The 210,677-nt window shown below is 50.8% G+C and overlaps 13 protein-coding genes across 26 annotated transcripts; 5 read left to right on the top strand and 8 right to left on the bottom strand.

Moving 5' to 3' along the window:
* Window positions 1-6,989: 6,989 nt before the first annotated feature.
* On the bottom strand, window positions 6,990-13,642 carry NSFL1C (NSFL1 cofactor). Its single transcript, XM_014890162.2, has 9 exons — window positions 13,445-13,642; window positions 12,628-12,725; window positions 11,975-12,049; window positions 10,727-10,892; window positions 10,308-10,400; window positions 9,540-9,649; window positions 8,990-9,127; window positions 8,343-8,507; window positions 6,990-7,376 (listed from the first exon to the last, which is right to left on the bottom strand). Exons 1-9 carry the CDS (start codon window positions 13,544-13,546, stop codon window positions 7,214-7,216), a joined length of 1,110 nt encoding a protein of 369 aa, XP_014745648.1. The 5' UTR covers window positions 13,547-13,642; the 3' UTR covers window positions 6,990-7,213.
* Window positions 13,643-15,455: 1,813 nt separating this feature from the next.
* Window positions 15,456-16,823, bottom strand: LOC148221807 (signal-regulatory protein beta-1-like). Its single transcript, XM_088174867.1, has 3 exons — window positions 16,659-16,823; window positions 15,993-16,337; window positions 15,456-15,784 (listed from the first exon to the last, which is right to left on the bottom strand). Exons 1-3 carry the CDS (start codon window positions 16,723-16,725, stop codon window positions 15,471-15,473), a joined length of 726 nt encoding a protein of 241 aa, XP_088030993.1. The 5' UTR covers window positions 16,726-16,823; the 3' UTR covers window positions 15,456-15,470.
* Window positions 16,824-18,906: 2,083 nt separating this feature from the next.
* Window positions 18,907-21,120, bottom strand: LOC148221806 (tyrosine-protein phosphatase non-receptor type substrate 1-like). The gene is made up of 5 exons (XM_088174865.1): window positions 20,946-21,120; window positions 20,280-20,624; window positions 19,760-20,071; window positions 19,286-19,633; window positions 18,907-19,133 (listed from the first exon to the last, which is right to left on the bottom strand). The coding sequence occupies exons 1-5, from the start codon at window positions 21,010-21,012 to the stop codon at window positions 18,934-18,936; spliced, it is 1,272 nt and encodes a 423-aa protein (XP_088030991.1). The 5' UTR covers window positions 21,013-21,120; the 3' UTR covers window positions 18,907-18,933.
* A 2,073-nt stretch (window positions 21,121-23,193) lies between these two features.
* On the bottom strand, window positions 23,194-25,405 carry LOC106861598 (tyrosine-protein phosphatase non-receptor type substrate 1-like). The gene is made up of 5 exons (XM_088174866.1): window positions 25,233-25,405; window positions 24,567-24,911; window positions 24,047-24,358; window positions 23,573-23,920; window positions 23,194-23,420 (listed from the first exon to the last, which is right to left on the bottom strand). The coding sequence occupies exons 1-5, from the start codon at window positions 25,297-25,299 to the stop codon at window positions 23,221-23,223; spliced, it is 1,272 nt and encodes a 423-aa protein (XP_088030992.1). The 5' UTR covers window positions 25,300-25,405; the 3' UTR covers window positions 23,194-23,220.
* LOC106851665 (uncharacterized) lies at window positions 23,640-29,071 on the top strand. Its single transcript, XM_014873790.2, has 5 exons — window positions 23,640-24,117; window positions 27,166-27,507; window positions 27,628-27,829; window positions 28,212-28,251; window positions 28,579-29,071. The coding sequence occupies exons 2-5, from the start codon at window positions 27,168-27,170 to the stop codon at window positions 28,705-28,707; spliced, it is 711 nt and encodes a 236-aa protein (XP_014729276.2). The 5' UTR covers window positions 23,640-24,117; window positions 27,166-27,167; the 3' UTR covers window positions 28,708-29,071.
* Window positions 29,072-42,944: 13,873 nt separating this feature from the next.
* Window positions 42,945-54,191, top strand: LOC106851737 (tyrosine-protein phosphatase non-receptor type substrate 1-like). The gene is made up of 8 exons (XM_088174862.1): window positions 42,945-43,227; window positions 49,573-49,917; window positions 50,126-50,437; window positions 50,564-50,911; window positions 51,175-51,273; window positions 51,674-51,695; window positions 52,063-52,102; window positions 52,744-54,191. The coding sequence occupies exons 1-8, from the start codon at window positions 43,155-43,157 to the stop codon at window positions 52,996-52,998; spliced, it is 1,494 nt and encodes a 497-aa protein (XP_088030988.1). The 5' UTR covers window positions 42,945-43,154; the 3' UTR covers window positions 52,999-54,191.
* Window positions 54,192-55,063: 872 nt separating this feature from the next.
* PDYN (prodynorphin) lies at window positions 55,064-59,582 on the bottom strand. Of its 3 annotated transcripts, XM_088174863.1 has the most exons (4): window positions 59,414-59,557; window positions 57,284-57,342; window positions 56,488-56,635; window positions 55,064-56,249 (listed from the first exon to the last, which is right to left on the bottom strand). In XM_088174863.1, exons 2-4 carry the CDS (start codon window positions 57,301-57,303, stop codon window positions 55,692-55,694), a joined length of 726 nt encoding a protein of 241 aa, XP_088030989.1. In that variant the 5' UTR covers window positions 57,304-57,342; window positions 59,414-59,557; the 3' UTR covers window positions 55,064-55,691. The 3 variants fall into 3 exon arrangements, with proteins under 3 accessions (XP_088030989.1, XP_088030990.1, XP_014729395.1); XM_088174864.1 differs by lacking the exon at window positions 57,284-57,342 and having other exon boundaries at window positions 59,414-59,582; XM_014873909.2 differs by lacking the exon at window positions 59,414-59,557 and having other exon boundaries at window positions 57,284-58,021.
* A 4,781-nt stretch (window positions 59,583-64,363) lies between these two features.
* STK35 (serine/threonine kinase 35) lies at window positions 64,364-81,133 on the top strand. The gene is made up of 3 exons (XM_014873789.2): window positions 64,364-64,790; window positions 70,168-70,915; window positions 77,064-81,133. Exons 1-2 carry the CDS (start codon window positions 64,379-64,381, stop codon window positions 70,878-70,880), a joined length of 1,125 nt encoding a protein of 374 aa, XP_014729275.1. The 5' UTR covers window positions 64,364-64,378; the 3' UTR covers window positions 70,881-70,915; window positions 77,064-81,133.
* Window positions 81,134-88,606: 7,473 nt separating this feature from the next.
* On the top strand, window positions 88,607-92,863 carry FNDC11 (fibronectin type III domain containing 11). The gene is made up of 2 exons (XM_014873812.2): window positions 88,607-88,729; window positions 91,222-92,863. The coding sequence occupies exon 2, from the start codon at window positions 91,240-91,242 to the stop codon at window positions 92,170-92,172; it is 933 nt and encodes a 310-aa protein (XP_014729298.1). The 5' UTR covers window positions 88,607-88,729; window positions 91,222-91,239; the 3' UTR covers window positions 92,173-92,863.
* Window positions 92,864-92,882: 19 nt separating this feature from the next.
* On the bottom strand, window positions 92,883-123,071 carry HELZ2 (helicase with zinc finger 2). 3 transcript variants are annotated; one of them, XM_088174839.1, is made up of 20 exons: window positions 122,780-123,051; window positions 112,355-113,503; window positions 112,061-112,244; window positions 111,563-111,670; window positions 110,539-111,062; window positions 109,584-110,216; window positions 107,694-108,477; window positions 107,194-107,269; window positions 102,395-105,905; window positions 101,490-101,575; window positions 100,981-101,112; window positions 100,574-100,741; window positions 100,214-100,355; window positions 99,562-99,678; window positions 98,947-99,139; window positions 98,038-98,172; window positions 97,585-97,803; window positions 97,168-97,324; window positions 96,492-96,659; window positions 92,883-96,020 (listed from the first exon to the last, which is right to left on the bottom strand). In XM_088174839.1, exons 2-20 carry the CDS (start codon window positions 113,359-113,361, stop codon window positions 95,896-95,898), a joined length of 8,469 nt encoding a protein of 2,822 aa, XP_088030965.1. In that variant the 5' UTR covers window positions 113,362-113,503; window positions 122,780-123,051; the 3' UTR covers window positions 92,883-95,895. The 3 variants fall into 3 exon arrangements, 2 of the variants coding, with proteins under 2 accessions (XP_088030965.1, XP_014729330.2); XM_014873844.2 differs by lacking the exon at window positions 122,780-123,051 and adding an exon at window positions 118,835-119,490; XR_015807318.1 differs by lacking the exons at window positions 92,883-96,020; window positions 96,492-96,659; window positions 97,168-97,324; ... (1 more) ...; window positions 98,038-98,172; window positions 98,947-99,139 and having other exon boundaries at window positions 100,214-100,374; window positions 122,780-123,071.
* Window positions 123,072-123,350: 279 nt separating this feature from the next.
* GMEB2 (glucocorticoid modulatory element binding protein 2) lies at window positions 123,351-138,341 on the bottom strand. 2 transcript variants are annotated; one of them, XM_014873846.2, is made up of 9 exons: window positions 136,354-138,341; window positions 131,648-131,745; window positions 130,799-130,929; window positions 129,312-129,415; window positions 127,882-128,039; window positions 126,625-126,696; window positions 125,962-126,099; window positions 125,305-125,427; window positions 123,351-125,125 (listed from the first exon to the last, which is right to left on the bottom strand). In XM_014873846.2, the coding sequence occupies exons 1-9, from the start codon at window positions 136,482-136,484 to the stop codon at window positions 124,479-124,481; spliced, it is 1,602 nt and encodes a 533-aa protein (XP_014729332.1). In that variant the 5' UTR covers window positions 136,485-138,341; the 3' UTR covers window positions 123,351-124,478. The 2 variants fall into 2 exon arrangements, with proteins under 2 accessions (XP_014729332.1, XP_014729333.1); XM_014873847.2 differs by having other exon boundaries at window positions 130,799-130,926; window positions 136,354-138,339.
* Window positions 138,342-143,249: 4,908 nt separating this feature from the next.
* Window positions 143,250-159,458, bottom strand: STMN3 (stathmin 3). 2 transcript variants are annotated; one of them, XM_014873938.2, is made up of 5 exons: window positions 159,123-159,458; window positions 149,246-149,341; window positions 148,720-148,895; window positions 148,060-148,251; window positions 143,250-147,575 (listed from the first exon to the last, which is right to left on the bottom strand). In XM_014873938.2, exons 1-5 carry the CDS (start codon window positions 159,139-159,141, stop codon window positions 147,516-147,518), a joined length of 543 nt encoding a protein of 180 aa, XP_014729424.1. In that variant the 5' UTR covers window positions 159,142-159,458; the 3' UTR covers window positions 143,250-147,515. The 2 variants fall into 2 exon arrangements, with proteins under 2 accessions (XP_014729424.1, XP_014729423.2); XM_014873937.2 differs by lacking the exon at window positions 143,250-147,575 and having other exon boundaries at window positions 147,604-148,251.
* A 3,813-nt stretch (window positions 159,459-163,271) lies between these two features.
* Window positions 163,272-210,083, top strand: RTEL1 (regulator of telomere elongation helicase 1). Of its 8 annotated transcripts, none has more exons than XM_088174844.1 (37): window positions 163,272-163,331; window positions 164,250-164,370; window positions 165,848-166,046; window positions 166,421-166,514; window positions 167,416-167,497; window positions 168,084-168,144; window positions 168,369-168,444; window positions 168,614-168,698; window positions 169,788-169,853; window positions 171,318-171,471; window positions 171,806-171,844; window positions 172,485-172,563; window positions 173,220-173,317; window positions 174,367-174,422; window positions 177,027-177,104; window positions 177,928-178,009; window positions 181,979-182,111; window positions 182,443-182,556; window positions 183,946-183,986; window positions 184,748-184,833; window positions 185,656-185,733; window positions 186,428-186,505; window positions 187,683-187,826; window positions 188,563-188,678; window positions 189,525-189,648; window positions 190,818-190,971; window positions 192,593-192,747; window positions 194,741-194,836; window positions 195,921-196,128; window positions 197,367-197,504; window positions 198,191-198,307; window positions 200,042-200,284; window positions 201,686-201,856; window positions 202,707-202,892; window positions 203,394-203,497; window positions 206,992-207,096; window positions 208,945-210,083. In XM_088174844.1, the coding sequence occupies exons 2-36, from the start codon at window positions 164,269-164,271 to the stop codon at window positions 207,082-207,084; spliced, it is 3,930 nt and encodes a 1,309-aa protein (XP_088030970.1). In that variant the 5' UTR covers window positions 163,272-163,331; window positions 164,250-164,268; the 3' UTR covers window positions 207,085-207,096; window positions 208,945-210,083. The 8 variants fall into 8 exon arrangements, with proteins under 8 accessions (XP_088030970.1, XP_088030971.1, XP_088030968.1 ...); XM_088174845.1 differs by lacking the exon at window positions 163,272-163,331 and adding an exon at window positions 163,340-163,984; XM_088174842.1 differs by lacking the exon at window positions 163,272-163,331 and adding an exon at window positions 163,340-164,165 and having other exon boundaries at window positions 195,924-196,128.
* The last annotated feature ends 594 nt before the right edge of the window (window positions 210,084-210,677 follow it).

Genomic DNA, 210,677 nt, shown 5'->3' with positions numbered 1-210,677 from the left:
GTTCTCAGTGGAAGCATTACATTTGTGTTAGTGTCTCTGTACCACATCCTGTATCCACGGGTAACTGAGCACCCTTTCTGCAAGGTTCATTACAATGTGTCATCTTCAGCTCAGCCTTGCCTTGTCCAGTGGGGGTTAATCTAAACCACCTGAGTTTCACAGGCTGACTCAGAACTTGGTTAATAAGGCACAGTACAAGTGAGTCAGTGGCATGTCTCCTCACTGCTGTTTTACTGACATACTAGATAACAAATATCACTCACACTGGACCACAGCCAGTGCAGTGGGATCCAAATCTCCATCTCCCACCAGCATATCTTGGCATACATCTCTGTAAGAAAGCAAAATGCATCTCTCCCCATTCAAGGAGAAAGGGGAAACTCAAAAGGAAATATCAAATCCTGATTTTTATTTTTTTCCCTAGTCCATTTTCTGCCCACTCACCACACAATTACATTTGGACAGACACAAGGTACTTTGGAAATTGTACTCAGCACTTAATCCTCTGGCTCTTTGGCATTCATTTACTCCCCAGGTGCACAGAGTTGCATTTGCTGCTCACAGGCTGCAAAGCAAAGAGCTGACCAGCAGTTACCTCTCCAAGCAGCTGAGTAGCTCTTGCATCCTGGCTAAGTCAGTGCACGATTATCCCCAAACACAGAGAAGCTTTATTCCTGCCCCGCTCAGCTCCTCCCAAAGGCTCTGTCGTGCCCTCGGTGCCTCACAGGAGGCAGCGTCACCCACTGGAGCTCGACAGGATGTCACGATTGCTAGAGCAGCATGGGGAGTTCACAGCCCGCCTCTGCGTGATAGCAGGGCTCAGCTTGGTGCTGGAAAGGCACATTTTGGTGAAAAGCACCAATCCCAGTGTTAATCACTGCTGTACACTGGGTGACTTGCTGCAAGTAGTGAGCTCTCCAGTAACACTGTGCCAAAGCCTGAAACCTCACCAAGAGGCTGGAGTGAAAGGATGATGCCTCTTCCATCACTAACTGATCTTTTTCTATCAGTTGCTTAAAAATATGTTTGGAAAGAAATAGGAAATACTCATCTACACAGCAGCTACACCCCACGTTCTGTTTTGCAACTCAGCAAAAGGCTCAGAGAAACCAAAGCTCTGCAGCTTGAGAAACAAGGTCCTGTTGGAATTACTCACTGCAAAGGAACTTCCCCAGAACCCTCTTCTCTACTGCAGAACAGTAAGATCCCTGTCCAATCAGCCCAGGGCCCAGGAATGTGTGATACCAACAGCTTCCACCCAAGCCTCTGGCTGAACAGAGCTTTCTCAAGGCTCTGTGATCTAGAGATGGGCTGCTCAGGCAGGGAAGCCCCACTGAAAACAAATAAAGTAAAACACAGTGTAAAGCCAGCAAATGGGGATTTTTTTTTTTGGCACAGCAGCAAGTGGCAACATTTGGATGTGTTCCACCAACAAGTCCTCCAAATGTTTACCTCTCCTTCACTAGGCATGGCCAAAGGCTCTTGGGTTCCCCTTAGCACAGCTGCCTTCTCTTGGTGAAGGAGCCAGGACTTAAGAGCCACCAAGATGGATGAGGCAGGAGAGAACCTGTTGCCACCGTAGGCCCCACAAGCCATTAAAGAGTTAATTTAAGGAGGAGTCATGAAATGTACCTGAGTAAATAAGAACATCTGGAATCTATTCAGGAACTCCCAGGGCTGGAACTGACAGGCTCAGTACAGACAAGACAGAACTCTAAATAAGATAAGCATTTAGGAATGTTGTAAATAAATCACAAAATGATAAATAAGTAAATCGAGAGGTGCTTGACACTGGAGCTGTTCAACTGCCAAAGATGGGGGCCTGTGGCATCATTAGTATTGTACTACTCTCTGTAGACCTGTGTAATTGGGAAACACGGGACTCATTTGGAAAAACTGCTCACAAGTAACTAGAAAGGATTTCGCCCCCCCATTTCTGTGGAATCCTGCAGGATTCTGGCAGCCCCATCACCTGGCCTGCACCTGCAGTGAGCTGCTCTCTTGGTTGGACTGTGTGTGTTTGATTAACTGCCCATCAGTGCTGCCCTAGGAGCCCTCTCAGCACTCTGGAACCCATGGAAGTCCCCAAGTGATCTGCAGTGACACATTCCACCAGTTCCCAGGGCCATTATGCCAGCCATGTGTGGTCATGCCATGTGGTGCAGCACATGCACCACTTACCTGAGCGAGGAGGAGACTTGCAGCTGAACTCTCAGCAGACATCAAATAACTTTAGTCTTTTTTCCTTCCTGAGGCAAAATGAATTGCCCAAAGCACACCATAACGCTGGCAGGGCAGTGGTACCTTGTTCACAAGGATGTGGGTGAGGAGACACAGCTCTGCAGGATTCAGTGACTGTGGGCCATGGCTGGTTGTCCTCACACCAGGCAGAGCAGTGATGTGAGTGTTTGTGTACCTGTGTCTGCAGGACAGCTACAGAACACAGAGCTTGGAGAAGTCTGGTCTGAGTCTCCCAGCATGAGAGGAGCTGTCAGGCTTTTCTTTCATGGGGATGCAGCTGGGATGCCAGGAAAGCACTACTGGCAGCAGGCACAGCCGAGAAATGTGGGCTCCAGCTCCCAGTCCTGCCTGGAGTGGCTGTCAGACAGACACCCTGCCTTGGAGGATGCCACGTTTACCACACAAGCACCAATGGAAACTCACAACTTGGTAAGAAAAGCAACTTCACTGCTTAATTAAATCTCTCATTTATGAGCACCAGTCTCCATCTGGTTCACCAGCAAGGCTATTCAGAAGCAGTAGGGGCTGGCCCTCTCTTGCTTTCACAACCCAGCAATACTTCACACAGGTACCTTGAAGAGCAAACTCCTGCACAGACTGCAGCTCCTGCCCAAGGATTAACACAGCTCCTCCCCTCACAGTGCTAGGCTTTGAAAAACCCCACAGCATCTTGTTTTATGTGACTGTGACATCAATCCCCTGAGCACATTTTCCAGTCTAACTACAGAATCAGAAGAAACATCAATTCAGGGTCTTTTTTCTTGGTAACAAAGGATCTGTAAAGCAGTGCTGCTTTCAAAAGAAAACCTCCTGACTGAACTTCCAGATAACGTCCCAGGAGCAAACTGATATCCTTTTAATCACTCCCCCAAGTCAAGACACAGGGAGCTGAAGACCTACCCAAGAAGTAGGAGGTCACTTTTTTCCTTCTGGAAGGATGTAGGGTTGTCCAACAATGAGAAGCGAAGCCTAAATTGAATATAACCGATTATAACAAAAAGCAACAAGGAAAAAAAAAAAAAGAGCCTAAATTTCCAGTCATCCTCTAATAGTGCTGCTGTGCCCACTGAGATTTCTTTCTCCATATCTTTTATGCTGCTTTCATTTATCTGCCAGCTGAGCTAGTCGAGTTTGGGGCCAAAACAAGCCAATCAAAACTTGCTACTTTGCGCTGTTAATTTGTTTTACCTGAACAGGAAGCTGAAGGTACAGCTACACCTAGAAATGGGTGTTCCTACACCAGGATCACTGAAAAACTGCATGGCCTTGGGACAGCAGAACCTCCTGAGGTAAGCAGAGCACTGAGCATGTAAGAAAATGCAGATCAGGAAACATCCCATAGCAAAAGAAGCATTACAGAGGGGGAGGCAAAGTTCCCAGGAAATTGTGTGAAATGCTATCAGAAAACACAGGAACTAAACCTTAGCAACGAGGATATGTGAAAGGAAAGAAGAGGAAACAAAGAACTGCATACAAAAGAAAAAATCCCAGGAAGTCCTACAGTTACCCAACCGAGGAAAACTGTTAAAATGAAGCATTTGGAGAAAACAGTTGGATACGGTGATAAACATCGGCTCCAGATAAAACAGCACAGTCCTGAAACTGAGCTGTATCCAACCCAGAAATTGAAAAGAAGTTGAGTTTTCGTGTGAGATATGGAGCACTGCCTTAAGATGGAGTGTGAAAAGCCAAGAGTACAGGCATGACCTCCCTGTGGGAGAATGATCAATGAAAAAAAAAGAAAAATTTTGCAGGGAAACACTTCTCAGGCAAAGGAGGAAAAAAGACTTTCTTTGTGACCATAAATACCAGTTTTAGAAAAACCCAATCTTGGCCTATGACTTTGTTAGAACACAGAAATGGAATGCTACAGGTAAGAGATTTCACAGAGAGGAAGTCAAACTCACTAATAATCAAAAGCTACGTGTCAGAAATAAGGATTTGTCTACTGCAGTGGCACACAATCAAATGGAATCACGGAATCAAGGAGTGGTTTGGGTTGGAAGGGATGTTAAAGCTCATATTTTTCCAACCCCTGCCACAGGCAGGGACACTTTCCACTAGTTCAGGTTGCTCCAAGCCCTGTCCAACCTGACCTTGAACTCTTCCAGGAATGCGACTGTGCAAGTGACACGGTGATTTTCTTTACAAAATCACGGTGTCTCTTTCCTTCTCTCTTTTTTTACTGTTCTGGTGTATTACCCCTTCTCGTTAATTAGCTGATCATTTTTGCTTTATAGCTTATTTTATTTTATTTTATTTTATTTTATTTTATTTTATTTTATTTTATTTTATTTTATTTTATTTTATTTTATTTTATAGCAAAACACTTCACCAGCTCACAGGAGACAGTTTAATATAGGAGATTGCATGTACGTCACTTCCAGTTGGTGCCACGGGCTCTTTTGTCAGGTTTGGAAGCAGACAGGTCTACCTTGGTCACAGATCCCACCTCAGTGCCCCTCGGGCAGTGGGGCAGAGCTGACGTGCTCACCAGGAGATAAGTACTGCTCATTACTTACAGAAAACAAGGAGAGAATCAGAGGCAGGAGGAACTGGCAGCGGTGTCCCAGAGGTGCTCACGAACACACCGGAGCACAAGGTGCAGCTCCCAGCAGGAGTCAGCAGAGCTTCTCAAAGAAGCCTTCGAGGGACAGCGGCTTTTCTGCAGCACTGCCACCCTCCGGCTCCAGGGAAAATTCCCTCTTCCTAGTAGAGAAACCCGAGCCCCTGAGTTTCTCCCTTTTCCCGCCCACCAGCAAGGAGAGAACTGGCAGCAAAGCTGGATGTGAACGTTCCCATCGGTGAGCAGAATCTGCACAGCAAAACCTTGGGATCGGCAGCTTGGAGGAGTTGCTGACTGGTTGTCAGCACTGAATTTGGGGGCACCAACGTGGCCAATTCATGCAAAGACCATGGCCACCAGCTGGGCACCACCTCAGTGCTCTGATGCCCCTTGCTAACAAATGCAGAAACAGGAGACAAGTAACTTGCACCCTTTCTGTTAGATAAACTTTCTTTCTGAGTCTAGGGGCACATCCTGTCCAGCACTCTGGAAGATGCTGTTCCAAATCCCCAAAATGGCACATGTGAAGATCAGGATTCAAGAACTCCACAAGGCCGTTGTGACTCTATTTAGCTCCGAGGGAAATTCCCTTTCTCAACTCTTCCTGCACTGGTTCACACAGGTTATTCAGTGGTTATAATATACACCAAGTGATGCACAGGCAGGTGAACCCCAAGCTCTCCTGTCACAAAAAATAATCTTTAGAAATGCTGCTGAGAGGCTGAATCTCATTGAGTAGAAGACAGCTCAGCACAGGAAATCTGCTCACAGAGCAGCCCAAAGAGGAGACACCCTCAGTGAACATGATCCAAAATCTGAGACCAGATGGCAGCTGTTATTAGAAAGGGTCGAACACTGTTTTCCTGTTTGTGGGCTTTTAATGGCAATTCTCACAATTTACAAATTGGTTGTTATGCACACTTTATGTCCATTTAGTAATGAAAAATGTGAGTTAATTCAGCTCTCAGCTGAGAAACTGCTGTAAAAATGTCCTTGCTGAGGGCTGACTCTGCTTTGTGTTCTATAGGCAGCCAAGCGAGTTCCTCACGCTGAACCTGCCCAACCTGCTGGCCCTCCCCAGGCTGTTCCCGAGCTCCCTCTGCTTGCACCAAAGGGAGGACCTGGAAGTTTCCAAGCGCTGAGGGGGCTCAGGTGTGCCTAAGGCAGGATAGGGAGGGAGCGTTCCAGCCCTCGGCAGGGCAGCAGTACAGCCTTTCCAAAGGACGCCGTTCCACAGAGCCGGTGGCTGCAGCCCACGACTCAGCACAGCTCTGGGCTCTGCTCAGAAACCCTGAACAAAAACAGAAGCAGCAGAGGGGCAGTGCAAAGTGCTGTTGCACAATACTCCATGGCAGCTATGCCAGCACTACCAGTGCCTCGTGTCTGGCCATTAGGAGTTCACCCACAGGATTCTGTTCAAAGGAGGGAAAGAGATGGAGACCTGAGCCCAAAACACAAACAGAACAGATCAACACTGGAGAATTCCAGGTGTTCAGCTATGTTAGTCCTCAGCAGAGGAGAGGAAATACATCAAAGGGTACTACAGCCTTGAGTTTTTCTACCCAAGCTGTTGCAATCATCTCAATAATTCACCACTCAGGACAGAACTTGCTTTCCAGTAGGACAGATTCTGTTTGCCTTTTACTTCCAGTCACTTCAAGCTGATTCAGCTTTGTGCCTTATTGGAAAGAAGTCGGAAGCAGCGTTTCTCAGAGAAATGCAGTACAGCAATTTAAACCTGTAGCCAGTCTGGCCTGTCATAAAAAGCAAAGGCAGAACAGGTGGGGACTGCAATGAGTACCCAGAGTTCTGCTGAGAGAAGGAAAGTCAGGGATTTCTCTCCAGAAAAGCACAGGAGTGTTAAACCTTGCACCTCTCCCCACATGGAGCTCTTTCACAAAGACTTCCCCCACAATGCTTTTACAGGAGTCTAACCATTATCCTGACAATCAGATCACCCATTCTCAGACAGTTTATATTTAATGTGGGGGGAAAAAAGGGAGTACTTTATAGTAGTCATTGCAGGGAAGAGAAAAGACTGTGGTGAGCAGTCCACTGACAGAAACTGCTCCCTGGAGCTCCCTTCCCCCTTGCCCTCCTCCCCTCTCTGAGTGCAGTAACTCAATCCACAAGGTAACTGGACTCTTCTGGGGGAATCTGGGGCACAAGAGGCTGCAGCTCCTTTCCAAACGAATTCGTTTCGTTTATTTATTTTAAAGTCCACTGATCATCATCATCATCATCATCATCACAAAAAAAACCCATGGGAAATGCAACTAAAGAGAAAAAGTCCAACCAAGACCTAAGAACCCAGAGCTAGGAGCAGATGTGGGCCTGCGTGGCGCGGCACCGGCACACGCGCGGGAGGAGACGGCCCCGCGGTTGTGTGGCCAGAGCTGGGGTCCTTTATGTCAACCGCTGAACGATGACAGCGTTGAGCAGGTTGGCTTCCTTCAGGGTCTGGTTCTCATCAGTCAGCTCTTTATTGGGGAAGGTGGTCATGAGGACGAAGCTGGTGGCAGCCATCGCTGGCCGAGCATCTACTATGAAGAGCCGGATGTCACGGATCCTGTCCAAAGGGATCAAAACACACAGGGTGATGATGTTACTGCACAGCCTGGACAAATGACTGCTCTGCCCAGAGCATGCAGCCCTCCATTTGTACTCCAGCTCTCACCACAGGCCACACCAGACTATTCTGATTCAACCTGCTCCCATTTAGTGAAATAGCAGCAGCTGCTTTCTGGGCTACAGACTCAGCTCAGTGTTCTCTATCTGTGTTGTCAGGGGGTTATCTGAAACTGAAAGCCTCCAAACCCTTCGCGATGAACAATTAACAAACTGACACTTTCTGAGTTCGTCACACACAGCAGAACTCAGAGGATTTCAGCTCCTGTGAGCAGCCACACAGTGACACAGGATCCATTTCCTGAACTCAGTCACAGGCAGAGATTTTTGTAACTTTTTGCCCTGAGCCTGACCTTTATAGAAACTGGAGGAATGAGTATAAATTATGAGATCAGGAAGGTGAGAAGGATTTCAAGAGATTTCGAATGAAGCAGCTGGCATATCTAAGCTTGCCGAAAGGAACAGAATTGTGGTGAGAGCCGAAAGGAACAGAATTGTGGTGAGAGCATCCCTTGGTGCTCCATTCAGCACAGGGAACAGCCTCATAGAAATGTCTAAATTGAGTCAGAGTAACTGATCCAGGTTCCTAATTATCTGCCAGTTTCCAAAGCCTTTAGAAGAGATTCAGTTTTTTAAAGGTCACATCAAGGAAAGTTCTGCTGATAACACTTACACCCCCAGGTGTCAGGTCACTGGCTATAAATTATCCCAATTTGGAAAGCAAATCCTATCCAACAGTTAGCAACTGTGTTAAAAACACCACAACAATTTAATTCTCTTTCACTTGTATAGAAGGATGCTCAGAGCTTCTTTTGGCAGGCTATCCAGGATTTTAACACTTGCTCCACCAGTGCCCTGTCTTGCAGGGCCATTTATGCCTTGCCTGTGTTCCTTGTTGCACTCGTACCTGTGACTGTGGTTGAACTTCTGGACCAGGCGCCCGCCGTCAGCAAGCCGGATCTGGATGTTGGTGATGGGCTCAGACTCATTGATCACGATGGCAGAACTGGCTTTGGCTTCGTTCTCTGCCTGCTGGGCTGGTGAGCTGGTGCCCATCACCTGGGGTGCGGTGCTGCCAACAGGGAGACGCAAGTGAGTTGTTAGAAACCAAACTCACCTGGCTGCAGGGTACCAGATCAGGCAGCGAGCTCACTGCCTGCCAACTACCAGTGCTCCTCCATAAGCAAGCTGGAAGTCAGAATTTTTGAGTCAGCCAGTCAGCAGGAAATTTGTCTAGAAGTTAAACTCTACCATCCCCTTCATTGCCATGGGTCCTCATATGCACAAGTTAACAGGGGAAAGTGTGACTTGGAAACACTGCTTCAATGCAACACAACATGGAGGTTCCAAACCAGGGATCTGGCTCCTGGCAGGGGAGGCTGGGCCACCTCACAGTATACATCAGTGAGCCTTGTTTCCTTAGAGGAACACCTCCCATCCCACAGGCACCCAGTGCCTTTCTTTCAGAAGGATGAATCAGAAAGCTCCACCTTGCAAGGATCGAGTGACTCCCTCATATTACATGTAGTAAAACCAGTGTCATCATCTTCTCACCTGCCCAGCTTCTGTCCTTCTCCAGTAAAAGCTCTGAAGACACTTTTAGGTTTCACATACTCCTCATCACGGTGATCTTCCATGTCCAGGTTCACCTGTCCACCCCGTGCTAACCTGCGCAGTTCAGCTGGGACTTCTCTGCAAAGAAAGTGTTCTAAGACAGCTGTCTGAGGCAGCAAGGCAGGAATTCGAGGACAAAAAGATCAAGATCTCTGGAATTTCAGGAATTTCAGAAAGCCTTTGCTTAACTGACAGGGCAGATGCAGTGACAGACACAAATTAAAGGTTATTTCTCCCTGGCCCTCACCTGCAGTGACACAATGCATCAGAAATTCTCAACACAAATATGAACATGTTTGTTTACTTCAAACTCTCAAGGCCCCACATAAACCAAACCCACTCCCTGTTTACCTGAACCAAATATTCCACATTAAGAGTAATTAATTTCTTTCAAGAAAGCTCAGGTGAAATATGCCATGGATCCAGAAGCCTGATTCCACAAACACACGTTTCAGAAAACAGCTGTCCCTTTTCTCCCCTCACTACGTACCCTCTGCGGATATCATCGAGGAACTGGGCATTGGACGGATCCTGGTAGCTCCTCAGCTCTCCACTATCCAGACTAAATCCACTCTTCCAGAGCTTCAGTACAACGTGCACCTGCAGCAGTCCCAAAAGAACAATCAGCCTCACTGAGCATCTTGGTGACAACAGAAACTGAGGCAAAGTGAAAAGTTCCAGATGGGCAGAGGATCTTCAAGGTGCAGAAACATTCCAGCAGGTTTCTCTGAGCTAAGGGAAAAACCCAAAGCACTGGCTTTTATGCAATGGTCAGGTGTCAATTCCTAGAAGGTGGCACCGTGGTCCCCTTTTGGATAAATATGGCTGAAGAGCCAGGAATCTTCTGGGCAAGGAGCCTAAACCAGGCTCCCACCATAGTCATGACCTGGTTTGGTCACAAACCAAGCACAAGGGAATCTTGAACTGATGCTGTCAGCTCCCATCTATGGATATATATCGGATATATATAATAGATAAAGAAGAGTTATTTCCTAATGCTCTTTCCACACTATTTTTTCCAATCTGCACTTCTAAGAAAGGCTCAGATTCTTAATTTAAAAATCACCAGAAAACTGCTTACCCAAGACCTAATCATCTATTATTTTCTACTTGGAAATCCCACAGGAAGGAGGATTTACTATATTTCTGTCCTTGTGAATTTCTATCAAGCTTTGTAACTCTCGGGGCTGGCAAGCTCAGTAGCTGGAGCAGAGATAGCCCTGGAGTGACAGCTACAAACCTGAGCAGAGATACTCACATCCTGAGAAGAGTTCTGTCTCCTCTCTCCTGCCACATAAGCCGACTCCTCCTCTGGAGTAGCCCCAAGGCGATATCCTCCCCCTGCAAAAGGCTGTGAGAGAAAGGCAGGCACAGGGTTACAGAACCACGCAGACCCAAAGAGCTGCTTCCTTGTCCCCAATCCTGTGGGTGAACAGGGGCTTCATGGCATCAGCAACATCTCCTGCCCTGCAAGCAGTGCCAGCTTCAGCAAATTAGTAAGTGTGGCACAAAATAGAGGCTTTTCTTGCCACTGTGACACACAAAATGGAGCTGCACTAAGAGAGGAGTCCAGACTTAGCTGCCGAGATAATTCCAGGACTCCTCAGTACTGAACAGCTGGCACAGTGGAACCTTTACTGAAACGAGGAACAGAAGGAAGAACTACTCCCTCTTCACCTTTGGCTTGCTCGTCTCGCCACTGCTCTTGGCCGTCCGATCGACCGCCACTGCGCCGTGTTCCTTGGCTCCCTTGAACAGATCCTCCACCAGCTCGTTGGGACTCTTCTTCCTCGGAGGACCCACGATCTGCTGGCCACTTCTCTCTGAGCCACCAGCATAAAACCTAAGAGAAAGCACTTGGATCAGGACTCAGTTCTTCATGCTTGTGCAGCTCAGTGAAACCCCTTGGATCTACAAACACTGGTTATCACCAGTGTATCTCCCACTGCAGCCACGTGCAAGCTCCTGTGCTGCAAAGACTTTCTTTTTATGTCCATTACTGTAAATTACCTGTGGATCGATAGCAATGAAGTGGTAACAATGCTCCAGCCTGGGAAGAGAACAGCCCAGAGGGACAAGCCCAGTTTTAAACACCGATACCAGCTCGATTACCCAGCTGAACAAGACTTCCAGCAAATCTCTGACCTGGCAGAGCAACATCCAGCTGGAATTCTGAGGGAAGGCACACGTTCATACTACACAAAGGACTGATCTCAACTGGAAGCAATGGATGCACAGCCAGTGAAGTGCAATTAAGCACTTCTGGAAGATTGGGTTTATTAGCTTCCAGATGGCTTGTAACACACAGAGCGGGCTCCCAGCTGCCTGCAGACCACGGCCCATCCAGGCTGAGCCACCCCTTCAGATACATCAGTTCCATTCCATTTACCTTGCCTGTCAACCTTAAGGGTATTTAACTACTTAGAGCTGATATTGTAGGAGATTGTCCTACTAATACTCCATGTTCCTCCTGGAAAGGGGCCCTAGGGTTTTATTTCTGACCCCACACTCCATTACTTTACCTTAAGCAACACTTAAAAAAAAGAGAAGAACCCAAAAACCCAACCAAAATAAACTCCCAAAACCCCAAGCAGTAAGAAAACCAATTCCTGCATAATTCCCACATTTCCGTTCCCTATGGACACAAATGAGGATCCGGGCTGTTTTCTATTCGTAACCCACGACTTCCACATTCCACTTTAGGCTTTCTCTCAGTGCTGAGAGCTGGTGCTTACACAGCTGAGCACGTGCTTGTGCACAGGCTTTGCACTGACAAACCTGCCCTGTCAAACCTCAAATGCTTCATTACAGGAACTTCATATCCATATAAACCCTTTTTGTCAAAGAAGCTGTACACAAGCACCAGGCCCTTCCAAAAGGAAAGGGATAAACACCCAGCATTTGAGCCTTCAGCTGCAAACTTACCGCTGTCCCTCCTCCTCTTCATCATCCTCCTCCTGTGCATGCACAAGGTCTCTGAACGAGGTTACTCGATGGTCACTGCAAAAATCCAGCAAGAAGGGTGTCAGCCTCGAGACACATTCCCAGCTGGAACATTTCACACTTCAACAGGCTCCTTCTGCAAGGTGGGCTCTGCTCATCAACACCTGACCCAAGAGTACTTTTCCTTCATGACAAAGGCAGCAACTCCTCTTTCAAACTGGACAGCATTCCCCTACTTCAAAGGGATTTAGTAAGGTAAAATTTGCTTTTTTGTTTTGTAAGATGCTTGGCTACATCAGCTCAGCTGTCCCACAAAATGAGAAAATACTCTTCCTGCAGAGATATGATCTGCTTAAACGAAAGGTCACCACCAGACTGTTTTTAATGTCAAAAGACAAATCAAGTTTTTCCTGAGCAATGAGGCAAGTTTTCCTAACTGATCTCTAGCTTAGTTGTGCAATAACACCCATGCTTGTGATGTACAAACGCTCAAGTTTTCACAATTTCTAGAGAGCCAAACAAGGTGAAGCAAACTTAAACACAGAACTAGTTCCCCTGAAAATGAACACAATCAGTGCTTTAGAGGGTGGGAGTTTTTTCAGCTTTCCAGCATGGAGCTGAAGCTCCTTCCTCACCTGGCTCCAGTGCCTCTGGATATGGAGCTGGGTGTGGGCTGGGGAAGGGTCAGGATGTCTTCATCACCCCCGTCCTCATAGAAACTGGCGAGTGCAATCTGGAAAGGAAAACCAACCACCAAAGCTCCTCAGGAAAAACACGTACAAACAGCTCAGCTGAAGCATCTGTCATGTTGGACCTCCTAAGGCAGCTCACACTAAAGACACTTCATGTCATTTCCCCTGTTGCAGGTCCTGGCAAAGACGAGGCCTCAGCAGGCTGTGCCATTTGGCTGTGTCATGGCAGAACACTCACTGCTGCAGGGATGTCACCCTCCCTGTGAGGGAAGGTCAGGGCCCTTCTTCTGCAGCACTTATACAGGAGTTATGCCAAAATTACTGCTCTGAAACAGCAGCTTTTGTGCCATCCATGAGCAGACTTGGAATTTAACACAGTGAGTTTGAGAAGCAGGGACAGGAGCAGGTCAGAGTGGTGGCTGACTCCCACTCAGTTTGTTTGCTGACAGTGGCAACAGCACAGCACTGACAACATCACCAGCATTCCAGGAAAAGCTACATAACCCCGGCAAACCCCGCGCCACTGTCCCTGACCTCGCGCTACGAAGGGAACGACAGAACCAGGAGGGGCCTCAGTCTCAGCCAGCCCACGGCCCCGCCGCAGAGGCTGAGCCCGGGGACGGACGGGGCGAGGCCTGAGCCTGCGGGACACCGACCTCCGGCCCAGCGCTGTCCCCCGGCAGCGCCACGGCCTCCTGAGCCGCGGCCCCACCGAACCCCGCATCCGGCCGGGGAGGGCGGAGGGCAGCGGAAAAGGTACCTGTAGGTCCCAGCCGGCGGACTCGAGGAAGAACCGCGCTCGCTCCTCCTCGGCGCCGGTCACGGCCACGAACTCCCTCAGCGCCTCCTCCCTGTCCGCCATCTTGCCGCGGTGCAGCGCCCAAACCCCGCCGGGCTGCCCCGCACCGCCCCGCGTGCGCCGCCAAACCAGCCCGGCCGGAAACACCTGGGGCGACGCGCGACGCTCGGCCCGCGCACAGCGGCCCCTGCCGGCCAGGGGGTGGCACTGCACCGCCCCCGGCGCCACAGTGAGCCCCGGGCACCGGATATCGGGCACTGGATGTGGAGCACGGGGCACCGGGCACCACATATCGGGCGCCAAGCACCGGGCACGGGGTACCGAGCACCGGATATCGACCGCCAAGCAGCGAGCACGGGGTCCAAGTACAAGGTATCGGGTACCGGGCACCGGGCACTGGGCAACAAGCACCAGGCACAGAGCACCGAGCATTAGGCACCGGGCACCGAGTATCAGACACAGACCACGGGATACCAAGCACCGGGAACCGGGCATCGAGCACTGGGGTACAGAGTACCGGGTACCGGGTACCAGGTACCGGGTACGGGTACCAGGCACGGGGCACCGAGGACACGGACGGGCAGCAGCGAGCCTCGGTGTGCAGCACCGAGCCCCGGGGATGGGCAGCGCCAAGCCTCAGAACACGACGGGTAAAGGCCACCGGCAGGGCTGGGACTGGCAGCGCGGAGCAGCCCACAGCAGCCTCTGATAAGGACAAGGAGGGATCGGGGTCTGTGCTGGGCTACAGGGCTGTGCATCCCCGTCTAGAACATTGGCTCCTGGCTGTCTCCTGGCTGTGAACCCCAATTCCTCGCAGAGCCCCAGTGATCCTGGCTGGTGTGGAACAGAGCCAGGGTGTTAATGTTTAACAGCACTCAGGAGTTTTTCCTGCCTGGGGTTCCCCTTGGCTCCTTCTACACCCCTCTGGCCTCCAGGCAGCTGCAGCACCTCCTGCAAATGACAGAACAGGGTGCTGATTTATCAAACCATAGAAACGCAGAACTGTTTGGGTTGCAAAAGCCCTCTGAGATCCTCGTGTCCAACCGTTTATCCAGCACTGCCAAGGCCACCACTAAACCATGTCCCCAAGTGCCACATCTACATGTCATTTAAATGCCTCCAGGGGTGGTGACTCCACCACTGGCCTGGGCATCCTGCTCATATTTCAGATTTGCCACTTGTTCATCTTGCACTGTTTTTTTTAAGATTTTCCTCCCTCCCATGCATGTTGTCCCTGCCACATGCCAGGATATCTCTCAGCTGCAAAGTGGGGGATACTGGGGCTTTTCTGCCTGTGAGGCAGCCCTTGCCTTGCCCCATCGCTCATCCCTGAACCCTCCTCTCTCTGTGCTCAGTTGTGGGTGCCCTGGCAGGTCAGGGTTCAGTCTGCAGCAGCCCCACGACAAGGTATCAATGACGGTGGGGGAGACGCTCCCCTTGAACTGCACCATGTGTGGAATGGCTCATCCGGGTGAGCATTGGGCACTGGGTAGCGAGCATGGTGACCGAGCACTGGGCACCGAGCACTGTATGTTTAACACTGGGCACTGAGCACTGGGACGGGCAGCAGCGAGCCCCGGGTCTGGGCAGCACCAAGGCCCAGAACTCGACGGGTAAAGGCCACCGACAGGGACGGGACTGGCAGCGCGGAGCAGTGCTCAGCAGCCTCTGCATCCTTGTTCGTTTATTTCCAGGTTCACACATCACTACTGGCAGTGGCCAAGCCCTGAGACCGAGCTCGAGCAGCCAGGGACTGAGGTGGAGCGGGATAAGGCAACATGTCCAGTGCTTTGCTTTTCATGTGCTTGAAGAGGAAGAAGAGGAGCCCACCGAGGAGCGCCTTCTCCAGCAGCATCCCAAGCCACAGGAGGAGAAGGCTGGACAGAAAATTCTCACCTGCAATGGGGACAGAGGATGTGAGTGACCAGGGCTCGGAGAGAGGCATCCGAACCCCTGCAGGGAGCCTTTCCTGGGACTTCAAGCTGCCTCAGGGGGTGACACCACACAGCTGGAAGCTCCCACGCAGCGGGGCCGCCAGCGTGGAGTGCTGCACCTCACAGGTGAGCTGCGAGTGGACGTTGTCCTTCTGCAGGGTCACCATCACTGTGCTGGACATGTTGTAGGTTTTCACCCTCCATTCAGTGATCTGGGGCTGCTGAGCCATCACGGGGCCCGTGTTGTTGAACCATTTCACCACAATCTCTTTGGGAAAGAACCCTCCAGTTGTGCAGGTGAAAGACACCGACTGCCCCGGGCTCACTCTCTGCTCAGGCCCAGACACGAGCGGGGGACTGGGTTTGGCTGTGGGGAGAAGCACGGGGCATCAGACCAGGCTCTGGCCCCTGCCCAGCCCTGGGCCTGCCTGGAGCAGAGTCTCCTAAAGGGCACAGGGATGGCTCATGGGATCCTCCCCCGGACCACCCCCGAGCCCCTTCCCCATCCCTGTGCTACCTGAGCAGAGCCCGCTGGGCTGGTTCCCATCAGGAGCTGCTCCAGGAGCCCCACTCACCTTGCACAGACACCTCTGTGCCACTGCCACGCTGAAACACCTCATCCTGACCAGTGTCCCCCTTGGCAAACTTCACACAGTAGTAGGTGCCCATGTCCTCAGGCTGAACGTTGCTGATGTGGATGGTGAAGTCTGTGTTGGACTGATCCACTGCTCTCGTCACATGGGGTAAGGGCCCCTTCTGGTCATAGATGGTTTTGTTTTCACTGCCCCAGCCCTTCAGCCATCTCATAGCACCTGCTACAGCCGTTCCAGATATGGTGCAGTTCAGGGTGAGAGTCTCCCCTGCTGCCACCGACACCTTGTCCTGGGGCTGGTGCAGCCTGAATTCCTGGGCACCCACACCTAGGCACAGTGACAAGAAAGTTTGGAATTGACAAGGGGCCCTAGGGCTGGAGCACAGCACGAGGCATCATCAGACCCCAGCCCTGAACCTGGAGCAGGCGACAGAGAGATATTCCTGTCCCTTGTCCCCCAGCTGCTGGGGACTGAGGGATGAGGAGAGTCCAGACTCTTGCTGGAGTAACTGAAGTTCATCTAGAGACAAAAGCAAGCTGGAAGGGAGGCATCAAGAGGAGATCCCTGGATAGCCATGGGCAGAGGGAAGGACTGCCAGGCCAGCAGAATGCATAGGAATCATGATGGGGCTGTGCAGGCCCCACTTACCTGGATCTCTGCAGAGCAGGAGCAGCATCAGGCACACGAGAGGCAGTTCCTGCATCACCAGAACCATGGGTATTCCACGTCTTGCTCCCTGATGGCTGGGCTTGGCTCAGCTGGATCAGGCTCCGTTGCACTCTGCTGGACTGGGCTCAGCTGACTCAGCTGGACTGGGCTTAGCTTAACGGGGTGCTGGGATCTCACCCAGCAAAGGGGAAGGAAATGGGCCACGACCAGTCCAGTTCCTCCATGCAATCATGTCCCATTTGCTTCTCGAAGCCCACATGATCTCCTGTCACAACGCTGGTCCATAATGGCAATGTCCTCCCCACTTTCCCCTCAGATGTGCCAGAGCCACGGCCTTGGGCACAGGCACTGAGCAGCCAGCCAGAGCGACCCTGCATGCAGCACGCTGCCCCACACATGGCCAGCCTGTGGCTCAGCACGCTGTGGTGCCAAGGGGGCTCCCAGCCCTTGCCAGCAGGATCGGGGTGTCCCCACAGGATGCTGTGTCCCATGGGTCGGTGGGGCAGAGCAGTGCCCGGGATACACCGAGTGTCCCACATGCTGAAGTGCCGGTGCTCCTCTCCCTCACCGAACCGGGCGGGATGCAAAGCTTCTCCTTACCCCGATCCCAGAGCAGCCCCTCGGTGCCGGCTGGCCCGGGAGCGGTACCGGGCTGTCCCGCGGGGTGATACCCACCGGGGGTAATAGCCGGCGGGTCCCGTGGGGTGATACCCACCGGGGGTGATAGCCGGCGGGTCCCGTGGGGTGATACCCACCGGGGGTGATAGCCGGCGGGTCCCGTGGGGTGATAGCCCCTTCAGGCGATGCCCGGCGGCTCTGCCGGACCTCGTCCGCCCCGGGCAGACACCAAAGCGTTAATCACCCGCTCGCCTCCACTTCCTGTCCTGCTTCCCCTTTCCCTTCCTAAAGTTTGGGCAGAATCCATCGACGGGGCAGCAGCTCCGCTCCTGTCCGAGCAGCGAAGCCAGTCCTGCCCAGTCGGCACCGGGTGAGTCAGAAGTGGGGCGCCCAGAGCCTCTCGGAGCTCCCCTGCCGCATCTACCACATAAACGCGGGCGGGTGGCAAAGATAAACACCGGGAGGGGCGGATCGTGGTCCTTCCCCGACCACCTTTTGGTGTCAGTCCGTCCCCGGGGGTGCAGAGCATCCCTAGCCCCGGCGAGGGGCAGAGCCGGGTCGAACCCTGCCGAGCCACTGCCGAACGTGTCGGAGACATTGGGCAGGAGAGGTTTGGGGACTGGAGGGGTTTTGGGCAGGGGGAGGGATTCTGGGACAAGGAGGGATCGGGGTCTGTGCTGGGCTACAGGGCTGCACATCCCCGTCTAGAACATTGGCTCCTGGCTGTCTCCTGGCTGTGAACCCCAATTCCTCGCAGAGCCCCAGTGATCCTGGCTGGTGTGGAACAGAGCCAGGGTGTTAATGTTTAACAGCACTCAGGAGTTTTTCCTGCCAGGGGTTCCCCTTGGCTCCTTCTACACCCCTCTGGCCTCCAGGCAGCTGCAGCACCTCCTGCAAATGACAGAACAGGGTGCTGATTTATCAAACCATAGAAACGCAGAACTGTTTGGGTTGCAAAAGCCCTCTGAGATCCTCGTGTCCAACCGTTTATCCAGCACTGCCAAGGCCACCACTAAACCATGTCCCCAAGTGCCACATCTACATGTCATTTAAATGCCTCCAGGGGTGGTGACTCCACCACTGGCCTGGGCATCCTGCTCATATTTCAGATTTGCCACTTGTTCATCTTGCACTGGTTTTTTTAAGATTTTCCTCCCTCCCATGCATGTTGTCCCTGCCACATGGCAGGATATCTCTCAGCTGCAAAGTGGGGGATACTGGGGCTTTTCTGCCTGTGAGTCAGCCCTTGCCTTGCCCCATCGCTCATCCCTGAACCCTCCTCTCTCTGTGCTCAGTTGTGGGTGCCCTGGCAGGTCAGGGTTCAGTCTGCAGCAGCCCCACGACAAGGTATCAATGACGGTGGGGGAGACGCTCCCCTTGAACTGCACCATGTGTGGAATGGCTCATCCGGGTGAGCATTGGGCACTGGGTAGCGAGCATGGTGACCGAGCACTGGGCACCGAGCACTGTATGTTTAACACTGGGCACTGAGCACTGGGACGGGCAGCAGCGAGCCCCGGGTCTGGGCAGCACCAAGGCCCAGAACTCGACGGGTAAAGGCCACCGACAGGGACGGGACTGGCAGCGCGGAGCAGTGCTCAGCAGCCTCTGCATCCTTGTTCGTTTATTTCCAGGTTCACACATCACTACTGGCAGTGGCCAAGCCCTGAGACCGAGCTCGAGCAGCCAGGGACTGAGGTGGAGCGGGATAAGGCAACATGTCCAGTGCTTTGCTTTTCATGTGCTTGAAGAGGAAGAAGAGGAGCCCACCGAGGAGCGCCTTCTCCAGCAGCATCCCAAGCCACAGGAGGAGAAGGCTGGACAGAAAATTCTCACCTGCAATGGGGACAGAGGATGTGAGTGACCAGGGCTCGGAGAGAGGCATCCGAACCCCTGCAGGGAGCCTTTCCTGGGACTTCAAGCTGCCTCAGGGGGTGACACCACATAGCCGCCCTGGCAGGCACCCCATGCCAGCAGCTCTGACGCACCCTTAAGCATCTGGGACTCCTTGCTCGATTCCCCCTGGGCCGGGTTGGAGATCCACAGTGAGGCTGAGGAGTTGGCAGGAGCCTGGGCATCGTGCACCACCCTGCAGATGATCGTGGACCCGTTTTTCTCCTCTGTCGCTTGCACCTCCACCTGGCTTCTCAACTCGAACAAGCCACTGCGGAGTTCCCGTGGCTGGGAGACGTTCTGCGTGTTTATCTCAATCCCATTCTCCAGCCAGGAAACGGATACGTGTGCTGGGTAAAAGTCCTTCACGAGGCAGGTGAAGGTCACGGTCTTGTTCAGCTCAGCGGGGCTCGGCTCAGCGTGCACTTCAACACTGGGGGGAACTGGGAAGAGAGGCAGAGCTTGGTGTTTGGTGTCCCCAACTCTGCTGCCCACAGGGAAACCTGTCCCTGCCCCAGGGACCCAACCCCACAGGAGCAGGACACCCCAGTGAGTCCCCCAGCCCTCACCTCGCAGGACTTTGCTGAGCTGGAAGCTCCCACGCAGCGGGGCCGCCAGCGTGGAGTGCTGCACCTCACAGGTGAGCTGCCAGTGGACGTTGTCCTTCTGCAGGGTCACCATCACTGTGCTGGACATGTTGTAGGTTTTCACCCTCCATTCAGTGATCTGGGGCTGCTGAGCCGTCACGGGGCCCGTGTTGTTGGACCAATTCACCACAATCTCTTTGGGAAAGAACCCTCCAGTTGTGCAGGTGAAAGACACCGACTGCCCCGGGCTCACTCTCTGCTCAGGCCCAGACACGAGCGGGGGACTGGGTTTGGCTGTGGGGAGAAGCACGGGGCATCAGACCAGGCTCTGGCCCCTGCCCAGCCCTGGGCCTGCCTGGAGCAGAGTCTCCTAAAGGGCACAGGGATGGCTCATGGGATCCTCCCCCGGACCACCCCCGAGCCCCTTCCCCATCCCTGTGCTACCTGAGCAGAGCCCGCTGGGCTGGTTCCCATCAGGAGCTGCTCCAGGAGCCCCACTCACCTTGCACAGACACCTCTGTGCCACTGCCACGCTGAAACACCTCATCCTGACCAGTGTCCCCCTTGGCAAACTTCACACAGTAGTAGGTGCCCATGTCCTCAGGCTGAACGTTGCTGATGTGGATGGTGAAGTCTGTGTTGGACCCATTCACTGCTCTCGTCACACGGGGTAAGGGCACCCTCTGGTCATAGATGGTTTTGTTTTCACTGCCCCAGCCCTTCAGCCATCTCATAGCACCTGCTACAGCCGTTCCAGACGTGGTGCAGTTCAGGGTGAGCGTCTCCCCTGCTGCCACCGACACCTTGTCCTGGGGCTGGTGCAGCCTGAATTCCTGGGCACCCACACCTAGGCACAGTGACAAGAAAGTTTGGAATTGACAAGGGGCCCTAGGGCTGGAGCACAGCACGAGGCATCATCAGACCCCAGCCCTGAACCTGGAGCAGGCGACAGAGAGATATTCCTGTCCCTTGTCCCCCAGCTGCTGGGGACTGAGGGATGAGGAGAGTCCAGACTCTTGCTGGAGTAACTGAAGTTCATCTAGAGACAAAAGCAAGCTGGAAGGGAGGCATCAAGAGGAGATCCCTGGATAGCCATGGGCAGAGGGAAGGACTGCCAGGCCAGCAGAATGCATAGGAATCATGATGGGGCTGTGCAGGCCCCACTTACCTGGATCTCTGCAGAGCAGGAGCAGCATCAGGCACACGAGAGGCAGTTCCTGCATCACCAGAACCATGGGTATTCCACGTCTTGCTCCCTGATGGCTGGGCTTGGCTCAGCTGGATCAGGCTCCGTTGCACTCTGCTGGACTGGGCTCAGCTGACTCAGCTGGACTGGGCTTAGCTTAACGGGGTGCTGGGATCTCACCCAGCAAAGGGGAAGGAAATGGGCCACGACCAGTCCAGTTCCTCCATGCAATCATGTCCCATTTGCTTCTCGAAGCCCACATGATCTCCTGTCACAACGCTGGTCCATAATGGCAATGTCCTCCCCACTTTCCCCTCAGATGTGCCAGAGCCACGGCCTTGGGCACAGGCACTGAGCAGCCAGCCAGAGCGACCCTGCATGCAGCACGCTGCCCCACACATGGCCAGCCTGTGGCTCAGCACGCTGTGGTGCCAAGGTGGCTCCCAGCCCTTGCCAGCAGGATCGGGGTGTCCCCACAGGATGCTGTGTCCCATGGGTCGGTGGGGCAGAGCAGTGCCCGGGATACACCGAGTGTCCCACATGCTGAAGTGCCGGTGCTCCTCTCCCTCACCGAACCGGGCGGGATGCAAAGCTTCTCCTTACCCCGATCCCAGAGCAGCCCCTCGGTGCCGGCTGGCCCGGGAGCGGTACCGGGCTGTCCCGCGGGGTGATACCCACCGGGGGTAATAGCCGGCGGGTCCCGTGGGGTGATACCCACCGGGGGTGATAGCCGGCGGGTCCCGTGGGGTGATACCCACCGGGGGTGATAGCCGGCGGGTCCCGTGGGGTGATAGCCCCTTCAGGCGATGCCCGGCGGCTCTGCCGGACCTCGTCCGCCCCGGGCAGACACCAAAGCGTTAATCACCCGCTCGCCTCCACTTCCTGTCCTGCTTCCCCTTTCCCTTCCTAAAGTTTGGGCAGAATCCATCGACGGGGCAGCAGCTCCGCTCCTGTCCGAGCAGCGAAGCCAGTCCTGCCCAGTCGGCACCGGGTGAGTCAGAAGTGGGGCGCCCAGAGCCTCTCGGAGCTCCCCTGCCGCATCTACCACATAAACGCGGGCGGGTGGCAAAGATAAACACCGGGAGGGGCGGATCGTGGTCCTTCCCCGACCACCTTTTGGTGTCAGTCCGTCCCCGGGGGTGCAGAGCATCCCTAGCCCCGGCGAGGGGCAGAGCCGGGTCGAACCCTGCCGAGCCACTGCCGAACGTGTCGGAGACATTGGGCAGGAGAGGTTTGGGGACTGGAGGGGTTTTGGGCAGGGGGAGGGATTCTGGGACAAGGAGGGATCGGGGTCTGTGCTGGGCTACAGGGCTGCACATCCCCGTCTAGAACATTGGCTCCTGGCTGTCTCCTGGCTGTGAACCCCAATTCCTCGCAGAGCCCCAGTGATCCTGGCTGGTGTGGAACAGAGCCAGGGTGTTAATGTTTAACAGCACTCAGGAGTTTTTCCTGCCAGGGGTTCCCCTTGGCTCCTTCTACACCCCTCTGGCCTCCAGGCAGCTGCAGCACCTCCTGCAAATGACAGAACAGGGTGCTGATTTATCAAACCATAGAAACGCAGAACTGTTTGGGTTGCAAAAGCCCTCTGAGATCCTCGTGTCCAACCGTTTATCCAGCACTGCCAAGGCCACCACTAAACCATGTCCCCAAGTGCCACATCTACATGTCATTTAAATGCCTCCAGGGGTGGTGACTCCACCACTGGCCTGGGCATCCTGCTCATATTTCAGATTTGCCACTTGTTCATCTTGCACTGGTTTTTTTAAGATTTTCCTCCCTCCCATGCATGTTGTCCCTGCCACATGGCAGGATATCTCTCAGCTGCAAAGTGGGGGATACTGGGGCTTTTCTGCCTGTGAGTCAGCCCTTGCCTTGCCCCATCGCTCATCCCTGAACCCTCCTCTCTCTGTGCTCAGTTGTGGGTGCCCTGGCAGGTCAGGGTTCAGTCTGCAGCAGCCCCACGACAAGGTATCAATGACGGTGGGGGAGACGCTCCCCTTGAACTGCACCATGTGTGGAATGGCTCATCCGGGTGAGCATTGGGCACTGGGTAGCGAGCATGGTGACCGAGCACTGGGCACCGAGCACTGTATGTTTAACACTGGGCACTGAGCACTGGGACGGGCAGCAGCGAGCCCCGGGTCTGGGCAGCACCAAGGCCCAGAACTCGACGGGTAAAGGCCACCGACAGGGACGGGACTGGCAGCGCGGAGCAGTGCTCAGCAGCCTCTGCATCCTTGTTCGTTTATTTCCAGGTTCACACATCACTACTGGCAGTGGCCAAGCCCTGAGACCGAGCTCGAGCAGCCAGGGACTGAGGTGGAGCGGGATAAGGCAACATGTCCAGTGCTTTGCTTTTCATGTGCTTGAAGAGGAAGAAGAGGAGCCCACCGAGGAGCGCCTTCTCCAGCAGCATCCCAAGCCACAGGAGGAGAAGGCTGGACAGAAAATTCTCACCTGCAATGGGGACAGAGGATGTGAGTGACCAGGGCTCGGAGAGAGGCATCCGAACCCCTGCAGGGAGCCTTTCCTGGGACTTCAAGCTGCCTCAGGGGGTGACACCACACAGCTGCCCTGGCAGGCACCCCATACCAGCAGCTCTGACGCACCCTTAAGCATCTGGGACTCCTTGCTCGATTCCCCCTGGGCCGGGTTGGAGATCCACAGTGAGGCTGAGGAGTTGGCAGGAGCCTGGGCATCGTGCACCACCCTGCAGATGATCATGGACCCGTTTTTCTCCTCTGTCGCTTGCACCTCCACCTGGCTTCTCAACTCGAACAAGCCACTGCGGAGTTCCCGTGGCTGGGAGACGTTCTGCGTGTTTATCTCAATCCCATTCTCCAGCCAGGAAACGGATACGTGTGCTGGGTAAAAGTCCTTCACGAGGCAGGTGAAGGTCACGGTCTTGTTCAGCTCAGCGGGGCTCGGCTCAGCGTGCACTTCAACACTGGGGGGAACTGGGAAGAGAGGCAGAGCTTGGTGTTTGGTGTCCCCAACTCTGCTGCCCACAGGGAAACCTGTCCCTGCCCCAGGGACCCAACCCCACAGGAGCAGGACACCCCAGTGAGTCCCCCAGCCCTCACCTCGCAGGACTTTGCTGAGCTGGAAGCTCCCACGCAGCGGGGCCGCCAGCGTGGAGTGCTGCACCTCACAGGTGAGCTGCGAGTGGACGTTGTCCTTCTGCAGGGTCACCATCACTGTGCTGGACATGTTGTAGGTTTTCACCCTCCATTCAGTGATCTGGGGCTGCTGAGCCGTCACGGGGCCCGTGTTGTTGAACCAATTCACCACAATCTCTTTGGGAAAGAACCCTCCAGTTGTGCAGGTGAAAGACACCGACTGCCCCGGGCTCACTCTCTGCTCAGGCCCAGACACGAGCGGGGGACTGGGTTTGGCTGTGGGGAGAAGCACGGGGCATCAGACCAGGCTCTGGCCCCTGCCCAGCCCTGGGCCTGCCTGGAGCAGAGTCTCCTAAAGGGCACAGGGATGGCTCATGGGATCCTCCCCCGGACCACCCCCGAGCCCCTTCCCCATCCCTGTGCTACCTGAGCAGAGCCCGCTGGGCTGGTTCCCATCAGGAGCTGCTCCAGGAGCCCCACTCACCTTGCACAGACACCTCTGTGCCACTGCCACGCTGAAACAGCTCATCCTGACCAGTGTCCCCCTTGAGAAACTTCACACAGTAGTAGGTGCCCATGTCCTCAGGCTGAACGTTGCTGATGTGGATGGTGAAGTCTGTGTTGGACCCATTCACTGCTCTCGTCACACGGGGTAAGGGCACCCTCTGGTCATAGATGGTTTTGTTTTCACTGCCCCAGCCCTTCAGCCATCTCGTAGCACCTGCTACAGCCGTTCCAGACGTGGTGCAGTTCAGGGTGAGCGTCTCCCCTGCTGCCACCGACACCTTGTCCTGGGGCTGGTGCAGCCTGAATTCCTGGGCACCCACACCTAGGCACAGTGACAAGAAAGTTTGGAATTGACAAGGGGCCCTAGGGCTGGAGCACAGCACGAGGCATCATCAGACCCCAGCCCTGAACCTGGAGCAGGCGACAGAGAGATATTCCTGTCCCTTGTCCCCCAGCTGCTGGGGACTGAGGGATGAGGAGAGTCCAGACTCTTGCTGGAGTAACTGAAGTTCATCTAGAGACAAAAGCAAGCTGGAAGGGAGGCATCAAGAGGAGATCCCTGGATAGCCATGGGCAGAGGGAAGGACTGCCAGGCCAGCAGAATGCATAGGAATCATGATGGGGCTGTGCAGGCCCCACTTACCTGGATCTCTGCAGAGCAGGAGCAGCATCAGGCACACGAGAGGCAGTTCCTGCATCACCAGAACCATGGGTATTCCACGTCTTGCTCCCTGATGGCTGGGCTTGGCTCAGCTGGATCAGGCTCCGTTGCACTCTGCTGGACTGGGCTCAGCTGACTCAGCTGGACTGGGCTTAGCTTAACGGGGTGCTGGGATCTCACCCAGCAAAGGGGAAGGAAATGGGCCACGACCAGTCCAGTTCCTCCATGCAATCATGTCCCATTTGCTTCTCGAAGCCCACATGATCTCCTGTCACAACGCTGGTCCATAATGGCAATGTCCTCCCCACTTTCCCCTCAGATGTGCCAGAGCCACGGCCTTGGGCACAGGCACTGAGCAGCCAGCCAGAGCGACCCTGCATGCAGCACGCTGCCCCACACATGGCCAGCCTGTGGCTCAGCACGCTGTGGTGCCAAGGGGGCTCCCAGCCCTTGCCAGCAGGATCGGGGTGTCCCCACAGGATGCTGTGTCCCATGGGTCGGTGGGGCAGAGCAGTGCCCGGGATACACCGAGTGTCCCACATGCCGAAGTGCCGGTGCTCCTCTCCCTCACCGAACCGGGCGGGATGCAAAGCTTCTCCTTACCCCGATCCCAGAGCAGCCCCTCGGTGCCGGCTGGCCCGGGAGCGGTACCGGGCTGTCCGGCGGGGTGATACCCACCGGGGGTGATAGCCGGCGGGTCCCGTGGGGTGATACCCACCGGGGGTGATAGCCGGCGGGTCCCGTGGGGTGATACCCACCGGGGGTGATAGCCGGCGGGTCCCGTGGGGTGATAGCCCCTTCAGGCGATGCCCGGCGGCTCTGCCGGACCTCGTCCGCCCCGGGCAGACACCAAAGCGTTAATCACCCGCTCGCCTCCACTTCCTGTCCTGCTTCCCCTTTCCCTTCCTAAAGTTTGGGCAGAACCCATCGACGGGGCAGCAGCTCCGCTTCTGTCCGAGCAGCGAAGCCAGTCCTGCCCAGTCGGCACCGGGTGAGTCAGAAGTGGGGCGCCCAGAGCCTCTCGGAGCTCCCCTGCCGCATCTACCACATAAACGCGGGCGGGTGGCAAAGATAAACACCGGGAGGGGCGGATCGTGGTCCTTCCCCGACCACCTTTTGGTGTCAGTCCGTCCCCGGGGGTGCAGAGCATCCCCAGCCCCGGCGAGGGGCAGAGCCGGGTCGAACCCTGCCGAGCCACTGCCGAACGTGTCGGAGACATTGGGCAGGAGAGGTTTGGGGACTGGAGGGGTTTTGGGCAGGGGGAGGGATTTTGGGACAAGGAGGGATCGGAGTCTGTGCTGGGCTACAGGGCTGTGCATCCCCGTCTAGAACATTGGCTCCTGGCTGTCTCCTGGCTGTGAACCCCAATTCCTCGCAGAGCCCCAGTGATCCTGGCTGGTGTGGAACAGAGCCAGGGTGTTAATGTTTAACAGCACTCAGGAGTTTTTCCTGCCTGGGGTTCCCCTTGGCTCCTTCTACACCCCTCTGGCCTCCAGGCAGCTGCAGCACCTCCTGCAAATGACAGAACAGGGTGCTGATTTATCAAACCATAGAAACGCAGAACTGTTTGGGTTGCAAAAGCCCTCTGAGATCCTCGTGTCCAACCGTTTATCCAGCACTGCCAAGGCCACCACTAAACCATGTCCCCAAGTGCCACATCTACATGTCATTTAAATGCCTCCAGGGGTGGTGACTCCACCACTGGCCTGGGCATCCTGCTCATATTTCAGATTTGCCACTTGTTCATCTTGCACTGTTTTTTTAAGATTTTCCTCCCTCCCATGCATGTTGTCCCTGCCACATGCCAGGATATCTCTCAGCTGCAAAGTGGGGGATACTGGGGCTTTTCTGCCTGTGAGTCAGCCCTTGCCTTGCCCCATCGCTCATCCCTGAACCCTCCTCTGTTTGTGCTCAGGCATGATTTTAAACTTCAGTCTGTATCAGCCCCAGGACAAGGTGTCAGTGGCAGCAGGGGATGTGCTCACCCTGATCTGCACCACATCTGCACATGCTACAGCAGGTGCTGTGAGATGGCTGAAGGGCTGGGGCAGTGAGAACAAAACCATCTATGACCAGAAGGGGCCCTTACCCCGTGTGATGAGAGCAGTGAATGGGTCCAACACAGACTTCACCATCCACATCAGCAACGTTCAGCCTGAGGACATGGGCACCTACTACTGTGTGAAGTTTCTCAAGGGGGACACTGGTCAGGATGAGCTGTTTCAGCATGGCAGTGGCACAGAGGTGTCCGTGTATGGTGAGTTCAGCCCAGACACTGCTTCCAGGAGCCCCATCCCTCAGCCCCACCCTCCCCACGGCAAGGTCCTGCTCTGCCCCACACCCACCACCCTCTCCTGCTCTGGCTCTGTCTCCACAGAGACAACTCTAGTTCCTGGAATGGTGACTGCAGCTGTAGTGCTCTGCTTCCTCCTCCTTCTTGGCCTCTTCGTCGCCCTTTGCATGTACAGGAGGAAGCACCAAGGCCGGGTGGGCAGCCCCTGCCCAACCAGGACAGTGGCCATGGGCAGCTTCTCATCTGTCCCCCTGCAGTGCTGTGCAGGGACTCCCGGCACCCCCAGGTTTGTACTCAGCACGTCTTCCTTCTGCATCCTTAATGAGCAAACTGTCTTATCCACCTGCTTTATTTTGGCTTCCTTTCTTGTCCGGAGCTGTAACTTTCCCCAGAAAAGGTCTTTTACTCCCAAGTGCACTGCTCTGTTGATTTTCTCTGCGTTTCACAGAAGCTTCGTGGTAGGGAGCCCCCAGAGCCAGGGAGCTCCCTGCAGCCCCTCATCATGTGTCTGAGCCCAGCCCACTTGTGCAGACAGCACTTTGTCCCTATTCTCTGCCTTTGGTGAGGGCATCCTGATGAAATTTGGGAGGGGAATTGAGGGTGTGCTGGGTGGGGAAAGGACCCAGCTTCTTTAGTTCTGATGGCCATCCTTATCCTTCCCCCTACAGCGAAGTCCTGGATGCAGAGAGCTCCCACCTGCCCAGCCAGGTAAGAGTGAGCTGTGAGTATGGGGAAGGACATCCCATGCTGATGCCCTGGCTTGCAGGAGCCCTGCAAGACTCTTTGGCCAGGGGACATATTGAGTGGGCAGCAGCTGCCTGCATGTGGTCCCTGCATACTCTGCACCATGGCACAGGGCCACCTCTGCAGCTGTGGCCTGGCTTAAACCTGTTTTTTGGGGTTGTCCTGTGCAGGGCCATGAGACGGTCTTGGTGATCCTTGTGGGTCACTTCCAACTTTGGACATTCTGATTTAGGGTTGTTTTGGTGAGATTTTCCTTGCAGCAGCATTCCCCATTTGTGTGCACTTTTGCAGCAGAGCAGCAAGGAGGAGAACAGCATCCACTACGCCGACCTGCAGCCCCTGCCCCCGGCCCCACGGCGCAGCAGGAGCCCGGGCACAGCCCCCACTGAGTATGCCAGCCTCAGGGTGGCTGCCAAGTGACACGTGGCACCACTGCTTGCACGGCAGGCCTTGTCAGGGTGGAAGAAGGGACGTTTCTGTAGGGCACAACAAAGAAAGAAGTGGAGCTGTTTGCATGGTTTACCCTGATCTCAGCTCAGCACACTATGCTCATCATGCTTGCATCTCAGGGGAGCTCTCCCAGGACCTGAAGCCATCTCGACCACAGGATGAGACCACGAGGCCAAGCACCTCTGCCTTGTGCAAGCTGTTTGATGCTAATGACACCAGGAGGACCTCACACAAACCTGTATCCACCAGCATGGGCCTCCACTGCCCTTTCTCGGCCCACAGGTCCATAATTTGTGTTATCTTTTCACTGCCCTCAATAAAGCCAGCAAATAGCCTTCTGTCCAGTCCTGCTGTGCTCAGAGCAAGAGCGATAGTGTCAGTCCTGCAAGGTCCTGGGGGGATGTGTGCCCCACACAGAACCCCCCATGCTACTGCTGAGCCCCCTGGTCTGCTCCCAACTCCCCTCTGCCCCAGGCAGGGAACTTGCCCAGTCCCATGAAACCTGCATTTCCAGGCAAGGCAGCAGGAAGATCTCAGGAACAGCCCCTGGTGCTGCTGCTCCAGGCTGAGGCTCAGCCCTTGCCCACCTTTCTCTGCCCTTCTCAAGGGGCTCATGATGTTAAAGCCAGGGCAGCTGGTACCAGCTGGCCCTTCTGCCCCTTCCCATGGTCCATGCACATCTTCAGCTTCCCTCCCAGCCAGTCTGTGCACATCTGCTTCATGCACATCTTCTGCTCCTGCACATCTGCTCCGTGCACAACCATTGCTCAATGCACATCTGCCTCCTGCACATTCCCTGCTTCGTGCACACCTTCAAGGGAAGCAGGCCAGTGCAGGAGGCTGCAGATCACGCTCCACACTGGCCACTGCTGCAGCCCCCAGCAACACCCAGTGACCACACACAGCCCTGATCTCCCCAGCTGTGGCAGCTGAGCTCCTGCCACGTGTGGCCCCAGCAGTCTCCTTGGCAGGGGGAACTGAGGCCAAAACAGGCTTTCCAGGCAGAGGAACCTGCTGCCAGCACCGCTGCCTGTGACCTTGAAAGCTGATACAGTCACCAGATTTCAGCTTTATCTACTTTTTTCTGTGAAATGAGAAAAGAGAAGTGAAACAAGACAGCGTGACCCAGGGGAGTGGGGCTGGCAGGGAGATCCTTGAGGGGACAGAATTGTCACAGTGGGGAGAAAAGCCGCTACGGAAATTCATTTGTATGACTGAGTAAGAGTCCCCTGCTCTGAGGATGTGAAGTGGGGATGGTTTGGGGTCGGTCCTTTCTCAGGGACAGCTTGGGGACACTCAGCACCCCATAGGCACAGTGGTGATGAGTTTGCCAGGTCAGGGATCCAGCACCTGGTCTCAGCCTGGCTCCCTCAGTGGGGGGTTGTGGGGTTGGGGTGTTGGGATGAAGCCTCTCCCAGAATCATTTCCCGAGTGGAGCCAAGACTATGCTATGGATCTTTTCCCAGCTGAGGCAGTGGCTGCTCTCAGCAGGACTTGGGTTGCCCGGGCTCTGAGCAGGGACAACACCAAAACTGGCAGAAATCTCACATCAAGGCTGTGAACACGAGTATGTAAAATACGTGGGTGAGACCGAAACTGGGGACAGACCTCGAGTACCAGAGGAAATGAAATTCAAGGGGATTTAGGGCTTTATAAGCACTGGGCTGAATCAGGAGGGGGGAAATCCAGTTTGATAGGAGCATATGCAAAGCAGGGAATGAGCAGAGCACCAGCAGAATGCTCTGCACCTAGGAAAGGGCCCAGGTCTGCGGCTTACTGCCCAGGGGAGGGATTTGGTGGTTATTAAAGGAAAATCCTTTAAGCCACCAGCCTGGGGTGTGCCGGCAGTGAAAGCACAAACAAGCGCCTGGGCACGGACACAAGGTAGGAGCGTGCTGGGGAGCAGAACCTCAATCAGGGGGCAGAGCCTCGCTCAGGGGGCAGCACCAGGCAATGCTGGGCTCGTGGATTCACTGCTCATCCGTGCTGTTTTCCTGGTGTTGCTGGTTGTCACATCCCACTAAGTGACCTGCTTGGTCGGTGGGTGTGTGTGGGAGGTCAGGAGCTGCCATTGCTAGGGTGGGGACAGGCACAGGGCAGTGCTGGGGTTGAGGCTGGCACCCACCAGGCTCCTCCTGCCACAGCTGGCGACTTCAGTGAGGAGCAGAGGTGGTGTCTGGATGGGTACTGGAAAAGTGGTGTTGTCCTGGGAGGAGAGGGCATGCTGGCTCCAAGCAGGTTTTGGGCTGTGTCCCTGTGCATGGACACTCTGGGACAGTGCCATGTCAGGCTTACCTTGGCTGTTCCTCAGTATGGTGTGTAAGCCAGGTGCCAGGACCTCTTGTAATGGCAAGACTGAAGGAGAGGGCTGGGAAGGCTGATCTGGGCTGCACTGTGATGGGTTTCTGAGCAGCCAGGGGATGCTCAGGGGCTGCTCTGGCATCTGATGCACTCCTGGTGCTGGGAGGTGGGAAACATGTCCTGGAGGTGCCAAGGTGAGAGGGCTGGCAGGGCTGGCTGGGGAGTGGTTTGTGCTGTGGTGTTTGCCATGGGTGTGCCATGGAGCATGATCCACGGTGTGTGCTATGCTGTGTGCTATGGTGTGTGCTGTGCTGTGTGCTATGGTGTGTGCCATGGTGTATGCCATGGTGTGTGTGCCATGCTGTGTGCCATGCTGTGTGTGCCATGTGTGTGCCATGGTGTGTGCCATGGTGTGTGCCATGCTGTGTGTGCCATGCTGTGTGTGCCATGCTGTGTGTGCCATGATGTGTGTGCCATGGTGTGTGCCATGGTGTGTGTGCCATGGTGTGTGCCATGGTGTGTGCCATGGTGTGTGTGCCATGGGGTGTGTGCCATGGTGTGTGCCATGGTGTGTGTGCCATGGTGTGTGCCATGGTGTGTGTGCCATGGGGTGTGTGCCATGGTGTGTGCCACGGTGTGTGCCATGGGGTGTGTGCCATGGGGTGTGTGCCATGCTGTGTGTGCCATGCTGTGTGCCATGGGGTGTGTGCCATGGTGTGTGCCATGGTGTGTGCCATGCTGTGTGTGCCATGGTGTGTGTGCCATGGTGTGTGCCATGGTGTGTGTGCCATGGGGTGTGTGCCATGGTGTGTGCCATGGTGTGTGTGCCATGGGGTGTGTGCCATGGTGTGTGCCATGGGGTGTGTGCCATGGTGTGTGCCATGGTGTGTGCCATGGGGTGTGTGCCATGGGGTGTGTGCCATGCTGTGTGCCATGGGGTGTGTGCCATGCTGTGTGCCATGCTGTGTGTGCCATGTGGTGTGTGCCATGATGTGTGTGCCATGGGGTGTGTGCCATGGGGTGTGTGCCATGCTGTGTGCCATGCCGTGTGCTGCCGTGTGCTGTTCCATGCTGTGCCGGGGAGCCAGAGTGGGAAGCGTGGGCTGTGCCAGGAGCCAAGGGGGAGCATCAGCCTCCAACAGAAAACACAGAGTATCAGAGTGCCATTAGCCTGGAGAGCGGCTGATGGAAAAGGCTGGTCCCGGCAGCGAGGGGAGCGGTGATTTAATTAACACCGAGGAAGAGCATGGTGTCAGTGCGTGGGCTGGCTGAAATGGGGGATGCAGGTGTCTCCTTTGTGTCCTGGGAGATTGGAGAGGGCTGACTGTACTTGTGGGGAATGGGATAATGCTGAGTTGTGCTGGAGCCAGGGCCGGGCAAGGAGAAAAGGGGAGAGCCAGGGATAAATGCCTTGAAGCCCTGTCCTGGGGTGCTCCAGCTCGGTGATGAGAAGCAAAGGCACTCCACAGTGGCAGTGTCTGCCACAGGGGTGGGTGCACAGGGGATATTGTGTCTCCAGGAGCAGTCATCACCCCAGCTGGTCTCCTCCAGTGTCTGACAGGGCAGCAGCTCCAGCCAAGGGCCTGGTTTGTGGCTGTCTCTGTCCAAGACACCCTTATGCCCCTGCTCTGTCCTTGTCCCTGCCGCCATCCGTGTCCTAGCTACTGTGAGACTGTGGTGGCCACAAGTCCATCCCCAGGGAGAGACAAGCCAGTCCCTTTGCACATCAGCATCACCCAAATAGCCACAGGTGTAAGAGCATCCCACCCCACAGGGACCCCTCAGGGCCCCCACGATGTCCCAGGCATCCAGTGATGGTTTGGGGACTCTGTGATGCCATGGAGACCCCATGATACCAACCAGGCGATGCCATGGGGACATTCATTGTGCCAGCATGCCAGCAGGAAGTAGCTGGATGCTTTGAGGGGGTTGGAGGGAGTGAGAGGGTCTTGGAGATACTTTGATTGCCCCCCAAAAATGCCTCACGGGTCTTGTGTGTGCCTGCTGGCTGGCCTGGCCTCGGTTCCTGCCAGAAAAGACAACAGGATGGAGAAGTCCTGGGATGCTGCATGGTTGGAACCTGCTCCCTCCAATTCCAAATCTGTTAGCTCATCCCTTTACAGCTCCCTGTTTTTCAGGCTTTTCTTTGGAAAGGAACGAAGCCAGAGTAAAACGGTGACATGCTTTACACTGGTTCTGATTTATTTCACGTCTTACTATTGAATCTTATTCCCTGTTTTCACAGTTGTTGTGGATTTTCACCAAAGGGGATAAACAGGTCTGGGATTTGGGGTTGTCATAGGAACTGCTTTTGTGCCACAGCCTCACTGCCAGCCTTGTCCCTTCCTGACAGAGTGAGGGCTCTGGCCAGCACAGCGGGGGCATCTCCACCCCCAGGCACAGCCCCAGTGACAGCTGGGGTACGAAGCAGCTCCCCCATGGGACTGGGATACTCGGGATGTTCAGGGAGGAAATGGACTCCCAGGCAGTACCCAGTCATGTCCACGAAGCAAACTGAGACCCCCAGGCTGCAGAACAGGGCTTTAAGTTGAGAAGAGCTGAAGGTATTTGGAGGATGCTGCTTTTCCTTGTGGATTCTCTGGTATCTAGTAGGAGGTTGTGCTCTTGCAGGTATTGCTACTGGGAACCTCTCTGGCCAACTTGGGATAATTTTCATTAAATCCCTGGAGCTGAAGGGGTATGGAGTGGATGGGGACCTGCCCTATGACTATTCCTCATCTCTTCAATTGCAAGGAGACGGGGTAGGCACTGAAACTGAAAAGTGTCACGCACATCCTTTGTGCCTAACACTCCTTTGGCCCGTGTGGTCCTTCACTGCGGGACACCATGAGGCCAAGACTCTGGCAGTGATTAAAGAGGGGTTTCCAGGGCCGTGGGACAGGCAGGAACATCTAGTGCTTAAGAAAGACTCAAATTGCGGTTTCAGTGTTGGAGGGGACATTGCTCAAGGACAATTCCCCCCGGAGCCGGCACAGGAAGGGCAGATCGAGCTGCAGTGCTGGGTCCTGCCAGTACCCGAGTGAGGGTTCCAGAGTGGGTAGGTGAGGGGTCTTGCCTGCACTGGAGTTCCCAGGACTCTTCATGCTGGATCAGCTGTTAGTGTCGCTCTGGAGCGGTCCTGGTCCTCCCAAAATCCTCATGTACATTGTACCCAAAGTGAGCGTGCATGCTCCTGGGGATGCTCCAGGTGGTTTTGTCCAGAGAGAAGAGCTCAGGGGAGGGAAACCCTTTGGGGAGCTCCCTGTCCTGAGGGCAGGAGGTTGTGGGGTCCCTGGCGCTCTTCCCGGCACTGAGCGACCTTAAAGTGTGGCTGTGCTGCAGCGCTGGCTGCCCCGAGCCCAGCACAAGTGTCCCTCTGCAGAGAAGTGCAGGGAAAGGGAAAAATATTGAGAGAGGCAGGCGAAGGGGGAAAGCAGGCGCTGCGGGAGGGAGCACAGCACGGCCTGAAAGCTCCCTCTCAGCGGGCTTTTGTTCGCCCTGGACGTGCCCAGGGGTGCTGCCAGCCCGGAGGGGCTGTGCTGGCGCCGGTGGCTCTAGGCGATCCCGGAGCTCCGCAGCCTGCCCGGCGCCTCGTTCCAGCGACGTGCCCGTGGCCAGGATGCAGCAGCCTCCAGCGGGGACCCCCATCACCCCGCTGGGCTCGGCCCCTCGCCGCCAGCCCTGGGGTGGCCACTGCTCGGACCCACAATGCGCTCCCGAAAATAATTCCTTCTGACAGATCCATTTCTTCCACATGGTTCAGGCTTAATTTTATAATGGTATCAGTAGCTATGGCAACGTGTAAAAATAACGGATCCCCGAGCCCGGCAAATTCTCCGTAAACAGCTCCCGTCTCCCGGAGCCCGTCTGGGTGGGCATCACCCCTTGCCCACGGCTACCGCGGCCACTGCGGTTTGTGGTTGGGCTGGGATTCACGCGATGACTAATTAGCAGCGTTAACTGCTTACGCCTTGGGATGATGATTCCATCCGCTAATCCTTGGGGCTAGGCTGGGCTAATTGGGTGGATATCATTAACGCTGGCTGTTAGGAGCTGCTCTTACAGGATTGCAGCATAGAGAAGGCTGGAGCACCCTTCTGGCACCCCAGACCCAGCACGGGGCTGGTAGCCACGGGGGGCCGGACACGGCTCAGCCCCTGCGGTGTCAAGGGGCCACCAGCCCCATTCACACCCCCAGCCCGCCCCTGCTGCACACCCACGCGTGTGCACACGAGGGAACATGCCCAGGAACGCAAACAGGCACACGCAGATGAGATTCCCCGCACGCAGGACCCCCCTCGGCAAACATCAGCCGGTGCCGGCGCCTGCCGCGGCTCAGAGGTCTCCAGTCACCGCCGCGAGTGGATAATCCCAGGCAATATTTTCTAAACCTGTTAGACATCACACAGACCCTCTAAATCCCTGATCCCCCTCCAAGGCTTCAGCAGGATGGCAGCACTTGGCAGCTCGGATTTGCAGCTCCTTATCAGGGCCGGCCCCTTGGAGCGATGCAGTCACCGGGAGCATGGTGGATTCTGCCGACCCAGAATTAATCCCCCAGATTTTTGTTGCCTTTCAACTTAAAAAAAAAAAAAAGGACAGACCAACACAAACCCCTCGGAGAAGCGTTTTTCTCCATCCAGCCTCCAGCAGCAGGGCCAGAATAACCCCAGCCCCACAGAGCTGAGAGTGCTGATTCAGGCAGTTTGAATGTGTTTGGTCTCAACAGGGCCAAAATAAAGAGCCAACAGGTCTGGAATGTGGCTTCTGGGCCTTGAGGCTGCTATGGGGACAACATGGGGACAGTGACCACAGGGACAGCCTGGCAGGAGGGCTGGGATGGCCTGGCGTGCTGGTCAGCATCCTTTTCCAAGGGCTTGGTCTGGCTGTTTCAGGGTGTGCAGCCCCCCTGCATCCCAGCAGTTGTGCCATTCCCACCATGACGTATTGGATCCAGCACTTTCACAAATGACCCCATGAAGCCCCCACTTCCTTTGCAGTAAAGAGTGACACGGGGTTGTACCAACTCTCCTACACCCCGTGTGCCGTGTCTCAGCCCTCCATGGGGCATCACCCTGGCGATGCCCACACGCCAGGTTCCACAGCACAAATCCCACCTCTGAGCCTGGATTTTAGCACTTCACAGCAAGGGCTCTGCCAAGCAGGAAGCAATGGGCTGAGCTGGCTGAACATGATCAATCCCCCACGTTAGCAGTTTTATTTCCATCCGCAGCTGCCGCAGGACTCTCAGGCAGTGCAGCCTCGGTGAGCTCCAGCCGCTGGCCCGGCAGCACAGCGTTATCTGCTGCTGCAGCCTCGGATGCGCTTTCATGATAACGATTTGCAATCAACAAAGAACTTGGAGAGGATGCAGAGAAAAAAAAATAAAAAAAAAACAACTGGCATTAGAAACTGAGATGGTATCACTCTTCCCTCGGCTGAGCTCCACCACAATCCTGGTGGTACCACCAAGGGGAGATCAAGGTCTTCTCCAGCATTGCTCCATGGGGCTGGCTGTGTGCTGGGGGATCTGGGTACTGGCACTGCCACCACAGCCTCACGAGCCAGTACAGTGCAGAACTTCCCCCTCCAGAGGGGGGAAGGGAGGCATTAGTTTAAACAGCTCCCATCAATGATTAACATCCAGCTCTGAAATGTGCCTGCATAGCTGCAGCTCTCTGCCCCCTGCCCTCCCCCCTGTCCCTGCCACTTTCTCCTCCACAGCACTTCTGCTCCTGGGGTTGGGGCAGGGTGCCAGGGTGGGCACCAGAGCTCCCTGTGGTTCTGGAGCCCATCAGAGCTGGGGTGAGCCCAGTCGTGTCTCATACAGACAGCACAGATGTCTCCCAGTTTTGCAAACACTGGCACAAAGGGTGCAGGATTGGGGCCACCCCGTGTCCCTGCTGAGCTGCCCTGAGTGGGGCCTCTCTTGTGCCCCCATCCCTGTCATCAGTTAAGGTTGGAACAGCCCCATAAGATCTTTGAGTCCAATCATTCCCCCAGCACTGCCAAGCCCACCACTAACCCATGTCCCCAAGTTCCCAGGATTTTCAAACACTTCCAGGGATGGTCACTGTACCACTTCCTGTGCAGCTTAGTCCTGGGGCTGTGCATGAGTTGCAGACCCACAGCAGAGAGCAAACCCTTCTCTGGGCCAAGGGGCAGGATCCTGTCTGCCAGCAAAGGTCAGCACAGTCCTGCCAGCTCAGGCACCTCAGCAGGCACAGGCGCCAGCACTGCCAGCCCTGTCCTTCCCCGCCAACACCAGGCTGGCTTTTCCCAGCTTGTCAGCACTTTTACCCTAAAACCCCTCACCTCAGGTCAGCCAGGGCCGTTTCCAGGCCAGGCACAGGATATAAACCACCTTTCCTGCTGTGACACAGCCGTGAGGAATTCCCCCAGAGTGTGAGCGTGCTTGGCTGCATTAAGGAAGCCCGGTCAATTCACCCTGTTTGCAGCATCCCACGGGGCAGCACTGCTAGGTGGGAGCAGCCTGGGAGCACTTCCCAGCCCTGGGATGACTGAGCTGCCCTGGGGATACAGTCCCTGCTGGAGCCTGTGGGTTTTCCTTCTTGCTTAGTATAGAGTGATGGACATTCTGATGGTGGTGGGTGGTCTGACACTGGGCTCTGCTGCCATTGCTGAAGCCCAGGGTGACAGTGTGTGAGTGCCATGAGGGCACTTGGAGCATCACTCCAACTCAGCAAAGCCCAGCGTGGGCAGGCAGAGCTGTATCCCTCCCTCATCCTCCCTGAAAGTCATTTCAGGGGCTTGGAGGGAACCAGCTGATCCTGGCAGTGCTGGGGATTAATTCAGTGGCAGAGGGACACTAAAATTAAGTGGGCTGGGATTTGAAGCCCTGCTCCCTAGGGAGGGGGCAGAAATAAGCAGTGGGTCTAGCCAGCGTGCACAAAGGAGGCTCCTCACAAAATGCCCCATACCAGGGAGCATCTCACTTCTACCCCATTCCTTCCCCACACACCGTCTGTACCAACTGGGCCCCAGAGCCCTAATAAAGATCTGAGAGAGCTGAAATAACTCAGCTGTAACTCCTAAATCACCCAATAAAAGCTTGGCTAAAACAATTGCAGGTTGTTCCTATGAGCCCCCTCAAAAGGTGAGGGACAAAGCCTATGCACAGGCTGCTCCCACCCTTTTCCTGGCAATCACAGCTTTGATGAGACCCCTGCAGCTCATCACCCTCTCCAGGGTCTCTCCCATATAAGAGAGTGACGTGGTGGATGTTATCACAGGAGCATGAGGAAACAGGTAGGATACTTCCCTGCTTCTTAAAGCCATGTTTAGAGGGCTGTGGGTACCCCTTCCCCGGGTCACAGTCCATGAAAACCATGCCCATATTAACATATTGCTTGTTATAAGTTAACATGAGATAAACTAATTTAAGCTTCCCCTGTACTGCATGTCTTGGATTAAATTGGCAAGGTACCTAATGAAGCTGCAGCTCCATTTGTTGTGCTGGAAGCCCTAAATATCAGCAGTGTAATTGGTGCTCCCTGCTTCAAGAGACATTTGTGTTTCTCTCCCAGCTGAAAGCCCTCTTTGGGTGCCGACTGAAGCCTGAGGGGTGGGGGTGGGGTGGGGGGCTGTAGGATGTGTCTACCTTGGTCTTAAGCTGGAGGGGTCTTGAAACTGTTTTTAAGGCTGGAGAATGGATGGGGGAACATGCTGCTCTCTGGCTGTATGGAGGCTGCACTGACTTGTGGGTGCCAGAAAAGACCTTGTGTGTGCCTGGTGCTCTGATGTGGTCCCACAGGGTGTTTTGTTGTGGTGAGCTGCGAAAGTAGCACCTCTTGGGGTGCTGGGCTGGGAGGTGTTTGTGCCTGGGACTGGGCCAGGACGGCTCTGAGTTTCCCCAGAGTGGTGAGTCCCTGCAACTCCTCGTGCTCAGTGCTGCGTGTTTTGGCTTATCAAGGAATCTTTGAGGTTGGAAAAGACCTCTAAGATCGTTGACTCTTTATTGTGGAGGGCTCCCACAAATACTGGCTGCTTGCTGATGCTTGGGCATGGTTATGTGCCCACAGCCCCAGAACAGCACCTCTGATTGCTGGATTTGGGGTCTTTTCCTGGCCGATGTCCAAAGTATTGGTGTTTTTTTTTTCTGTATCCCTAAGCTGGTTTGGGTTTTGAAGGTGGACTGAGCATTTTGGGACAACTGCTGTGTCCTGGTGTGATGTGGCCACTTAGGCTATTGGTACTTCTCCCACTGTGCCATCCCATTGCTGGAGTGGGGATCAAGAGGGACAAAGTCCCAGGCAGGGAAAGACTGCAGTCACCTCCATTGGTGAAATGATTCAACAGCAGGCCCAGGTTTGCCCCTGCAGGGCAGAGACTGGAACCTCTCCCATTTCAATCCCCTGTGAATCCCCTCCAGCTGAGTGAGCCACCGCTGCTCCCAGGGGCCATGGTGCTGGGAGAGGATGAGACAGGCAGCTGATTAAGGCATGAAAGAACAGTCTGGGCAAAACCAGTGCTGCAAGACTTTCCACTAGGATTGTTCTGGCAAGGCTGTAACTGTTCCCATTGGATGCTGCCAGGCTCTGTCAAGAGATGGGGTGCTGATGCCCTGGCTGGGGGTCCCTGTGTGTGGATGGGTTTGCAGCTCCTCCTGAGGGAGCAGATCCTGAAGAGCTGCCCAGCTGGGAACAAAGGAATGCAAAAAGCACATTGAGCCCGTGGTCCTGGCTGGGAATAGGGAAGAGAAACAGACCCCTGCCTGCCCAGCACCCAAACCTATGGGGGTGGCTGAGCCTGGCCCAGCCCTGCCACATGGAGCACGTGCCTTCCCCAAACGGGTGCTAGCAGCGTGATGCGAGTTCCTCACTCTGCCTCAAAGCCGTGAAAATCAACTTATTCTTGAAAAGCTCTCCTGAAACACTGCCTTGTCCCCATGCTGGCTGCTGCCCAGCTCCTGGGGCCAGGGAGAGCCAAGCTCTGGAATCTTCCAGGGTCCCCGGAATCCTCCCTGCTGGAGCAGGAGTTTTGAGCCGAAGCACGGAGATGCTGCAGAGCGAGCACAGCCTGGGTGCCCGCTGGCAGCACAGAGAGCCTGGCAGCACTGCCCGCCCTGCCAAGCAGTGCTGCAGCCTCCTGCTCACCGTGGGTGTTCTGTGCAGAAGGAGGATGATGATGGTGGAGTTGCACTCCCAAAATTTTGTGTTGTTCCTCTGTCACTGGCACACAAGGAGCTGAACGCTCCTCTCCCCTGGTTCCCTGCCAAGCGCAGAGCAGGGGCTGCCCTGCCAGGGTGAATCCTCCAAACCTCTCGTGTTGGAGCAGGGCCCCAGTGATGCAAAGTGGAAGGGCCATGGGTAGGAGGAGAGGCAGCTGAGCCTGCCCATATGCTTCCTAATGGGGAGCAATAGCAGCTCTTCCCGGGAAGCTCGCGCCGTGCCATCTGCTCTGTGCAGTACCTTCTCTTGCAGAGCTTTTTTAAGCTCTAACTTCCCGAGCGCTCTGCGGTGGCTGCTGTTTGTGTGCGGGCTGGCTCTGCTCTGCAATTGCCTCAGAACAGGTTGATTGCACCTTCAACACCGAGCAGAATATCCCAGACAGGCTGAAATCAACCAGATCTGTGCTTACATGTAAAAATAACAGGAAAGGTGGCCGTGAATAGCTGCAGGGCATTTGCCCTCTTGCTGGGCACCCACTCGTCCTGAAGATTCCTGCTTCTGGACTTGGGCTGGGTAGAATGCACTGCCCACGGTGGTGTAGCTGCAGGATTTCCACAAACCACTGCTAATCCCATGGAATATCCAGAGCTGAAAGTGACCCACAAGGATCATCAAGTCCAACTCCTGTCCTGGCACAGGACACTTCAAGAATACCACTGTGTTTTTTCCAAGCACTTTTTGAGCTCTGACAGGTTTGGGGCTGTGACCAGTGCCCTGGGGAGCCTGTTCCAGTAGCCAAACACCCTCTGGTAGAAGAACCTTTTCCTAATATCCAATCTCAAACTTCCCTGACAGAGTTTCATGCAGTTCCCTCGTGTCTTATCACTGGTCACCAGAGAGCAGAGCTCAGCACCTGCCCCTTTGCTTCCTCTTGTGAGATGTCTGTGGACTGTAGTGATGTGTCACTGTGTTCCACCCCTGTGTGAAAAAATTGTTATTATGTGCAAAGGGCCAAATCCTAGGGCTCCTCTGGATGCCTACTCCTTGTTGGCTACTCTGGCCAGTGCTGTGAAGGGAAGTAATGGCTGTACTGGGCTTTCCAGGACCAGTGCTGCTGGCCACAAAAGTTTTTCCAGTGGGAGCACTACTGGCCACAGCCCTTGAGTGCAGCCTCCAGCTGCCAGGGGATCGCAGAGAGAGGTGAGTGCAGAAGCCTGGGGAGCTGATCCTGGCTCCCAGCAGTGCTAAATTAAGGCTGGATGTGCCCCATGGGCGTAGCTGGGGCTGAGGGGGAGGCTGGCGGGGCCGGGGATGCGCAGGCGGGTGCCGTGCACAGATTGATGGTGCCAAGTCACTTCAGATATCTAGGCTGTGTTTGTGCGAGGCTCTAAATAAAACCGACAGCCCTGGCGGCTGCTTGGGGAGGAGGGGGAAGCCGGCAGCAGGTCCTCCAGTGTGGCACCCTGTGCTGTCCTCGGGGACCCAGCCCAGTGTGGGAGAGCAATCGTGTGATCTGTGCTGCTGGGGATGCTGCAGGTGATGCTGGGAGTCCCGCTCTGCAGTGTCTACCCCATCCCTGGGAGGGCAGAGAGGACAGTGGGGTGGTGCTGGGAGCTGCCAGCATTGCACCTGGCATCCCAGGTACCTGGTGTGGCCTAGCTGAAGTGCCCCTGGGCAGTGTGAGGAGCTGTGACAGGTGCAGGCAGTGGAGAATGTGTCCTTGCGACTCCCCTGGGAAGGACTTTGTGTCAGGGAGAAGCAGGGCACTGCAGGGACATGAATCCCATGGATGCTGACACCCCAACACTTTCCTCCTCTTCCTCAGCCCTGCCTACCATTACAGCTGCCGTGTCCTCAGGCTCTTGCTTCTTCCTGCTGCAGGCTCCCGCTGAGGGGACATCACGGGGATGTCCCCATTCTCCCAGCGTGCTGTGCAGGATTTTCCTCTCCCTCCCCATTCACCCTCTGCCTGTCTGTGCTGCACCAGTGTCCCCTCCTGGCCCTGACCCCCGCGGACCAAGCTGACCTGTCTTTGTGGAACCGGTAAAACACCGCCCGTGCCTCTGCCACGCGTTCACAGCTCAGCCCTGCGTGGTCCCTTGGGAGGTCCCGGGGCATTTGGGAACCCTAAGGCTGCGTGCTCTTTGTACCTCTACCACGGGCTGTGCTGGCTCAGCTCCAGGTGGTCCCTGAGTGTTCAGGACGCCGAACGCCCCCTGCGTGCTCCTGCACCCCAATCCCAGCTCAGGGGTGCTGGGCTGTGTTGTGGCCGTGACGAAGCGATGGCTACACCGGCAGCCTGTGGCGAGTGAAAGGACCCTCAATCCCCATCCCCGCAGCCCTGGAGCCTCCTCCCTCTGCTCCGGCCGACAGGGACCGGGCACCCCGAGGCTCCCGGCGGCCGGTCCCGGGGGTCCCCTCCCAGCCCACCTTAAGGCAGCCGCCCACCCGGCTGACCGAGGACTCTGCCCCGGGGCGGGCGGGGCTGGTTTCGCACCCGCCACGGGGTGGAAGCGGCGCTAAACCGGGGCTGCTGGGAGCCGGAGGGGGTCTCGAAGCTGGGGCCAGCTCCGTCCCTCCCCGGTACCACGGCAACGGAGGCGGCGCGGCGGAGGGGGGAGGCGGCTCCGCGCGGCACCGGGGCACGCGCCCGCCCGGGGCCCCGCCGCGGCGGCCCCGTCAGCGGCCCCGAGCCCGCTCCGGTGCCCACGGGCGGCGGCGGGGCCGCGGGTCCGTGTCGGTGCGTGCGTGTGCGCTGCCCGCCCGCCGCGGGGGGAGAAAGGGGGGAGCCCGGCCTCCTTCCTCATTTTGGGGCTGAGAAGAGCGATTTCCTTCGCCAGCTGCAGTTCTGCGCTTTTTTTTTTTTCTTCTTTTATTTTTTCTCTTTTTTTTTTTTTTTTTTTAATTTGTCTTATTTATCAAACCCAGCCGCCGAGCCGGGCGCGGGGCCGCGCTGTGAAGCTGCGGGCTCCGCTCCCCGCACCGATGGAGCCGCATCCCCGGGATCCCGGCCGCACCGCCTGGGCACTGCCCTGCCTGCTGCTGCTCGCCCTGCCCGGTAAGCCATGGCTTCTGCCTGCCTCCCTGCTCCTTTCCTTGCCCTATTCCCCCCCCCCTTTCCCTCCCACTCTGCTGCCCCGCTCTGCCCTGTTCTCCCTTTTCTCACGTTGCTCCTCTCCTCTGCTTTGCCCTGTTGTCACTCTTTTTTTCCATCCTTCTCCTGCCTCCTCTGTCCTGTTTTCCACCTTTCCCTCCCACCCAGCTCCTCTCCCTGCTCTGCCGTGTTTCCCCCCCCTTTATCCCGCCCTGCCTCTCTCCTCTGCCCTGTTCCCCCCTTGTTTCCCTGCCCATTTCTCCTCGATCCTCCTCTCTCCCCGCTCCCGCACACCTCCGGTACCGACATGACGCCGCCTCTCCGCGCACGGTTGCTTTGACCTTTCCTGCGGTGACCTAGAGAGCGGCGGTGGCCGAGGGGCTCCCGCGGCGCCCTTGCCCGGCGGTTCTTCTCAAACCAAACTTCAAGGAAGGCAGATATTCATTCCCCTTCCCAGCCAGGCCGGGAATTCGGCAGGGGCATGAAGAGGCATGTTGTTCCCACCCATTTGTGAGCACCCCCTTGCCAGCTATGGGTGAGGCAAATCTCAGCAAGCAGCCCGAATTCCCACTTGGAAATGGTAGTGGGGAAGGCATGGGGAGGTTTTGGTAAGGGCTTCCTGTCTTCTCTGCCAAGAACTTGTTTTTCTTGCTACCCTCTTGCTTCAGCCCACGGCGGACTCTTTCTCTACTCAACTAACTGTTGGGCACTGAAGCGGTGGAATTGCAACACCTCAGGGCACCCTGTGCCGTGTTGCCTCAAGCTCAGTGTGTCCCAGGCCTCCCAGGGGCTCGTGGCTCCACCAGTCCCTTTTAAAAGCTGGGGCACACAGCAAAGGACCAGTCAAAACCCGCCGCTCTTGTCTGTTTCCCTTACTGGCAGCGGGAAGAGAAGTCTCTCATCCCACCAGGAACTGTGGTGACTGCTGCTTTCAAGGATGTTTCCTTTCTAGAGTGTTTCGTTTTGGGTGGTTTCGAAGGAATCGCTCCCCCTGCCAAGGGAGGGACGAGGTTTTTGAGGCAAACCTGCTGCAGTAATGATGCATCTTCAGGAGCATCTCGCTGCTGAGCTTTTTGCTCTATTCCAACCCCACCCCTTCCATCCAGATCCCACTACAGAGCCCAGCCCAGGTTCTGTGGGGGAAACCCACATTCTCCCAAGCTCGTTGAAATATTTACCATCAAAGCTTTACTTGGGCAAAGAGCTGGATGCAAACTTGGGTAGAAAGCAAATGCTTTCAGCACAACACTCCTTGCTTTGAGTTGCCTGATCACAACTGAGAAGTGTTGGCCCCAAACTGAAAACTCCGGCTGCTGAGAGCCAAGAAGGCTTTGGCGGTGAGCACGGCTTCCCAGTGAGCCACTGCGATTTCCTGCGTGAGAGAATAGCTCCAGCAAAGCTCTTGAACTTAATTAAATGTGGTCTTGGAGTAAGAACCCCATTTCTTTGAGCCAGCCCTGGGAAAAAAACCACCCCGGGGTTGTGAAGTGGTTTGCATCTCTGATTGTAGGTGCAAACGTGCACATCCTTTTTTTCCATATGGCGAATCCCTCCTGGGCCATGGCTCAAACTAAGCTGAACTCCAGCAGAGTTGGCCCAGGCTCCCACTGCCGGCTGTTCTGACAGCTTCTGCAGAAGTGAAGGGGAAAAGGAAAGGTCCTGGAGGAGACCTTCCAGTGGGGCAAAGGCAGTGAGATGTGGGAAACTAAACAGCAAAGCCCCATTGAGAAACTGTGCCCTGCAGAGCCCTTCCATGCCAGTCTGTCTCCACAGAGGGTTTCAGCTGTGCTTTGCAGAGCCTCTTCCAAAGGCGAATTCAGTTTCCTGCTGGGGTCTGGCTCTTGGGATGAATTTCTGCTGATGCTGGAGGAGGGGAGCTTGGAAATGGTGGCTGCGTGTGAGCCTAGGCTTCCTCTGATGTCACGGATGTGAAACACAGCCTTTACTACAACCCTCCCTGAGCGCCCTGGGGTCTGCTCAGGGCTCAGCAGATATCCCCAGGGCTCTCCTTGCCTTCCTTAAACAGCAGATTCCAGGCCTTTTATAGGCAGCACCTGTTAGTTTCCACCCCTGGCAGCCCTGCTGCAGGTGAAATTCCAGCAGGATTATTTTGGGGTTCCCTTGCCCATTGGTCTGTTCCTTTAGTGAGTGACTGTGGGGCTTTGGATGCCGGTGACCAGCTGCACATCGTTTCTGGAGCACACAGCCATCCCAGAGCTCCTTATCCAGCTCCTTCAGAGGAAAAAAATCTATTTTTACCAGGAAGCATCCAAGCAGCCTCTCCTGAATTAAACCCCAGCCTCTTGCAATCTGTTCAATATCAAATACTTCAAAAGGTGGAATATAGAAAAAAAATGTGTCACCAACATGGAAAACTTGCATTGCAGCAAGAGCTGGAATTATTTTGCTCCCAAATTAAACTGAATAACGGGAAGGAGGCAGGCTCAGCCAAATCATGCTCCTGCCTCTGCTCCGGGCTGGAAGTGCTCCGGGTCTGCGCTGTGAGGGTGCTCCCACCTACGTGGGAACTGTCAGGTGATGCTTTCAGGTCTCTAAAGCCCTTGGCTAATTCTGGAGTGTGGGATAGAGCAGATTACAGGGTCAAAGCACCTAAATTCCCCATGATCTTGGGGGCAAGAGGATCGTGTTCTAGTTCCAGGTGGTTTGAAATTCAAGTTTAAGAAAAAAATTGTCACGAGGCAGCAGAGGAGAAGCAGGGAAACAGTGAGGAATTGTGGTGTCCTGTGTGTCTGTGGCCTGAAGCCCCCCACTATCCCATTCCTGGTGCACAGGCGTGTCATGAGCTGCTGGGAGGGAGCTTGGCTGGGCTCTTGTTCCCACTGGGTGAGCATCTCAAAAGGGGAAGGAGAAGGGGAGGCATCGTCTGCGTGTGAGAAGCTGTGTTCAGGGAGAAAGAGGAAAGAAGCTTTGATGGAAACTTTGCATTTTCTAACTTGTGTGTTCTGGGGTTTTCTGCCGACTTCCCCTTTGTGTTTTCTCTTTGAGGTGTGGGGGGGGGACATTGCTGTGAGCTGCTACGGGGGGTTGGGGTCATTCTGAGCCGGAAGGGGTCAGGTTCGTCCTGGTGTGGGGTGTTGGATGCAGGCAGGAAGTGGAGAAGCCAGGTCTGACTGGGACTCCTGCTTCTTGGCCAGGAGGTAGAGCTGGTCTTTGTTGGGATGTTCCTGTGATGGATCGTGGCTAAAGGCTGTGTGTCATAGATCAGAAATCCCTGAACAGGGTGGTCTGAGCAGAGCTGGGTGAGGGTCTCTGAGGTAGCAGGGCAGAACACATGGAAAAATACCCCAAAATCCCGTTTTAAGCCTATCCAAGGGGCTGCCTGGAGCTTCATGGTGTTTTCTGTGGTGACCAAGAGCTGCCAGTGAAGCTGCCAGCAGCGTGAATCCCTCTTTTCCCTCGATCCTCTGGGAGCAGTAGCAGTCAGGAAAACAGGAAAGCACCTTGCATCCTTTCCCTGGACAACAGCATGCTCTGTGCTTGCTAGTCCCTGGGCAGGGAGGCGGGCACGCTGCTGCCCCAGTGCGGAGGGAATGCGGGCTCGGTGCTGTGGAACGCACACAGACCATCCACATTTGGCTGCAAATCTGGACCCTGGGAGAGATTCCTGCTGTTTGCAGGCATAAATCCCTGCGGTTTCGGGAAGGCAGGACGCTTGTGGTAAGGTAGTGGAGAGCCCTTGCTGCACACCTGGCATGGCAGCCAGGCACAGGCAGGGCACCCAGCCACGCTCAGCTCTGTCCTAGTGCTTCTGAGGACGTTTCTCTGAGACCCATCACTGCAACCAAGAAATGAACTTTGGGGCTGAGCAGTGCCCGCCCTGACACTCTTTGGCGTTGGGGTCAGCTCTGGGGCCCCAAAGCAGGCATTTCCCAGCTCTCCCCCTCAGCACACCACGTGCCTCATGGGGAGATGGGCAGATGGAGAGAGGGAGGATGAAGAGGAGGTGCTCGGCTCGCTCAGGTTGGGCTGTGGGGGGTGATGCAGGCAGTTCTACCCAGTGCAGGGGACCCTCAAGGGGACATGGGGGAACCACTCCATGGCAGTTGCTTTTACAGAGGACTGCAGAGGGGAGCAGAGAGTAACACACTGATCACAGGGAACAGAGTGGCAGTGGGGAGTGGCCCTGCCCTCCTGCTCCTGTTGTCACACATGGGACGTGTCCCTTGCTGTACTAGTGCTATCCACTAATGAGCTTTGTTTGCCCAATTTGGTGGAACCAGTACTTGGTGTTGTAATCCCCCCCTGGGTACAAGGAGCGGCTTGGGGTCTTTGTGGCTGCTGGCTGGGGGTTCCAGTCTCTCTGCCTGTGGCAGCCTGGTCCCTGTCTGTGTCACATCCACGTGCAGTGGTTTTGTGAGAGATGGATGATGTGATGATGCTTCTGTGCTTGAGAACTTCCTCTGTGAGTTTCTCAACCATTTCTTGCGAAAGGTCTCTCGGCAGCAGGAGATGGAGAAGTTCAGGAGATGCCACAGAAGCAGATCCAGCAGTGTTTACCCTGTGTCAGTGCTGTGTTCAGCACATGGAGTGCAGGAGGCCTCTGCTCCAGGGCTGCTCCCCACAATTGTGGTGTCACCTGAGAAGCATGGGGTTCCTTTGCAGGGGCCCAGGGCACCACTGCTCAGGTGCAGGACCAAGACTCAGAGTGAATCACTCATCTGGACATGACACAAACCACTCAGTCCCTCTGTGCTTGTTTTGTGGGAAAAACTTGTTCTGGTGTCAGATGCTGCTGCCATGTTAACTCTGACATGCCTTCAAAGGGAAACACCAAGGCCTGAAGGTTTTGGCTGAGGATGCTGTGGACTGATGCCCAGGGCAAAAAGCCTTTAACTGGGGCAGTCTGGAGAAACTGCTCCTGGTAACTCTGGCCATAGAGATTGAGTAATTCCACACACAGTGGAACAGTGAGAACATCTGTGGGTACAGCACATACCACTGTGAGTCAGGAGGGATTAACAGCTGCCAAAAATCAGCTCTGGTCTCTGTGAGAGCCAGCTGTGGCCGGAGGGGTCAGAGCAGCTTGTCCCACAGCAGGTCCTCCTGGGAGCATCCAGACAGAGATTATCCTGCTGTGTCCCAAGGGAAGCTTTGGCATGAGTTGCTGTCCTGGATTTCCCTGAAAGGAAGCTATAGCCAGGTGGAGGTCATTCTCTTCTCTCAAATGACAAGCAACAGAACAGGAGGAAAACAGCTTCAAGTTATACAGGGGAGGTTTAGGTTGGATACTGGGGAAAAGTACTTCACTGAAAGGGTAAGAGAGCTGTCCAGGGCAGCAGTGGGTTCACCATCCCTGGAGGGATTTAAAAGATGTGTGGATTTGGTACTTGGGGTCATGGTTTGGTCGGGGGCTTGGCAGTGCTGGTTTAATGGTTGTACTCAGCGATCTTAGGGCTTTTCCAGCCTAAAAGATTATGTGATGTGATCTCACATCGTGATTCTGGTGTGAGAGATGTGTGGTGCCAGTCCATGTGCTCCCCATGCTGCTCAGCATTACCTGCTCAAACACAATGATCTGTGTGACCATGACACCCAAATCTCTATATCTAGGTGCCACAGCTACCTGTTACCAACAGGTGGATCTAAGTGGTTCCCCCACTTCTCTCCTCATGTGGCTTAAAAAAATGTTCCTTTAAGCAGTAACCAGGATTGAAATCTTTTGTGAATTTGGTTGCAATAACTATATTGGCATGGGAAGCACTGACAAAATTAACTCCTGGGTAAACCCGTGGATGTGTAGTGGGGGCTGTCTGGAGTGTCACTGTCTCTGTGCATGGAGATGCAGCACAGGTGGCTGGATTAGGGACCAGTGGTGTGGATGTGCTCCAAAGACGTTGTCTCCCTATGGTTGCTGCTGAGCAGCCTGCTTGGCTGGCATTTGTGAGGGCACTGGCTGTGCTCTGCTGGGATCACCAGGGCTGGGATTTTATGCAGAAAAAGGACAGATTTGGAACAGTAAATGAAGTGTCACATTGGTGATGGGAGCTGGCTCTTTGGACCACCTCGTTTTGAGCACTTCTTTCTCCTGGCTGACAAAGCCAGGTGGCTGTGGGAGGCAGCCCAGTGTATTAGAGACATGGGCAGCTGGGATGTGTTCCATGATTTATCGGTATGGAGCACAGCACAGTCACCAAGCAAAGCTCTGTCCAGCTCTGCGCTGAGGACAGAGCACTGTGCCCGTGGCCACAGCCCATCACCTGGGGTGCTCAGCCTGTCCCAGGGCTGGGAAAACAGTTGGAAGTCTGGATGTGTGGTGCCAGGAGAGACATGGTCTCTTTTTTTCTCTAGGTGTGGGTGCCCAGGAATTCAGGCTGCACCAGCTCCAGGACAAGGTGTCGGTGGCAGCAGGGGAGACTCTCACCCTGAACTGCACCATATCTGGAACGGCTGGAGCAGGTGCTGTGAGATGGCTGAAGGGCTGGGGCAGTGAGAACAAAACCATCTATGACCAGAAGGGGCCCTTACCCCGTGTGACGAGAGCAGTGAATGGGTCCAACACAGACTTCACCATCCACATCAGCAACGTTCAGCCTGAGGACATGGGCACCTACTACTGTGTGAAGTTTGCCAAGGGGGACACTGGTCAGGATGAGGTGTTTCAGCGTGGCAGTGGCACAGAGGTGTCTGTGCAAGGTGAGTGGGGCTCCTGGAGCAGCTCCTGATGGGAACCAGCCCAGCGGGCTCTGCTCAGGTAGCACAGGGATGGGGAAGGGGCTCAGGGGTGGTCCGGGGGAGGATCCCATGAGCCATCCCTGTGCCCTTTAGGAGACTCTGCTCCAGGCAGGCCCAGGGCTGGGCAGGGGCCAGAGCCTGGTCTGATGCCCCGTGCTTCTCCCCACAGCCAAACCCAGTCCCCCGCTCGTGTCTGGGCCTGAGCAGAGAGTGAACCGGGGGCAGTCGGTGTCTTTCACCTGCACAACTGGAGGGTTCTTTCCCAAAGAGATTGTGGTGAATTGGTTCAACAACACGGGCCCCGTGATGGCTCAGCAGCCCCAGATCACTGAATGGAGGGTGAAAACCTACAACATGTCCAGCACAGTGATGGTGACCCTGCAGAAGGACAACGTCCACTGGCAGCTCACCTGTGAGGTGCAGCACTCCACGCTGGCGGCCCCGCTGCGTGGGAGCTTCCAGCTCAGCAAAGTCCTGCGAGGTGAGGGCTGGGGGACTCACTGGGGTGTCCTGCTCCTGTGGGGTTGGGTCCCTGGGGCAGGGACAGGTTTCCCTGTGGGCAGCAGAGCTGGGGACACCAAACACCAAGCTCTGCCTCTCTTCCCAGTTCCCCCCAGTGTTGAAGTGCACGCTGAGCCGAGCCCCGCTGAGCTGAACAAGACCGTGACCTTCACCTGCCTCGTGAAGGACTTTTACCCAGCACACGTATCCGTTTCCTGGCTGGAGAATGGGATTGAGATAAACACGCAGAACGTCTCCCAGCCACGGGAACTCCGCAGTGGCTTGTTCGAGTTGAGAAGCCAGGTGGAGGTGCAAGCGACAGAGGAGAAAAACGGGTCCATGATCATCTGCAGGGTGGTGCACGATGCCCAGGCTCCTGCCAACTCCTCAGCCTCACTGTGGATCTCCAACCCGGCCCAGGGGGAATCGAGCAAGGAGTCCCAGATGCTTAAGGGTGCGTCAGAGCTGCTGGCATGGGGTGCCTGCCAGGGCGGCTATGTGGTTTCACCCTTTGAGGAAGCTCAAAGCCCCATCAAAATTTGGTTGAAGGATGAAATCTCCATATCGGGGGGCTGTGGCATGTGTTGGTATCAGGCACTGAGCTACGTATCCTGCTTGGTGCTTCATGCATCACTGGGCCAATCTCAGTAGTGAGGCTGCAGGGACTGGGAAGTACAACGTTCTTGGGCCCTGGTGACCTTTTCATTGATGTTTCAGACGATATGCTCATCTACATCGTGGTGGGTGTGGTCTGCACCGTGCTGGCCCTGCTCGTGGCTGCCATTCTGTACCTCATCCGGACGAAGCAGATCAAGGGTAAGAGAGCTGAGTATGTGGCAAGGAGGCAGCTGCTCCCAACCCCATTTTTCCTCTCTTTCCCATGGGTTTCATCTTGCCTCATTGGACAATAACCCCTAGCAGTGCAGCTGTGGGTCGTGCCTAGTGGGATGATGGATAGAGCTGCCCAGGCTGTTTGCAGGCTGCAGTGAAAGCTCTGGCTGGTCTAAACCCTGCCTTGTACCTCCTGTGCTCCCCCAGGAACAGTCCTGAATGAAATAGATTGAAACTCCAGGGGAATTGCAGGCATTTGCCTCTGGGAAAAGATGTGTCCTTGTTCTTGAAGCAGTCTCTGCATGCGTTCTCTGTGCCCAGGGAAATGGGGCGTTTATCTTGTTTCCTGAATTAATTTCTTCCTAAATTTCTTCTCTTCTGGCAGGTAAAAGCTCGCCATCTGCCAGGTGAGTGCAGATCTCTTCTAGTCACTGGGAACATCTCCAGCCCAGAGTCCCTCAGGACTGAGACAGAGCTGTATCCCCAAAACTTGTGAAAGGGAGAAGGCAGGAGCACTGTCTTTGCCCATCTCCCCAGCTGGGGTTCTGTGCCCTTGGGGATATTTTGCTTGTGGTGGGGCTGAGCAGGCTGGTGGGAGCTGGTCTCCAGCAAGCAGAGGCAGCTGGACCAGCACAAGCCAATGCTCAGGACCTGTCTAGCTGGGTGCAGCTTGCAAGGACCTTAGCTTGCATCTGACCTCCCCAGCTGCTCTGTCACCAGGGAAATGGCAACAAGACATACGATGCCTCTGACTGTTTTTGTCCTTCCTTCCAGGTTACATGAGCCAGAGAAGAGCAGCGAGGCCACGACCCAGGTGGGTCATCGTGGGGCTGGGGAGGGAGAGTAGCTGGGAGTCTCTGGAAATGAGAGTGGAGGGTGGTGGTTCTCCAGTGAAACATCTCAGTGTCTCCACTCTGTGGCTGGAGGTGGAAGAGAGCCTGCTCCAGGAAGAGGGTAGCCACTTCCTAGAATCTTTTCTGCCTTCACCCTTCTTCCTCCTCCTCCTTCTCTTCCCAGTAAAGTCTGGATTGGTGCTGCCTGGAGAACCAGCTGTGCGATAGCCAGCCAGGCTATTTGTGGAGTTATTTTACATTTGGTGACGCAGCTACAAGCAGAGTCGTGATCAGCAGCAATCTGTCCATCCCACCCAGGCTCTGCCAGCTCCAGCGTGGGCATCACTGGGCAGTCTGGCCCTGCTGGGATGGAGTGGCTTCAGTGGTAGCTCTGGAATTGTGGCAGTGGTTTTGAAGCCAGAGCAGGGTGACAGAGTGGTTCATGATTTGCAGCTGTAGCATGGGGTCGAGCATGGCTGCAGGGTGGTGGCTGCTGGCATTGTTCCCCCATACAAGCAGGGTTGAGGTGGCCTGGGCTGAGCTGCAGTGGGATTGACTCCAGAACAGGGCTGTGGGTACAGGGGCATCTTGCCAGAGGAGCAACTCTTGGTACCTCACACAGGAATCTGACCCCAACAACCTGACCTATGCGGACCTGAACTTCGACAAGGAGAGGAAGACCATCCGCCGGATGGTGGAGATGAGCCAGCAGTCAGAGTACGCCTGCATCCAGACTAACCGGGCGCCCAACGGCGACGACAACCTCACCTACGCCGACCTGGACATGGTGCACCTCAGCAAGGCGCCCAAGCGGCCGGCCCCGCGCCCCGAGGAGGCCAGCTCTGAGTATGCCAGCGTCCAGATCACCAGGAAGTGAGTGAGCAGTGGCTGCTGGGACCCCCAGTCCCAAGACTGTTCTCCTGGAAGCACTGGGAGTGATGTGAAGATGCACTGCGGTACCTGTGTTTTAGGATGGAAATGGAGCCCGCAATACTTGTGCAGGTCTTCTCCCATCCAGAGAGACGTGATTTTTGGGGACAATTTGGTCCTGGGGCTGCCAGCTCCATCCCTTCAGGACCCCCGTCAGGGGTTGCTCAACCTCAGTGTGCCGGGTTTACCCGCAAGCAGATTCAGCCAGCGGAGCAGCAGCTCCTTGGGAAGCTCCAGCTGGGCTGAGGGGACAGGTACAGTGCCTCCACACCAGCTCTCATGGGGATGCCACTGCCTGGCCCACGGCTCCCCAGGACCAGCAGGGCCCCCATACTGCCTTCTGGGGCTCTGCCACCACGCCTGGACACCAAACTCTGGCTTTAAAGGAAGGACCGAAGTGTCCGCCTCTCTTCCCAAGTGTCCCTTGTGCGGGACCTCTGTCTCGCCCCAAGGCCAAGAGGCTGGAAGCCCATTGAGCTGAGGCTCCCACCCTGCCGTCCAGGGGAGCTCCAGCTCTGGCTCCCCAGCACCGAGCATCCTCCTCAGCATCATCTTCCTGTGCACAGCCTTGCCCTGCACTGGGACCCACCAGCGCTGCCCCAGGCTTGTACAAAGCGTGCGAGGGCCCCCCCAGCCTGGCTCCCCCCCGGGAGCTCCCCGCAGGTACCGTGTAACATGTTTTGACTGTTTGACATGTAACTGTTAATTTTTAGAGCTGAAACCCCCAATGTTTTGTGTTGTACGTGGGTGTTACTGCTGTGTACTTAACACTAGAATAAGAAGTGCAAAATTAAGACCGAGGCCTCAGTAAAGAATCTCCCAAACCCTACAGAGTTTTATAAGAGACTTATATAGAGAATCCTCTGCCCCAGCTCTGTCTTGGGGGCCAGGCAGACTCCCCCTAGCCCTCTCATGGGGACAAATGTCTTCCATGTGCCCCCTACCTGGGCCACCATATGGAGTCTCACCCTCTGTTGGCTCCTGCACCAGTGGAAATGTGGGAGGCTTGGGGGTCCTTGGGGGTGCTTTGGGAGCAATGTTACTGCTTGTACAGACTTTTTTTTTTTGCGTTTTTTTTTTTTCTTTTTGCTTGCAAGATATTTTTATAATAAAAGTGAAAAGTCCTGTGCTGCTCGTGCACATCAGTGTGTCCCTGTGCTCAAGGGGGGTCACCTTGTCACGGGCACTGGGGCTGCAGGGTGGGGTTGGGGGTCTGTGTGTCCTGCAGGGAGGAGGAGAGTTCATCCTGCACAGCCCTGAAGTGTGCGCTGGAGGGAGGGAAGAGGAAGGCAGAAGGTCCAGGCTGGGCTGAGAGCTGTGGTGCTGGTTCCCCTGGGCATCATGAGGGAGGGGAGCAGTGCACCCCATGGACAAGGACTGACCAGGGGTGGCCCTGCTTAGGTGCAGGGAGCTGAGCTGGAGCTGTGTAGGCAGGCTGGGTGCTGGCTCCAGCCTGTGCTATGAATGAGCTGAGTCTTCCAGTGCTCTGCAGTGACCTCCCTCCTTTCCCAACCTGGAGCTGGTGCCTGGGCTGTGTCTGGGACATGAACTGTATCTCACCAGAGCCAGGAACTGCTGTGTGGGGCTACATAGACATTCAAAAGGGAAGTTGCTGCCCAGGCTAGGCTTCCTCAGCACTGAGCTGCTGCTGATGGGGTCACACATGAGCAGAAGAGGAACAGTTTGCCCCCTGCCCTCAGTATAACTGCCCCTTCCCAAGGGGCAGCAGCTGTGATTCCCAAGGAAGTTTCCCCTGCCTGCTGCTGGAGGAGGTACCTTGCCAGCACCCTCCACACCCCTGCAGCAGGCTGAGCATCCCTGCCCTGCACTTGATCAGCTGTGATGGCCCAGTCACCCTCAGAATATGGCTCCAGAGGTACATGGTTCCTTTTGGCACCCATGGCACAGGAAGAATGCCTGCAGGTCTCAGAGGAGGTCCCCTGGCCCATTTGGGCACCCCAATTTGGGGTGCTTGCTCTGCCCTGTAGAGGAGGCTCAGCACCCAGCATGGCTTCAGCTTTGTTGGCATCTGCCTTTTATTGACTGCAGTGGGGAGTTGGGTGTTGGGGCATGGGGCTGACCCTGCCTCTAGAGTCGTTTTTGGAGGGGGAGCCCAGGGGCACCAGGAGGGTGCTGGAATTAGTGGGACACTGTGAGAGGGTCGGGGAGGGGAGTGGGGGCTGGGCTCAGCACCGCTTGAGCACCTGGTGATCGTGCTGTGGTTCCACCAGCCACCTCGTCCCCTGGCCACGGCAGCCACCTCCCTGATCCTGCCCTGACTCATCCTTCCCAGTGCTCGGAGCCCACTGCCCTGTACCTCAGCTGTGATGGTTTCCAGGCCCTGCTGTGCTCTGGAAGCTATGGGAGGATGGATGTGTCCCCAGCAACACGTCCCAGGGAACTCTGGGCTGGGCCACAGCTACACCGCCAGCAGCCGGAGGAGTGGCACTGTCCCCTCCGTGCACAGGATGGGCAGGTGAACCAGAGAGGGATAACTGGGGATGGAACTCATGGTCCCCTGGGGGAATGAGGCAAGGGTGACACCAGCCACATCGGGCTGGCCAGGGGACAGGGCTGGGGGCGATGGCACAGTCGGGGTGGCAATGTGGGGAGTGTGGTGCTGCCGTCCCACGCCTGGCTCTATAGGTCTGACACCTCCCCTGAGTAGGCGCTGGGGTCCTCGTCCGAGCGTGTGATCACCTTGAACTGCCTCCGCAGGAAGCCCCCGTAGCGCTTCTGATTGTCCCACTTGAGCTTGGGGCGGATGCGCCGCATGAAGCCCCCGTAGCGCTTGTGCAGCTCCTGCCCCTCGGCCCCGGCCTCCGTGGGCTCCTCGTCCCCGTCCCCTGCCGGCCCCGGGTAGTCCTCGGGGGCCGCTCGCTCCCCCGGCTTGCGGCTGAAGCCCCCGAACTTCTTGCTGAGGCCACCCTTGCTGTGAGCGTTCTCGCGGAGCAGCGACAGCAGCTTCGCCTTGGACATCATCTTCATGAAGCCCCCGTAGCGCTTGGCCGGTGCCAGCGGCAGCTCTGCGGGGCCCAGACCCTGCTCCGGCTCCGCTTCATCTTCTTCCGCCTCCTGCGGGGACGGGTCTGTCCCTTCGGCCAGGGCCACCAGCGGGGCCAGGAGCGCCAGCGCCTTCCTGCACATCTCCCACTCGGGCCCGGGTGACAAGGAGCCCTGGCATTCCCACAGGCACATCTGCAAGACAGCGGCCCCAGGTGCTTGGGGTGAGCCCCTGCATTCCTCCCACCCCAAGCCCAGGGGTCCGTGCCCACCGTGCTGCTCGGCTCAGTGAGAAGCCAAAGTTTGCACAGCCCCAGCACACTGGAGTGCCCATGACCACCCCACCAGGTGCCACCCAGTTCTGCCACCATGCATCCGTGACACTCCACCGCTGTGGCTCCCTGGCTCACGTCCGTGTGGGGCCAGCACTCACCAGGGGCTGGACACTGCTCTCGGCACCGCGGGTCTGGGCTGCACAGAGGGAGCACTGGGTGACACAGTCGGCAGATGCCACCGCAGACAGGGACAGGCAGAGTGCCAGTGCCAGTGCCCGCCGAGCCATCTCGCTCTGCAGACGCTGCCTGGAAAAGAGAAGACAGCATAGAGCCTGTCACCATCCCTTATGCCAGCTCTGGGGGACCTATCACCACTCCACAGCCAATGGGCACCTACCACCTCAATCTGTGAGCTGCTCCTGGCGACACACACAGGGACCTGTGCCTGTGTCCATTTCCATACGACTTACCTCCAGATGCTGCTCCCAGCAAGGACATGACAAGACGTGACCCCTTACCCTGGCTGCAGCCTGGTCCTTGGCACAAGTCCAGAGCCATAGTGAGTCCCTGGTGGACACCAAGTCACCGTGGGCAGGACCACTGTTGCATCTCATATCTCATCTCAGTTCCATCCCATCCATCCTCTCCATCTCTCTTTACCATACCATTAGAAAGAAAAGTCTCTTTTTTCCCCAGCACTGGGTTTCTCTGTGATTGCCATGTCTGCATGGTGCAGGCGGATGAATCACCAGCTCTTGGCCTTGGGGAAAAGAACCACAGCAAACAGAGCTGTGGTGGCAAGTGGATGGGGTGATGCTATGGCCCCGTGTGGACTCACCCCAGGCTGCTGTACCCCACACCAGTGCAGCCTCATCTTCCCTCCCACCCACAAAGTCTGCTGGGCTGGTGCATCAGGAGAAAGTGGAAAAAGAAGGACTTAGGGTTCAAGCCTACCTGCAGTCCGCGATTGCCATCCTCCAGATGTTTGAGAGCCGTGATGGAGCCTCTGGCCTCTGCAGATGAGGACACTGTGCTCAGCTGGGAGAGGGGCTCTGCAGGTTGCAGTGCTAAACCTGACCCCAGGCGAGGCTAGAGGGGCCACTGCCGACTCCGGCTGCAGTGTCACAGAATCACAGTGCCACTGAGACCATGATAGCCCCAGAGTAAGAGCCAGTCTCAAAGGGGTGCGCTGGCTGCAAGCCCCTGCCTGCCTCCATTGCTGCTTTTATCTAGGGTGGGTAAGGCATGACCCAGAGGGATCTGTTACACATTAATGACGCATATTAGAGACTATTGTGTTCTCCAGCAGTAGCTGCTAATGTACTGTAATTGGTGCTGATGAAGAAATGTTAATGCCACAGTATTAATTCATGCTAGATTAAAATTTAATTTGAATTATCTGCACCGTCGTGTGTCGAGCTGTCTGCATTCCTTGGCTGCACGGCCACCAGCTCTGTCAGTCCTCCCATTGCCCTGGCAGCATGGCAGGGAACAGGGTGGCAGCTGCTCGGGACGGCAGGGGCACGGTGGGACCTCAGCCAGCCCTCGCCACTGAGACACGGGGACAGTCCCTTATTGCATCAGGGCCACCGAGACAGCACCGAGGAGCGAGGACATGCCAGCTGCACAGGCATGTGCCAGCTACACAGGTAGGTGCCAGCTGCAGCACTAGAGGGAATGAAGCTCCCAAAAAGAGCTGCTGACTGCTTCCCCTCCCTCCCCTTCCCCACCCGCTTCCCCTCCCTTGCTCCTCTGCTGCCGGTATCCCCGTGGGTGCCGCCAGAGCAGCGCGCAGGGACGGCACCTGGAATGCTCCCATGCTGGGAACAAGCTGCTAGTTCGTCTGACACTGCACAGTTCAGACCTCTGGCAATCTGGACACAGTGTGTCCCATCCCTGTCACCCTGCTGCAGGCGGAGGATTTCACGGCACTCAGGGGAGAGGCAGTTCTCCGAGCACAGCGTGGCCAGAGACGCCCCACTGCAAACATCCAGGCGGTGCCACAAATGTCCCAGCAGTGCTCTGCCTGTTCCTGGAGCTGGGATAAGGAGGGCTGGCAAAACAGGAGCAGGAAAAGGGGGAGAAAAAAACAAAGGGCTTTTGACAAAAGAGGAAAAAAGCAGCGGGGAGGAAAAAAAGAAAATAACACAAAGGGAGGAAGAAGAAAAGCGGAGTTTGAGCTCGATCCTGCGTTACCTGGAGGAGTCCAGGGCTCCAGGAACACCTTGGAAGGATCGTGGCAGGGTCTGGCAATGCCAGCATTGAGTCCCAGCCTCTGTGGCCACTCTCAGCACATTCTACCCGTGCCAGGTGCCTGCCGGTGACCCTTCCTCCCCTGTCCCATTTCCACTTGAGTCTTCAAAAACCAGGTTTTACTTTGGAAAACCTCCAAGCTGCATCCATGCACCCCAGAGTCCAATTACAGACCTGGTGACCCAAGGAGGGATGAGGAATCAGGACTGTGTGTGCTGGATAGCAGAGACTGACCCCATCTTGACTAACCTGTGATTATACCTAATGAAGGATATGAACAGCTCTCCCAGACTGAGCGCATCCCTCCTCCCACACAGGTCCAACTCCACAGGTTTGGATCCTGCACGTATTTCTGATGGAAAAGAACAATCAACCTTCCAGCAGCTCCTTTCCTCACCTCTAAAAATTTCTTGGAAATACGATCAGGACAAGGCTTCTCAAAAAAGCTGGTAACTTTTGGAATAGAATCACTCAAAACTCAGCACTGCAGCCACACTGCTGCTTGAGCCAAAAAGGGGGAGACAGAACCCCCCCATCCTCTCTACCTTTGCCCCTCTAAGCCCTGGTTGATTCTGCAGCCAGGATGCATCAGCACGGAAATGAACCCCAGCAGAACTCTGGACAGCTATTCATGGGCTCTGAAACACTAAAGAGACAAGAGGGACCTGCAGCCATGTGGAAGCTCCCCAAAATAACACAAGTCCAACCACAAGCCGCTCGCAGCAGTGTGGCTCAGGGGCTGTTCGTAAACTTCTGCTTTTTGGGGAGCAAGAGCGATTCCCTGATTGTGCCCACGCAATGGAAGGGAGATGACAACCCCGGCAGCCCTACCTGCCGCTGCTCCCCGTCCCGCCGAGCACCTGCTTCGCCAAGTCAGGACGGGTCGTGGCTGGTGGCTGTCCCTCCACGGGCGTCAGGCTGCGCCAGTCATCGGTGGCGAGGCCACACTGGCAGGTGGCCCCACGGTGCTGCCCGGGTTGCCCACCGGACTCGCCGCCGGCTGCCTCTCACCCCGCTTTTATGGCCACGGAGTCTCCTCCTGCGGCGGGGCCCGGCTGTGCGCGGCGGCAGAGCCAATCGGGGCGAGGGAAGCTGTGAATAATCAGCCCCGCAGCATCCCCGCCACCTCCCGAGCAGGCTCGCCCGCACCGCCGAGGCCTCCCCGCAGCCCCGTGCCGCCCCGGGAACCGGGGTGCACATCCCACCGTTGCGGCTGCATCACTCGGAGACTTCCGTCGTGCCCAGCCTCGGTCCTCGGGGCCGAAACGCGTGCCCCAAACAAGGAAGGTGGCAGACGACTGGGATGAGATCTATCTGCCTTCCCATACAGCGTCCCAGAGGGGTTTGGCTGCTGGGAGTGTGAATCCTCTGGACACCAAATTCAAGTCCTGTCCAAGAAGGGAAAAGGTGAAGCCCTGACCTCCTCTCACTCTCCTCCCCAGGCTGGAGAGAGGCACCGTCCTCGTGGAGATGCTGGGGAAAGAAGTGAGCCCATCCAAAGCTGCTGGGAAGGGAAAGAGCGTCTTCATGCCCCGGGAAAGAGATGTCCCAACCCTCCCAGCCCAGCTGCTGCCAGGTGAAAAAGCCTTTGCATAGAAACCCCCCAACCTCTGCAATGCCAGGGCTCGGAGCCAGGGCTTCCCTGCAGCTCCACATCTCCCTGAACCCCCTCCTCATGAGGGCAAACACAGAGATGAGCCAAAGAGGCAGGGGGAGCTGGGTGGGGGGAAAAAAGACACCCCTGCTTTCCCCATTCAGCCCTAATTCCTGTTCTCACACATTTCCCAGTCTGATTTGGGAATAAAGGAGAACAGCACTGGGCAATGATAGGCAATCCCTGAGCTCCCACACCAGTGTCCCACTGCACCATGTCACAACAGACGTGTGGGATGGGGGTCCGAGGTGCAGACCCCATAGGACATCCTGCCCCGGCCCCCACACCCCGGTGGGTGCAGACACATCCCCTGCGTCGCTGGCAGTGCAGCCAGTCCTCTTGCCTTGAAGATGGAGCTATTTTTATCGGAGCTCAAGAGGGATGTTTCCCAGCAACCTGCTGTTCTCCCAGCTCGAACACCAGCTGCTGGACCTGGTGCCCCCTTGCTCAGCCCTCCCAGCACTGGTGAGGGAAGTGGGGGCCATCGACAGGGCTGGGACCCTCTGCTGGGCACCCAGCAGCCACGGCAGCCTGTGCCTGCGGTCCTCCATCAGGGCTGGTGATCAGATCTGTCGGCATCCCCGTGTTCCTTAAAAAGCAGGCGGGACCCCACGGCTTTTGTTTGGAGGTGGATTTTAACTCATCCAGGCTGGGACTGTGCCAACACGGAGGGACCAAGGGAGAAAGGCAGAGGGTGGGGGCGAGGGCAGAGCCCTGCATCCTCCGCAGGGCCAACGGAGGAACCCATCCCTCCATCCCTGGGGCTGCAGCGAGGGGGGATGGAGCTCAGGCCCCGCAGGGGCAGAGAGCGGCCACGGCCCCGCCTCGCTGTGTCGGGGTGTGCTTGGCCGTGCAGGCACAGAACAAAAAAGAACAAAATGCATCTGCAAACCACCACACCACCCTGGGCGAGGGGCTGTGGGCAGCCCTCGGGCAGTTTAACCCTCGCTGCTGGGATTGATGGCCGTGCGGGCACCACAGACACGGTGGGGTGGAGCATTTCTACACCAAAGCCGTTATTTTTATATGAATATGTATATATGTATATATGCACCCAGCGGCCTGGGGTGCAGTCACCTCCCCGCACAGGATAATTGCACATGAGGGAGATGTGTTAGAGATTAAGCAAATCCCAAGGACGCAGAGGGAAATGCCGTTCGGAATAAGGTTCCTTCCCTTTGTTCCGGGTGGGAGGTCGAGTTACTCCTGTCCCCAGAGCAAAGTGCCACAGATCTACTGAGCTGGGTAAGAGGGTCCTCCATGGGTCCAGGGCGCAGAGGGTGACAGGTCCCCCGGGAGAGGAGCTGGGAGCCAGCCCACCCACCAGCAACTCAATTTAATATTCATCTGTCTCTTCCTAATGGGAAAGTGTCTCTGAGTCACACTGACATTTCCCTGGGACAATGGTAATTAAGTACCTGGGTAAGTGAAATGTGCGGTAATAGAAAAGTTAACTTTTCCTAACTACATGAGTGAAAGGCGCGTTCGGCGAGGAGGGGGCCGAGGATGCCAGGCACCGGCGGAAGCAGGTGGGTGTTAATATCAGCTCACGTCACACGGCGCTGCCACTCTGCCCCTGAGCCCCCAGCCCCCCGAAGGACTCTTCTCCAGAGCAGATAGGGCTCCCTATCCCGGGATGGGGTAAATCTCTGGGTACAAGCTCTGCCAGCCGCCGGGGCTGTCCCGAAGCAGAGGGACTGCGACCCAGAGCTGCCGGCGGGAGCTTCCCCATGAAAGCAATCGCTATGCTTTATCCCATTAAGGGACAGGGCTTTTCCAGAAACTCCCAAAACGTTTGCACTCCTGCTTGGCCTTGCCGTAGGCAGGAGAGGGAGGTGTTCAGACGCATTCTGTGGGACCTGGGGAGAAACACCGGGTGGGTGACGCCCGGGATTCTGCTCCAAACCACCCGCGGGAGGGTTCTTCTGGCAAAGGGAGCACCGGAGCAGGAGGCAGTCAGCGCTGCCCAGGCGGGAACACGGTGACCTCCCTGCGTGGGCAGGAGGCACAAGTGCCACTCGACAGCGGTACGAGAAGCGGCGCTCTCGTAAGCACGGCGAATTACGCCGCTGCCACCGTCCCCGTCGCTCCGGGCTGCCGAGCGGCACCGGGGGCACGGGGCTGCAGGCGCGACCCCTGCAGCCTCCCTGGGAGGCGAAGTGGCTCAATTTAAAAATAAATTGAGGTCAAAGCACTTGCAGGAGCTGCTGCCGGCGCCATGACACCGCAGGGCAACCCCACATTAGAGCTGTCGGTGGCTCTGGGGGTCGCCGTCCCTTCCCCGGGGGACAGCATGACGCAGCCGGGAGCTGCTGGGCTGAGTGATGGCAGCTGCACACGCCTCAGCAGTGGGTCAAGAAATTAGGGAATTTTGAGAGCTCCTCCGTAACCGGCTCTGCAGACGATGTCTTTGACCGGCCGCAGCGCCCGCTGCCAACGGCACCGCGCGGGGGGGCAGGAAAACGCGGGAGAGCCGGCTGGGAAAGTACATCTTGCGGGGTTGGATCGCCGTTCCCTCCTCAAATGCACGGGGAGCGAGACGGTGGCGTACAAAGCCCCGAGCCAGGGGGGCTGCCAGCCACCAACAGCGCCAGGAACAGCATGAGACCCCCCGGGGAGCCCGGAGTGGACAGATACTCGTGATGCCCACGGCCCGGGGGGTGAAAAGCAATTTGGGGACTGTGCGTGGGACAGGGACAGGGTCCACCCCACCTGCTCGCAGGAGCAATGCCACCAAACCAGCCCCACGCGGAGCCAAGACTCAACCCCGCGGGGAGACACGGCCATCCGGGGTGACACATTGCAGCCTCGCGGTCTCCCCTCGGTGTCCCGGCATAGGGCGGTCGCCGCGTCCCGCTCTCGGTGACCAGTGCCGGTCCCACCACCCGGTGGGTGCCGCGCCGCTCCACGCCACCCTGGTGTCCCCCCATAACCCTTGGTCCCGGCCCGCGGGGCAGCAGGACTCTTTAGGGATCGCAGCCACTTTCCAGGGGGGAACTTCCAGTTGGAAACTCCTCGGTGATCCCCGGCTGTGGGGTCGAACTGTCGGGGTGAGCGCAGCGCCCGGGAGGAACCCCCGAATGCTGCCGGAGCTGTTAAACCGGCCCCGAGCCGCGCGGCTGCCCTTCTCGGTGCGGCTGCACAGCGCCGGTTCACCGAACATCCGTCGCCGCGCGGCTACTACCGCTAGCGCAACGGGTCCTGGGGATTTATTGGGTCCTGGGGATTTATCGGGTGCCGAGGCACCACCTCCTTCCCGGGGAATCACCTCCCTGACGGCATCACCTCCCCGCCGGGACATCACCTACAACAAGTGCACCGCCCCCCTCGCCGGTGCACCGAGCTGCTGCTGGCGCACTGTGTCCCGGAGCATCACTCCCTTGGCGACATCACACACAGCCCTCCCCGGTGCACCGGACGCCTTGTACAGCACGGTTACCGCTGGTACACTGCTCCCCTCAACCCACGCCGGGGCATCCCGGCCCCCCAGTACACCGCCCGTCCCGGGGCGGTGGGAGGGGGCTGGTGGGGGCGGGTCACCCCCCTGCCGTTACATAAGGGGTTACGTCAGGGCGCGCTCTTATCCCACCGCCGCTGCCGCTCCCCCACCCCGCCCATTCACTCGCCGCCGCCGCGCAGCGCCCAGCCCAGAACCCCCACCGCGGCTCCTCAGGTGAGCCCCGCGGGCCAGACCCGAGCCCGCACCGCCTCCCCCGGGCTGCACCGGGAGGGACGGGGAGGGGGGGGACCGGCGGCTGACGCCGGGGCCCCTATGACCGGCCTGTTTACACCGGCGCGGCGCGTACCACCGTGGCGGGGGAGTGGGAGGGATCTGCCGCCGCGCTGAGCCCCGGCCGTGCCGAGCCACGCTGGCGGCACCGCGACCCGGTTACCGCGCCCGGGGCGGGAAACCCGTTGCTCCCTTTCCGAGTACGGGGCCGGTACCGGGGAGAGGCCGAGCCCCGTCGCGGCGGCAGCCGCCCCCCCCCGGCGCCGCGGTGGTTCGCCCCGCGCGGCCGCGATTGGCCGAACGCTTAAAGGGGACGGCAGCGCGCGCTTTTCCGCCCCGCGGCGCGGCGGCGGCATCAGCGCGTGCCCCCTCGCCCGCGCGGCGCTGCCCGGCACGCGGGGCGGGGGGGGCCATGGACGGCGGCCGCCGCGGGACACAAAGGACGGCTCGGCGGCGGCGGGCGACGCGGCGCGGGGCCATGGCGGCGGCGGCGGTGGCGGGGCCGGGCATCGGCGGCGGTGGCGGTGGCCCGCGGTACAGCCTGCTGGCCGAGATCGGCCGCGGCGCCTACGGCGTGGTGTACGAGGCGGTGTCAGGCCGCAGCGGCGCCCGGCTGGCGGTGAAGCGGATCCGCTGCGACGCTCCCGAGAACGTGGAGCTGGCGCTGGCCGAGTTCTGGGCCCTGACGAGCCTCCGGCGGCAGCACCCCAACGTGGTGCGGTTCGAGGAGTGCGTCCTGCAGCGGCACGGCCTGGGGCAGCGCATGAGCCACGGCAACAAGCGCAGCCAGCTCTACCTGCGCCTCGTCGAGACTTCCCTCAAAGGTACCGGCACCCCCGGGGCATCCCCGGCACGGCCCCAGCGCCCTCCTGGGGCACCTCCCGCGCCCGGGGCCTCTAGGGTCCCTGTCTCTGACACCTGTGTCACCTATCCCTAGCCCTGAGCACCTGGATCTGCCACCTCCCTGCTGTCACCCCACACCCAGACCCTTCTGCCCCACTGCAAGGTTACACCCCTAGAGCAGGTGACTGCTGGGATGCCCTATGTAGGGCATCCTGGTTTTGTTTCCTTCTCCATGGGCACCCTTCCACAATAACCGCACCTCAGGCACAGCTGCTTCCCTCGCTTGCTCCCCATCATCCTTTTGCTCAAATCCTACCTCTGCTTAAGAGCATCCAAAGCTCCCCCCAGCTCTCACAATGCCCTTTTTCCCATGTCGATTCACTCCTTTTTCAGCATAACCACCCCTGGGCTCTCCCCGCTGTGCCCCTGAGCATCTATGACAACTTGCACTCTTGGAGTCCCCTCTGGGTATTTGTTCTAGGCTTGGTCCCATCTCTGTCCTGTCTCTGCAAGGCTCCCCCACAGGGTCTCTTTGCTGTCACTCACCCTGAACACAACTGAGGGAGCCTTATTCTGGACACTGTCCCCCCATGCTGTGCCATCTCCTCCACTCTCCCTTTCCATATGATGCTCCTAGGAAACCATTTCCTAAATCCCGTCCATGTCTTGCAGCAATGCCAGTGGGGTCCCTCCATGTGCCCTGCAGTCCTGACCCCAGTCCTAAGGGTCCCTGTTGTCACCTGCAGGCTCACACCTAACTCTTGGGGGTCATCCCTGTGTGCTGGACCCCTGGGCAGCACTGACTCGTCCTCCCTTACACCCCAAATCCAGAGCTCCATCTACTGCCCTGACCTATGCCACAGCCCACACACATCCCCTGGGGACCTTCATGGCCTGTGCCCCAGTCACACCAAGGGGACATCTGCCCCCCTCTGCCCAGTGTGCTGTCCCATCTCCGAGTACCCCAAGGCTGCAGCCTGCTATGGCTCAAGGTCCTACAGCTTTAGGACTGTCCCCGTGTCCTGTTGCTGGCTGTGTGGCAACAGCCCTGGAAGCACTAATGCCTGTAGCTTGGACTGATACCTCCATTTTCCCCTGAGGTCCCTCATCAGCATCACGGGGCCATCAGGGGTCACCTTTCCCTGACACAGCTGGTGGTTGTGATGGAGACATCTCCAAAATGCTCCCTCCCTCCCTTTGCTCCCTTGGTTGCTTGTCAGACCCAGCTTTGCCAGTGTGTTGTGAAGAAGTGGAAAAATACTGGAGCCCTGTGCCCTCAAAGCCCCTGTGCCCCCCCAGCTTGCTGTGAGCAGAGCCAGCTCACCCCAATCGTTCCTTCCCCAAATTTGTGTGCCAGGACTCTTGTCAGCTATTTGGGGTGCTCAGTCTCCCTGAGCCCCCAGTATAGGCAACGCCCAGACGCTGTGCCAGGCACAGAGTTCATGCAAAACCTCCGAGAGCCATCCTCTGATCAAACCTGTGGCTCTGACTGTCCCTGCCTTGCCTGTCCCCTCTGTATCCCAGGTGGGTGGACATGTCCAGACCTGCCTGGCTCTCCCCATGCACCCCAGCTCCTGCTCTTCCTTCACACAACCACCCAAGGGAGGCTCCCTGAGAAGGGCAGTGTCCAAATTCCTGTACACACAGGGCACACAGCTCCCTGGGAGAGGAGCCAACCTCTTCCCTTTGGGTGTGTGTCCAGCTGTAGCAGGAATGCGGGGGGTCCTGCCCTCCTCTGTCATATTGCATGCCCTGAGGAGAGCTGGCTTGGCTTGGGGAAAGCTCCTGGGTGGCTGGAGGTGCCCCACATCCAGGTGGGGAAGGGGACCCATAGGTACCCCATTGCTAGCTGGGGGTTGAGCCTCCTGAATTCCCAGCAGTGGGGAGAGCTTTGCCTGCCCTGACCCTCCTGCAGCCCCTCAGAGGGGAGCAGAGCTGGGCTGTGCATCACCAGCCTGGACAGGAGTAGTTTGACTCCCAAAACCAAGCTGGAGCACATTCTCCTTTCGTGTGCCTGGCTGCCCTCAGGGCTGTGTTGTACCAAGCAACCTTTGCTTGCTGCCTTCCCAAGCCGTGGGTCTGATAGATGTGGATAAATATTTTCAAAACAAAAGCTGGAGCTGGATGAGCCCTGCAGGTCTCCTGCTCCCCTTTCCTGCTGGCAGCAGAGCTGGAGCTGTGGCAGTGGCCGTGGAGCTGTGCTGCCATTCTGCCGTGCCATTCTGCACGACTGCAGCTGGGCTATTTACGGGCCAGCGCAGATGCTGTGCCAACGTGCCAGGGCTCAGGGCATGGCCAGGATTAATCTGAGATCTTGTGAATCGGGAGCACAACTGTCGGGAAACTGGCAGGGTTTGGTCTCAGCTACTGCGCAGAGCCTGAACCTTTATCATTTTAACGAGATGGGGGGTAATTAAATTTAAGTGCAAGGTGTGAAAAGGAAGGTGAAAGCTCGGCACTGAGCTGGAGGAGAGGCACGTACCTGTGCAATGTGCTCAGAGCCCTGACACAGGAGCACCTCCAGTGCTTGTGCACGTCACATGCCCCTCTTGTTCCTAACCTAGAGCAGTGACAGAACTGCCTTAAGTGAACAGGTATAAGGTGTTGCTTCCTGTTCCTTCCGTGTCATCTGTGGGACCATCAACCTGCCACCAGCACTCAGCCTCACTCATGGGCCGCACTGTTGTCACATACATGTGTTGCCATCATTCCAGCTGCCTGGAATTCTGTGCTGCCAGCTCCTATCTTTCTGGTGCAGCCTCCTTGCACAGAGGGAGTCAGAGGTTACATGTGGCAGTGGGCACTGGGATGCTGCTTCTGCTCTCAGTGGGTTTTTATTTCCCCTGTGAAGCTAAGCAAATTAGCACGCTGCTAATGAGTTCCCAGGATGGGATGGGGGAGGCGTGTGTGTGTGTGCTGCTGGGAAAGATGGAGTGTGAGTGTGTGCCATCCTGTGTTTGGGCAGGGAGCACATGGGGATGCTGGCTGGTGATAGAGAACAGGTCCAGCCTGTCATTGGCATCTCCTCAGCTCTTGTCTACTTGTCTTCAGTTTGCTAACATCTCATCTTTAGGGAGTGTCTTGCCAGTTCTTTATGTTTAAAGCTGTTTGTTTTGAAGGCAGGAAGATGATTTAACAACTAAAACACTTTCAGATTATAGAAAGAAAATGAGGAAATATTACTTTTGGCTTAAGCCTCCACTCACAATGCTCCACCCAAGTCAAGTGCCTGGTGCTCACAGCTACTGCTGGATCCCTGTCACCTTTCTTGCACTTGCTGAGATTCAGGGGCCAAGTTTTAAATCAGAGCCTTCCTTATGCTAAAAACAAACCTTGGCTTGTCAGAGCTAAGGTCCTGCTGCTGAGCCAGTGTTTGAGCCACTTCCTGTGGCTCCAGCCAGCAGTGCTGTGTGGATGCTCCCACCTGGCTGTGTGTGAGGGATGTGCCATGCTCTCTGGCATGGTTTGATTCCTGGCAGAGAAGAGACAGACACTCTGCTCCCTGTGTTGGGGCTATATGGCTGCAGAGGGAAGCAGGAAAGCCAAACCCTGTGTCCTGCTGTGATGTCCCTGGGCTTTAACAAGTCAGAGTGGTGGCTGCTGTGTGAGCTAGGGCCCCCTGGGGTCTCTGCTCCGAGAACAAGCATCCTCTCCTTCAGTTTCCATACTGTCATGCCAAACGTGGCTTGCACCAGAGAAGTTGCTTTTTTTCCTGGTCAGCATTTTGGTCTCCAGATCCAAGCTGTTCTGTGCTGCTCCCAGTTGGCCCTTGGGCTTTTGTGGTGAGCCTCTTTCCAGCCAGATGAGACCCCCAAAGTGCACCCTGTACCCTGTGTAACTCCACCCTGTTCTTTCATCCTCCAGATCTAACCTTCAGACCTAATCTCAGCAAAAGATTGCTGAAGATGGGGAGGTGCAGCCAAATCCTTCTGTTGTGCAGATTTCCATTTCCATAGCAGTAGCCCTGGATACAGACTGTTTGTGTAAATAACCAATATCCCCACCCACACCGACTGCTGACCAGTGCAGTCCAGGGCTGGGTGTCCCTGGTAGTCCTTGGCTTTACCTGATGCTGGAAGTTTTTTGCTTTCCCAGATGCTCTCTAGGGCTTTGCTCAAACAAAACCCAACTTTGTCAAATGGGTGGAGTTTTTTAACTGCTCTCAAAAACACTTGAATTTAACTGTGGGACTTTCTGACTGTAGCAGAGGTGAGTGGTGTCCTCCAGCTTCTCTCTTATGGTGGTTGAGGATAAAAAAAAAATCAATTTCTAGAGCAAAATGATACTCTGGTGGTGTGTTCAGACTCTGCCAATCACCTGGATGCTCTCTGGAGGAGGCTTGGGGTCTGACTGGGGGGTTTGCATTCCTGGCATCAGCTAACAGGGATGGGTGTGTTGCCAATGCTCCCTGGGGCATCCTAGCATCCCTGGGGAGCACCAGTGGCAGACCTGGCCCCATTAGCTGATATGATGCTGTTGTGTTCTTCAGGAGTCTAATTGATGTGCAAGAGTCCTTCCTTAGGCAGGAGTTTTATGGAGTAAAGCCTGAGATGCTCTGAGATTGAAGAGCTCAGTTTGATGTCTGGTGAAGGAAAAAGCTGTTTGGGGTGTAATACTGACTAGTAGGAGTACTTATAGTCACAAGTGTGGCTGAGATTACACTCAGCAAACATTGTTTGCAGCTTGGACCTCCAGTTTCCTCTTATTAAAGACTTGTTGGCACTTAATGAAAGCTGGATGAAGTGGCAGTTTCCCCAGCACAAAAGCAATCCTTAAATGCACAAATTTGATCTGGGAAGACCCAGTGGGCCGTAGAGCTGGGACACTAGTGTGACCACTCTTGCCAAGACTGTGCTGGCACAGTGTTAAGGGCTGTGATTTACTCCCTGTATGCAGTTCCAGTAAAGTGTATGGAATGAGCCAGCCTTTGCCTTCTGCAGCAGAGCTCAGGTGGGAGAGGAGTCATTCACAGAAGTGATTCTTTTTTTTCCTGTAGACACACTGCTAATTTTGCTTTTAGCCTCTGCTGCTTTGGCCGTCAGAGCATGGGGAGAATGGCCTGATGGTAGGACTGAAGATGTGTTCTCTGCACTTTGCTGGGAGGAGGCCCCTGAGCCGGTTCCCAGCAGTGAGTTTGGATAAACCTGGTGCTGGTGTGTCATGCTCAACAGGATACCAAAGCACTTGAAGCCACAGCAGTGCCAGCATCACTGCTGGTGCCCTGCAGTGCAATAGGTCCTAGTGACATTCCCAACATTTTTGCTCTCCGCATAAACCAGACCTGTTTGTCAGCCATCCTGGCTTAGTACGGACTTCGAAATGTGTCTGAAAAACCCACTCTTTTATCCTTTTTGTCAGGTGAGAGGATCCTGGGCTATGCAGAGGAGCCTTGCTACCTGTGGTTCGTCATGGAATTCTGCGAAGGGGGAGACCTCAACCAGTATGTGCTGTCCCGAAGGCCAGACCCAGCTACCAACAAGAGCTTCATGCTGCAGCTCACCAGTGCCATTGCCTTCCTGCACAAGAACCACATTGTCCACCGGGACCTGAAGCCAGACAACATCCTGATAACTGAGAAATCTGGCACCCCTGTGCTCAAGGTGGCTGACTTTGGGCTGAGCAAGGTCTGTGCTGGCCTGACTGCTCGGGGCAAGGAGGGTGGGCATGAGAACAAAAATGTGAATGTGAACAAGTACTGGCTGTCCTCAGCCTGTGGCTCCGATTTCTACATGGCACCCGAGGTATGGGAGGGACACTACACTGCCAAGGCTGACATCTTTGCCCTCGGTATCATCATCTGGGCCATGATTGAGAGGATCACTTTCATTGATGCCGAGACCAAGAAGGAGCTGCTGGGCACTTACATCAAGCAGGGGACTGAGATTGTGCCCGTTGGGGAAGCGCTGCTAGAAAACCCAAAGATGGAGCTGCACATCCCTCAGAAACGCAGGACTTCCATGTCTGAGGGGATCAAGCAGCTCTTGAAAGACATGTTGGCTGCTAACCCGCAGGATCGACCTGATGCCTTTGAGCTTGAAACCAGAATGGACCAGGTTACATGTGCTGCTTAAATTCAGGGCAGGGCACCGCTGTGCTTTGCAGCTGGGTAAGTGATTCGCACTTTGTCTTTTTTCTGTTGGCTGTACTGGTCCAGTAGTGCACTTTGTAGTGACACAAAGGAGTCTTTTATGTTCCTAGAGCTATTTCTATAGTGACTCATCAGAACACTGCTTCTGAGGCTGTTTTCACCTATTCTACTGCAAAAATAAAGTAGAGGTGAGAAATAGAATTAGCAGCTGCACATCCTGTCACTGCCTAAGGGCCCATTGCAGCTGGAAGGGCTGGGCAGGAGCCTTGCCCCTCAGAAGTCCTGGCCAGTGGCTGAGACAGGCTGGGGCACAGCAGAGACACCTGCAAGCACTTGGTATAAGCTTTGGGGACATCTGTCTCTCTCAGGGTCAGGGAGGGATTTGCCAGTTCTGCCTCCTCTGCTGTGTGATGTAATTTCCACAGTCTGTGCTGGAGCTCCCTGTCTGGCACCATCCCCCTCTCCTGTGACACTTGGACAGGACACCTCAGGGCCCAGCTGGCTCAGTGAGTAGGCACCAAGTGGCACATCTGTCTTGGCACAAAACTCTGCTTTCACCTACAAGGCACGTGGGTCCATCCTGTGGCTCTGTTTCGTTTCCCTATTAAAGGCAGGACTTCCCTTTGGTGTGAACGCCAGTGGCTCAGACCCAGGAGATGCTTTGGTCTCCAGCATCTGTGTTTGTAGACCTGGGTCTACTCAGGAAGGAAGCTTAAAAACAGCTCTGCTCAGACTGAGCTCAGCTCTGTCCAAACAGAGTCTCCTCCCTTCTCCCCCGCTGCTAAACAGTCTCAAGCTCAGAAGTCCTGGTCCTGAGGCCTGGGTGGTCACACATGGTCTGGAAGGATCCCCAGGGATGTGATGTAGCTGGCAGTATCACTCACCAGTGACACAGAAGGACTGGGAGGTGTTGCCTACATGGCAAAGCTGTCTGTAAACAGGAGCTGTTACTAGGGATTCTCCTAGCCAAACATTTCAATGAAACTGAAGAATAACAGATTACCAGGGGTGAGGCATCTTTCCAGCCTGCATCCTTTCTCAGGCTCCTGCAGAGCTGCCTGCCTATCACTGGTCCCAGGAGATCTTTAACAGCCTGCCTGTGTCAGGTGCTGGCATCACATCACACCACACTCAGCCAGCTAGACTGGAGCTGACCATGGATGCAAGAGGGCAAAGAGGGAGGAAATTGTGTTCCTAGCCAGCACTCACCAGTCCTCAGCTGATGGCTGTGCTTGTCCAGCTCTGAGAGCAAGCCCCCAGCAGCAGGCACTTGGGGGGAGGTGGAGGTATTTTGGCAGGTTTTGCTAAAACCCCTCATTGCTGCCACCTGAGGGTTCCTGAGCTTATGGAAAACGCTGTAGTACCTGACTCCCCTCTTTCTGTGTGCCCAGGTACACTCTGTGCTGTATGTAGAGAAATAGGAATGGAAATGAAAAGACATATTGGGTGGGTTTTTCTCTGTTGGTTTGTCAAACCGGTCCACGGACCATCCCCTCTGCACTCTTCTACACACAAAATATTTCACACCCATCTCAAGTGCAAGCAACTGATTCAAGCACTGCTGCCTGGGGCTGGATGCTGGTCCCAGTGCAAGTGTGGGCTGGGGATTAGGGTGGGGGAGTGAATCTGTGGAAATGTGAGCCCTTGAGATGGGTGTGCTCCAGCCCCGGGGCAAGAGTAGACACCCTGCCTTGTGCCCCGGGGCGAGGCGTGGGGCTGAGGGAGCAGCTCTGCCGCATGTGGAGGGTCAGGCCGGGCTCTGCCATCTGCGCTGGCTCTGTGCTGACATGATGCTGCTGCGTTATGCAACCAGCCCCTGCCCTCGGGGGAAAATTCATCCTGCGCAGATCTGCGGAATAGTACATGAAGGGATAACAAACACCGAGGGGACAGTCCTACCCCGCGGCTGTTTGCTCAAACCCAGCTGCCTTCTGCAGCCCCCCCTCACTCCATCCGTGAGTCTGCACCGATAGCTCCGTCGTGACACAGCTGCAGCAGCCAGGGATGCTCTTACATAACCCAACCTGGCACACGGAGCAGGGTCGCTTGGCCCAGATAGAGCCCAGCACCAGCCATATGTTCCCTGCAAACACAGAGTATTCCTCTGCCTCGCTCGTGGGGTGGCCAGAATATTTGGTGTGCTTTGCTGTATGGTTTTCCTGGTGTAGTTGTGCATTCAAGTCAGCCTTCTTCTGGCTGCTATTAAATGCAAATCTTAAACTGGAAACCTGCTTGAGAAGCTTAAAATGGGATTTAGAGCAGAGCCTGAATTCTGTTCTCAGGTAATTTTAGTTGACCGAGAAACTCATGTAACCTCTTTCAACTTACTTGTGGCACTGGCATGTAGCTTTGCTATGCTGGGTCATGCAGTGGCTTCTTCCCCAGGGTAGTTCAGACCTGATCAGCCTTGGTTCATGTCATAACCTGGAAACCTGACCCCGGGAATTGGATTTTTGCTTATTCTTTGTTGTGCCACTGACCTCTTCAGATTTCTCTTCATGTCTCCGCAGCTTCACCTTTAGTTCTGCCACGGATGCTGCATGCACCTGAGATCTTAATGCTCAGTTGCCATTCCAAAATGCAGATGTGAAATGTCAGTTCTCAGGCAAGAAAGTCTTTTTGACTTGGTTTTATGCCAGACACTGGGCTGTCTGAGGTGGAGATGACTCATTATCTCCTTGCTTTTCCCACTGCTGGTGGCCCTGGGGCAGTAGTTCCAGCAGAGGTGGGCAGCATTTCTAAAACGAAGGTATACTCTTTTTAATTTGAACATTTAATTCTTCCCTACCTTCTGCAATTGTTTAGATATAGTCAATCTACTATAATAACTAATAGTTATCTACAGCTCTCTAGAGTTGTTGGGAAAAGCTGCCTTTTGGGCAGAGGACAAAAGCCTTTCTAGCACAATTAGGGAGTAGCTGGGTTGTGCTGGCTATCTGCTGAGTCTCTTTGACTCTGATAGCCCAGCACTGACTGCACTGCCCACTGGACTTTCCCTCCTTCACTGAAAAGCTGGAATGACTCTCCTTTCCTGCCGTGTGAACATCTCTTTCTATGTCGCCTTTGTAGTTGCCTCCGGAGTCCCTGGGGATGGTGAGGGGCCTCCCAGAGATGCTGCTCCAGTGGAATCCTCTAATGGGATGGGTTTGTGCAACCCTTAGACAGGTTGCAGAGGAGCAAGGTGTAGTGACAGTGTGGCCTTTTGCAGGTCACTGCAGTGATACAGCGGCCTTGGCCACAGAAACACAAAGGGCAAGTATAGCATCACCCTCTACTGACAGTTACATGTTTAAGAAACTTTGTAGTTTTGATTCACATAGAACATCAAACTACAATGGTTATGATCAGTGTAGAGGCAGCTTGTTCTGGTAGATTGTATTCTATTATATTTTCACTATGGATGAAACAGTTGGTCTGATTTTGTGTGGATACTCAAGATGTGTGGCAAGAATCTGTGCAGGCTGCAGCATTTCGGGGGCTGTCAAATCAGGAAGGTGTTCAATAGCTGTGGCCAGTCTGGTTCTCTCCAGCACTCTTCTGTCACTGGGTTTGATTATTCCAGTTTCAGCTGAAAGTGGCTGTTTGTATTTGCATTGTTCTGCTCTTTGCATTTTCAACGTGCACCAGGAGCTGATGCTGAACAAGCTCATCTGCTCACCCTGCATGATGGTGTCTACCCCGGCCAGAGCTCTCTGGTGCTGTGTCCAACCACTCCCAGCACCGCTGCTAAACTGCTGCCCTGCGGAATTTCAGAATTGGAGGATAGACAGGGATCAGGGACACAGCAGCAGCTCTGAGAGCTGTCAGTGAACAGGGGCTGCTACATCAAGTTAGATCGTGTCTGTTAGTATCACTCAGCTCAAGTTTTACTCACTGGCCAGTTAAAGGACAATACTTTCATTCCTAAAACAGTGTTGGTTTTGGGTTTGGACTGTTTTCAGTGTGTTTTGTGGATCTTGGCTTGGACAAAAGCCACAGGACAGTAAAAGCAGAGTCAGTTCCTCTTCTCAGCCTTTTCATAACAGTGAATGCAGCATCACAGAGGCCACCCCACAGAGTGGTGACACCCTTCTGGGCAGTGTTGATTCTACCTGGGGTGAAATGAAGCCCCAAGGGTTACCTGGATCATGTCACCTCTGGCCAATTGTATTGGTGTTTGTGTTTGCTTGCTGTCACCCCTGCTTTGCCTTCTGGGGGAGGTCGCTGCAGTTGGACTTAAGGATGCATCCAAGGAATGCATCACAGGTATAGGTACAGAGCATGAGGGAAGGCTCAGGCGATAAATCAGGCACTCAGCCCTCTTCCCTCGCACTTTGTGTCCCCACACAGGGGAAGATGACATGGTTAACAGGAGGAGGTGATGGGTTTATCTCTTCCTCCTCTGCACTGAGTCCTCTCTGGCGTGCAGACCCCACTGCCACCATTCCTCTGTGTGTGACCCACGCATTGGTGTCATCTCGTGTGCTGGGTGGGGGCTCCATGGGCTGCTGGTTCACATCCTGCTGATGCCAAATGAACATTCGAGCTGATTAAAACTATAAGTGGCATCAGTGGAGGGATTAAAAGCTCTTGAACAAGCCCCTGCAAACACGTGCGTCAGTGGGGTGAGCTCTCCTGTCTCAGAGCAGTGAGCTCAGGGCTGCTCAAGCGAGCGCCTTCCCTGAAAATGTTCCTACTCCAGGGAAGCACAAACAGAAACCCTGCCCTACTTGCTAACGAAGCTGCCTAATAGGAGAAACCTTCCAGAAGAATTCTTGTGTGTTTGCCCTGACCTGATGTCTGTGTGCCTCTCACCTCCTCAAACAGAAACGCTTTATTCCAATGTCAGCCTCCAAAAGTGTCATCCCTTGGTTAACCTCTCCTGGAAAGAGAGTTGTGCCCACGACCCTGCCTTCTGCTCTGAGCAGCCTTGTCCTTTAGAAATGTGTTCCTCAGGCAAGGATTTCTTTAATGAGATTTCCTAGGGCTAAGGAATTGGAATTTGCTGGGCAGTGGTGTTTTTTCTACAGCGAGTCTTTCCCACTGCTCCCCTGGTGTCTCTGCAGTGCCCCTTGCCCATCCCTGGTGGGGAAGGACCTGCCCCTGCTGAATGAGGGAGTGAAATCTCGCCCCCACATTTTTTTCCCATGTAATTGTCTGAGTTTATAGCTCATGGACCGCCCCCACTGCTTCCCAGCACAACCACTGCCCTCGGCCCTGCTGGTGTCTCCTTGAGTTTAGAACATCCTAAAGGATGTATTTTTAGTACAGAAGTGACATCATGTGTACGTGTGCTCTTCTTCTGCTGTCCAAAGCGAATTTTCTGGGTCACAAACAAATTGTGTGGAAAATGCTGGTGATTTATGTGCAGAGTTGAGCATTCCCATGTCCCTGAGCTCAGAGGACAGGAGGGTGCCAGGGCTGTGGATGAATGGGTGCAGCACCTCTGCTGCTATAGGGACTATGGGGGTTGTTGTGTCTTGAGGCTTTGGCTAAAGCAAGGATTAGTGCAGCAAATTCTACTCTAAACTCCCTGGCGCTGAGCATCCTTGTGGGCTGAGCTGCAAACTTTTCCTGCTCTGCTTCCAGCTGCACCTGGATTTTACTCACTTTTTTCAGAGCCACTTGTGATGCCTGAGCTGCTGCTGCTGACGCAGTGGACGAGTGGTGCAGGGCATCTCTGGGGTTGCAGCTTGTTCTGCCTTTGCTGGTGGAGTACAGGGAGCCAGCACTCACAGACACATCACGTGGACTCTCAAGGCCAGGCTCTGCTGTGGGAACACTTGTCCTTGTTCCAGCAGGACTGTCACTGCGGAGAGCTGTGTGGGATGGGGCTGTGTTGTGGGGAGATGCTCAGCCCCAGCCAGTCCGTCCCAGCTCAGCCCCCGCCCTGGGGCAGCTGGATGTGCTGTTCTTGGCAGTGTGCTCCATGCACTGCTGTCTGAGTCCCTCTGGGAAAAAGCTGACTGTAAACTGAGCCCAGTTCCTATCTGGATCAATAGCAAAAGCACTGGGCAGTAGAGAGATGTGGCATCTCTCTGCTAACTGGGATAAGCGGGCAGGTGGCAGGAGTGGTGTCCTATACCTCTTCCATCCAGCAGCCAATGCCTGGAGTCACAGTGTAGTAACTGAGACAAGCCACTGATAAACCTGACCTCTCTTTCTCCTCTCTTGTTTTTTCTTGCAGATTTATTTACCAGGGACCCATAATCTCCATTATTTACGTGCAACAAGGAAGTCAAAGATAAGGGAAGATAATGATACGGAAGATCCCTGGTCTACAGGATTTCTGGCAATGTGAAATATCTGGGTGTTACTTTTTTGAGTTGGGAAGGGGTGTTGTGGGAATGTGGGAGGGGGCTGCAGGGGCCTATGGAAGATCACAAGCTGGCAGCTGTCACACTCACAAGACTTTGAAACAAGATCCGGAGAGCAGAGCTGCCCTTGCCGAGCCCTCCCCATGTCTCCTGTGCTGCTGTTTGACTCAGTAGATGTTTCTAGGGATGCGGTTTCATAGGGAAGTGGGAATCAGCGGCCTGATGGTGAGGTGTGCTGCCAGGCACCAGCTCTGAGTCCAGCTGGGCACAGTTTTGGGTTCAAAGCTATTGATTTTGCCTAGGGAAAATGGGAGCAAAGTGATGGCTAGGTTTGCATTGGGAGTGCAGTGCTTTAGGTAAAACAAGTCTCTTGGACCACACGTTGCAAGCAGCTAAATAACTTGTGAGCAGCTGACATTAGAATAGAGTAGGATAAATAAGCTGGAAAAGCCATTTGGCAGAGCAGGTCTTCCCGATCTGTATTTCATGACCATCTTGGTTATTGTCTTTCTATTCAGAGGCAACTGGGGAGCTGCTGAGTTCATTTTCAGGTTGACATTATCTGAGTACAGGAGAAACAGAAAGCAGTCCACTGCTCTGATCCATTTAATGCCAAACTTCAGTCGATAGGAACAATGCTGTGGCGAGAAGGATGTTTGGCCTTAATGGGTCATGGGCTGGCTTCTAGCCTCCCACAGGACACCTTTCCCTGCTAGATAATGATCTCCAGGAAGCAAAAGGCAATGCTGCTGTTCAAGGTGGGTTATAGTACAGTACAGCTCAGGTCAGGAGATTGGAACCTCAGGCTGAGCAGTTAATACTCGATTTCCTTGCCTATATTTAAAGCAGAACTCCTATTCTGGGGCTGCCCTGTGTTGATGATCTTTAGACTTTGCTCACTGTAAATGCAATGTAAAGCATCACCTCTTCTGAACCACCTAAAATGCTTCTCAGAAGGTGAAATCACCCAGCAGTGGTTTGGGAAGTGGGCTGGTCTAACCCAGCATCACTCCTGAGCTGCCAGGGTGCTCTGTCTGGAGCTGGCCGTGGCCACAGGCAGGAGAGGGTCCCCCTGGCTCCCTCATCCCTGGCTGTGTGAACTGCTCCTCGCCTGCAGCTTTCCTCTGTCATCACTGGAAAGTTCCTAACTGGCAGCATGTAGCTCCTCAATGTACTATGCTGACCTCACAGGAATGAATGGAAATAGAGGAAATTCAGGTGGGCTCAGGCAGAGCAGGAAGAGGATGGAGGGATTTCTTTCTTCTCTTCCATCTTTTCCATGACACAAAGCTAAAGCTGTGGCTGCAGGAAGGCCTGGTCCTTCTTAGGAGGGCCAGGAGGCTCCAGACTGGCTGTCTATGACTTGTGAAGGTTTGGACAACACGAATGCACTGCCAAGCCCTTCTTCTCACACTGTGTTTGTCCATAGGGATGCTTCTATGGGCTGCAGCTGGGTGGGATTCCTGCAGCTTACTGTGCTGCATCCTACAGGAAGGGGAGAGTGAACCATTTATCTCACAAGTGCAGTGTTAGTGTCCTGATCACTGGACCATCCTTCCTCCACCTGGCAGAGCCTTTGTTCCTTACAGCTGTTCCAACTGAGCCCTGGCCTGAACGGGTGCAGTAAGGGGGCAGAAGGTGAAGCTGGAAGGCTGTGAGTGGATTGCCCTGTTCTCAGGACAGGACTGACTCCAGCAGGCCCTGGCAGGGTCAGCCCTCTTGGTCCACTGCTGTTTCAGGCCATCTTCAAACCACACGTGTCCATCTCAGCTTTTGCATTGCAGATGTGTTTTTCAAGCAGCTTAATGTTAGTGAGCTAGACCGTAGTGCCTTACTTAGGATTTAGCAAACACTTCCAAGGAGGAGTCCTAGGGCTGCTAGCCTTTGGCCAACATGGATGTTTCCCTGATTAGTTTGTCTTTTTAAGAGCATTTCTCTCTGATTTTGCTGCTGTTTGTGCTCAGCTCCCCAGACTATACAGGAACTTGCCTTGTGTTTACAGCTCCCCACATCTCTCCTTCAGTTACTTTGGCCCTGACCAGCACTTCCTCTAGAGCAAGGTGGGAACAGGGAACAGCTCAAACCTGCATATTCTGTGGGATGGAGAATGTTTAGGCTTCTCTTCCCAGGTGGGTCTGTTGGGCCTCACCTGCCCAGCTCCTGCAGGCCAAACTTCTGGATGCAGTGCTGAGAAAATCCAAGTTTAAGAAAGCAGCACCAAGCCTGTGGCCTGTTTCCCAGCCCAGGGCCATGCTGTCTGTCTCTTCCTGGCTGCAGTGAAGCTGAGCATCCAGGTGCTGGAGGTAGCTGGTTAGTGTGGGGGGAGCCAAGCCTCCCTTGCAAAACTCTCTGGGCTCGTGCGGCCCCAGACGGTGCCCACACCAGGGGAGTGATTGTATGAAACTGTTTACTTCTGATTTTGCTGTTTACAAGAGGGATGTGGGGTGGGTGGGGGGAACAAGCCAAGCCTCAGGAGGATTGGGAAACGTGTTATCTGCACCAGCCTGTAGCAAGGCCGACACCAACTGGCATCATGCAGGTGTCACGGGGATCTCCCAGCTAGCTTTGGTCCGTGGGGAGGAAAGCAGAGGTGGCTCTAGCTTAGAGGGGTTAGATTAGCTCCCCTATATCCCCTTGCTGCTGTGTTTGAGGTTCAGCAGTGCTAGTGACAGATAAGAGTTACCCCTGTGGTCTTCCTTTACTCCTCAGGACCCAGCTCCTTCACATATCACAGGCTCCCAGAGCCTTTCTGGAGCAATAAGATGTAAAACAAGCATTCCCATCGTTGTGGAAATCCTCCATTGTGTGCAGTGTCTGTCTCCTCCGTATGCAGTATGAGTCTGGGTTTAAGCCTGCCAAGTGTCACAGGGCAGCTGCTGCAGGGCACAAATTGGGATTTGTTTCCTTGGCCTTTCTGCAGGTCAGGAGAACAGGGAAACACGCTGCTGCTTTCCTTCCTTACCCCAGGTCTGTGCTGCCCAAAGCCTCACACTACAGCTGCCCTGGGCGAGGGTGCTCCTGGTCCCCTTTCCGGCAATGCTGGCATGGGATGGGTGAGAGGAGCTCAGTGCTGTGCTCTACTCCTCACAGCCCCCATCCCATCAGCAATGGGAAAGCAGAGCCTCCATTTCCTTTGCACTGGGATGCAGCCAATGCTTGTGCCACTGGGAAGAGTTGTGCCAGTGGCTCCAGGGCTCCTCAGCTGGTTACAGGCACTTCCAGCATGTGGACCCTTCAAGTCCAGAAACATTTCACACTTCAGGGTGTTTGGGGTGGTGGGGGTAGCTGGAAGGGAAGTGCAGGGAGCTGCTCTCTTCCAGCTGTGATCCGCCAGATCATTTCTCTGCAGCGTGCCCAAATGCTTTTAGCCCTGGGGGTATGTCTAGGCTGTTGGAAGAGCTCACAGGGGCCACACAGGAGTGCCTGGTGTCCCCAGCCTAGTGCCTGTTCCCTCCACAGCAGCTGCCCAGGCCAGCGTGGGCCTTCAGCTCACTCACCCAGCAGAAAACAGCAGCTTTGCAGGGTGAGCTTCTTCACTACCCCACCAACAGAGTTCTGTGTGAGCCCCAGGATGGGGGCACCCTGCCCCAGCCCTGCTGAGGGCTCTCCCCACTCCCCACAGCTCCTGTGCTGAGCTAGCAAGAGCAAAAGGTTTAAACCCAGACTCCAAATAAAGATAATATTAGTAAATGAATCTGTATTTTTCTTTTTTTTTTTTTTTTTTGCACAGAAGCTGGTAATCTAGGACCTATGTGTGAACAACTTTATATAAATATTTTTTGTACTTGGTTTACTTGGGTTGTTATGAAACGTTCTATTTAAGTTCTTTGAACACTGTGGATCTCCTGATGTGTATGAATGACAGAGGCTTTGTAAATTAAGGGACGTTTGTGTGAATAAAGGTATTTGATGGGGTTGAAAAGCCACACACAACTTGAAACGTGAACTCTGTGTTTGTCCTTTGCTGTGCTGGCAGCAGTGGGGTCAAAAGGGTGTCTCTGGCAGCAGTGGGCAGACCAAGGCCCTAAGCAGCTCTGGCTCCATCCTGGAGGACAGGTCCAGCTAAGCCCCAGCTGGAACTGGGCTAGCTGGCCTGACCTCGGGGCTTGGGTCACTAAACCAAGGCACCCTGGCCAGTGCCAACCAGAACATGGCTCCCTGGCATGAGGCACTTGTGGCCCTTTATCCTTGCCCTGGATTAGGATTAACCCCGTTCTTGATGCAGACACCAAGTAGGACATTGTGATTAGTGGGACAGGTAAGCTTGGCCTCTGCCTGCACAGAGACACCTCCCCATCCTGCCCCTTCCTCCCATCTGGCCACGAACTGGCACCTCCATGGTTCAGGAGCCAGAAAGGATGAGCAGCCCCTCACTCAGCTGGCTGCCCACTCTGGAGGTGCCTGTAAACCCCAGAAGGAAAATGCTCAGCAGAACTGCCACTTGAGTAGCCACAATCAGTTTCTCCCTTTCCACACATCCTCTGCTCCAAATCCCAGATAACCAAGCTGGGAACCTCCAGTGCCACAATTGCCATCCACGGTATAAAAAGCATCACGAGGCTGAGCCGCATCCTGCAACCACGAGAAGTTTTCCTGTGGGTGATGTCCACAGGTGTCCAGCAGCCCGGGGCCACCCCGAGCCGGCGTGGGACACAGGATGTGCCAGCACCCGTGCCCGTGCTCTGCTGCTCGCCAGCCCTTGCGTAACAGCCCCGTAGCCTCGCACGACCCGCGGCAGCCGCAGCGCCCGCGCTGGGACGTGCAGGGCAGCCAGTGCTGTCCTCCCCTCCCGCTCCCCCTGCGGCAGCCCCAGCACCGCCGGCCGTGTGGCCGTGGGCTCCCCCCGCATGGCCGTCAGCATTGTGCTCCTTAATCGCTGCCGACAGGCACCTTAAATGGATGTTTTCAGCCCAGTGGGGCCGCAGGGAGGCTGGTCGACCACAGCCGCAGCGATGCCGAGGGGCCAGAGCAGCCCCGCTCACTTGGCTGGCAAGGGGGGCCCAAGCTGTTCTTCCCCCTGCTTTCTTCTGGGTTATCTCAGGCACTGAATGCACAGCACCCACTGTGAGGGGTGGCCCAGGGTCCTCAAACATCCTCCTCAGTCCTGCCCAGAGCCTGCAGGCAGGGAAGGGGCTGCATTGGCTCCAGTCACACTGGCCCCCAGTGTGGGACAAGCCCTGAGACTGTCCCTGTCTTGGTGAGAAGTGCAGCTGCAGAGACCTCCTGTGCCACACTGGCTGTTCCCCACCAAATGCAGTCACCCCCAAAATCTCTGTCACAAATGCTGCAGCACCTCCAACAACACTTCTGCTCTTGTGGCCCTGCTGGTTTAAGCTCCACTGTTGACAAGGATCATGTTGTCTCCAGGCTCATGGCATCTTGCTCTTTGTGACCAGATACAAAATGTGCTCCGTGAGCCCCATGGCTCCTGATTCCCAGCTCAGCCCTTGAAAATGGGGTGAAACTGAACCCCAGCAGGAGCTTGGGGCTGGAGCCTGGTTCACCTCTCAAGTGTCCTGCAGGTGAGGAGCCAGAAAAAGGGCAGGTGACGGCACAGCAGAGTCAAAAACACCATTAATGAGGAAGTTGATGTCAGTCACCAGGAGAGATGTTTCGCTCTGGATTTGCTCTCTGGAGACCTGCTATTTCGCATGCAAAGAGGTTTGCTGAACTTCACGAAGGTGCTTCAAGCATTTGACAGCTGACAGTCCCCCAGGAGCCACCAGCCCTGTGCTCCTTGGGACTGGGAGGGGGGCACATGCTGGGGCAGAACTGCACGTGGCAAAGGCCACAGCCAGGCAGCAGGGCCTGGGTAGGAAAGACAGGGACAGCCCTGGCAGCCACCACGGCCGTGAGGTGAGTCACAGTCCTGAGTGCCAGCACCAGCCTCACCTGGAGGGATTAAATCTCAGAGTAGAGGTGAGGTGCTGCAGCCACGGTTTTGCTCTCCCTCTCTCTGCTTGCAGACAGAAACATTTTCAAGTGCCCCCTCTCCTCAGAGGCTGTGCTTTATAGCTGCAGCAGTAAGTCATTCATCACAAAACATAAGTCCGTATTTCTTTTAAGATCTCTTGAGCTCCTCATGCAGCAGCCACTTCAGCAGCCCTCGTTGGGCCAGAGCGACACCAGCTGCTGCTGGAGCTGGTGGGAGGAGAGCAAGGTCCATTGTATCGGCAAAGGACATTCATTTGCCTCATCCCCGCTCTGATGAATTGCTCCACTTGCCCGTGTCAGGCTCTAGCACAGCAGAGGATGAACAGCTAAAGCTGCACTAAGCCCACACACTCCATTGAGCTAGGAGATGACTCAGAGGAGGCTCTCGGTGCGGGCGGAGGTGACAATGAACACAAGGGACAAAAGCCGAGCGAGCAGGGCTGCTCTCCTCACTGACCCACTGTGAGACAGAAGCCTGGACCCTCCTCACCCTCTGTCCCTCTGTTCGATGGCAGGACAGTCACGAGGGTCCTCGGACAGCCCAGCCCCAGTGCTTTGCCACGGCAGACAAGGCTGTGGATGGCACCAAGCTTAAATATATTTCATCCCATTGCACACAATATCCCAGCAGCTCACCAGCTCAGATAGGAGCAGTGCAGCCCCCAGTGTGTGTGTGTGGAATGGCTTTGGCCCCCCTCCCTCCTTCTGCAGAACCCCAGCAGCCCTGCCCAGGGGATGGAGCAGGAGGAACAGCATCATCCAAACCACCTCCTGATTCCACTCAAGGCTTCAAAAAATGTAATTTCTGCCTGCAATCTGTCTCAAATGCATTGTGCAGTCTGCTCACCCCACGCACACCCCACCTGCCTCTCCCCACAGTAGGGACTGCACGTGGCAGCAGCAGCAGCTTCACCCAGAGCTACTTCGGGTCAGTCTCAGTTCCGTGAACAAAAGCTGCTTCCCCAGCTCGTTTCCTGACAAAGCTGATGGCCTGTGCCCCTCTGGGGACCCAGAACGTGCTGGGAGGTAGCAAGGGAGGGAATTAACAACTGTTTCCCCTGCCAGAGATAAGATCTCTAAACAAGCTTCTCAGCCAAGAACTTTAATTTTTTTTATTTTACAGGTTTTGCAAGGGAATCTTATTCTCCAGAATTGCATCCGCCTCCAACCCCACTTAGAGCTGCCAAAGGCTCCACTTCCCCCGGGACCAGCCTGCAAGCAGCAGAGATGGATGGGATGACATGGGCATGACTTCACCCTTCTGTCCTGCTGCTGGAGCCAGGGGCTGTCAGGATTCCCAGAGGACCACCCCGCTGCTCTGGTCCTGTGCTGCAGCCTCTCCAGCCCCTCTAGATCAACCCCCCAGACCAGAGCCATGGGGTGCCACAGCCCCTGCCCCAGCGTCGGGGCTGGATGAGGCCTCAGGGAGAGCATTCCTATGAGCAGCAGAGCCCAACATCACTGCAAGCTCTGACTCTGCTCCCTCTGCACAGATCCAGCCCCATAGTCACTCCTGTTGTTTAACCCAGGAAGGACCTGTGTCTGTGGTTGTGTCCCCCCCAAAAAGCTATCTGGGAATCAGTGAGGGCACTAAACTGGTTGTGCAGAGTTCACCTCCCCTTCTCCATAAACCTAAGCAGGTCATTATCTCTCTGTGTATCTCAATCCCTCCTTGTGGCCAGTCCTGGCCCTTCACACAGACAAATGCTCCTCAAACCACTGTAACATTCAGGAAATAAAAGCCCCTGCCTTGTTCCTGCCCTGGCAGTTTGCACTCCCCCTTGCTTGTAGGCTGTTGTGGGATCAAACGCTTCAGGCTGATTTATCCCTGGGAAATGGAAGCCCAGACAGACGGGAGGGAGCGCAAGCCCAGCCGGGCGATAAATCACAGCAGGGCAGCTCTGCCTGCCCTGCGCTGCAGCTGTGCCGGTCACCGCGCTCCCAGCGGGATCGATGCTCGAGCCCTGAGCTGTGTCCATGCCCCATTCCCTGGGGAGAGCAGACATCCAGCTCCCCAGGCGTGCTGCATCCCAGCATTATCCCAACTATGCTCCCCGAGCAGTGACCAGGGGACAAAGCTGCAGGCTCAGCAAGCTTCCCACTTCCCGTCTTTGCTCTCCCACATCCAAGGAAATGTGACCCCCCCCTTCGGAAGTTTCCTGGAAAAAGGGGAAGCACAATCACTACTGGAATGTTGCCAGCAAGGGATGTCTCATGGGATCCGGAACAGGACAACCTGCTTTGAACTTACACTCAAGGACGTCTGTCTTGCAAAGCTCAGCACAGCACGAGGAGATCCAAACGGGATTTTGATGAGCCTCCAGCAATTTAAAGGAGCTCCCCTGACCCTGCTCCATCTCCCTAAGCGAGTTCATCAACAAACCAGCGCCGCTGCAGCCTGCGGCTCAGATGGGCTCTCGACTCTCATGTCCACACGTGTCGGCTGCTTAAATTAATGTCCTCGCTGGATAAAGGAGGGGGTGTCGACCCCAGGGGTCCCCTTTGGTGCCAAGATTTGTCCGGGCTGCCCATCCATCAACAGGGGAGAAAAGAAGTACCTAGGAGGCAACTGCTGCTGAGGAAATACGGGGCTCTCAGCCCTATATGATCGTGAGGCTCAGACCAGAGAAGATTTTTGTCCCAAACCAGCCTCCAAACCCCCAAATTTATTGACCTGCTGTATGCAAACAGCCACTACAAACTCTGGCATGTCCAGACTTTGGGGCTCCCTCCTCGGGTGCCATTAGCGGGTGTAATGAGCTGGAGATAATTGCTGCCTCAGGGACACAATTAACTCTTTCCTGCCCTGGTCCAGCTGGGGCTTTTGCATCCCACAAGAGCAATTCCCTCCCTCCCTCCCCCGGGTTCCTTAGAAAACTTCAATTCCTCTTCCTTCTCAAAGTGAGCCTCTGAATCAGAGTCTGACGAACGCCACGAGTTCACTGATGTGTGGCTGTGATTTAGAGCTGGAATATATTTGGAATGTATAATTTATTTCAAGTATCCGAGGCACCAGTGAAACTGGGAGCAAGCAGTGAGTAAATCAGTCATACCCTTGTGATGATGGGGGCTGTAGCCTTTGTGTTGCTCTGAAAATCATGCTTCTACGCAGCCAGGTGAATATCATGAAGGATGGGTACTATTTGGGGCTGCAGGGATAATTCAGGCACCCTGGATGTTGGGAGACTTTAATGTCAGTGCTGCCATTGGGACACAGCCTCTGGCAGAAAGGTCAGTGTTGCACAGCCCTCTGTTCTGGGACAGGGATCACCTTGAACCAGATGCTGCCCAAAGAGCTGGTCCAAATCTGGCACTCACCTCCACCTGCCAGGTACCACCTGGAAACAGCAGAAGAGGAACCAGGAACAAAGTCCAACCTCCTTCCTGCCTCTGTGGTTGTTGCCTTTACAGCAAATCTCTTTTTCAGAAATGCAGAAGATGTGAAATATGAAGACAGAAATTGCCAGCGACTTTTAATTTGGGTTCTGCCAATTTTTTTGTTCCAGCTATTGATTTTCCATAAAGATTAATCCCTGCTCCCAGCCTTCTCTGACAGGCACTTTCTGGATGTTTTGCTTACCCTGAATGTGGAAATATATGTTTTATTAAGTGTCAGAGCTCACTAATGAGAAGAGGGAGAAAAATCAATTGTCTTCTTATATCTTGATCTCAGACAGGACTAACAAGTTCTTTATTTTGATGAGGACAGGCAGAGTGACAAACAGACTGATAGGGGCTGTCAGCTTTGTCACAGAGACAGCTCAGCTGATGAGAGGGGCAAAGGGTTACATGGTGTTGGAGGCTTCAAACACATTTGTGTTTGTATTAATTCAAACAGATTCATAGAATGCTATAAAGCCCTATAGTTCAATTGATGCCTGATGAAAAGTGATGGAAAGGACTAAAATTTCAGCTGCAGACTCTAAGCAGGTTTATTCTCCTGTTCCTTAAATCAAGGAAACAGCTTGGCCAGCAGCTCAGGGTAGGGGCAGCCAAAGGGATTCCGTTTTTCCATGCTAAATTTGGGATTCAGGTTAGTATTTATGGCAATAGAAGTGCAAGCAAGCTCAGTGCAAGTCTCTGCACAACTCCAGCCATAAAACCCATTTTAAACAAGCACTGTGCCATGCTCATAGAAAGTGCTCAGGTGGAACAAGATGAGCATTAAGGTCCCTTCCAGACCCATCCATCCTGTGATTCTATGATTCCATTATTCCTCCTTGGGCATCTGGCACAGGGCCCAGCTGGAACAGGAGGCAAGGTAAACTGAACCTCCACAGGACTCTTCTCATACCCTCAGGCCACCAAGGCTGATTGGAAAGGACAGCTCCATTTCCCAGCACACACTATCCAAATAACAGGATCAAGACTCATGACATGAGCACGAACATTTGCTTCCCACAGAAACTTTGTGCAATTATCAAATACTAATTTTTGCTGGCTGTCCTCCCCAAACAAGGCTACCAACCTTCTTTCACTCATATATGTTATCTCCCTTGTCTGTTAGAGGATCACAAGTGACAGTTGTATAGTTAATCTCTTGGCAGCTGTGAAATGAAAGGATAAGCTCTGGCTGCCTTGAGAAGATGCATTGATTTCTTAAAATGACACATCGCCTCCTCCCTTGATGTTCAAGCAGGAGCTCAGGGCTGGTGTTATGGATCCTGCCTGTCATTCAATTAAAAAAGCTTAGTGGAGATGCTCCAGCTGAGCACACCAGACAGCATTAAGGCTAAGCCCTGACCCAAAGATTTAATAGCAGGGAGTACGAAGGCACCTTCAGCCCAGAGGCTTGACCAGTTTGCTGATGAGTTCACCAGTCATGGTATGGAGCTTGCCACCAGGAACCAGACAAGCCACTCTCTTCTCCACAGTAACACAGCTGACTGGGCAGCCAGGTCCCATAGGAAAGCAGAGCAGGAAAACGCCTTTCTTCCCACAAGGAAGTTCACTGCACTTATTGGAGCATTTTATATCCTATTTCAACATAGCTCTTTCATAAGGATTATGTATTTAACAAAACTCTTGGCGCTGTGAAACAGTCTCAGTCTCACTGTGGAGAATGAACTGCTGGTATCTGGCCTCAGATGGACTTTGCAAGATTCTCCCCCAAAAAGCAAATAAGCCCCCATTTACAACCATGCCATAAAGCCCAGAGGCCTTTATCTGAGACTGAGGTATTAGGAAGAAAGCCTTCACTGTGAGAGTGGTGAGGCCCTGGCAAAGGGTGCCCAGAGAAGCTGTGGCTGTCCCATCCCTGGAAGCATCCAAGGCCAGGTTGGACAGGGCTTGGAGCAATCTGGGATAGTGGAAGGTGTCCTTGCCCAGGGACACCTGGTCACAAGGTGACCTTCCAGCCCAAGCCATTCCATGAACCTGTCATTTCACGGCTCCATCATGCTACGCTCCACCTTCCCTGATTCCACCATGCCATTGTGACGAAGCGGTGGGCGCCGAGTGCCGTGGTGCTGCCCCGTGTCACCGCCGTGTCCCCACCGTGTCACCGTTCCGCAGACTCTGCAGACACGTCTCATATCACAGAGAGCAGAGCCGCTCTCCCCACAGCGCCTGCCCGGTGTCACTGAGCCTACAACCTCCGAAGGTACTAGGGACCCGGGCGGGGGGAAAGCGGCCGGGAAGGAGGTGACAGGGATTTACTGCCATTGCTACCCACGGCTGGGGCGTGGAACGGGATGAGCTTTAAGGTCTCTCCAACCTAAACGATTCTGTGAATTACGGAGGGGAGGATATGAACGATTCCAGGCGTTGTCCTGGTTCGGCCGCAGCTCCCCATGCTGAGGGGTCGCCGTGGCAACGGCCGCGTCCTGCGGGGCCGGGCCGGGCCGGGCCGGGCCGCGGGTGGATCCGGCCGGGCCGTTCCGGGACCGGAGCACTTGGGCACAGCTGCCGGGGTTTGAGGAGAACCTGGGCACAGCTGCCGGGGTCTGAGGAGAACCTGGACAAAGTTCCCAGGGTCTGAGGAGAACCTGGGCACAGCTCCCGGAGTCTGAGGAAAACCTGGACACAGCTTCCAGCACCTGAGGAGAGAACCTGGACACAGCTCTCGGGGTCTGCCAAGGTGGGCCAGAGCCCGAGGGGGCAGCCCCTGGTGTCCCTGCAGGCTCTCCAAAGCACGGCCTGGGTGAACACAGAGCCTCCTCCTTGGGTGATGCAGCCCCCCCTGCTCCAAACAGAGCACCAGAGCAGGGAACACAGCCAGCCCTCCCTGGCAGGAGGGAAAAAAAAGGGATGTAAAAACATGGGAAAAAGCAAGGGAAAACAAGCACAATGACAGCTCGGTCTGTGGGCAAACACATTGCTCGGCAGAGCCAAATCCCTCCAAGAATGGGGACTGTCACCTGGCACATGTGCTGGTCCTGCTGCTTCGTGCACGATGCTGGGAGCTGGCACTGCTTTGGTTTAGGTCGGGTTTTTTTGTGGAAAGAAAAATGTGAAAAGGAAATACAGCTTGTTTTTCTTTTGGTTGACAGCTCTCTTGGAAGATAAAGTTGCAAATGAGTGACTTACTATAAACTGTGGTGCTGCTCAGGGCCAGACAACTGAAAGGTTTACAAATGCTTGGAATTCCTATGAGGAAATGTTATTAGCTCTGTTATGAATTTAGGGAAAATGAGGCCAAGAAAAATGGCTTTGTTAAGTAGATCTCACCATCTAGCTTCTACAGGGCATGTAAGAATTAAGATATCTCAATTAGTTCTTAGTTTCAGAATACTGTATTTATTTTGTTTTCAAATCAAGTGTATTCGGCTTGTGAAAACCACTTCAATATCCATCTGGGTTCTCATTACAGTATCACTGACAACAGGGACACACGCATTTATTTAGCTAATTGCTGTTTGTGGTATGTAAGCTGTGTGAGCCATGGGCACTTCAGCTAAAGCACAGCAGAGAAACACCTTCCACCTTGGCACAGATGGCACTGTCAGCCAGGGTACATCTTTGCCAGTAAATGAAGTATAAAATCATCCCAGAATGGTTGGAGTTGGAAAGGACCTTGAAGCTCATTTCATTCCAATGCCCTGCCCTGGGCAGGGACACCTTCCACTATCCCAGGTTGCTCCAAGCCCCATCCAACCTGGCCTTGAACACCTCCAGGGACGGGGCAGCCACAGCTTCTCTGGGCAATCTGTGCCAGAGCTTCACCACCCTCACAAGTAAGAATTTCATCCTAACATACAATCTAACCCTGCCCTCTGTCAGTTTGAGGCCATTCCCCCTTGCCCTGTCACTCCAGGTCCCCATAAACAGCTAAGATGAAACCAGCAGAAGTGGTGCTGCAAGAACCACTGCCTAAACCCTCCCACAGCAAACTGCCACCTGTTTACAGGTGCTTTACACGTGTGTCATTCTCTTGCTGTCTATTGCAGAAAGCAAGTAGACATCATGATCTGAGATGATGCAAACTAAGCCCAAAGATAGGGAAAGGAGCACATCACAGAAAACACTGTCAGGTTATGATTGTCAATCCACTGGTGAAGGTAGAAGTGCAAGGAAAATGCTGTAATTCCTCTTGGAAGCTGTCAAGTGGCACTCAGTGGATTGTGTTGTTCTGCCTGCTGCATTCCAGCTCACGTGGGGGCAGAGGGTTAATTTGAATCACCAACGTGATTATGTAGCTGTAGGAACTGGCTGAGAAGATGGGCCTCAAACCTCAACAGCCTGGCAGATTACAAAGAGAGAAAAATAGGCATCTCCAGAGAGGCAGAAGAATGGAAAGAAATTGCTTACAGGAGTACAAAGACAGCTAATTAGAATGAAACAAGATAATAAGATAGGGAGAAATTTTGGCAGAGTGTATCAGAGAATAATTCCTGTCAGTGAAGCTATTAAGTAGAGGTAGAACCTCTCAAGGGTGGGTAGAGGGAGACCAGTTGGAACACATATAAGTAGAGGATACAAAACATTAGAAACCAGACAAGTATAAAGGAAAATTCCTCTGGAACTACATCTAGGCTGTCAGTTCTTTATAAGCTAAGCTTTAATTAAGAAAGAAGAGTCACAGCCACGATTGTACTCCCTCACAGCTGCTTTTCCTTTGGTTCTTAATGTCATTATTGTTGCTTTCCTACACAGCACCCAAGCTTTGGAAACATGGCTGAGGTTTTGCACGAGACTGAAACTACTTCGGACAGTACCGCACCCAGAGAAGAACAGGACAACAATGCCAGCATGGAGCAGTACCTGAGAAACAAAAGCCTTGTTCTGGACTTCCTACTCTCTGACCTGAACCCCCACCGCCTCCAGTACCACTGGAACAAAGTTCATCTTCTGAAGAAGAGTTACTTTTACTTGAAGCTTGAGCCCAGACACGTGTGCGTGAGAGACCAGAACAATACGATGATTTTTGCTGACATCTTGCAAATAGCAAACCCCTGCCAACTCCAGAAGATCAAGAAGGAGGGAAAAAACCAGACTGAAATCCAGCTTGCACTTTTAACTGAGCTGTTGGAACAACTGGAACGAGGTCGAGAGGAGTTAAGCCGTTACATACAGATCTGCGACGTGGGAACTTTCCTCTCCCAGTGGGACTTGAATATAAAGAGAGTGCTCAAGCTCTCCATGCTTTTCAATAAGCTCATTTCCTTGGAAGAGCCAAGGAAGCTCCACGTCAAGCACAGTTTGGTGTCACAGATACATCTTGGAGGTGCTGTACACCCTCCCATTACTTTTTCTCTCTATACGAAGAAGCCGCCGATTTTTGATCGGATAGAGTCGTTTGCATGCCAGACCTGGGCCCAGCTCAAGTGGTTCACTGAAAGTCAAGAGTCCCACCTTGAACGGTGGCAGCTGGAGATCAAGCTGGTGACAGATGACAGTCAGACAGAACCAGGATACGGCCGGACCCAGGAAGTCATCTCCAACCCGTGTGTAATCAACCACCTGCTCCCTGGCAGGTTGTATGAGTTCAAAGTGAGGAGATCCGACACTCACACACTCGTCTACTCAGAGTGGCACGACTGTATTGTATTGAAGACAAAAATTCACCCTGCTGAGGACACCAGGGAGGCCCCCACCACAACCTGATGAGACGGCTCACGAGACCGACTCCCTCAGTTTAATGGCTTAATGAAAAAGATGAGTAAGAGTAATTAAAAATATTGTTTAAACAGCTTAAAATAAATTTCGTTTTGTGTTCAATAGCAATTGTACAGTTGCCTTCCCAAAATCTTTCCACGTTAGCAGTAACCCACTTGAAATTTTTCACAAAAAATAACATCTTTAGGCAGCATTTGGGACTCAACACTTTCGTCCTACTGCCAGAGGCAATAGGTGGGAGCAGCCAGTACCAGGAAATCTTGCAGGACTCCTCTGAAGCAGAACAGAGAAGACAGAAGCATCTCTACCGTCCAGTGCTTTCCATCCACTGAAGGTTGCTCAGTGTCAACTTCTCCAAATGATGTTTTGGGTATTTATTGTCCTTCCTCTAAAATACCTGAACTGAACTCTTAAGATTTTCAAATCACCCACCCAGACTTAGTGCATCACTGATTTCTCTCACCCTCTACTTCTGTGCCATATAGGTACCTAAGCATGGCTTCACCCCTCTATAGTGCATGAAAAGATCACTTTAATAAAAAAAAAACAACCAAGACCCAACAATAAATAACCCCCAAGCCTTCCAACAAAGAGGGAAGGGTATCAATATATAAAAAATTAATTTTCTTTTTTACCATTTGGTTCAGTCCAAACAGAACTGTCCCCACACAGATTCTAGTCAAACCATCACATAAAAAGACCTTTTAGTAATAAAATTTATTATTTAAATAAATTCAAATCATTTGTACAATTATGGCTTAAATATCAAAAAAGGAATGTTGAGATTCATTCTTATGAACAGTCAAAGCAGATAAAAATATTTGTATCCAAAAGGTCATTTGAGGTTTGCTGCGAGTCACAGACATACAAAAGATAAAAACCTGCCCCATTTCAAGTTCCTTAATTCAGACTTCATGACACTTGACATTTCATTTCTAAAAACCCCAACAATTTATTGCAGTAAACTGATTGTCCTACACAGATCTGTCCAAATCCTCAAAGAACGGTCCAGCTGGCCTGATGCTGGGCTCACTACTGGCTGCCTGCACAGGTTCCCCTTGTTCAATTTGTGCTCAAGCTCTAGCTAGTGCTGAGGAAATTAAGCTAATGCTGTTGGATGAACTGACATTTGTATCCTCCAGCCATGTGCTTTTGTCTTTGACTGTGGAGAACACAGAGCCTGTGGCTGGACAGATGCCCTGGGCACCACACTGCCAGGGTGTTCCTACTGGGATTACCAAAAGTTTGGTATTTTAAGAATATTGCTTGAACATAAATTCTTCCAAAAGCAAATTTAAAACACTGCGTGCAAATGAAACCAGGCTAATTTGAACTGTTTTTCTTCTATTGATTTCTATGATTCTCTCCAGGAGCATAAGGACAAGAACATGATACACAGCTGTCACTACAGTCTATAAAAAGTTTAATTGCACTTTCTGCTATCCCTGACTATTGCATAACCAGCTCTCCAGGAACCTGCTGACAGCACCAGCAGCCCAAGGGCCCAGCCTGGCTGTAACTGCTGCTTTTCCTAATCACCAGTTATAAAATACATCCTCAGAAGAAAAAAAATAACATGTATATTGTCTTGCAACACAGAGATGACCAAGCAAAACATTTCACTCTACCTCCATGGAGTAGAAATAAACACTTTTTTCCCAAAAAGGACAAAGGGAGTTGCTTTATGAGGACTCTCTCTTGGCCAAATGCCCTCCAAGAGCACTGACTGAGCCACTACATCTGGGGTGAGTCTCCTTGTTTGTGTTACATGTATGAAATAACCAGCACAAAACCCAGCGGAGAAACTCTTCACTTACAGGAGATCATGAAAATGAGACCCACTGGCTCTAAAGGAAACAAAGTGGCTTTTTTGAATGAAGCTGGCACCATGCTAAAGTAGTTATCCCAACAATTCCAGCATTTTTTGCAATTCTCCATAGTATCTTGGAGCTAGATGATTGCATTTCAGTAGTCCACAGAATGATCTACAGACAATCTTATTTTGGAATTACAATAATATTTGCTAATCAGGCTGGTGCAGAATCTTTTAAGATCCCATGCTGGATGACTTCAGAGAGGAACAATGAATTTTACACCTTACCAGCTTTTACCAAGCATGCTTAGAACCAGCAGGAGAGCCTTCCTATGGGTTTTTATCCCTCATGGAACTGCCATCCATATATCCACTATTATGCTTCAGCAGGACAAGAGCAAGCCTGGGTGGTCTTTGGCATACAGCTCAAATCCCCCAAAGGCAGACTGCAGGAAGGTAATTTAAACTAGGAAGAGAATAAGAAAACCTCCCCATAGATTATGGAGTCAAGTCTAACACAGAGTCATGAGAAGAAACACAGCATTGAATAGAGACTTTTCCAGACAATGCTTTCCTATGGCCATTCCTCCACATGGGAAAGAGCCATGCTGGATTTCAGTTGCAAACAGGAAAAAATTCCTCTTACCATAGCGCTATTGCATCACAGGGATCCACACCACATGGAAAACTTGTGTGATTGCATCTCAGCTCCATCCCACATGAACACCTAAGGACAGCCAAGCATGTGGTTTGGGGAGAGCCGAAGCAGGCACTTCATACATTCAGAATTGAAATGAGATAAAAGACACTCTCCCTCAAAACTGTCATGCTTCCAAAAGCAGCTCCATGATTCTCAGAGGGCACCATTCACCACAGCACATCTCTACCAGCCACATGTCACTGGGTGAAAGCAGCCTCTCTGGTGAACCACAGCTTCCAGCTCACAGCAGTTTGGCTACAGAAAATATAAAAATACATTATACACATACACTCCTTCACTGCTCTTAAAAACTCAGGCCATAAGGCTGTGAAACAAATTCACAGAGTTAAAAGTTAATAAATTAAAAGCAGCTTTAAAAAAAGTGGGGTAGGAAAGGGAGGGGGGATCAACAGGATATATCAAATAAAATTCTGAACAGTTTAAAATGGGCTGACAAATCCCAACGTTTCCTGGTAGGAGAAGTCCCCGCTTTTCATTGCCTTTATGCTGGTGAGGACAACCTCCTTTGCACAGAGAGCACATAAATCTATTTACAAAATCACCTTGGCCTTGCCGCTGCAATATTTACACGCTCAGAGAACATTTTGGCTAGACAAAGAGTGGTGCATGCATCTCTTGTTGCTTTCCTCCTTCACTTAAAAAAAAAAAAAAAAAGTAAAAAATGAGAAGTCCTAAAAATCTCCTGTCCTTGGATTTAAAATGAGAGGCAGTACTCAGAAGCTTTGGTCCTCCATGGCGAACAGCAGCTTTCTGCACCGCTCCGCTGCATGCAGTCATTCCACCCTGATGAACAGACTGAGCATTTGATCCCCAAAGTGCAACCCTGACAGCTGGAGAAAATATTTGGTCCTCCCAAACTGCAGCTGCAGTGGCAGGTAGGATGAGGGTTCTGCTGAACAACTTACAGTTACAAAAATAGTATCATCATCAGTAAAGTCACATGCCCATCATCCATCTCCAATGCCTTTTTGGTTTGCTAGAATTGAAAGTTCCTGCCCAAGATTGCACTGATTAAAAACACCTCAAGATGCTGAAGCAGATGCTGAAGCTGAGTTGTCACGGTGTGGGAAGCTCCCAGATCCCCCGCTGCATTTGGCTCCGTAGGTCATTGAATCATGGAAAGATTTTGTCCTTCCCAAGGCACGCATAATGCAGTTCAGGCAGAGAGGGCCCATCCTCACCGGCACCGGGCTGGGGTCCTCCTGACACGGATCTCCTGGGCTGCAATGCAGCTGTTGTGGTGGTAGTAATGCTGGACCAGCCTCCTCCACAAAGGGTTGCACTCCAGGAGGTACCGGTTCCCTGTGGGCACCGGGATAGGGACAGCAGGTTAGTGGCTAGAAGAGGCTTGGCTGATTCCATTTTTGTCTAGAACTTCTAGCTAAGGGGGCAGAGTCACTTGCAGGGACATATCTGAAATCCCAGCTCTCTTTTCCATGCTATCATATCTGTGAGCAGCTTCCCTACACATCACAGCCTACACCTGCGTGATTAGGAGCGAAATGAGCAGCCAGATTTTTGTTAGGACAGAGCTCTAGCATGAAAGCAACAGAAACAACATGATCCAAAACAAAAGGTGAAAAAAACTAACTATACTTGCTGTATTCAAGCTGTGAATGAGCCCTGCTTTGCTCAGATTGCCCAATTTCAAAACCCCAGACAAAAGGGCAGAAGAATAAAGCAAGACCACTGGTTGTACTAGTTTGGATCACCACCCCTTTATCTAAGAATCCTATTCCCCTGAAGACTTGTGCATGGTCCAAGGATACCAACCTATGATGCAAAGTCCTTCCTGAGCTCGTGTGATGCCAACATTGATCTGGTTTGGGTCGGTAATAAATCCCAGGTATTTCTTCTGCCAGCTCTTTGTGGGCTTCCTGTCAATTTCAGACCGGGGACAGGAGCGTACAGTTGACAGGATCACATATTTCCATTCACTTCCTAAAAAATGGAAGCAAAACAGATTTTCTTAGAAGGAAGCATCTGGCCATTTCTCTACCCCACAGGACACTTATTTCTCTACTGCCACTCTCTGGGTTTCTCCAGCTTTAGAGGCCTTTGGACTACTGGTCATTGCTTTCCAACGAGAACAAATGTCTTCTGGCAGTTCCCTAACACCCTTCTCAGATATAGAAGCACAGAATAATCACAGAATGGTTTTGTTTGGAAGGAACATTCTGTGTTCCAACTTCCCTGACACGGGCAGGGAACCTTTCACTAGAAATCTTCCACTAGAGATCCTCCACTTTCCTGCCTTCAGCAGCCTCACCCTGCCCAAGCACTTCAGAGACTTCCAAAGCATTTATTATAATCACAAATCACCCAGAAGTCTGGTCTTCCATGGCTGAAATTTCCCTGGGGCAGGGTTTGCTCGAAGACTGTATGTGTGAGCAGCTCCTCAGGAAGGCAGGAGGGGATAAACCCAACCTTCCCCCTCCTGTCCCCTCACCTTGACTCTTCATGATGGTGCAGACGGTCACCCCGCGGATGCCTTCCCTCTGTAGGCTCTTGCTGATCTCGGACACCTGGGCGCTGTAGGGGCTCAGGATGGCGATGCTCTCCGGCCGGATGGTGCCATCTAGTGTCAGCTGCTTGGCTATCCTCACCTGGAGAGACCAGCGTCCTGCTCACCTGGGAGCTCACCGAGGGAAGAGCCCCCCAGCACCTCTCCCCAGGCCAGCCACGCCGCCTGCCTTGAGATCACGTTGTCCTACACCTGCCTCTGCCCAGGGGCGTCCTGGTGTGCTCCAGACCCGGGAAGCACCAGGCAGACACTGCTGATCTTTTTATCTTTATCATCTCCCCACAATTCCAGCACAACACCATCCCTTCTGCATCCCCAGCAATTCCCAAGGACCCTGCTTACCGCCTGTGCCACTTCCTCCATGTTAGCTTTGGAGTTCTCGTTTCCTTCCTCAGTAGAAATCATGAGGGAGTGCTCCTTCCCTTCCACGTGCCCGAAGATGATGGGGCAGCAGTTGTTGTCTCTGTGATGGAGCACACTGGGTTTCCGAACAAGCTGAGGACACGTTCTCAGCCGCCTGTCATAGAACTCCTGGGATGGGAACTCACAAATGTTCTTGTGCTGCCAGAGAAAAGGGGGAAAAATGAGGTGAACAAAACCCAAGGAACTTCTCAGCCTGCAGCATCTTTCTGGTCAGGCTTCACCCAAAATGCCATTCTGCTGGAGCTGCCACTGGCATATTCCTAGATATAATCCTGTGTCTAGGAAGGGGAAGCTCTAATGGAGACTATTTGATGCTTAAGGCAAGCCTGGATTTTCTGTGGTGGAAAGAAGACAATCCATGGGGGGCCTCACCATGCGGTACTGCGTGTCCAGCATCCATGCCTGTCCTTGGTAGCGCTCAAAGAGAGACGTTTCCATGCCAAGAGTCCTGCAGACATCATTGTTAACCACTGGCCGCAGCTGTTTGTGATCCCCCAGCAAAACAACCTGGAAGGAAGAGCAGACACCTCAGCTGCCAGGTGGTGGCACTGCAAAGGCCATCAGCTCTTTGAAAAGCTGATTTTACACAGACATTCGGTGCTACTTATTTATGTTACGCTTACAGCAACCTCAGCCAAAGATCACATTGGACATGACATGAAGATCCTGCCCTAGATAATGTTTCCATCTGATGGGAGGAAAACAAAGACCATAAAATTCTAGAATCACAGAGTGGTTTGGGTTGGAAGGGACCTTGAAGCTCACCTTGTTCCAACCCCCTGCCATTGGCAGCGACATCTTCCACTATCCCAGGTTGCCCTAAGTCCCATCCAACCTGGCCTAGAACATTTCCAAGGATGGTGCAGCCACAGCTTCTCTGGGCAACCTGTGCCAGGGCCTCACTACCATCACAAGGAAGAATTTTTTCCTAATATCCAATCTAACTCTGCCCTCTGTCAGTGTGAAGACATTCCTTGTCCTGTCACTCCATACCCTTGCCCAAAATCCCTCTCCAGCTCTCTTGGAACCCTTTTAGGCACTCTAAGGTCTCCCTGGACCCTTCTCCAGGCTGAACAGCCCCAGCTGTGTCTATGCTTCTTGTCATGTTAATACTTTGTACCTGGGCCAGAATATTTTTTCGGTGGCATCAATACCCACCCCATAAAGAAGCACAAACCTTAAAATCCTAACAGGTCTTGTAAGAGCAGCATGGTAAAGGATGGAAAATGTTCAAGAGCCCTGAGCAGTTGTCCCAGAGACACATCTTTGGCAGGGACATACCTTCTCAGCACGGTGGTGGCAGACCAAGGGGATGAGGGTCTCGGGCTCTGTGGACATGGCACACTCGTCAATGATTATCTGCCTGAAATTGAGTTGCTCCAGGGCGCTGGCAGATGAGGCAGAGCAGGTGCACAGGATGACATCGTGACACGCCAGCTGATACGAGCGACCTTCTGCCAACCAACTTTTGTACCTAGTGTTGGTGCAGAAAACACCAGGTTATGCATAAGGGAAACACCTCCAGATTCTTCACGTGGGAACCAGGCAGAGGCTGTGCTTTCCCAAATTATTTTGGCTTCACCTCCCTCCCCAGGATGAGCTGGTGTTCCCAGAAAAGGGCTTTGGATGGACGCTCTAGGAAATATACTTTTCCCTGAACTCAGCAGGGCAGGGGGTCCGGGTGAAGGATTCAAGGGTCACATAGGTAGAACAGGAATTTTGGTCCAGATGGACAACAGCACCAGTGCAGAAGTGATTCTGAGGCTCTGTGCTGTACCTGTAACCTCAAGCTCATCACTTTTTACCATTATTCTGAACACAGAGTTTGTTAATCTGTGCTTCTGAGGCGGCACACAGCCATAGTCAGCCATCTCACCAGGGTCTCTTCCTACTCACTTCTTTGTTTCCTCTTCTGTGATGTCCTCTCCGTTCCTCACCCGAGTGTCAAAGTGACAGATACTCTGCCAGTGGGGGCTGGGCGCCCGCCGGATGCGATGATGCAGGATTATTTCACTGAATAAAGAGTCAATATATAAATATTTTCCCTCAACACGGAGACCTGAGTGATTTCTTCTACAGTGAAGCAGACCACACCACCTGCCTATGTGGCAAAACCCCATTAGCTAAAAAATTCACAGCCAAACTTTCCCATCTTTGTAGACCAAATAATTCAACCTTGAGTACATAAAATGCAACTGCTTCCCTTTAGCAGCTGCAAGCAGGAATGAAGTCTGAGATGTTCAGGGCTGTTGCAAAATGAGATGAAAACATCTAGGGACTTTTCAACAACCTGGATTTCCTGACTAGGTGCTACATTAGAGTATATACATTCACTAGAAAAAATTAATTACAAATTGTGAGAAATCTCTGAAGAAATCAGAGAGACTCCTAACTTACTGACTCCAACACTAATTAATTAGAAAGCAGCTTAATAGTGCTGCTTTGCAGTGGTGGAATGAAACTATTCATTCTGGTTTGTTCAGCATTACTAATGCAAAAGTCACCTCTCCCCAGCACCCATGGAGCCTGCAGGGCCATGCTGTCCTACCTGAGCTCACGTTTTGGCTTTGCATCCCGTAGGGATTTACGGGAGATGCTCCGGTTGCTCCCCGGGTATGGGAATTCCATTGTCTCAATGGCCTCCCCATAAACCCTCAGTGGTTTCAGGTTCTTCATCTTCAGCAGCATCTCTGGAGAAGGAGGGCAGGTCTGCTCAGACAGCACCAAGCACTGGTGATGCTCAGGCCTGTCTCTCCCTGCCCCTCACCCATCATCCCACCTCCACTGGTCCTCGCCCTGCAATGCAGGGTCTTCTGTAAGGACCAGCTCCACTTTCTGCCCCTCCACACCACGAGTCCTCCCTCCCACCAGTACAAGCCACTTCAGGGGCTTAAAAGATGATAGTTACCAGCAACAACATCAACAGACTTGTTGGATGGGCCACAGTACAAGATGCACTTTCTCCTCTTGTCCTTTTCTTCTTCCAAGCATGGTGTTTTGTCCTTCTCAACACTCTCCTCATTCAGTTTATGGAACCAGTAGACAATGTGAGTTCCAACAACGGTCTTGCCTGTGCCTAGAAAAAAAGGAGTAATGCTGAGAATATTTTGACTAGAACAGTCATGCTCTGGATCAGCATCTAGCTGATCAGCCATGAAATAAAATCAAGAACAGAGGAGACTGCCTTGCACAGTTGTGGGTGATGCCAACCCACACTCCCTTCTCCTGGCTCACCGAGGGTCCTATGGAAAGCAGCAGGTCAGCCCTCACCTCCCATTCATACCACAGCAGGTGTATTCTGCTGTCCCCCCTTACCTGGTGGGCCTTGGATGAGCATGAAGGATTTTTTTAGAGCATCCAGAACAGCCTGGTTCTGACTCTTATTAAGTTTCCAGTTGCTGCCAGGGATATCAAAGGATTTTTGCTGCAGGAATCTGGATTTTGTCACTGTTACAGCAAAGAGCCAAGAAAACAAATTTAAAGAAGGTTACTGAGGGCAGCACAGAAGTGATTCAGCAAGAGGGTGCAGCAGGTACCTAGTGATGATGGTCTATTACAAGATCACCTAGAAATAATCTTTGTCCCGTGCCAAGATACTCTGCCCATCAACCATCTCTGTGAGTCCTGAAGATGACAATCTCAGCCACGCCAGCCACCAGCAAGGCATCTCAAATTACACAGCAGCTCCTCTCATCTCCTTGTCAGGGGAACCTCCCGGTGTGGGAGCATCACACCTATGGCAAGGGCCCACAGAAACTGCCAGGGAGCCTGCCTGGCCAGAAGCAAGTAGCCACAAGGTAAGAAAGGTTCAAATTTGCACTTACATTTTTGAGGAGGTTCGTGGCCAAGGGCGATGCTTTTAGCAAGGTTAGAGGCATACTTGAGTTTCCAAAGCGCTTTTTCTTTCCGTCTGACAGACAACGAAAAATAGGAATGAATGGAATGTAGCATAAAACAGCAAAAGTTGTAATACAGCTTTGCACAACTGCCTTACTTATTCTTTCTCTCTGCTTTGTTGTTGCTCCTTCCATAAAGAACTTAAACCACAAATAACGTAAACTTATTCTGCTCCTCTCTATCTGGGACCATTTCTCAACTGACTGAAGAGCTGAGCCTGCAAAGATGTTGAGAGCAAGGAATACAATTCCTGTCCCAACTCTGTTTTGTTATAGCCCACCCCCTTTTACTTGATTAGCTTCCAATATTTCCTAAAATTCATGATGTAAAAGAAAGCATGTTCTGCCCTGAGAATGCTACAGCATTGGTGTGCATAGCAGCCTGTGCTGTGTACGAGGAAGAACAAACTAGACATCAGCTCTGATTTAAAAAGAGCAGAACTTGCTTTGCAGCAACAAAAAAAGGGGAACGATTTGGAAATCAAGGAGCTCTTCCACTAAGCAAACCCCACTACAGGGCTTCACTTGGCCTTTTATAATACAAGTTGCAGCAACCCAGTAACATAAGAAGCAGGTGATCAAGGAAATTTCAGCACCTTCCCCTATCTCCCTATTCTCAGGGACAACCAAAAGAGCACAAGACCCTCCGGAGAAGAGACCTGAGGAGTCTTGCCACACACCCCAAAGACCCACAGCCCAATGCAGCCAGTCAGAGTAAGGGTAAGGGAAGGTTTTTCAGGGGATCAGCCACAGCAGTGAGGAAAGCCCTTGGGGGTGCAGAGGGGTCCCATGGGAAGCCAGGTAAACCAGAGCACACTGCTGAGCCCACTTACATGTCTGGCAGCATCTTTGGAATGAGCTCCACCGTGAACCTGGCAGAAGCCTGTGAGATCTCCACAGGGATGGTCTCCATAGACATATAGTGGATGTAAAAATTCATAGTCTGCTGACCAGACCTGTCTGACTTCTCGTCATCGTTGAACTCCTCCGTGACCCCGTGAGCCACCCAGGTGTAGGTATCAGGATCAACCACAAGTTTGTTCTCTGATTTGCCATTGTCAAGCAAAGACAAGTTCTGGACGCCATGGCTAAGGCATTCCTCATCACTCTGGGGGCTCTTGGGAAGCTTCAGCCCACCTAAACGAATGCACAGGTAACAGTGCAAGAAATCCACTTCAATGGAGCAGTCCTCCAACCACTTCTTGTTCAGCACAAAGCTCCCTTGCAGCTGTCCTTTGCTTGTCCTTTGCTTTGCCCACTTTATTTTAATATCATGGAGGACAATCGAGTCATTCTCAGCCACAGCACACGACGCAGACTCCATGGCGCTCATGGGCATCCACACCTTGTTGTACTCCGTGGTGTTCTTGTACCCGTCCTTGGACTGCAGCGTGGCATAGGCCGAGAAGCAGTCGATTGGCTTCTCCATGTGCTGCAGGCAGACCTCAAACCCTGGTGTCACACACCACAGCTGCACAAAGGGCACCAGGAAGCCGCGGCTGACGTCAGTGGTGAGCTGGAACCAGAGCGCGTCACCAGCGCTCAGCTCCAGGGACAGCTCCATGTAGTGGGAGCAGGAGCTCTTGCGCACCCAGCCTATGTGCCGGCGGTACAGCTCCTTGCTCTGCTGCAGGAGGGACGCAGCCCTGTCAAACTCCTCGTTCCTGATGGCCGTGAGCACGTCTTGCCACGTCTGGGTGCGAAAGAGGGTGACACTCTTGTCGCAGAGGGGTCCTTCCCTCAGGCTCTGCTCCTTTGTCTCTGCAGAGTACATCCTCCTCTTCCAGGTCAGCTTGATGCTGCTCCGCTGCTGGATGAACACGGGCTGCTCTATCAGCTGAAGTGACCTGTAGCTAATTCTCTGCGGATCTGGAAGGCTCTCCTTGTTCAGGGGAAACAGGACTTTAAAAAACCTGCTCATCTCTTCAATATCTACCACAAAGACAATCTTCTGCAGGACTTGGTCCTTCAGCTGGCTGGCCATCTGCAGGGAGTGGGCCCTCTTTTCATACGCCACAGCCTGGCTATTCTTCCTGTTAAAGTCATGACAGAGGAACTCAATGTCGTCCACAGAATAGATGAGGGGCTTCTTGCGGAGCACAGAGTGAAGGTGCCGCTGGACCACAACATCCACGTACCGGCGGATGGGAGAGGAGGCCCAGGTGTAGGAGTCAACATGCAGGGAGTAATGGCCTGCCTTTGACTGGACAGTGGAGTTGGAGCGACAGAAGTAGGAGCGGCTGAGCAGTCTCCTGAACTCCAGCACCACTGGGGCCAGCTTTGGGTGGATGTCATCAGTGACGACAAGGTCGAGCATCTTCTGGAAGTCATGGGTACTAGCTGCTGACTGCAGGTGCTCCCAGATGGGGCCCAGAAGACTGAACTCCACATTTTTAGGGGAGTCTTGACCAGGAGGCATTTCTCCCAGGTGATGCAAGAGATGAATGGACAAAGGAATGATGTGGCTGTACTTGTTTTTCATTTGTGACAGCTGTGCAAGACTTGGCTCACACTGACACCGGAGAGGAGTGACATTTCTGGTCGCTTCCTGGTTGGTGAGGAACTCAGCCACGAAACTATTGAACATGATCATTAACTCCTCTATCATCTGATGGGACCCCCTGTTACCTGGTGAACTTTCCTCATCCAGCCGGTCATAGAAACAATCTTCCTGTAGCCGAAACTTCCGATGGATCCTGGAGAAGTGATAAGCCACAGCTATGCAGTCCTCCAGGGTATCAAAACGAAGGGCCTCTGCTGCTCCCCTGTAGCAGTTCTTAATGCAGAGCTCTGCCTCTTCGTAGGACAGCTGCCTGTCTGAGCGGATGACAGAGATGGTGAAGATTCCCTTTAGCATCTGATCAGTCTCCTTCTCTACGGTGACAAACAAGGAGATCACCCGTCGATCTTTCTGTGGCAGGAGGCTGCAGACATCTTGGCTGATTTTGGGTGGGAACATGCACAGAGGCTCCTGCTTGGGAGCATAGTAGGTGACACCCCGCTTCTTTGCCTCCAGGTCCAAGGCACTGCCTTTGGGAATTATGCCAGCCACATCTGCAATGTGGATCCCAATCTCATAGCGACGCCCAAGATCTCTAACGCTGATAGCATCGTCCAAATCCCTGGCACCTTGAGGGTCAATAGTGAAGGTCATGTAATTCCGACAGTCCTTCAGAGCTTCCTTGGTGAGGTTTATGTTGCTGTTGGAGGTGTATTTGGCTGACTCTCTGGTGACAGCAGCTGGGTATTTGTTCTCCAAACCATACTCCAAGGCAAGGATCTTTAACCCTTCTTCCAAAGTCAATGCTGCCTGCAGGATCTCTGTTACTATCCCCAAAGGGTAGTAAAACCCTTCCCTCCAGGAGATGACCTGGACACAGAAGAATTGGCACCTCCTTGTCTCCTGGTTGATCTTCTCACACCTGACCACTCTGTACTTCCCATTGACAAGCCTGCGGATGGGAATGACATTGGGTTTCTCCTTCAGCCCCGGGACGAATATTTTGGTGACAGTGGGATCAATGGGTATCATCACACGGGGATCAAACTCATCCATCATGCAGATGAAGATCCGTTCTCTCTCGGCTCGCTTCAGGATGCCCACCACCCTCCCCTGTGGGCGGTGGCTGCTGCTGTCACCTGTGCTGTTCTGCAGGATTTCCACCAGCACCTCGTCCCCCGTGAAGGCTGTTCCACAGTTTACTCTTCCTTTGATCTGGATGTTCATGGCAGGGGAGTCATTGAGGGTGAAGGCAGAAGCTCTGTCGAATGCCTCTTTGATCAGCTCACACCTCTTGTACATTTGGGGGTGCATGTGCAGGTACTGCTGCATCGTTTGAGAAGAGAAGCTGAAATACTCCCGCTTGTCTTCCCACTGGTTTGAAGCCTCAGACTTCACATTCAGCAGCCCTTCATCAGACACTGTCACCAGCATGTTCTTGCTCTCATCTAAGAGTTCCTGGAGGATGGGATCATCAGGATTCATGCTCTCACTCTCAGAGCTCGAGGAGTCTGTGTCGCTGTCCTCCTCATCCTCCTCCAGGCTCCTGCTCCAGCTCTCCTTGTCACATGCAGCCTGTTTGATCTGAGCCATTGTCAGGTTCTCTGGGAAGATGCTCCCCTTATCGATGCACTGCTGGATGAACCGTTTCCACACCTTGCTGCACTGGCCATGGGAGCACAAAGCCACAGCATCCCCCACCACAACCACCAGTGACTGAGCCCGGGTCATGATGGTGTTGAGCACTCTGGCTTCGTTGAAGAACTCGAGGTGGTGGGAGGCTGAGACACGCAGGCTCTCGCTGGTGTGCACCGTGCTGATGATTATGACCCGAAACTCACGCCCTGCACCAGAGGGGACAAGGGAAAAGTCACTCACAAGAACCCAACAGGGAAGACCCTGCCTGGCTGACACCTCTGTCTACATTGTGTCACAGGGCCATGGACTGATGTAACCCCACTTGGCTGAAACATGGATGTGAGTAAAGCAGCTCTTGGAGATGGTGAGATCCTCTGTGCATGAACCAGGATGGGCGTCACAAGGCACCACCACCCCACACCAGAGAGGGAAGGGCAGCTTGGAGATGGGATAAAGGCAGAGCACTGAAGCAGCACAGCCATAGAGTAGCCCAGTGTGCCCAGTGCCACCAGCAGCCCCTCCTTGCAAACATGAGTAGAGTTTGCTGTGACTCTCAAATTCCCTGAGGAACTGAGGGTCTTGCAGGAGCAAGAGCAGTGATCATTTGCAAGGATCTCTCTCCCCTCAGGAAGAGCTCTGCTGATCACACAACAAATAACAACCAACAAGAGGCATCCTAGTGATGTCAGAGCTGGGAAGAGGCTGCAAAGAAAGGGTGTGGAGATCACAAACACCCCCTGGGGTCAGTTATTCTCACCATGAGGAGCCCCAGCTGCACAATAAAAAAAAAGATAATGAAAACACGGATGAGTCATAAATTAAGTCCTTGAGGACAAAACCAGCCTTATCCTTCTCTTGTCATCCAGAGCAGGAGACTCCTCCTCTAGTGAGCTGTTCTGTGACTGGAACCCATCCTGGTTTCAATTCCCTTCTGCCACTCGACTCCCTAACTGGATACTTAGGGCTTCACATGATTCACACATACTCAAGTCTCTGGGATGGCACTTACAGGGTTTTTACCCTCCCACAAAGCCACGTCCATATATTTGAAATGAGTTGACAGTTGGGTGCAGATTTAATTCAGTGTGAAATCTTATTCACTCAGGAAAAGACAAAATTAAAGATCTACCAACCAGAAGGGGATGGAAATCAGCCAAAGGAGTTCCAGGCACTCCCTCCTAATGGGTGTTACTTGGACTGCAGTGGTGGCAGAGACACTGAGAGAGCAGGGGACCTCTGCCTGGCAGCACCTCCCAGAGAGGTATTTTTCAACAAGAGACAATATTTTGTGTTTTAACAAGGAGGAAAATGCAAAGATGTTGGAAACTCCTCTGCTAACACCCCAGTGTCTCTTCCCCCTGCCTATTATACAGTGGCTGTAGCTGCTATGGACCCTCTTGTCCACCAGCATGACTGCAAAAGCTATGTATGACTCACACAGAGAAGACCCCAAAATGCAGCCAGACATGAGGGACTGTTGCACAAGACACAAACCTGGCAAATTTTCGTAGTTTTCCACCACCACCTCTTGCAGCTGCTTTTTCCTAAGCTCTTGTCTTATTGTAGAAACCTGGTAAGAAAGAGGCACAACTGAACTCAGCTCATAAATGCCACCCACCAAACTTCAGAGGCCCTTATCCTGCCCAGCTATAGGTTCCCCAAATTACTTGAAAGCAGCCACATATTTGGGCTGACTTCAGCCAGAGCTCCCACTGCCCTGTCATTAACCTGCCTAGAAGATGCTGATAGAAGTGTTTAACTAAGCCATCCCACCACCTCTGCTCCAACCATCCAGGACACGCTACCTAAATGGAGAGTGCCTCAAAAAAACACTGAAGGCACATAAGACCCCAGATTTCCTATTTTTACTTGCACAAATAATAATAAATAGATTTAAATAGATTTAAATAGATTAAAAGGTTTTTCTTAGGGAGTGTTTAGTCAGCAGTGCAGGCATAGCCCCCTCAGGTGGAATGCAGGATTCCCCTACACACCTGTGTCCCATGGGAGACCACACAGATCTTCTTCAGATCCCGGACACCCCACTCATCTGGCCACCTCTGATAGATCTCATTCACTTTCTCAATCACTTGTAATATCTCAGAGACGTTTTGCCAAGAAATCATGGAGATATCCCTTTCAGCCACACCAGCCACATGGCAGAACACGAGGGGATAAATTTCAGGATGGGGTGGGATGTTGCCACTGGCGTGGATGGCATTGCCATTGCCGATGTAGAAGTGCTTGGAGATGAACTCAATAATGCCAGCAGTGGAACGATAATTCTCATTGAAGATGATCCTGCTCTTCTTGGCCACCTCATGCCCCTCCTTCTGGTAGAACTGAAAGAGCCGGTTCAAGAGGGTGTGATCAGCAGATTGCCCACTCCCAACAGAGAACAGCTTTGGGGTTATCTGCATGTGGTCCCCAGCCAGGACAATGCGGGTCTCAAAAGTGGCGTAGGAGAGCGGAACCAAAGCTTCGCACTCCAGCATCTGCGCAGCCTCGTCGATCATGATGTGGGTGAAGTAACCTCGGGGGACCTTCAGGTGCTTGGATAGCATGGAGGTGGTGATAACAATGTGGTGCTTGTCGATCTCAGCCTGTGTGGGGTGGCGGAAGGAGCGCTGGTCTGGCGAGAGGCAGCAGTACATCTGGGTGATGGGGTCCGTCTGGTTGATGGGCCGGTCGGTGTTGATGATCCGCAGGGGAACAGCCCAAGGATGCCCCATGGTCACATAGTTGTGAAAATACTCCCGGATGTAAATGTCAGCAGCGCTGGAGGGGGACAAAAGGGAAAAGAATTGTTGGTGCTGTTCCTAAATTCTGTAACACGAAGTTCTCTCTCATCATTCTGCAGCACACACCCAGTTTCTCTCCTGGCTCTGGTGACACCACGCTTGTCACAGCAGACATTCACAACTGCACAAAGGAGCCAGCGCCTACGCAGCCACCAATTCCTAGCCTCTTTCAGTAGTATGATTTAAAATAGGAATTGGTATTTGAGACTACGACATCTCTTGACACTCTTATGGAAAAATGTGATGTGCCCAACAGAACCTGTGGCCTTGATGCTGTCCAGGGCCAAGTGACAAGGAGCTCTTCTCTGAAAGCAAAGCATCCCCATCCCCGGGTGAGACAAGACCCACAGGTGAAGCTTCCGTGCAAGCAAACAGCCTGGAACAGGCTAAGATTAGCAGTCACCATCTATTATGCATTAAAAAACTGAGGCAGTAACAGCCTGCAGGGTCGGATGTGGACACTCTTTTCAGTGTAACTGCTCTAATTTTAACAGTCTTGGCCTGATTTCTCTGAAGGCAGATCCAATGGCATTCAGACCAGATCTGCGTTTTCTCTTCCCCAAACTCTCCCTGGAAAAGTCAATAGATTGGCATGTACACAGAGCCAAACAGTCTTCAAAGGCAATTAGAGCACAATATTATCCCAGCATGGTCAGGCAGCAGCTTTCTACTTCTTGCAGTACATGGTAGAGGCTGGAGAAAACTGTCTCTCCAGCCACATTCTCACTTTATCATGAGCCAGGAATACATTAAGTGTTCAAAGCCAGGATGGACAGGGCTTGGAGCAACCTGGTCTAGGTGAAGGGTTTGGAACAAGACAAGCTGTAATGTCCTTTCCAGCCTAAACCATTCAAGGATTCTATGAGTCTGTGTTGCCTCTTCCACAAAAACTTTCACCCATGCCAGGCTTCCTCCTAGGAGGAACTAGAGCAGTTTAAGACAAATTCAGTAAAAACTAATTTATTTGAACAAGTAATTGAAGTGAACACTGAGAAAAGAGCAGCTCAGCTCTGGCTCATACACCCTGGCTCCCCTTCACCCCACCAGCTTGCCCACAGTTCTTGTTGCCCCTTCCCTGCTAACCTGTTGGTGTGAGTGCAGATCAACACTCGTGCGTTGGGCTGCTTGAGGATCTCCAAGGTGGCCATGGCCAAGGTGAATGTCTTCCCTGTGCCAAAAGGCCCATAGATGAGCAGAGGTGGGACCTGCCTGCTGGTGGTCGGCTGGCCTGTGATGAAGGAGATGGCTTGTTTCTGCTTATTATTGCCTCTCTGTGGGGACCCAAGAGAGTAGGGGATGGAGCAACTGGCAACATCTGGCAGCACCAGCTTCTCATCCAACAGGCTGTCCACAGCCCGGTGCCACTGCCGGAACAGCAGCTGGTCTATTTGGAACTGGATCTCCACCTTGTGGGAGGTGTTTGCCTTGAAGTTCAGCTCTGAACAGCACCTGCTTGGTACCTGTAACCAGATGGTCTTCTCTGTGGTGGCTTTATGCTCCACAAAAACTTCATAAACTCGATTGTCCACAGGTGGGTCAAGTGCCAGGAAGGCAGTGGGCACCGACCTGCTCAGCAGGTACCCCTCATCCGTGTCTGGTGAGAGGTTGTAAGGGGTAGGCACTTCAGCAAACAGCTCCCCAGAAACAGCAAACTTGGCCCCCATGGAGAGGCTCTGCAGCATGGGCGTCAGCGAGATGAGCACACGCAGGTTGAGTCTGAAAGGAGGAAACACCCAAATGAAGAGCACAGAAAGGATCTGTCAGTTCCTGAGCCCTATCCCTGGAGAGGGGATTGCCACTTACACCCACAGAGGATCTGCCAGCCCCCCAAGCACATACAGACAGAAACCATGCTCTGGCTAACCCACGGCCACAGGATGAGACCCAGCAAGCCATCCTCGTTGGCAGGTTTCCAGTTTTCTGGGAAGGCACCATAAGACCCAACCCAGAAGGGACATAAGACCCCAGGAGCAACATGGCCCCAAGGGTTAGCAACAGGACTGTGGTCCCCAGGGGAACCCCAAAAGGGTTCACTTACTTGGCAATCAGAGCCTGCTCAGCTTCTTCCTCACGGAAGAGGAAGTTGTGCATTCTCTCCCGATAGTTGAGCCGGGTGATGGGAACAACTGCGCTACTCTCACTTTGGAAATCCAGTGCCAGAGCAGGAGGTTTGTACTTTGCCAGCAGAACCACATCGTCATCGGTCCTTGGCATGCTGGGGATGATGATGCGGTTACCCCGATCCCAGCGCACGAAGTTGACGGGGCGGCTGCTCTCCCTGGTGCTGGGGACGTGCTGGGGAGCCTCCCGCCTCCCAACCTTCACCTTGATCTTTTGCATGAGCACGGGGCGCTTGCCGAAGTCGAAAACCACCCACTGCTCGAAGATGCCCAGGATGCAGCACTCCATGCCGACCTCCACCAGCGCGGTGCGGGGCGAGGAGGACACGGTGGCCACGTGCTCCCCACAAAGGTACTGCAGGCCCCGGGAAAGCCCGTTCCCCGAGAAGTAGAAGCTGACTCCAGGCTCCCGCTTCAGCAGGGCCACGTGCTGCAGGTGCATCTGCCATTGAGGACAAGACAGGGACAAAGTGAGGGCAGCCCACAGCTGGGAGCTGCTCCAGCAGCATTTTCTAGAAAAAGTTGCTAGAGGAACCAAACTCTCTGTCAGTCTCACAACTTATTCCTTATGCAATCCCGCAGCCATTACTCTAAGATCTCAGGCTTCAGTTTAATATCAACCAGATGCAGTAAATGGGAAATCTACTTTGGAGAAGACAGGCTTTTGCCCCCAGCATCTACAAAATCCTGGCCAGGTAAGCAACTGACTTGTTATTCGTGATGATACAAGGGAGGTGTTGAGAGCAGCCAGGTCTGCCCCAGGACCACTGCACAAGACAGGAGACACAGTGGCTGCATCCCCTGCACGTGGCCCCAATGCAGGCACCACCTGAGCAGCTCCCGAATACCCAACACTTGTTCTCATTTAAAAATGCCCAAATCCCCACCCTTCTGCCCCTTGCAGAAATAATAACTAAAAACCCTCCAAAGAACTGAGCTTACCTGAGAGTGGACCTTGAACCGCCATTGGTATTTCTTCTTCCTGTCCTCCAGCTGCACATGCAAAGGCTGCTCACACACAACTTGGACACCCTCGATGTGCTCAGCCATCTGTGGGGAGTCATGAGAGGAGAGGGACTGAAGGGAGCATCCCAGGGACACACCTCAGAGCCCTCCACAGTGCCATCTTCATCTTTGCCTTTACGCTACATCCTCCCAAGAGGGATCAAGAGTACATCCTCATATTCCATCCTCACCCACCGCTGCTCTGGGTCCCCACACAGCAGCCTTGGGAAGCATGAGGACACACAGCATAGCCCGGGTACCCCCAGCAGGTGCTCAGGTTGCCGTCTCCAAAGAGATGAAGGAAGGAGGATGCCACATCCCTTTTTGCATCCCCATTAGGAAGGTGAGCAGTGGGCTCCATTCCCAAGCTCTCACACCAGAGGATTCTTGTGATGTGCTGGACCAAAGCGCTCCCACCCTGTGCCCTCCACTCACAATTAACACCTCGTTGGAACACATCCGATACTCAGCAAGGAGCCGGTCCTGGTAGGACAAGAGCCCGTCCTTCATGGCTTGCTTCTTTTTCTTCACAGAAACCTTCACCCTCTGGATCCACTCCTGCAGCTCCTCTTTGGAATGAGCCTTGGTGCAGCTGTTCCCCATTTCACACACCTCCGCTCTGTCGGGAGAGAAGTGTTCCAGGTGCCACCCATGCCTGGTGGCATGGGGATCCTCAGGGAGCCAGGAGCTCCCTGCTGCTCCTGCCCTCTTCCCTGCTGGATGTCTTACCTGCTACACAGTGAGAACCTGGTCAGCCCGAGCGGTGGAGCACGGTGAACCCACTGCATGGAGCTGTCAGCCGAGAGCATCTGCACGTGCTCGATGGAGGAGCAGTGGTTCTCAAAGCTCTCCTGCGAGCTGCAGGTCACCAGGCAGATGTTGCAGTAGAACTGCACGGGCGCAGGCGCTGCTGGCTTGCTGTTGGCTCTGCCATTGCCCACGGATGGCAGCAGGTCGGAGCGCAGCAATCCTTGCTCCCTCTCGGCCTCCCAGACAGCCATCTCCACGTCACTGTGGGCAAACTGGCAGCGCTGCGGGCCGTGCCTGCAGGGCTGGCCCCGCGACACGAAGCGGCAGTAGGTGAGGGTGTCGATGAACTCGGGGCAAGGCCGGATGGCCGTGTACTGCTGCTTCTTCTGGCTGTCCAGCACCGCGTGCACCAGGAGTGGGTCCCAGCTGTGGTGGGTCTCGCAGGGCCACCCGCAGCCACCCACTGTGATGCGCTGGGGGCAGCCGAAAAAGCAACGCTTGCAGATCTCCTGGAAGTGCCCTCCGAATTCGCTGGTGATCTCACTGGCAGCAGTGGCAGTGAGGTGGGGGGTGGCAGCAGAGTGGGCCCCCAGCTGCGCCTGCAGCACCGCCGCCTTCAGCCAGCGCCGCTCCAGCTGGTGCTCCCTCTCAAAGTTCCAGACCATGGCCTCCTCCACGCTCCAGGCAAAGGTGCACTGGTTCTTGTGCCTGTTGCAGCCCATCCCCATCACGTAGTACCTGCAGACAGCGTAGCGTGCTGGGTTGGGGAAGCCGGGCCGCCGGGACACCTTCCTCCATGCTGTGCCCCTGTTCCTGCGGCTGCGGCAGCGTGCCAGCAGGATCTCGTACATGCACTTGTGCTCCACCTCCTGCGGGTGGTAGGTGATCTCGTTCTCCTTCACACTGCACTTGGAGCAGACCAGGAGCAGCTCCAGCTGCTGCTGGAGGCTGTCCAGTGGCACCTTCGGGCCGTTGGCCGTCGGCATCTTTGGCAGTAGCTTGAGCGTAGCAAAATTAATGGTGGGAAGATCTTAGAAGGTGATGCCGTGGGGAGGAGGTGCCATGGGGCGAGTGGCCTTGTCCTAGCTCACTGCATACCTGCTGGCCATCGGTGCGAGATCATGAAGCCTGACAAAGGAACAAGGAACAAGTGACTTATCAGGAAACATCAGACAATCCCTGGCTGGGCACACACAGAGGCAGTGGCACAGCCAGGAACCTCACCCAGGCAACCTCGGCCTCAGCACCTTCTCCTCCAGCTCTGTTCCCCCACCAGCTGGGTCCCAGGGGAGTGTTTTGTACAGGAATCAGACTGCTGAGTGGTGCTGGTTCCCAGCAGGGCTCACCCTGGTCCCCCATGTCCCCATAGACCATCAGCATTTACCATCCAAAGTGGCAAAGCAGTGACTGCTCCAGAGGGCCCAGCACAGTCCCCACAGCAGCCACTGATCTCCCCCAGACCATGGACACATGATCCAACTTCCTCTTCCTGCTTCCAGCACCTGCCCCACCTTGGGTCCCTCCTGCCAACTTTTTCTTTATCCTATTTACTTCCCTGAGTTGGCCACACAGCCCCACGCCAAGGGGGAGGAACCCAGCTCGAGCCCCTCAGCCCACCTGCCCCGTAGCACAAAAGATTAATTGGAATTAATTAATGAAGCAACCACCCTCTTTGCTCCTGGGATGCAGCATCCAAGGCCGGGAGATGGGCATGCTGGAACAGGGGCCTGCTGGCATCTCTTGTGCTCACAGCTGAGTAAACATCCATCTGAGACAGCTCAGCCCTGGTGGCGAGCAAGGCAACTCACAGCTCACTGCCCTCTCCAGCCACCAGCTCCGGCATTTGCCATCAGTTTCCTGGGTAACCAGAGGCCAGAAGCATCCCTGGGAATGATGCTGCAGGGTTTGGTGGCTGGGCCACGTGGTGAGGGTGAAAGGAACATGCCGGGACACATCTGTGGGCAGGGTGTGCTGCCAAGAAAAGCCATCAGCCTCGTGCTGAAAACCCAACTCGGGCTCCTGGCCAGCAGCCACCACTGCCTGGGTCTCTGGCAATGCCAGGGAAGAGCAGGATTTATGGCTATGGTCCAGCGGACAGTGGAGTAGGAAGGCAAACCTTGCATTGCTTCTGCACTTTTAATTAAGAATCTTTTCCTCTCTTCTGGGATAAACAGGATGCTGGGGAAAGCGGGCAGGGAGTGCTGAGGCTGCTGCTCCAGCTGGAGTTCTAGACAAGAAACACTGAGTTGGAAGTGGCTGGAGCATCACCCACATTCTCAGCATACCCTTAGAGAGCTCTTCACCTCCCATCCCAGTGTCACAGCAGTGTCACTGCTGCTGAGCCATGAAGGAGTCATCTAATCCTGCTTCTCTGTGTGCATCAGGTCAGACACGTGCTCGAAACATAAACACCCGCCCGGTTTATCTCTCAAGGCCTGGCAGCAAGCCTGGCACTGGGCAGAGCTGCAGGTTTCAGTTTTGGGAAGCTGTGGGATTCCGTGGCAGACTCCCACGCCAGCACTGGCTTGATTTGGGTCACTGTGCCACAGCACTGTGCCATGCCATGAGCTCTGCATCCAGAGCTAAATCACCCAGACTCAGCTCTGTGACTTCACTTCCAAAACTTTACTTGAAGTACTCAGTGCAGGCTGGCAGTGAAAGAAGAGCAGTGATCCCAAGCTGGCTGGGGCCAGCAGAGAGCAGGGTATTCCTATCTTCTGGCTGTAACAAGGTCATGGTTATTGGAATAAAATTTTCTGTAGTCCAAGGGTCAGGAGCTCTTTGTATGTTCGGATTCTACCACAAAAAAAGAAAAATTGGAGCCCCAGCTGAGGTTCTGGTGCTGCCTGATTGCTGACTGATGCAGATAAAATGCTTTGTACCGAAATGAAATAATTTGGGAAAATTTGAAAATAAGCACCTATAAAGAGAGGAGGGAGTGCAGAACAATCTGTCTCATGCCCAAGGGCATCAAGAGACGCTCCTTTGATTGCCAGCAAGACAGCAAAAGCAGCACGGTGCTGGTGGGGGCTGCAGACCCCTGGAGCTGCTCCAGGCTGTGAGTACCAGAGAAAGCCCTGGACACTGGGAACCAGGCAGAAGTCTGGGGAGACACAGCCTGCTCCAAGGGCTGGACCGCGAGAGGGAAAAACCCTGCACCTTGTGGAGATCAAAATCCCTCCTTTTTGAGCCTGGAGAGACTATTTGCTCGAAGGGAGCAATCCCATTCGACTTTCCCCGGGAGATCAGGGATGGACTGGAGCTAAGCGGGATCTCAGGGCAGAGGGAGTGTCCCTCCCAGCCGCAGGTTCAGCTCGCCCCGGGACCTTGGCACGGGGCAGGGGGGACACGGAGGGCGGCGGTGGCAGCGTGGGGCCAGGCTGTTCCCGAATGTGGCCAGCGGGAACACAGGTCACGCTCAGCCGCCGAGAGCCTTTCAGCTCCTTTGAAGCTGGCGAGGGCAGCACGTTCCCAGTGGAACTGACATCTGCAGTTTCGGGAAGACTTTGGTATCCCTCCGATAGCAGTTCCACCTTCCTTCCTCTGGAAGTCCCCGCCTCTGGCCGAGCCCTCCTGGGAAAAGCACTCGAGCTCAGGGTTTGTGCGACATCTATGCAACACTGTAAACTGGTGAAAACTTCGGTGTGCCTCAGTTACTCACACGGGAGAGGAAGAAACCTGATCGCTGGCACTCGGCTCCGTGCAGGGGGAGCTGAACTTGCCGGTCCCGGCACATCCACAGAACCCACGGCATGGGAGACGCGGTCCTGCAGCACCGCCGGCACCGACCCGCCCGGTTAAACGCTTAAGAACTGCCCATAAAGACCGAGCAGGACAGCCAGGGTGCCACTGGAATTCATGCCTAGGCAGGGCATCCCAGCTGGAAAAAGCTAAGAGGGAATATTCCACCTTTAAAGGGGTCAATTCCCCTGCTGTTTATTTTTTTAAGAAGGCGTTTGATTTTTGAGCAAACTGCCAGAACATGCTCTGGGTCTGGAGGTGGGAGGGAAGAGGAAGTGCAAACCCAGCTCAAAGTCTCTGTACAGCACTAGTGCTGACACCAAATTAAAGCTTTTTTCTCTCTACAGCACTCTTGCACTAGACAAAAAAAAAAAAAAAAAGAAAAGAAAAAAAAAGAAAAAAAAAAGAAAAAGAAAAAAGCTAAGGGAACTTTTGCAATCCAAGCTCGGGTGGAGGGAAGACGCAAGCACGAGGAAGCTCCGGGAGGTGTGCCCCAAGACAGCTGTCCCACTGGGAATAAAACTGATGTCAACAGGGCAAAATCCAAATGCTTCAGGGAAGGTAAGAGTGGATGGGGAGCAGTATTTTCCAGCAAGCCACAGACCATGGTTTACAAGCCGAATTTTGTATATTTCAAAAAAGAAAAAAAAAACACACCTTTTTTTCAAGAAAAAAAACACTGATCCTGAAAAGCTCAGCCTGGCATTTAAAGCCATCACATCATGCTGATGGGTGCTAAGTCACCATGACAGACAGAGGCTGATTTATTGTACCCCCAGCCCCATCTGGGCGAGTTCTGTCTCTCTCCCTGGCACCAACACAGACCCATGCACCCTCTGCCCAGCTGTAGTCCAGCCTTGCCACAAACCAAACCCAAACAGAGCACAGCATGGCCTCGCTGATGGCATTTCCTCTGCGCTCAGGAAGACGCTTTGGGTCAGGGCCGGGCCACGCTGTGTCCAAGCATCGTCCCTGGCAGGCGCCTTGCAGGGCAGCGCTGCGGCCACAGATAATCACATTTCCCTGGAAATGGCGAGGGGAAGCACGGCTGTGGTAGAGAAATGCTCATGGTGCCCTGAGTCCTGATGCTCCGCACCCATCTTATACCACCAGGAGGAATGCAGCCCTTCTCTCAGCTCTTGACTTCGTTAATTATTGACAGAACATTAGGCAACGCGCTACGCTGGAGTAAGCCAAGTGTCCCTCGATCAGAGCAAGTGACGTGAATCAGAGTGTTGGGAGAGGGATGGGGACAGGGGACCATGTGCCTCGAGGGGCTGCAGCCCCACACCCCGGTTACAGGACCTAGACAAGCACTCGCCCTTGCAAGTTTTTCTAGAGCTACAGGCAGCACTCAGAGCAACAGTGCAAGACCTTCCCAGCATCTCCAGCACCGCACCAGTGATCAATGCAGCCGGGCTGCCTGGGAGGGTTTGGAAACGGAGAGAAACTGTCAGGCAGATGCTGGCCAGTGCCACCCCACCACCGCAGTCGTTCTGGCTGTACCGAAACCGCAGCCCTCTGGAATCTCCCTCCAATGCAAAAAACAATCCCCAAAGTTCTTGGCGCCCCTCTTTTCCAGCCTTTTTCAACCACACAGCTCTCGTCACATCGCACCCAAGAGCCGGCACTACCATCCTGGCTGCTGCAGTGACAGCCGCGACACCACTGCCCGAGTGTGTGTGCAGGCACAGACCCTCCAGTTTGTGCAGATCCCCGAGACACGTGGACTCCCAGATGCTGCATTTGCTTTTATCCAACTGTAAGAAGTTCACCGGGAGCTCCCAGATGCCATCCCCGAAGTTCAGAGGCGGCAGCAAGGTTAGAATATCGCTGTCGGGGATCGTTTACCAAAGGCAGCACCGTGCACCCCCGGGGTTCTCCCCACCCTCCAAACAGGACTTTGCACTTCAAAACCTGCACCCTGGCTATGACCCTCCTCTCCCGAACGCATCCCAGCCCAGGCAGGGACGCTGTGAGCCGCGGCGGGGGCTGAGCGGGATGCGCACTCCGCACGCCCTGCAGCATCCCGCACGCCCTGCAGCACCCCACGGCTCGCTGCGGGGCTACCGGGGGCACCCTCGGTCCTGCAGCCCCGCAGGGCGCTCCACTGACCGCCCATCCCCGGAGCTCCCCCACACCCGAACGCCCCCGCCGCTCTCACCGCCGCCGCCGCCGGGGTGGGGGGACCAGCGGGGACCCGGGGACTCGCCGCCGGCGGCAGTTTCGCTTCTCGGGCCTCCCTGCATTCAAACCGGGGCCGGACTTCGCGGAAATTGCATCACGGCGGCCCCGCCCCGCCCCGCCCGCCGGCACCGGAGGGGAGCAGGAGCCGGCACGGGCATCAAGCGGGGGCGATCGGTACCGGCACCAATGGGAGCCTCAGCCGGCACCAGGACCGCCACCAGGAGCGGGGAGCCGGCACCGGACAAGATGGACAGGCAGCGAACAGGGCGGGACAGGCACCAAGGGGAAGGGGCACCAAGGGGAGCGAGCACCGGCATCCAGGGCAGCAGGAGCCGGTACCGGTACCGGTAGCGGCACCGGCGGGACAGCACCGCCCACACCGTGCAGCGAACAGGACGGGCGCTCCTAGGGGTACCAGCCTCACACTCCGGTCCCGTCCCACCCCCGCATCCCCACGCATCGGGAGTCGAGTCTGCCCCCGGTCCTGTCCCCCCCAAGTGCAGAGGGGCCGCTTCCCGGGGCGCCGCTCACCCGCAGCAGGTCGAGATTCCCCGCGCTCAAATTCAGTCCAGAGCTCGGAACGGCGCCACCGGAGTTTTAAGCGAATATTGAGTGGCAGTCCCGGTACTCAGCTCGGCCCCCCCGGCAGCTTCCTTTTTAACGGGGCTCGGAGGGGCGGGGGTGGGGAGCAGAGCACTGTCCTCCTTTCTGTTCATCACCACTTTCGTTTTCTGTTCGGTTTTCCGCCTGGCGCGATGCACCCGCTGCAGAACTCAGCCTCGAGCCAAAAACAAACTCATACCCCAAATCCACCCCCGGAAGCAGCCGAGGCTCATTTGCATGTGTTTTGTGGGGCACCATCGATAGCCGAGGGCAAGAGCCCGCACTCCCGTTTGTGGGCACGTGTTACCGCACCAGCACCATCAGCTGATGCTCAGCCCCCGAACAGTGGGGCATCCTCAGCACCTGGGCTGTGGAGCCCCTTCTCAGCCGCTTTGCACCTCACCAAACCCATCCCACAATAGCTTAGCACCTCATCCCAGCAAGAGGCAGTGCCCTCCCTCTGTGCGGTTTGGTGATGGGGCAAATTTGCGGATAATGCACACAGAACCAACAAACCTTTCAACCCGGTATGACCCCAAAACACATGCACCCAAGCAAAGTCTCAGGAAGCTCCTCTAACAGCCCCAGCCCCAGGAACCCACAACAGCAGCCGCATCTCACCTCTTACAAGTACACAAGACTTCAGAAAGCCCTGACCTGTAAAGCAGGGGCTGTACCCAACACTGCGGTCAAGCCCCAGCATTCCGACTTAATGGAATTATCTTCATGCCAGAAGCCAGCTGCAAGCCCTAGAAACAACTAGGGAAAACTAACACACCTCCAGCTACAAGTGGCTGTAAAAAATCGCAGGCACCAGAGGCAAAATGTCCCTGCTTACAGGGACGCTGTTCAATCCTTCCATCGATGGATGGGCACGTTGTGCTTGGTGGTGTACCTCAACACAAAGCCAGCCTTAGCAACAAAAGAAAAGTTTTTCCTCAAAGCAAATGGGAGGAGGAAACACAGAGCCACCCTGTGGGGCGCGCCGACACTGGAGTAGGGAGGAAGGAGGGGCAGAGACCAGTTTCTGCCATGTTTGTCAACACAGTGAAAGGAGGAAAAGAAACTATGTTTTTGACCTTCCTGCTTTGTGCAGTCAGAGCTGCTGAGTTCCTCAGAGGGAACTCTCACCTGGCTCCCATCCAGCAGCACCCTGGGGAGCCAAGAAAAGGATTTTCCCACCAAGAAGAGGAGTGGGGCAGCCCAGGCCTGTGTATACTGGATAGACCCCACTGGAGCAGCAGGTACTGGATTGTTTCCAGCAGAGCACTGGGTGGCTGTGGAAACCAGGCATTCCTGGGCAGCAAAGCCACCAGGTCTGTGCAACAACACCCTGGTCACTGCTGGACCTGTGGCACAATGGCCACCTGCACCTGGCCATGGCTACCAGGCTCTGCTGTACTCCGTGCTCTGTCAGCAAGGAGCAGTGGGTGGCTCAGCCTCACAGCAGGATCTGACCCCGTGAAGCCCCCGTTCTCAGTGTTCCCATCCAGGAAAGGGCTTCCCAGCTTTGTCCTTGCAGCTGCCATGGGAACTGTTATGGTTTGTGCAGCACTAGGGCCCCATCTCTGCCTGGGAAGGAGAGACCAAGCAAAGCCCAGCCCTGGTATCAGAGTGGTCCACAGAGTCCCTCCCAATTTGCTACTGCCTGGGGCAGGAATCATCCTCTCTGCAGCCCTGACTCTAAACCACATCAAAGGTTTCTGTGACACCATCAGACAGCAGTGAAAAACAAACAAAATACCTGGCACCACTCCCCTGAGGTGCTCGAGCCAGGACGGGCAGTGCCCAGTTACCCAAGTGAAGCAGTCTTGGCACTGAGGCTTCACTCTGATTTTACAGGTGGGATATCTGGAGGTTTCATTGATTTTACAGGTGGGATATTTTCCCTCCAGCTCTAGAAGCAAACAGCTTTCACTGTATTTTATAAAGCTTCCGGCCCTTCTCAACACACGAGGAGCAGCGGGGCAGCCCCGGGAGCAGCCGGCTCTGCTGTCCCTCCATCGCTGGCGCCAGAGCGCAGGAAGCCACTGCTGGAGCAGGGAGGAGGCAAAGCTGCGTCACCACATCCACAGCACTAGGGCGGGGGAGAGTCGAAAACCAGGATCTGCCGATTTTAGACAAACAAACGTCGAACCGAAAAGCCCCGAGTTTCGGTTTCCATTCCTGCAGCGACACGGCCGACAGTCACGGAGCGGTTTCCCCAGGAAACCATCGCTGCTGGTCCCCACCCCAGCGCCAGACACGCTGCCCTTTGTGCGCGGCACACCTCCCCGCTTGTTCGAGGAAGTTGCTGGGAGCTAGGAGAGCCTTCCCGTGAGGATGCTGGAGCATCTCTGTCCCGGTAACAGCCCTAACCTGCCCAGAGAGACGAAGAGAGTGAGGAATTGGTGATTTCTCACAGCCCCCGCTCCCTAGCACCCCACAGGCAGCTGCCAGGCAGGACCGTAGCAAGGCTCTGCCTCTGTTCTCCCCCAAATACTGCAGTCTGCTCCTGCGGAATACCTGGAGGAGAAAATGCAAGTGGCTGAGTCTCCATCACCACAAAATCCAGGCAAAAACATGAGTCATCTGCAACCCTTACGTAATTTTGTCTCTGGGTGCAAGTCCTCTACACCTGGCTGTGAGCGGAGCAGCCCTGGGCTCCCCACGGGAGAAAAGGGGAGCAGATCTCAGCCTGAGCACCCAAGGGACCCCAGAAATGCATTGCCGGCAGCACCAGGCTGGTAGAACGGGTTCTGAGAGCCCCAGCCCTGCCCAGGGACCCCAGACTCACAGAGCAGATTGACCCACTGGGATCCAGAGCCATGTCCCAGTTGTGGGGTGCACGACACCCACTGCAGCCTTGGGAGCCCACAGTGGTGGGTGCAGCCCCCTGGGGCGGGCTTGGGGGCTCCCTCTGCAGAGCCCCAGGTCTCTGTGCTGCGGGAAGGGAGAGCTGATCCACAGGTGGGACGTGCTCTCCACGAGCAGCGCTTCACCTGCTGAAACCAGGGCTGCAAGACCAGGATCTGCTGCCACACTCGCACGGGACTTCCCCCCGGCCAGGGAATGCTACTCAATCGCCCACAGTCGCATCCAGCCCAAGGCCACTCATCCAGACACTGATAATCTCTGCATACATCTCGCTGCAGACAACTTCCCTTTTTTGCTTTTCCTTCTCAGCCCTCATCCTACCGCGAGCTGCTGACTCTGCAAGCCCCCAGCTGCCCTCGGCCGGGCTGGAGCAGCACAGACACCCCAGGAGTGGAGCACATCACCGGGGCATCCCTGAACGTCCCAGGTGGTCTCTCAAGGGAGGCAGGGCTGCCCCACCGGCACCTCCCTGGCTGGCTGCCAGCAAAGCTGCTGCAAAGGGAGGGAAGAATTGCACCAGCCCAAATCTGCCGGCCGAGCTTTTATTGCTTGGGGAGCTGTTTACATCCCAAGGAAGACCTGCTTTGCAGGGTAAAGTACACCCACGCTGAAAATGCTTTGCCGGTGAGGTGATCAGTATTCTCCAGGGCAGGTAAAGGTGCACGGAACCAGAGAAGAGCTGCTGGCTCCCGATTGCTCTGCCCCAGCCCTTGCTGCCCACTGCTGCACTACACCAACACAGAACTGACACAAATCCTGACCCATCCTACGCTCTGATATCACCTCTCAGACACCTTTAAAGAGGAGCCAGGAGGTCTCTCAGGCTGTCCTTTTCCACCCGAACATTCCCTCTCTCACAATTCCTGGATAACCCAGACAAGTCTGGCCACAGCAGAGATGGCTGGAATAGTATGCTCAGCCCACAGCTCTCCAGGGCTGGGCAAAGACACCATAGCTTTCCAGCCCTGGCACTGCTGGAGAAAGGTGTCCCTGTGTGGCAGAGGGACATTCACTCACCCTTGCAGCACAGGGGGGAATTCAGGCTGGAAAAACACTTCAGGTGTGGCTCAGCACTGCTGCTCACGCTGGGAAGGCAAAAGGCAACTCAGGGTGATCCCTTTATATGTCCTCGGTTTGACACGCTACTGCTGTCCCAAGTACAGAGATATGACAGCGATATCTTAGCAGCAGCCAGCTGGGAGGGAAAAACCTCTGATAAGGCAGGACTCCTCCTCACGAACCGTGGCCTCAGCTGAGTCTCGGCCAAAGCGAAACAAAATCTAATGCTTCAGAAGAATAGATCACTTTTCTTCCTGATTACGTGTTAGAACTCTTCTAAACACAGGTTGGGCACCAGTGATTATCAGCACTGGGTGCAGCTGGGCTATGCCAGCCGTGCCATGGACAACCAGACTTTGGAGCTCCATTTCAGGCTCCTTGCATACCCACAGCCAGAGGGAACACAGAGGACATGGACATTTATACTTAATACATTTATACTTAATAGTGTGTTCTTGTCCTGCCTTAGCCTCATTTCACAATCCCAGCTGTCATACCTGGGCATACAAAACACAATAAACCAGCAACATTCTTTCAAAAAAATATTTATTACTCAATAAAGTGACCTGTCGTTGCTGCTGTTGCCAGATCAAGTTTGGAGAAACCCCAACACTCCAAGCACCAGACTCCTTCCAGCCGGAGACAGTGTGAGACACACAGGCCCTGGGATGGGACCTGGTGAGAGTCGCAGCGAGTGGGGCGGCTGAAGGAGAACTGGGGGGGTTGAGCACCCCATTGCAGAACAGCTTCTTGAACCCAGCAGGGTTCAAGGCTCCCACAGAATGCTGGGGGCCAGGGACAGCAGGGTCCCCCCCTTGTGAAGATGTGTGAGCTCCTTGGAGCACGGCCGTGGGGCTCAGCTCTGCACGCTCCGCAGCACGGCTCTGCCATGCAGAACGAGCTTCCCAACCAGGGCTTCGCTTAAAAATCGCCGTTGGCTTAAAAAAAAAATCCCAAGAATGGATTTTTTTCCCTTGTTTTGAGAAAATTAGAAAAAGACCCTAAATCCTCTGAAGTCACAGCTCTTCTCAGCCCTCTGGGTTCGCCTCTTTCTGCTCCTTCCCCAGCAGACCTGGGTAAACCACCATGCCCACTGTCACAACAGCTCCCACTTGTTTCCAAAGCCAGTGTCACACACAAAACTCAACCTCCCAGGGCCTGTGCCCATGCTGCCAGAGCACTTCCTGCTGTCAATGATTGTACAGATCCATGGAATTCCTGCTCTTGGCATCCCTCTCCACTCCTGCAGCCCCCTAGGGATGGGGAGCAGGCAGCTCCCTGCACACCCTCAGCAGCTTCCTTTTGCTGCCTTCTCCCTGCTCCTGTCCATTCCCTCCTGATGGACACTGCTCCAGCTGTGCCTGCTAACGAGGCTGGGCTGATGACCCAGGGGAAGAAAGCTTTATAAAAAAATAAGCTCTTTTTTTCTTCCCTCCTCCAAACAAGGCAGAGCATTTCTGCCTTTCCCTTCTCCGGGCATCCTTCCTCCCCCCTCCTTCCCTCTGACCTGAACCTCCTTGCTTCCAACACGAGCTGCTCTGAGTCTTGTTAGCCCGTGCCCCTCATGACACTGCTTCTCGTCCCACAGCGCAGCCAGAGAAGAGGCAGTTCCCCCCAGAGTGGCACGGCCAGCGTCCCTCCAGGCAAGTCCCCCCTCTCACTTCTGCTCTGCCTCATCAGCCACTGCGGTCACCTCGATGGCGGCGGCAGCGTGCTCATCCCCGGCAGCCTCGGTGGCACCGGACGGGACAGTCACAACCGTGCTCCCACTGGGAGCTATTTGTGTCACATTCTGGATGGTCGTGCCAAGTCCTGGAAGCGTCAGGAGCTGGAAGGGGCTCACCACCTTCACCACAGTGCTGCCGTCCTGGACCGCAGCCGTGCTCAGCACTGTCAGGTTGGAAGCGTCCGGGTGGATTTCCACCGTGCTGGGGAAGGTGGAGCCGGCAGAGGCCAGCACCGTGTACCCCCCCAGCAGAGGGGAGGCTGGGGAGCTCGCAGCAGGGGGCTGGGCTGGGCTCTTCCCCAGCACCGAAGGAGGGAGAGCCGAGACCACTTTGCCGACAGGGAGATTGGCAATCTGGGACACTGGCACGCCAGGGGTGACAGCAAGCTGCGCTGGCTGGGACAGGACTTGGGAGGTGATGGCTGCTGGTCCGGAGGTGGCCCTGGTCAGCCTGGGGCGTTTCAGAGGCGTGGGAACAGAGACGGGTGTGAGGGTCATCAGGACGTTGTTGAGATGCTGCGATTTGTGCTTCAGTTCCTTCGCTCGCTTGCGGTGCTCGTCACACTGCTGCTCCAGAGCTGGAGAGAGAAGAAGTTTGGCTTAGCCTGGATCCTGGACAAGCTTCCCAGAGACCTGTGGCAATGCCCGGTGTGGCTGGTTTAACAAACACCAGCTTTAACACAACCCCCACTTTCTCAGCCCAAAAGAACGACACTGGCTGGATGCCTGGTGTCACACTGGTGTGTCCAGGGCATACCTGCCAAATCCCGTGTGTACTGCTCCCTCGAGCGATCCATCTGGCACTTGTGGCTGGCCAGGACCTTCTTGACCAGATCCAGCATCCCAAAGTTCTGGACTATGTTGTTGAGTAAAACAGCATCTTAAAAACAAGACACAGAATCTTTGAGGAAGCAAAATTCCCTGCACAAGCTATTTGTGGTTTGGCAAAAGCCACACGACAACAAACACGTCCAGCTGAAACAGCCAAAATCTGAGGGAGGGTAATGCAAGAGGCTGGGGAAGACGAGAAGGCAGAAGCCATGAGAAAGGGCAAGAGGTCACTGGCATGTAAACAGTCCTCTCCTGCCTAGCAGGGGTGATAAGAAATCTGCTGGCACAGTAGCTGCTTGCTGCATTGCTATTCCAATGGCCTCAATTCCACCTCAGTTCCCAAGCCAAGCATTTGTCAAGACCCAGAGCCAGCAAAGAGGAAGCTCCAGGCACAAGGAATTGGAGAACTGAGGTCACCTGAATCATCCTCAAGTGGCAGCCTCATCAATCAGCCAGAAATTATATATTTTTATGATGAGCTCTATCCCTATCATGCCATCCAGATATCCCTAAGGATAAAAAAAAAAAACCACAAGCCCCTCTCTCTCTCAAGATGAATGACCACCCATGTCCAGGTCCTTACCCCCAAGCTGCAGTGGGGGATCCTGTGCTCGCTGCTGCAAGCCCTTCATGGTCTCCACCAGCTCCTGGTGGAACTCATGGATCACTTCTTCCAGGAGACCACTGTCCTTAAGACCTTGCCAAAAAGCAAAGGTGTCATCTGGAGAAAGAGGAAGCAAAGGAGAACCTCAAAATCCACAGCAGGGTTTAATGGTAATCTGCTATGGGTTCCCTGTGGACACCCCTGCAGGGGTGCAGTCCTGCCAGGCTGGGAGAGATCCCTCAGCTCACGGGGCTGGAGCAAAGCCCACCCAGAGCACGAACCCAAAGGAGGATACACTCTCCCCACCCCTGTCCCACACCAACAGGACACCTTGCTACAGCCAGCAGCACCAAGGAGAATGATTTCACGACCCCTCCGATAAGAATTTTTTCCCCCTAGAGCCACATTTGTCCCTGGCTTTGATATGTCGGTGCTTGGAAACAACCTCATCCCAAGGCTATGCAGCCAGCCTGCACACCAGTGGGATGTAACACAGTGCTGTGAGCAGCAAAGGAATAATCCCAGTGGAGGCTCGTGCAAGGTTCTTCTGCTAAGAGGGTCCTTCCTGCTCCTTATCCTGCTGCTTCCCTCTTTCCCCGCATCCCCTCCACCCAGCCAGCCCTGCGGGATCCCAAGCCATACCTCCAATGCTGGTGCTCCAATCGCTGGCATCCTCGCATGTTTCTATGGTTATTGTAGCCGGGGATCCGTTCACTGCAACCAATAGCGAAAAAGAAGAGAAAAAAATTCCCAGGTCCTGATCTTTCCCTGTATTTTCACAGGCTGTTTCCAAGGGAAGCACTCCCTTGCTGCATTTCTGTGACTCCTTCATACTGCACAGGATCACATCTGTTTGAATGCAGATCTCAATGATAAACAGAGACCTTAAGTGGTTGCTGTGCCAGCTGTACTTATTTTCCTACATTAGAGTGCAATCTCCAGGGATTGCTCCTGCAACCTTTGCAGCACAAGAACACATGCTTGTGAGCAGCATTTCCCTCCCATTCCCCCCTGCAAACACACCAGCACTGCTCAGGGCAAAAGTCAAACAAATTTAGAGTCTGATTTTTTTGGCAGCCCTTTTTACCCAGCCACCGTTTGTCTGGAGGGTTTCTAAAATCTCCAAGGGAAGAGCAACCCCCCCACTGCACAGGGATGCAGGGGGGATCCCTCCTTCCCTCCAGCTCTGCCAAATCTCAGCAGTTTTGTTACCATAGAGCCAGGGAACAGGCGTCATCCATGCTGTCTGTAGGAGCAGGATGGATGGGAATCTGGCCAGAGCACCACAGAGCTGTGCAGAGCCTTTGGAATGCTCAGTTGCAGCCATTAAATCCAGTCCCTCTGCTCCTTTACTCTGCAGCTTTCAGGGCTCTGGTTATTTCAGCACAGCCCAGCAGCTGGCAAACATCTCCCATTGGTGAGCTCATGTTTAACAGGGGAGCTTGGAGTGGGCTGTGCATCAGCATCAGCTTCCCCACCACAATACCAGGATGTGGTGAATGGGTGCTCTGCAGAGCCAGGAAGGGGCTTATCCTGTCCCAGAGGCACCACCAGGAGCTTGGGGTGTGGGGGACATTGAGAGCTGTTCTTAATACTCAGGGGCAAATTAAGTATAGAAGTATTTCAAAATTAGAATGCTTTCCAAAGAAACAGTTGCATGCAATTATAGGTCAAATTCACAAAATCAGAGAATGGTTTGGGTTGGAAGGGATGTCAAAGCTCATTCCAACCCCTACCATGGGCAGGGACACCTTCCACTAGACCAGATTACTCCAAGTGCTGTCCAATCTGGCCTTGGACCCTTCCAGAGACGGGGCAGCCACAGGGACCTTGGTTATATGGCATTCGTGTGCTTTGATGTGTCAAAGTCCCTGCTGAGGGAGGAATGGCTGCACGTACCATCAGCAGAGGCAGGAGTCAGGGGGATGTACTCTGTCGATGTCTGGCTGGTCAGGGACACCCTGGCTCCAGTCAGGTCAATTTTGGTGCTCCGGCAGGTGTTGGAACAGACCTTTGTGTGCTGGTAGAAATCCAGCTCTCCTGAGTCCATAATCTTCCTGAAAGACAGGGAGCAAGGACAAGGACAGGCACATCAGCAACAGCTAAGAGCTCCGAGATGCAGCTCCTGGCAGCCTTCACTCCTAACTTCTCAGTCCCAAAATGCCAGGAGAGCAGACAGAGCCAGCAGAAGCCCTTACTGAGCCTGATTAACTCATTTATTGAGCAAGAAAGGGGAAGAGAGAGCCCCTCTCTAGTCCCACCAGCACATCCCCTCTGAAGCTGCAGCTTCCAGTCAAAGGGCCAGCTGGAGTCTCAGTTCAGGGTGAGACCACAGGGAGCTTCTTTCTTGCCTTTTTGACTCTACAGCTCAAAAGGAGACAGGATATAACCCTACTTATAAACTAAAATCAGGTCTCATATCTCATTCAAAAAGAGTGGCAAGACTAGACACAGGATCTCCAATCCAAGAACATTACCTTCAAAATATTCCCAGGCCTTGTTGGCCAACAACCACCTAAGCTTCCCGAGATCTGCTCCCATGGGCTGCTGGGTTTGCATTCAGACATTCCCCTGAAGTTTATTTTCCCCTCTCAAAGCCCTGCCTTGACAAAGCCTAAACCTATTATGCAAAATTTATGTGGAGCAAAAGCTGCTTAAAAAGAATACGAGAGATGCCTGCATTAAAGCAGAAGAATACAGGGAAAGGCAATGTCACCCTGTGAAAAGAGTACAAAAACACTGACAATTCCTGGGGAAAGAGGTGATTCTTTTCTATCCTGCCCAAGGCAGAGAAAGACTTTAATTAAATCACAGTTTCAGGCTGGTGTTCAGGAGGACCATAGAGGAATTGAATTACTGTAGTTAATACTAGAGAAGAGAAATGCTTGTAATAAACAAGATTTTTTTTTTCTTTGCCAGGACTTATTTAGAAGTGACGTCAAGCAGGAGTGCTGCAACCAGAGCCTCAGAGCATTGGTGATGACCAGACATGATTTCATTTGGTGGGTCACACTGAGAATCCACAGACAGCATGGCCCAACCACCAATAGCCCTTAAAATTTCCAGTGTCCCCACACCAGTTGGAAACTCAGTGTGGTCCAAACCCTGAAAAGACTAGAGAAATATTTCTTGCCCCAAATTATTCCCTAGGCACAAGGACAGAACAAAGCCATTGGATCGACCACATTTGGGACCAGGCTGTCATTAAGACAAACGTTTAGTGGTTCATTTTCTCCCTCAGCAGCAAAACTGCCATTCCAAAGGTTCTGTTCCACCCCACCACAATCCCCCAGGAAGAAGTGTCCAGAGATACCAGGGAAGGGACTAACCGGAGCATGATCCCGTTCATCCGGATCGCCCGCTTCCAATCCTTCAAGGTCGACTTCCCTGCCAGGTGGACAAACTCCTTGGGGCTGATTAGGTGATCATGAAACTGCAAAAGCCAGGGGTGCAACATCAGTGCCACAAGCCATAAACAAGCCAAGGGTGCCCTGTGAGCAGGGTTCAGCTGGAGCCTGGCAGTGTCTCACAGTGCCCAGCAGCCCCCACGTGCCACTGAACACCACCAAAACAGCTGGGTGCCAGGCACTCCCCACCACAGAGAACACTGCCCAAGTCAGGAAGATTAAAGCCAAACATTGCTGTCATGGATGGGTAGTTAACAGCTGTTCCAAGCCAAGGGTTCAGGGGTATGTGAGTTTGCCCAGCTCAGGCAGGACAGCTGGGAAAATATCCATAGCTTGTGCAAAGTACCATTAACATCAGGGAGCCACTCACACTCCCACTAACAATGGAGCCAGTGAAAGCTGGGCTGCACTACTAACATTTGGGTCCAGGGGCATGTTATGGCCCATAGGAAAGAGAAGAAGCCCATTTGGTCTTTGACCTCCTGCCCCTGAGCCCAACCATTGGTATCAGGGAACCTCTGGCCTCTCTGGCAGCGCACACCCACTGCTGCTGCAAACCAGCTTCAGGGAGCTGGCACACACCGTGCCAACCTGTCCCTTTCTTTTATTGCCCTACACACCCAGCCGTGCCTGAACTCACATGATGATCTAACAGCAACCTGCATGATCATAGAATTATAGAATCACTAGGGGTGATCAAAATCCTCGAGTCCAACCATGACCCAGGCAGTCCTCTGAAGAGCTGCCTTACAGCCCATCTCAAAGAACTTCCCAAATTCAGGCCTTTTCTTTTCCATGGCCATGTTGAGCGACATAGAGCAATTCACTGTTACTGCATGAGAAACTGCATCTCTGAACAAGAACAAGGGCTTCAGTGCAGAGAGGACAGATTTTAGGGGGCAGCAGCATCTATCCTCTGCCTCGTGGACCATCTGTGCTGGGAAGGGCAAAGATTATCCTTTGGGAGCCCAAGGAGACTCTCCCTCAGCAGGGTATTGTTTAGGCTGTGTACAAATGCCAGCAATGACTCACTCGTGGCATGTTCCTGCATTCATGTAAATTTTAACCATGAGTTACCCAGGACACAGCAGCAACTCTTCAGTAGGTTCCCCATCAATACATTCCTCAAACTATCAACTTTCCAACTGAGCTGAGACTCCAAGTGCCCACACTTCTCAAATTTTCAGCAACATATTAAAGCGAGGCACCATCTCTCCAGTCAGAACTACACAATTTAGTTAGGACAAATATGAGGTACCTAGCACCAGGAAAATGTCACCCTTTCCTACCATGACATGGTTCTGATGCAAAGCAGCTGATCAAAGCTCATCACAACTAGGACAAGCCAGGTGACTCACAATGTGGGAAAGGGGAAAGCACAAGCCCAGTGCTGGGCTCTCTGCTCTCACCTGCACACACTTCACATTGATCCCAGGGCACACAAACTTCCTCCAGATGAGGTTGGCTTTGCTGTCCCCGCAGGTGATGGGGTAGACAATCTCTGCCTCCAAACTGTCCTCATCTTCAGCCATCTTCACTTCTCACAGGGATCAGAGGAAGGGACAGATCAAAGAGAAACATGAGCCACAGCTCCTGATTCACGTGCCTGAGCCACGCATGCAATGACAGTTTTGAAACTCAGATGTTTTAAAAAAAAAAAAAACTATATGATGCACAGTGAGGTGGGCTGGGATTTGTGGCCGCCACTCACTTGCACTTTGCTAGAAAAGCATCCAAAAATCCAAATTACTCAGGCAAAACAGCCCAGGCAGATTCATGCCAATCCAGCTGCAGTTGAGCACAGGGAATATGAGGAGTCATCCATTCTTGATAAAAAAGAATTATCTGGGTGGAGTCACCCTTGGTTTTAAAGTAATACTGGTTTTAAGTCAACTCTAGCCCAGCTGATCAGCCTTTGTTCCCTAAACTCACTTTTACTTGCAACGAAAGCCAGCAAGTTGCTGCAAAACACCCATCCTCGTGGCAAGCTGGAATGGCAGGAGCCAGGGATGGCCGGACACAGGGACTCATCTCGGACCAGGAGAGGGCAGCAGCAGCCCGGCCAGCCACTGCCAGCTCCCTGCTGGTCACCGAGCCCCCTGGCTGCTGGGACAGCGTCCCCAAGGCTCACAAGAAAACACCCCCGGGAACCCCAGCAACTCTGCACAACAGTGCTTGGGCTGTCTGGCAGTGCAGGGCTGCGACACACTGGGGTGGTAGAGCTGGCACCAAGGGGCTATGGAAAGAGCTTGACCTACCTAGAACTGCTTCCTTCAGGTCTGTGGAGGCTGTGAAGGCAGCAGCAGCTGCAGCAGCTGCATTTTCAGTCTCCAGAGTGTCTTCGTTGATGTCACCGCTGGGAAGAGAGGCAGAGACATTCTTAAGTCATGTGGCTGTGCCACCCCCACACCCGATGCCCTGTGGAGACATTGCCTCAGAAGTCCCTCGGACCACATTCTCCCACAAGAGCTAAGAGTCAGCTCTGGGTTTGGGAAGCTCAGCTCCATTTTTTCACGTGGAGATGAAGAACCCCACAGCAGGCAAGACCCTGTCAGCAGCCTGGCCAGCTCTCTCTTGCCTCCCTTTTAATCCCAGCCCTGTGGATCTGCCTCCAGCCCAGCCCATGCTGGAGAGCTGGCATGGAGAGATGCTGACAGCACAGCCCCTTGCTCAGAAGTCACTGCCAGCCTTTGGAAGCTTTGCCTGAGATTTCCTCAGGAAAAACATGTGTGAAACATGCTGCTGCTGTCTGGGCAATGGACTGGCTGAATCTCCTGGTATGCAGGATGCTCCAGGGAGCAGGACCTCAAGGAGCCACAGAAACACTATAAAGGAGCTGGGCAAACCCCAAGAGCAGATTTGTGAGCAGAGATAACATAACATGAGCTATAGACACTTGCAATACAATCTCTGAGCCTCTTACAACTCGATATATCTATGATACTCATTAATAGCTGGTTATCCAACTGATTCCATTGTCCCCACACTGAGATCTCCATCTTCTCTGGGTGCTTTGTCCAAGGAATCACACACAGTGGGTCTTGCACAGTACCCACTCCCTTGCTGTTCTCCCATCCCAGCTCTGCCATGGCAGAGTCCCTTCCAAGGAGCTGCCCACACTCAGAGGGAAGAGGCATTTCTGGCTGGGATGTGGGACATGCCCCTCACCCCCTTGGCTTTGGAGGTGAGGTCCCAAAGGGAGAGAGCCCACATTGGTGCCCTTATGGATCCCACCTGTACATCACAGCCAGCACTCAGCAGGGACCACGCCTAATGGCTTTTCATAGAAACACTGAATGGTTTGGGCTGAAAGGGCCCTTAAAACTCATCTTGTTCCAAGCCCCTCCCATGGGCAGGGACACCTTCCACTATCCCAGGCTGCTCCAAGCCCCGTCCAACCTGGCCTTGAACGATTCCAGGGATCAGGCACACACAGTTTCTCTGGGCACCCTGTGCCAGGGCCTCAGCACCCTCACAGGGAACAGTTTCTTCCTAATATCTAATCTAAGTCTACCCTCCTTTTGAGATGTATGTTTGGTGGTGCTACTGAAGCTGACTAATTGCTGCAGAAAACTTGACCTGCAGGGGCAGGGGGAGGAATACAATTAGCTTTTCACATACTTTGGCATATAAACTCCCTAGGAAGACTCCATAAAGAAAATAAATCTGAAACCTCCCTCAGTTTGGTACCATTGATTAAATTAAAAGATAGTCCTAGTGACTCACTGGCAACCACATTTCTCACCAGCAATGCCACTGGGACAAGGAAATTCAAGAGCAACTGGTTTTTCTGTTCTGGGCTCCTAACACACAGCTCCAGGGTGGAACTGCAGCTTCAAAGCATCCCTCCCCTCGGCAGCTGCAGGGCAGGTACCTGTGGGGAGCAGCACAGAGATAAGGAATGGTGTGGGTGGCAGCTCAGCCTCACCAGGCTCAGAGATGCTGCTCCAGAGAGAGAGGAGACATCTCCTGCTGTGATATAAAGAAGATGGACACAACTCTGCCTCTGTAGCTCACAGCCCTTGGCAGAGCATGGGGAGGATAACGTGAAAGGACTCAAAAAGGTAAACTCTGAGCTAAGGCATTTGCACACAGGTGATTATTACACAAGTGGTAGTCTGACAGAACAGAAGAATTCTACCCTGGGGTTTTTCATCAGTTTGCTGCTGGGTTCTTGCATTTCTCAAAGTGAAAGGCCAGCAGTGGCACCTCAGCAGGGTGCCAGAGGAAGCAGCCCCCTCTGGCATGCAAAGCCCAGCACCTCACAGCCCTGACCTGCCTCCAGATCAAGAACCTTCACCAACTTACCCAGAAGACAAGTCAGCACCTTTCAGAGCTTCCTCCAGGACTCCATCACATTTGCACTGCTCCAAAAAATGACTGAAAGGCGCAACTGCATTGGGAGGAATAACCCAGTCCACGCCTTAAACCTCCAGAGGAAAACAACCAAACCAACTCCCAGCTTGTATGAAAAATTCAGGCAACTGAAGTCTGCATCTGTTGTGGACACGTGGGGGGGAGAAAACCACAAAAAAAGGCGAGTGTCTCCACACTGTTTCTCCCATCCCGTTCCAGGGAAACAGACTGAGGCAGATGCAAGAGAAAACACAAACACCTTCCAAGTCCCAGCAGTGCAGCCCCCCAGCTAGTCCTGCCTTTGCCAGTTGCCATGACGAAGGCAGGGGAGGATGGTTCTCATCTTCCTCCCCAGGAGGATCCATAAACCAGATGGGAGGAAGAGAAGAAAGCATGTGCAGATAACTCAGCGGGCTGGCGTCTCCTTTCTTTTCTGCTCCTGCCTTGTCTGGAAACTTGAGAGTGAAAAGTCTCCCCCAGAATCCTGCGCTGATCAGAAATGCAAGAACCTCATCAGAGCTCCAAGCACAAATCCTCTCCTCTCACAGACCAAAGAGAAAAGCTTCTTGCTCATTATTATTTTCCCATTTCCTTCAGCTTTTTCCTTAAGAACACGAGCTAATTAAGCTCTTAACAATTGGTTGTAGAGAGGGTTTTTTTAATAGCAAACCCACACCCAGATGAGCACTAGAAAAAGGCACCAACCCCCAAGCTGAGTTTGGTTTAAGTGTCACACAAGGCAAACTGAAAGCTCCCCGTGTGAGTGGTAACCGAGCCAACACCAAGGGATCCCAGCCCGTGCCTGCAGCTGCTCTCCTGACACCAGCTGGGCTGCAGAAGGAAACCAGAGGGAAAGGGAGGAGCCAGCACCACTGTGGCATTGCCCCAGAAGGAGCAGAGCCTGGTGGGGGCCACTGACTAAGGCCACAGAGAGACCACGGGTGGCTCACCCCACTGCCATGCTCAATGAGTCGTGCAGGTTTTACTCTGTGATCCCAAAAGTCACGTCCTTTCCATTAACCCACTACCATCCCCAAGAATGGGAGAGGCAAAGAGCCTGTCCAGAGGCTTTTCTCCAGAGAGATGCATGGAAAATCCTCAGGGAATATATGCCAAGAAATATCTGCTCACAGCTGTGACTAAATGAAAGCGTTCCTTTCTGTGCTGTGTAGAGCTGTCCCGTCCCTGACCATCCAGGGGACACTGGCAGGGTGAGAAAAGGTTTCCAAAGAAAAACAGGAAAGGACCTAAGAGTCAAAGGAAACCAACTGATTGAGCCAGCCTCTGCCAGGATCCATTTTTCCAGACAACATCACAATGCTGCATGTGGCTCAGAGCCACATTACAACCAGGAACCATTCTGCAGCCACGTCTGGCTGCTTCTCCACAGAGACAAGGCAGTCTCCATGGGACAGAAAACAAGAGGAGTAGAGCCCTTCTTCCCCACCATCAGTGCACTTCTGGGAATTGAAAAGGTCTTGGAAACACTCACACACCCAGCAGAGCAGGGCAGATCCTGCCCATCCCAGCACCAACAGCTCTCACCTCTGCCTGTCCCTGCCCATTATTTACCAAAATCTCTATTAATGGGCTTTATCTCAGTTGGAGCAGCAGAAGGGGAGGCACCTAGACTGGAACAAACGCTGTCGCCTTCTGCCCTGCCCAAAGCCCCAGGGCACTGACACAAAGACACGTTTGAGAAAAGAAGACAAACATCTTATGGAGAGCAATAAACAGCCATTCAACACCCACTTATTTCAGACAAGCCTGCCTGGATGCAGCTCCAGGTGTGAACTTGGATTTTCTGCCCAGTGAAAGAGCAAAGCACAAAACTGTCTCTGGGCTTTGTCCCACCCAAAAAAACATAGAAAAATAAAGCAGAGTCCACTACTGTGTGGGCCTTCAAGGGACCAGCCAGGCTCTTTGGCCATGGCCAACCTGCCAATGAACAGACTAGATCTGAACAAGCAGCAGCCTTGAATATAAAATGCCAAAAAAACAGGCAGAAATTGGGCAAAACAGCAGCACTTTAACAAGCAGACCCTCACTGGGCTTTTGAGCAGGCCTCTCCATTCAGACACTGTTTCAAGGACACCTCTCTCATTCCTACTGCTGGCAGTGGAGGATCCTGCAGAGCTCAGCCAAAAACCAGCCAGCCCCAAACCTCCTCAACCTTAAGGGAAGGGGAGCTCAGCTGCACCACCCTCAATCTGGTGAGGACAGACTTGTCTCTTGGAGTTGAGTTCAGAGCTCAGCACAGCCATCATGAAATAAACAGCAGAAAAACATCGATTTAGCCACTGGTGTCCTGTTCCAACAGGATTTGTGTTCACTCCAACATCCAAATCCACTCAGAAAAATTAATTTGGGGTTGGTCTTTTTTCCCCCCCTCTCCAAAAGAGGGAAAGAGAGGAGCCTGTTCTGCACAGAGCTGCAGAGCCCTGGGTATAGGAAGCCCTAGCAAGGAACTGGATGCTCCATGGCCACCACTGAGGTCTCCACAGCGAGCAGGGATGCAGGAGGAAGCAGTGGGGGATCAAATCCCAACCTATAGCCACGCATGGGACAGTTTCCAGCACATCCCCTCAGTATCAACCCCATCTCTTACCCATGCTGGGACAGGTTGGTGGTGACCAGCACTGTCTTCACCTCCTCCATGCCACTGCCATCCACGGCGCCGTCCGGCGTGGTCACCACCACCACCTCCTCCATGTGGACACTGACGTCCGGCGTGGCCATCGTGGCACGAGCAGGAGAGCTGTCGGTCACCAGCTGCTCGTGGAGAAATGGAGAGAAGCCCAGAGTCAAAAAGTCTCCTTCTTGCTCAATTCGGTCATGGAAGGATCCTGGGTGTGGTAGGAGCAAGGAGAGAAGGGACTGCAGGGACCCCACACTCCTAGGGAGAAGGGGATGAGCAAATCCTCAAGTGCTCCATCCCAGGAGGAAGGATGAGGGAAGCTCAACACGCTCTGCAGGATGGGTGAGAATGATGGGCATGGGTGGGACCGAGGTGCAGGAGGTGAAGGGCAGAGTGTGAAGTGGTTAAAAAAAAAAAAAAAAAATTGTTCCTGGCATCCACCATAAACTCTATGAAGATACTCAGTTTGAAGGTGTGTTTCTAAATGTATTTCAAACTATCTCACGATTTCACACTGTTGGAGGAGCTTGTCACTGTCTCCTCCACATTAAAACAGGGATTCTTCCCTCCTCCAAAGTCACACACACACACACAAAAAAATCAAATTAAAAAAGCACATCAAGCCTGCAGAAACAGTGACATCTGGAAACTATTTCAAAGTGTGCATTTCTAATAAATCAGCAATAGATGTAAGACAGCACTCCCTCTCCAGCTCTCTTGGAGCCCCTTTAGGAACTGAAAGGGACTCTCAGGTCTCCTCAGAGCCCTCTTTTCTCCAGCTCTCTCAGCCTATTTCCACAGCAGAAGTGCTCCAGCCCTCAGAACATCTCCATGGCCTCCTCTGGACTCGCTCCAGCAGCTCCACATCCTTCTGATGCTGGGGGCCCCAGAGCTGGATGCAGCACTGCAGGTGCAGTCTCACCTGAGGAGAGCAGAGGGAGAGAATCCCCTCCCTTGCCCTGCTGCCCACAATGCTGGGGATCAGCCCATGCCCAGGTATGGAGAAGTTGGTGCCTACAAAGCATCTCCTACAGCTCTGGTTCAGGCCACACAGAGACAGGTAAGGGAACACCTTGTCCAGGTCTGGCTGTTCCAGGCTCAGACCCCCATGGAGTACTCCAAGCAGTGACACAGAGCACAGCAGAGATGCCACCTGACTCCCACCACTTCCCCAGGCCATGACTGGAGCAGAGCACTGACCCAGCATGTCCAGTGTGACTTCACACTCAAGTTCAGGCCCTGCAGAAACACCTGCCTGAGCCACAGGGACACCACGAGGTGCTCTTTACCTCCACAGAGCCCACAGGGTTTGTCCAAGGGGGAATGGCCCCTCTGTGCCAGCCCAGCACAAAGCACTTCAGCTTTCACAGCAGCACAGATGCTCAGCTGCCTCCAGCTCAACCACTCCAATTTTTGTTGTCACTCTATCCTTACCCTTGTCCTTCATCTTGGGGTAAAACCCCTCCCACAGTATTAGCATTGCTCACAGCACCCCCGAGCTGAGAACCAGTTTCAGGATACTCCAGACATCCTGCCCAGCATCACGGGATTGAACTCCACGTTACTCAGATGCCTCTGGGCAGGAATCAGCATTGAATGGATAAAAAGTGGGCTGAAAACAAAAGTAATCTAAAATGTGGCTAAAACCACACCAGCAGTGGGGCTGTGGAGAGGGACAAGGGGCACCCCAGCTCTACCAGGACTCAGGGTGTCCATGCACGTCCCTCCTGGCGCACCTTGCAGGGTGCTGAGACCGTGTCAAGGGCTGTGGGAAAGATGTGAAGTGAGGAAAAGAAATATAAATGGGAAAAAAAGCATAGCACAACTGGGAGAGGAGAGACATGTTTGGGGTGCAGCATCAGGAGGGCAGAGACCATGGAGACTACACTATAGACAGCCAGCAAGGCTGTACACAGGGAGAGGGGATGCATGGAGAGGTGCCTACAGGGGCTAAACAGAGGTACAGAGGGTGGGGGGGATCATGGGGATGCAAGAGGGTGCACAGAACTACATAGAGAGAGGAGATGGAGACAGCACAGGCAGCGCGGGTGGGGGGCTACACGAAGACAAGGGGCACAGGGGGGGCTGCAGCTGCACCGGGGTGGGGGGACACATGCTGGGGACTGCATGAGTGGGGGGCTGCCCGGCAGAAAAGCAGCAAGACGATGGAGAATGGCTTCAAGAAGGCGGGGAGGAAGAAGCCGGAGTGCAGCACAGGGGGACACAGAGAGGGGGTGCCCGGGGGGGCTGCGGCTGCACGGCGGGGAGCGGTTTGCAGAGTGGGGTGCACGGGGGTGGAGGGCGCTGCACGTGGAGGCTGCCCGGGGAGGGGCTCACGGGGGTCCCCCCCGGCGCCGAGGCGGGCGGGGGGCGGGCAGGGGGTGCCCCGAGTGCCGCCGTGGTGTCCCCCCTGTCCCCCCTCGGCCCCCGGTGCGGGGTGGCGCGCGCGGAAGGGGGGGGGCTGCGGGGGTGAGAGGGGCGCGTGGGCGCGCTCCCGCTGGCAGGGAGGAGGAGGAGGAGGAGGAAGAGGAGGAGGAGGAGGCGGGGGGGCCGCGGGGCGGCCGGGCGGCCGGGCGCTGCCGCCGCCGCCGTAACGTCCTGACGCTCCGCAGGGACCCGGGCGGCGCGTGCGGCGGAGGCCCCGCGGCGGGCGAGGCCGCGCCCGGCGCTTACCTCGGGCCGGGGTCCCGCGGGCCCCGCTCGGGCTGCGGCGGCGGGCGCTGGGGCCGGGCGGCGGTGGGCGCGGGCAGGGCGGCAGCGGGGCCGGGGGGGGAGCGGGGCTCCGCCGCGCGGCTCTCGGGCCCCGCGCAGGCGCACGGCCCGCACCGGCTACCGAGACTAATTTGGCGCGGGCGCCGCGGCCCGCGCTCCCCGTGAAATAGGGACCGGGCGGGCGCTCTGCGCCTGCGCCGCCGCCGGGCGGGGGTGGGAGGGGGCGCGGCGCGCGCCGCCGGGGGGTCCCCGCGCGCGGGGTCCTGCGGGGGAATCCCCCCCTGTGTCCCCCCCCCCCCCCCCCTCCCGTGACCCCCCTGTGTCTCCTGTACCCCTCGTACCCCCCCAGTCTGTCCGCGACCCGAGCCCTGCGTGTCACCCCCTGGTTCCTGCTCCCCCCCGGTCCCCTGTGCGTGTCCCCTGTGCCCCGCGCACCGCCCCCCATGTGTCCTGTCTGCCCCCTCACCGTGTACCCTGCGTCTTCCTTTGGAGTCCTGCATACCCCGCGTCCCCTGTGTGTCACCCTCCAGGCTTCTGCATGCCCCCCGTGTCTCACTGTATGTCCCCCCGGGCTGTGTTCCCCCCGCCCGACCATGCTTCCTTGTGTGCCCCCCACGTCCCCTGCGTGTCCCCAGCTGGGGTTCTGCAGGACATCTTTTCTCCTGCATGCCCCTTTCCCACGTCCTGCATGCTCCCTTTTCCAGGTCCTGCATGCCTTCCATGTCCTCTTTGTGTGTCCCCTGTGTCCCCCTCCTCAGTCCTCTGTGTCCCCCATGTCCCCTGTGTATCCTTTTCCCAGGTTCTGCATCCCTCCCGTGCACCCTGCATGTGCCCCCTGTGTGTGTCCCCCAAGCCCTGTGTCCCCCAAGAACCTCTGGCTCTCCAGGGTTTTGTGAAAGCCCTCAGCTGTTCATGCCTGAACACTTCTTGAATGCTTCCAGGGATCCAGGGGCAGCCACAGCTTCTCTGGGCACCCTGTGCCAGGGCCTCACCACCCTTACAGGGAACAATTTCTTTCCAATACCCCATCTAACCCCGCCCTCAGTCAGTGTGAAGCCATTCCCCTTGCTCTGTCACTCCAGGCCCTTGCCCAAAGTCTCTCTCCTTCTCTCTTGGAGCCCCTTTAGGCGCTGGAAGGGTCTCCCCAAGGCCATTTCTATCATTTAAAAAGTTTGATTCAGGGCCTGTTTTCTTGTTTGAGCCATCCTCAAAGTGCTGCTGGTCCTTACCAGCACTAAGTCTTGAGCTGTGACTCTGCTCTCAGTGTTTCCCCAGCCACCACAAGCTGTCACAGGTTTTGGTTAATTTCTGCTGTTTCTGTGCCTGTGAAGCCCAGCGTTTGGGAGGCACTCAAGAATTTCTCACGCAGGACTTCTTGCATGATTTTACCACATTGCACTTCTGTGAGTAGGTGGTTAACACGTTTTGGGAAGGGATGAGCGAGGCCAGAGGCCCCAAAAGTCATGAATCCTTTTTGGAAACACTCGCTATGTTTCCATTCTGTCAGCTTTTCACAGCTACTGGGTGGGTGGCTTTTCCTGACAGGTGTTCAGGTGGCGTTTGGTCTGTTTAGTGTTTTTTTACACAAATTTCTAATGATCCATTTGTCTGATACATTTCTGGTGGTTTATTTAATGTTTTTTTTCCCCCCAAGGCTCTTCCTTTTTTTTTTTTTTTTTTTTTTTGTCCCTATGCAAACCAACCCTGCCTGATAAGCAGCTGCCACCCCTATTTCCCTCCTGTTCCCCCTCACCAGTTGACCCAAGCTAATTCCATTAAAGTGATATTCCACGAGGAATTGTATTTCTTTCCCTTCTCCAAAATAACCAGCAAGGTGAAATTACCCACTGGAAATGGATAATTTCATGCTCCCTTTTCCATGGAAGCAAGTCTGTCTCTCTACCAGTGCCACTGCTGGTGTCTTCCCAGGCAGCTGCATCCTCAGGACCCTGGTGGGGTTGGACAGGACAGATAAAACGTCCCTTTTTCCACTAAAACCATCTCCCTACAGTGCTCAAGAACAGAGGCCTTATCAAGGTGGTAAGAAGGCAGCAAACCCCCAGTAATGCTGCCCTGCTCCAGTTTCTCCAGCAGTCAGTGGCCCCTTGGAAAGCAAAACCTAGCTTTTGCTGTCAGATCCCAGGCCACAGGAAGGTTCCTGGGCTCCTCCTAGCACAGAGAGTGGGATAATTTCACCTCCTGGCACCTAATGTGCTCCCTGCTCTGCCCCTTTATCAGTGGGCAGAATTGCTCCAGCCACAGTGCCAGTGAGGCTGCTGAAACAGGGTGAGCTGTTTTTTTTCAAACCAAACCACTCAGCAAAACTTCTGCATTTTGCCTGCCCAGATGAGCCTTTGCATTTACCTTGGCAGAGTCTCTGATCCCTTCCCTTACTCAGGTACAGCTCAAGCACTTTGTAGGGATCTCTTCAAGAGTTACCTAGGTATTTTGCTTTCTTGACTTGGTTTTGATTTTTTGCACAAGGAACTCTTGACATGGCATGGAGTGGCAGGACAAGGGGCACTGGGGGAGGGCAGGGTTAGGTTGGATATTGGGAAGAAATTCTTCCCTGTGAGGCTGGGGAGCCCCTGGCACAGGTTGCCAGAGAAGCTGTGGCTGCCCCATTCCTGGAAGTGTTCAAGGGCAGGCTGGATGGGACTTGGAGCAACCTGGCATAGTGGAAGGTGTCCCTGCCCATGGGAGGGGGTTGGAACCAAACCATTCCTTGATTCTGTGATTTTGTGGATGCTGGAGTGCGGTTCAAGCCTTCAGTATTGTGTCTCCAGCACTCAGCCCTGCGAGGCTGCACGTAGGTGGGGCTGGAAGGTGGTGGGAGCCTCTCCACGATTCCTTCCTCTCCTCCCGCCCCATCCTGCCCCAACAGATCACATGCCTCTGTGTTTTTCTCCTTCAGATCACAAAAGGATGAAGGATGTGTCTTTAATTAACTAGTTAGGAGGTGACTATGCTTGGTCTCGTCAATGTATCTCGAATTGGCTGGCACCAAGGACTGTGCCTGTTTTCCTAAGACAAATTTATGCAGAGGTTTACTTTACTACATCCATGTTTTAGAAGAGCCTGGGTTAGTGAACTGTATCAAATCTCAGAGGAAAAGTGAGCAATGCTGCGTTTGCAGTCAGGTCTTTATCTCCAGAATCAGGAAGGTCAAGTTGCAAAAATAGAATTCCTGTTTGTGTGGGCAGCAGCGTCCTGAGGACACGTGGGAAAAGCATCAGGCATGGGCTGCTTGCCACTGCCACCACCGTGATGGCCCCTGCACTGTCCTGGCACTGTCCTTCCTGCTCTTACAGAACACTGCCCTGAGAGTTAAAATTTATCCCCCGTGCCTTCCCCTCAGTTTGTCTCCTTGTTCACTGAGTGCTGCTGAGCTCTCTGGAAAGTCTCCCACACTGGTTATTTTGGTGGGATCACAAGATGTGGGACAGCCCAGGAGGATGCTGCTATTTCAACACCCCCTCAAGGACAGGGAGGACAGTGGCCAGAGACATTGGGGACCACTTGTGGTGGCAAAAGCCCTCCCCAAAAGGTGACTGGGGGAACATTTCCCCAGCAGCAGGGAAAGCAGCCAGGCACCCTCCCCCACATGTCCTTGTGGATTACAAGCTTCCCTGTTTTCAGTTGCAGCTTTTGGACATTTTTGTGTACCTGGCTCCAGGGATGGGATTGGGAGCATTGGCCATGCAAGGATCCCATCTCCCTGAGGACTACAGCCCTGCTCCCTCCCCCTCTGTCCAGCCCAGGCTGGATCCTTTCTCAGGAAAAGCTCATGAAGGAAGCATTGGAGTTTTTAATAAAGAATCTCATGTGGTTTCTAGAACTGCATTTGTTGTATTTGTAACTGTTTTATATCTTTTTCGATCTTCCTATGTAGAGACTTTGCACACCCTCCCTCCCAGCCACAGAGGTGGCAGCAGGACCCTCATTCAAGCATTTATTACTTTCTCCCTCTGAGAATGGTGATAAACTGTCAGTTTCTGCCTCTTTTATGCTGTGTGAAAAACCAGTCACTGAGCATTCAGAGGATTAGGGTTAAATCTTTAGGTCAATCTTCTGTTTAATGCTGTTTATTAGTATTTTCACAATACAAAGAAAAGCCTTGGAACTAAACCCATTTCTGGAGAGAGATGGACACATACGGTTTCATACCAACTTTATTTCTTTTTTTTTCCTTTATTTTTTTTCATGATCACTTCTTTTGCACAACAACAACCTCAAGTTGACAATGAAATGCACGTGGCAGACCAAAGGGAACCGGACAAGGCTCTGTTAGGGATGGAAAGTCTTTCCATGACACTGCTCCAGCTCCCCGCCCAGCACAAGGAATGGTGAGCCCAGCTGTGGCAGGAGGAGCATATCCTGCCCAGAGGGCAACTGGGGTGCTGAGCCCTGGGGTGACAGCTCAGCCCTGTGCCCACACAGTCATCTTCCAACCCTCTCCTGCAGCCGTGGGCCAGGGCTGTGTATCCTGACTCCATACTTTGGTACTTTCCATTTCAGAGCACTTTAGAGATGTGGAGGCATCAGCTCTCCTGCGGTCCCCATGGGGAGGGAGCATCTATGTCCCCTTCTCAAAGAGTGTGGGAAACTGAGGCACAGGGCAGGGATGCCCAGCTGTCCCCTGCATCCCTGCATCCCGGGGACCACGGAGCACCCACACGTAGGCATGGGCCAGTGCCCCTCTGCTGCTTTACTTAAAGACAACTGACTACGAAGGTGGAGTTTATTGGTCTTGCTATGTCATCTCGTCCCTAGCATGGAGAATAAGAAATCTCTAGCACCGTAAACAGCCATTCCCTGACTCATTTCAAGTGGTATCAGAGTGTGTGTGCATATATCATTTCCACGGATGCGTTTCTGTGCGCGTGTGCACAGCCGGGTGCACAGCCACTGCGAGGAGGACAGGAATGCCATGGGAGGGATAGAACAAGACAGGATTGCAGAGCCAGGGCCAGAGAGTCACGCAGGGCTAAGCTAAAGCAAGCAAGCTGAAGTTTACATTTGAAAGGGAGCAGCAATACCGACCTACTCTGAGGTAGGATGCATGCAACTCCTCAACTCCCACCGGCCCTGGAAGGTCAACTCAAAAGAACCCCACAACTGGGTTAGAGCAAGATTTTTTAATGACTCCAAAATAATAAGACAAGAAATAGGCTCAGTCCAGAAGCAGTCAGAGGGGCCAGCATCCTTGGAAGTGCCTATTTACAGGCAGAGCTGAGCTCTGCTGTATGGAATAATGTGGGCACAGAGCTGTAATTTGGGCTGGAGGCCAGGCTCCTGGCTTTCCTACAGCTTCACCCATCGCCCAGCTGTTGGTGCCAGTTGGGAGTTCATTTAGCTTCAGCTCCTCTCTCTTGCCCGAATCAAAGGCTCTTCTCCAGGGGGGCTCTTGGAAGGCCTATGCATGCAGATCATGATGTCACCCTCCTGACTTTCCTCCCTCACACTGCTGCCACACTTGAGGTCTGGGCAGGGGTGCTGTGGGAGCCCTGAGGATGCTCCTCTACAAGGCACATTCCCATGTCCACATGCTGCAGCAAAAATGGGGCTGCAAACTATTGGTTCAGAACTCTATTCATTAACAACTTCAAGGATCAGTGGAGATCTCAAGCCACAATTAGGAAGGTGACCCCGAGAACTAGGGGGGTCGCATGCCGTGTCCACATCCATGGTACATGGGAATGCTCCAGGAATGACATAGGCTGGGGCAGTAAGGATGTTAATGAGGATATTTAATTAGTCTCATTTGAGGCATGAAGTATGCAGCTGCACATAGCCAATAGCATGAAGGGATATGGAAAGGCATGGAATAGCCATGATCCTGGCCCGTGCCATGTGCTGCAGGTTGGGCACAATGCTGCATGAGCTCCTGGCCACGATAGATTTGGAGCAGTGGGTGGACACCCCTCATCCAGCCAACACCACGCAGCCAAAGCAGTCACACATTTCCCTGATAGTGCCCAGTGGCACTGGACAAGCTCCTGAACATCCCTACTCCATCCATCTGCACCAGGCAAAACATGGCTCCAGGACACATAAAGCCTCTGGCCCCACATGTGAGGCTGGTTCCTTGGCTGGTGTCTTGGCAGCAGCTCCCTGACATTAGCAGTGCACAACTCTCCCTGCACATCCCTGCTACTCTGGTGCAGCAGCTTCTCCTGCAGTGACACGTTTTCCAGCCATATCCACCATCCCTCACTGCACCAACCTGATAGAGGGGAGAAAAATTGTTTTCCCAGTGCTCACACCTGCATGAGCACCATCTGCCAGGCCATTCTGCACTTGCCATGGGAATTTTTGCCAGGAAAAGCTATTGCAAGAATAAATCCCCCCTCGAGACCCACCTGGGCTCCAGGAAGGGGGAAGAGAGGGGTACAGGGCAGGACAAGGGACCGAGAGGGAAGATCCAGGCAGGAATTGAGCCTGGAGACTCAGGAGCTGTTTGGGAGAATGGCCCTGACTGGCACAACCTCTTACAGCTCTGTTCCAGCACATGCTAAACCTGACAGGTCCTCCAGCTTCCACGGGGTTGCAGGGAACCACCTGGAACTTCCATACGGGGAGGTTTAGATCAACACTAAATTATAGGTACCAGAATTGAAGCATCACCTCTATTCTTCCTCTCAGCCCTTCCTTATGCTCCCAGCACGAGGAGCAGCCGTCCCCGCTCTCACCGCCCTGCCTGCAGGACTCGGCTGCCTCCAGCTCCCAATTCCATCATTTTCCAGCTGCTCTCTGGTCCAGTATCCCACTGCACCCTGCCTTCACCTGGCCCAGCCTCCGACTCCTTCTGAGCCCCTAGGAGAGAGTGAAAATGGCCATTTCTCTTGTTTTCAACTCTTGCTCATGAGTACAATATTTCTGATAATAATAATCATAATAATCATAGTACTAAAAACAGTATTTACAACAAGCTCCAGGTCAGAATTACACACCAAGCAAACACTCAGCACCACAGAGAGTAGGACAGGGTTAATATCTCGCAGATACCTTCTCAGATCCCACCAACGTGGGACACAGACATTTGACAGTTTCAACCATTTCTTACACACAAACATTTCATTTAAATTACTTTTTAAATTTTTTTTTAAACTTTTTAAAATTTCTCGTCACTATATGGATGAGGTGATGCTGGCGGTGATGCCGCGCTCTACACAGATGCTTATCTAAGACAGCTGCTACTATAAACTGATCATTAGCTACTGTTAAGAAATTCAACCCTCAGTTTCCTTCTTTGCCCTAAATCTAATTTTCTTTTGTCACTGACAGCACAGGAGCTTTCTAACAGCCCTGTCCTCCCCCCAGCCCAGGAGGAGGGGTTTGGCAGTAAGGTAGCCCTTCCTTTTAGAAGCAGAGTCCCCTGACATCAAGCCATGGCCATGGAGGGATCCGTCCCACATCCAGTTGGGAGTTCTGTGGAGATGAGAAAAGAGCCTTAGGATTTGGTGTCCAGCAATCTGCCCTGTGATGGCCCCAAAGAGCCACATCCATCACTGGAAAGAGGGAAGGATTCTTCTGTTCCCTAAAAGACTGTTTCACAGCCATGCACTGTCTCTGTTGGATTTGCTTTCCTAACAGAGTGGAGCACTGGGGAGCCCATAGCTCTCCTGGGTAGAGCAGCCAAGACCTCTCAGTCCCTGCTCAGCTAGGGGAGAAGGTGGCTCAGTGGCCAACCAGGCCATCAGTCAGTGCCCACTGTGGCAGGGACTTGCTGCAATGTGGCACCTGGCACCAAGCTTTGGGTGGAGCCCCTCGGCTGCTTCCACTCAGGTTCTCAAAAGCCACCCCAAGATGAGGACTGTGGTCACTGCCTAACTGGGCTGGCTCTGGAGGCAGCCAAAAGATGGGGGCTCTGCACACTGCAACTCCTGAGCCATCCATCCCTCTCCTTCCTCTCTCCTACCATGGGCAAACAGGGGGCTGCTTCCTATTTTACTTCACATACAGAAATTATCACTTATTTCCCATTTTTCTGAAACTGATATTTGGCTCAGAGCAAACACCAAGAGGAGGAAAAGCCCCGATAAGAAATCCGTATCTCTGTGACACTGCTGGTTGAATTTATTAATATCTTCTTTTGGTTTTTTTTTCTTTACATCAGTTTAAGAAATATTTTTTTTAAAAAAGGACAAACCCTCCAAAGAAGCTGTTTGATTGACTGATTGATTCTCTATTTGATGTGAACTAGTTGCTATTCTGCTTAGAGGTCCCTATGATCTGTGAATCCCCACAAGCACTGACGATTAGGGATGCAGAGAGAAGCGTGTAGCTGGGGGACAAACACCGGGGAGGGGGCATGGAGAACCGAATGTCGCATCTAGACAAACAAAATAAAATGTGTTGGTTGGTCGACTGGTTGGTTTGTTAACAGGAATCAGGTGCTAGATGTGTAGAAAAGCCCTTTATCCAGAGATCTCCTCCCGCTGTTCCTTGTTCCTGCGGACTTCAGCTGCGTGCAGCTCCTGCAAAGATGGGAGAAATGACACCGGGCTAACACGCCCTGTTCCTGTGATCAATATTTTCCTCCTGCACATAGGATTTGCATCAGACATAAAAAAAGAGACCAGTTTCCCCATCCGAAACACCTCGAGGGCAGGGGGTTACACCTGCAAGGAGTGAAGAATCATGTATGGGAGTCTGGAGATGATGGAACCTCCAGTGAATGCACTCCTGGCTCCTCTCTCCTGCAAAACCCTTCAGCCATGCAGCCCTCAGTGGGCTTGGTGCTGTGGCTTTGGACTCGCACTTCTCAGGATTATCCAGGCTATGTTCTCTACTGACCTTAAAGGACATAACCCCCCCTCCTCATGCTGCTCTGGAGCAGAGCTCCTCCTCAGCAACCACCACCAAGATAACACCCTGTCCCTTCACCCATCACACTGGGACCAGACCCCATTTTCCCCCGAGGATCAGCACCCCCAGCCCTGTCGCGGGGGCCACACTCGCCTTCTCACGGAGCCGCTCCCTCAAGGCAGCCAGATGTGCCTCACGGATCTCCCTGCTCAGCTCCATCTTGTAGTTGAGCTTCTCCTCGGCCAGGCGGCTGAAGTTGTTGTTCTCCTCCAGCGCCTTGTGCAGCACCTCCCGCTCGTGTTCCCGCTTCTCCGCCAGCTGCTTCAGCACCTGCGCCTCCTGGGTCTGCGAGGCACAGCCGTGAGGCCACTGCAGAGGCTCTGCCGGCCTCCATCTCCCCACAGAGCCCTCCTGACTCCCTCCTCTGCTCAAACCACCCCTCCACCCCATAACACAATCTTCTTGCTCGGAAGATACTTTTGACGCCTCTTTCCTGCTATCACAGAATTGTCTAGGTTGGAAAAGCCCTCTGAGATAACTGAATCCAACAGTTCCCCCAGCACTGGCCAGCCCACCACTAACCCCTGTCCCCAGGTGCCACATCTACACTGTGATGATGATGATGATGGAGTTGAATTCCCTGCCTAAATCACGCTGCAGAACCTCACTCCATGATTCCCATGTCTCACTTGACAATTTACAGTGGAAGAACAAGTCAGAACACTTCCCAGCTGTTTTAGATTATTCTTGCTGAGATTTAGGGTTTGGTGTAATTAGTACCAGGAAAGTCACTGCTTCTACAGGACATCTTACCTTCCTCCTCTCTTCTGCAGCCTCCAGCCTCCTCTGCAGCTCCTCCAGGGACAGGTCCTTCTTCTTGGGAGGGGAGGAAAGGATTGGGCTCTCAGGAGATAAATCTGAAGGGGACTTCAGGATCACTTCAAAGCTCTGGCCTGATGCCCTCTTATCCAGCTGCTTCACCTCCATATCTTTGTGGGGAAAAAAACCAGTCACTCTGTGAACATGTGCAGTTCAAGAGAGTGACCTGAGGTCATCAAGCTCCTCACATAGGAATTAGGATTTTCCCATGTCCTGATCTGGGTGATTTTGTTTTACCTCCAGAATTTCTTGATTAGTGATCACCTTCATCCCCTCCATGCAAATGTAATTTATTTAAAGTCATAGAATAATTACAGAAAGGTCACATTGCTGTGATAATAATACCTTGTATGTCACCCCAGCATGAAGCAGAGAGACTCTGACTCTGGCAAGCTCCCACATTGCCTGTGGGAGAATAATCCAAACACAGCTGGAGATCCTGTGGGAGCAGATTACCTACCTCCATACTGGTAGATGGTATTGGGATGGGGCTGGGTGTGGAAGCAGGAGCAGATGAGGGAGAGCAGAGACAGCTCCTTCATTTTCTCCTTGTAGGCTGAAAAATATGAAATAGCAATGAGAGAGATTCTAATGGCAACAGCATCTCTTTCTCATAGAGAAATAAAGCAAGTATCCCATTTGCAGCTATCAGACTCTATGGAGGCTTTTCCATGCTGCCAGGAAATCCCATTTGCAGCTCCCAGACTCTGTGGAGATGTTTCCATGCTGCCATAGCTTGCCAAAAGGTCCCCAAGGAGTGTTTGATCTAGAGCAGCCTAAATTAGCTGCCAGTGTGGCAAATGTTATGGGAACACACACAGTAGGGATTTAACACATCTAGGGGTATAAATTTCTGTGCAAGGCTTTCCCTCCAAAGGAGCTGGGATGCTGCACCCATTTAGTTAGACATGTTGGGGCAGTTGCCCCACCCTTTCTCCACTGGAAGTGGAATTTCCAGTCTCTGAGGTAAATGATGCCCACTGACACCTGGAAACATTGCTCAAGCCCTGGCGAGTTGGGAATATTTCACAGTTCAGCATTTCTGAAGTGAGGGTGAAGAGGCAACAGGAGGTCAGCAATGTGGAGAACAAAGGGGTATTTGAAACTGTTCAGGGGCTCTGCTACCAGGGGAAGAGCTGGACCCCAACTTCACAAGCTGCCTCCTACCCTGCAGCAGCAGATCAGGAAGGATTCTGCCACCACCTTGGCCCACCCAGACAGAGACAGGCACAGTCTGTGACCACAGTAACCATCCTTCTGTAAAGGACAGGAAACAGACAATCCTTTCGAGCTCTGCTGCTGTGAGCCCTCCAGATTGCTCATTGTTCCTGTGACTGGAGGATGCACCACAGCACCCTCAGTGATCACAAGTGCTGCCCCAACACAGATTGCAGCCATCTGATTCTGGGGCAATCTTTTCCTGTATTTTTGGAGTTCAGCACATTTAAGACAGTGAACTATTTGCACACTGCTGACAAAGAACCTCAGAATAGGAGTTGAAGTCAGTGAGGTGCTCTGTCAGGCTGTCATGTTCTTTATCACATCAATGAAACCCTCACAGCATCACTCCTATGTGGCAGGTCAGCATCTGGGGCTCAGCAGTGGGTGCTGCTGCCTCATGGGTCCTGTGAGGACGTGGGCTGGCTCCTTGGGTGACACCTAGGCTCAAGAGGACAGTGTCATCATGGCTGCATGTCCTGACAAACCTGTGCTGCCCTTCTTCCTGCCTCTGCCACAGGCACAGGCATTCTGCTGTCCTGCCTTGGCCCTGCCTCTGGATTTCCCACATATCCTGGTGCTTCTGGCCTTGGTTTGTCCCCTCTGTACCGAGCTCATTTCATGCTCCAGCCAGAGGAGACTCTGCAACTCAGCTTCCAGTGCCACCTTCAGAGCAAGACCCTCCCCTGGGCCAGGACAGGGAAATCCCCAGAATTTTGTGTTCTGAAGAGGCATTAGACACAGAACAATTCTGAAAAAAAGTAACATCGTGTGTATGACATGCCCTTAGGAATATCTTTCAGGTATTCTCCTCTGTCTTCCCACATCTAATTGAGTGGGAAAACCTATGCCTGCTTCATGCTTGCACTTATTTTTCCTCCTAGGTACAGAACTTCACCCTAAACTAACATCTTCTCTTGCTAAACCACCATCCCCGAAGCTCAGATCTTGACTGAACACTTTTTTAGCCTGCTCCCCATTCTGATTTGAACCTCCTGCCCAGTCCTGCTGTTAAATGTAAACCAAATAGGAAGAGTTTACACCAGCAGTGGCAGCTGGACATCTTTGATTTTGTTCTTAATGAAAAAAACCTCTGGAGAGCATCTGAGAGGCCCAAAGTCATGGCATGGATCAGGAAGCTAATGCATCTTCTAATGTGCTGCCAAGAGCCCTGAGGAGCATCCCTGGGAATAGATGAGAGACATTATCATTTATTATCGTTTAGACATTACCATTTAATACAAACAAACCAGTCAACAAGGTCGTTGCCCCACCATTATGTCTGGTCCTGGGTGAAACCAAGGCATGAGGCAGATGTGCCACACCCTTGGCCTCCTCATTTAATTCAATTTAATTGCCTGACAGCACTTGTTACAGAGCACAGTGCTTTGTATTTCATAACTTGGGCTTCAGTAGTGGCACTGTGTGCAGACGAGTCCATGCTGCATTCCCTGCCTTCCAGCAGGTTTGCCGTGGTGATTTCACAGCTGAGTCCATTCCATCGGGATCTCCCCTGCCCTGCTTCCCCTTCTGCAGAACAAACTGACCGTCCCTTTCTGTCAATTAAAATGAAGAGGAGCAAAAGGACAAAAGACCCTGGGCTGTGGTGAGAGCTGGGAGCGCTCTGTGTCCTTCCCCCGCCCCGCCGCCTGCAGCTGCACCCCGGCGCCAGCCGTCAGATGCAATTAACGGGGCTGGAGCTGCCGCGGCCCCGGGGACCGGCGGGGGAAGGTTCCGAGCAGCCCTCGCTGCCGGGCACTCCCCTCTACCGGGGGGAACAGCGGGATGGGGCAGCGGAGCGGCCCGAGCCCCCCGGCACCCCGGAGCCGCCGGGGCTGCGCGCCCGGACCGGAGCTGTCCCTGCAGGAGCGGCCCCTCCGCCGGACCCGGACCGGAGCTGTCCCTGCAGGAGCGGCCCCTCCGCCGGACCCGGACCGGAGCTGTCCCTGCAGGAGCGGCCCCTCCGCCGGACCCGGACCGGAGCTGTCCCTGCAGGAGCGGCCCCTCCGCCGGACCCGGACCGGAGCTGTCCCTTCAGCACCTCCGCGGGGCCGGCCATGAGGAGGGACAAGGACAGACTCCCGAAGAAATTGTAGAATCATAGGAGCACAGAATCGTCTCAGATTTGCTCGGATTGGAAAGACTGTCCAAGATCATCAGGTCCAAGTGTTCCCCTAGCACAGCCAAGCCCACCACTAAACCACAGATGTCCATCTACATGGCTTCTAAATCCATCCAGGGATGGTGGCTCCACCTCTTCCCCGGGCAGCCTGTATCAGGGCTTGACAGCCATTTCGGTGAAAACATTTTCCCAATATCCAATCTAAACCTCCCCTGGCACCCCATGACAAAAGCCATGTCCTCTTGTCCGGTCCTTGTCATGTTAATTGGGAGAGGAGGCTGAGCCCCACCTGGCTGCACCCTCCTGTCAGGGAGTTGTAGAGTGAGAAGGTGCCCTCTGAACCTCCTTTCCTCCAGGCTGAGCCTCCCCAGCTCCCTCAGATACTCCTAGAGGTCCAAACACTTCCCCAGCTCTGTTCTCTTCTCTGAACAGAGCCCAACCCCTCAATGTCATTCATGACCTGAGGAGCCCCTGATCCATGTCCTGAAAACTCCATGGGTCCCTGAAATCCCCATCCCTGTGTTCCAGAGCCAGCAGTTGCACTCGTGGGACACAGAAGCATCACAATGATGGCCCATGAGCACTGATGTGCTCATGACACATTCAGTGACAAATGTTTTAGCAGGTTAAGGCAAGAAAAGGCATCCTGTGAGGAGAGGTACATCCTCTGATTCAGTAACCAAAAGGAAGACCCAAAACTTCTGGGTGGCTATTTAGGAACCTGTGTCAGTGAAGATCAAACCTGAGATCTCCTGAAGCAAAACTTTGGCTCAATCACAGCTGCTTAAAACTCAGGGGTAAAAGATTGCCAACCTCAGCACTAGAATTTGTTTCAGAATATCTGCACTCCCATCTGGAATAGATTTATGGTTTTGAGGACATATTTATACCAGTGGACAAAACCTTTGAACCAGGAAAAGACGTGGCTGGCCAGAATATGACATGGCCAAGGAGTTCCTGCCCAGATAGGATGGATCTAGTGTACAAATGCACATATTTTAAGAACAATTAGGGAATGCTGAACTTTTTACTTGAGTATCTATTAGCATTTTTATTTCTGTTAACTTAGTAAAAAATAAATTCAGCTTGCACTGAGCAAACATTTCATTTCTGTATAAATTAATCTGGCTCAGGTCTTCAGGGATTTGATACCAAAGCATTTCTTCAGTCTCAGAGGTGCAGCAGGAACTCTGCCTTGCTGGTAGGCAGAGGATTAGGATAGGTTGCTCATTCAGGTATGAATTACTGACATTTTACTTCTCTTTTAAGGCAAACACTGCAATAGAAGGATCAGCAGCAAATTCATTCACTCTGATATGGTCTTCATCACTGTGTCATAACATTTCACTGCTGTCATACCAGAACTGAGGTGAAACATTGCAAGTAACTGAGTTGTGTAAACCAAGAAGTGAATAACCCATAGAAGTTAAAGGAAATAGATCAGTGTCTCATCCTGTAAAATAGAGTGAACTCACATTTTGTTGGCTTTAGAGGAATTTGAGCAGTGATTAAGCTACAATCCATAAAGGTGCAGTCAATCCTTCAACCTTTCTGAACATTTATGCCCTGCAATCAGCACAGGCTGATTCTGGTTTGATTTGTTCCACCCCACACCCCATGAGCCAATCAATCTTTATTACAATTTTTCATCTTACTTTTTTCTGTGTATTATTATTATATTACAATAGAATATATTGCCTGGGAAAAATCACTTTATCCTTGTTTCAAAGAGAAGAAGGGAGGTGTCCTGAGCCTTCACCAAGGCACCAGGAGGCTCAGGGTGCTCCCAGCTCTCTCTAGTGACTCCTTTCCTGTGCTCCCTCTAGTGCTGTAGGGAACATCTTGCATTTCCATATCCCCGCTGCTTTGCAGGAGTGCTGTGCACACCATCGATCCATGTAAAGTGTTTATCTCCAGGTCAATCCCTGGAGACATTATCCAGCTGCTCCCCAAGTGCTGGTGGTGCCAGAGATGGAGGAACAGCTGGCAATGGTGTGGTGCAGGAGCAATGGGATTAATTTTCCTGCTCATGATGTGCCTGGATGGTGGGGCTTGAAACCTATTATTCATTAAAATTTTGTTCTCTGTTTCCTAAATACATAAAGCTAAACTGCAGCCAGGTTTTGGGGTGGTATTTAATGGCATCCAGCAAAACAGAGCGAGGTTATCTTGGCACAATACCACCATGGCATCAGTCACAGTGAACCAGAGGCAGAGCAAGGCCAATTTATGTGAAATTTAAATGGATGAGACTGGATGTGCTCTGTCTGATAGCAAGGTCAGAGGAAGGTTATTATAAGAAAATAATTTGGTTTGTGAAGATAACTTCGGAGAAGTAAGAATTGCTTCCATAATGAATATTATCTCATGAAAAAATAAGAATAGGCCAATTATAAATGCAGTCAAAGCTTAAACAGAAGGTACAGAAGACAGAGAGACAGAGAACTGAGACCTCCAGCACAGACTGCAATGCCACACACACAATAAAAGCAACCAGAGTCCTCAACAAGCCTTGAGAGTACATCAGGCTCTAGATATTCTTCCCTGCTATGAATCCTATCATAAAAATATTGGCCACACCTCTGGTCTAATATACTTCCACCTTCTTGTTCCCCAGGTTCCACAAACAAATCAGCAGCAGACCTTACAGAACCAGAGAACACTAGTGAGTATTTTGTTTGGGTTTTGGGGTTTCTTTGTTAGGTTTGTTTTTTTTTTTTTTTCGGTTGGTTGGTTGATGGGGTTTTTTGAGGGGTTTGGGGGTTTTTTGTCAGCTCAGTAGTTGTAGCCCACACTTATGGGATAGGGGCACCATGAGATCCAGGCCCTGAAGTTACCATGGGCTCACATGAAAACATCCATGAGAACAGGCAGATGTGAGGTTTACCCTGCCTTCTGTCAGACATCTGCTAAACTATTGCCCAGGAATGGTTTCCAATCACCCACCTCCTTCCCTCCAGGTTTTATTGGCAGCTCATGAATGTCACAACAACCCATGCTGTGCCCAGCCAATGCATCAGCAAATCACTCAAGCTATAGCACTGGAGCATGTGGGCTGCTCCCAGGAAAATAACCAGGGAAATCTCCTCTTGTATGGGCTCAGAGAAGGGCCCAAGCTGTGCAGCACAGCCCTGGCTGGGGGTTACTGTTGGAAGGAGAAAAGTGTGGCCTGTGTTGCTTGTTAAAGCAGAGGAAGGAACCACATGGAAGCAGCTGACCCAGAGTGTTTGTGGATTTGAGGTTTCACAGTCAGGTTTGGGTGAGACAAAGTGCTGTGAAAGAGCTGTGGAGCTCTTTCATGACCAGCAGTTCATGAGACAGTAAAAGACAGAGCCCAGTGCTGTGATGTGTCAGTACAGATGTGCTGTGTGACCATAGACAGTCATTTGGTCTCCTTGGATCTTGGTTTCCTTCACATTAACTGAGGATTATTTGATTTCCCCATTATATGTGGTACTATCTGTATAAACAAATTCAAAGGGGATAAGATTCTCTAGTAGGGCAATAATCATGTAGAGGTACCTTGAAAGAATAAAAGTATTATTTGGAAATATACTGAGCAGCTCTTCACCATTTGGGAGGTGCCAAAGGGCCACAGCACATGGTCTTCAGTTGCTCTCTGGCTCTTTTGTATTTTCTAAATCACAGCCCATTGGTTTAACTCCCCTCTGGAGTGGAGACTTTAATTTTTAAAACATAACTCACATCTGGAGGAGTAAAGCTCATGTCAGTAGGACAACTGGGAGGGATTATCCATGCATATTTTTCTAATTAATTTAGGGGTATAGAAGTTTGAGTGAGCTTCGGGTCCCTCCAAGGATTGTCATGAAGAATCATTGGCCCCCTTCACTCCTCTGCTGTCACAATGGGTTTATCTGCAGCCTTCTGGTTGCCACATCAGACCACTAAATCTCAGCTTTTACTCTAAAGAAGGAAAATGTGCTCATGTGATAAAACAATGCCTTCATCAGATCTGAACCAACATGACAGATTCCAAAAAAGGGCTCCTTTGAGATATCTGAAGCATCTTCCCAGAGTCTACATGGTGCCACTAAACAAGATGTTATTTATATTTTAGAAAGAACAAGTATTTGCTAATTATTTAGATCCCTTGTTTGGATACACTGGTGAAAAAAAAATTACTATAATAATAGGCTCTTTTGGCATGTAAAACTGAATTCCCAATAAAAGAACCATAATTTTTAAGGCCACATAGACTTCTTCAACAGGCAAAGAAAAAGACAATGGTCATTTCTTGAGAACACAGAGAGAGAGGGAGAGCTTGAAAGGACTCTGACTCTCCAGCATGAGCAGTAGAAAAGGCAGGACAGGGCAATATCATATGGTGTCCTTCAATGGCACCCAGAAAAGGGATCAGGGGATAACCCAGAGCTACATGAAATCCCTCAGCTCTCACATTTCAGTGCAGGACGGAGAAACCTTGGGATCTGCCAAGGCCCATTTACCATGCCCAGTCATGAGGCCAGGAATGACAACCTGGTGCTTCCTCTTGGCTCCACCTTCTCAGACACGCCAGCGTTGGAGAAAGCCGGTGGGGATGTCACCTTCTGCATCATTTCATAATCTCAGGTCTCTTTATTCAATCAACCCAGATGCTACAAACTGTGGAGGGAGCTCCGTAGCCCTGCAGAGCCCAGCCAGGCGCCCGGCCCGGGGGGCACAGAAGCACAAAGCCCTGTGCAGATGCTGCTGCACAAGGGGAGGAGGTGCGAGGGCTCTGCCCCTGCGAGGGCTCTGCCCCTGCGAGGGCTGCCCGGCAGCACGGCCGGCACCGCAGCTGAGCCGGCACTGAGCATGTGCCGCCCATCCCGCCGCTCCTGCACCCAAAACAGCCCCCGGGGCCGGGAGAAAACGCCTCAGGTGACAGGGAGAAAAGAGGGAGAGCCCAGCTAGGCTCGGGGGAGCGAGCCCTGTTTCTTTTCATCCCAAGGATTTGGTTGTTTGTTTAAACAAACCAAGCAAATCTTCCCGAGGGGGATAAGCCCCCGGGCATCAGCCGCAGACGACTGCAGCTGCTCTCCCCTCAGCACGGATGGGCTTTTGCTGAGAATAAAGACGGAAAGAACGAAGAACGCAAACAAGACTCATTCCTTAATTGAAGGATTCCCAATTCTTTTTCTCCTGCCTTTCCAGGCTGCTCTCCGTGCTGCTGTAGGCGATGGGGAGAAGGGGAGCTGCTCCTGCAAAGGCAGCTGGGCGAGGCTCAGCCCCGACCCTCCCTTGGCACACAGCGCCCTATTCTCTTCCCTCCTGCCACAGCACTGCTTCCCATGACTTCCTACTCCTTGAAATTGCTTCTCTGCTCGATCTGAGTCACAAGGAAGCCCCATTTCACGCTTCTTCATGATCTTAAGTCTCTTTGACAGTAAAACTGCCTCTCTGGGAGGATGAAATGTGCTATGGGCATGCAGTGGGTTGGGAGGGTGAGAATGCACCAACTGGAAATCGCATGTTCTGCCTACGTGTGTTTCAACCACCACCTCGTCCATCTCAAGTTCGATGCAACCTTGGTTTAGAGGGCTGGTAAGTCTGAGCTTTCCCTCCCACCCCCACTCTGCAAACGAGGTCCAATCCTGCTCGGTAGGGAAGGCAGGAGATGGGTGGCACCTCCCAAGAGTGCACTGCTGCAGACGTTCATTGAGACAGGGATACTCGCAGGAATATGTACAATAGCTGGAGGTTTTCTGTCATAAACACATTTACACATTTTTACAATGCTGCCTTATGTCTTTAATTGCATGCAAAGCCCGCTCAGGATCAGCTGCGCCCTTATACTCCCCCCACATACACACCCCTCCTTCTCTCTCTCCTTCTTCACCCTGCATCTACTGGTCTTATTAAAAGGAGCAAGAAATAGAAAATGCACAGCAGGAAACCTCGGCGAAGGGCAGTGAAAGAAGCAAGAAGTGTTGCCTGGTCTCCCGAGGGCTGGTTCCCTGCCTGGGGGGCACAAAGCACTGCCTGCTCTTCCTTTTTGTCTGTCGATCCTGCTCAGCCCTCCAGGATCTCGCTTCCCCCTCCCAAGCCCCTCTTTGTGGGCTGCAGAATTCAGAGTAATTCTAAGAAAAAAAATCGGTTTTCTAAAATAAAAAGACCCTCTAAACCCACCCACTGTTCATTGTACCATTTCAAGCTTTTCTTCACCTTCACCCACACTCCCAGTTTCAGCCACTTGAATCCCTCCTTCCCAAAGGGAGCAAGACGGGTCTTTAGGGAGCCGGACCGAAGCAGCACAGCCTCCTCGGGCATCCTGAAGCCAAACCCGAGCAGGTTCCCGGGCAGCTGCGCTGTGATTCCCGCTACTGCTGCAGGAGGGAGCAAGGGCTTCCCTTGCAGCATCGCGTTTCACCCAACGCCATCAGAGGACCGCTCCCCTGTAGCATCTTCGAGCCAAGAAATGAGAGCTGTGCAAGAAATCTGGGGCTGGGAAGCTCAGAGAAAACACAAAACCCCATTCAGGTTCTTCTGGTTGGCTTTGGGGGATTTTTTAGGGCGTTACTGAATCTTGCCTATGTCTTCCTCTCCATTACCCATTTAGGCAACACACGATCTTCACAAAACAAAATGTAATTTCTGATTTCCTGACATCCAGCTGCACCACGTGCAATTTTTTTTTTCTTAGGGGAAAAAAAGCTCTACGATGTTACTAAAATAATATTTAATTGGCACGTAGCAGCATCTTCTAATGGTACAATGAAATGGTAGCAATACTTTATATTGGCAAGTTTATCACACGTGTATTCATATTAAAATAAAAAGCCCACCTGCTATCTTGCATCAGAGGGGTGTGTGTATGGGGGAGGAAGGGGAACAATGCTGCCATACCAGCTGCCTCCTCAGTACAGAACTCCCCCGAAACCCACGGGGGGGAAAAAAAATCAACAAAACCTTCAGAATAATAATAATAAAAATATCTAAAACTTGATGGTTTTAGAAGAGCATTGATGTCAAGCCCCCGAGAAGCCGCCTGTCCTACCTGAGACGGTGCTGGCCATGCTGCGGCGGGAGCGGAGCGGTGCTGCAGGAGCGGGAGGGAGCGCAGGAGCTGCTGCGGTGCTGCAATGCTGCGGGGAGGCAGGACTGACTCAGCTGGAGGGGGCTGCAGCCATCCGCGGCGGGGAGAGGCTGGAGCGCCCAGAGAAAGGCGAGGGGTGGAAAGAAAAAGAAGGGTCACTAGTTCAGAATATTAATGAGCATATCAGGCCTCCTTTCCTGGGTGGCTTTGACGGCAGATCCCTCCCAGGCAAGCCTGCCTGCCAGGAACACAGCCCCAAGGCGGGGGGGTGAGACACACCCAGCCGGGCGCTGGCAAAAGAGGATTTTTTTTCCTCCTCTTCCTCCCTTTCTTGTCTGCTCGAGGTGGGCTAAACTGTTTTTTCCCTTGCTGAAAGCAGAGTTAAGCAAAATAATTGATTTTTTTAAATTTTTTTTTTCAACCAGCCATTCCAAGGCAGCCTCACCTGCAGGGCCAGGTCGGGGGTCTGGCTCGACTGGGTCTGTGAAACTCAAACCCCAAACCTTGCAGCAGCTTTAGGCAAACAGCAAAGGGAGGAGGGATTCCAGCAGGAATTTTAGCCATGGGATTAGTTCTTTTTTTTTCTTTTTTTTTTTTTTTTTGCACCAACACTGAGGCACTAAAGGAGCTGCAGTTTGGGGAGGAAACTGCTGTAAAAGTAGAGGAGAAAGAGCAGAATGGAGCCTTTTGATTTCAGTGAGAATTCTCTGGGTTTCTCCCCCACCCTTGGCAGCAGGACCTCTTTTCTTAGAATTTTCTATCTGTTTTCTGTAATTTCTATAATTTCCATTTGTGGCTATTGCCAGGGGCCAATGCTTCTGTGCTTTTACAGCACACACTTGGGAGGGAGCAAGGAATCCTCCCAAACCCACACATCTCCTGGCACGCTGCAATGCAGACACTCCCAAACAATTCCAGCTGCTGCAGAGAACCACAGGTTGTTGGAATACCTGCCAGTGCTCTGGCTTGCTCAGGGGCAGAAGCCAGAGATACTGCCTACTAAATTCACTTAGAAAGACAGAGATTTTTCTTTTTTCCTAATTTTCCTCCCAATCTCCCAGTGTCCTATTCTAACCCTGTAATGGAAGAAAAGAAAAATAGAGAAAATGTCTAACTCAGAATAAAATGAAAATACTATCCACACAGGAGTTTTTTTCATGACCTTTAACTTCTCCCTGTTCTGTCCAAGCCTTGTTTTGTAGTTCCAACTCTCTCTACTTTATCCTTGGATTTAATCTCCAGGACTTGACAGGTTATTCTGTGTGTGTTTCAAAAACACTTTTGCCATGATCAGAGGAAGGCAGCCATCCCAGGAATCTGACTGCTGGAATGATTTCCACCTTCTGTTCAGGATGAACTCTGGCTTTGATATTCCCAGCAGTCCCAAGAGGGTCTGGCTACCTCTTGCAACATTCTGGATCTTTTGGCATCAATCCAGCACACATTTTATTCTTTTTATTGAGAAATGGGTGTGGAATGATTTCAAGGTGCCATGGCCATGTGTCCCACTGGAATAAACTGTGTGAGAAATGGGGAGCAAAGGATTTGGAGGGTCAAGGTGCAAAGCTGTGTTGTTGTTTCTCAACGGAGACTGAAACTGGACTATCAGGATTAAAAGAAATAAAATAATTTGGGGGACAAACAAAAGACTCAGAAACACAACTCAGAATGGCAACTCAACCCTCCCCTATCTGAAAAGGGGAAAATAACTTTTATGGCAACCACCGGAGTTTCACAGCTGGCCCTCGTGGCTCTTTTGTCCCACTCCTGAAGATTCCTGCTCCTCTGGCAGCATCTGGATTTCATCTGGGAAGGGAGATCCTGCCTGGGCAGCCTCTGAACAAGCATGGCCATTATTCACTTTGCACTTCTGCACAGCACCAGTGTTCCCCTTGCTGGGGTCTCTGGTGTGGTTAAGGATCATCTTTCATAAGGTTTTTATTTTGTACATTGGATTTATGGGGTTTTTTTGTTTTTTTAAATGAAAAATAGCTTATCCAAGATCTTAAAACCCAGGAATGAGTGAGAAGTGGAGATGGGCTGGTTCTTCCTGGCAGCGCTGGCAGGGTCAGGCTGGTGAGGGGCTGTCACACAACTCTCTGTGATGCTCAGACACAGTTCTGAAATCTCTTCCTCTCCAAACTCTGGTTTTATAAACTCAGGGTTTATCCTAGACAGACAAACACCACGATGACAACCCAGTGTGAGACCAACACCTTTATTTATCATGTCTTCATCCCAACAGGTGCTGCAGCTTCACCAAACCTCCACAACAAGGAATATATTTTTCCCTCTAAACTTACAACCCATTTCCTCTGTTCTGTTTTTAGAAGGCCAGCAATGCTGAAGGCAGCCTGCAGCTCTGGTCAGGTGAGGTCACTGGTGCAGAGGAGCAGCCTCCAGGAGCTGACTCATGTTTGCTGTTGGACACGGGCACCTGCTGACTCACAGCCCACTCCTGCCTCGGGCTGGCCACCTCCCAGCTCCCCTCTCTCAGCAGATGACACTGCTTCTATCAGCAGCACTGAACCACGGCAAAATCATCTCCTTTGATACACTATTGATGTTCTTCTTCCATGTAGGAAAGATGTATTTACAGGAAATAACAACAACAGGGTATTCCACGTATTTATGAGGAGTTCTAAATATTTTTTCTCCCCTAAGGTTATCCCACACTCTCATTTCACAATCTTTTCAAACTAATTTCTCTTGCAGCTTAATCGTGCGTGGCTGGTATCACATTAAAGAGTTCACAGCCAGAAACATGAGCAAAACCAGCTGTTAAATTTTGTGTGGAGCATACGAAGATCCACAGGAATAACTCAGTGTTCTCCAGCCCAATCCCTACAATTAAAGACAGTTTATGATCCAGGGAAGTTCAGCTGAAGGAATTTAATGGCTGGCAATCAAAACAGCAGCACCCATGAACTCCCCTGACCCAATATGATGACACAGGAGCTACCACGAGTTTGGGAACAGGACAGATTACACAATGTTTAACTCACAGTGTAAGGTTAAACTTCTAGCTTAAGGTCTGTTCTTTTAATATCAGAACTGTTCTACACACAAACAAGTTGTGCAGCAGGCCACGAGTAAAGTATTTTAAACCTACAATTAAAAAAAGCCACATCCTGTTCTATCTCTATGCAGTGAGAGCACGAGATACAGCAAGAAACCACAGAGATGAGTACAAAGTATTTTCTTCCTGCCTTCTCTCTCATATAGCTGCATAAAACACCGTTTTACAAAATGCGGGCATACAAGTAACTATGCCTATGCATTTGTTAAACCCAGATTCTTACAAAACTGGATAATCCATCAATCCAGAGCGTTTCACCACAATCACAAGGCCTGAGCACCTGGAATGCCGACAAAGCCGTTCCTGAATGTGCCTGGATACACTGACAGGGACTGAAGGGTGGGAGCACCGTGCTGAAGAAAAGCCGGGAACAAAGGCGCAGCACATTCACCCCTAACAAAAGAGACCCGTCAGAATTCATTACCGTTCCTAACGCAGGAGCTACGAGGCTCAACATAAAGCCACAGAACCCTCCCACCTCAAACGCTGAGGGCCTCACAAAGAATCCTGCCGTGCTCTGCCCTCTCCTGCGTGCAGCACCGCCCAAGGGTGGCCACCCCAGCAGAAAGCACAGCAGGGCCCTGCAGACAATTCTGGCCAAAGGCATCGCTTATCACACGCTCCTGAGCCGTACAAAAGGCGAAAAACATCAGTCCTGGGCAGCCCTGGCGGGGGGGGGGGGGGGGGGGGGGCGATAGGGCTGGGAGGCTTTGGAAATGCAGTTTTTTGCGAGCGAACAGCCGATATTCCGCCTCTTCGGGGCCGAAGCTCCGGGGGAGGCGGCCGCGGAACCCTCCGGTTGAACCGCCCAGGGCCTGTCTGGGGAGCAGAACTCCACTTCCCTCAGACCCGACAGCGCTCAAACCGCACCAGGCTTAAGCCGCTCCTGCCCAGGGCCCTTCATGAGACACCACCAGCCAGGCTCGCTCCCAGACACTCCGACCCGGGCCTGCCATGGCGGCCGCCTTCCCGGCCCGTTACCGGGGCAACGCCTCCGCTCTCGCGAGAGCGCGCGCGCCGGAAGTGACGATTGAACGTGTTTGCGTAGGCACGTGACAGAGGCGCGGGGATTCCGAACGGCCCCGCAGAAGGTGCGGGACCGCCGGGACACGGGAACTCCGGAGAACGGGGATCTGGGACCGGAGGGAACGCGGGGACACGGGAACTCCGGAGAACGGGGATCTGGGACCGGAGGGAACGCGGGGACACGGGAACTCCGGAGAACGGGGATCTGGGACCGGAGGGAACGCGGGGACACGGGAACTCCAGAAAACGGGGATCTGGGACCGGAGGGAACGCGGGGACACGGGAACTCCGGAGAACGGGGATCTGGGACCGGAGGGAACGCGGGGACACGGGAACTCCGGAGAACGGGGATCTGGGACCGCCAGGGACACGGGAACTCCGGAGAACGGGGATCTGGGACCGGCAGGGACACGGGAACTCCGGAGAGCAGGGATGTGGGACCGCCAGGGACACGGGAACACGGGCACAGGGATCTGGGACCGCCAGGGACACGGGAACACGGGCACAGGGATCTGGGACCGGCGGGGACACGGGAACGCTCCAGGCCGAAGCGGGTGGTGCACACCGGGAGTATCCTGCGGAGCCGCTGGTACCAGCCCGAAGCGGTGTGACCTAATTGCTCCTTCCAGTTGCTGTAGGGGCTGACAAGAAGGAGGGAACCTATTGACAAGGGCCTGGAGTGACAGGACGAAGGGGAATGGCTTCAATCTGACAGAGGGTAGGGTTAGATGCGATACTGGAGAGAAATTCATCCCTGTAAGGTGGTGAGGCACTGGCTCAGGTTGCCCAGAGCAGCTGTGGCTGCCCCATCCCTGGAAGTGTCCAAGGCCAGGCTGGATGGGGCTTGGAGCAACCTGGTCTACGGAAGGTGTCCCTGCCCATGGCAGGGGCTGAATGAGGTGAACTTCCAGGTCTCTTCCAGCGCTATCATGTTGTGATATCACCGTGACAGCAGGGTCATCACGGTCTGCCTTTCCTTGCAGGCACCTCAAGGAAGGAACCATGCCCAGGATCACTCTGAACGGGATCACAGTGGATTTCCCCTTCCAGCCCTACCCATGCCAGGAAGCCTACATGGCCAAGGTGCTGGAATGCCTGCAAAAGGTGTGTGAGTGTCCAACTGTGTGTAATTTCTAACTGTACAAAATTATTTCTTTAAGAAGAGGTTGTCACAATTCAGGTTTTCTTTATGTGCTTTGTATGCTGCCTTTCCAAATCTTCTCTGAGCTTTTACTTGTATTTTTATTTTACTCTGTGGTAATTAAAATTGTAGCTGGCAGGTGACAGTCAGTAGAAATATGGACAGGATGTTCCTGCTTAAATTGGGAAAAGGAAGAAAGGCTGAGAAAATAGTGCTTGTATTCATGCAGTTTGTCCTTGGCTGGCTGGGTCTGATGACAGAATCATGAGTGGTTTGGGTTGGAAGGGACATTAAAGCTCATCTTGTTCCACTCCCTCCCATGGGCAGGGACACCTTCCACTATCCCAGGTTGCTCCATACCCTGTCCAACCTGGCCTTGAACACTTCCAAGGATGGAGCAGCCACAGCTTCTCTGGGCACTCTGTGCCAGGGCCTCACCATCCTCACAGGGAAGAATTTCTTTCTAATTTACAATGTAAAGCAACTCTCTGGCAGTAGGAGTCGATTCTTCCTTATTTTGTTACTACAGGTCCTTGTGAAAAGTTCCTTTCCGTGTTTCTTGTAGCCCCCTTCAGAAACTGGAAGGCCCCAGTTAGGTCACCTTGGAGTCTTCTGCTCTCCAGGCTGAACAATTCAAATGGTCTCAGCCTTTCCTCATAGGAGGAATTTGGTCTTGTCTTGTTAATATTTGGACTAATTGTATAATATTCTATTTGCTGTGCGAGAGGATAGTTTTACTGAATTAATGTCAAAATAATAAAATGTTTTTTTCACAGTAGTTATCTTTTTTTTCTGGACACATTTTCATGCTCCCTATTCTCCTGAGGGATCAAACAAGCTTATTGTGGAAACTTTGGCTTTCCACCTGGCTCTACATTGCTCTGTATCACAATATCTGCTTGGTGCCTCCTCTCATTGAACTCAAAGTGTTGTAAGCTTATGACATAAATTCCTTTCATACTTGAGCTCAGTTGCTCCGTTTTTTCAGTTTTTAGTATTGCCACACACTTAAAAATCATAATATCCCATAGGTGTTCCAAGTGCTGACAATGTTCTCTGCCTGCAGTGACATGGGATAAAACATTAATCCTAAAGGAAACCAGCATTCTGTTATCTGGGAGCCACTTTCTGGGCTGGTTTTTCAATAACTTCTCGCATTTCTGTGTATTTTATGCTGCAATGGGACACACTCCAATTGCTCTAAGAGTGGAGAATTGAATTCTTGTTCTAAATAAATGTGATGGCAGGCTCTGGGTTTTTGATTGAGCCTCATTAAGTTGATTGGAGAGTCCTAAAGGTTGCTTAGACCTCGTGTGTGGGTGGGTGTCCCTTGGTGAGGCTGCCAGCTGGTGTTTGCTTCTTGGCAGAAGACGTTCACTACTGCACCAAGACCTGTCCTACTGAACCCCTAAATCCCTCTTTTATTTCTCGCCAACAAAGAAGGTAAATGGCATTTTGGAGAGCCCCACAGGCACAGGGAAGACCCTTTGCCTGCTGTGTTCCACGCTGGCCTGGCGGGAGCACTTCAAGGACACCATCTCAGCCCGGAAAATCGCGCAGCGCATGAATGGGGTGGAGCTCTTTCCTGACAGACCTGTGTCCTCCTGGGGCACTGCTGCCACGGATGGAGATGTCCCAAGTGAGTACCACCTCCCCTGCACTCAGGGATGTTAGTCAACACGTGCTTTTATCTATCTTTTATAATAAATATATAGTTGTAAAAGTTACAGAGCTATTGCTGAGCTGCTGAAGCACAGTTTCACCATTTTATACATTTTCAAGATGTTCTACGTAGTTTGAATTTTTCTTGGAGCTCATTTAGTTCTTTAGTTTCTTAGAAACTCGTTTAGCTCGTTTTAGGTATGTGAATAGTTAGATGACAGCATTTCCTGCTGTCTCTGCAAGGCAAACTGTTACCATAGTACCAGCTGAGGAAGGAGGCTAAGAATATCCCTAGTTCTCCTTTCTATGCTTATAATGTCTTTCTGTTTTTTTTTCTCTTCTATTTGGCAGCTTATTACACTGACATTCCAAAAATAATTTATGCCTCCAGGACTCACTCTCAGCTTACACAAGTCATTAATGAGCTAAAGAACACAGTGTACAGGTGAGTATGATTTAGGGTAGTGTCCTTATTCAAAGAAAAGGTAGAGAATCCCCTCTGGTGTAGTTACTGTTTGAACTTCTGTAGATGAATGCATAAAAGATGATATCCAGAGAAGTGTAGTTCCTTTAATGTGCATGTTTAGAACCTGGTTTTCTTTGTTGATGGGTTTGGTTTATTTTAGTACTTCACAGGTTCTCTTCTCTTCTTCAGTCATAGAATTTTCTGAATTTAGTCTGGTTTTGGTTTTTTACTTGACACATTAACTTATAAAATTACCTTTTTAAATTTTCCCTATTTATATTTTTCTGGGGGCATTTTTATGGCAGTAGGAAGCCATTACCAAGAGGAACTCCTCAGGCTGATGTAAATCTATAAGGAACTTTGTGGTTTTGTTATACCAGTGCCTGTCACAGGTTTCAGCTGAGCTCTTTGGACAGGAATAGTCATTTGTTTATGTAGTTATTGAAAAGATACGACCTTGGAATAAGCAAAAAACCCTAAACCATGGTGAATGTTTGTAGTGAATCAGTTCTGTCTTAACCTTGCTCTGACCATCACAACCAGCTGGGCAAAGCTTGTAGTGGATGACAGGCCCCAGCTGCCTGGGCTGAGCTGTCATAGCAGAACCCAGGTTTTGTGGTGGATGGTGTAAATTGCTGCTTGTGACTTCTTGCTGTGAGCTGCTGCTGCTTATTAGCACCCACTGCTGCCAGCAGAGATGCAGTGCCTCAATGTCCAATAACACCCAGCAGTTACAGACAGGTTCATTGACTTGTTCTGGCTCGGACCCTTGTTTTGGGTTCATCTGTTTCTCCCCAATCTTTCACTTTTGATATATTGAAAAGCATGTAAAACTCTATTCTTTCTTGCCTTATTTTTAATGTGAGTTTTGTGTATCCAGGCCAAAGATTTGTGTGCTGGGATCCAGGGAGCAGCTCTGCATCAATCCTGAAGTGAAGCGACAGGAGGGGAACCACATGCAGGTGAGATCAGAGGCTGGAGAGGATGTTCAGGGAGAACATGGAGACTTTTGTGTCATTTCTGTGTCATTCTTCACTCTGGCATTGTTGAACTACAAGAGGCTGCAGGGAAACAAGTAGTTGTAAATGTGTTTTTAGGAATGTTTAGTTTCTAGTTTTGTGAGTGCAAAATGTAATTCTGAGTCTTCGGTGATATTCTATCTAGAGAATTATGTTACTATGTAGAACATGACAGCTAATAATTTGTAGTTTACTTTCTGATCTGCTATTTGTGTGTTTGACAAGAGCAATAATTTCAAAATATTGCTACAGTTATTGAGTTAGCTGTTAGTTTTACAATATCAAAGATTACTGTTTTGAAAAGTATTAATGGTGAAATACAATGTATTTTTCTCTGAGCATGTGAGTGTTGTGTGCTGCAAAAAAAGAGCCTGACTTGCAAGGTGAGCAGGATATGTGATTTTAAATCTGAAGGGCTGTGATTGGCATTTGTTCATTAGCTGGTGTTGGAACTGATTTCACTCCTTAAGCTGCTTTCAGTGCCTGACAGGCTGTGCTGTTCTGGGCTGAAACAGGCTTTGTTTTACAGATCTACATGTGCCGAATGAAAGTGATGGCTCGTGCTTGTCATTTCTATAACAATGTGGAAGGTGAGTGGGGCTCAACTTCCCCTGGAAGTTTTTTGGAGAGGGAGGGGTTTTCTGGGTAGGTGGAGAGGTCTGGAAGAGTTGACAGAATCCACCAGTGTGTGTTTTTCTCTGTTACTGGCTTTCAAGAATGCAATATTAGTGGATGAGTTTGATGCTCAGAGTCACAACAAATCTTTGTGTGATGCCTTCACCTAAGCTGGTGGTTTTAATATAATCTTTTACAGAAAAGAGTACAGAGAAAGAACTGATTGATTCAATCATGGATATTGAAGACTTGGTTAAAAATGGAAACAAGCACAGGTGAGTGATCCATTCTGATCTTCCTCCCCTGACTTTGAAAATAATGAAAATTGTTTCTCTGTTCACTTTTATTAAGCCATTTGTGTATCATAGTGCATGAATGTTGAATGCTGTCTTAATATTTCTACAAGCATTATAGTCTGTACTGTTTTGTTTTTTTTTTTAACAGAGCTTGTCCTTATTATCTTTCTCGAAGCCTGAAGCAGCAAGCAGACATTATTTTTATGCCTTACAACTATTTGCTAGACTCAAAGGTAACATGTAACTTTGCTTTTAAATACAATTGTTCTTCTGTTTGTCTTATGTTGGCTTTTAGTGGCTAAACAGTGAAGAGTGATACCTGGCAAGTGAATGCATTATGTATGATTCAAAACTGACCAAACCCCAGTTCAAGTTCAGGATCATAGAGAATGCCGTTTGGGGGTTTTCTCTGTAAATTCTTTCCTATGATTTAAAAAAAAAATTGTTTGAGATTTGCAGAATGTGGTGCCATTTTTAGGTGATATTCACCACCTGGACACAAATCTTCAGTCACACACTTTGCAGTATTTTTGCATGGAATCTGAGGCTTTTTTTTTTTTCTGCAGCTGCTGCATGATTTTGAAAAAATAAGCTTTCAGTAGAGATTGGACATATCCCTTGGAAATAATTTCTGGCTTTGTATACAAACAATTGTAATAAGCTGTCTGTATTTCATGGATAGAAAATGAAACCTTTGAAAACTCCGAGGAAACAAATGTGATGACACCTTCATGCAACTTGGAGTAATTCATGAATTATAGTAAAAACCAGATTGTACTCCACTGCTGCAGGAAGACCAAAAGTTTAATAAATTAAAAAATAAACTTGAAAAAATCCTCTAAGCCTTATTAACAGAGAAGCATTGTGAAATGATGTGGTACTGGAGGGGGTGTTTCCAGGATATCCACTTGCTAAAACAGCACAGAATTGTAAATACAAGGCTTTACACCCCACTTCTCCCAGATCTCTATTGCCAGAAAGAACTCAAAATGACTCATGTTTTAATAGTTAAACTTTCTCAAATTAATTAAACTAATCCGAAATATGGCACACTTGGGTTTTTAAAAAATTATTACAAATTGTATCATGTAAATGTTTACAGAGGTTACATTTTAGCACCTTCATTTCCGTAGAAAGTGATTCTGTGGCTTCTGCAGTGGGCAGCCACAGCCATTACTTGCTGTTTTCTCAAGGAAAAAACCAACCCACCTTCAAAATACATAAAAACCCAAAAGTATCTCATCAGCCACTTTCTCTGCCAATCAAATCCTTATTTCTCAGTGGCCTTTTTGTCCATTTTCTTATTCTGATTTTGTCTTCAGAGCAGGAAATCGCACAACTTGGACCTGAAGGGGACTGTGGTGATACTTGATGAAGCTCACAATGTGGTGAGTTGTCCTGGTCTGTTACCATTTTTCAGTCTGCATCCAAAGAGTAAAACAGACCCTGTCCTATTACAAACAGCCTGTGAAATCTCTACTCAGATGTATATTGCTAATATTCATTATCATGAACATTTCTTGTTTCTGTGACAGTTAAGTTTTTGTAGTTTAATTAACAGTGCTTTGACACTGATTTTTTTACAAGGTGATGCTTTCTTTCTAAAGGGCACATCTTTAGATTTGAGGTGCTGCTTTTCTTGGAGACTTCTCAGAAAACACTGTGTTAGAAATCGTTAAAGACTCATTCTTGAAGCTCATCTGCATCAGCTCTCCCAAGTGCAGTAGATGGCAAACAGAACTTGTAATATTTCCAAGTCCTCTCTCATAGAGGAAAACAAGAAAAAAGAAATAATGCTGCCTTATGAGTTCTTCCTTTTAGCTGGCTTGAAACTGCAGCTCTTATCCTAAATGATGAAATGCAAAGGAACATCTGAAATATGTCCCTTTCTCTGCCACACGAAGCCACAGTCTCCCAGTGGGATTTCTGCTGAACAGCTGTGGTTTACTGTCTGAGTGCCTGGTGTCCTTTCAGTAAACAGCCACCCGTGTCTGCTCTGCTCCTCTAGAGAGTCTTGCATAGCTGAATCCAGGATTTGCTCCTTTCGTCAGAATATCTCTCTTTCCATTGAAAAAAAAAGTGTGGAAATCCTGTCTCAGTTGTTTGGTTTGGATGTGTTTTTTCCTTTGTAGTGTGCAAGAAGTATTAATTGATGCCTGCATACAGAAATGAGCCAGAACAGCTTCTTGTTTTGCAATAGTTATCTGATGGTGCTGTCTCTTCCAGGTTAATATGTGGAAATTTAGTGATTACCCTGAAATACAATTAATTTCTTTCTAATTAGATTGTTTACACATGCAGCTTGCTCAGCTTTTTTTTTTTTTTTCTTTATAACTTATTTCTTCATAACTATTACAGTCAAATATTTGTGTAAGTTAGGCCTTATTATCTATTGTCATTCCTCAGGGAAAATTATTCTTTTTATGAATGAAATTTTCTAGCAAAGCAGTATGTGATTTAATTTTCAAAGTCAGAGAAAGTTTTGTCATGCTTACTAATCTGAGTGTTTAAACCATTACTACTTTTTAAATAGAAATTATAGAAATAGCTTTTTTGAAGAACAAACCAATTCTCTAAGTAAAAAAAATTCCTGCTTGAGCATCAGAATTACTGTCTGGACTCTCTAGAATGTTGATAATGTGGAAGAGGCAAAATCTGTTCTACATTTCAGAAAGAATGATGCTTACTAATAGTCAAAGTCTTCAGGTGTTTATAAAATATCCTCTGGCCTGAGCTGGAGATTAAAAATGAAATCAAACCTGATCGTCTGCACTTCTTCTTCATGTCTGAAACTGCCTGAACAAACAGCACACAGAGTGGTCAGAATAATTCTTCCATTCCTTATGCTTTAGGAGAAGTTGTGTGAGGAGTCCTCTTCTTTTGACTTGACTCCCTATGATTTGGCCTCAGCAGTGGATGCAATAAATGTTGTCCTGGAGGAACAAGCCAAAGTGGTTCAACAGAATGAAATCAATGCTGAATTCAACATGGAGTTGGCCAGTTCAGGTGTGTTGACAGTGGCACATCACTGTTTCTCTGGGATTATAAAGTGCCACTAACCAAGAACTGGAAAAATAACTTTTAGAGAAAGTTTCTGGGAAATACACACTCTTGTTAGTAAATAAATTGCTATTAATTAGTAATTGTTGCCAGACACTGGAGGATTTGATCAAACCAATGTGACATGAGGGTTATAAAAGAGAACAGTAAGGGGGACACAAAAATTATATTTCCATGTACACATTTCTAACCTTCATAAGTCATAATTTCTGGAAAGGCATAAAAAACCTGGGAATTAAACAGGCATGAAACAACTGGAAATCTTTACTTTTTTCAACAGGACTGAACATGGAACTGGAAGATATAGCAAAGATCAAGAGTAAGTTTTATTTTTTGCATTGTTGAAAATTGTTGCTGAAACAGTTTCAAAAGGTCAGCAATTATAAATCAAGCTCATGTAGCATCACCATATACATAACTTATAACTGAGACATTCATAGAGGCTTAACTTGTTTGGCTTTTCCCAAGAACTTTTTGGAATGTTTAGTTAGTTTTTTCCCAAGAAGAGAGATTTGGCAGATTAACGTGTCTTTTCCTTCTTTGTTAAATGTTCCCATGTTTTCTGATCTTGTCAGTGTGCTGGAATTGCATGCATTGCATGATTCTGCTGTTAGAATCTGAAGTTAACAGCAAGAGCTTGAGGCATCTCATGTATACAAACATTTCCAAGAACAACTTTCCTTGTCTGTGAAGAGGAGTTGAACAATTAGCTGTTGACTTCTGGTTCATCTAGGAGTTGAGGTCATAGAAGTTCTTAGAGTTGAATCTGAATATTTTAAGTTGATATCCAGGAAATTTGCTCTGATCATTTGGGTTTGTTTATGGAGCTGAGAGAACAGCTGGGCTGCTCTCTTTTGTAACAGCCTTTGTAATAAAGTACATTTGAAAAAGTGGCTTAGGTGTGTCCCAGACATGACTTTCTCTGCACTCTAACTTATTTCCTCCTGATTTTCCTAAAGAAATTCTTCTTCAGCTTGAAAGTGCTATTGATGCTGTGGAGCTGCCAGCAAATGGTAGTGGAGTCACCAAAGAGGGAAGGTAAATTTCTTCTCATTAATGTGCTTAAATGTTTAAAAGAACAGCAAATTGGAGCTGGGTCAGCTCTTGGGGTTATAGCTCTATTCTAGTTTCTTGGAATAGTATTTATTCAAGGTTTTGGTTTTCCTTAAATCTCCTATCTGTAGTAATCATTTTTGGAGGACCTCCCTTTTGTTTTAGTGTTTCAATAGTGGAAAATCCTCTCCTTGGGTTCCTGAGCTGGAAGAAGCTGCTCACTGTGCTTCTTTCAATTTTATATCATGATTTAAGCAGAGGTACCCATGCTGCAGTGATGTTTCTGAGGTACCTCTGAGCTCTGGAAGCCCATTTCTAAACTGGTGCCTGTTGTACATGGTAAAAAAAAAATCATGGAAATTGTATGCCAATCTGCTTGTAAATTAGTAATGGATTGTATGTTGGAGAGGAATGATGGAAAAAGAGAATGAAGTGGTCTGTGTGCTTTCTGCCATGGCAGTATTGTGCACTGTCTTTATAAGTACTTACTTTTATTCTTGGAAATATTTCATTTGCATGGACACAGAAACATATTTTGCTACTTGATGGTGAAATTGTTGTTCTGAAAGAGTAACATTATTTGTGCCTGTTTGATTCTTTACAGTGTTTACCCATTTCTGCTTTTTCTTTGTAAATTGCAGCTACATCTTTGATCTGTTTGCAGAGGCCCAAATTACATTGCAGACCAAATGCTCCCTCTTGGAGTCACTGGAGCAAATTTTACAATTTCTTTCAGGCCGTAAGTGCATGAACGTTTTAGCTGTTTTACTCAGACTTTGCTCTTTGGTGTAAGTAACTGGAAATTTGTGTTGTTAGGGGAGACAATCAAATGATAAAGCTTCTATAAGCTAAAATATAACCTTAAGGACTTGTATCTTTTTATTAAGACTTGCAGGGTCCTCTGCTGGGAAATATATTTTATGTCTGTTCATGTAACTGAACTAATGCTGAGAACCACTTTGTGTCAAAACACGAGTGTGTACCCATGTATGGGCCCATCCATCCACAATGAGGATTTTTGCACAGACGCTATTTTTTTCCAAAACCACTTGGATTGTGGTTTGAAGCTTGCTAACATTTTGCTGATAGTACTTCTAGTGTCTCAAGTTTTTCCTTGGTCCTGGAGTTAAAAAACAGGAATGTAGAGAATCATAATATGGGTTTGGGTTTTTTTTCCTTGATTTAACAAGTTTATGTTCTAATGTCTGTCAGCATCTTGTACTTAAATTGCTTTTCTGTAAAGAAAATTTTTCAACTTCTACATGTGTTAAGAAAATGATTTAGCTCTTACCAGCAGGTTCTTCAGAAAAAAAAAACATTGAAGGGAGTAGAATACAGACTGTCAGTTCTGCAAGGGCATCCTTGGATGAGACATCCACCCTTCGTTTTTTCTTTGCTTTCTCCTTTTAGGCCTTTTGCATTCTGGCCTGACAGGTGCATCCGTTGAACATTTCTGCTGCAAAATCCCCACCGTATTTCATATGTTCTTTTAACTGCTCCTCTAATTGCTGCTTTAATAAGCTCCTTTCCCATTTTTAATGCAGAAGAACTTTAAGAAGTTTATATAATTTTCTGGGGTGGCAGCTTCCCAGTGTGTCAAACATGGAATGGCAGTTTTATATTTCTCTTTGCATCTTGAATAATGATGAAAAACGTGACATAAATTATTTGTTTCAGAGAATATTTTCGAGTTATGTTCAGAGTGTGGAGCTGTTCAGATAAGGTGTGGCTGTACATAAGAGGATGCATATTTGTGTTTTAAGAGTAATCTTGTGTTGCTTTCTCCAGGTACTGGAATATTTATCAATACATCTGGATTGCATAAGGTCTCAGATATTATCCAGGTAAATATTTAATGCTGCTTCTATAAATATCTGAAGGATAGAAGAGTTGATTTAAAAGATGTGGAAAGATATTGGATCAATTTTATTCTTGTTGGGATGTACACTTGTGCAGTGGTGCAAGTTTGTAATTTTTAAGGAGAAAGCTGCTGCCTGATGGGATTGATTAATCTGATTTTTACCCAGGTTGTTCTTTTGTAGTCCTGATCTCCCTTTTTGGAGACACTGGATTTAATTTTTAACTGGGCTTAGCATCCACCAGGTGGAGCTGGGTCATTGAACTTGTTTGCATCAGTGTCTGGGAATTTGAGATCATCTCACAGAATAACAAGAGAGGCTAAGGAAAAAAGCAAACAAAACATAATGGTAGTTTTTCATTTAGTTATTGACTTATGACATGTCTAAACAAAAAACTTTTCAGTTCCATAAGAACTGAATGTGACCCTTGTGGGTTTCCACATAATGCTGTCAGTCGTCTCCCTGTTGGGCACTTCCAAAACTTTGATTATGAAAATCCCAAGCCCCATAAAATTCAGAGGTGCAGTGGGCCAGTTGTCTGTCCAATGTATTTGTGCAAAAAGGCACCAGAGATTAACATCCTGTACGAAACTGAAAATGAAAAATATATTCAAACTTCATAAAAAACCTATGCAGACCTGTGTGATAAAGACAAGTTACCTGGGTGTGTTTTGAATGGTCCTGGCAGGTTTGCAAAACTGAATTCTGAATGCATGGGTGTTTGTGAGAGTGCATTCACAGTGGCATACACAGGATTTCATTTTCCTAACAGTGGTTAAACAAAGCCTTCAGTGTGTTCCAGTATGGTAGTAGGGATTTGTGTGCACTGGTAGCAAATGGTTTGTACTGGGAGATGTTGCTGTTCTGAGGGAAGGTCATGTGAGCCTAATTTAAATTAATTTCTCAGGGTTTCAAAGCTAAGAGATGAGAAAATTTAGAATCAGGTCCCCTGATGCTAGAGGGCTGGTGTCCAAGACTGGGAGTAATTGTCTGTGTGCTCTTTTGGGCTGTGCATAGATAAAAGGAGATTTGAATTTGGAGGAGAAAGCTCAGATCCCTTTTCTGAGGGACATGCACATGGACAGTGCCTGCAAAGGATCTGCCAGGGGATAGTTTGCCATCTTGAGATAGGTGGGACTAAGAGTTTTTGTTGAGTAAACAGAGTTTGCTTCTTGCAGAGCTTTGTCTTTGAGTCTTAGTTTATCACCAGCTTGTTTTAATTTATAGTAATTTTTTTTCTTCCTTTTCAAAGAACATTTAACAAAATCTCTTTTGTACACCATATCTTTGTATATTTTTCAGAAGTAAATATTTCCAGGAATTGTGCTTTTTTTTTTTTTAGTTGCTGGGGAACATCTTGTAACTAGCTGATACTCTTATGGGCTTGGGTAATTCCTATCGATGTCTGGAGAAATTTTGTTTAGAAAAATTAACAGAGTTGTAAATATTTGAGAATCACAGCTGTTTTCATTGAAGTTTCACTGGGATGCCTTATGTTTGAAAAAGCATCTGTAGTCATGAGACATCACGTACAGGAAAGGGGGAAAAGCATAATTGATAGAAGCTTTTAATTTAATGGACAATTAGATATGATTACAACTTGATTGTTTTTCAAAGCAGAGTGTTAATGGCAGAGGGACCACGGATGAAACTTTAAACTGAAGGAACTTCAAAAGCTCTTCTATGCTTGGTTGTGACTGATCTCCTAAGAATGTTTGTTTATCCACAGCCAGAGTCATGAAGAGTGTGAATGATAATATTGTTATTTGTCTCGTTTGAGTATATTTAGATACTAATTTGCAGGTTTTGGAACAATGAGAACACCATGTGGGTAGCAGGAATGGCCTGGAGGAACCGTATTTATTCAAGGTTCTCTTCTTATTTGATAACAAGAATAAGGAAATAAATTTAAGGTTATTGCAGCAGTGACTTTTGTGGAGACACTTCTCAATGCAAAGGCACATTAGGGATTTTACTTGTGGCAAAAATAAAGAATATGTATGTATGTATCAAAAATAAGGTGGCCAGCAGGACCAGGGAGGTGATTGTCCCTCTGTGCTGGGCCATGGTGAGGCCTCACCTCGAGCTCCTGTGCCCAGGTCTGAGCCCCTCAGGACAAGAAGGACATGGAGGAGCTGGAGCACGTCCAGAGAAGGGAAAGGGGCTGGCTGGAGCACCAAGAGAGGCTGAGGGAGCTGGGGGGGCTCAGAGTGGAGAAAAGGAGGCTCAGGGAGGACCTTCTCTCTCTCTACAGCTCCCTGACAGGAGGGTGCAGCCAGGTGGGGGTCGGGCTCTGCTCCCAGGGAACACGGACAGGATAAGAGGAAATGACCTCAAGCTGTGTCAGGACAGGTTCAGATTGTACATCAGAAAGAATTTCTCCATGGATAGGGTTGTCAGGCATTGGCAGGGGCTGCCCAGGGAGGTGGTGGAGTTCCCATCCCTGGAGGTGTTTGAGGAGCACCTGGATGTGGCACTCAGTGCTCTGGGCTGGGGACAAGGTGGGGATCAGTCACAGGTTGGACTCTGATCTTGGAGGTCATTTCTAACCTAAACAATTCTGTGATTCTGTTTCCCTCCATTTTCCAGACAGTGTTCAGCATTGATCCCCCAGAAGGAGTCACAACAGGGTTCCTGCCACGTCAGGCAATATCAAAATATTACAAGGTATGGGAGGCTTTGTGTGCTGCCTTCTTCCTCACAACATTTAATGTCTGTACTTCGTGTATCTTAAGGCTTGGAAGGATGTGAATAGTATAGCAAATGATGTTGAATTGCAAGGAGAAAAAAAGAAGACACAACAACAACAAGAAAACACCAAAAACCAAAGGAATTGTGTTTAATTTAGATTCTGAAGAGAAACATAATTTTTAAAGGAACTTGTAAATTAAATTATGGAAGTGCAGCAAATGGCAATTTCTGAAAATTTTTATATTAGATATTAAGCAAGAGTTAATGTGTTCTTCCAATAATGTGTTTTTAGTTTAGTGGTTTAGCACTGGGCTAAAGCTCCTCCCTGAAGTTGTTTTAATTCGTCTAAAGTTTGGAATTTGTGATGTGTTGTTCCACTGAATTTTAGAAGCAGATCTTTTTCTACACATCACGTTAAGACTTTGTACTATTTTTGTTGCCAAATGACGCAAATCTTTCCACCACGACAGTGTCCTACATTTATTTTGTGTGGTTTATGCTGGTGGAAATACCCAAATAATTGGGCTCTTGGTCTCTGCTCAGGTCAGCCCATGAAAAGCTGCTCCCATCATCTGACTCAAAACTGATTGCTTGGATGGTGATGCACTGTTTTGCTCTTTATTTATGTAATATTGGAAGCAAAATAGAAAAGAGACAGGAAATTATATAACCTTAGTAATGCTGTAAAAGTGACACTAATTGCATTAATTACTCTTAATGTGGGCCAGGTTGTTTTGAGGGATGAAGTGCAAGTTCGTTTCTGCAGCCATTGCTAGAAATGTTTGTTACTTTCCTTCAGGTACATATTCATGTGGATAATGGTAATCAGAAAAAAAAACAAAGGACAGATCTCTGGAATTCATCATCTTCAAAAAGACAAGGTACAGGACTGCTCTTGGGGATATTCATGCAAAAGCTAGATTGAAAACTCTTCAACTACTCCTTTCTAATTCAAATAGAAGAAAACAAGTGCAGCTCCATTGTGAGTACAGTGAGTTGGTGTCTTGGTTTGAAAGACAGGTATTGGCTAAGGAAGGCAGGAGCCTTTCTTGAAATGGAAAATGTAAACCCCCCTCCCTCCAAATTATTATAATTTTGAAAGTAAGGAGCTCTCAGACAAAGATATTGGAATAGGAATAACAGTTATTTACTAGGAAAATTAAAATAAAAATTCAGTAATACAAATAAACAAAACATTTACAGAGTCAGAATACAACCTGGCACCCCATCAGTCAGTCAGGCTGTTGGTAGCAGTCTGGTTAAGTGGTGGCTGCAGTCCTCCTGGAGTGACAGATGTGGATCTGTTGAAGCAACATTCTTGGAGAAGGGTGCAGTTTTTCTCCAGAGGTCCAGAGGTGATGAAGATGGGCCCTGGTCTTCCTCTGGGAATCCAGTGGAAAAAGGCTGCTCTGAATTTTTCCAAATCTCAGGTTATGTCCAAGTGGGAATGCTTGGTTCCTCCCCCTGGGTGGGGCATGTCCCAATGGGATGATGTGATTTTATCAGTCAAGCAGTGGGACTCAGTGGTGCATTAAGAGCAGACACCTCTCTGGAGGAAGGATGGGTCAGTGGAAGAGATGAAGAGAACTGTCCCACCTGGCTTTAACAGCTGGCCCGTTACCAGAGGATATCCCCCCAGAGTTATGAGGGATGGATCATGGAAGAGAAAAGGAACACTGCTCCACCTGGTTTCAGCAGATGGTGATTGGATACTTACTGCTGGTTTCATCTTGCATTGCAGCCTAAGACAGCTGGGGACAAACTTTTCACTTTTATGGTCATTTCTGAAGGGGAGGTGACACTTGCCATCTCAACATAAAAATTTCTTGTACCATTGGTGTTTTGTGCACTGCTGGAGTTCTTTTAGGGCAATGATTCTGGTGAAAGATGATCTCCATTATGGAATTGTTTGTATTGGTGTAGAGAAAATCTTCAGAGCAGCCAAGAATGGGGAACTTTCCTCCAGTCCTCAGGTTGATACTGATGTTCATGACATGTTCTGTTTTGCTCATACCAGCTGGATTTTTCTGTATGACTGTTGAGTTAAACAAAAAATTGATGTTTAATAAGGCTGTAACTGCCTTTAACAAGAATGGAGTTCAGGTACAGTTATGATGGCAAAAATGTTTGTCAAAGGTGGTATAAGGGTAAATTCTGTGAGAGTTCTCATTGTCTGTTGAAGTGATTCACACTGTGGAGGTGTTAGAGTTTGTAACAGCTCATTTGGAGCTCGGTAGGGAAGGTTTGTGTGATGTGCCAGAGGTCTGGTCCAGATCATGTGAATTCTTAGGCAGAAGATGCTGTGCCGTGGGGCATATATACCTTTTCTGGGATGACCTAAAAAAAAAACGTTTGTGAAACTTCCTGCTTTGAGCAACTTTCTAAATTCTTCAGGATGTGTTGCCAGTTCTTGATAGTTTCATCTTCAACTATACTTTCCAGTTCAGCTGGGATTTCTCCCTTCCCTTTGTCTCTCTCCTCCCACTCATTTTGTTCCCTAAGTTCTGCAGAACCCAGAATCTGGAATTACCTCAATATATCCATTCTTCAAAACCATATATTTAGAAGAAAAGAAACTTGGCTTCTGAATCAAAGGCTTATCCTAATGCTCCTATAAAGCAACACCAAGCTTGGCTTTGTTGGATTGCAGCATTCATTCTGATTTTTTTAAATTTTTTTTTTAATTATTGGGTTGAAAACAAAATATTTTCAGTTAGAGAAGACATGCTGATCCCTTTACCTAAGCCTTCTTAACAGAGCACTCTTCAGGGATTTTTGTAAATACTTTGTCTCATAACTAGCTACTTAATTACTCAGTTATGTGCTCATGAGTATGTATCTGTTTCATGGAAGTCCTTCTTTTAAGAACAAAAGTAACATTTTTTACAAAGAATTAATTTCCAAGAATTTAATGGATTTGCACTTAATATCCTCTTAAATGTTTCCATGAAGTTAGTGCTATTTGGTAATCTATACATGTTGTTTTCCTAAGATATTACTCAATTGGAGTTTTAAGATACAGGAATAATTCTGAGTAGATTTGGTTTAAGATGGGTGCAGGAAGAGGCTAATACAAACACTTTTAGGTTAATTGCAGAACTTGGAGGATTTATACACAGAAATACAAAGCAGTGAGAGAATTCTGTAATTCAGCAGATGGATTCTGATATATTTATTTTTCAAATAAAAGCAGTATTTGCAAGTACCTGTGTAGCACACCTGAGTATGCTGAGACTTGTGCTTTATGTAAGCCTAGCAGAGGCCAGACATGATAGCTCAAGTCTCTGGTTTCCTGTAGTGATACAGCAAATGGTATAGAAATAATTCAAGCATTTAAGAACAGCTGTTTTACAGGGATTTTGTGGAAATTAACCACTCAAACATCGTTCTCTACGAAGTAATTGATGAGAAGGGGCATAGCTTGGGACAGCTGATGAAATTCCTGCCTGAGTCATCTGGGAACAGACGCTGTTTATGTCAACAATATTGGAGTGTTGCAGTTTAGCATTTAGTTAAAATGCTGTTATTCATGGTTTGCTCTAAATAATCATGTTATAAACTATTAGCAAGCCATTTCTTCTTGCATTAGCTGTCCTTTGTACCAGCAATGGAAAAAGCTGCTGCAGAGATCAGCTTTGTTTAACGCCCAACACTTCCTGCTGGTGAATGGGACCTTGAAAATGGATTTATTGTTGTTAAGCTTAAAGACATAATTGCAGCACACCAGGCTAAAAATGTACAGCATTCCCAGCTTGTCCAGGAGCTGGGAACTGATGCCTGACAGTTGTGCTGGGCTACAGAAATGGATTTCCAGCTGAGCACTGGAGAAGCAGACATGAGGGATTGGTGTCCTTTTCCAGGCCGTCCCATACCAGCCCAGTTTTGTGCTGGGATTTCTTGGGCTCCTGGCTGAGTGACTTTGTTCTTGTCTGTAGATACTCAATGGCCTGTCCATAAACAGATCCAAACTAACTTGCACCAATTGTTAGTGTGAGTTAGAAAGATACAGAATTTGCTGAATTTTGGAATATGAGTCTTCTAGAATTTGGGCATTGGATGTGTTTGTCCAAAGGAGATGGAAGGTAAAACTTTAGTTAAGAATAAATGTTAATTTGTAATTCTAAGCAGTAAGTGATTCACTGAGCAAATATTAATGGGGATTTCCTGAAAACGTCAGCTTTTTCTTTCAGAAATGAAGGCTTTGATTACATGGATGTGAGGTATTTATTTTTATGACTGAAACTAATAATGTAAAGCAGAATCAGAAAGAGAAACAAAAGCTGATGTTTTATTTGGCTGCTCTTGTTCTTGACGTGGGTATTGTTTTCATTCCTTTGTGCCTGTGTCTCTGAGAAGCTGATGCAGTTTTCAGCAAGCTTGGGCTGATGCAATTAATTTATTTTTCTTAATATTCTTTCTGTTGATAACTTACATATTTTCAGAGTCACACATTAAAATATATATCTGTGTATATATGTGTGTCACCACATCCCACAAAAGATTTGAGCAGAAAATGAAACATTTGGGCGTTGACTGGGAGGAAAGTGGGAAGCTTAGGTGAAAGATTTATAGCCTATACATATATGTAGGAAGTTCCTCATAGAGAAGGGGTTCTTATTTCAAGCAAGTGCAAGACTGGACATATTTTCTTATTAGATCATGAGGGAGCAGTAATGTTTTAATTAAAAGATATTTTGACCAAAGCAGGACATACCATACATCTGGAATTTTAACTTTGGGTGCTGTCTGGTTTACTCTCAGAAGTTCCAGTGCAACATGCCATATGCTTATCATAGTTCAGTTTTTCCACTTTGACTGACTTCTTAGTGTTTTCTCTTTGTTTAATGCAGGGAAGACTTTAAGCTATTGGTGTTTCAGCCCTGGGTACAGCATGCACGAGCTGGTTCGACAGGGAGTCAGGACAATCATCCTCACCAGCGGGACCCTCTCCCCCCTGTCATCATTTACCATGGAAATGCAGATGTGAGTACCTGGATGTGGGAACACTGCCATTCCTGAAAAATGCACCATCAGCTCTCGTGGATTTAGGTTTTATCTCAGCATTTTCAAGTGTTCTGCTTGCCCAAAGAAGCTGTGGCTGTGCCCTATCCCTGGAAGTGCTCAAGGCCAAGCTGGATAGGGTTTGGAGCAGCCTGGGATAGTGGAAGGTGTCTCTGCCCATGGCAGAAGGATGGAATAAGATGAGCTGTAAAGTTCCTTCCAACCAAACCATTCTGTGATTCTGTGGTTCTGGAATTGGTAGGGAATCATATAGAGGGTATCACTGGGATCTTCCTCTTTTTTTTTCCTCCAGCCCTTTTCCTGTTTGCCTGGAGAATCCTCATGTAATTGATAAACACCAGCTCTGGGTTGGGATCATTCCAAAGGGACCTGATGGAACTGTGCTTACTTCCACCTATGAAAGAAGGTAATTAACTTCCATGTGGAATCCTGCTTTGAAGTTTTGGGTTCCAACGTTTTGAGTTCTGTTAACAGGAGTATGCTAGTTAAGTAAGGGATCTCTAGTGGTTTTCTTGGATAAATGCTGAATAACAACACCCTTTGACCACTCCTACTGAAAATTTAGAACTAGAAGTCTGGAAGGGATCAGGTACCAAGGCACTGATAGTCCTTGATGGCCCTGACCAGCCTCAGCTGGGACCTGCACCCACAGCCATCCCTTAGGAGGTGCATTAAACCCCATCCAAAATTTTTTTTTGCTGAAGGCTTAATTGACTTGAAACGTGACCGGCCTTTGCAGTAACTGTTTTTATATTTACAGCTTGTCACCATGCCCAGACTCTCTTTCACCTCTGGGTCGTCTGCTTAAGGAAAACATGTCTGAATGTTTGTCAAGCTTTTCTTCATAATTTTTCTTGCTCATCTGGTCTTTGTCTATCTGTTGTTCAGAGTTGACAGTGCTTCTGCTGCCAGCAAAGGCCAAATGTTCCATAGAACTGGAAAGGGACTCAGCAACCGTAATGGATTTTTACAGAAAAGTTGTAATCTGGAAAACCCTCAGACTGGATTTCTCATCTCCAGAAGTTTTTATTTGCCATTTCAGTGTATTTCTGTTGAAGATACTATCTTTTAAAGAAGGAGGGTTGGGGATTCCACCCCTCCAAGGCTTTAGAACATGGGGATTTTTTGAAGGAAAGGGATTCACTGTGTTTCGACAACATCTATGTGTTGATACTGGTATTTGTAGGTCTTATAAAGGCATATATGTTAGGTTTTTTCCCTGCATATATAAATTTTCTGGGAAAACAGTACACAAAACTACAGGGCAGTAAAAAAAAAAAAAGAGCATAAAGGCATGAGAGAACAGGGGAATTTTCAGTCAGGTGTGGAAGAACATAAATATGGCTCATTGGAGAGCAGGATTTCTTCAGCCAAAGAAAGTGATTTACTAAATAATAACCATAGTAACCGAACTCACCCTTTTTGCCCTGCAGCAACACCACACCTAATTCATCAGGCTTGGCAGACTTTTCTGGCAGAACTCTTGCATGTGTGTTGTTACTCACATGGTTCCCATTTCTACCTGTACATTTTGATGTATTGAAGTTTAGATCATCTTCAGAGCTATTAATAACAATATTTCATAGTATCAATAAAATGTAGTCAAGGCATTATTTATTCCTGGACTTGGTGCTTGCCACAGGAGGGAGAACAACTGGGAGTCTGGAAATGCTATTTTGGATAAATATCAAAGGAAGTCAATGTGGATGAAAAGCACAGAAAAGGGAATGCAATGATGTTATTTGATTTGGTTAGTTACAATGATGTAATTTGATGTTATTTTTCTTCCTTGTAGGTTTTCAGAGGATTATTTATCTTCTCTGGGGAAAACAATTGGTAAGTGAAGTGTGTGGCTTTCAGGAATGAGTTCATGCCCACGATTTTTGGAAATTTAGAAAGGGCAATGCTAAAGAAGTTGCAGTAAGAGAAAGGTGAAGGATTGCAGTGCATATCTTCCTGCTGTCTAGTTTTCTGTGTTTCTCCTTGATCAAAGCAGCTGACTTTTGTAATAGCATACAAAATTGAGTCCCTGGCTTCATATTTCCAAGTCTGGACTTAATTTTTTTGTCAGGAGTTTGTGTTTGGATCAAAAATTTGGCTCCTAAACACAGAAAGTGGCTCAAACTAGGAAATCAATAGCAGCCAAGGATGAGCAGAGCAATTGAGGATCACAGGAAATTAGTGCAATTTTTGGTGATATTTTAAACTGTGTCAAGCCTACCTGAAGTCAGCATTTATTGTTTTGGTAATGTTTTGTAAGTATAATAGAATTGCAAAGTCATAACACGTAAGGACAGAATCAAAGAAGAGCATTTGTGTAGCTTGGCTAACATGATTGAAAAGAATCTGTTGAATCTAGAAATGCTTGAAGGATGTGGAAGAGAAATGAAAGCTAGTTTGGTGTTAAAGCTTATACCTTGACAAGATTATCAAATTATTTTAAGAAATGAAACAACTTCTAATACACAACCATTCACATCAAGAAAGTAGAAAATATTTTGGAGTGAGGCCACGCTGTTGTTTTTCCTCTGCAGTCCATGTTCTCTATCCCAGGATGAAAATGCCCTCAGCTCCAGGCTTGTCTCATCTCTCTGCAGGTAACCTGGTGCGAGTTGTGCCACATGGGCTGTTGGTGTTCTTCCCATCATATCCTGTCATGGATAAGAGCCTGGAATATTGGAGAGTATGTTCATTGCTCTGCCTTTATTAGGTGGTTTGGTTACATGGATCAGACAGCTTGTAGTTATTCCATTTAACCACATTAATTAAAAACCTTCTAATGGAAGATGTTGCTGCTTATGGCAGGTGGTTGGAACTAGATGATTATTAAGGTCCCTCCTGACCCAAAACATTCTGAGATTCTATAAAAAAATCTTGGTTAATAAGTAAATTATAAAATCTGGAATGTAAAATCTCAGATAAGGCATCTTTTGTTTTGATCACAATATCCTGAAGTGCAGTGCTGTAGAAACCAAACCCAAAAGAATGTTAATATATTGTTCCATCTCATGTCACATTTTATTTAGTTCACCAGACCTTTCTTTATTAAACCTCCGAATTAGAATTGGTCTCTGTGTTTCAACACTTGGGGGGAAAAAATCCCCCCAAATGCTCAAATATGAGCATTTCTACTTTAGTTTTAATTTGTAACCATTGCAACTATAACTTCTGGTACTTCTATGCTCATGAGTTGAATGTCCCTGGTGAGATTTGCTAGAACAGGTCTGGTTTAAATGCCCCTTGAACAGGCAGGGGCAGAGGTTTCATGCTGTGGAGTGGGACTGGAAGGAGGGAGCTGGAGCTCTCCCATCTGCCTCATGTCTGAGGTGCAGCAGCTGCAATAGTGCTCTTTGGGGCTTGCATGTTTCTGCTTCCATCTCTTGCTGTGTTTGGCAAGAGAGGAACAGGCTGTGCTGGGGAAGTGTAGTGACCATTTCTGAGTGTTTCTGTTCTTGTGGTGTGAGCTCACTTGGCATTTCTGACCTGCTCCTTCTCTTTCTAACAGGAGCATGATTTTGCCAAAAGAATAGAAGAAGTGAAGCCAATGTTTGTGGAACCCAGGAACAAAGGAAGCTTTTCAGAGGTTGATTATTTGCATTGCATAGTTCTATCATTTTCAGAAACTGTTTGTATGTTTAAGGGTCTTCTCAAGATGTGTTTGGGTGTGAAACATCCCAGTTTTTGGTCTAGGGTGAAAGTAAAACTCCGAGTGCTCCTTTGAAGTGCAGTTTTCCTGTGCATCTTTCCTCTCTTGTTGGCCATGCAGGGTTCAGTCTTCATTTAAATCTGGTGATGTAACAGCAGCTAACATACACAAGTTAGCTGAGTAATCACTTGGTGGAAAGCTGTTGCTTTAGTAGTCAGCATTTGAGAATGTTCTGCAGGACTTTTCCTTCCAGCTTATCCTGCTTTGGACATTAAAGAATTGTGCAGTGTCATCCTGTTTATTTATAGCCATTTTGTTTGCTTCTTAGAATAACTAATATCTGTGATTTGCTTTCCTGTTTTGTCTATTTTACTTAACAATCTGCAGAAACACAGGATAATCCATCTTCTCATCAGAAGTATCTGAATTTTTTATGCTTACTCAGATGTGTTCTGGATTTCAAAGTGATATAAAGATTTTGCTGAGGAAATGCCTTCTCACATTTGCAATCAGTTAAAAGTAAAGACAATTACACTAAGACAAATTAATCAGTTTATATCTTAGTGTACAAGTCACATTTAATTAGTATAAGATAATGCCATTCTTCCTCTTAAACTTGTTTATATTTCAGGTTATTGATGCCTACTATGATAAAGTCGCCTGTCCTAAGTCCAATGGAGCTGCATTTTTGGCAGTGTGTCGGGGCAAGGTAATGTAACTGAGAATTTGTTTCATCTGAGATCAGATTGCCTAATAGATAGAAAAAAAACCCTTAATTTTGGATTTCAATAAATTTCTGTTATTTGACTGTCATATTTGGGAAAAAAACAAGTGCTCTGAAGCTTTTTCAAGATTAGGTAACATTTCTGAATGATTCACTCCTGTTTTTATTGAAGGGACAGCGCATTTTGATTTCTCTGAAGTGGATGAGCATCACACTTGCATTTCATGTTGGCAGCTCACTGAAAACATAACCCATTAAACGAGAACAGCTGTTCTGGAGAACTGTAATGAAACAAGTTAAAACAGCAAACCAAATGTAATGCTTAGCTTTAAAACACTTGCTTTATTAACTTCATCTTCTCTGGACACATTTGATGGCCTACCCTTTGCATCTTCCAGTGCTGGTAAATGGACTTATGTTTATCAGCAGGAATATTTGTGAAATTACTCTTAGAGCCTTTTTGCTGCTGTTTAAGTGTACCAGGGGAAGATCCAACTTCTTTTGAAACTTTGGTCCCAGTCTCCAAAGAGGCTGTTGGAGTGAAGAAAAGACATAGCTCTCTCAAGTCTCATTGCTGAGATTTGGAGAAGTGATTCAGATGAAAAACAGAACAGCTTTTTTTTTTTCCTTATTTTTTTTCCAGTCTGTTTAACTTAATGAATTTCACAAAGTTATTTGCCAGCACAGTGGGTGTGTACAGGGGACATGAGTGACAAATACTTGATGGGATGTCAACAGCACAACTGCTGGGCATGACCAGTCGGGTGAATCTGATGGCTTTCTGTTACTGCTTTGAAATGATTCTGTTAATTTTTACTGTCAGAGAATGTTTGCTATGTTGTTATGTCTTGTCAACTCAGGGTGTGGAAGGTTAAAAGAAAGGTAGTGTTGGCATGTTCTCAATACAGCTGTTCTTATCCAGGAACAGGACAGCCATTAACAGCGTTGGCTGAGGTGTGCTTTGACAGGGAGAAAAGCCAAGTTTAAACTCCTGATAATAAAAGAAAAAAAAAAATCTAGTTGAAACTATTAATTGAAACTATTGACAAACTATTACACTTGGCCAGGAAATTAACTGAATGGAGAAAAAGGGACAACAACTGCTGAATTGCCCTGAAATGTCACTTCAAACCCTGTTAATGATGGAAAACTGTCCCTGCAGGCCAGTGAAGGCTTGGACTTTGCAGACATAAATGGACGAGGAGTCATCATTACTGGGCTTCCATTTCCCCCTCGTATGGAGCCCAGAGTCATTTTAAAGATGCAGTTCCTGGATGAGATGAGGAGAAGTGGTGCAGGTGCACAGGTAAGACTGGGCAGCTTCTCACTCTTGACTGTTTACATGTTTGTGTCATTGGTTCTCCCTCTTGTCCCTGTGGGTTTAGGGTTTTATTGTCCTCTCAGCCTCGTGGGACCATGAATATCAAAAATTCAAACAGCCTTGGGAATTTGTCACAAACACAGCCACCTTTTTATAGTAGTGTTGAGGGTTCCAAATTCTGGCACAGTCTTAAATATAGGCCCCAAAAAGGATGTAGTTAAAGTTCAAGTCAAACTCTTTGCATGTTTGTTATCCATCTCTCATTCTGAGGGAAGTATTTCATCTAGGGATAGTGTGGGCAGGAACAATGGCCTGTCCTGGCTGGTTTGGGATTTACTGTTGTGGAAGTGTGTGTAGGGGTGTTTGGGTTTGGTTTTCTAGTTCTTCAGGTACAGGAATGAATGATGTTACAATTTAATCTGTTCTGCAGGTCTTAAAGAATATGGTGAGTCTGTTGTACTGTCAAGGCTCTGAGTGCACCATAGAGGAAATAGCCTCTCCAGCTGGACATTGCTACTTGAGTTTTCTCTGCTCTGTAAATCAGGTGTGACTTTTGAGTCCACCTGTGTTTGGTTTTCCTCAGTTCTTTGAGATTTGTCAGTACATCTGGTTGATAGCATCCATCATCTATTCTGTGACTGTAAAGAAATACTGACTGTATGGCACAAAGAATACATTTTACCTGGCAAATGATGTTAATTCTTCCTCCTGCCTCTTGCAGTACCTGTCTGGGCGTGAGTGGTACAGTCAGCAAGCGTCCCGCGCTGTCAACCAGGCCATCGGCCGCGTCATCCGGCACCGCCAGGACTACGGGGCCATCTTCCTGTGTGACCACAGGTGAACCCTGGCTCACTGAATCCCAGAATATTCTGGGTTAGAAGGAACCTTAAAGCCGATCTCATTCCAACCCCCTGCCAAGGGCAGACACACCTTCCACCAGAGCAGGTTGCCCCAAGCCCTGTCCGACCTGGCCTTGAGCACCTCCAGGGATGGGGCGTCAATAACATCGACAGCTTTATGTCCCAACCTAGGTGTTGGTATTTTGAATATAAATGGGCTGGTGTTGCTGTTTGGGAAAGGCAACAGTTCATAATAATAAAATTAATTTACATAACAGGTTATATAAATATTGCCCTGCTTCAAGAAAGTAACTGAATTGTTATCTTCTGCTCCCCAGCTATGTAGTCTTGGAGCTGCAGAAGGAGGTTAATGGTTTTAATGGAAAATAAACCAATTTTTGGAATTCATGTTTGTAATGCTACAGGAAATTATGTGACTACAACTTACAGTCTTGCATTTTCTCCACCTTTCATTTGAGATGGCAGTTAGGAGCACTGCAGTGTTTTGAAAGAAGGATGAAAATGAGGACAGATTATATTACTGAAACAATACTATTTATAGTCATATCCTATATTAACATTATGCTGCATTAATATCCATTTCTGTAATGCTAATTAGTAGAATATGGATATTATAGGCAATAGGAGTTTAATTGATAGTGCATGGAATCAGCAAAGCCCTTTTCTCCTGAGTGAAGGCATCACCCCTTTATGTTTACTGCACTGTTATGTCTTTATTTGTGTTGCTGCTCCTCTCTTGTCCTATTGGATGGTGACCTAGAGTTTATTTAATTAATTTAGCCCAACCTGGCAAATAATTCTCATGTTTTCCCATCCTGCCCAGGTTCACAACTTGTGATGTCAGAGGCAAGCTGCCTTCGTGGGTCCGTCCCTACGTGAACGTTTACGACAACTTCGGGCACGCAGTCAGAAGTGTCTCCGTCTTCTTCCGTGTTGCTCAAGAAATTGTAAGTGTCTTTTAAAAAAAAACCCACAAAGTTAACAACTTTCCTGAATAGTGTTGGAAACTGGGAATGCTAAGCTAGATGAGAGATGTGGGAGAATGACAGATGATCTCGAATTGGAAGGGACACATAGGGATCACTGAGTCCAGCTCTCTGCTCCTCACAAGCCTGCCCAGCACGAAGTCACTTGTCATTTCTAGACACTGGAAGATTTACTGGAAAGGAGATATGCCTCATCTTTCTCTAAGAGTGATCTGGGACAGGATGTTGTTCTTAGGCTGGGCAACTCATTAGGTTAGATCACAAAAATAACTTCCTCTTCCAGTTCCTCCTAAGTAAACATGTATTTATTGGCTGGTATGCAAATCCTGGAACTGATATTGGCATCCAGAAGCTTTCTGTCTCAGGGAGAATTTATGTGTGTGGAAGAATCATATCCCGAAATTTAAATTGCAACTGACTAGTAGTAAAGAGTAATAGAAACCATCAGTTTAACCAGCTGTTATTGCAGTTCATCACTGGGTCATCTTTACTGAAACAGCTTCTCTATTAGCATTGGGAAGCTGATGTTGTCTGTAATAGTTCCTTAATTTAAAAAGTAATATTGTAAAAAGGCTTCCTAATTCACTGGAGAAAGTCACAGCAAGAAATGGGCTGGAAGCAAGAATGGGAAATTCTTTGGTTTCAACAAAATGGAGGTTAAGATTAAAATAAGCACTTGAAATTTCATATACAGACTTGGACAACTTCCTGGAAGATGCTTTAGCCAAATACAAGTTGTTCACACTAATTAGTTACAGATGGATGATGCTACAGGACTTGATGATCTTTTCTGATCATGAGTGAGAGTTTAATGGCAAATCAAAACCACAGCCCAATGTGCTTTGTCAGAAGACGCTTTTGCAGGGATAGCATTAGGAAGTGATTGTTCTTTAGCAGGTCATGATCCTTTTTCTGGTACCAGGTCACTAAGAGTTGAGCCTGCTTACTGCAGTTCAGCTGTGTCACTTGTGAGCTGTGTGATCCTTTTTTCAAAAGCCCATAAACCCAGCATGTGTAACAGTCTTGCTACCAAAGGTTATTTGGGGAAAATGAAATGTCTTTGGATTGTTGCTGAGATGGAGTGGAAAAGTGGCCGTTGCCTGTTGTAACACTTTGTAAACTGCTTGCAGATGCCCCCACCCCTCCCTCAGTGCCTTCCTGGACATACTGGTTCCCTAAGTGAAAGCAGTGCAGCACCATCTACTTCATCTGAGCAAATCTTCTCCCTGCAAAAAGCTAAAAACCTGGATGACCATGTTCCAAGTTTGAAGAGGAAAAGGAAAGGTAACGTTTGGGTCCTCACAGATACACCTTTTTGTTTTCAGGTGAATCATGAAAAGGAGGATCAAGAGGCTAGAAATTGAAATGGGAGAGAAAGCAAGGAGAGCTTAAAGACTGATGTAAAAGTCTGGTCAGAAGGGACATAGTTAAGCATTAGAAAATGGGGAAAAACAGTTGCAATTGCAGAGAAAAGAGGCAGATGGGGTTGAAAAAAGTGTCCCATGGAGGAGGAGGAGCTTTTGGTGGAGTATCACAGATAGTTTGGAAAATAGGAACTGGAGGTCTCTTTCTGCCTAGCACTGGCTTCCATATGTCCTCCTTTCATCCTGTTGTATAGATGACTCTTGCTTAGTAATCCGTCTAAGAAAACAAAAAAGACCTGGGAAAAAAACAGTACTTAAAATTTTGTGGGTAGCTATGCCGAAGAATAAAGCATTTTTCATGTCAGATATTATTCCAGCACTCTAGACCGCTTGCTGGTTTGGAACAGAACAACGAAGTTTGTTTAAAGCTGTGGTTCCTAATCAGTTATGGATGTGAGGGTGAGCTCACATTACATTTGAGCCAGTTGTTACTGATAGATAAGGCTTTATAAAGTTTTATAAAGGCATTATAAAGCTTTATGTATTGGTAAGAGAAAGTGTGATTGCTGGTTGTTGTTAAAAGGGATTACTTTGGCCAGCACTTTTTCCCCCTCTCAGTTTCCAACTGTGCACTTTTTGCTCCTTCCTTTGATTTGTGTCAGTCTTTTGTGCAGTTGCAGAGTGAGCAGCTGGGCTTTGCTAAACGAGTTTATTTACCTTCCATACACTTGACTGCAGATCCATCTCAAAGGATGGGCTGGAATGTGTGACTAGAAATGGAGGGAAGAAGCTGCATTTCCTGTTTAATAGAGATTTTCAGTTGCATTGCGTCAGCTGTAACATCAAACTCCCCTGTAGTCATAGTGATCATAATATACTCTCATTCTTCTCAAAATAATGATTTTTCCTTAGTAACTGACTGCTGGAGTAATTTCACAAGGTAGTGGAAATACCTTGAACTTTGAAGGTAATGCCTTACAGGAATATCAAGCTGATACTAATGTAACCCTACTTAAAGGTCAAAATTCTTACATTTGAAACCTGGATTCTGATTAGTGAGAATATGTAATTTGGGACCTTGGTGACTGTGTCTTATGGGTATTGATACTATAAGAATTGTAGGCTTTAAAAAAACTTGCTCTGTTTAAAAATAATAAATCATGTTTTGTACCAAAATCTCGTAATAAACTCTGGAACTAAGTTTTGGGAAAATCCATAATTCTAAAGTAATTGAGACAGCTGCTGCAGTAAGGATCAATGGGAAAAATTCTAAGACATTTGGGGTTAAATGTCACCATCACTTAAGGAAAAGTTTGAGAGCTATCTGCCAGGTTGTGGTAACAAATGCTCGAGCGATTTTGGAACTTATATATAAAAGCAGTCTTCTTATATAATGCACTTTCACTAGAGGTAGAAGATTAAATTCACAAACACGTATTTATGGATTTCTTCCTAAGTCGGGGAGCTATCACTAAATTAAGGAAAATGCAGGAGAGAATGTGAGATGTTAATTTGTCTCTTGTGTTCTGCTGTGATGGCAGTAAATGGAGATGGAGCACCCAGCCTATGTGTGGAATATGAGCAGGAGTTTGTCTCACCTCGAAGAAAATGTGTTGGGCTCTTGGATGCCTTGGAGCGCAGTGAGAAGAGCAGTGAAGATGCAGAGGAGGAATCTGATTTGCCAGGAGAGGAAAAGGTAATGGCAAAATCCTTCCTTATAAGTAAAAATTGCAGGCTCTAAAGCAAAATGGTTTTGCTCAGCCCTCTTTCAAGAAAAGCTCATTGTAATCAGCACCAGTAACTGCCAGTTCTCATATCTAAAAGGTTTTCCCTGCCACTTTCAAGTAGATGATAAACAGGTACATTCTTGTACTGTGCTCCAAGTCTGCTGACGAGGAGGATTCCTGGAAGTTAACTACATTTTCTGAGGAGCAAGAAGCTCTCAGAGAAGAGGTTTGTAAATACACAATTTATCCTGGGTGGAGGAGTCTGTGTCAGCACTTGGTACGAGACCAGATATTTAATTTAGAAAAGAGTGGGACGGGGTTTATAGATTAAAAATTGCATTTTCAGATTAAAATCTTTGATTTGCCCCAGAGAAAGAATGTTGCCGACTTGTGGAATATTTTATCTGAATCAAAAATCCACTATCACATTAAGCTCAACAAAGCTGCTTCTGTGCTGTTAATTTTCTTTCCTCTTGGATTGGTATTTGTGATACATCGTGTTTGGACTGTGTTCTTGCTTTCCCCAAGTCCCTGTTGGCAGTAGTTGGAGGGGTGGCTCCCTTACCTGACTGGAGTATTTTACTGCTGGCTTGCAGATCTGTTCATGGACTTCAGCATTGCTTATCACAGCATTCTTAAGCACTTCACTTAGGGGAAGAATGCCTGAGGTAAAATGTGTAAATGTAGGAGTATCTGGGGAATAGCTGAGTATGCCCAAGGACGTGAATGGAGACACATACAGAACAGAGGGAATGTACAAAGGGCAGCAGATATTTAACTCGTGTGCAGCCAAGTGGGAAATGGACTCTGTCACCCATTGGGTGGCCATGACATAGACAAAAAAACCTATTCTTTGGAAAGCCTGGCACATTTCCAGGGACTTGATAACTCAGCTACAGAATATTCCTAACACAGCTGCAGTGCTTTTGGCAGAGCTCAGCATTTCCTGGAGTCAGATGAGCTGGTAGACCCAATGGCTTGGCAGTCACTCATGTCCATTTTCATTTTTCATTTGCGTATTTGGCATTGCTCCTTGTGGACAGCTCTGAAATCATCTTGTGCTGCTCCCAAATTGGTGACCTGACCCCAGCAATGTGGTGAGTGTAGTCCTGAGGCAGGCAGTGGCTCTCAGGCAGCCAGCTTTCACTCTGAGTCCAGCACTGAGCACTGGATTTGGACTGAGGATGGAGTTGGTGCCATTTTCTTGTCTTCACCATCCAGCCTAGTGTCTGTGTTACCATTTTTCCTTTTATCAAAGTTACACTGTACTCTTGTTCTCTAAATAATAAAAGTTTAGCTGCTCTCATTCTGAAAGAATTTGCTTTGTCACCTCAAAAATTCACAATACAAATAATAATTTCTCAATCTATGTAAACAACAACTGTTCCCTGTTATTTGATTTCCTTGTGAGTTACACCTTGTGTCTAGGAAGCCTTATTTCTGCTGAATCATGCTTTCCAAGGTGCTGCCTTTACCTAGCACAGGATTAAGAAGATGGTTTTGATAATTTCTCTGACTTACTGCATGTATCATAAATATTTTATTTATATTTGGTTTATATTCCAAGTTTTCATTCTCTTACTACAAGGAGTTCCAGGCAGGAAAGTGAGGGGGAGTGTGAACCACCAGTTACACACAGGTCTGTGTACACTCTCAGGCTGCCCTGGAACAGTCTGCTGTGAGTCCAGCTTTGCTTAGTCAGGAATTTGCACCTTCAAGACCAACTTTGTCTTTAATTTCTTCTGGTTTGGTCTCTGTGAGTTGTCCAGTAAATTTCTACCCTCTAGAAACAGGCATGTGCCCAGGCTCTGTGATACCATTCAAGAAAGTGAAACAAGTCAACCTAAGTTATTGTAACAAGCTGGGTTACCAAGTTTTACTGCTGGAAATAGCTAAATTAAATGGGCAATAACTCTGAAAAGCATTTTTTGTACCTTACTTGCTTTCTTTTAATTTTCACAGGCACATCGTCTGTCCACACTTTCCCTTCAGTATGAGAAGAGATTAACAGATGAGCAGAAAGGAGGAAGGAAGAAAATAAAGCTAGTCAGCAATACAGTATGTGTTTCCCTGTGCCATCCCTTTGATCTGTAGATTGCGTTAATTGTAAATTTGATTTGGAAATTTCCAGGCAGACATGACTGATGCCAGAACAAGTGTGTTTTTTCTCCAAATTGTAGATATTTTTCAGTGCACATCTGAAAGCTATTTGTCATGCTCTTTCTCAAATCCAGACATCCCAGACCAAATTAAGCTCAGGTCCACGTAGGATGGTAGGTGAAAAGAATTGTTTTCGGACACTGGTTGCTTTGTGAACAGTTTGACTGGGATGGTTTAATTCATTTTGATAAAAATTAAATGGTTCAGTTGCAGGGGACCTACAATGATCAGCAAGTTCAGCTGCTCTGGTAGAGCCTCAGATGGTCGAACTGACCAGTTTGGGGTAAGGGATCACATCCTACCCCCTGAGGTGGGTCATGGTTGTGTGTTAGCTCTGCAGCTGTGCATTGTTGTTCTGCCCTGTCTCCAAACCCAGTTAACTCCTTATGCAGCTAATTGCTTAAGTCACAATAAATTCAGGAGAATTCCCTGGGTGATGTGAGTGCCAGTAGTTGTCCAAGGTGCTGTCCTAACTGGATGTTCCCTGTCTGTCAGTCTGCCAAGCACCTGGCAAATGAAACTGATCCTGAAGCTGATAATATCTCAGAGAAGGAAGAGAACAGGTTCATGGAAAAGGTTGTGTTTGCAGTTTGTTGCTATCTGATGTCATGATGAGTCAGCTCAGCCTCCGGCTTTGGAATAAATTCTCCTAAGGATAGAATTGTGCAATGATACTTGGCTGCCTTCTCTAGGAATTTTTCCCTGGAGCTTTTATGCCAGTGGGGAAGGTGAATAATATATGGATTACGGGGGTGACTGCCATAACTACAACCTGTTAAGTGAAAATATTCATGATTTAGTGGTGAGCACAGTGGCGCTGCTGGGTGAGCCATTGGACTAGATGATCTTAGAGGACTTTTCCATCCTCAGCGATTGTATGATTCCTTTCATTATCCTGTGTGCTGTTGGAATTGTAGTGCACCCACCTGAAGGTGACTCCTCAGGTTTTGCTGTTTCCTGAGGAGCCTTTGCTGCCTTGCAGCAGGAGCGGCGAGCGGAGCCGGCGGAGCCCAAGAAGGCGAGGGCCACGTTGTACATCGCCACGGTGAAGGACACCCTGAGCCAGCAGAACTACGAGCTCTTCTCCAAAGCTCTGCAGCAGTACAAGAAGACAGATGACTTCCATGCCATGCTGTCCCAAATGAGCTCCCTCTTCGTAGAGGATGAGAAAAAGCACGTCTTGCTGCGAGGTACATCAGAGTGTTTGTATATCCCGGGTGTATTTGTAGAAGTGACTTTCGTCTTCTGCAGTACCCAAGCCTGTTTAGAAATGTTTTAGACTTGAAGTGCAGCTCAGTTAGGATGATTCACCACTTTATATCCCCAGATAACACAGAAGAATCTCGTACATCTAAATATCATGTGTTAGCATCTTGACTTGAAGAAAATCATATTCCTTGGAAGTTGGTGTTATTTTAAACGTTGTCTAAAAGTACAGTGACTTTTTCCTGGTAATTTAGGAGATCAAAAGCATGGTTGTGTGAGTTGGAGAGATGCCTTCATAAGGATTCAGTGCTAAAGCAGTAAATAAAAAGAATATATAGAGAAATTTTCTGTTTAAATAATTGTGAATATAAAACAAAGGATCTGGGCAACCGTGGCTAGTTACTGCATTAGCTGTTTTTTATTGTCTTTTAACAACTGTACTGACAGGAACTGAATTACCACCAAGATTTCTTCTGGTTTAACAGTATTTTCTGTGTAATTTTTCATTTCCCTCTCAGCTTGTGAACAAATGGACAGGTTTTTCTGTGACTTTTTCATCAACTGAAATTATAAATGCATAGTTACGCATGTTGTAAATTGTTTCAGGGAAATTCTAAGGTTAAAGAATCGGAAGCTCGGTCAGTTGATTTCCCAATTTGCTATGATTTACGTAAATAAGAAAATATTTGGTCATCAAATCAAGGTCTAAGTATAGTTTTGAAAACTGTCAGGTACCTGAAAGCTAAAGTCGATTTGATATTTAGGGTTCTGATTGGCCAGCGTTTTGTGGTAAGGAAGTAACGTGAGGTGTAAAGTGAACAGTTCATCAGTTATTTAAAATATCAGCCTGGCAGTTACTTGGAGCTCATGGTTTATGAGGCACCTCAAGGGCTGTCTCACTGACAGGTGAGTTACTTTATACTTACAGTGAAAAAATTAGTTTTTACCTACTGGTGATAATATTGCTCGATGTTTGCATGATAGCTGACCTTTGTGTAATTTGTAAGTGTGCTTATTGTATAAATATTAGATAAAAACATTTAGATTTTAATTAATTTAGTTGCACCTTTTTATCTAACCTTGAAGTTCCACTGTTGTAGATTTTGGCAGCATTTATTGCCACCGAATATAATACAATATATTGTTTATTAAATCAATTGTGGATTGATTTTTTTTTTTCTTTCTTTCTTTTTCCCCCTTTTTCCCCTCTCTCTGATGCAAGATTTTTACCAGTTTGTTCGACCCCAGCACAAAAAGCAGTTTGATGAAGCATGCTGCAATCTGACTGGAGTGGGCTGTGGCTACAAACCTGAGCACAGCCTCCCACGGGAGGAGAGGGAGATCCTGGCCAAGAGAATGGGTGAGGAGTTTGGTTCAGTTGTGTCATTTGAAGGACAAATGTTCACCCAGTCATAGAACAGGATGTGTCTGATATGAAGAAATGCAAGGAAGTACAATTTAATCAGTACTGAGCTAATTCTCTGTTCTCAATGATCCTCTTGCCTTCCCTTGAGCTGTGGAGATGCCTGAGCATTGGTTACTGCAGAGTTGATAATGATGTCATTTTCTTTCAAAAGGGGATTTTACTAATCTCCTTAAATCATTTGGTCTGGGGAATTAAACAACCTTGTGTTTGTGTTCTTTGCTGCCCACGAAGTGCCACCAGAATTGTGACTAGAGGGTGATTCTGTCCTCACAGAACTTGAGAAATCTGTGAAATCCTGGAGCAGTAAAGTTCTGAAGAAGTGGGGTGTTAGCTTATCATCAGAGAGATAAATCTGTGTGGAATTCCAGACTGGTTTGTGTTGAAAGGGGCCTTAAAACTCCTCCAGTTCCAACCCCTGCCCTGGGCAGGGACACCTTCCACTGTCCCAGGCTGCTCCAAGCCCCATCCAACCTGGCCTTGAACACTTCCAGGGATGGGGCAGCCACAGCTTCTCTGGGTTGCTCAGATGTTTTCAGCACAGGATGGCACACCTTGAAATGCATCATTCCATGTTCATTCTTCCCTAAATTCACTGTTAATGGATGGGTTTCATTTAACAGAAGAAAAACAAAGTCAGCAGAAAAGTACATTCTCCAAGGGCTCGTGTGCTCAGCTGAACCCTGGGCTCCACCTGAACCAAGGAGGATCCCACTTGGCAACAGGACTGAATTCTGCAGGTACCCTCCATATTTAATAAAAACCCAGTCTATTCTGGTTTATTTCATCACTGACTGGAAGTTCTCCTGGGGCAAACCAATGTTCTTTATACTCACCTAGCACAGTGGCCCACTCTCTGTGGGTGGGAGGGATGGTAATTCAGAGTTTTCAGCAAGGATTGTGCAAACAAAACATGAAAGTCCATAAATTAAATCAAGGTGGATATGAAAGAAAGCAGCTGAAGCCAGACGTTTGTACTGGAGACTGAGCTGGGAAAAGTGGGGGTTGGGCACAGGTCTGCTGGGCTTCCTGTTTGTTCAGGGTCCATGAAAGAGAGCCAGTTAAGGAGTGTGAGTTAAGATTACATCAGTATGAATTCAGGTATGAAGAAACTGTTTCATTTTGTTCCTGATATCATGTGTACACTCTTTGTGAACAGCCTGTTCTTTCTGCAGAAACAGAGAGTAGTAAACGTAATCTTTGTGTGCATCCCTCTAATCTCACTCTGTCCAGTATTTATCTTCAAACTCATGGACTCGTTTATTATTTAATTATGGGTTTTCCAGAGAACAGCCGGGAATTTTTTGTGTTTCTCACAAGGAAATGAGTAGGATCATTAGACAGTTTTGTCCTCTTTCTTTAGAGGACAAAGAATAGTCAAATGCTAATCCGTTTTTTAAAAAAACAAGCCAGTTTCCTGGAAAGCTTTAAATGCTTTTCATGTGTGAAGCCATATTGTTTCTTTTGATTTGTTTTCCTATTTTCTTTTGTATTTTGAGAAAATTTGAATAAAGCAGAATCTTTAGTAATTTTCTTGTCTCAAAACCATTAGAATGGTTTCTCAGAAATTTGTTTCCAAAGTAATTGAGAAGATAAGAGGAGAAAATGGATGTGTTATTTCTGTGCCTTACTCTTTAAGAAGAGAATGCTTCTGTGGAAATATAAGAAAGCTCTGGGATGCAACAAATACTGATTATAAAATTCACACCCAAGTTTTTTCCCTTCCAGCAAATTGAATGGAGCCTGTGTTTTGAAGGACTATTAAAGACCCAGATATCAAGAGATATGGCAGGTTAATTTAAATCAGTTCCTCATCATATCCTACATTCATATTTGCATTCCTGTGATATGCAAACCAGAACTTGTTTCTCTAAAACATAGCAGAAATCAGAGAATTCTATTGTAAACAAAGTTAGCACTATGTTCTGAGCTGCTCCTACCTTTTGCAGACGTCCTACATTGCTCTTGTATTCTCCTGAGTGTTGTTTCAGGTTAGATAGTATTTTTGGACGTTTTTTTCCTGTTGGGAAACACACACCCCACCCCTTGTCTGTTCTTATTGTTAAGGGGTGAGAAATTTGTACTTTAAAATTGCCCATTTCAGGCCAGCAGAATTGGCTAACTCATCTGTTTAAGATGCTTTTGCTCCTTCAGTGGAGCACAAAACCTGATTTGCTGCTGACCTCTATGCCCCTTTTCCTCATTCCCAAGTGACCTTCTGACACATTTTTCTATTTTAAATGATCAAGGAGCTCCAGGAGATGCTAAAAGTGATCCCCAGAATAATTTTGTTCCGTTGCCATTTCCAGGAGCAGGTCTGGCCATGCCACAGGGAGGTGTATGGCTGGGCAGGTGGGTTTGGCTTCACCACTTCGAAGTATTTCAGGAATTCCCTTCAAATGAAGTGAGGAGTGGATATGATGGAGTGACCTGTTTGTTCCTCAGTCCCTGCTCATGTGTTGTTTATCTCTCAGGGCAGAATGCCAGTGCAGCTCCAAGGAAAGAGGCTGAAAAGGCTCCAGGCTCCAGGAGAGAGCATCACCAGGCCCTCAGGACTGCTTATCTCAGTGATGTGCAGAGGGCTTTGGACAAAAGCAGCTACAGCCAGTTCTACGAGGCTCTGCTGGCTTACAAGAGGACAGATAATTATGATGCAATGGTGTCGGTGATAGCAGCCCTCACCACAGAGAGGCCACAGGACTTTCATCTCCTACAAAGTAAGGGTTTGTTTTAAAATAACTCTCATTTATTTGAAAGGGAAATGTGGGTGCTGTGATCTCATGTGAGGTCTCACCTTTTGGTTTAGCTAACTGTATCAGTGGAGCAGCAGGAACAATGTATTCGATGAATGCTATTCAGAGAGCAAAAAATGTCAAGGTTATAAAATATTATCTCTGTTCAGATAGAAATTGTCCATTAAAAACACAAGACCTCAGTAATTCCAGTCCTAACCTGAACTAGTCAGATGCTTCCATGACTATTTTTTTCCCTCAATTACTACAATTGCTCTTTAGAAAGGATAGTGCTGACTATTGAACTGACACAATTTTATTCCCATGACCAATGATTGCTATATTGATGCCAAGTTCTTAGGTCACTTTCAGGTTTCAGCAGTCAGGCTTTTGATTTACTATTCTTCTATGGAGCTGGAGCTGAAAAGATTTCTGGAACTGGGTCATAATTTATTTTTTCAGAAGGGATTTGTTTTGTTTTGTTTTGTTTTATTTTCCTTTTATGGCTTTAGTGATGAAAGGGTTTAGGGAGCCACAGGTTTTTAAAATTTGAAATTGGACTTAATTTTTTAAAAGAAGAAGAGGCATTATATGCTGATCCTGACTGCCTCAATGGATGTCTCGTGTGATGTGATAACTCAGTTCCACCTTCTCCCATGTCTCTGGGGTGACTCTTCTGCTGAAAATGATGCATTCTGTGTGTGCTGGGAAATGCTGATGGAATTTTGTTTGTTATCTTTAGCAGATAACAACAGATATTCCTAGTCTGCAATTTGTGAGAGAATACCCCTTTTGTGGTGTGTTAACTAGTTAGATTAGTCTTAGCAAAGTGGAGAGTGGGAGGAAGATGAGCTGTGTGATGCCGTGAGTCATAACCTCCCCCTGAGCGCTCTTTCACAGTCACTTCTGTACTGAGCAAATGTTTTGACCTCAGAGGACTTTGAGGCAGAATTGTCTGTGCTTGGCAGTAAGTCATAATTGGGGTTTTTCTTGAATTTCTGTATGTGTGTTGTGAATCCTTGTCGACCAAACAGTAACAAGAAATTTCCTTCCTGAGTCTCTGGGTATTGTGTGCATACCTGATGTTCTCTGATCACTCGTCAGGTGAAGTGCTGGGACAAGTGTTCACTCTGAGCTGTAGAGAGTGGAAGAATTTCAAGATGGAGATTATTGTCAATACTAAATACTCATCTGCCTTCTGGCAAGGAAAACCCCGTAATTATAAAAATCACAAAAGCATCGAGTGTTTCACCAAGCTGAAGATAGTCAGATTCCTCAGAGTGATATTGCTCATCTTCCAAAGAATTTCTCCCCTCCAAAGCAAGGAATCTTCCATGGTCAGGCATTGATTTTCCTATGCATTTGACACTATTTTCTTTTGGCCAGGGTTTTACATGTTTGTGCGTCCTCACCACAAAGAGCAGTTCAGAGAGCTGTGTAAGGATTTGACTGGAATGGTCTGTAGTGATGGAGAGAAGCAACTGCAACAGTTGGAGCAAAGTGAAGGGAAACCCCAGAGCAAGGAGAGCTCCACAAGAGGAATCAGCCACGTACAAGGTACAGAATTAACACTTGTCAGAAGTTTAGAATCTTATTTATTATTATGATGGGTAGGGCTCAGCAGCCTTAGAGGCATAGAATCACAGACTGGCTTGAGTTGGAAGGGACCTTAAAGCTTATCCAGTTGCACCCCTGCTAGGGCAGGGACACCTTCCACTATCCCAGGCTGCTCCAAGCCCTGTCCAACCTGGCTTTGAACACTTCCAGGGATGAGGCAGCCACAGCTTCTCTGGGCACCCTTTGCCAGGACCTTACCACCCTCACAGGGAAGAATTTGTCCCTAATCTCCAATCTAAACCTGCTCTCCTTTTAGTTTAAGGCCTTGTCCTATCACTCCCCACCTCTGTGAAACGTCCCTCTCTTGGGCTAGGGCCTCCCTGCCCTGAGGCCTGTCAAGGAGAATCAAAGCCATTGGTTATCTCTACACAGGGTTAAAAAAACCACACTCAAACAGGAGTAAGATAAAAGGTAACACGAGATGGGGAAGTGCAAGGAAATAAGAAAGAAATTAGTTATAGTTTTGCTGTGAAGTGTGTTAAGGGTGAAGACAGAATTTTTACATCTAAGTGGGATGGGAGCAGGAGTGGATCAAAGCCCATTCAGTAGGAAGAATTTCCATAGAACTATTAAAATATAAAGGGTCTCTTTTAGTAATATGGAATGTGTTAGTACCTATCAAAAACATCTGTTGCCAAACAGTATGGCATAAAAACTAGTTCTTCAAATTAGTTTTTCTTCTTCTACAATGACAACTGGGTGAATTTATTGCTGACTGTGTTTTGCAGAGTGTTAGTGTTTGTTCTGCATGATACAGGTTTATACACTGGTTTTCTCTTTTTCTCCCCAGACGCAGCCCCTTCTAAGAGTGGGGCACCAGAAAAAATTCAAAGTAAGATTTCCTCCTTCTGCTTTAGCCAGAAAAGTGAACTTGGGTTGCCAAAGACTGAAGTGTCCAAAGAAACCAATAACGTGAGAGCACCCACAGACTCTGGAGTTGTGCCCATCTGTCCCCTAGAGATGGAACCAGAGTGTGGTAGGTACAGGGGAGGCTTGGGATGCAATTTTCTAAAACTTGGGAATAAAGATCAATTACAGAAATGAGACTGATGGTGTATGAAACCACTGGTTCCTGCCTGTATTTGCTTAGGTGCAGTGTGATTGGTGTGGTTTGCTGAGTAGAATCTGTACTTTCTGTACCTTGCATGTGCTCTTAAAGTGCTTTATTGTCTTTGTCACAATGCTGTAGTAGTTTCCTGAGAACTTTAGGGATTTTTTTTCTTGACAACTTCCTTGTAAAGGAAGGATGTAACCCGAGTTCCTACTGGGATCTGAAGCACCAAGAGACTGTGAGGTCACTTGAAAGAAATAACGTGGCAGGGCACTGCTGAGGTAGTTCATTATACTCATGATCATTGTTTTCTGGACTGCACTGGAAGTGTGGATACATGAGAATTTTGCAGGTGATTACAGGAATTTAGTCATTTCCTCCCTCTCTTTCTCTCTTCCCCTCTCCTCACCCTCCCTTCTGTTCTAGGAAGATTCTACTGCTCTAACTGCAAATCCGAGGATGATGTGCCTTTTAAATGCCCATTATGTGACTTCACTTGCTGCAAAACGTGCTGGAAGCAGTTCTTAAAGGTTCTCCTGTTTATTGGTTTGGTTTTTCCCAAAACTGCTGGGGAATTATGTGCTTTTCAGGAGAATGACGTGAACAGCCTGGAATCGGAATTCTTCTGTTTCCAGAAAGAACACCCAAATGCCAATGGAAGATTTACCACTTGATCCATTGTTTCCCGTGGTTTGCAATATGGTTGGAGGCAGATCTCTGCCCTAAGCTGGGGTTTTTGGGTTTTACACCTTTACATCTTTCCTAGCTGCCTCCACATGTTTTCTGGTCTAAAACTACAAAGGCAACAAGCTGTGGAGTCAATTTGAAAAACTGTGTTGCTTTATTTTTTAAAATATTTTAATCTTTATTTTAATTTTTTTTCTTTCTTAGTTTCATGATTTTTCCTATCAAAATCCTAGTGTAAAGCTCTGTCATGAGAACAAGACAAACAAGGAACAGGTTGCCCAGGGAAGTGGTTGAGTCACCTTTGGAAGGATTTATGATGTGTAGATGTGGCACTTAAAGACATGATTGAGAGGTGGACTTGGCAGTGCTGGGTCAACCATTGGACTCTGTGACATTCAGGGTCTTTCCCAGCTGAACGATTCTGTAAATCTGTGATTGTGAATTCTTGCCCAAAGATTTCCTGTGTCATCCTGTTTGTTGATTTTCCCAGCTGAGTAAATTGGTGGTTGAAATTCTTTAGGTAAGAGGATGCAGCTGGTCCCAGGGTGTCTGGGTTGGGAAAACCAACATTTGATTCATCAGCCAGGTCTTAAAAGACTTTCTAAACCAGAATAATCCAAGAGTTGAGGGTTTTCTAAACATTCGTACGTGATGAGCGGACTGCTGATAAATGGAGCTCGGGAATATCCAAAAACAGTGCAGAAGGAAAAGAAACTTCTTCAGCTTGTCAGTCTATAAGCAAGTAGAAAATAATCAGTTATTCCAAGTTCCAGAGAAGGGTCTTTGTCTCAGGAAGAAAACACTGAATTGTCAGCTAAGCATAGAAAAAATTGGACTGACATCCAAATAAAATATAACAGCCAAGACAGAGTTGGTCCAAGAATATAGAATATGCGTAGGATCAGGGTGGTTTGAGTTGGAAGGGACAGTCAAGCTCATCTCATTCCAAGCCCCTGCTAAGGGCAGGGACACCTTCCACTATCCCAGGGTGCTCCAAGCCCGTGAACATTTCCAGGGATCCAGGGGCAGCCACAGCTTCTCTGGGCACCCTGTGCCAGGGCCTCACCCACCCTCACAGGGAAGAATTTCTTCCCAATATGCCATCTAACCCTGCTCTCCTTTAAGGCTGTTCCCTCTCATCCTGTCACTCCAGGCCCTTGTCCAAAGCCTCTCTCCATCTCTCTGAGTCCCTTTAGGCACTGGAACGGGCTCTAAGGTCTCCCCAGAGTCTTGTCTTGTCCAGGCTGAACACCCCCAGCTCTTTTAGCCTGGCTCCAGAACAGAGCTGCTCCAGCCCTATGATTAACCCAACAGCCTCCTGTGGATTCATTCCATCATGTCCAACTCATCTGTGACAGATGTGTCAGACTGTGTCTCAGACACATCTCCTAGAGGGAATTCAGAATAGCTGTTCAACTAAATTTCCTTCTCGGTTTGTTCTGTCATTTCTTTAAAAATGTTAAAATCCCAAAGTATTGGGTTATAAAGAACATGCGTAAGAAAGTCAAAGAAAGGCATCTCATGTTTGGTGCAGATGAGACAGTCAAATTTACTATGAAATATGTAATTTTTCCTTTTGTGCTCAAGTGTAAAGGGGATAAATATTTGACAGGCAGCATCTTCCACTGCAGAAAGGGCTCCAACGAAGTCATACAAGAATTTTACAAGCATGTGTTCATAATCTTTGTCATTTGAGACTTGAGTTCATTAAGGGCTGAATGAGGTCCCTGGGGAGTTTTTTTGGTTAGGCAAGCATTTCAGCATCCCACAGCATGGTTATGTTATCTCAGCTAATAAATATTGACCTTATAAAGGGGGGAAAATTTACTCCTTTTACCAGTAAGATGGAACTTGTTTCATCAGTTTAACAATCCACAAAGTTATAACTGTTGTATATTGAGCAATTGCACTGTCCTGTTCTGGTTTTTATCTTGAAATTGGTCATTTTATGGTCTGGATTTCTTCTTAAACCACAAGTCCATGTGTGTTTTCATAGCTCATAGATAATGAACTTGGTCAGCCTAATTCTTGTTTAATCACTCCTTTATCTGATGGTACATTTCTCATACCAGAGATTAAAATAGTCTGCCCTGCCAGATTAGATTGTGTTTCAGATTCAGGTACTTGAGAGTGTCCAGAGGAGGGGAAGGGCTGGATGCCCTTCCTGGGAGGGGTGGCTGAGGGCTCTGGGCCTGTCTGCTTCAGAGAAAGGAGGCTGAGGGGTGAGCTAGTGGATCTCTGCTGGGAACACAGGGAGGTGCTGAGCTCTTCTGCTGGGATTCAAAGTCAGAATTCATGGGAGCTGTCCAAAGCTTTTATCAGTGAGGTTCACTCTGGATATTAGGAGACATTTCTATACCAAGAGGGTGATTAAACACTGGAAGAGGCTTCCTAGAGAGGTCGTAATGCTCTTTAATATTACAATGCCATAACTTCTGTTCAGCCCTGAAGAGGTCAGGCATGTGGACTGTAGGATCACTGTAGCTCCCTTCCAACTGGAAGTGTTCTTTCTCTTCTATTTCGATATCCCATGCAAAACCATGTTTGAGGAAATGAGTCATGGGTCATTTGCTAGTAATGATTTCCATATTTGCTACTTACCTGAACAATCTTACTTATGACAAATAATCACTGTGTTGTGATTAATGTTCTTGGTGTGCAGGTGTGTTAAGCAGCTTATGATGTGATTCAGGTGTTGTTTGGTTAATGAAAAGTCAAATACAGAGTCATAGAATCATTAATGTTGGAAGAGACCTTAAAGACCATCAAGACCAGCCATTAACCCAGCCCCACCACTGTGTTCTCCTTACAACCACCTCCTGAGGTGCCATAGCCACATGGTTTTTGAACACTCCCAGCGTTGGTGAATCTACCACTTCCCTGGGCAGCTTGTTCCAGTGCTTTACTACCCTTTCCATGGAGAAATTCTTCCTATTGTCCAAACCTCCCCTATCCCCATGTAGTTTAGGATATGACTTGGGCTGATGCAGAGATGCTTCTCCAGTGATGAGGCAGAGCTGTGTTGGTCATGCAGCTGAGAGGGAAGCACAGGATTGCAAGCAGGAAGATTATCCTGTGTTTCTCTGAAAGCAATCCCAGAGGAGCCGTGTCCTAACACATCCATCCCCATTCCCACTCATGCCCAGGGAGGTTGGATAGTCAGCCCTATCCATGTGTTTGGAATAGGGGGATAGGGACACCTTTACCAGCAGGAAATGAGCAACCACGTCTGAGCTCTGAACTCTCATCAGATGGGATTGGGCTTTGTCACCTCTGATGGGGCTGCATTTAAAACTACTGTTTTTCTTTCCTAATAACTTACTCACTGTTTTTTCAGCTCAAAAGCCCTTTGGTGCATTATTGTCCCAGCAAGGATGTGACTCAGAGCATCGTTCACAGCGCAGGATTTGCAAATTGTGATCTTGTCTGATTTAGCAAAAGAGTGAGTGGTGGGGAGAGGTGGTGAATAGTTTTGGAAGCTTTTAGAAGCTTTTGGAGAAGCAGAGTAGGTGGAATTCCCTATAGCCAGAGGGGGATTAGAAGGATTAGCACTGGAGCTGGTGATTCAGTGTGTTAGGGAAAGCCACGCAGAGACTGGACTGTGTTGCTTTGGGGTGTGGTTTTCTCTCTTGAAGTTCTGTTGCTGCTTCCCAGTGTTTAAATGCATCATTTATTCATGCAGATCTTCCAGGAAGACTGAGTCTCATTCGGACTATCTGTAATATGGGCAAATAATCGATGATTTCACAATTAAATGTTGCAGTTAAAATTGCCTTTAGCAAAGCCCTGTTTGCTGGGAGATAAAGTAACTTTTCCTCTCCTCTTCCATTTTTGATATTTCAGTTCATGTCTCCAGAAACAATATCCTACTTCCTGAGCCTACTTTGCAGTCTGCACCTTTTCTTGCAATGGCTCCTCACTGCCAGAAGTTAGATGGGATATTGGGAAGGAATTCTTCCCTTTGAGGATGCTGAGCCCTGGCACAGGGTGCCCAGAGAAGCTGTGGCTGCCCCTGGATCCTTGGAAGTGTCCAAGGCCAGGTTGGATGGGGCTTGGAGCAACGGGGCTTAGTGAAATGTGTCCCTGCTCATTGCAGGGAATTGGAACAAGATGAGCTTTAATGTCCCTTCCAACCTAAACCAATCTGTGATTCTAATGATGAACTTCCACACTGCAGGGAATGCTGTGCAGTGCCACTGATGTAGCTGACCATCTTTTTAGGCCTCCTGAGCTGGCAGTCTTTTCCCAAAGATTAAAACAACAACAACAACAACAACAAAAAACCAAACAAAAAAACCCCACCAAAACTATTTACTATCTCCCTTTTGAAATAAACAGACCAGTTCAGTTTTACCAGCAATTTGCAAGCTATGAGAAGAACAGTTGGGATTTATCTACAAGTCAAATGACTTCAAAAATGATGATTAGTGAAGAAGCAAACTGAAACTTTAATGGAGAAATGATGCCTCACATGCTTTTGTGTCTCGTGCTGCTAATGAGAAAGGTGTGGGATGCTATGAAGAAATAAATCTACTTGGTTCCCCTACAAAACTGTTGGTAATGACTGTGTGTCATCCGTGTCAGGCTATGCCCAGGAGATATTTCCTTGTCATCTGTGCAAGAGGAAGCAGGGATTCAGGGAACTCGTCAGCCACTTCACAGGATTTTACTCACAAGTACAGCTGTACTTCACAAGAGCTCTTGCTCTTTCCTTGTTCCTGTATTTCAGTCTTCCAGATGGGACAAGTGCTGTAAAGTCTGGTGCCACTTTGCATGGTGCCACAAAGCCTCCTCTCCTTTTTATTATTGCCAAAGAAATAATTGACTGCATGGTAACAGTGAGGTTGCAAACAGCAGAAAGGATCTCAGGGACTGACGGCTGCTGTGGCTTGTAGTTCATACTGGACAAAATGTGGTAGAGATATTTCACATCAGAGAGTCACAGACTGGTTTGGGTTGGAAGAGACATTAAAGTTTATCTTGTCCCACCCCCTGCCATGGGCAGGGACACCTTCCATTGGACTTGGTTGCTCCAAGCTCCATCCAATCTGGCCTTGAACATTTCCAGGGCTGGGACAGCCACAGCTTCTCTGGGAAACCTCTGCCAGAGCCTCTCAGCACTCTCTGAATAAAGAATTTATTCCTAAAATTTCATCTAATGCTTCCTTATTTCAGTTTAAACCATTGCCCTTTATCCTGTCACTATTTGCCTACATGAAAGCTCCCTCCATTTATGGCACTTCCTCCACAATAAATGCATTCTCTGTGTTTTGTTCGTTGATTTCTACAGGTGGTGAAGAAGTGCCCCAAGTGCCACAGTGATGTGAAGAGGAAGAAATTAAACCAAGTTTTCTTCTGGTCCTGATCCCACCCGCAGGAAGGGCAGGAAGCCCTTTGTGCCAGCAGAAGGCAGTGGCTGTGCTCTGGCTCTTGCTGGGCAGGAGCAGGATGGAGGTTCCCTTAAAGCCCTGTGATCCTTGTCTCTGGATTATGAGCTGAGCACCAGCATGGATTGTTTTCCTACAACGGTGATCCAGTCTGAAAGGTCTGACTGCAGGAGACAAAGCAGAACATTGTCCTCTGTTAGAACTAAGAAAGCTGATTTTTTACTTATTTTATCCTCTAAATTCTCCTGTGGCCACTCTTAGGCTGAAATTTTCTATCCTGGAGGCAGGTGTCATTTATTGGCCCTTCAGATAATACCAGGTTGTGGAAAAAGACCAGGAATGCTCCCACAGTGGAACTGAGCTGGCTGAGGAGGCCAGACTCCCCATCCCTACCCCACTGCTCTTCCTGGAACAGGTGATTCCCATTCACTGTTTGGGGTTTGGCAGCAGCCACTGCCTCCAATAGCAGAAGATACTGAAAGGATCCTTTTTTAAAGACAAATTCCACTGGTGGATGGTGAGCAGAAACTCCCTCTCATCTGCTGTGCACCCCAAAGCCTGATTCCATCATCCACCATGGTGGGATTTTTTGGAACATGCTTCTAAGGAGGCTTTATTCTTCACTCAGTGCTGGTATTTCCATGTGCCTGTGTTGCCTGATTTGGTTTCCAAGAAAAAGAAGGAACTAAATGATTAAAACTTTTAAATTAATCAAGTTAGATGGGTTAAAAAAAAATTCCTTAATATGTCCACTCTCTGTGAGTAGTGGGTATGAGTCATTAACCTAAATTGCATCAATTTTAAATCTTTTGCAGCTGCTGTAAATTAGACTGTACAATAGAACCATTTTGTCTAAATTTGGTTTGGTTAGGTTAAAAACAAGGAATTAAAAAAATAAAGTATAAAAACATTGGATATTGAGTCCTAATGGCCCTGATAGGAGCAAGTGGAAAGGCTGTACCCTGTAGGTGATTTTCATATCAATGGAATTTGGAAAATTTTATGTTAATAAAATGTTATTCTTAATAAAATTGAAAAGTGAGCTGCATTTTAACAAAGTTTCCTATTTCCCCTGGCTGTAGAATTCAAACCCAGTGTTGCTTCAAATCTCAGAGTTGCTGGCAGTGATGAATGGGAACTTTTGTACTTCATTAACTCTTAAAATAACAAAGGCTTGGGCAGGAATGCAGGTAGTTCTGGGCTATTATATATTCTGTCATGTTCAAGTTTGTGGATGAATAGTACCTTTTAGCCATGTATCCATTCAGTGCAGCAAAACAAGAATAAACAATACAGATAAAATCTTGGATGTTTCAAATGTCAGTGGGGGAAATGACAGGAACATGTTATGTAAATACAGATGTATTGTAAAAATGAACAGAAAAACATTTGGAGTGAAGCTGGGAGCAGTGAGCAATGAAATGTCATTCAGTGATGGGTAGTTCAGTGCCAGGTCTGCTGGGAATGTTTCCCAGGAAAGCTGCAGCTGAATGCTTGTGCCACTGGAGGGACACCACGGCACAGCCACGAGCGTCCTCAGGGGCGGTGACACCACGGCTCTGCTCGGGTTTGCTGATGGAAATCACCTGCCGTGGGCTGCCACAATGCTGCCAGATCCAGCAAGGCACAAGGAAAT

This window comes from Sturnus vulgaris, chromosome 17, assembly GCF_052056855.1.
Source record: "Sturnus vulgaris isolate bStuVul1 chromosome 17, bStuVul1.hap1, whole genome shotgun sequence".
NCBI lineage: Eukaryota > Metazoa > Chordata > Aves > Passeriformes > Sturnidae > Sturnus > Sturnus vulgaris.
This window is presented reverse-complemented; position numbering and strand designations above follow the sequence as displayed.

What these genes read in the sequence shown, in the direction of transcription:
- FNDC11 (XM_014873812.2), top strand. Translation starts at nt 91,240, where the DNA reads ATGGCTGAGGTTTTGCACGAGACTGAAACTACTTCGGACAGTACCGCA.
- HELZ2 (XM_088174839.1), bottom strand. Translation starts at nt 113,361, where the DNA reads ATGCCGACGGCCAACGGCCCGAAGGTGCCACTGGACAGCCTCCAGCAG. An exon ending in CCACGAACCTCCTCAAAAAT is followed by an intron (nt 101,113 to 101,489) that starts GTAAGTGCAAAT and finishes TTGCTGTAACAG; the next exon opens with TGACAAAATCCAGATTCCTG. An exon ending in TGGACACGCAGTACCGCATG is followed by an intron (nt 97,804 to 98,037) that starts GTGAGGCCCCCC and finishes TTTCTCTGGCAG; the next exon opens with CACAAGAACATTTGTGAGTT.
- GMEB2 (XM_014873846.2), bottom strand. Translation starts at nt 136,484, where the DNA reads ATGGCCACGCCGGACGTCAGTGTCCACATGGAGGAGGTGGTGGTGGTG. An exon ending in ACCAACCTGTCCCAGCATGG is followed by an intron (nt 131,746 to 136,353) that starts GTAAGAGATGGG and finishes CTCTCTTCCCAG; the next exon opens with CGGTGACATCAACGAAGACA. An exon ending in GACTCCTGCCTCTGCTGATG is followed by an intron (nt 126,697 to 127,881) that starts GTACGTGCAGCC and finishes TATTGGTTGCAG; the next exon opens with TGAACGGATCCCCGGCTACA.
- STMN3 (XM_014873937.2), bottom strand. An exon ending in TACCATCTACCAGTATGGAG is followed by an intron (nt 148,896 to 149,245) that starts GTAGGTAATCTG and finishes TTCCCCACAAAG; the next exon opens with ATATGGAGGTGAAGCAGCTG. An exon ending in CTGCAGAAGAGAGGAGGAAG is followed by an intron (nt 148,252 to 148,719) that starts GTAAGATGTCCT and finishes TGTGCCTCGCAG; the next exon opens with ACCCAGGAGGCGCAGGTGCT.
- PDYN (XM_088174863.1), bottom strand. Translation starts at nt 57,303, where the DNA reads ATGGCAATCGCGGACTGCAG. An exon ending in ATGGCAATCGCGGACTGCAG is followed by an intron (nt 56,636 to 57,283) that starts GTAGGCTTGAAC and finishes TCTCTTTTCCAG; the next exon opens with GCAGCGTCTGCAGAGCGAGA. An exon ending in AGAGCAGTGTCCAGCCCCTG is followed by an intron (nt 56,250 to 56,487) that starts GTGAGTGCTGGC and finishes GCTGTCTTGCAG; the next exon opens with ATGTGCCTGTGGGAATGCCA.
- LOC106851737 (XM_088174862.1), top strand. Translation starts at nt 43,155, where the DNA reads ATGGAGCCGCATCCCCGGGATCCCGGCCGCACCGCCTGGGCACTGCCC. An exon ending in GGAGTCCCAGATGCTTAAGG is followed by an intron (nt 50,912 to 51,174) that starts GTGCGTCAGAGC and finishes TTGATGTTTCAG; the next exon opens with ACGATATGCTCATCTACATC. An exon ending in CCGGACGAAGCAGATCAAGG is followed by an intron (nt 51,274 to 51,673) that starts GTAAGAGAGCTG and finishes CTCTTCTGGCAG; the next exon opens with GTAAAAGCTCGCCATCTGCC.
- STK35 (XM_014873789.2), top strand. Translation starts at nt 64,379, where the DNA reads ATGGACGGCGGCCGCCGCGGGACACAAAGGACGGCTCGGCGGCGGCGG. An exon ending in CGTCGAGACTTCCCTCAAAG is followed by an intron (nt 64,791 to 70,167) that starts GTACCGGCACCC and finishes CCTTTTTGTCAG; the next exon opens with GTGAGAGGATCCTGGGCTAT.
- LOC148221807 (XM_088174867.1), bottom strand. Translation starts at nt 16,725, where the DNA reads ATGGTTCTGGTGATGCAGGAACTGCCTCTCGTGTGCCTGATGCTGCTC. An exon ending in CCTGCTCTGCAGAGATCCAG is followed by an intron (nt 16,338 to 16,658) that starts GTAAGTGGGGCC and finishes CACTGTGCCTAG; the next exon opens with GTGTGGGTGCCCAGGAATTC. An exon ending in CACAGAGGTGTCTGTGCAAG is followed by an intron (nt 15,785 to 15,992) that starts GTGAGTGGGGCT and finishes TTCTCCCCACAG; the next exon opens with CCAAACCCAGTCCCCCGCTC.
- LOC148221806 (XM_088174865.1), bottom strand. Translation starts at nt 21,012, where the DNA reads ATGGTTCTGGTGATGCAGGAACTGCCTCTCGTGTGCCTGATGCTGCTC. An exon ending in CACAGAGGTGTCTGTGCAAG is followed by an intron (nt 20,072 to 20,279) that starts GTGAGTGGGGCT and finishes TTCTCCCCACAG; the next exon opens with CCAAACCCAGTCCCCCGCTC. An exon ending in GCTCAGCAAAGTCCTGCGAG is followed by an intron (nt 19,634 to 19,759) that starts GTGAGGGCTGGG and finishes CTCTCTTCCCAG; the next exon opens with TTCCCCCCAGTGTTGAAGTG.
- RTEL1 (XM_088174841.1), top strand. An exon ending in TTGATGAAGCTCACAATGTG is followed by an intron (nt 169,854 to 171,317) that starts GTGAGTTGTCCT and finishes CTTATGCTTTAG; the next exon opens with GAGAAGTTGTGTGAGGAGTC. An exon ending in TGGCAGTGTGTCGGGGCAAG is followed by an intron (nt 186,506 to 187,682) that starts GTAATGTAACTG and finishes CTGTCCCTGCAG; the next exon opens with GCCAGTGAAGGCTTGGACTT.
- LOC106861598 (XM_088174866.1), bottom strand. Translation starts at nt 25,299, where the DNA reads ATGGTTCTGGTGATGCAGGAACTGCCTCTCGTGTGCCTGATGCTGCTC. An exon ending in CCTGCTCTGCAGAGATCCAG is followed by an intron (nt 24,912 to 25,232) that starts GTAAGTGGGGCC and finishes CACTGTGCCTAG; the next exon opens with GTGTGGGTGCCCAGGAATTC. An exon ending in GCTCAGCAAAGTCCTGCGAG is followed by an intron (nt 23,921 to 24,046) that starts GTGAGGGCTGGG and finishes CTCTCTTCCCAG; the next exon opens with TTCCCCCCAGTGTTGAAGTG.
- NSFL1C (XM_014890162.2), bottom strand. Translation starts at nt 13,546, where the DNA reads ATGGCGGACAGGGAGGAGGCGCTGAGGGAGTTCGTGGCCGTGACCGGC. An exon ending in TCCAGAGGCACTGGAGCCAG is followed by an intron (nt 12,050 to 12,627) that starts GTGAGGAAGGAG and finishes GGATTTTTGCAG; the next exon opens with TGACCATCGAGTAACCTCGT. An exon ending in GACAGAACTCTTCTCAGGAT is followed by an intron (nt 9,650 to 10,307) that starts GTGAGTATCTCT and finishes GGACTGCTGCAG; the next exon opens with GTGCACGTTGTACTGAAGCT.
- LOC106851665 (XM_014873790.2), top strand. Translation starts at nt 27,168, where the DNA reads ATGATTTTAAACTTCAGTCTGTATCAGCCCCAGGACAAGGTGTCAGTG. An exon ending in CACAGAGGTGTCCGTGTATG is followed by an intron (nt 27,508 to 27,627) that starts GTGAGTTCAGCC and finishes CTGTCTCCACAG; the next exon opens with AGACAACTCTAGTTCCTGGA. An exon ending in GGGACTCCCGGCACCCCCAG is followed by an intron (nt 27,830 to 28,211) that starts GTTTGTACTCAG and finishes TTCCCCCTACAG; the next exon opens with CGAAGTCCTGGATGCAGAGA.